General features: G+C 44.2%; 4 protein-coding genes across 19 annotated transcripts; all 4 read right to left on the bottom strand.

Moving 5' to 3' along the window:
- Positions 1–306: 306 nt before the first annotated feature.
- Positions 307–72,405, bottom strand: bnipl (BCL2 interacting protein like). 10 transcript variants are annotated; one of them, XM_069940387.1, is made up of 12 exons: positions 72,194–72,240; positions 46,721–46,854; positions 41,714–41,803; positions 40,997–41,024; positions 34,303–34,373; positions 29,586–29,813; positions 23,654–23,827; positions 20,858–20,960; positions 17,534–17,665; positions 15,890–15,976; positions 7,494–7,592; positions 307–3,120 (listed from the first exon to the last, which is right to left on the bottom strand). In XM_069940387.1, exons 3-12 carry the CDS (start codon positions 41,727–41,729, stop codon positions 3,075–3,077), a joined length of 984 nt encoding a protein of 327 aa, XP_069796488.1. In that variant the 5' UTR covers positions 41,730–41,803; positions 46,721–46,854; positions 72,194–72,240; the 3' UTR covers positions 307–3,074. The 10 variants fall into 10 exon arrangements, with proteins under 10 accessions (XP_069796488.1, XP_069796487.1, XP_069796490.1 ...); XM_069940386.1 differs by lacking the exon at positions 72,194–72,240 and adding an exon at positions 47,533–47,715; XM_069940389.1 differs by lacking the exon at positions 72,194–72,240 and adding an exon at positions 47,552–47,715.
- Positions 72,406–81,028: 8,623 nt separating this feature from the next.
- On the bottom strand, positions 81,029–100,493 carry prune (prune exopolyphosphatase). 3 transcript variants are annotated; one of them, XM_069940377.1, is made up of 8 exons: positions 100,406–100,493; positions 95,961–96,065; positions 93,185–93,390; positions 91,195–91,379; positions 87,230–87,388; positions 86,516–86,610; positions 85,394–85,552; positions 81,029–82,916 (listed from the first exon to the last, which is right to left on the bottom strand). In XM_069940377.1, the coding sequence occupies exons 1-8, from the start codon at positions 100,442–100,444 to the stop codon at positions 82,521–82,523; spliced, it is 1,344 nt and encodes a 447-aa protein (XP_069796478.1). In that variant the 5' UTR covers positions 100,445–100,493; the 3' UTR covers positions 81,029–82,520. The 3 variants fall into 3 exon arrangements, with proteins under 3 accessions (XP_069796478.1, XP_069796479.1, XP_069796480.1); XM_069940378.1 differs by having other exon boundaries at positions 95,961–96,062; XM_069940379.1 differs by having other exon boundaries at positions 95,961–96,062; positions 100,401–100,472.
- Positions 100,494–104,641: 4,148 nt separating this feature from the next.
- Positions 104,642–138,792, bottom strand: psmd4a (proteasome 26S subunit ubiquitin receptor, non-ATPase 4a). Its single transcript, XM_069940381.1, has 10 exons — positions 138,684–138,792; positions 135,327–135,467; positions 134,209–134,323; positions 133,292–133,378; positions 129,458–129,526; positions 118,015–118,230; positions 117,154–117,262; positions 115,874–116,005; positions 108,072–108,145; positions 104,642–104,987 (listed from the first exon to the last, which is right to left on the bottom strand). The coding sequence occupies exons 1-10, from the start codon at positions 138,707–138,709 to the stop codon at positions 104,820–104,822; spliced, it is 1,137 nt and encodes a 378-aa protein (XP_069796482.1). The 5' UTR covers positions 138,710–138,792; the 3' UTR covers positions 104,642–104,819.
- A 4,666-nt stretch (positions 138,793–143,458) lies between these two features.
- On the bottom strand, positions 143,459–224,179 carry LOC138764447 (phosphatidylinositol 4-phosphate 5-kinase type-1 alpha-like). Of its 5 annotated transcripts, XR_011358163.1 has the most exons (17): positions 223,908–224,179; positions 199,241–199,272; positions 187,409–187,492; positions 186,761–186,891; positions 183,490–183,607; positions 181,343–181,495; positions 179,360–179,659; positions 173,570–173,793; positions 168,947–169,030; positions 167,684–167,732; positions 165,290–165,374; positions 160,113–160,265; positions 157,376–157,523; positions 154,484–154,561; positions 152,346–152,466; positions 147,874–147,935; positions 143,459–145,431 (listed from the first exon to the last, which is right to left on the bottom strand). XR_011358163.1 is itself a non-coding variant. In XM_069940372.1 (16 exons), the coding sequence occupies exons 1-16, from the start codon at positions 223,936–223,938 to the stop codon at positions 147,933–147,935; spliced, it is 1,794 nt and encodes a 597-aa protein (XP_069796473.1). In that variant the 5' UTR covers positions 223,939–224,179; the 3' UTR covers positions 143,459–147,932. The 5 variants fall into 5 exon arrangements, 4 of the variants coding, with proteins under 4 accessions (XP_069796473.1, XP_069796475.1, XP_069796474.1 ...); XM_069940372.1 differs by having other exon boundaries at positions 143,459–147,935; XM_069940374.1 differs by lacking the exon at positions 152,346–152,466.
- Between the last annotated feature and the right edge of the window lie 7,407 nt (positions 224,180–231,586).

Here is a 231,586-nt window from a genome sequence, read left to right as displayed (position 1 = left end):
GATAGGCTCTTGATTAGCTAGGGCTTCAAAGGTTATGGTTGGTTAATGGGAAAATGGATCAGCTCAAGATTAAATAGTAGGGCAGATTCATTGGGCCGAATAGCCTATTTCTACTCCTGTCTTATGGTCTTATACACATACTTGCAGATCTTTTTTTATACCTGTAATGTAATTTGTGATTAGCCATAGTTTACACAACTTTGAGATGCCTTGATAAAGCTGAAGGTAGGTTCTCCAACAGTTCACTTTATGGTATCTTACAAGAGTAGGAAATGGTGCTGAAAAAAAGATGATACAATTCTGAAGTACTGCTTTCATAAGTTCCATTTATCATACCTACCATAACAAATAGGTTGGCATGCAAGAAACAAAAAGTGATACATATACTTTAAAGTTAATTGCCATTTTTATAATTATACTTTAATACTCTTTTTGACATAAATATGAACAAGTGTTGTTTGGGTGCCAAACCTCCAGTGACTTAAAGAAAATAGAGCAAGTAAAACATACAAGAGCAATTCATGACAATCGACTTGCAAAAGTTTGCTTGGTGTGCAGTATGTGTCTTATATTATTTGGCAAATTTGGTCAGCAACTTCTCCAAGATGTAACCAGTTCCTTGGTAAGTTTTGTTATTCAGCATTAAAGCCATTCCTGGTTCTACTTTTGCTTTTCAAAAAGAACTCTGTGCAAGGTGCAGTCTTCTCTTATTTCAAGCTGTTTACTCAAACCAAATCCAAAAGATACAGGTTGAGTGGGGAAGCTGAGCTGAATGAATTTGAAGTGAAATTCTGCTGGTTGCAGATAGTTATGGGAGTAGTTTGAAGAATTTGAAGCGCAGACAAGAAAACATTCCCCAAAAACATTATAGCATTTTGGTAAGTACAGATTGTCTCATATCTTATAATACATTGGCACCAACAATTAAATAAGACTTGTGGGAATACAGTAATGACATTTATACTGAGAGACGAACAATATTTACTATTCTAAATTTAAAAAGCCTTAATTCCGTCAATATATTGTGAATCTCTATTTCTGAGACAGTATTATAACAATTTCATATTGACATACAGTTCGTTCTGACTCACTGCAGCGTTGAAGTGAAAAGTGGTTCAATAACAGATAAATGCTTTTTTAAAAACACAAAATTTAAACCTATTAGCTTGTAGCAGTGAAAGAATTCTCCTACAGTAACTCTGGAATTGCATGCATATTATGGAAGTGAAGGAGACAATCTCATTCTTAATGCTTCCCTGCTGTCTTCTTTTTGTCAAACTATCCTCTGAACTTCTTTTCCTGGATTCTGGGAATTTTAGGAAGTGAATTTCAGAGAGCTTCTGCCCACAGATCATTAGAGAGATGAGGCAATAAGATGCAAAACTCAGAATCCTAATTTGGCTTCAGATTAGCCACAATTATACTGAATGGTATATCAAGTTGGAGGGGCTGACCACATTCTCCTATTTCAATTTCTTTGATTGTTCAAGAGGGTAGGTGAGATATTTTCCCCAATTACTCTCATGAAGCCCACTCTTGTATGGAATTTTGCTTCTGCCATTTCTCTTCCTGTTCAATAGGCGAGAATATTGGCATTTTCAAAAAGAAAATCAATCCTTTAAAAAAATTATGCTTAAAAGAAAACAGATAAATGCTAAGATTAAAAAGCATTCTCTCAGATATTCCATATAATATTTATATTGTTATACATATCTCTTCTTTCCAAAGTTTATCATTATATAAATATTTTCAGAATAGGCTGGAGGATTGATACAGGGCTCAACCCCCACAGTTGCTGCCAAAACTAGTGTCATGAACACGTTTGTCTTGGAACATTATGCAAAAAGGTAAAATACTTTTTGCTTACAAGAAAAAAACATTTTCTCTGACCGAGCAGGTAGCTTGGGCACAACCATCTGACTTGGGAAAATCTCTCAACCATTCAGCCAATACCCATTCACTTTTTCCATTTTTCAATAATGAAATTTCTTGTTACAAATATTATTATTAGTCGTTCAAACCCAAAAGGAAGGGAGACACCTGTGTTTTGACATCAAATGAACTGTAAATTTGGATAGCAATTTAATTTGTGATTCATTTTTAAAATATGTGAAACCCACCCCTTGATTTATGAGTAGACTCTATTCTTCCTTTACTCTGTCACCGAAAAGCAGGTTAATAGTCTTCTGGCTTTAATCAGAATTAAATAGGTTCTATTTATCCTCCACTCAGGACGCGTTTCAGAACATAGGAAGGGCATTTAGTTAATTAGAGTTCATACAGAAAAGAACTTCCTCAAATATCTTCAAACAGGGCACATTCTACGTATTGACCTTGATGTTGTTTGTGTATTTTTAAAATTTAGACTTACAGCATGGTTGCAGGCCCTTCCTGCCCACAGGCCTGTGTGGCCTAATTACCACAATTAACCTACAACCCCCCTCCCCAAGTTTTGAAGGGTGGGGAGGAAACTGGAGCATCCAGAAGAAACCCATACAGACATAGGGAGAAGGTATAAACTCCTTACAGTCAACGTTGGATTCGAACCCCGGTCACCAGCTCTGTAATATTTTGGCGCTGACCATGGCTGCTGTTTGTCGAAAACACCAGGAAGTTATGGACTTCAACACACCCATTGGACATTTCTGCTTCTTGCACCCAATTTACCATTCTTTATCCCCACTTTTACATATTGATTCTCAGCATCGTCTCATGAGTTTAATCTCATCTTCACCCACGTTCCACATATGATCATTTTGCTGGTGTAGAATAGGAACCCATCAATTTATTTCTTCCCTAACCCAGAGGTGTCGACTTTGCTTAAAATCAGCAAGAACAGGTATTAGAAATTGAACCCACCATCTCTGGTTTTCAGGCTTTAATCAATAGTTTTTCCAATGGCTATAGAGTGCCGTTAAGAGTGCAATGGAAGGAAATTTGCTTTAAAGCAATACAGATTCTCTGACACTTCTTGATTTTTTTTCTTACATTATATGTTTACAAGTGCTTATTCAAAAATAGTCTTTTCCACTCAAGATATGTATAAAGCAATCCAGTAGATCCATTTAAAAACATCAGCTTCTCTGCATTTCTGAATTTCCATTTAACTCTTCATCCAACCTGGTAAGAATAAAAAGGTTGTAAATAAGAAGAAAAGAAATCAGGCTTTTGCCTTACTGTAGCTCGATTATCAATTATTATGTCTCTCTCCTTCAAGCTAAATTGATCAATATCCACAGCAATATTCAGTACAATAAAACCGTGTTTATCTGGAATTCAAGCAACTGGCAGCCTCAGACAATCAGCAAAAAATTGTGGAAAATAAATATCATATATAATTGTCTAATCATTGAACTTTTTGGACCATTTTTTCAGGCCAAAAAAAGTGGGGGTGGGGGGGGAGGTTCCATTTTTATACAGGTCCCACTTTTGACCTTGGTAAGTACCTGCATTGTTCAAGTCATCTGGAGCTTGGATGGCTGAGATTGCAGTCAGGGTATTGGGAGCTTGGATCCACGGACAGCCAGGACGTGGATCCATGGTCAGGAGCTCAGATGGGCGAGTAGCCAGGGTGCTGGGAGCTTGGATGGGTGGGCAGTTGGAGCGCCAGTGAGCAGGCTGCCAGAGCGAAGGTTCAATGTTGGGAGCTCGGATGGGCGGGTGGTCAGGGCCAAAAAATTGGTGGGGGAGGGGTCATACTAAAACACCCGATCTTTGGGTCATAAAAGTTGTGGGGGGGGGGTCGCGTTGACTATTACATGAGTATGGTAGGTAGAAATTTAAAATTGGCAAGCTTCACCAATCCCCATAGGTGCTGAACACCAAAGGTTTCACTGTATATTTAATTCAGCCTGGAAGAATTCCATTACCCACTATCCACCACTTTTGGCTAATAATGGCAACTTACATACCTGTGCATTCAATCCAAGTTCCCTGATACAGAATGTCCTCATCATATCTATTACATTTTGATGCATCTGCAGCTCACTTCTGCCTCTCTCTCAGAACAATAGGAAAGTTTTCTTCACCTCCCACCTACTAGCCTTCATGTTCATTGCATGATCATCCATTTCCAACAGCTCTGTGGTGATATCGCCTCAAAACATATTTTCCCTCAGCTCTCATTTCAATAACATCAAAGCAATAATTCTAGGCACAATTCAAATGCCATCTACAAATTTGCCAATGACACCATGGTTGTCGGCAAAATCAAATGTGGAAGTGAGCAGGGGTGCAGTGCTGCTGGAGCACCACTCCGGCACCTCCTTGTCACCGTTTTTGGAGAACCCCAGCACCTGAAAAAATAGCACTGCACCCCTGGCAGTGAGGAAGTGTACAGGAGTGAGATAGATCAGCTAGTTGGAGTGGTGCCACATCAACAACCTTTCACTCAACATTAGCAAAACTAAGGATCTTCAGGAGGGGGAAATCAGGAGAACACAAACCAGTCCTCAGAGGGGTCAGCAGAGAAAAGGATTAAGAACTTCAAATTTATGGGTGTCAAAATCTCTGAAGATCTATCCTAGGGTCTCTATGTTGATGCAATCATGAAGAAAGCTTCCTGATGAGATTGGGTAGGTCACCAAAAACTCTTGAAAAACGTTCTGCAGGTGTACTGTTGAGAGCATTCTGACTGGTTGCATTGCTGTCTGGTGTGGAAGTGCCAATGCACAGGACAGGTAAAAAAATTACAGAGTTGTGAACTCAGCCAACAGCATCATGGGCATCAGTCTTCACTCCATCAAGGACATTTACAAGAGGCAGTGTCTATCCTCAAAGACCTTCACCACCCAGAGCATACCCTCTTCTCAGTGCTACCATCAGGAAGGAGGTACAGGAGCCTGAAGACAAATATCCAATGGTACAAAAACAGCTTCTTCTCCATCACAATCAGACTTCAGAACAGACTTAAGGAACTTGAGTTACAGGGAAAGGTTAAACATGTTTGGACTTTATTCCCTGGAGTGTGGAAGAATGGGGAGATTTGATAGAAATATTTAAAATTATGAAAGGTATAGATAGGGTAAATGTAGGTAGGCTTTTTCCACTGAGGCTAGGTGAGATACAAACCAGAGACATGGGTTAAGGGTGAAAGGAGAAAATTTTAGGGGAATATTTGGGGGAACGTCTTCACACAGAGTGGTGGGAGTGTGGAACAAACTGCCAGTTAAAGTGGTAAATTCAGGCTCAATTTTAACATTTAAGAGGAATTTGGGCAGGTACCTGGATGGGAAGGGTATGGAGGGCTGTGGACTGCGTGCAGGTCAGTGGGACTAGGCAGAAATGAGTTCGGAACAGATTAGAAGGGCCAAAATGTCTTACTGTGCTCTAATGTTCTATGGTTCCATAGACAATGAACCATAGACATTACCTCACTCTTTTGGACTAATTAATTTTTCATGCAATTCACAGCAATATTTTTTGCAGCAAAACAACAAACTTTGTGACATGTTCATGACAATAAATTCTGATTCACAACACCCTCAACAATTCTTTCCTATCCCTACACATCTTCTTATGAAATTACCTCCTCTTTTCTCATCATTCATGATGCAAAACATTCCAAGTGAAACACAATTTTTACATTGTTCTTTTAACTGGCATTGCTCATAATGTTGTTTCCATACCAGGAACAAAAGGAAAATGGGATGATTACTTTGAGAAACAATGCCATTCATTCTATTCTGTTCGGCTTGAATAAAGTTTGAAAAAAAGGTCAATGATGGATTCTGAACAATGCAACAAATAGTAAAAGACAATGCTGAATAAACTCAGCAGGTCAAACAGTGTATTTTATATAGCAAAGATAAAGATACATAACTATTTCAGGCCTGAGCCCTTCATTGAAGTATGAGCAAAATGTGGGTAGGCCCCTGAATAAAATGGTGGGGAGGGAATGGGCGGGGGAGGAAATCTGGCCCACAGGCTGGAGGTAATGGGTGGATAAGGAAGAGAGGGCACAAGAGAAATCATGGGGGGGGGTGACTTTGTGAATGGAGAGGGAAGGGGGTAGAGAGCTGGAGGAAAGGAGACAGGGATGGGGTAGAGGGGGAGAATGGGGAATGGTCTCGTGGAAACTGAAGAAGTTAATGTTAATGCCATCTGCATGGAGAATATTAGGTGTTTCTCCTCCAATTTACTGGTTGGTGGTCCTGGTTTGGCAGGGGACAGATATATCAGCACAGGAGTGGGGTGCAGAATTGAAATGGTTGGGCAATGCAAGATCCCGGTCATTGATGCAGATAGACCGAAGGTGGTCAGTGAAGTGATCTCACAGACTGCGTCCAGTCTCTCTAATGTGGAGGCCACAACAGGAGCACTGGGTGCAAGTATGGCACTTTCTGTGGTGACAGGAGGAAGGTGCCAAGGGGGCAATTAGTGGGAATGGAATATTTGATGAGGAGGTCATTGAGGGTTGGTCCCTGGGAAAGATGTCTTGCAATTGGAGCGGGGCTAATTTGTAAAGAACTTAGCTGAGCAAGAGGGAATAGGGATAGGCTGGTAAAGTTGAAATATCTTCTGCAGCCACCTTTATAATGGTTAAATTTTCCCCAATGACTTCAATTACATTGCTTAATATTGCTTTTAAATTCCTTACAATGCTTCCGTGATTACATTAAATACATTTTACATAAATTTACATTTATCATTCTATCTATTAAAATATCCCAAGAGACCACAAAAGTATAAAGAAACAAAGTTTAGCATCAATTTTAATACATTTTAGCATTTATCCAAAAGCTCAGACGAGGCAACAGAGTTTAAGAAACATCAAAAGAGAGAAATTGAGATTGATAGAGAATTAGAACGAGAATGAGTCTAAGAATGAATGAGAATGAGAGACAGAGAGAGAGGAGCAGGATCTAAGGAGGAAATTTGAGAGTTTGGTTGCTCATTACTTGAAGGTGTGATCATCAGTACTGGAATGATAGAAGTCAAGAATGTTAAAGAGGCTGAAATTAAAGATCTCAAGATCCTTTAAGATAAGATAGGGTAGGGCAAGGAGTTAGGCCAAGGTGACACCTTTCAAAACTTTTGTGGGTTGTGGCAATTGGGCGACATGGGCTTGTGGGACTGGAAGGGTCTGTTACCATGCTGTACATCTAAATTTTATGTCTAAATTTAAAATTAAAAGAGCAGATAAAAGGTGTTTATTGGATATTATCGAGGACAAGAGAGAGGAAAACTGCACAGCCATTTGAAGCAGCAAAGTTGCTTTCCATCTGACATGTGATCGTTTAAGTGTGGACACACTCACTTCAACCAATTTCATATTTGATTTTTTCCCGCAAACCAGCATGCAAACAATGGACTGAATTTTTAGAAACTTCTGCTTTTGTATTGTGAAGTGAAAGGGAAGAATTGAGCAGCTGCAACATTAATCATGCTATTTTTTTGTTTAACAATAATTCCCAATGGTTTCAGTGCAAACTTAAACTGTGACCACAGTTCTACAAGTAAAGTAGAATTATAATAATATCAATTGTACTTACACTTTAATGCATTCTGGGATATGTACATCTTGCATCGGAATTAACTTGGAAAGTTCCTGTAGGCTATTGACAAACCGAACTTTCCGACTAAATTTTGAGCTGTACAAGAAAGAGAAGCAAAAGTGTAAAACACGAAAGTCTGCAGACACACCGTGGTTGAAGTGAAAACACAATGTTAGAGAAACTCAGCAGGTGGAACAGTGTACTTTTTCTAGCCTTCAAAGGCTCAAGTCCGAAACATTGGTTTTGTAATCTTTATTTTTGCTTTATTTTTACACTTGCTGAGTTTCTCCAGCATTTTGTTTTTACTGGAAGCAAAAACATGTCAGGACATAATGGGATCAGAAGTAGGCCATTCAGGCTCCTGACATGTTCTACCATTCAATATCAAAGCTCAGAATCAGAATTTATTGTCATGAACAGGTCATGAAATTCTGTGTTTTGCGGCAACGTCATAGTGCAAACATTCATATTATAATATAATATTCATATATTATAACATATTAATACAATATTAATATAAAAAAGTGCACGAAAAGTAGGGCAGTGTCTCTGCTTCCTTGATCATTCAGGAATCTGATGGCAGTGGGGAAAAAGCCGCCCTTGTGGTGCTGAGTGCTTGTCTTTAGGCTCCTATACCTTTTTCCTGATGGTAGCAGAGGGAAGAGGGCATGGCCTGGGTGATGAGAGTCTTTGATGATAGAGGCTGCTTTTTTAAGACACCACCTCATGTAGATGTCCTCAATAAAGTAAAGTCTGGAGCCTGCCATGTCACAAGCTGAGTTAACACTCTCTGGAGTTTATTCTTGTCCTGAGAGTTAGCACCTCCAAACCAGGCAGTGGTGCAACCAGCCAGAATGCTCTCCACCTGTAGAAGGTTATGAGAGTCTTTGGTGACGTATCGAATCTCCTCAGACACCTCCCAAAGTATAGCCACTGGCGAGCCTTCTTTGTGATTGTAATCAACATGGATACTCCAGGATGATTTTCAGAGATATTGACACCCAGGAATTTTAAGTTTTTGACCACTCCACTACTGAGCTCTCGATGAGTCCACGATCCTGAAGTCCACAATCATCTCCTTGGTTGAGCGCAAGGTGTCATCGTAACACAGTTCAAAGAGCTGCTCTATCTCCCTCCTGTTCGCTTCCTCCTTGCTGATTGTGATTCTGCCGACAATTGTGGTGCCATCAGCAAACTTGTAGATAGCATTGGAATTGTACCTGGCTACACAGTCATGGGTGTATAATGAGTAGAGCAGTGGGTTAAGCATGCATCCTTGGAGTGTGCTTGTGTTGATAATCAGTGAGGAGGAGACGTTGTTTCCAATTTGTAATGACTGTGGTCTTCCGATGAGAAAATCAAGGATCCAGTTGCAGAGGTGGGTACTAAGGCCTAGAGTTTGTAGCTTCTTGACCAGCACTGAGAGAATAATGGTATTGAAGGCCAAGCTGAACTTGATGAGAGCAGCCATATGTATAAATTGTTCTTTTCGAGGTGATCCAGAGCTGAGTGGAGAGCCAGCGATATTGCATCTGCTGTGGAGCATTTGTGACAATAGGTAAATTGCAGCAGATTTAGATCTTTGCTTAGGTACATTAATTCTGGCCATAATCAGCCTGTCAAAGCATTTAATCACAGCAGAAGTTAGAGTCACTGGGCAGTAGTCGCTGAGGTAGCTCACACTACTCTTCTTAACATAACATAACAATTTACAGCACGGAAACAGGCCATTAGGCCCTTCTAGTCCGCACCGAACCAAACACCCCTCTCTAGTCCCACCTCCTTGCACAATGCCCATAACCCTCCATCTTCTTCTCATCCATATACCTGTCCAACCTTTTCTTAAATAATACAATTGACTCCGCCGCCACTATTTCTCCCGGAAGCTCATTCCACACGTCTACCACTCTCTGAGTAAAGAAGTTCCCCCTCATGTTACCTCTAAACCTCTGCCCCTTAATTCTTAACTCATGTCCTCTTGTTTTAATCTTTCCTCCTCTTAACGGAAATAGTCTATCCACATCCACTCTGTCTATCCCTTTCATAATCTTAAATACTTCTATCAAATCCCCTCTCAACCTTCTACGCTCCAAAGAATAAAGACCTAATCTGTCCAATCTCTCCCTATACTCTAGATGCTTAAACCCAGGTAACATTCTGGTAAACCTTCTCTGCACTCTCTCCACTCTGTTTATATCCTTCCTATAATTAGGCGACCAGAACTGCACACAGAACTCCAAATTAGGCCTCACCAACGTCTTATACAATCTCAACATCACCTCCCAACTCCTATATTCCATGCAATGATAGATAAAGGCCAGCATACTAAAAGCCTTCTTCACCACCCTATTCATGTGAGTTTCTACCTTCAGGGAACGATGTACCGTTACTCCTAAATCTTTCTGCTCTTCTGTATTCATCAATGCTCTCCCATTTACCATGTATGTCCTGTTCTGATTCTTCTTACCAAAATAAAGCACCTCACACTTATCAGCATTAAATTCCATCTGCCATTTTTCAGCCCACTTTTCTAAGCAGCCCAAATCCCTCTGTAATCCTTGAAAACCTTCTTCATTATCCATTATTCTACCTATCTTAGTATCGTCTGCATATTTACTAATCCAATTTACCACCTCATCATCTAGATCATTAATGTATATAACGAACAACAATGGGCCCAATACAGATCCTTGAGGCACACCACTGGTCACCGGCCTCCAACCTGACAGACAATTATCCACTACCACTCTCTGGCCTCTCCCTTTCAGCCAATATTCAATCCATTTGACTATCTCAAAATTTATACCTAAAGACTGCACCTTCTTAACTAACCTTCCATGTGGTACCTTATCGAAGGCCTTACTGAAGTCCATATAGACAACATCCACTGTGCTACCCTCATCCACATTCCTAGTCACCTCTTCAAAAAATTCAATCAGATTGGTCAAACATGACCTTCCTCCCACAAATCCATGTTGAGTGCTCCTGATCAGACCCTGTCTATCCAGATGTTTATAAGTACTATCTCTAAGAATTTTCTCCATTAATTTACCTACCACAAACGTCAAACTTACAGGCCGATAGTTGCCAGGCTTCCTCCTTGAACCCTTTTTAAATAACGGAACCATATGCACAATGCGCCAATCCTCCGGCACTATCCCCATATCTAATGACATTTGGAAAATTACCGCCAGAGCCTCTGCTATTTCCTCCTTCACTTCTCTCAATGTCCTGGGGAAGATCCCGTCTGGTCCTGGAGACTTATCCACCTTTATATTCTTCAAAAGCCCTAAAACTACATCTTTTGTAATCTCTATATTCCCCATATTTACCCAATTTGCTTTTTTTTATCTCACATCTCCCAATATCCTTCTCCTTAGTGAATACTGAAGAAAAGAAACTGTTCAATATCTCCCCCATTTCTCTAGGCTCCACACACAGTTTTCTGCTCTGATTCTCTAAGGGACCAATTTTGTCTCTAGCTTTCCTTTTACCATTAACATATTTGACTGAGAATATTAATTCTGTGAAGGGTCATTTTGTAGTATGGGACACATTAAAAGCTGATTTGAGGGGACAGGTTATTAGTTATTCTACGAAAGTTAAATAATTTACGGCAGAAATTTTAATGTTGGAAAATCAGATTGCTGAGTTAGAGAAGGATTTTCAGAAGGATGTGACTGAAAACAAAAAAGCTGCATCAGCGAAATTGAAATTATAAAACTTTACAAACTTATCAGTTTGAGCATTTAATTAATCGAACTAAACAACGTTATTATGAGTTGGGAGAAAGAGTTCATAAGGTACTTGCTTGGGAATTGAAAGCTGAACAGGCATCTCGGACTATTAATGCTGTTAAAAAGAATTCAATAATTACCTATAAGCCTCAGGAAATTAATGACCAGCTTTATTCATTTTATCAAAAATTATATACTTCTGAGAGGAAGCGGGATAATGGTTCTATTGGATCTTATTTATCTAAGATGAGAAAGATATCCAGGAATTGGAATCTCCGATAACAGATAACAGATTTTGAAATTAAGGAAGCTATACAGGAAATGCCAAATGGAAAGTCCCCTGTGGAATTTTATAAATTTTTTTATGATGATTTATCTAGTGTATTTGGAGATGTGTTAAAATAAGTTACTGAAGAACAGAAGTTGCCGGAATCTTGTTCAAGTGCTTTAATAACTGTTATTCCAAAAAAAGATAGAGATCCATGAAAAGTGTCTTCATATAGACCTATTTCTTTATTAAATATAGATTATAAAATGATAGCTAAGTTACTAGCTAATAGACTTGCTACGTACTTATCTAAGTTGATACATACTGATCAAACAGGTTTTATTAAGAATAGAAATGCATCTGATAATATTTTTCGATTAATTATTTTGGTCAATGCATACCGAAAGCAGTCTAACCATCCTATGGTGGTTGCACTAGATACAGAAAAGGCTTTTGATAGGGTTGAGTGGGACTTTTTATTTAAGGTGTTAGAAAAGTTTAAATTTGGCCCTTTTTTTATTGGTTAGGTTAAAGCTTTATATACGAACCCGTTTGCTAGGGTGGTGACAAATGGTCAGATTTCTTTACCATTTAGGTTGACTCATTCAACTCAGCAGGGCTGCCCATTGTCACCTGCCTTATTTGCGTTGGCTATTGAATCATTAGCTCAGACTATTAGGCAAAATTATGAAATTAGAGGGATGAAGGCTATGAATGAAGAATATAAGATTAATTTATTTGCAGATGATGTGTTGATATATTTGATGGATCCGGAACAGTCGTTGAAGCAGTTACAAGAATGTTTGTTGAAATTTGGAGAATTGTCAGGATATAAAGTTAATTGGGATTAAAGCAAAATTTTACCAGTTGGAATAGGAGATCATTCAGAATTTAAAATTATTACAAAATTAAAGTGGACAAATAAAATTAAATATTTAGGTGTGTTTGTAGATGTTAATTATCAGTCATTATATCAGTTAAATTATGTGCCTATATTAAAACTGATTAAAGCAGATTTGATTAAGTGGAAAGATCTTCCATTGACTTTGATTGGAAGGGTCAATTGTATTAAAATGAATATATTTCCTCAAATTCAATATTTATTTCAGTCAATACCTTGTTTACTTTCAAAAGGTTTTTTTCAAGATTTAAATAAGGTAGTGCAGGAGTTTTTATGGAAAGGTAAATTAACTCGAGTGGCATTGTATAAACTTACATGGAAATATGCCTTCGGTGGACTTCAGTTACCATATTTTCAAAATTATTATGAAGCGGCCCAGTTGAAGTTTATTATTAGGTTGATAGACTTAGATTATTCTCCTAGCTGGGCTAAGGTGGAAATGGCGTGTATTTCTGAGGTTAAGGTACATGAATTTATATTTCGTTGGAACTTGAATTTGCTACAGGAATATAATATGCCAGTATTGAATCATTTGTTAAAGATCTGGATTTAAAAAAATAAGGTTTTGGGATCAAAAGATAAATTATCAATTTTAACTCCATTGTATAAAAATCAGCTTATTCCTTTCTCAATGTTTAATAATTATTTAAAGAGTTGGGATTTTAAGGGTATAAAGACAATACAGGATTGTTTTGAAGAGGGACAATTTCTTTCTTTTAATCAATTGAGAGAAAGATTTGATATATCTGTAAATTCTTTGTTTGTGTACTACCAACTTAGAGCCTTGGTAAAGGATAATTATGGTGGAGAGATGAATTTACCCACTTTGTCAAGCTTTGAGTCTTTGATTTCCTCTGTACCAAAGAAGGGTTATATTTTGGTTATGTACAATTTGTTACAAGATAATATGGATAAACCGGATTGGTAAAAATCTAAACTTAAATGGGAGAGTGATTTAGTGTTTATTTTTCCTGAAGATGATTGGGTGGATATGTGTCAGGACAATGTAATCAAATTGACATATGTAAGATATGGAATGGTTAATTATAATTTTTTACATCAACTATATTTGACTCTGGAGAAACTGAAAAAATATGGGTTTAGTAATTCAGATTTATGTTTTAGATGTGATACATGCATTGGAATGTTTCTACATGCTGTTTGGACTTGTGTTAAAGTTCAACCATTTTGGCAAGAAATTAAAGTAGTTTTGGAAAAATTGTACAACTTTACATGACCATTAGATCCAAAGATTTTTTTTGTTGGGTAATTTGATTTCGTTGAGGGGATTAGGTTTGGATAAAATTCAAATTACTTTTGTATGTTTGGTGTTATCAGTAACGCATAAATGTGTTGCGAGTACTTGGAAAGACAATACAGAGATTAATATACTACGTTGGCATAATGAATTGAAAGCTTGTATTGTTATGGAAAAAAAACCATAATTTACATGATAATTATTCCCTTTTTGTTAGCAAATGGTCTCCGCATTTGAAATCTATGCATTTAGATATACTTTGAATTGTTCTCAACATTTATAATTTTTCTTTATATATATCATTTATATTTTTGGCTCCCCTTAAGGAAGCTGGCTGAAGGGGTGGGAGGGTGGGTTTGGGATTTATCTTGTAAAATCAATTTTTGATGATTATTGGATTGTATGTTATGTTTTTTTAAATCTTTAAATAAAGTTTGAAAAAAATCATTGCTTATTTATAGGTAATTATTGAAAATGTCCATGAACACTCCGACTAGTTGGTTGGCATAGATTTTCAGTACCCTGCCAGGTACGCTGTCAGGGCCTAACATCTTGTGAGAGCTCATCCTCTTGAATGATGTTCTGACATCGCCTTCAGAGACAGATATCACAGGGTCCTCAGCCTTTTCATGGATTCTAGTAGGTACTGTTTGGTTCTTCTCAAAGCAGGCAGAGAAGGTGTTCAGCTCATTGGGTAATGAAGCATCACAGCCATCTCGCTTTGAAGGCTGTAATGGCCTGCACTCCCCGTCATAGCTGGCATGTATCCGTCTCTGTCTCTAGCCTCCTCTGGAATTGCCACCTTGCTTCAGAGATAGTCTTCCACAGGTCATACCTGGACTCCTTGTAAAGATCCCGATCCTGGCCTTAAACACCTGTGCTCTGATTCTTGGTCTTTAGTTTCCCTTCTGAGGTTAAGAACTTCAAATTCCTGGGTGTCAACATCTCTGAGGATCTGCCCTGGGACCTCTGTGTCGATGCAATCACAACACTCATCAGTGGCTATACTTCATGAGGAGTTGAGGAAAGTTGGTCTATTACCAAAGACTCATAAATTTCTACATGTGTACCAGTATTCTGACTGGTTGCATCACTATCTGTTACAGAGGTACCAATGCACAGGACAAGAAAAGGCTACAGAGAGTTGTGAACTCGTCCAGGGCCATTACGGGCACCAGTCTTCACTCCATCGAGGACTTGTACCATCAGGTTCTGGAACAGCTGCTACCCCTCCACTATCGGACTCCTCAACAATAAACTCAATCAGAGACTCATTTAAGGGCTCTTACTTGTAGACTTTATTGATTTTCTCTTTGTTTTCTCTGTATTGCACAGTCAGTTTGTTTAGTTCTTTGTTTACATGTTTACACTGTGTTCAGTTTATTTTTTGCACTACCAATTAGTGGTAATTCTGTCGCGCCCACAGGAAAAAGAAACATGTATGTGCTCTGACTAATGAATCTGAATCTACAAGAGACCATGTCTTGAGAAAGCAGCTTCTATCCTCAAGGACCCCCTCACTACTCAGGCCATGCCCTCTTCTCACTGCTACCATCGCAAAGGAGATAAGGAGCCTGAAGACGAACACACAAACAGCTTCTTCCCCTCCACCATCAGATTTCTGAATAAACAATGAACCACTACCTTGTGTTTTTCATGCACTATTTTAATTATTTTGTAATGTGATTTCAAAAAATTTTGCACTGTGAAACTGCCGCAAAACAACAAATTTTGACTTGTTTTGATTCTGATTTTATGACATTCATGACAATAAATTCTGATTCTGAAAATATTGTTACCCATTCTTGCAGACCTAGCACTGATGCTCCTCCACCTCCTTACTGATGGCAATAGGACAAAGAGATTGGAGGATGGATAGAAGGAATGCTCAACAATGTCCATGTTAGGACAAAAGTTATGAATGAGGCATGGATCTGAGTAATCCTGGTGATACCCAAATTGTGCAATACACAAAGGAGCTGGAGAAACTCAGCAGATCACGCAGCATCTCTTGGAAGTAAAGGAAAATCAACATTTCAAGCCTTGGCCCTTCATCAGGGTATGAGCAAAAAGAACATCCAGATGTCTGAGTGAAAAGGTGGGGGGAGGAGAGGAGAATAGGGAGAAAGGGGCAGAGAGGAGCACAGGCTAATAGAGGAGTCAAAATACCATTTGTAAATTAAGCAATCTCTTTGCTGACATCTTTGTTAAAAAAAAGTACAATCTTACCTTATAAAAGGCCGGGTAATGGCTAATATCACCTTAATGAACCAGGATGGATGGACCACAATGAGAGACTTCAGATTCTTACGCAACCTTTTGAGGGAAAAATATATATAATTGAAAAACAAATCTACCAATTCAAGCCATTGCGAAAGCCTTGCATTTAATTTTCAATCTAATAAAACTCATTGATTACATTGACCAAGTCCTGATTTACAAGTCCAGATTAATGTATTAGATTTCAGATTTATTGTCAGAGTATATAGATGACATCACATACAACTCTGAATTATTTTTCCTGTGGGCAAGGCAGAATTACCACTATTGGCAGTGCAAAAAAACTGGACACAATGTACACATGTAAACAGATAAATAAATGTAAACAAATTGACTATACAATTCAGAGAAAAAATTAATGAAGTACAAAAGCAAGAGTCCTTAAATAAGCCCCTGATTGAATTTGTTGTTGAGGAATCTGACGGTGGAGGGGTAGCAGCTGTTCCTGAACCTGGTGGGGCAAGTCTTGTGGCACCTAGACCTCTTTCCTGATGGCAGCAGTGAGAACAGAGCATGTGCTGGGTGGTGTGGATCCTTGATGATCGCTGCTGACTCAGGAGCATTGGTGGTCCCATACCAGGCCGTGATGCAGCCAGTCAGCACACTTCCCACCTCACATCTGTAGAAATGTGCCATGATTTCCAAACCTCCACAAACTCCTAAGGAAGTAGAGGCGCTGACGTGCTTTCTTTGTGATGCCATTTATGTGTTGAGTCCAGGAAAGATCCTCTGAGATAGTGACTCCCAAGAACTAGTTAGTACAAGTAAAGTTAACCCCAGTTCTACAAACTAAGGAGTAAAGTCATTATAACAATCCTGAGACTATATTTTCTTACCTTGGGGTTATTGACTAGCCTAGTCTATCTGACCATGACTTTAGTGTTTATTCAGTCACAGAATGCAAGCATCACTGGCAAAGCCAATATTTACCTGAATCAGAATTTTTGTTGTCATGAACATGTCAAAAAATTTGTTGTTTTGTGGCAGCGTCACAGATCCAAATATTACTATAAGTTTAAAAATAAATAAATTAGTGCAAAAAGTAGAGAAAGTGAGACAGTGTCTGTGGTTCACTGTCTGTTCTGAAATCTGATGGCGGAGGGGAAGAAGCTGCTTTTGAGCTGCTGGGTAGCACCTCCTTCCTGATGGTAGCAAAGTGAAGAGGGCATGGGCTGGGTCATGAGGGTCCTCGAGGATAGAGGCTGCTTTCTTAAGACACCGAATTTTGTAGATATCCTTGAAGGAGTGATGCCCGTGATGGCGCTGGCCGAGTTCACAACTCTAGTCTTTTTTGGTCCTGTGCATTGGCCCCTCCACACCAGAAAGTGATGCAACTGGTCAGAAAGCTACATCTGTCGAAATTTGCAAGAGTCTTCAGTGATGTTCCAAATCTCCTCAAACTCCTCACCAAGTACAGCTGCCTTCTTCGTGATTACATCAACGTGGCGACCCCAGGACAGATTTTCAGAGATGTTGACACCCAAGAATTTGTAGTTCTTAACCCTTTCCACTGCTAACTCCTGCCCCCAGAAATATGGTGATGGTCCTGCTGCTATTGATTGCCTTAAGCTGATTGTGCTCTGTGAAACGTACCTCCTGTCTATAGTCTGGTAACACTGCTTCAGCCAGCTGATTGTTGGCACCCTGTTACGTGTGGTGGCGCCATTCAGATACACAATAATATAATTTTCAGCCACCATCAATTCCAGAGTTCCAATAACATATCTGTGGAGATAGAACAAACTGTCTGAACAAGCAAAGAATACCAAATGCTAGATTTTGTTTCCCATTTGTAACATGGCATGGTTAGCAGAGTGGTCAGCGCAATGCTATTACAGACCCCAGCGACTCAGGTTTGAAACCGGTGCTGTCTGTAAGGAGTTTGTATGTTCTCTCTGTGTCTACGTAGGTTTCCTCTGGGTGCTTCAGTTCCCCCTCCACCCTTCAAAAACTTACTGGGGTTGTAGTTAATTGGGGTATTTGGGTGGCACGGGCTAGTGGGCCGAAAGGGCCTGTTACCCTGTTGTATGCCCAAATTAAGAAAGAAATCTCATATAACTGCATGAAGAGGGCAACATATAATTTAAGAAATAACATCACAGTACTCGAACAAATTTGGGAACCGTACATGGAACGCAACAGAGAAGTCCTACCGCGGACATCCACCGCCTAAAATGACAGAAGAAGAAGATGAAATGAATTGAACTGACCCAGTATGTAAAAGTAGAAGACACAAATTTCTTGTTTATTTTCATTGTGTGACAACGTTGTTTAATGGGTTTGATGGGTATATGTTGAACATTGAGTGAGTGGGGAGGGGGGGGAAAGGGGAGAAAATGACACTGTGTATATTCAAGAGGGAAATGTTTGTGTGTATTTTGGTCAGTATGGTTCATAATGTGAAAAATAAAAAAAATTTAAAAAGAGGGCATGCCTGGGTGGTGAGAGCCCTTGAATACAGACACTGCCTCTTAATGGAGTGAAAACAATGCCCATGATGACACAGGCTGAGTTTGCAATTCTCTGTGGCTTCTTCCTGTCCTGTGCATTAGCACCTCCATTCTAATAGGAACATTGTAGATCAATCAACTTAAAGGAAAATAAAGACCCTCTATTTAATTGTTTATTCTGCATGAGGTTTCAAGAATGGAATGGAGTTTCAAGTGAAGCAACACACATCCATGTGCCTGTTTAAGAGTGTCTTAAATATCCCTATTGTTTTCAGCCTGGCGATGTTATGGTAAAATTGTTCAAGACATTGGCAAGGCCATATTTGGAGTATTGTGTGCAGTTTTGGTCATCTAACTGCAGGAAAGATATCAATAGCCACTTTCAGATGGCCAGACTACCCGAACGTAAAGCTGCCTAAAATACCCGAATGTGGCTGTTGGGAGGCCATCTGAAAGCGGAGAACTCTGACCCAAGGACTACTTATCCAACCCTTCTCAGGTAGGTGTATTCTCCGCTTCCAAGCACTCCCCCTAGGTACCTGAAAGCAGACGGGACTATGGCCACAGTCGACAGGAGCTGGTGTTTGCTCTGCGGCGCCTCTCCCCACTGCGGACCTTCCAGGTGCCAGAACAGCGCCTTCAGCGCTGCCACCTGAATGTTGCTTCGCACACACCCGCAGCCGGCTCCGGAGCCACATTCTCCCAGCTATTCCTCCTGAAAGCAGCTTAGATGATAGAAAGATTGCAGAGAAGATTTACTAGGATGTTGCCCGGAATTCAGGAACTGAGTTACAGGGAAAAGATAAACGGGTTAGGACTTTATTCTCTGGAGCGCAGAAGAATGAGGGAAGATTTGATAGAGATATTTAAAATTATGAGGGGAATAGAGAGAGTAAATGTAAGCAGACTTTTTCTGCTGAGGGCAAGTGAGATACAAAGCAGAGGACATGGGTTAAGGGTGAAAGAAAAGTTTCGGGGAATATTTGGGGGCACTTCTTCACACAGAGAGGGGTGGAAGTGTGGAATAATCTGCCAGCTGAAGTGGTAAATGTGGGCTCAATTTTAATATTTAAGAAGAATTTGGGCAGGTACATGAATAGCAGGAATATGGAGGGCTTTGGACTGGTTGCAGGTCAGTGTGACTAGGCAAAAAAATGATTTGGCAAAGACTAGAAGGGCTGAAGGAGCCTGTTTCAGTGCTGTAATGTTCTATGGTTCACCACCACTTGTGGCAATGCATTCCAGGTACCCAGAACTCTCTCTGTAAAAATAAACTTACCCCTGATGCTTCCCCTAAAGTTTCTTCCCTTCACTTTGTACAGATGTCCTCTGGTGTTTGCTACTCCCACCCTTGGAAAAATGCACTGACTAATCAGCTTATCTACTGTATACGATGACTATAAGATGACCCAGGATACCTTTTGTTATAAGACAATCCCAAATCTGGCACTTACTGTTGACCAGTGAATGCTGTTAAAAACAAATCACAATATTTTAATAACAAATTACCACATGAATTTTTTAAAAAAATTAAATTTATACATATAGCATGGTAATAACCCCTTTTGGCTCTTGAGCCCATGCCACCCAATTACATACAGTTGACGAAGAACCCCAGTACATTTGGTGGGAGGAAATCCACACAGACACAGGGAGAATGTACAAACTCCTTACAGATAGCACCGGATTTGAACCACTGTCCCAATTGCTGGCGCTGTAACAGCGACACGCTAACTACGCCACCAATTTTATTTGGAAATTCAAGTAAACACCGCTTTACGAATACTCGAATTACAAAAATTCGCTTATAAGAAGAAACCTATGTTCACTTTTACGAAGGAATTATAATGGGTTTTTACTTTTACGAAAATTGCCTCCAATACTAATCAATGGGTCTTCGCTTCACAAATGATTGGTTTATCAGCAGTTTCTCAGAAATGCTCTCCCTTTGTAAAGCAGGGAATTACCTGTTTTAAAATAAACCACTATCAGCTCCTGAAACGGGTCATTAAAAGCCAATAGCAGCTGAACTGGGCACATGGACCCTACAGAGGAGCACTGAGACTTTCAAAGAACTAACAAGATGGGCATGCGCGTGACTTGTTTGGAACTGGTGGGAAAATGGCAGCGGTGTTGGGACTTTGCTGATAAAGTACGGATTTTTAGACCTGGGGTATAGAATGACCCCTGATTTTAAGATGCAATTTTTAATTTTTGAGGATCGTCCTATACGACAGCTTCTCGTAATTTTGTAGACGTCTATTCAAAGTCATGGTGTTGTAGGCCAAAACCCCTTCATCAGAAATGGCTTTATCAATAATTTATGGAATTGAATGTAGTGTAACTATTATTGTAATTTAAAATTTATAAATAAAATATTTTAAAAAAGAAATGGTTTTCTCATAATCAGAATTGGGGAAGAAAGTAAGATTGTGAAACTTATAGAGTAGTAGATTCTGGTCCTTACCTAAAGAGATTTTCCATTACACTCTCATAGTTAGGATGACTACTTTCAGGCAGATAGCAGGAAGAAAACACAATGATTGCGGTTAGGTTCTCACCAAAGCAACCTGGAAAAAAAAGAAAAGCTTTAAATATTTTTAGACATCCTTATTTTCTCTTCCCCTTACTTTCAATCGATCTCTAAATACCAGCCACCATTATGTCAACCCTCAATAGGAGCTCTATCGAGAGTGTCCTGGCTGGTACGGTTGCTGCAGAGAAATGGATTGGAGATCAATCCACAGGACCATAAAAGTGGCAGAGAGGATGACTGGAGTATCTCTCCTCCCCAATCGACGTGATCTACTGGGATTGTTGTCTGAAGAGGGTGCACAAAATCATTGAGGATCCCTTCCATCCTGCCCCCAGGATATTTCAGCTGCTCCCATCAGGAAAGAGATACAAGAGGATCAGAGTCAGCACCGCCAGGATGAGGAATTGCTCCTTCCCATGGGCAGTGAGAATGCTAACAACCAAAGGAAATGTTCACCCTATCCATCTGAGACACTCATATTCATGAAACAATATTTATTTATTTGTAAAGATGAAATATTTGTCCTGAATATGTCTGTCTATTACATCTGGTCGTGTGTCTGCATGTTTTCAATCGAGGACTGGAGAATGCGGTTTCATCAGGTTATACATGTACAATCAGATGACAATAAACTTGACTTGAAATCTCTGGTTGCGCATCAGCTGAGTAGAGTAGGCAGCTATGAACACCGCACTTCAAGAAAGATGTCTTCTAGACACAGTCCCCTTATAAATTATTTTGTTCCCAAATTCCTGAACCCAGCTGAGCAGATCTACCAATATGCTGACATGATGGTTCAAACAAAAAGTAAAACTCTGGAGGTGCGTTACTGGAGAGGATTCTGAGAAACACAATAAAAGGGGCAACTCTTCACACAGGGTGGTGGGTCTGTGGAACGAACTGCTAGAAGTGATAGAAGTGGGGTCAATTGGAACATTTGAAATACATTTAGACAGGTACATGGATAGGAAAGGTTGAGAGGAATATGGAATATTACAGCACAATACATGCCTTTAGCTTTCAATATTGTGCCGACCTATATATTCCTACCAAGAATAAAATTCTAAACACTTCCCATCTCATATCCCTCTATTTTTCTTTCATCCATGTGCCTATCTAGTCTCTTAAATGCCCCTACCACTACCCCTGGCAAGGCATTCCAGGCACTCACAACCCACCCCTGAAGTTTGCCCTAAACTTTCCTCCCTTCACTTTGTACACATGTCCTCTGGTGTTTGCTATTCCTGCCCTGGGAAAAAGGGGGTGGCTGTCTACCCCGTCTAGGCCTCTCAGAATCTTGTAGACCTCTATTGTCTCCTCACCTTTCTTCTCTCCAAAGAGAAAACTCCCAGCTCTGCTAACTTCGCTTCATAAGACTTATTTTCCAATCCAGACAACATCCTGGTAAATCTCCTCTGCACCCTCTCCACAGCTTCCACATCCTTCCTAATAATGAGGTGACCAGAATCAAATATAATACAGAACAAAAAAAATATAGTGTGGTCTCACCAGAGAATTGTAGAGCTGCAACATGACCTCATGACTCCTGAACTCATTCCTCTTATTAATGAAGCCCAACATCCGATAAGCCTTCTTAACTATCCTATCAACCTGCACGGCGACCTTGAGAGATCTATGGATTTGAACTCCAAGATCCCTCTGTTCATCCACACTGTTAAGTATCCAACCATTAACTTTTTTCTCAGCCTTCTGGCTTGACCTTCCAAAATGCATCACCTCACTCTTATCTGGATTGAACTCCATCGGCCATTTTTTCCACCCAACTCTGCATCCCTTTGTAGCCTACGACAACCTTCAGCACCATCCACAACTCCTCCAACCTTTGTATCGTCTGCAAACTTACTTACATCCTTCCTCCTCTTCATCTAGGTCATTTATAAAAATCACTAAGAGTAGTGGTCCCATAACATATCCCTGTGGAACTCTACTAGTTACTGACCTCCAGGCAGAATACTTTCTGTCCACTACTACTCTCTGCTTTCTATATTCACACCAATTTTTATTCCACACCACCAAGATTCTGTAGATCCCACGTCTCATGACTTTCTGAATGAATCTTTTGTGGGGGACCTTGTCAAATGCCTTACTAAAATCCATATAGACCTCATATACTGCCCTACCTTAATTATTTATTCTGTTACCTCCTCAAAATAATCAAAAAGTCACGACCTACTCTTCACAAATCCTTGAATAGACTGTACTTCTCCAAAGGCTGATAAATCCTATCCTTAAGAATCCTCCACAACAGTTTGCACACCAGTCTGTAATTCCCAGGATTCTCTCTATTACCTTTTGTTTTAAACAAAGGGACCACATATGGACTGAATGCAGGCAAATGAAATTGGCTTGTAAAAACACAGTGGTGGAGAAACTCTGGCGTGAATAAAAGCCTGCTGACTTTCTCCAGTGATGTGTTTTTACTTCAAATCAAGGTATCTGCAGACCTTAGTGTTTTACAAATGAGACGAGCTTGGCTGGTAAGGACAGGTTGGGCCAAAGGGCCCGTTTCCATGCTGTAACTATGACTTCATAACATCAACCCCATCTTCTTGACTGATTTCATTCCACTTGCCTGTAGGGAAAAAAAATGGAATTGGACAAAAATGCATGGTTTCTTTTTTCGTTCTTTCTGCACTTCACTCCTTGTGGCAGTCTTTGACAGACGCTTAAAATGAACAAAATAAGTGTTCAAACCAGGAGCCTCACCTCCGTGAGAAATGACTGCCTTGTACGGATCCACAGCAGCCATGTCCACTCGGTACTCCTGCTCCCCAATGTGAAAGACCCTCCACAACTTGCCATCCTCTGCCTCTTCATCTGTCACGTGGCCTTGGAAACTCTCCGTATCAGATAGTGAATGAAACACACGGGGGAGATCATCTAAGCAGAGAGGAAACAACAGGAACTCTGAGCACCAAGAGATGCAGACTTTGGAGATTTATCGTCTATGCCGCCCAATTTACGCCCAATTAATCTACACCCCCAGTATATTTCAAATAGTGGGAGGAAACCGGAGAAAACTCATGCAGACATGGGGAAAATGTACAAACTTCTTACAGACAGTGCAAGATTCAAACCCCAATCCCAATTACTGTTGCTATAAAGGCATCGCGCTAACTGCTCCGCCAACCATGCCATCCCTTGCCAGCTCTCAAATGCCATCAATATCAGGCCAGGACAATGTACTGGCAGGTCTTGCTTTAGCCAAAATGTTAATTGAAATACAACATTGGAAAGTGTATGGTAATGCATGTTGGTAGAGAAAATAGATAAGCAGAATAATATTTAGATGGGGAGACAATTCAAAATTCTGAGGAGATAAGGGACTTGGGAGTCCTTGTGCAGGATATTCTAAAGGTTGATCTCCAAATTGAGTCAGTGGTAAAGAAGGCAAATGCAGTGTTGGCATTCATTTTTGTTTGCTTCTTGCAAAATATTCCTGGTCGTTGAGGTCTACTTGGGGTTACATCTGGGTTAGGTTCCACTGCTCTATTGACGCAGCTTTTTGTCTGCTGCTGTTTCAAACACAAACCCAACTCCCAGTAATATCCTTCCAGACAAAAATGAAGACATTGGTAATGAGGATAAAGCACTTTTTTTAAAAAGTGGTGTAAATTAGGGAGCAGGAACAGATTTTGGAGGATCAAAATAAAAACTGCTTGTCAGCAGATCACATTAAACATGTAAGTCTGCAGATGCTGTGATTGTAGTTAAAACACAAAATTGCTGGGGGATCTCAGCAGGTCTTGCAGAGTCCATAGGAGGGAAAGATGTATTACTGATGTTTTGGGCCTGAGCCCTTCTTCAAGGTCAAAGAGAATTAATGGAGTGAGAGACAGAGCGAGTGTTTCATGGTGTGGAACTATCATCAGAGCCCAAGAAAATATCACGTTGAATAGGTTCTTTTTTCAGCAGGTTAAATGGGGAGGGGAGAAAAAAGCAAAAAGATTGATGGCATAAAGGACAACTCAGGAGGTGAAGGGGAGATTGGGGATAAATAAGATAGAAATAGGAGAATAAGGAAAATGTTGGATGTTGTAGGAATGTTGTCTTATAAAGAGTTGAAAATAAGAAAACAGAAATGGAAAAGGAGGAAAGGTAATGATGGAAAAACGGAAAGAGAAGATAAACAAAATATAAAAGGGCTACGCTGAACTATATGTCTTTAAATATTAATGGAATACATAACCAAATTAAAAGGAAGAAACTACCAAATTTAAATGAATAAATGTATTCCATTAGAAAAAATAACATATTGGTTAAGAAATAATATTGAAATATTCGAACAAGTATAGGAGCCTTACATTAAATACAATAGCGAAAACCTACCGGGGACAAACATTACCTAAGTTGATGGAAGGAGAAGGAAAGAAAAGAATGGACTCAATAGAATTTCTGGTGTAATTTTGTTGAATGACAACATTGTCTGACTGGATTAATGCAACCTAGATTGTATACCTAAAATGGATGAGAGGGGGGGTGGAGGGGTGGTTTGGGAGGAAAGGGGGGGGGAGAAAAAGTCACTGTATATGTGTGAAAAAGAAATAGTGTATATCATGGCTAATGTGATTTATGGTGTGAAAAATAAAAAAAAAGATTGATGGCAGAAAAAATTCAAATGACAAATTAAATGATGGTGTAATATCAAATGTGGACAGTAATGGTGTTCATCAAAATGAAAAAGATTGGATTTGAGGAAATGGCATAATTGTTCATTACCAATAATAATGGGAAAATCACCTCAATGATTTTTATACAGTGGTCAGTATAAAAATCTAATAGAGGGCGGCATGGTTAGCATAACACTATTACAGTACCAGGGACCTGGGTTCAAATCCAGCGTTGTCTGTAAGGAGTTCATACATCTTCTTCATGACCTTTGTGGGTTCCTCCCCCCTTCCCCTGCCTGGGTGCTCCAATTTCCTCTCACCCTCCAAATTCATGTGGGATTGCAGGTTAATTTGGTGGCACAGATTTCAATGGCCAGAACCGGCTTTTACTGTGTTGTAAATAAAATTTAAAACTGAAATTTAATTCACTCCACTTTCCAAAAGGCAAAAGAGTGCTGGTGTTGAAAATCTGGAATAAAAGCAAAAAGTGCTGGTGCAACCAGAGGAAAGAGATGTGGCAATGTTTTAACTCTGAGATGTCTTATTAGCTTGGAAATCTGAAGTGCTTAGACAGAACCTGTTGTCTTAAAGTTTCCAGTTCTGTGACTGACCTCAGTGAATATATTTACATTAGAAACAGGAGCAGGAGTTGGTCATCCAGCCCATCAAGTCTGCTCCGCCATTCAATGAAACCATGGCTGATTTGATGATAGGCTCATCTCCACCTAACCCTGCATTTTCCCCCCCCCCGTTCCTTAATTCCCCTAACATGTAAAAACCTTGTCTTAAATATAGTCACTGAGGTCGCCTCCATTGCTTCAGTGGGCAGCGAAGTCCACAGATTCACCACCCTTTGGAAAAAGCAGTTCCTCTCAATGCCATCCTAAATCTACTACCCTGAATCTTGATGCTCTGCCCACCAGTTCTGGTCTCCCCTAACAATGGAAACAACTTACCTACCTCTATCTTATCGATGCCTTTCAGAATTTTAGCAATTGCAGTCCCAGATGACTCAATCTCTCCTCAAAGGCCAACCCCTTTATCCCTGGAATCAACCTCAGAACCACCTCGAAAGCCAGTACATCCTTTAGGTAAGGAGACCAGAACTGGACGCAGTTCTCCAGATGCGGCCTCACCAGTACCTTATACAGTTGCAGCATAACCTCCCTGCTCTTAAATTCAATCTCTTTAACAATGAAGGTCAACATTTAATATGCCTTCTTGAAAGCCCGCTGCACCTGCAAACCAATCTTTTGCAATTCTGCACAGCAGAATCACTTGCCATTTAAATAATATTCTGATCTTCCATTTTTCCTTCCAAAGTGGATAACCTCACATTTACCAACATTGTACTCCATCTAAAAGATCCTTGCTCGCTCATTTAATCTATCTATACCTCTCTGCAGACTCTCCGCATCCTCCACACAATTTGCTTCGCCACTCAATTTAGTGACATTCGCAAACTTAGGTTCACTCCTTTTTTTTAATGGCAAGGTACTTAAGACAAGGTTGGATAGATTTTTACAAAGTTGGGGAATTAAGGGATATGGGGTAAAGGCTGGTTGGTGGAGATGAGCCCATCATCAAATCAGCTGTGATCACATTGAATGGTGGATGTGCCGGATGGCCGACTCCTGCTCCTAGTACTTATGTTCTCTTATGACCCAAAATGTTAACTGTTCTTCCCTTCACCAATGCAGCGTTTCCAGCACTGATTCTTTTTATCCCAGATTTTCACTATGCACATTGTGCCTTTTCTGTTACACTCAAGGTTTTCTCTTACTTGCAAATGCAAATACAAAATTATTTTACGTTCATAGAATATTTAATTAAGACACAAATCAATATAAATTTCAGGTTAAACTAACATCAGTTGAACACAGCAAGAAATAAATCAGACATCATAAATGGTATTTCTCAGTGAGACGAGCATGAATATTACTGATTGGTCAGTGCTTGGCTCACACACACACACAAGAGTGCATTTCATTGGCAGGTGCATGCAAGAAATCAGGGTTGAAATTTTAAAAATCAGTTCATAATCAACAAATTAAAGTTGGTATAGTGGCTTTATCTATTCTAAAATAGCATTGGACAGAATGCATCAGATCCGAGGGAGCGAGTTTATGCATGCTTCTCACCAGTTATTATCCTCCAACACAAATCCTGTATAATCTCCACTTCTCGCCCTAGTTTTTAATATCAAGTTGCATTTAGGTGACGCCAGCTGATAACCACTTGACCATATTAGTCTCCGTACTACTGAGAAGGAAAGAACTGACATCCATACTTAGCATATCCTCGTGATGTTGCAAAATGCTTCACAGGCAATGAACTATTAAGTCTCGAAAATGCATGAGGCATTTTCCAGCAAGACCCACAAGCTGCAAATGAAACAACTCAGTGATGTTCATTTATGGGATAAATGCTGGCGAAGTTCTCGTGGAAATGATGACAGTTGTTTCCAAGGGCCCTCTCTCAAAGGAGATTAATTCACATTCTACAACATAATTGATGTAAAAACCTTCAAATGTTCTCTGCTTATTCATCTTTGTTTTTTTTACTGGTTTATTAGTGGGGAATTCTCACAAAAAGGTTTTGCGGAAAGTGCAAAGGGTTCCAATGCGGCACTGTCTGTAAGGAGTTTGTATGTTCTCCCAGTCCCCACATGGGTTTACACTGGGCACTCCAGTTTCCTCCCAGATTCCAAAGCTGTAAAGTGTTTGTAGGTTCATTGGTCACATGGTATATTTGGGCTTGTGGGCCGGAAACAACGATACAATAAACAACTTCTTCCCCTCTGCCATCAGATTTCTGAATGGACAATGAACCACAGACACTACCTCACTTTCTCTTCTTTTACAGTATTCTTTAAAGAATTGGAATTTATTGTCATGAACATGTCATGAAATTTGTTGTTTTGCAGAAGCATTGCAGGTGCAAACTTACTATAAATTACATTTTAAGTAAATTCCAATTCTGAGAACTAGCTCAAAGGATTGAATAGTTACAAAATTTACAGCATGGAAATAGGTCCTCCAGCCTAATGCATCTGTACTAACTAAACTGCCCAGTTACACTCTCCTATATCAATTCTTTTATTATAACTTCACATGTGATGTGAAGCAATGAAATTGTCACAAAATCTGATGTCTCACACTCCATTCTCTGTTTTAGACAACAGTCCTTCCAATGAAATGTACTGCATCAACCAGGTCACATGTTCCTGGATACGTGTGGAAGAATGGAGGGACCTTGGGGTCCAAATCCATACATCACTCAAGGTTGCCACTCAGGTTGATAGGACAGTTAAGAAGGCCTATGGGATGCGGAGCTTCATTAGTTGAGGGACTGAGTTCAAGAGACATGAGGTAATGTTGCAGCTCTACAAATCTCTGGTGAAACCATACTTGGAATATTGTGTTCAGTTCTGGTCGCCTCATTACAGAAAGGATGTGGAAGCCATGGAGCGGGTATAGAGGAAATTTACCAGGCTGCTGTCTGGATTAGAGCACATGTCTCATGAGGAAAGATTAACAGAGCCAGGGCTTTTCTCTGGAGCAAAGGATGAGAGGTAGTTTAGTCGAGGTCTACAAGATTCTGAGAGGCATAGACAAGATAGGTAGCATTTTCCCCCCCAGGCTGGGAGTAGCAAACACCAGAGGACATCTGTATAAAGTAAAGGGAGGAAAGTTTAGAGGTGTCATTAGGGGTAAGTTTTTTTTTAAAAAAAACCACAAGAGTTGTGAGACCTGGAATGTATTGCCAGAGATGGTGGTGGATACTGGAACAATCGAGGTATTTAGGAGACTCTGAGACAGGCACATTGATAAAAGAAAAAAAGGGCTATGAGGTGGGGAGGGTTTAGTTTTCTATAGGTATATATAGGTGGGCCAAAAGGGCCTGTACTGTGCTGTAATGTTCTATGTCACAAACATCAGTGTTGGCAAGCGTTAATAGGTGAAAGCAGAAACTCACACAGAAGTCATGATTACGATAATTGATCAGGGACTGATTGGTTTGTTTACCTTCCCATTCAAATTCATTACCATTCTCCGGAAACTCAAAGGATTCACTATCTGAAGGAGTTTCTAAGTCATCTACATTAATATCACATGAATCCCCTTCCAACTCATCCGGTGTCCTCTCCTCTGAGCGCGTCACGTCCTCACTACTTTCAAGGTTCAAACTGATTGCTGGTGCAAGCAGCCGCTTTTTGTGCTTGTTCCCACAGAGTTGTAGAGAGTTTGGTGGCACTGCAGAGGGGATAAAACGAGAATAGTCTGAGCAAAGGATTTATAAAAAAAACATTATTCTTTCAAAAGGATGCCAAGGTTTCCCCCTTGGAGACAGACAAGATTACGCTCTTCAGCTTTAGGTCGTATTTTTGTGCAAATCCAGTGAAATTCCATTAACCTTCGCAAACGAAGGAAAAACCTCATTTTGCTAGACCAGCGGTTTTCAAACTTTTTCTTTCCACTCACATACCACCTTAAGTAATATACCTCTGCCACAGCTCCTCTGTGATTAGGAAGGGATTGCTTAAAGTGGTATGTGAATGCAAAGAAAAGTTTGAAAACCATCGTTTTAAATTGTACCTCATTTGACTCGTTATCTGCATCATTTCATAACAATGGGCCAATGGCAATTTTTCTCAAGCAAAATATTTCAGTAACAATTGGGTCTAGAGCAGTGATTCTCAACCTTCCCTTCCCACCCACATCCCACCTTAAGCGATCCCTTACTAATCACAGAGCATCTATGGCATAGGGATGTGACGTGGGATGTGAGTGGAAAGAAAAAGGTTAAGAACCACTGGTCTATGCAATGCTGGTGTTCATTTCAAGAGGAATAGAATACAAGAGCAAGTTTGTGATGTTGAGGCTTTATAAGGTACCAGACCAGTATTGTGAGCAGTTTTGGGCTCCTTATTTAAGAAAGGGCGTGCTGACGTCAAAGAAGGCTCAGAGGAGGTTCTCAGCGATGATTCCAGGACTAAAAGGGTTATCACGTGGAGCATTTGACAGCACTTTGTCTGTGTTCATTGGAAATTTGGAGAATTGGTGGGGGGGGGGGGGTAATCATTGAAACATTTCAAATTCTGAAAGGCCTGGACAGAGTAGGTTGTTTCCCATGACAGGAGAGTCTAGGTCAAGAGGGCAAATGTTCAGGATTGAAGGGCATATCCTTAGAACAGAGATGCAGAGGAATTTCTTCAGCCAGAGGGTGGTGAATCTGTGCAATTTGTTGCCACAGACAGTTGCAGAGACCAGGTCATTGGGTGTATTATAGCAAAGATTGACCGGTTCTTAATTAGCCAGGGCTTCAAAGGTTATGGGGAGAAGGCCGGGCAGTGGGGCTGAGTGGAGAAATGGAACAGCTCATGATTAAATGGAGGGGTAGACTTGATGGGCTGAATAGCCTTTTTTATTGTCTTGAGGTCTTTTGAGTATTTCAGAGATGGTATAAAAGCAGAAAACATGATAAATACCTAGCAGGTAAAGCAGCATCTGCAGGGAGGAAAAAAATGCTTAATATTTCAGACCAGTCACCTTTCGTCAGGTCTCCAAATTAGAAAGAAAAATGCAGGAAAACCCAACCATCCAGCAGGATCCATTGAGATGTCATCCTAAGTTCAAGATCCCTCCTCATAACTTTTTAAAATCAAGAGAATCTGTGATAGAATGTAGACAAAGACAAACCGAATGGTGATGGCCTGGCTGAAAGAAAGTGGTGAAAGCTTGCAGAAACTTATCAACATGTGGAAGCCATGGAGAGGATGCAGACGAGATTTTCCAGGATGTCACCTGGATTGGAAAAGATGTCTTATGAAGCAAAGTTAGCAGAGCTGGGACTTTTCTCTTTACGCAAGATATCCGTTGAGCCTGGTCCACCATTCAATGTGATCATGGCTGATTTGATGATTGGCTTATCTCCACCCACCTGCCTTTTCCCCATATCTTTTAATTCCCTTACTATGTAGAAATCTATCCATCGTTATCTTAAATACATTCATGTGCCACATAACGTCCATTCGGGTAATGCCCAACTGCATATACGTCCGTGATTCGAAGAAGGATTCTGGCCCTAAACATTGAGCTGATGACCATATTTCCTTCATCTGTTACTACAGTGCTACCTGGCATTGTAACAATCACTCTGCAGGCGTTCATTTGTCTTTGAAAGATGGGGTTAGGTAAGGTTTGGCTCTGTTACACACTCTATAGGTTAACATACATGCTGATATTTCATAACTCCAAAGGCAATGGGCCAATGGCAATTTTTCTCAAACAAAATATTTCAATAACAATTGGGTCTGGAGCAGTAATTCTCAACCTTCCCTTCCCACCCACATCCCACCTATTACAGAATACCACATATTACAGAACTCAATATTTGTTACTTTACCATTATATAACTACAGTGAAATTGTGGAACCATATTAGCTGAAGCTATCCGCCAAATACTCATTTACAAAACTCCAACAATGATGCAGTCTGTATTAGATTTCCTAAGTATATAATATGGTGTTCGCACAATGTCCAAACTGCATAATGTTTTATTTCACAGAATGTATCGTGGACGTTAAATGATGCATACCTGAATATTTACTGAGGTCACCTCCACTGCTTCAATGGGCAGTGAATTCCACAGATTCACCACCCTTTGGGAAAAGCAGTTCCTCCTTATATTCATCCTAAATCTACTGTCCTGAAACTTGAGGCTATGTCCCCAGTTCTCATCTCCCTCACCATTGGAAACAACTTACCTACCTCTAACTTATCTATGCCTTTCATAATTTTTATACATTTCTATAAGATCTCCTCTCATTCATCTAAATTCCAGGACGTACAGATGACTCAATCTCTCTTCAAAGGCCAACCCCATCATCCCTGGAATCAACCTGGTGAACCTCAATAAACTCCCAAATCATTCAATGTCAAAGTTCAAATTTATTGTCAGAGTACATACATGCCATCACATATGACCCTGAGATTCTTTTTCCTGGAGCTGAGGGGGAATCTCTGCAGCTAATTCTGTTCTTCAGATCCATAGATAGAAGGAGGGCTATTCAGTCCGTCAGCTCCATGAGACTCACTCCTCATCTTCCTGCACCCTGGCAACTTATCCTCTCACATGCTCAATGAGCCCAGAAGCGAAAAAGGACAAGAGGTAACTTAATAAAGGTCTACAAGATTATGAGAGGCATAGATAAGGTGGACAGCCAGTGCCTTTTTCCCAGGATGGGAGTAGCAAACACATCTGTACAAAGTGAAGGGAGGATAGTTTAGGGGAGACATCAGGGTTAAGTTTTTATTTTCACACAGAGAGTGATGGATGCCTGGAATGCATTGCCAGGGGTGGTGGTGGTGGTGGTGGAGGCTGGAACAGTAGGGGCTTTTGCTTTTTTTTTGCTAGGTAAGCATAGGCTGGCACAACATTGTGGGCTGAAGGGCTTCTACTGTGCTGTAATGCTCTATGATAACATCAAACCATCTCAGGTCAATCGCAGTATTGAGTGGGAGGGTGAGTTTGTTGTTGGTTCATTGAAGATAAAGCTATATTACTTATGTTTCAGGCCTGAGCCCTTCCTCAAGAAATAAGCAAAGAACATGGCATGGTTGGCGTAGCCGTAACTGCAATGTCTCCATAGTGCCAGAGATCGGGACCAGGGTTCAAATCCCACATTGTCTGTAAGGAGTTAGTACATTCTTCCCCTGTGTGTAAAGGTTTTCCCCAGGGGCTCCGGTTTCCTCGCACAATTCAAAACACATCGGGATGTAGGTTAATTGGGTGGCACAGACTCATGGGCCGAAATGGCCTGTTATTGTGCTATATATCTAAATTTAAATCATCAGAAAGTGTAGAATTAGCATTAAAGGGATCAACTGCCATTTTCAAGTGCTTTTATAACATGTATAATTATTTCTGCAATTATATTCCTGCTTAGAAGACAGTAAGAGCCATTCCTTTCCGTTCTTTTAAACAATATTGGCGTCCGGAGAGATGGAATGAGATCAGCCCTGTGGACCACATATCATAAAACCATATGACATAGGAGTAGCAATAGGCAATTCAGCCCATCGAGATGTGTGGTGGAAAGTGTGCTGACCAGCTGCATCATGGTCTGGATATGGGGACACCAATACCCCTGAGCGGAAAGCCCTGCAAAAGGTAGTGGGTGCAGCCCAGTACATCAGAGGTAAAAACCATTGAGGACGTGGAATGTCGCAGTCAGAGAGTGCAGTAATCATCAAGGATCCATGCTCTGTTCTCGCTGCTGCCATCAGGAAAGAGGTGTCGGTGCCACAAGACTCGCATCCACCAGGTTCAGGAACAGCTGCTGCTCCTCCACTGTCAGACTCCTCAACGACAAACTCAATTTAAGGACTCTAACTCGTGCACTTTATTGATTTTTTTCCTCTCTGTACTGCAGAGTTAGTTTACATTTCTTTATTTGTTTACATATGTAGGTTGAGTACATTTTTTTTTGACTGCATAAAAAATAAATCAGGGTTGTATGAGATGTAATGTATGTACTCTGACAATAAATCTGAAATTCCCCACCATTCAATCATGAGCTGATTCACTTTCCCACTCAGCCCCACTTCCCTTTCTCCTGCAGGTTCAAAGCCATAGTTGGAGTAAATGTCGCAACAGTTGTATCATTCAACTAGGAATTCTCTGAATTGCATTTGTATTGAAAATTTCTACTGTAGGATTTCACATTAACAACCTAGTTACCGGGTCTGTTGACATCTGCACTGGCATTTGCATCATCTTCCATCAGGGCATCGTTGATTTCAGGAAGAGGTCTGTGAATATAAAAATAAAAAGTGTCCCGACTCTGTGGGGGGGGAAAAAATTCACTTCAGTCTTCCTTCCTCCACCTCCCACCAGGATCATTGTCTTAAGAGGGTGTGCAAACTCGATGAGGACCCCTTCCACCCCACACACAGCATCTTTCAGCTGTTCCCGTCAGGGAAGAGATACAGGACGATCAGAGCCAGCACCACCAGGCTGAGGAACAGCTTCTTCCCACAGGCAGTGAGAATGCTGAAAGACCAAAGGAACTGCTCACACTGACCCTCCGAGACCCTCATATTCATGAAATAATATTATTTATTTGTTTGTATGAGTACTTGTCTGGCATATGTATTGTTTGTCTGTATGTGTGTTATGTTTGGTTGTGTGTCTGCGTGTTTTGCACCGAAGACCGGAGAACACTGTTTCCATCAGGTTTTACTTGTGCATCAGATGAGAATAAACTTGACTTAAATGTGGCACATAAGGTATTGTTTTTGTCCCATTTTTCTAGAGAAATCGGTGTGCCATTGAAAGGGAGGAAGAAAATGTTGTTGCACGGCAAGAAGACTTCAATGAAATTGTAAGAAGAGCTATTACATCTGAAAGAACTAATAGCCTGAAGTCAAGTTGCAGCTCTATAAATCTCTGGTGAGACCACACTTGGAGTATTGTGTTCATTTCTGGTCACCTCATTACAGGAAGGATGTGGAAGCTGTGGAGAGGGGGCAGAGCAGATTTACCAGGACGTTTCCTGGATTGGAGAATGCGTCTTATGCGGCAGGGTTAGCAGAGCTGGGACTTTTCTTATTGGAGCAAAAAAGGATGAGATGAGAGTTAGTAGAGGTCTACAAGATTCTGAGAGACATAGATAGGGTGGACAGCCAGCACCTTTATCCCACGGCAGGAGTAGCAAACACCAGAGGAAGTTTGTACAAAGTGAAGGGAGTTTAGGGGAGACATCGGGGTTTTTTTTAATTATACATTTGTGGGAGCCTGAAATGCATTACTAGGGATGGTGGTGTAGGGTGGAACTGTAGGGGCATTTAATAGACTCTTGGACAGGCACATGGATGAAAGAAAAATAGAGGGTTATGAGGTAGAGAGGGTTTTAGGGTTATTTTTGGGAGGTATATATGGGTCAGCTGAAGAGCCTGTACCATACTGCAATGTTCTACTACAGTATGAGGAAAAAAAATCACAAATAAGACACTGAGAAATATAGATGCACAGAGACATGATGGCGTTGAGTTAAATTTGGATAAGCTGTTGGGCTCATCAGCATATTACATTAAGAAAGTATACGAAAAGGCCAAAAAAATATTTTGTCATGGAATAGGATACAGAAAGCTTTCTGGAATATAGTAAATGAGAAGCTCAAAGAAATTAGCATTAGTCAACAATAAATAATATTGACGAAGTTAGTGGGACAGAAGGTGACAACTGTCCTGGATCCTCCAAGTTGTTGCAATCATAAAGAAGGCTTGCCAGCGGCTCTCCTTCGTGAGGAGTTTGAGGAGAGTTGGTCTCTTGCAAATTTCTACAGGTGTACTAATAGTCTGACAGGTTGCATCACTGTCTGGTACGAAGGTACCAATGCACAGGACAGGAAAAGACTACAGAGGGTTGTGAACTCAACTGGCACCATCACAGGCGTCAGCCTTCACTCCACTGAGGACATCTACAAGAGGCAGTGTTTTAAGAAAGCAGCCTCTATCCTCAAGGACCTCCACCACCCAGGCCAGGCCCTCTTCACTCTGCTACCATCGGGAAGGAGGTCCAGGAGCCTGAAGGCGAACACCCAGCGGCACAAAAACAGCTTTCCCTCCACCATCAGACTTCTGAATGGATGCAAACCACAGACATCACCTCACCTTTTCTGTTCTTTTGCACGAATTTATTTAATTTTTGTAATTTATAGCAACTTTGCACCTGTGATGCTGCCTCAAAACAACGAATTTCACGATACATGTTCACGTCAATAAATTCTGATTCTGATCGTGAGTTCCCAAAATGAAATTCTCTACATAGAGGGGCTGCAGAGGCTCAGTGGCTGAAACAGCAGCTCTGGCACTGGTGTGGACTTGGGGAGAGCAGGGAGAGGAGGCAGAGCCCTCCTCTACATGGTCCTACCACCCAGACCAACTACCGACAACTCCATACAGGATTTAAACAGCCTGTAAGCCGATGTTGGTTTATTTTAAAATACTCCGATCGCAGGGTCTGGCCTCAAGATGGCAGCGACTCTGTTCAGCAGATTCCAGGGAGCAGAGGATGGGCACAGATCACCAGAAAACAGGGAGACCACTCCCCCCCCCCCCTGTTTGAGGAGAAGCAGAGGAGATGTGATCCGCGGGATGGTAATCATGGCAACGGACCAGTGAGGAGCTCTGCAGCTGAAGAAAACACAAGCAGTGGGGTTGTTGGTTACGAGGCAAGGAGCCCATGTAGGCTGTGGGCTGCTGGCAACCATGGTCAAAGGACTCACATCAGGCTGCGGACTCCTGGAGACTGGCTTGAGACTGGTTAAAGGGGAACCAGGAATTGGAACTGAGATGCGAGAGGGTGCTGAGAATACAGAAGGCTTCCTGATTGTGTCGGAGGTTTGGATCTGCAGCGTGTCGCTGATGGTTTGGACTAGACTCTGGTTGCGGAAGCACTGGGGGTGAATCCACAGATACTAGGTGACTCTGTGGGGGGGGGGTGGGTGGGGGGCTCTCTTTTGCTTCTCTTTCTCTTGACTGTCTGGGGAACCGGGCAATTTCTGCTGTTGCCGAATCTTTGTCTGCCTTACAAAAGATTAAGTAAATACATGAAATGCTGGAGAACTCAGCAAGTCAAACAATGTCCCTTATGTAGCAACAGCAAAGATACAGAACCGACATTTCGGGCTTGAGCCCTTCATCAAAGTATGAGAAAATGCCCTCAAGCGTCTGAACAAAAGAGTAGGAGGGGTGGCAAGGCAGGAGATGATAGGTGGAGAAAAGAGGGAGGGGACAGCAGCAATGAGGGGGAGGGAGGTGGGGCTATGTGGGTGAAAGAACTTGAAGGACATGAAAAGGGGGGGGAGGGGAAAGAAAAGGCAAGCTGGTTTAATGGAAAGCAATAAAGTCGATGTTGCTTGCCAGAATTTTCTCGTACTTTGATGAAGGGCTCAAGCTCGAAACATTGGGTCTGTATCTTTGCCTTTGCTACGTAAAGGACCTGCTGAGCTTCTCCAGCATTTTTATTTCAACCACGGTGTCTACAGAATTTTGTAATTTACTTACGACCGACTAAAGTCAATTTTGTGTAATATTACACCTGTTTTATTACATGACAATAAAGGAATCTTGATTGCAGGATACCATCATGAGGCTCTATGTCTAATTCCGCTTTGAATTCCACTTGCTAGCACTTGGTGTAAAAACACGAAAGTCTGCGGACGCCGTGATTGAAGTAAAAACACAACAATGGAAAAAATCAGCAGGTTAAAAAGTGTCCTTTATATAGCAAAGATAAAGATACACAGCCAACGTTTCGGAACTGAGCCCTTCATCAAGGTATGTGCAAAATGTAGGCAGCCTGAACAAAATGGTGGGGGGGAGCCCAGTCCCACAAAAAAGAGATAATAGGTGGATAAGAAAGGGAAGGCACACTGGGGTGGGAGGGGGGTCAGCTCTGTAAATGGAGAGGGAAGGAGGTGGAGAGCTGGGGGAGGGAGGGAGAACGGGGAGTGGAGTAGCAGATACCAGAGAAATTGAAATTAACGTCATCTGGTTGGAGAGGGGCCAGACGGATCATTAGGTGTTGCTCCCCCAATATATGAGTGGTCTTTGTTTGGCAGTGCATGAGGCCATCGACAGACAAGCAGGAGTGGGTCATAAAACTGAAATGGGTGGCCAGTGGGAAATCCCCGTCGCTGATGTGGACAAAGCGAAGGTGCTCAGTGAAGCGATCTCACAGTCTGCATCCAATCTCTCTGATGTAGAGAAGGCCACAACTGGATGCAGATGACTCCTGCAGATTCACAAGTGAAGTGTTGCTTCACTTGGAAGGACAGTTTGGGGCCCCTGAATGATGGTGAAGGGGGAGGTACGGGTGCAAGTGTGACACTTACTGCATTGCAGTCACTTCCAACACTTGGTGTCTGGCCTTGAAGGTCATGGCTCTTAATTATTCATCCAAAGTCTAGTTTTAATGAGTTGAGGGTTTCAGCAAACCTTTGAAATGTCAACGTTCCAAATATCTCCCAGCTTTTGTATTAAGAATTGCTTCCATGGTTTATGTGACTAATATGATGATAGATGTGAAGTTAGTTGATATTTGGTGAAGGTTTATCTCTATAGAGAAAGTTTTTTTTTCATCTTTTTTTTTCTCATGCTACAATTTTTTTTAAAGAATTGATTATTGTTTAAGAATTTTTGATAGACAATGTTACTAACTTTACTAATTTTTTATATTAAGTTTGAGTTAAATATATGTTTCATCTTAACTCTGTTTGTTAAATATATGCATTTAAGTTTGATTTAAATATGTTTTTTAAGTCTGATATCTTAGTATTAATTACTTTTCTTTTTGTTAGTATTTTAATCGGTTATGTTTTTGTTTTTTTTTGTAAGTGGGTTTTTTTCTCACATATATTATTAACTTTATTAATTTTTGGGGGAAAGGGGGGGTTGGACTCATTTGAGTTGGGTTATTAATGTGTAATAATTATTGGGGAGGGTATAGTTTATTTAGATTACTGATACTGTATTGTAATTTTATTATTTTGTTCTTAATTTTTTAAAATGTAATTCTATATGTTATTCATGTTATAAAATCTTAAATAAAGTTTAAAAAAAAAGAATTGCTTCCATTATCTGTGACTGAAGCACAAAAGTCTGCAGATGCTGTGATTGTAGTAAAAACACACCAAAATGTTGGAGGAACTTGGCTGATCTTTCAGTGTCCATAAGGGACAAAGATAATATTGCTGATGTTTTGGGCTTCAAGGAATAAGCAAAAAACAGGAAATCTTAGAATATACACAGTGCTGGCTGGGGGAGGGGTCCAGAACAACAAAAGGTATTAATTGGATATGATAAGGGGAGAGGTGAGAATTGATTATGTCTGTGTGAAAGGAGAAGGGGAGAGACAGAGCTGGGGAACGGTGAAGGGGTTTTTTAACAAAAGCCAGAGAAGTCAATAGGCACTTGCAGGTGGCCAATCGCCCAGCTTGTAAAGCTGCATATTTTGGCAATATGCGGCTGTTGGGAGGCCACATGAATGTGCAGGAAGCACTTGCAAGGCGAACTTTGAGAGGGATATTCACCGCAGCACAGTGGCCTCCCCAGCCATCTGAATGCAGCCGCTTTTAGGGGAGCGCCTGACAGCTCCTCTCCCAGCTGCCCCTTCCCCTGGCGCAGGACGTCAGGGCAGGGGCAGGGGCAGTTGGCTGAGTTGTCAATGCGGGAACTGCAGGGCTAGAGTGGCCAGTGGGGGAGAAGGGGGCTGGAGCGGCTGGTGGGGGAGAACGGGCTGGAGCGGCCGGCGGGGGAGAACGGGGCTGGCCGAAACAATGCCGGTACCTGACTCGAGCGCCGTTCTCTCCCGCCGGTGCTCCATCCCCTGTACTCACCCGCCAGTGCTCCAGCCTCCTCCCCCGCCAGCCACCTCCCCCGCCAGCCACTCCAGCCCCGTGAGTGGGGAGAGAGCGGGGCAGAGGGATCAGTGTGGGGACGTCCCGCGCAGGATGTCCCAGCTGACTGCCAGCCATCCTGAATTGACAGCCCAAGGGACAGGAGCCGGAATGCGTTCAGATGCGCATTCTGGCACAGCTGTCCTTTCAGGTGGCCCGTGCTGCACCTTCAACGCTGCCACCTGAACTGCAATTTAAAGGGCCGCTTCTGCTTCTTCAGGCGCATTCTTAGCAGAGAATGCACCTGAAAAAGCCTATTTAATGTTAATACCATCTGGTTGGAGAGTGTCCAGATGGAATATGAGGTGGTGTGCCTCAGTCTGGCAGTGCATGAGACCATGGACAGACATGTCAGCAAGGAAATGGGATGGGGAATTCAAATGAGTGACCACTGGGAGATCCCCGCTATTGTGGCGGACAGAGCTGAGGTGCTCAACGAAGCGATCTCCCCAATGTAGAGGAGACCATAACAGGAGCATCAGATGTATTAGATGACCCCTGCAGATTCACAAGTGAAATGTTGCTTCACTTGGAAGGACTGGCGTCCAGAATGGTGGAGAGGAAAGAGGTGTGGGCACAAGTGGATCATCCCCTGTGGTCACAGGGGTAGGTACCAAGGGGACGATTGGTGGGGATAGAGGAGTGCACAATCGGAGTCATTGAGGAAGCAATCCCTGCAGAATGCAGATAGGGGAGAAGAGGGGATTATATGTCTAGTGGTGGGATCACATAGATGGTGGCGGAAATGGTGGAGGAGGATGTGTTGGATGTGGAGGCTGGTGGGGTGGTAGGTGAGGACGAGGGAAATCCTGTCCTTGTGCATGGGGGCAGAGGAGGCCAGGGCAGATGCACAGGTAATAGAAGATATGTGGGTGAGGGCCGAGTTGATGGTGGTAGTGGGAAAGCCATATTGTTTGAAGGAGGACCTCTCTGATGAGATGTTCTTCTTCAAACTGTGAGCTTTAGACTTACTTCACCTGAAGAAATAGTTTCTTTCCACCTGGAACGTGATAAACAATTAATTAAAACTTAAACTTCTGCACTGAGAGAATCAGAATTTATTATCATGAGCAAGTCACAGAATTTGTTGTTCTGCAGAAGCGTCACAGGGCAAACATTCCATATAAACCACTTTACAAAAATAAATAAAAATAGTGCAGGGAAAAGTCAAAGTAAGGCAATGTCTCTGGTTCATTGTTCGTTCAGGAATCTGATGGCAGAGGGGAAGAAGCTGAGTGCTCGTCTTGAAGCTCCTGTACCTATTACTCGATGGTAGCAGAGTGAAGAGGGCATTGCCTGGATGGTGAGGGGTCCTTAAGTAAGTAGGACCAACATAGTCAAAGCAATCTTTTTGATTTATTTAACCTTCAGTTTTTATTTAAAAAGATTAATGCAGCATGGTTTGTGTAATGCTGTTACAGTGCCAGTGACCCGGCTTCGAATCTGGCTCTGTCTGCAAGGAGTTTGTATATCTACCCTTGCGTGGGTTTCCTCCAAACCTCCAAAACTGTATAGGGTTTGTAGGTTAATTGGGCGGGACGGCCAGAAAATGCTTCTACCGTGTTGTCAATTTTTTTTAAAATTAAAGATGTTGGAATTACATTGTAAATATAAATATTAAATCTAGATTTTATAAACCCTGTCTTGAAGGCCCCTCAGTTTAGAAATACCTCAAAAGCAGCAACTTACTTTGGAAACTCCTCATCTTGCCACTCTTCTCGGAGTTCCATGTCCTCAATCCGTACTTCAGCCAAAGACTCTAATTGTTCCTTCTGCAGACTAGAAAAGGAAAGGACACAGTGAGACAGTAGTTTTCTAACTCACAGATCAACGGGTGGGAGAAGAGCATGTTAAACTTCATGTGGAATCTTGGCCAGACTCTTAAGTTATTCGACCTAGTTCAAGTTAAAGCACAGTGCTGGAGAAACTCAGCAGGTCAAATGGTGTACTTCATATAGCAGAGATAAAGATACATAACCAATGCTTCAGACCTAAGCCCTTCATCAAGCTATACACAAAATGTGGGCAGGTGCCTAAATGAAATGGTGGGGGGGCGGGGTATAGGTGCTGGGAGCAGAGGCCCACAGGGATAAGGGACGGAAGGCACAAGAGAAAATGGGAGGGGAGGGTGGCTCTGTGAATGGAGAGGGAAGCGGGTGGGGAGCTGAAGGAAAGGAGACAGAGGGATGGGGGAGGGAGGGAGAACGTGGAGAGGGCTAGCTGAAACCAGAGAAGTCAATCTTAATGCCATCTGGTTGGAATATTAGGTGGTGCAGCTCCAATTTACGGGGTCCCTGGCTTGTTAGTGCACGAAGCCTTGGACAGATGTGGTTCCATTTTACTCACACCTTGATGAAGGGATCGAGCCCAAAACGTTGGTTGTGTATCTTTATCTTTACACGGTTTGACCTGTTGAGTTTCTCCAGCATTTTGTTTTTATTTCAATCATGGTACCTGCTGACTTTTGGGTTTCAGCTCAAGTTCAAGTTTATTATCATCTGACTGCACAAGTACAACTTGATAAAACTGTGTTCTCCGGTCCTCTGAGCAAAAACTTGCAAACGCACATCCAGCCATAATACATACAGACAAACAATACATACACAGTGCATATATAAGTATATAATAAATATTGTTAAATAAATGGTAGTATCTTGAAGGGTTTGTATGAGCAGTTCATCCGTTATTCACCGTTTTCACTGTCCGTGGGAAAGAAGCTGCTCCTCAACCTGGTGGTGCTGGCTCTGAACCTCCTGGATCTCTTCCCCGACGGGAGCAGCTGAAAGATGGTGTGCGCGGGGTGGAAGGGGTCCTCGATGATTTTGCGGACCCTCTTCAGACCACGATATTGATGGGGGGGGGGGCGGGGAGAAGGGAGATTCCAGTGATCCACTCTTCTGGTCCTGTGGATTGATATCTGATCCAACTCAATATGAAGGGAGCAATTATTGTATTGGGAGCACCTGCCTACATTTTGTTCATACCTTGATGAAGGGCTCAAGCCAGAAATGTTGGTTATATCTCTTGATCATTGCTACATAAAATACACTGTTTGAATTGCTGATTTACTTCAACCACTGCATCTGCACATTTTCGCATTCCAGTCCACTCTATTCTCGACAAGGTGATCTGTTTTCAAAGACAAAGGATAATGTTGCCTGGGAATTTAGAAAATTCAGTTGAAGCAACAATAGCAATTGACATGCTAATCATTAAATAAGAGTTTCAGGCCATTAAGATCTGGAATTGGCTAGGTGTCCTCCTCAGGCCTCTTTCTTTCTTTGGCTTGGCTTCACGGACGAAGATTTATGGAGGGGTAATGTCCACGTCAGCTGCAGGCTCATTTGTGGCTGACAAGTCCGATGCGGGACAGGCAGACACGGTTGCAGCGGAAAATTGGTTGGTTGGGGTTGGGTGTTGGGTTTTTCCTCCTTTGTCTTTTGTCAGTGAGGTGGGCTCTGTGGTCTTCTTCAAAGGAGGTTGCTGCCCGCCGAACTTTGAGGCGCCAAGATGCACGGTTGGAGGCGATATCAGCCCACTGGCGGTGGTCAATGTGGCAGGCACCAAGAGATTTCTTTAGGCAGTCCTTGTACCTCTTCTTTGGTGCACCTCTGTCACGGTGGCCAGTGGAGAGCTCGCCTCTTGGGAAGGTGATGGACCTCCATTCTGGAGACGTGACCTGCCCAGCGCAGTTGGATCTTCAGCAGCGTGGATTCGATGCTGTCGGCCTCTGCCATCTCGAGTACTTCGATGTTAGGGATGAAGTCGCTCCAATGAATGTTGAGGATGGAGCGGAGACAACGCTGGTGGAAGCGTTCTAGGAGCTGTAGGTGATGCCGGTACAGGACCCATGATTCAGAGCCGAACAGGAGTGTGGGTATGACAACGGCTCTGTATACGCTAATCTTTGTGAGGTTTTTCAGTTGGTTGTTTTTCCAGACTCTTTTGTGTAGTCTTCCAAAGGCGCTATTTGCCTTGGCGAGTCTGATGTCTATCTCGTTGTCGATCCTTGCATCCGATGAAAAGGTGCAGCCGAGATAGGTAAACTGGTTGACCGTTTTGAGTTTTGTGTGCCCAATGGAGATGTGGGGGGGTTGGTAGTCATGGTGGGGAGCTGGCTGATGGAGGACCTCAGTTTTCTTCAGGCTGACTTCCAGGCCAAACATTTTGGCAGTTTCCGCAAAACAGGACGTCAAGCGCTGAAGAGCTGGCTCTGAATGGGCAACTAAAGCAGCATCGTCTACAAAGAGTAGTTCACGGACAAGTTGCTCTTGTGTCTTGGTGTGAGCTTGCAGGCACCCCTACAGCTGACAAGGTTGTCATCCTTGGCTACTTCAACGCTCGCGTCGGCAAAGACTCAGAAACCTGGCCAGGAATCCTGGGCAAGCATGGTGTCGGCAAGTGCAACGACAACGGGCGCCTCCTGTTGGAGCTCTGCGCAGAACAGCGGCTTGTCATTACAAACCCCCTTTTTTCAGCAGAGGGACAGCCTGAAGACTACCTGGATGCATCCCCGATCCAAACACTGGCACCTCCTGGACTATGTCCTGGTGCAAGAAAGAGACAAACGAGATGTGCTCCACACCAGGGTCATGCCCAGCGCGGAATGCCACACTGACCACCGGCTGGTTCGCTGCAAGCTCAACCTTCACTTCAAGCCAAAGTCCAGGATCAGTAAAGCCCCCAGACAGAGGTTTAATGTTGGAAACCTGCAGTCAGACGAAGTGAGAGGAAACTTCCAGGCAAACCTCAAAGCAAAGCTCGAGGACGCAATCCGCCTCACGGACTCGTCCCCTGAAATCCTCTGGGATCAGCTGAAGACTACCATACTGCAATCCACTGAAGAGGTACTGGGCTTCTCCTCCAGGAAAAACAAGGACTGGTTCGACGAAAACAACCAGGAAATCCAGGAGCTGCTGGCAAAGAAGCGAGCTTCCCACCAGGCTCACCTTGCAAAGCCGTCTTGGCCAGAGAAGAAACAAGCCTTCCGTCGCGCATGCAGCCATCTTCAGCGCAAACTCCGGGAGATCCAAAATGAGTGGTGGACTAGCCTCGCGAAACGAACCCAGCTCAGCGCGGACATTGGCGACTTCAGGGGTTTTTACGAGGCTCTAAAGGCTGTGTACGGCCCCTCACCCCAAGTCCAAAGCCCGCTGCGCAGCTCAGACGGTAAAGTCCTCCTCAGCGACAAGATCTCCATCCTCAACCGATGGTCAGAACACTTCCAATCTCTTTTCAGTGCCAACCGCTCAGTCCAAGAATCTGCCCTGCTCCAGCTCCCTCAGGCCTACTCTCCTGCCTAATCCACATGAAGGCCCGAAACATTGGTTACTCTTTGCTTCCTAAAGATGATGCATGACCTGTCAAAATCAGAATTTATTGGTCGTGAACGTGGCACGAAATTCACTGTTTTGCATTCTTGAGACACTCCCTCTTGTAGATATCCTCGAGAGTGAAGACGAGTGCCCGTGATGGCGCTGGCCGAGTTCACAACTCTCTGTAGCCTTTTTCCATCCTGTGCATTGGCACCTCCATAACAGACAGCAATGCAACCAGTCAGAATGCTCTCCACGCTACACCTGTAAAAGTTTGCAAGTGTCTTTGCTGACGTACCAAATCTCCTCATGAAGTACAGGCGCAGGGCAAGCTTTCTTCGTGTTTGCATCGATATGGTCTGCTGATCCCTCAATGAGGAGTGGTTCGTGTTCAACTGATTTCCTCTTCAAGTCCACAATTATCTCCTTGGTTTTGGTAACAGTGAGTGGAACATTGCTGTTGTGACACCACTCAACGAGCTGATTTCTCTCCCTGGTTTGCTCCCTCATTACTGTCTGTGATTCCGCCAACAATACTTACTTTTTAATCATACACATGCAATTATTTGAATTCAAAATCTCCAGCTTTTGGGTTTAAACATCACTTCAGAAGTTAGTCCAGACTCCAGAATATAATCAATTAAGTTACTCATGTTGAAAAGAATCACAGATGGTTTTGTGTGCATGTAAGTGCAGGTTTACACTTGTTTATGCAGTCTACTTGGAGAAAAGTTCCATTCAGTTTATTGTTATGGAGTTATTCAGGAGAACTCATAGAATTTGGGAAATTTGACCTTCACTCTTGCTCAGTATATTAGTACAAGAATTATAAATATGTTAAGGTGACCTGTTTGCTGTAAATAGTGAGAAATATACCATGAAGAGCATTCTGACCATTGAATCACTGTCTTGTACAGAGGTGCCAATGCACAGGACAGGAAAAGGGGACAGAGAGTTGGGAACTTGGCCAGCGCCATCATGGGCACCAGTCTTCACTCCAGTGAGGACATCGACAGTGTCTCAAGAAGGCAGCCTCTATCCTCAAGGACCCCCACCACCCAGGTCATGCCCTCTTCTCACTGCTTCCATCAGGAAGGAGGGACAGGAGCCTGAAGGTGAACACCCAGCAGCGCAAGAGGCAGCTTCTTTCCCTCCACCATCAGATTCCTGAATGGACAATGAACCACAGACACCACCACAATTTATCTTCTTTTGTAACAATTTATCTTTTTAAAAGTTATAATTTAGAGCAATCTTGTGCCTGTAATGCAGTCGCAAACACCACGAATTTCGTGACTTGCTTACGACAATAAATTCTGATTCTGGTGTGATGCATGTGCCAGTGTTGGGATTGTCTGTAAAAGGCAAGGAAGTTGCTCACTTTCAGCGGGGCATGTCTTTGCACGTCATCAATGTGCAGAATTATCTCAAGCACTCTGAGAATGTCTACATAAGTGCCCGGATTTTTCTCAACCACACAATTTTCTCCAGTGGTGGAAAGAGTCGGGAAAATATCTGGAGGAGCAAATATTAAATATATGAGGGCAAGAAGCAACAAACAAAAATTCTATTTGGTTGTAGTTTCTCACTTCCGTGGAACATTACAGCACAGAAACGGGCCCTTTGGCCCTTCTAGTTTATGCCGACCTATTCTGCCACCCAGTCCATAGCCCTCCATACCTCTCTCATCATGTACCTGCTCCAAATTCTTAAAAATGTTGAAATTGAGCCCATCTTCACCACTTCATCTGCAGCTCGTTCCACTCTCTGTGTGAAGAAGTTCCCCTTAAACATTTCCTCTTTCACCTTTAACCCATGTCCTCTGGTTTGAATCTCACCTACCCTCAGTGGAAAAAGCCTACTATATCTATTCCCCTCATAATTTTAAATACCTCTATCAAATCTCCCCTCATTCTTCTATGCTCCAGGGGTTTAATCTTTCCCTGTAGCTCAGTTCCTGAAGTCCAGGCAACGTCCTAGCTAATCTTCTCTGCACTTTTTCAATCTAACTGATGTCTTTCCTGAGGTTAGGTGACCAAAACGGCATACAATATTTCACCGTGAAAAGAAATGTAATTTGATGCCTCAATATACAACACCCTGGCAACTCCCAAAAATAAAAACTGATCTGCTGAAACAACAGAAGTTGTCATACACCCAAACACAGCTTGTGGACTTTTACATTGCACTTACCAGGTTTAACTTCGATTACCTTAGTGTCTGATCAGCAGACTGAGCGGTGGATAAAGTGTGTCAAGCTTCCTTTCTTCTCATGATGTTGAGACAGTCTTGCTACGTGCTCCAGAAGAGACTGCAGACTGATCACATTATCGCACTTCACCTGGGACTGATGCGTGTGCTCTGCGGCCCCACCTATCAAACACGGTTACCTAGCAACCCTCCTATATTTGCCACTGATGACACAGAATGGAAGAGCAAAAGAGACAACCTCTCTTTAACCAGTGTCAGTGCAGATCAAGATTTGATAAGGTGAACAAAGAGGAACCATTTTTTGGGTGAGGGAAGGGTGGGGCAGGACCTTAAAATTAGACACTTAAGGGTTGAGCTCTGGAAGCATTGTGAGGAGTTTTAAGAGTTTTGGTACGTTACCAAAGACTTGCAAATTTCAACAGGTGGACCGTGGAGAGCATTCTGACCGTTTGCATCGCTGTCTAGTACAGAGGTGCCAATGCACAGGACAGGAAAAGGCTACTGGGAGTTGTGAACTCTGCCTGCGGCATCACCGGCACCAGTCTTCGCTCCATCGAGGACATCTACAAGAAAGCAGCCTCGCTCGTCAAGGACCCCCACCACCCAGACCATGCCCTCTTCACACTGCTACCCTCGGGAAGGAGGGACAGGAGCCTGAAGATGAGCACCCAGCAACACAAGGACAGCTCCTTCCTCTCCGCCATCAGATCTCTGAATGGACAATGAACCAAAGACACTACATTTCATTTATATCTTGATGAATGTTGGTTATGTATCTTTATCTTTGCTATATAAAGAACACTGTTTGACCTGTCAAGTTACTCCAGCGTTGTGTTTTTACTTCAGTCACCACATCTGTACATTTTCCAGTTTTACTCCTACTTCTATCTCACTTTCTATTTTGCGTTAACTTTTTCCAAATGTAATTTATAGCTGCCACAAACAACAAATTTCATGACATGTCCATGACAATAAATTTGGATTCTGACTCAAAGCACGATAGAAATTTTGGAAGTTTCTCCAGACCAAAAAGCTGTAGCGGTTGCAATTGTAAATCTTGTTAAAGAGAGCAATAATAATGTTGCCAGACAATAATCCAAAAGTTCCTGAAATAATGTTTTTTGAGCCTTCTTCCTGATTGCATTGACATGGAGGCCCCAGGATAGATCCTCAGAGATGCTGACATCCAGGAACTTGAAGTTCTTAACCCTTTCCATTGATGACCCCTCGATGAGTCCACGATCAGTGGCTTGGTTTCACTGACATTGAGTGCAAAGTGGTTGTTGTGGCACCAGATGTTACCATCATAGCAACAAACCAAAATTCCTTTATTGTCATGTAATCTTTGGCTTGGCTTCGCGGACGAAGATTTATGGAGGGGTATGTCCACGTCTGCTGCAGGCTCGTTGGTGACTGACAAGTCCGATGCGGGGCAGGCAGGCACGGTTGCAGCGGTTGCAAGGGAAAATTGGTGGGTTGGGGTTGGGTGTTGGGTTTTTCCTCCTTTGTCTCTTTTGTCAGTGAGGTGGGCTCTGCGGTCTTCTTCAAAGGAGGTTGCTGCCCGCCGAACTGTGAGGCGCCAAGATGCACGATTGGAGGCGATATCAGCCACTGGCGGTGGTCAATGTGGCAGGCACCAAGACGGTGCAATATTACATGGAATTTGTTTTCATTTGCTTTAAGACAGACACATTCACTATTGGTAGAAATTACAGTAAGAGAAAGTGAAGGAAAAGAGTCCCCTCAGAGTCGCTGAATGTCCATGGATTGGCCTCCAGCACAGTCGCAGCCGCACAGTCCAAACCATCAGCAGCCTGAGCTCCAGATCCGAACCTCCAACACGATCAGTGCTCTTGACACCCTCTCACGTTCCAGCTCCGACACCTGGAACCCCTTCAGCCAACCTCCAGCATTCCGCAGCCTGGTGTGAACCCCTCAACTGCAGTCACCACGCAGTCCATCACCTGCATGGGTTCTTTGCCTTGAGCAGCCAACAACCGTGGTTCCTCATGTGCTAACCCTTTCATTCCTGTTATCATTCTAGTTAATCTTCTTGGACGCCAGCATATCTTTCCTCAAATAAGGTGCCCAAAACTGTACACATTTACCCAGATAATTATCCAACAGATTGGGCAAGAAACAGGTCCGACCAAAGGGTAACCTACGTGCTTGCTCCTAGAGGGTCATCTGACCAGGCAGGTCGAAGGTTGTTTTCCCAGTGTCAATCAAGGTCAGCTTTGCCCCAGGCGAGGGCACACCATACAATTGGCTCTCTTGAATACCTTGCCTTATTTGGGCATACCTGAGCCAGCCCCTCCAGCCAGCTGCAGTATAAAGCCCATGTGGAGCAGCTCTCATTCTCTTTTTCCCCTGGGTACAAACCCTAGATCTTCTCCAGCTATGAGCCGTGTGCGAAGCTGGAGAATCAATTGTAAAGTGAGTGCCAGTACAGGGTGGGGGCTCTTGAGGTGCACGCCAAGAAAGGTCTGTTGTGCCTTATTCTTGTTATCAGTCTGATTAGAGTCTGAAGTTAAGTGGGATACCGTGCCTTTGGGTGGTGAGTACTGTTTGTTTAACCTTCGTTTAACAATGGGGAGTTGCAATTACAATGAGGATCTTGTTTCCTTTTTCAATATTTTTATTGAAATTCCACAAACAAAAACTACCAAAACCGAAGCTGCTTGGCAAAGAGAGGGAGAGAAAAAAAATTCCCTGTTGCATTAATAAATTACCTTATTAGTTAACTCCTCTGCATCAATACCAAATCAAAGGCCCGAGTGTCATTGAAAGTGGGCATGCAGGTACATCAGGCAGCGAGAAAAGCGAATGGTATGTTGGCATTCATAGAAAGATGGTTCAAGTACAGGAGCAGAGGTTCGACTGCAGTCATACAGGGCCTTGGTGAGACCACAGCTGGAGTATTGTGTACAGTTTTGGTCTCCTTATCTGAGGAAAGACGTTCTTGTTATAGAGGGAGTGCAAAGAAGGTTCACTAGATTGATACCAAGGATGGCAGGACTTGCATATGAAGAAAGGCAGGATCAATTAGGCTTATACTTGTTGGAATTTAGAAGATTGAGGGGGGATCTTATAGAAACGTTTAAAATTTTTAAAGTATTGGACAGGCTAGATATAGGAAGATTGTTCCCGATGTTGTGGAAAACCAGAACTGGGGTCACAGGGGAAGTCTTTAGGACTGAGATGAGAAAAAAAAATTCTCTCAGAGAGTGGTGAATCTGTGGAATTCTTTGCCACAGGAAGTAGTTGAAGTCATTTCTTATCCATATTTACGAGGGAGTTAGATTTGGCCTTTGTGGCTAAGGGGATCAGGGGAGAAGGCAAGAACTGGGTACTGAGTACTGGGTACTCAGCCACGATCAAAATAAATGGCGTTGAGGCAATAAGGGCCAAATGGCTTACTCCTGCACCTAGTTTCTATATTTGTTTGTAATTCAAAAAGGGTCCCCACAAGTGCTTGAAAATTTAAATCAGAAATTGAGGATGGAATCTTCTCCAAATTTAAACATGACGTGATGTCACATAGCCATTGGGCATGAGTAGGCGGTGCAATGACCTTCCATCTAAGCAACACCGCCCCACTAGCCAATAAGAGAAATAAAAGCTAATACATGCAGATCAGATGCCGTTAAAGTTATGTCACTCTCTCCAAAAATACCAAATAAAGCAGTTAAAGGATTAAAATTTATTTTAAAAAGTTCAGGGAAGGTTTAAAATACTTCCTACCAGTATTTCCCAAGAAATCCTGACTATTCAGACACCTATCAACATCTGCCTTAAATACACCCAACAACTTGGCCCTCCACAACCACCTGAGGCAGCAAATTCTAGAGGTTCACGACTCTGGCAAAAGAAATTCCTCCACATCTCTATTTTAAATGGGTACCCTTCAGTCCTGAAGTTGTGCCCTCTTGTCCTTGACTCCCCTACCATAGGAAACAACTTTGATACGTCTGCTGTGTCCTGGCCTTTCAACATTCGAAATGCTTCTGTAAAGACCCCTCATTCTTCTGAACATGGAGTACAGTTCAAGAGCCGTCAAACATTCCTCATATGCTAATCGCTTCAATCCAGGAATCATTCTTGTGAATCTTCTCTGAACCCTCTCCAACGCCAGCACATATAAGGAGCCCAAAACTGCCCCCTGTACTCCAAGTGAGGCCTCACTGGTGCCTTACAGAGTCTCAACATCACATCCCTGCTCTTGTACCCTATCCCTCTAGAAATGAACGGCAACACTGCATTCACCTTCTTCACCACTGACTCAACCTGGAGGTCAACCTTAGGGTATCCTGCACAAGGACTCCCAAGTCCATTTGCACCTCCAAATTTTGATTATTTAAATGACAGTCAGACCTTTTATTCCTCCTGCCAAAGTGCATGGACCATACACTTTCCAACATTGTTTTCATTTGACACCTCTGTCTGTTCTCCTCATCTGTCTAAGTTTCCCTGTAGCCTTTCTATTTCCTCCTCGCTACCTGCCCCTCCACCCTTCTTTGTATCATCTGCAAACTTAGCCACAAAGCCATTTATTCCACAATCCAAATCCTGAGCAAACAAATTAAAAAGTGTTCCGAACATTGGCCCCTGCAGTACACCACTGGTAACCGGTAAACCAACCAGAATAGAGTGAAAGACCATTACTGTGGTCAAAACACAGAAATGGTAGAGGAACTCAGCCAGTTTCACAGCGCCCATAAGGGGTAAAGATGCATTACCGGTGCTCTGGGCTGAAGCCCTTCTGCGGGGGGTGGGGGGGGGGGGGAATGGGTGAGTGATAAAAGAGGCATCTGAATTAAAGATTGGGGAGAGAAAGGGGGAAGAGTCCAGACCCACAGACAAAAAATGTTCATTGGATATGATAAGAGGAATGGGGAGAATTGATTTTGGCTCTGTGAAAGGAGGCAAGGGAAAAGGGAAGAGAGAGCAGATGGAAAGGCAGCAGGAAAGATGGTGGGGGGGGGTGGGTGGATGCAAACAGAAATCGAAAAAGTCAATGTTAATGCCATCCGGTTGGAGGGAGCCCAGAGGGAAGATGAGGGGTTGTCCCTCCAATTTGCAGGTGGTCTCAATCTGGCAGTGCATGAGACCATGAACAGAAACGTAAGTAAGGGAATTGAACTGGGTGGCCAACCAGAATAGGATCCTTTTATTCCCACTCTTCTGTTTCCTGCCAATCAGCTAACTAGCTGGATTACAACACCACAGAGGCTGATTTACAGCATCTAATTTCCCACTCCATCATCTGCTGTGTGGATGACCTTTGAGGTAACATGGGTTTTATGACCACCTGCCAAATCAGGTCCCCATTCCCTCTTTTGCCTGGTTAGGTCTGAGTCACTGTTTGTTTATTCCAATTCTATCACTGAGGTTTTCCTTTAAATTTCGACGTACAGCACGGTAACAGGCCCTTCCAGCCCACGAGCCCATGCCACCCAATTAACCTACACCTCCCCCAGTGCATTTGGAAAGATGGGAGGAAACCAGAGCACCCGGAAGAAACCCACACAGACAAGGGGAGAATGTAAAAACTCCTTATAGACAGTGCCTGATTCGAACCCGGGTCGCTGGCGCTGTAATAGTGTTGAGATAATCACCGCACTAACCATGCTGCCCCTGGAGAAACTTAGTTCATGTCAGTTGGAGGATTGAGTTCAGGAGCCGTGAGGCTGCAGCTCTACAAATTTCTGGTGACACCACGCTTGGAGTATTGTGTTCAGGAGACTATTGTGTTCAGTTCTGGTCACCTCATTACAGGAAGGATGTGGAGAGGTTGCAGAGGAGATTTACCAGGATGTTGGCTGGATTTGAAAATAAGTCTTATGAGGCAAGGTTAACAGAGCTGGGACTTTTCTCTTTGGAGTGAAGAAGGATGAGAGGAGACTTAATAGAGGTCTACGAGATTCTGAGGGGCATAGATAAGGTGGACAGCCAGAGAACATGTGTATAAAGTGAATGGAGGAAAGTTTAAGGGAGACATCAGAGGTATGTTTTTTTTTGAACACTAGAGTTGTGGGTATCTGGAATGCATTGCATGGTGATGGAGGCTGGAACAATAAGGGCATTTAAGAGATTCTTAGGCATGTGAATGAAAGAAAAATAGAGGGTTATGAGGTAGGGAAGGTTTTGCTTTTTTTGGGGGGTTAGGTATTTAGACACAGGCGGCACAGTTAGTGTAGGAGTGGCGAGATTAGCATAGCGGTTAGTGCATGGTTTCCTACCACCCTCAAAAAATGTACAGTGTTGAAGGTCAATTGGATATAATTGGGCCGCACGGCCTGTTAGTATTTAACATTTAATTTTAAAAAAATTTTAAAAAAACATTGTGAGCTGAAGGGCCAGTCATGTTCACATTGCCCTGTGCAGCAAGAGTCTTTTGGCATCACTTTACAAAGATACCCCATTTCTTACCACCAAGGTGCCCCACTTTTCCACATTCATTTCCCCCAACACCATCGTGGGCCTCCGTCGGTCGTGGTCGTCCATGGGCTTCTGGAAGCTGGAGTGGCCTCTCCAGGGCACAAACCAGGCCAGTGTAGATATGGAGGTCCCTCTGTTGCCCATGCAGTGGGACCCCTCCCCACCCTCCCCCCCCCATCCATGCTTACAGGTCCAAAGGAATGACGAAAGTCAATACAATTTGGTGCCAGCAGTCACCGTGCCGGTGCTGGTTACAGCCGCCTTCTGAACTCCAACTCCAGATTTTTCCCCTCGGCGTTTACTCCCAAAGCCTTTCCCATGAGTGGATTTAGCCATGAGGCAGCGGAGATTTGAAATTGGAGTTTTCCCTCTTCTGGTTGAGTTACCATCCATGATTAACAAGCCCCATCTGTTTGGGACAACTGATTTCAAGGCTCCAGTGACCCACCTTTATCCCTTCTCCTGTCTGTGAGAACAACTTCGCTGGTCATAAGACCTATGCCACACGTGAAGGCCAGGAGATGGACTTGGTTGTCAGAGGCTGTTTGAGCTGCACGCCACGAAGAGCATTTGTGCAACAGTGGGAGCTCGTCCCCACTATCACCCTTTGGCAATGACAACCTTTAGAGAGATAAATAGTTCAAACTGCAATTTGAACTATTCAGCACAGAAATATGCTGGCTTAAACACATTGGCCCCTGCTTTTGCCTAAACTTGTCCCATTTGCCTGGGTTTGGCCCGTCATTCTTCTGAGCCATACCTATCTATGTACCTGTCCTTTCAACAGAATTGTACCTCCCCTCTACCATTTCCTCTGGCAGCTGATTCCCATGCTAATTCCCATTTCCCATGGTGAGAAAGTCTTAGACAAGAGGGCACAACCTCAGGATTGAAGGGGGTCAGTCCGCTTAGAACAGAGATGTGGAGGAATTTCTTCAACCAGAGGGCGGTGAACCTGGAATTTGTTGCCACAGGCAGTTGTGGAGGCCGGGTCATTGGGTGTATTTAAAGTTGCGTTGATAGGTTCTTGACTAACCAGGACACCAAAGGATACGGGGAGAAGGCCGGGCAGTGGGGCTGAATGGGAGAATGGTTAAATGGCGGAGCAGACTCAATGGACTGAATATCCTGTCTCTGCTTCTATATCTCATTTCATGCTCACCACCCTCTGTGTGAAAAATTTTCACCTCAGCTTCCTTTTTAAACCTTTCCACCGTCACCTTTTCCTATTAACTTCAGACTCCCCTACCCTGGGGCAGGTTATTTATGCCTCTTTTGTTTGTAAGAGGGTCACCTCTCAACCTCCCATGCTCCAGAGGAAATCTTTTTTGAAAATTAAATTTAAATGTTCAATCTAACAGGCTCTTTCGGCCCATGAGCCCACGCTGCCCAATTATACCCAACTGACCTACAATCCCCGTTATGTTTTGAATGGTGGGAGGAAACTGTAGTACCCAGAGGAAACCCACACAGACACGGGGAGAAGGTATAAACTCCTTACACACAGTGCTGGATACAAATCCAGGTCACTGGCGCTGTAACAGCGTCGAGCTAACCATGCCGTTCCTAAAAGGCCTTGATCTATCCATTCTCTCTTTGTAACTTAAGTCTTCCTGTCCCCATGACATTTTTATGGGTTTTTTTCTGCACTTTTTCCCTCTTAATAACATCCTTCCTGCAGCTCGGAAACCAGAACTACACACAATACCCCTGTGTGACTGTAACATGACATCCCAACTCTCGTTCCCAATGTTCCCAAGGTAATTGTGAGCCAGATGACTTCTTCAAATAGAATCAGAATTTATGGGCATGAACATGCCAGAAAATTTGTTGTTTTGCAGCAAATACAATAAACCCCCTGGTATCTTCAATTCAAGCAACTGGCAAAAAAAAATCATGGAAAATAAATTAAAAAAATTAATATAAATAAGAATAAAACAATAGATACAAAATTCACGTTTAAAATTGTAAAAGTAAATGTTCTCTGCAGTAGCTCATAAACCTGGGAGAAGATGGGAGCCAAATATCCAGCCAGCAGAGGGAGGGCCTTGGTTGGGCTTTGCTTGTAGCAGCTGATTGAATAAAGTTGTGTGAAGCAGCAATGCCCAGGATGAAGAACTGGTTGATGCTGCTCCCTTTTGGGGTGACTCTCTTAAAGTGTCTCCTTATCTCCGGTCAGAGGCTTTATCTCTAAACTTAGGGGGGTGGGGGTGGAGTTGGAGTTAATTATCCATAATGTTATTGCTCGTCTTTCGGGCGGCTCCATCGAGGGGGAGGAACCTGCAGATGCAGCAACAGTTAAATGTTTTCAAAGAATGTGACTGAAAATAAAGTAAAATGCTTTAAGGTTTATATATTCGTGCAAGTGAAGTTTGTTCAGTGTAGTATTTTTGTCTTTTAAACTGTTTATTCTTAATGCAAATGCATTAATTAGGCATTGTATTTCAAGAAACCGGAAATACCAATCTCCATAGGTGCTGAATATCAGAGGTTCAGACTCCTGTACCTCCTTCTTGATGGTAGCAGAGCAAAGAGGGGATGGCCCTTGAGGATAGAGGTTGCTTTCTTAAGTCAACGCCTATTGTAGATGTCCTCGAAGGGGTGGAGACTGATGCCCGTGATGGCGCTAGGTGAGTTAATTACCCTCTGGAGTTTTTTTCCTCTTCAACACCAAGACAACGAAAACAAGAAAGAAGAGAAGAAAAGGGCAACAAAGAAACAACAGATGGCCAACCCAGAGGAAGAAGAAGAGGAAGAGTACAGTGAAATAGAAGAAGAAGGGAAAGGCAAGATAAAGGATATACTTTCTCTTATTAAAGATTACATGGAGTCATTTAAAGAATGGCAAGCGCAAGAATTTAATGATTTAAGAAGAAGAATAAACAATACAGAAGAGAAAATGAATAAAATAGATATGACCTTATCAGAAATGGGAAAAAGAATGGACAAGGTGCAAGAACGAGAAGCAGCAGTAGAAATGGAGGTAGAGGACTTAAAAAAGAAATTAGAGGAATCTAATAAAAAAGTTAAAGAGACACAAGAACTGTTAGCTCAGAAAATAGATATAATGGAAGAAATAACATAAAGATAGTGGGCCTTAAGGAAGATGAAGAAGGCAAGAATATGAGGGAGTTTATAAAAGAGTGGATCCCTAGGATCCTAAGATGTCCAGAACTACAGCAAGAAATGGAAATAGAAAGGGCACATAGAGTATGGGCCTCTAAACCACAACCACAACAAAAACCAAGATCTATTGTAGTAAAATTCCTAAGATATACTACAAGAGTAAAGGTACTGGAGAAGACAATGGAAAAAGTAAGAGAGGGCAACAAACCACTGGAGTATAAAGGGCAAAAAATCTTCATTTATCCAGATATAAGTTTTGAACTCCTAAAGAAGAGAAAAGAGTTCAATACAGCAAAGGCGATTTTATGGAAGAAAGGGTATAAATTTATACTAAAGCATCCAGCGGTATTGAAAATATTTATTCCAGGACAACAAAACAGACTATTCTCGGATCCAGAGGAAGCATGAAAATTTGCAGAACAATTACAAAATAGACTGAGAGATGAAGACGTGTAACGAGAGTACAAAAGACTGCGAACTAAAAAGACATAAGTTTTGAACTCCTGAAGAAGAGGAAGGAGTTCAAAACATCGAAAATGATCTTATGGAAAAAAACTATTCTCGGATCCAGAGGAAGCAAGGAAATTTGCAGAACAACTACAAAACAAACAGAGAGATGAAGACATGTAATAAGAGTAAAAATGACCACGATTTATATGTATGTGGGTAAAGAGGTATATGTGTGTATATGTATAATGTGCATACATGAATGTATCCATATTTAGAGAAAAATATAGATAGTATAGACAAGAATTAATAAGGGAAGGAAATGGAATAGAGGGAATAAGGAGGGAATTAAAAGAGTGACCTTTGTCACATATGAAAAGTGAAATCTTTTCTGGGGGGGGCTGGGTGGGGGGGTGTTACGGTCACTGCAAAATCAGCTGACGCTTGCGAGTGAATTCGCAAATCCAAATGGAGAGGGGAGATGTGGTTGTCCGACAAGGGATAAAGGACAACTCAGGAGGGGAAGGGGGGATTGGGGCTAAAGGAGTTTTAAATAGGAGAATAAAGAAAATGTTTGATGTTTTAGGAATGTTGTCTTATAAAGAATTCAAAACAAGAAAACAGAAATGGATAAGAAGGAAAGGTAATGATGGAGAAACGGAAAGGGAAGATAAACAAAGTATAAAATGGCTACGTTGAACTATATGAGTTTAAATATTAATGGAATACATAACCAAATTAAAAGGAAGAAACTGCTAAATTTACTGAAAAAAGAAAAAATTGATATAGCATTTGTGCAAGAAACACATTTAACTGAATTGGAGCATAAGAAATTAAAGAGAGATTGGGTAGGATACGTAACAGTAGCATCGTATAATTCAAAAGCAAGAGGAGTAGCGATATTAATTAGTAAAAATGTGCCATTTAAAATAGAAGAGGAAATAATAGATCCAGCAGGGAGATATGTAATGATAAAATGTCAGATATATTTGGAGTTTTGGAATCTACTCAATGTATATTCACCTAAGGAAGATCAAAAGTTTATGCAAGATATTTTTTTGAAGATAGCAGATACGCAAGGGAACATATTAGTAGGAGGGGATTTCAACCTGAATTTGGATTCAAATATGGACAAAACTGGGAAAAAAATAACAGAAAGAACAAAGTAACCAAATTTATAATTAAATCGATGGAAGAAATGCAACTTTTGGATATATGGAGGAAACAACACCCAAAGGAAAAGGAATATTCATATTACTCGGCTAGACATAAAACATACTCAAGAATAGACCTATTTTTGGGGGAGTCACGTGATGGAGTAGTGGCCGGACGGTGAACTCCAGCCCTCTCCAGAAAAGTCGGGAAAAACAAAGGAAAACACAAAGGCACAGAAATAAAAGTTACAGAAAAGTGAGTATAAAGGTGGAAAGAAGATGGCGACAAAAAAAGAAAAATCGAAAGCAACGGTAAGAAGAGAGGAAGAGAAGACAAAGGAGGAAAAAGGTGAAGGCCTTACCTGTCCGAAGAGGCCCGCTGCGGAGAGAGAAACCCGCTCACTCAGGTCGGTAAATAATGGACTACAAAAATGGCTCGCAGAGCCGAGCAAAAGTGCGCAACCGCGCATGCGCGAAGTTTCGCACATGCGCGATGCGAATGAAAAAAAACACACCGACGGGAGGGGGGACCAGCTGGGGAGTCGATCTCCACAGCCGGCAACGACAGCTGCAGAACACCTGCAGCAAGAAGAGACCACAGAAGACAACAGAAACAAGAAAGAAGAGAAGGAAAGGGCACCAAAGAAACAACAGATGGCCAACCAAGAGGAAGAAGAAGAGGAAGAGTATGGTGAAATAGAAGAAGAAAAGAAAGGCAAGGTAAAGGATATACTTTCTCTTATTAAAGAATACATGGAGTCATTTAAAGAATGGCAAACACAGGAATTTAATGATTTAAGAAGAAGAATAAACAACACAGAAGAGAAAATGAATAAAATAGAGATGACCTTAACAGAAATGGGAAAGAAAATGGACAAGATGGAAGAGCGGGCAGTAGCAGCAGAAATGGAGGTAGAAGACTTAAAAAAGAAATTGAAGGAATCTAATAAAAAAACTAAAGAGACACAAGAACTACTAGCTCAAAAAATAGATACAATGGAAAATTATAACAGAAGAAATAACATAAAGATAGTGGGCCTTAAGGAAGATGAAGAAGGCAAGAATATGAGGGAGTTTATAAAAGAGTGGATCCCTAAGACCCTAAGATGTCCAGAACTACAGCAAGAAATGGAAATAGAAAGGGCACATAGAGTATGGGCCTCTAAACCACAACCACAACAAAAACCAAGATCTATTGTAGTAAAATTCCTAAGATATACTACAAGAGTAAAGGTACTGGAGAAGACAATGGAAAAAGTAAGAGAGGGCAACAAACCACTGGAGTATAAAGGGCAAAAAATCTTCATTTATCCAGATATAAGTTTTGAACTCCTAAAGAAGAGAAAAGAGTTCAATACAGCAAAGGCGATTTTATGGAAGAAAGGGTATAAATTTATACTAAAGCATCCAGCGGTATTGAAAATATTTATTCCAGGACAACAAAACAGACTATTCTCGGATCCAGAAGAAGCACGAAAATTTGCAGAACAATTACAAAAATAGACTGAGGGAGGAAGACGGGTAATGAGAGTTAAAATGATCACGATTGATATTTATGTGGGTAAAGACAAAAATAGACTGAGGGATGAAGACAGGTAATGAGAGTAAAAATGATCACGATTGATATGTATGCGGGTAAAGAGGTATAAGAGTGAATAGAGACAATGTGCATACGTGAATGTATCTGTACTTAGAGGAAAATATAGATAGTATAGACACGAATTAATAAGGGAAGGTAATGGAATAGAGAGAATAAGGAGGGAATTAAAAGAGTGACCTTTGTGACATATGAAAAGTGAAATCTTTTCTGGGGGGGGCGGGGTGAGGGGAAATAGCGGTCACTGCAAAATCAGTTGACGCTTGCGAGTGGATTCGCAAATCCAAATGGAGAGGGGAGATGTGGTTGTCCGACAAGGGATAAAGGACAACTCAGGAGGGGAAGGGGAGATTGGGGATAAATAAGATAGAAATAGGAGAATAAGGAAAATGTTGGATGTTGTAGGAATGTTGTCTTATAAAGAGTTGAAAATAAGCAAACAGAAATGGAAAAGGAGGAAAGATGGAAAAATGGAAAGAGAAGATAAACAAAATATAAAAGGGCTACGCTGAACTACATGACTTTAAATATTAATGGAATACATAACCAAATTAAAAGGAAGAAACTACTAAATTTAAATGAATAAATGTATTCCATTAGAAAAAATAACATATAGGTTAAGAAATAATATTGAAATATTCGAACAAGTATAGGAGCCTTACATTAAATACAATAGCGAAAACCTAACGGGGACAAACATTACCTAAGTTGATGGAAGGAGAAAGAAAGAAAAGAATGGACTCAGTAGAATTTCTGGTGTATTTTTGTTGAATGACAACATTGTCTGACTGGCTTAATGCAACCTAGATTGTATACCTAAAATGGATGAGAGGGGGGGGGTGGGGGGGTGGCTTGGGAGGAGGGGGGGGGGAGAAAAAGTCACTGTATATGTGTGAAAAAGAAATAGTGTATATCATGGCTAATGTGATTTATGGTGTGAAAAATAAAAATTAAAAAAAAAGAATTGACCTATTTTTGTTATCAGCTCGTATGCAAGATAGAGTAGAAAAAACAGAATATAAAGCTAGAATACTATCGGACTATTCACCCTTAATATTGACAGTAAAGTTAGAGGACATCCCTCCAAGAATGTATAGATGGAGATTAAATCCCATGTTACTTAAAAGGCAGGATTTTAGAGAATTTATTGAAAAATAAATTAAAATGTATTTTGAAATAAATACGGAATCAGTGAAAGATAAGTTTATACTATGGGATGCAATGAAAGCATTCATTAGAGGGCAAATAATAAGTTATGTAACCAAGATGAAGAAGGATTATAATCAGGAAACAGAGCAGTTGGAAAGGGAAATAGTAAATATAGAAAAAGAATTAGTAATGAAGGAAGATACAACTAAAAGAAGAGAATTGGCAGATAAAAAAATAAAATATGAAACACTACAAACATATAAGGTGGAGAAAAATATAATGAAGACAAAACAGAAATATTATGAACTAGGTGAAAAAACGCACAAAATCCTAGCATGGCAGCTTAAGACAGAACAAGCTAAGAAAATGGTATTGGCATCAAGGAAAAAAGATAAACAAATTACATATAATCCAAAAGAAATTAAGGAAAACTTTAGAGAATTCTATGAACAATTATACCGAACTGAAAACAAAGGGAAAGAAGGGAAAATAGATGAATTTCTAACTAAAATTGAACTACCAAAACTACAAATAGAGGAACAAAATAAATTAACAGAGCCATTTGGAATAGTAGAAATACAAGAGATAATTAAAAAATTACCAAATAATAAGACACCAGGAGAGGATGAATTCCCAATAGAATTCTATAAAACATTTAAAGACTTATTAATTCCGCCCCTCCTGGAAGTAATCAACCAGATTGATAAAACGCAAAGCTTACCAGATTCATGTAAAACAGCAATAATTACAGTAATACTAAAGCAAGGGAAAGATCCACTCACACCAGCGTCATATAGACCAATATCTTTACTTAACACAGATTATAATAGCTAAATTATTAGCAAACAGATTAGCAGAGTATGTACCGAAAATGGTAAATCTAGACCAAACTGGATTTATCAAAAAAAGATGCACAACAGACAATATTTGTAAATTTATTAACTTAATTCATGCAGTAGAAGGGAATAAAGCACCAACAGTAGCAGTTGCTTTAGACGCAGAGAAGGCCTTTGACAGAGTAGAATGGAATTATTTGTTCAAAGTATTGCAAAAATTCAGTTTACCGGAGAAGTATATTAATTGGATTAAAGCATTAAATGGACATGTATCAAAGCAATTTAACTTAAGCAGGTCAACACGACAGGGATGCCCACTATCACCTTTATTGTTTGCGTTAGCTATAGAACCACTAGCAGAATTGATAAGAACAGAAAAAAATATAAAAGGGATAAAAATAAAAGACAAGGAATATAAAATCAGTTTATTTGCGGATGATGTTATAGTATACTTAACAGAATCAGAACTATCAATAAAAGAATTATATAAGAAATTGAAGGAATATGGAGAAGTGTCGGGTTACAAGATCAACGTAAATAAAAGTGAAGCAATGCCTATGAATGATGCAGATTTCTCAAAATTTAAGAAAGAATCACCATTTAGATGGCAAATGCAAGCAATAAGATACCTAGGTGTACAAATAAACAAAAATCTCGGCCAACTATATAAACTCAATTATTATCCACTAATGAAAAAATTACAGGATGATTTAGAGCATTGGAAAGATTTTCCACTAACACTAATAGGAAGGATAAACTGTATTAAAATGAACATTTTTCCAAGGATATTATACCTATTTCAGGCATTGCCAATACAACTGACAGAGAAATTCTTCAAGGAGTTAAAGAAAATAATAAGGAAATTTTTATGGAAAGGGGGGAAACCGAGGATAGCACTAGATAAATTAACAGAATGATATAAACAAGGAGGCTTACAACTGCCAAACTTTAAAAATTATTATAGAGCCGCACAATTAAGATACCTATCAGATTTTTATCAAACAAGGGAAAAGCCAGATTGGACTAGATTAGAATTAGATAAAATAGGGGAAAAGACACCTGAACACATATTATATAAATGGGATGAAAAATTGGTACAACATAGAAGTTCTCCAGTATTACATCATCTACTCAATATTTGGAAGAAGATTCATGTAGAAAGAAATAAAACAAATTATCAATTACCAAAACTAATATTGACGCAAAACAAGTTACTCCCTTTTACAATAGATAACCTTTCCTTTAGAGAATGGGAGAAAAAAGGGATTAAAAGAATAGAAAATTGATTTTCAGGAAATAGATTACTATCCTTTGAACAAATGAAAGATAAATACAATATAACTCAAGATACAGCACTGGCATATTACCAATTGAGATCCTACTTGAAGGATAAATTAGGAAGCAGTTTGAGTTTGCCAGAGGGAAGTAACTTTGAATATGTGATTACAGATACAATGATAATCAAAAGATTTATAACAAATATGTATATTAAACTGCAAGAAAAGGAGAATGAGGAAACAAATGGTAAAACTAAACAAAAATGGGAACAGGATTTAAATATAAAGATAAAAAAGGAAACATGGGAGAAGTTATGCTCTGGAACGATGAGAAATACAATAAATATGAGGTTACGTATGATACAATATAACTGGATACACAGACTATACATTACACCTCAAAAGTTAAATAAATGGGACCCAACAGTATCTGATAGATGTTTTCGATGTAAAAAAGAAATGGGAACAACAATTCATGCAATCTGGACATGTGAAAAAGTAGAAAAATTTTGGGAAGATCTCAATTAGATACTAAATAAAATAACAGAAAACAATATACCAAAGAATCCAGAGATCTTTCTCCTAAGTAACATGAAAAACAAAGAATTTGGAATTGATTTGGAGGATGCACAAAAAAGATTTGTTAAGATAGCTCTAGCCATAGCAAAAAAATGTATTATGTCAACCTGGAAATTGGAAGATAATTTGAAAATACAACAATGGTATATAGAAATGAATAAATGTATTCCATTAGAAAAAATAACATATAGTTTAAGAAATAATATTGAAATATTCGAACAAATATGGGAGCCTTATATTAAACACAATAGCGAAAACCTACCGGGGACAATCACTACCTAAGTTAACGGAAGGAAAAGGAAATGAAAAGAATGGACTCAGTGGAATTTCTGGTGTATTTTTATTGAATGACAACATTGTCTGACTGGTTTAATGTATCCTAGATTTTATACCTTAAATGGACGGGAGGGGGGAGGTGGGGAGGGTGGGAGGGGAGGAGGGAGTGGGGGGAGAAAATGACATTGTATATGTGTGAAAAGGAAAAAATGTGTATCATGGTTAATGTGATTTATGGTGTGAAAAATAAAAAATTATAAAAAAAAACCAAAAAAAAATGTACACTCAAACGATGGGAGGAAACCGGAGACTCCAGGGAAAACCCATGGTAACCTATGGACTAATGATATGCATTACCACACAACTCAAGTGATAGGCAGCCAAGTCACTGTACACAGTCTTTTAGGCGTTCTGGAGGACATCTTTCCCTTCTTAATCTTCTTGGTGAGGTAGAATCCACCAGGAGAATTTGCAACTTCTCCAGACCCTCTGCCTTTTTGGACAGCACCTCCTTCACCTCGGTTGGTGATAAGGACTGTGAACTTCGGCAAGGGCTGCTCTGCTGAGCTGAATGTGGTGTTGGGCTGCTCTGCTGAGCAGGACTGCTTTACTGAGCAGTCAGGTCATCATCTTCTGAAAATATCTCTGGAACATTGTCATTGACAGGAGTCCACAATGGAAACTTGTCAGGGTCGTGAGTCGTGGGTGTGGCCACTGGATCATCCACCAATTTTAACTGGCCGATGTGGTGTTTCCATATTTTAGTTCCCACCAGTATGGAATAAGAACAGGGACTTCGCTTTTTCAGAATCACACCTCCTATTGTCTCAGTAATTCCGTACCAGCACTTGTTCTCCTACTTCTAGAGATCTGGTAAGTTTACTTGGAGACCTGGATTGAGACGTGGCTTATTCCTCATGAAGGCCGATGTTTGGGTGCACTGTGGAAAGTCTTGTCCTTAAGTTTCATCCAAACATCATTTGGTAGTAGAGTGCGGCGTGTTCCCATACGCTATGAGAAAATCAGCGAGCTTGTGATTCCGTGTAATGTTTCGGGATTTCTTTCTCTTCATGGCCTTTTTGAAAGTCTGCACGATACGTTCCATTTCCCCATTTGTGCTTGGGTGGTAGGGCGCTGATAAAATGTGTCGTATTGTAGCGGCCGTGTACCAGGCTGAGCGGGTGCACAGCGCGGTATCGCGAACTGTCGCCGGTGCAGTTCTGTGGGCATGCAGAACCCTAATACGGACGGCTCAATACTCACCTAATGGACCGCACATGAGAGATACTGAGTGCCGAGGAATGACACGTTGATCTGCTGAATCTCCTGCCAGAAGGCACAGGACACTCGCAAGGCTTAATTTAAACCTGCCGGTCCCGTGGATCGGCAGCAAACTCATAGTGACGTCCCACCTTGTCCCATGGAGCCCGGGACATGCGGTATATAAAAGAAGCTTGTAAACTCTGAATAAATCAGTCTTGAGTTGACTAATCTGGCATATGTGTTTGTATTACTTTAGTAGCTCTACCGTAGTAGTCGCTACAGTATATTGTTATTGCGTAGGAACACCTTAAAAGCATCACGTACAAACTGCGGCCCATTATCGGAGACTAGTTCTATAGGTAATCTCAATTTAAAGGTGCCTTAAAGGTGTTTGTTGTTTTCATGTGCGACATAACTGGCTATTTAAAGTGTGCATAGACAACAATAAGGAAATCTTTTCCCAAAAGGCGACCAGCGAAATCGATGTGAATCCTATGCCATGGTCGCGATGGCCATGTCCATGGGTTGGCTTCAGCTTGTGGTGCTTTGGGTTGCATCTCCTGACAAGTGTAACATCTTCTTACCGTTTGTTCAATATTGATTCCATTAATGGTTACCGGAGATGCACACGTACCAAAGCTTTCACCCGAACCATCCTTGGGTGGTTGTTGTGTAGCTCTGATAACATGGAAGTCTGCCATTTTATAGGAAAGATTGTCCTGATTCTTCATAATAAACAACCTTCTTCAATTGATATTTCATTACGTCGTAAATAATAAGGTTTCAGTTCGGAAGAGACGGCTTCGGCCTTGGGCCACCCATTTAATGTGAAATAAGGACCTTTGACAGTGTAGCCTCTTTCCATACTTCTTTGCTGTAATTGGTAAGAAATGAAGGTGTTCCTGATTATTAACACTAGCCTTCGCCGTCCATTTAATTATCTCATCTTTTTGTTCGATTTCAGGAAGAGGTAAGCGAGATAGGGCATCAGCATGGCCATTTTGTTTTGCTGGTTTATGTTTCAAATCGTAATCATATGCGGCGAGCAGCATGGCCCACCTTTAAATTCTTATTGCTGCGAGCCCTGGAATCCCCTTTTTAGGGCCTAGACTCAAACTCAGTGGTTTGTTGCCCGTTACTAAGGTAAACTTCCTACCATACAATTATTGGTGGAATCGTTTGACACCAAATATGGCAAGCCCTTCTTTTTCCAGTTCTGCGTAGTTACATTCGCAAGCTGTCAAAGACCAGGAGGTTGTTCCCTTTTTTTTCCATCACCTGTGATAACACTGCTCCTAAGCTCACTAGCAATGCATCCACCGCGAGGGTCACTTCCTTTTCTGGGTAGTAGTGGACAAGAATGTTGTCATGAGACATTAGAAGTGCTTTCAAACAATTGACTGTATTATGAGTTTCTTCATTCCAACACCATTTCTGTTCTTTTCTCAGCAAATGGTTCAGTGGGCTGCATAGCGTTGACATATTTGGAATGTGTTTTCGATAACAGTTAATCAAATCCAGGAACAACTGCAATTTGGCTCGATTTGTTGGGTAGGGTGCTCCGGTACCAGCGGTGTCCATTCGGACTCCTTCACTATTAATTGTGAAACCCAAATATGTTACGGAAGGTACCATAAATATACACTTGTCCTGGCGCAGATGGACGTTTGCTTGATGCAGTCGGGTTAGAACACTTTCTAACTTAAGTGCTCGGAGTCGTCTCAACCTGTAATTATAATGACATCGAGGCAACATCCCACATTTATGCCATGCAACAGTTTGTCCATGACTGCTCGAAATATGCTGGGGTCACTGATATTCCATATGGCATTTGGGTATAGGTGAATAACCCCAAATGAATATTGATGCCACATATTTGAGGCTTCATCCAATTCTACTTGCTAATATGCTTGGGTTAAGTTCAGCTTTGTGAATTTCTCTCCCCCATTCAGAGCCTGGAAAATTTCTCTGCTTTGGGCATAGGATGTTCAGGTATTTGTAGAGCCTGATTAATGGTGACTTTGTAGTCACCACAAATTCGGATTTCACCGTTGGCTTTCCACACTGGCACAATGGATTCTTTCCTGGATTCCTTTGTTTTCCAGTCTGTAATGTCCTGGTTCAACATTTCCCTTTTTTGCAAATGGTGCCATTCTGGGCTTATAGAACTTGGGTTCAACACCTGATTTCAAGTGTAACTTTGCCTGGACTCCTTGGATTTCCCCAGACTTTTTTCAAAAACAGACTGATATTAAGGACTTGTTCCAGTTTTGGCTTGACCACATCCTCCATGCCATTACGGATCCAATTTCCATCCAATCTAGTTGAATGCCTGATAACTTGTTTCTTCGATCAATGCTGGTCCCTTGGTGTCAACGATATAGAGGTGTAATCTTTTCATTGTCTGTTCCTTTATATTCCACGTTTACTAGGCATTTTCCAAACACCTTGACTTTCTCTCCATCACTGTATTTAACACCATGTTGGATTCTTTAATGGCAAGGTGTGGTAACAGTCGTATTTTTAACTTTAGTGGCATTAAAGACACTGCTGTCTCCGTGTCCAACTTCATTAAGCAGAGGATCGTTGTTGATTGTCACATGGATGTAGACTTCCAATTTCTTATCCTTTAATCTGTGAATGCTTCCAGTGCCTTGTCTTCCTCCGAGTTGTAAGTTTCACTGCTAGGCCTTTCATCCTTCTCCTCCATGGTTTTCACTCCAGAGGGCTGTTTTCCGCATCTAGATCTTCGCCTTTTCTCCTTCCCCCCCCACCTTGGTGGCACCATCTCTCTTTCTTGGACACTTGGCTCTTTGTCACATAGATGGCATCTAGATTTTCTGAAATAACAACTTTCTGGTTTTTTGGCAGCCGAAGCATTCTTGGCGGGAAAATTTACCCATCACCTGTGGTTCGCTTTGACCAATGTCCAGGTTGTTAACGGCCATTTGGAAACCCAAGGCTGTGCCATACGCCGACAAGGGTTACTCCTTTTATACCTAGCAATCGCTGTCTGGCACTGCGGTCCGCTAAACCCATTTCCAAAGCAACTAAGTTTCCCCACACTTACCGTTAGCAAGTAACAAGCAGTGTGAGGAGTAGGAAGGGAGGGGCTTAGGAGGTGCAGAAGAGGTGGGCACTGCAAAAATCATTCCCTCCGGAAACATTATTAAAATGACACTAAATACAAATACTTCACTGAGATAAAATTCACAAATACAGAATTGAGAAAAGATTATTAAAACCCATTTTTAACTGTTGCACTGGGAGCACATTAGATCAGAGCACATCCTATTTATTGTCACAAAATAAAACTGAAATGTACTAATTGCCTTTCAGTCTAAAGATTCGCCATTAGCATGACGAGAAAGAAAAGCAAATTAGGTGGCATGTTTCCTGTCTTACAAGAGAACATGGTCTCTGTTCTCATTGCTGCCATCAGGAAAGAGGTACCGGTGCCAGAAGACTCATACCACCAGGTTCAGGAAGAGCTGCTACCCCTCCACCATCAGTCCCCTCAACAACAAACTCAATTCATGACTCATTTAAAAGGTTAAAAAAAAAATTAAAGGTTCCATTATTGACACTAATATTACATTTAGAATGTAACATACATGAAATTCTTTAACTTTTTTCTACCATAAGGCAGTGAGTCGCCACTTTGTCCAGTGCATTTTATTGATTTTCTTTTTAATTCTCTCTGTATTGCAGTTTGTTTACACTCATTATCTGTTTACATTTCTTTGCTTGTTCACGTTTTACACTGTGTACAGTTTTTTTTGCACCACCAATCAGTGGTAATTCTGCCGCACCCACAGGAAAAAGATTCTCAGGGTTGTATGCGATGTCAAGCAGTGTCCCCCCAAGCTGTGCGTGCACGCACGTAAAGTGGGCTATGCGCAAATGTGCGCTACTCGATTCCTTCTGTGTGCTTGCACGCGCACAACTTAGAGGGAACACTGCATGTACTGTATATACCCTGACAATAAATCTTAAATCTGAAATGGTAGGATGCTTAACAGAGTGAAGAACAGAGGAAACTTGGGGACCAAATCCACACACCTCTCAAGGTTGCTGCATAGGTCTTTTTAACTGACCTATCGACCTATGGGATGCTGGGCTTCATTAATCAGGGGATTAAGTCCATGAGTCGTGAGGTGAGATTGCAGTTCTATAAATCTCTGGTGAGTCTACATTCAGAGAATTGTGTTCAGTTCTGGTCACCTCATTGTAGGAAGGTGTGGAGAGGGTGCAGAGGAGATTTACCAGGATGTTGCCTGGATTGGAAAATATGTCTCGTGAAGCAAGGTCAGACTTTTCTCTTTGGAGCAAAGAAGGACGAGAGGCGACAATGGAGGGCTACAAGATTCTGAGAGACATAGATAGGGTCAACAATCAGCATCTTTTTTCCCCAGGGCAGGAGTAGCAACCACTAGAGGTTTGATTCTGTTCTTTGCTTATACCTTGAAGAAGGGCTCAGGCCCAAACATCAGTAATATATCTTTACCTCTTATGGATCCTGCTAGACCCATTGAGTTTTTAAACCAAAGGACATCTATACAAAGTGAAGTGAGGAAGGTTTAGGGGAGACATCAGGGGGAATTTTTTTTATTACAAAGTTATGGTGGCCCGGAATCCATTGACAGGGGTGGTGGTGGAGGCTGGAACATTTATGCACATTTAGACAGGCACATGGATGAAAGGAAAGTAGAGGGTTACGAGGAAGGGAGGGTTTAGATTTTATTTTTGGAAGATATATATGTCGGCACAACATCATGGGCTGAAGGGCCTTTACTGTGCTGTAGCGTTCTTTGTTCTAGATCTAGATTAAGCTCATTAGGATGAGACGCGACTTAATAGAGTTCTACAAGATTCTGAGAGGCATAGATCAGTCAGCGCCTTTTACCTGGGACGGGAGGAGCAAACACCAAAGGACATTGGTACTGTTATGGAATAAGTTAATCTATTTATGAAATAAAATATATCTTAAGGGGTAAGGTTAGATTGTTGGGGTTTAGGTATTAAGTTTACATTCTACAAGAAACATTAACATTTCACAAACAGACATATCATTTGAAATGCAAGATTTATGCCTAAGTATAGACTTCATGTCTGCCAGTGTCTTTACAGAAACCATGAAAAGTGCCTATGAAGGCTTCACAAGAAAGTGTTAATGGGACTGATGTTGTAGAATTTGAAATGAGCTATTGTCTTTAAAGGAGCAGATGTCCAGGCTCAGCAACTGATAAATCTTTTGCTGTTAAAATTGGTGTCAGCTTGAAGTTTGCTGTTCTAAGAGGGGTCACATGGTTTTGTAAACACAGAGAGAGAGAGAGAGAGAGTTTTACTGCAGCAGGTTCTTGGTGAAGGCTTCAAAATTGGAAGACTTGATAAAGACCCCATTTGAAGACAGGTTTCGAGTTCTGAGTTCAGCCTATTCTAAACCCTTGTAGTCACTTATAAGAGGATGTGTCTGGTTTTTGTGTTTCTCCTGAAATAGGGGGGGGGGAAAAAAACTCTTTGTGTGGAAGAAGAGGTTATCTTTTGGAAAAATCCTAGAGGGGGCAAGTTTTTTCAGCAAGACACTGAAGTGGCTGATTGAAGGAGATCAGTTTGTGTGTGTCCAACCAACAAAAGACCTTCTTGAGCGGTAACAATTTAAGTTAAAGCACCGGAGCCTGGTGAAGATCATTGTGGGCACAGTGTGGAAGATTGGAGAAGTGAAAAGTGAATGACTGGACAGTGAAACAAAGAACTTTCCTGGACACATACACGGGCATTTAGGACTAGAGGGGTGGGGGTTAAGTTAAATTAATAGCAATAATTGATCTTATTTTTTAATGTATGAAGAAAATTAAAAAGATTTTTGTTTAAGCCACCATTGTCTTGGTGAAGTTGTTGCTGGTTTTTGGAGTCCTAACAATGGAGAGTATCAGGGGCAATTTTTTTTACACAGAGGTTTGCAGGAGTCTGGAATATACTGTCAAGGGCAGAGGCTGAAACAATAGGGACATTTAAAAGTGAGGGATAAAAGATTATGGGGTAATCTTGGGGAGGGGCAGGTATATATGGGCCGAAGGGCCTGCAAGTGTTCTGTGCTCTGGAACTTCAATCGCCCCTAAGGGTGACGTTCTAGAGCACAGAACACTTGGGACACGCACAGACTGCGGGGGGGGGGGGTGAACCGCAGAGAGGCCGCTGCTTCCAGGCAGGACTCGCCCAGAAGGGCCGTCCCGTCGCACCAGCGATGCAACAGGCTCAGAAAAAAGTCTCGCCCCGTCGGAAAAAGATCTGGTCACCTCCACACACACTCAAAATAATTACCCTTCAAGAGAGCAAACATGGCAATGGGAGTCGAACCAATTCAATTTGCAGGAGAGAGGAGGTGGTGGGTTGTGGGGGGGGGCTTCTGCAACTTAAACTCCTCCTGCCGCCTACCTGACGTATCAATTTCACCTCGAAACTCGCCTATTTAAGCCGAGAAAACTCCGCACTCACCTCCCATCCTGCTCGGCTGCGCCTCCTTCCCCGCTCTGGACCTTGCCCCCTCTCTCCTCGCAGTCGCTTCCTGCTGGCGGCGAACTCATGGCATCAGCCGCCAACTTCTCTTCGAGGCCAAAGTTGGGACAGTTCGCCGGTGCTTTCGGAGCAGCCTCTTTATTAAGAGAAAACTTTTGCGCCCGCCAGCCCTGATTTCTATCTGACAACCCCCCCCCCACTCCTCCTTTTCCCCTCCCCCCCCCCCCCAGTGAACGGGAAACCAGTTTGTCAGCAGACACCCTTTTTATTTAAATATATTATTCCTCCGTCCCATCGAGCTGGGTCCTAGTGCTGGCCGGGCCGTCTTCCCTCAGGTGCCGTTGTATAGGACGACCTCACCTTTGATGAGGGGCTCGCGAGGTTTTAACCTTTGCTGTTATGAAGGACACGACTCCACCTACTACTGAGTTTCTCCAGCGTCCAATTTATTTCTACCTCCATTTGGGGAGGGTGGGGGTGTTATAGCGATGCCCTTTGTATTGAAATCTGGCACTTGATGCTTGTTTTAAAAAAGCTAATCACAGTTATTTTAGTAACAAATCATAATTTTAAAGGTTTTATTTGCATATTTTAAAATAGACCCTCCCGTCGGCTCCTGTCTGTCACCGGCTGTGTATAATGCCCGACGGCAATCCCACTGGGCAGCTGGACCCCGCGGAGGCTCAAAACGGGGCATGCGCGAGGTTGGACCGGAGCCGGCAAGGAAGACGGCGGCGCTGTTGAGACTTTGCCGTCAAGGTATGGATTTTAGACCCGCCGTATAGGACGGCGAGATATATTTTCTTAGGGTCGTCCTGTACACCGGCATGCAAGATATCCAAACTGAGAGCGGCAAGACATGAAAAAAATACTACCTATGTTTTTACCTATACGTGGATATTTTCTTACGAATTTTTAATAACTATTAAGAAATAACGTTTATGTAGTTTTTAAACTGCTAATTTGTATTAGATTCAATAATCAAAAAGTATATATGCCATTTTATCGTCGAGTTTTGTGGCCAATTTTTTGGGTAAAATTTAGGGGGTCAACTGCTACTTTTGAGTAGGTGAGTACCCATGTCATTGGGAGCGTCAGGAGCTCGGATGGGCGGGTGGAAGGAAGCGGGTGGTAAGTCATGTTTGGGTTGTTGGGATGGGCGACTGGGGCGTCGACTATTCCATGCGTAGATACGGTATACAAATGGTCCCCTATTTACGCCCTATGCAACTTACGACCATCTATACATATGACCGAGAGGACTAAAAAAAGGAAAATATCTGTAAATATAAAAATTACACTCAGAGATCCAGGGGTTGTTTATTTTGACAGACCAACATGGCGGAGGCCACCAGCTGGGAGGGCGCTGGGACTCCTAGCTGCCGCCGATGTGTTCTATTTTTGGGATATGAAGGCAGTGGCGGATCCGGTGTTCAAGGTGGGAGAGGTGAGCACAGGTCAGGTGGTGGCGGACAATGGGTCTTTCCAGTGCAAGGTGGGCTGGGCCCTGGATGAAGTGCCGCGGCTCCAGTTTAAGAATGTGTCGGCCCGGAATAACATGCATCCGGCTTGCACCCATTTCGAGATCCGACAAAACGGAACTCTGATGTATGTCAGGGACCATCTGTACATACCATACATTTTCATTCGCCCCACACCCATTAACATTACCATTGTGAGCCCCGCTCATACGATTCCTGCCTCAGCCAGCATATTTCCATGAGCCGCACATTATACGTCAAAGAGCCACAAGTGGGTCACAAGCCGCAGTTTGGCCACCCCTGATTTATATGTTCTTGGAACAGCATTAGAAGAACTCAGCGGTTGTAAAGCATCCAGAGGAGGTAAAGATATATAACCGACTGAGCCCTTCTTCAAATAGCTGCCAGACCTACTGAGTTCCTCCAACATTTCTGTTTTTACTGTAAATCACAGCTTCTGCAGTTGTTCAAGTTTCACCAGAGAGCATTGCAGTACAGAAAACAGGCCCTTCAGCCCTTCTAGTCTGTGTCAAACTATTCTGTGAGGAGGAGTCACGTGATGGAGTAGTGGCCGGTCGGGGAACTCCAGCCCTCTCCAGAAAAGTAAAATAAAGACAGTGAAAAAACGAGGGCACAAACACAAATACCAAAATAAAGTGAAAATAAAGGTGTGGAGAAAATGGCAGCGAAAAAAAAGTCAAAAGCAATGGGAAGAAGAAAGGATGTCGGAAGAAGGTGAAGGCCTTACCTGTCCGAGGAGGCCCGCCACGGAGAGAGAAGCCCGCTCCCTAAAGTCAGTTGAAGTCCCGAACTCGGGCCTACAAAAATGGCTCACTGAGCCAAGCAAAAGAGTGCAACCGCGCATGTGCGACTCCTTGCGCATGCGCGATGCGCAAGATAAAAATAACACTGACGGGAGGGGGGAAACCAGCTGAGGAGTCGATCTCCACAGCTGAGAATGACAGCCACAACAAAACAGCAAGAGGAAAACACAGAAAATAACGAGAGCAAGAAAGAAGAGAGTAAAATCAAAGAAACAACAGATGACCAACCCAGAGGAAGAAGACCAGCAGCAAGACACTTCAAATAAAAATAAGAAGACCAAAAATACCCAACAAAATAAAACAAACAAACCAACAAGAAAACCAAAAGAGACAGAGGTAAAGGACACAGATCCTGGAGTGGACTCAGAAGAAGAGGAGGAAGAACACAGAGAAATGGAAGATGAAGGGAAGGGCAAGACAATGGATATTTTTTTTTAAAGAATATATGGAATCAGTAAAAGAATGGCAGTCACAAGAATTCAGTGAAATAAAAAGAATAAAAAGTACAGAAGAAAAAGTGTAGTGATGGTGAGGCCCTCAGAATAGCCTTTAGTTAGAGTCCAGTTGTGTACACACATCTAAGCACGACACTAGGAACAAGAATCTGACAGCAAAGGAAATCAAAGGGTCTGTCAACCACAGGCAGATTTAAAGTGGAAGCAGATGAAAATAGAGGAAAAATATTTTCAACAAAAGGACACCAAGAGGTGCTGAGAGATTGAAATCTTGGCTGAATGATGCACCATCAACAACCTCGCACTCAACGTCACCAAAACCAAGGAGCTGACTGTTGACTTCAGGAAGGTGCATACAGTCCAGTGATCATTGTGGGATCAGATGTGGAGAGGGGGAGCAAATTTAAATACTCGAGAGTCGCTATCTCGGAAGATTTTTCCTGGATCCAACACACTAATGGCCTTGAGAAGAAAGCACATTAGCACCTCTATTTCCTCAGGAGTTTGCAGGGTTTGGTTTGACGTCAGAAACCCTGGCAAATTTCTGCAGATGTGAGGTGGAAAGTGTGCTGACCTGCTGCATCACGGTCTGGTGTGGGGACACCAATACCCTGAGCATAAAGCCCTCCAAAAGGTATTGGACACAGCCCAGGAACATCACAAGTAAAACCCTCCCTCCATCGAGAACATCTACAGGAAATGCTGCCATCGGAGAGCAGCAGCAATCATCATGGATCCACCGCACCTAGTCCACTGCTGCCATCAGGAAAGAGGTGTCGGTGCCACAAGACTCACCCCCACCAGGTTCAGGAACAGCTGCTCCCCCTCCACCGTCAGACTCCTCAACGACAAATTCAATCAGGGGCTTGTTTAAGGATTCTTGTGCACTTTATCGATTTTTTTTCTCTGCATTGCAGTTTGTTTACATTTCTTTATTTGTTTACATTGTGCTCTGAGTCAATTTTTCTTTCTGCTGCCAATAAGTGGTAATTCTGCCTCACCCGCAAGAAAAAAAAATCTGGTCACAGAAGAGCTGTGACCTCCAATATGGGCTGAGATTTGGGAAGTGGGAATGAGATAAATGAGTAATATTTGTCCAATCACACAGTGGCAATTCTATGTCACCTACGGTGTGACTCATCCACGGTACCTAATAGCCTGAAAATGACTTGGAATGTCTGATCTTGGAAGCTCAGCCAGCTCAGGACTGGTCAGTGCTTGGAGGGGAGACTGTCGAGGAGGAACACCAGGTGCTGTAGGTTTCTGTGGGGGGCACTGGACAAAGTGGTGACTCTCTGCCTTACTGTAGACAAAAGTTAGAATTTCATGCATGTTACATACTAAATGTAACATTCCAATCATGGAACCCTCACCTTCTAACACCAAAAATAGGAACAGGATTAGGCTAACTAGACATTCTATACATTTCAACTCTTGCCCAGATGGATGTGGGAGGCACAACATAGCGAATGTTTATTCTCCATTTCGAAATACATTTGAATGCCCTGCTTAACCAGTTCCACCACATTAGTATGTGTATGGAATCACAAGGTCAGATTGGCAAAGGGAAGAAGATTTCCTTTGGAGTTTACAAGACCACAATCAATACAAATCTGGAGCAATGTCACCTCCTCCCTGGCAATCAATACAGGTACACCTCAAGGATATGTGCTTAGCCCACTGCTCTACTTGCTCCACACCCATGACTGTGGCCAAGGCACAATTCAGATGCCATCGACAAGCTTGCTGATTAATCCACGGTCGTCAGCAGAATCACAGACGGTAATGAGGTAGACCAGCAGGTTGAATGGACTTGCACTCAACGTTAGCAACACCAAGGAGCTGATTGAGGAGGGGGAAAAAAAATCAGAACAAAGACTAGTCCTCATTGGGGGCGGGGGGGGGTCAGCAGCACAAAGGGTTAAGAACTTCAAATGACTGGCTGTCCACATCTCTGGAGACCTGTCCTGGGGCCTCCACGTCGATGCAATCACAAAGAAGGCTCGCCAGCGCCTATACTTTGTGAGGAGACGTCACCAAAGGCTCTTGCCTATATTTTTTTATAGATGTACCGCGGAGAGCGTTCTGACCAGTTGCATCACTGTCTGGTACGGAGGTGCCAATGCACAGGGCAGAAAAAGGCTACAGAGAGTGGTGAACTTGGCCAGCGCCATCACGGGCACCAGTCTTCACTCCTTCAAGGACATCTACAAGAGATGGTGTCTCAAGGAAGCAGCCTCTATCCTCAAGGACCCCCCACCACCCAGGCCCTGACCCCTTCACTCTGCTACTATTTGGGAAAAAGTACAGGAGCCTGAAGACCAGCGTCCAGCGGCACAAGGGCAGCTTCTTCCCCTCTGCCATTGGATTCCTGAATGGACAATGAACCAAACACTGATTTTTTCTTGCACTATTTTCTTTTATTTATTTCGTAAGGTGTTTGTGTTGAGACACTGCCGCAAAACAATGAATTTTGTGACACGTTCGTGACAATAAATCCTGATTCTAAAAACTGACTTGTTTCGTTTCCCCCACCTTTGATCCACAGTGGTGCAACAGGAAGTTTCTCTTCAAGCCAGTTTCTTTGCATTCTGTTTTGTGAGAAGCAGAAATTTCCTGAATCCAGCCCATTACTGGTCTGCTCTTCCTGTTTTGCATTTTTTGTGCTGGGCTGCAGCCAAACTGGCAGGGAGATGTCCCAACCCACTTCTACTGGTGGCATGGAACAATGTGCCCTCCTGCTGGAAGATTGAGTTAGTCAAATTAAAACACAACGCTGGAGAACCTCAGCAGGTCAAACAGCAGACTCTACATAGATACATAACCAATGCTTCGGGCTTGAGTCACACCAAACTGTATACAAATACCCCTTTAATAACCTCTGGAATGTGCACTTTAATTTCATGTGGATTGTTTGATTACAAATTCGAAACTGTGGAGCACAGGGGCAAATAAAGGAAGGAAGCTTTTTTCTCCAAAACATTACAAGTCTCTCGGAGGGTCAGTGTGAGCAGTTCCTTTGGTCGTTCAGCATTCTCACTGCCTGTGAGAAGAAGCTGTTCCTCAGCCTGGTGGTGCTGGCTCTGATCCTCCTGGATCTCTTCTCTGATGGGAGCAGCTGAAAGATGCTGTGCGCGGGGTGAAGGGGTCCTCAACAATTTTGCACGCCCTATTCAGATAGTGATCCCGTCGATGGGCGGAAGGGAGATTCAAGTGATCCGATCTCTGCCAATCTTGTGGGCCTCTGGATTGGTGTCCAATCCATTTCTCTGTAGGTTCCGTACCTACATGGTGATGCAGCTGTCCAGGACACTCTCAATAGAGCTCCTGTAGAAGGCTGATAAGATGGAGGCCAGTGCCTTTCTGACAACTGCTAAGATAAGTCAATTTGTAAATTTGAATCTGAATGATGAGAATCAGACAAACTTTAAAGCCTACTTAACCATAGGCCTACCCTTGTATATGACAGTTTCCTCCTTCTCCATACCTCGGTCGTCTTCTTCCAGTCCTCATGTGTCTGCTTTCTCCTCCTCCGTTGATACTGTAGTCACTTCAGCCCGACTACAGGTGCGGACGCCCCCCCTCCTGTCAGTCCAGGATCGCTGGACCGAGAGAGGTCGGGACCCCCGCATGCTTGGCCATACCCGACATAACGTGCATGCATGCGCGATTGTTCTTGGTCTGGAAGGGGATGACGTTGGGTGCCAGTGCCATCTTTCGCAGCACTGCGTGAAGTCGGCACCAGTAGACTGGATCCTACCAGAGGACTGGTGCTGCGGACGAGGGTGAGGAGGAATAGAGTTCGGAGGCTTCACTTGTAAGATAGGCCCAAATTCCTTAGTAGTTGTCTGCTGGTCGAGCTTTTGTTTTCTTCATAACTGCTTCTAGGATACTTCAACAATATATTTAAAACTTTCTGAAAATAATTTTAAAACTGGTTCTGCCAGGGGGAGGTGTTTTCCCACATCTTTTCCCTATGCCATTATGCCACGCACCTCCCCTGCCTTCCTGACAACTGAGATTTCATTTAAAAAAAAAATTTAGACATACAGCACGGTGACAGGCCATTTCGGCCCGGCAAGTCTGTGCCACCCAATTTACACCCCATTAACCTACACCCCAGTATGTTTTTTTTTTGAATAGTGGGAGGAAACTGGAGACCCAGAAAAAATCCATGCCACGGAGGAGAACATACAAACTCCTTACAGACAGGGCGGGATTTCATCCCCAGTCCAGTCCCGATCGCTGGCTCCGTCAAGGAGTTGCGCTAACCACTAGGTCAACTGTGCAGCTCAAAGTGAACTCCAAGGAACTTGGTGCTCTCCACCCCACTGCAGAATTGTTGATGTGTAGTAGAGGGTGGTCATTCCCGGGCCTCCTGAAGTCCACAATCATCTCCTTCGTCTTGTCCACAATTGAGATTAGTGTTTCACTCGCACCACATCACGAGATTCTCCACCTCTTCGCTGTAGAGTGACTTGCCGATGAGGCCAATTATAGTGATATGAGAATAAGCGGGGTGGGGGGGGGGGGATCTCATTGAAACATATCGAATGTTGAAGGGCTTGGACAGAGTAGATGTAGAAAGGAGGGAGAGCCCAGGACAGTGAGCACAACTTCAGGTGGAAGGGTGTCTGCAGAGAACAGAGATGCAGAGGAATTTCTTCAGCCAGAGGGTGGTGAATCTGTGGAATTTGTTGCCACAGGCCATTCTAGGTTATGGGGTGTATTTAAGGCAGAGATTGATAGGCCCTTGATTAGTCAGGGCATCAAAGGTTATGGGGAGAAAGTCGGGCAGTGGGGAAATGAATCAGTTCATGATTAAATGGTGGGGTGGATGATGGGCTGAATCGCTATTTCTGCTCGTATAACTATTTTTTGTTTGAGGCACTTAGCTAAAGAAACATGGAGGGAAACATCATATGCAAGTAGATGGGATTATTTTAGCATGATGGTCAGCAAAGGCCGATGAGGAAGCCTTCAGCGCCCAGGACCCTTCAAGAGCTCCTTGCCCTCAGCACCCTCTCGCATCCTGATTCTCATGAGCTGGTCTCCACCGGTGTGAGTCCTTTGACCTCAAGTGGCCGGCAGCCTGTGTGGGGGTTTTCCCCCCACAAGTCGGCAACAGTTCTCCGCGCGCGTGTATCCTGGGCCCAGACCCCACGGTGGCAGGATTTTAAATAAAAATGCCATTGGCTCCTTTAACAGGCTGTATGGATCGACGGCAGTAGGAGTGGGTGGCAGGTCCCCGCGTGGGAGCGCGGTGCCGGCACTCAGTGCTCTCCGTGAGTCCACATCAGCGCTGCCATTTTTATTTCCTTACCATCAGACACTTAAGTCATCAGCATTTCATCTGAATATCTATTCAGCAAATATTTGGAGGTGGGGAGAGTGGGAGGGAAGGCAGAATCTGCATCAGTATTCTACTAGGCTTTTGCATCCCTCCACACATCCTTGGCCAGATCAGCCATGTCCTCATTGCATGGCAGAGCACACTCGATAGGCCAAATGGCTTACTCTCGCTTTAATATCGTGTTCTTAATCCAGCGGCTCCTCACAAAGGCATACATACCATAATGCAGCAGGCATTATGCTGTGCCTCAAGGTGTAATGGTTTCCTGCACAGGTAAGGGATAACTATTGACCACAGAGTTCCCTGGATACAGATCATTCTGCCAACAGCTATACTTTGTGAGAATTTGGCGTGTCACCAAAGAATTGCAAATTTCTACAGGTGTACCATGGGGAGCATTCTGACTGGTTGCATCACTGTCTGGAACGGAGGTGCCAACACACAGGACAGGAAAAGATGACAAGAGTTGGGAACGCAGCCAGTGACATCATGGTAACCAGTCTTCACTCCATCAAGGATATCTACAAGAGGCGGTGTCAAGAAAGCAGCCTCGATCCTCAAGGAGCCTCACCACCCAGACCATGCCCTCTGCTACCACCAGGGAGGTGCAAGAGCCTGAAGACGAACACCCAACAGCGCAAAAACAGCTTCTTCCCCAACGCCATCAGATTTCTGAACAGACAATGAACCACAGTCTCTACTTCACTTTTTGCACCAATTTTTAATGTAATTTTTAGCAATATTTGCACCGTGATGCTGCGCAAAATGATGAATTTTATGACATGTTCATGACAATAAATTCTGTTTCTAATGGAAGTTTAGAATTTGCCTGTTGATGGAGATTTAGACCAGTGAGTTAGAGATAACTTGTTAAACAGCAGAACCCGTCTCACTGCACTGGCTGTTGTGTGTCAAATAAACTTAATCTTCAGTCTGAGATCAATCGACTTTTACTATGGGGAAAGGGCAGTGATATGGTGTTTGGGCCATGGATCAGTCTGGTGGCACTAAATACCAGAACAAATTCTGGAGTTAAATGAGCCATTTCTGTCCCTGTGTCATGGAAATTCTGGAGGCACTCAGCAGGTCCTGCACTGTTCACAGGAGGTAGAGATATACAGGTATGCGCTGCTTAACGTCCATTTGGGGAACGTCCAACTGCAGATTTGTCTGCGGTCCTATAATTACTCAGTTACAATGAGCATTTCCACAGCAATTTAGAAAAAGCGATGGCTAGCTATAGGGAATTATATACTGTATGTCCAAACTGATCCCACTGTCCCGTTCTCTCCCCACAGCCCTGTATCACTCCCAACTAATCCCACTGCCCAGGTCTCTCCCCACAGTCCTGTATCACTCCCAACTAATCCCACTGCCCAGGTCTCTCCCCACTGCCCCATGTTAGTCCCTACACTGATCTCTACTTACAAATAAAAACTTTAGATACACTACAGTATACCATGTAGCTTTGCTAAGTATATAATATGGTGTTCGCACAATAACCACATCACAAAACTTGTACTTTCACAAAACGTATCGTAGACGTTAAGCAGCCCTTGACTACATCACTGACGTTTCAGGCCTGAGGCCTTCCTCAAGGTACGAGTGAAAAGCAGGCAGGTGTGGTATTAACAGTTTGGGGAAGAATGGGAGGGGGAGGAGTACAGACCCACGGACAAAAGGTGGTAATTGGGTCTGACAAGAGGAGAGAGGAAAGGTGAGTATTGATTGGGGAGAGGGTTCAAACACTCAGACCTTGAGGAAGGGCTCAGGCCCGAAACGTCTATATAATACATCTTTACCTCCTCTGGACGCTGTGAGACTTGCCGAGTTCCTCCAGCATTTCTGTGTTTTTACTGCTATCAAAGCGTCTGCAGACTTTGGTGTTTCACTCTGTTCCTATGTCATCAAGTTGTAAGCTCATGTAGAAGAGCAAAGATTGATGCCAGCCCCTGTCAGAAAGCCTGGTCGTTATCAGCTCAGCTTGTGGCTTCTTGAGCGGAGCCTTCCTGTCATGGCTTCTGCGGCTGCTCTCAGCCCATATATCCCATTATCCAACTCACCACCACTTTCTGTCTGAGGCACTGACGAGAGTCAGTGACAGCAAGTGGCTTCTCTGACTGACCATGTTAAAACATCACCAAAAGGGACAATCAGCCAGATAACACCAATTCTGGGCCAATGGGTGCCTGCTCAGGCTGTATCCGATAGTTCCTCAGCAGGCATCGAGCTGAACTTCTCCAGAATGGCCTCCGGAGTCAGCTTAGGCAGGCCAATGTCAAGCGGACATCCCTCCACCAAGCTGTTCATGGGTGTGGGAGGCAGCTGCAAGTCCTCGTCCTGGCCGATGTCCTCTGGGTGACAGGGTGGTAAGGCGTCAGCTGAGGTCCTGTTTTCACCCCATTCTTGGTGTGTGTCTATGGCTACAGCTCCCTCTGCCTCCCCAGCCTTCAGCAAGCTCTCAATAATGGGCAGGACCTTCTTGCGAGAAGCCAAACTGTTGCCCTGGGAGTACGCACTGATCTCCGAGGAAGGGCTGTGCATTGGCAACAATTGCAGCACTGGGGACTTCTCTAGTGTATTGCACACCTGAAATCACAGAACCACAAGGTTTTAAGACTATAAGACACAGGAGCAGTATTGGGCTGTTCGACCCATCAAGTCCATCCCACCATTCAATCAAGAGCTGATCTATTTCTCCACTCAGCCCCATTGCCCTGACTTCTCCCCATAACCTTTGATGCCCCGGCTAATCAAGATCCCATCAATCTCTGCCTTAAATACACCCAATGGCTTGGCCTCCACAACTGCCTGTGGCAACAAGTTCCACAGATTCACCACCTTAAGGATAAAGAAATATCTCCACATCTGCTCTCAGTGGACACCCTTCAATCCTGAAGTTGTGCCCTCTTGTCCTAGACTCTCCCACCATGGGAAGCAACCTTCCTACATCTACTTTGTCCGTTCCTTTCAATGATCGATGAGATTCCCCAATATTCTAACTTCCATCAAGTACAGGACAACAACTGTCAAATACTCGTATGATAGCCTTTTCATTCCAGGAATCATCCAGGTGAATCTCCTCTGAACTCTAACGTCAGTACATCATTTCTTGAATGAGGAGATCAAAACTGCTCATAATACTCCTAGAAAAGTCTCACCAGTGCCTTATAAAGCCTCAACATCACATCCCTGCTCTTACATTCTATTCCTATTGAAATGAACGCTAGTCTTCTTCACCACCGACTCAACCTACAAGTTTACCTCCACAAGGACTCCCAGGTCCCTTTGCATCTGCGAATTTTCAATTTTCTCTGCACTTAGAAAATAGTCTGCTCATTTATTATGTTATAGTAAAGTTCTGTAAGACATTGGTGAGGCCAAATTTGGAATATTGTGTGCAGAGATTTACTAGGATGTTGCCCGGACTTCAGGGAGTGAGTTACAAGGAAAAGTTACAGTTTAGGACAGTAGTTCTCAACTTTTTTCTTTCCACTCACATCCCACTTTAAGTATTCCCTATGCTATCGGTGCTCTGTGATTAGGAAGGGATTGCTTAAGGTGGGAAGAAAAAGGTTGAGAACCACGGTTTTAATCGTCCCTCATTGACTCGTTAGGTGAACTGTTTCATAATATCAAAGGAAATGGGCCAATGACAATTTTTCTCAAGCAAAATATTTCAGTAACAATTGGGTCTAGAGCAGTGATTCTCAACCTTCCCTTCCCACCCACATCCCACCGTAAGCAATCCCTTTCTAATCACAGAGCACCGATGGCACAGGGATTACTTAAAGTGGGATGTGAGTGGGAAGAAAAAGGTTGAAAACCACTGGATTAGGACTTTATTCCCTGGAGCATAGAAGAATGAAGGGAGATTTGATCGAGGTATTTAAAATTATGAGGGGTATAAACAAGAGTAAATGTAGAGAGGGTTTTTCCACTGAGGGGAGGTGAGATACAAACCAGAGGACAGGGTTTAAGGGAAATTTCTTCACACAGAGAGTAGTGGGAGTGTGGAACGAGCTTCCAGCTGAAGTGGTGAATGAGGAGTTAATTTTCACATTTAAGAAGAATTTGGACAGGCACGTGGATGGGAGAGGTATGGAGGGCTATGGGCTGGGTGCAGGTCAGTGGACCAGGCAGAATAATAGCATGGCACAGACTAGAAAGGCCTGTTTTCTGTGGTGTAATGTTCCATGGTTCTAAAGGACACTGGTCCTGATTGCACCGAAGATCATGTTCTTCCTTCACCATTTCAAAGATGCTGAGACCAATTCTGGATTACCCAGCTCATCTTCTCTTGGTTCTGTTGTCAGCCCAGCCTCAGTGCATCATGGTCTTACACCAGGATAGACATCTGAGAACAGACCCACAATAGGCAACATTATTACAGCACCAGCGACCCAGGTTTGAATCTGGTGCTGTCTGTGAGGAGTTTGTATATTTCCCCGTATCTGAATGGGCTTCTTCCGAGTGCTCTGGTTTCCTCCCACCCTTCAAAATGTACTGGGAGTTGTAGGTAAGTTTGGGTGTAATTATGCGGCACAAGTTTAACTGGCTGAATAGACTGTAAAATGAGGTGATGCATTTTGGTGATACAAGGGTTACGAGGAGATTTACCAGGATGTTGCCTGGATTGGAAAATATGTTTTATGAGGCAAGGTTAGCAGAGCTGGAACTTTTCTCCCTGGACCGAAGGTCCAGAATAAACTTTCAGAGAGGCATAGATAAGGTGGACAGCCAACACCTTTTTCCCCAGGGAGAGAGCAGCAAACACCAGGGGATATCTGTACAAAGTGAGGGGAGGGAAGTTTAGGGGAGATCTCAGGAGTTGTGGGTGCCTAGAACTTTGCCAGGGGTGGCGGTGGATGGTACAATAGGGGCATTTAAGAAACTCTTAGGCATATGGATGAAAGATAAATAGAGGGTTATGAGGTCGAGAGAGTTTAGTTTTTTTTTGTATAAATAGATTGGCACAACATTGTGGGCTGAAGGGCCTGTGCTGTGCTGTAATGTTTTACATTCTAAACAAAATTTAAAAACATTGAAAATTTCTCAACACTTACCAAATCCCTCAAATGGTTAGAAGGACTGTAGACAGCCAACTGGCGGGAAGGCTGCTGCTTCTCGTCAAAGGAGATGGTCATGGTGACCAAAGCATCGTAGCCTCTTATCAGACAAAATTCCTCCAAGTCTTCCTTCACAGAGGGATGGGCCAGAAAATCCTGCAGAAAAAGATGAAAATTCAAAGACCAGTCAAGAACACTCAACAGGTGCAAGGTTGGGGAAGGGAAGTAGGGAAATGCAGAGAAGCCCTTGCACTGCCACCTTAGAATAAGACCATAAGACATGGGAACAGAAATAGGCTATTCAGCCCCATTGAGTCTGCCCAGCTATTGAATCATGAGCTGATCCATTTCCCCTCTCAGCCCCACTGCCTGGCCTTCTCCCCATACCCTGGGAGAATGGATCAGCTCATGATTCAATGGTGGGGCAGACTCGGTGAGCTGAACAGCTCTTATGTCTTATGGCAACAGCAGCCTACCCTTCACAACTCTCCATACATCCTTAATTTAATCTTGAAGTTTCATCCTGCTCTCTGTATTTAACTGTCTAATTTAAGCCAAGTCTGTACCACCCTGGGTTAGTATATCTATCCTGAGATTTGTGCATACATTCACATTTGGAGGATAATCCACAGGACCATAATGGTGGCAGAGAAAATCCCTGGAGTCTCCCTCCCCTCCCATCGACGTGATCTACTGAGATTGTGGTCTGAAGAGGACATGCAAAATCATTGAGGACCTTTCCCACCCTGCACACAGCACCTTTCAGCTGCTCTCATTGGGAAAGAGATACAGGAGGATCAGAGCCAACACTACCAGACTGAGGAACAGTTTCTTCCCACGTGCAGTTGAGAATGCTGAATGACCGAAGGGACTGTTCGCACTCACCCTCCGAGACGCTCATATTCATGAAATGATATTTATTTTATTTGTATGTATGAAATATTTGTCCTGCATGTGTATTGTCTGTCTCTATGTGTGCTATGTCTGGTTGCGTGTATGCGAGTTCTGCACTGAAGACTGGAAAACGGTGTTTCATTGGGTTGTACTTGTACAATCAGATGACAATAAACTCAACTTGATTCTCCAAACCTCACTGCGCTGGAGAAAAGTGGTTCCTACCTCAAGCATCAAGTAGACAGCACTGATGGCCAAGCGAAGGTCTCCTCCAAACACAACTTTCAAATCCTTCCTCAGCATCTGCTCAGTGGTCAGCCCTGGAGGAACAAAAAAAAACTTAGATGACGACAATATCTCTCCATAGAAGAAGGATGAGAGGATACTTTAATAGAGGTCTACAAGATTCTGAGAAGCATAGATAAGGTGGACGGCCCGCCCTTTTCCCAGGGCAGGAGTAGAAAACACCAGAGGATGTCTGGTTGAGTTCACAACTCTCTGTAGCCTTGTCCTGTCCTGAGTGGTGGCATTTTCGTATCCGACAGTGATGCAACCGGTCAGAATGCTCTCCTGTAAAAAAAATTTGCAAGAGTGACATACTCCTTGCTGAGCATAGCCACTAGTGGGCCTTCTTCATGATTGCATCAACATGGACACCCCAGGACTGATCTTCAGAGATGTTGACACCCAGGAATTTGCAATTCTTAACCCTTTCCACTGCTGACCCCTCAGGGAGGACTGCTCCCCCATGCTCCCTCAATGCCACAATGGGAGCAGCAGTCCACAGTGCAACCACAAGGCTCATTCAGTTCCCTGCTAAGCCTGCACTCGGAGAAGATGGGTTCCTCTCCAGGGCAGATTTCCTGAGCTCTTCCCCTTTCTACCCCAGCTTCACACCCCGGATTGGTTCTGCAGAATCGCTGCTGGAAGGATAGTTACCACTGACGTCAAACTTGGCCTTCTGCAAAGCATCGAAGATAGTGGCTCTGGGAGAAAGATGGTAAAATCTGGATTCCAACAAGGCAACATACTCCCAGTCCTTTGGCGTGACCTTCCCTGCCGCTGGAGCCATGTTGATGCAGTCCAGCACAATGGTACCTATGGTGTAAGAACAGTGAAGCAATCAGCCTGACCTCGTAATGCCATTAACACACAGACCAGACGGAAACAGGCCATTCAGCTTGTTCACTTGTCTTCATGTTTTAGCCCTATATTAGCCTCCCCCTCTCTCACTAACTGCCCTCTCTATGGCTGTCTCCCTCATACTTTTATCTAGTTTCACCTGAAATCACCTCAGGTTCTTCCTGCGAGCTCTGCTCTCTGCATGAAGAGGTTCAAGGTTATTTGCAAAAGGCTATCTGCTGCTCTCTCTGCTTCTCCCGTTGACTCCCAAAATCTGCTAACCTGCTCGCCTTTATCCCCCTTCCTTCCCCCCCCTCCACCCACCCATCCCTCCTTCCCGATCGCTACTGTCCCCTCCCTCCTTCACCTATCATCTCCTGTCTTCTTTTCCCCCTACCTCCCCCCATCCTTTTGTTCGGATGCCTGCTGACATTCTTCCATACCTTGATGAAGGGCTCAAGCCCGAAACATTGGTTATGTATTTTTTACCTTTGCTACATGAACAACTCCGTTTGACCTGCTGAGTTTCTCCAGCATTTTGTGTTTTTACTTTGCACAAGTACATCCTGACGAAATAGCGTTCTCCAATTATCGGTGCTAAACATGCAAGACTCACAACCAGACATAACACACAAACAGTACATATGCAAGATAAGAGTGTGTGTGTGTGTAAAAATAATTTTATACATAAATATTGAGTAAATATGAGAGTCTTGGGTGGTCAGTGCGAGCGGTTCCTTTGGTCGGTCAGTGTTCTCATTGTCCGTGGGAAGAAGCTGTTCCCCAGCCTGGTGGTGCTGGCTCTGATCCTCCTGGATCTCTCCCCCGATGGGAGCAACCTGTGCAGGGTGGAAGGGGTCATCAATGATTTCCCATGCCCTCTTCAGTCAACGATCCCAGTAGATCACATCGATGGGGGGTGGGTGAGGGAGACTCCAGTGATCCTCTCTGCCGCGCTTAGGGTCCTGTGGATTGACCTCCAGTCCATTTCTCTGCAGCAACTGTACCTGCGCCGTGATGCAGCCGGACAGGGCGCTCACAATAGAAGGTTGACGTGATGGTGGCTGGAAGTCTTGCCCACTTCAGTTTTCTCAGAAAATGCAGTCTGTCTTGCCCCTTCCTGACGTGATGTATGTCCACAATAGGTCACTGGTTAAGTGGACTCTCTATTCTGTCGATTTCTAAGTTATTGATGTGTTAGGTAGGGTCGTTCCTGGTCCTCCCTCCCTGCACCATCCTCTTCCAAATTCCCTATTGTACCAGCCTCCACCTCCACTCCCGGCAATGTATTGCAGGCACCAATAACTCTCTATTAAAAAACTTATCCTGATGTCTCCCCTAAACTTTCCTCCCCTTGCCCTAAACTGATGTCCTCTGATGTTTGCTACTCCTGCTGGGAAAAAAGTGCCGGCCGTCCACCCCTATCTATGCCTCTCCTAATCTTGTATTAAGTCACCTTCATCCTTCTTCGCTCCAAAGAGAAAAGCCCCAGCTCTGCTAACCTTGCTCCAATCCAGGTGAATCTCCTCTGCTCCCACTCCATAGCTTCTACATCCTTTCCTGTAATGAGGCAACCAAAACTGAACACAATATTCCCTGTGAGGTCAAACCAGAGTTCTCTAGAGCTTTTGACTCTTGAACGCAATCCCCTGAACAGTTAAGGCCAGCATACCCGTAGCCTTCTTAACTACCCTATCAACCTGTGGAACCTTGAGAGATGTATAGATCTCAATCCCCAAGCTCCCTCTGTTCTTCCCCACTATTAGAATCCTACCATTACCCATGTACTCTGCCTTCTAAAATGCATCACTTCGGACTTATCCGGATTGAACTCCAACTGCCACTTTACCACCCAACTCTGCATCCTGTCCATATCCTGTTGTAACCTACAATAGCCTTCTGCACTAAGCACATCATCTTCAACTTCGGTTTCATCTGTAAACTTACTGACCAGCTCACATAAAAACAATGAGCAGGGATTCCAAAACAGATCCGGTCTGCCACCGTGTTCACCGTCCTTAGGGCCATCTCCTTTGCTTCTCTTTCTCAAAGGGGAGAGTGGGGGGGGGGGGTGTTCGGCCCGTTACTGGTGCCCTGCCCCAGTCCCTTGCTTCCCCAGAGTCTGCACCCCCTTGTGATCGTTGCTGAACACAGGCACTGCTGTCTTGGGCCAAGACCCCGCAGATGAAGGGTTTTAACATAAAACACCATTGGCTCCTTGAACAAGCTGGAGTCATCACCAGTAGGAACCCCATGAGAGAGTGCCGTGCCTCTGTTCCTCTGCTCTCCCCAGGTCCACACCAGCGGCAGTGTGGCCATTACAGTAGCTCCAGCATCACCGCCAGTATCTTTTAGGACTCTGCACAGATATGCTCTCTTCACTTTGTAGTACCTGGGTAGGAAGCTGTTGGTGACTTTCATACCAAAGCATACATCACAGATAAAAACACACTGTTAGACCCCCCCCTCCAACACTAATACAGGTTGAGTACCCTGTATCTGAAGATCCAAAGACCAAATTTTTCTTTTAGCGCCAACATGACGTCACAAGTTGAATAAAATTCACCACCTGACTTGCCCACCTTGGGCTCTGACACTGTTGGCACCATTTTGATAACAACAGAGCTCTGGTGTATAGAGTAGAAAATTGCAAAAAGGCCTGCAGACACCACTATAGCGTTTATGTTTATCTAGAGAACATAAAGTCAGGCTGTTGGCGAAACTGGACAGCGGTGTAAGTGTGAAATGTCTTATGGAAGAGTAGGGTGTTGGTACGACCACAATCTATGACCTGAAGAAACAGATGGTGAAATAGCTGAAATTGTTCTGAATCAAGGTGATCGCAATGAAGTTGACACTGCAGAAAAAGTGCCAATAGATGACATGGTGTTGGTGCTGTGTAATTGCTTGGCAAAAGGAGATGCAAGGCGCTCCTTCCGTCCAACAGCCTACAGGTCACCCTTGGGCAAGCCGTGGTACTTGTTTAGCCTCCCTATCAGGGTCACATGAAGCCATGGACTGCAGATGGTCTTTTTTACAAGCAGATCTTACAAATTGGAATTTATGACTAAAAGATGAATCTGCTGATCAATGGCCAGGGTTACCTGTCCAGTATGGACACTGGTGGCAATGGGAAACCACTTCAGTATTTTTCCCCATGTATAACCATGAACTCAACATCGACTACAGTCTCAGCTCAAAGACGGAGCCTTCTCCGAAGGAGAACGGGGGAGGCAACAACTACAATTCGGAGGGTCAGATCGCCCGCGCCGAATGGCGTGGCACCTGGATGACAATGAGACGGCATGGTCAAAATGTGCGAAGGACTTATTGAAGGATTAGAGCAGTGGGCATTCACAACATAAATCGTCAGTTTATAAAATCAGAGACTTTGAAGACAAAAACAATTATTAATAGGACTCTGGAGGAAACATTTGAAAAAGCCATCGAGGAGAATTTCTAGGGTTCAGTGTTACATTTCTTTTGTAAGGTTTTTTTTGGTAAGTACTAAACATTATTTCATGTGAATTTTACCACTTGTAGTGTCATGTCGGTGCTGAAAAAGCCTTTTGTTGCTGTTTAACTGCGATTGTAGGTAATTCTGCTGATGCTACTCTGCTGCTTTGTTCCATTGTTCCGAAAATTGAATAACCCCAAAAACTGAAAACGCCTGGCCCCAAGCAATTTGGATACAGGGTACTGTACCTGTACCTCTCTTCACTCTCCCTGCTTTGAAAGTAAACCACACCCCAATGTTTCAACAGAGCCCGAGGAACTCTTACTGTGCAGTAAGAAAGCGAGCTGCTCGTCCAGGATATTGGGTGCTCTTTGGACAATCCGCTCCATCACCAAGGTTGTGCAAGAGCCAACGGGCTCAGAGGTTACTACACATCCAGGGGTGGAAGGTCGCTCCAGGGGGTGGTGATCGATCACCTCTGTCACCACATTCTCCAGAGCCGCATCACCTCTGTGGGAAAGGGAGCAAGACACAGACGGGTAGTGGTGTGCCCGACACTCATTGTCCCACAGTCGGTCAGACAAGAATGGAACAGAATAGAAATGGACTGTTCTGCCCAATGAGTCTGCCATTTTCCCCACTCAGTCCCACTGCCCACCTTCTCCCCATAACCTTTGACACCCTGGCTAATCAAGAACCTATCTCTGCCTTAAATACACCCAATGACCTGGCCTCCACAACCACCTGTGGCAACAAATTCCACAGATTTACCACCCCCAGGCTGATGAAATTCCTCTGCATCTGTTCTAAGCGAACGCCCCTCAATCTTGAAGTTGTGCCCTCTTGTCCGAGACTTTCCCATCATGGGAAACAACCTTTCAACATTCGAAATGCTTCAATGAGCTCTCCTCGGTCTCCTGTTTGAGCCATGCTCCAGCAGAATTCTTTGTCCTTTCTGTTCCTCCTTCCCCTGTACCCTGCTTGCTTACTTTGAAGCATCAGTAACTTTTGCCAGTTCTGAAGAGACTTAACTTTTCAGGTCAATGACTTTCAATCTGCTGAGTCCTTCCAGCCTTTTTTGGTTTCAAATTTACTCCCACTTGTCTGTAAAGAAAACCTTGCTCTCCTTTAGTACTGCAGAATATCTCTAAATTTCCCTAGTTTGATTCTCAGAGAGCAAATTTCATTCCTCAACAGGTTATTTGGGTAGTGATTTGTAAATTTTGTCAGGGAAAAACTTCCATTACACAAATGGCTGTAATGCAGGGAACGCCTGTATCTGCAGGTGACATTAAAGTGGAAAAGCACAGACTGATCTTCCCAGTGTTGTACTGAAGGCTGTGCCACACTGCTGGGGTGGATGCCTTCTGGACCAGATGCCGAGACCAAAGCCACGGTCTCTCTCTTTCAGGTGAACACAAGAGATGCAGACTTTATGGAAAGAAATCTCTAGTGGTGTTCCAGATGTTCAGAAATAGACCATTCAACCCATCGAGTCTACCCCACCATTTAATCATGACCTGATCCATTCTCCCACCCTGCCCCACTTTCTCCCCATAACATTTGGTGCCTGGCAAATACACCCAACGACCTGGGCTCCACAACAGTCTGTAGCAACAAATTCCAAATTTACCCCCCTCTGGTGGAAGAAATTCTTTTGTTCCAAGTGGTCAGCCTTCAATCCTAAAGTTGTGTCCTCTTGTCCCAGATCAGGGGTGGGGAATACAGTACTTTTTGGCCCACAAGTCTGTGCTGCCCAATTAACTTACACCCCTGGTACATACTCGTGGGCTAAAATGGCCTGTTACTGCGCTGAATGTCTAAATTAAAAGGTTACCCACCCCTGTCCTAGATTCTCCCACCATGGAAAACCACTTTTCTACATCTACTCTGGCCACATCTTTCAAGATATAGGCTTGGACTTTGTTCCCTTGACCGTAGGAGGCCAACCCAACAGAAGTTCCTAAAACCATGAGGGGCATGGATAAGGTGGATGGTCACAGTCTTTTTCCCAGTATGCAGAGTTTAAAGGTTGCTGTCAAGGACCCATCGACTTTGATGAGACACTCTATGGCGCCACCCCACCATTCAGCCCATCATGTCCTGCCCCACTGTTTAATCCTGAATGATCCATTTTCCCATTCAGCCCCACTGCCCAGCCTTCTCCCCATAATCTTAGCTGCTATAACTCATTGAAAACTTATCAATCTCTTTCGAGAAGTCTTTCTCTCTTTTTCCATGAACAATTTTACACATTACTTTGGATCACGACTTTCCGCACAGATTTGCCCTCCTCACCTAGTTCTTTGTAGTACCTGGATAGGACATTGTGGTCAACCAGCGTTAGGCTGAGCCGCCCCTCTCGGTGTAGGCCGTGCAGATCAATCTCATCTCGAAATATCAACACATCTTTGGGAAAACGACTTTCCCGGAGGAGGAAAGTGCACTCGCCCCGTAACGGAAACTCCGATTGTGCGATATTCAAGACTGGTATGAAAGCAGTCTTTTGTTCCAACGAAGTCTATATTTAAATAAATGAGAGGCAGGTGAATTTTTGGAACAAGAAACTGAGGATATATTTTCATTCCGATCATACCTACCAAAAAAACCAAAACCCTCCCTACCTCATAATCCTCCATTTATCTTTCATTCATATGCCTGTCTAAGTGTCTCTTAAATGCCCCTATTGTTCCAGCCTCCACCACCACCCTTGACAATGCATTCCAGGCCCCCACCACTCTCAGTGTAAAAAAAACCTACCCCTGGTGTCTCACCTAAACTTCACTTTGTACCGATGCCATCTGGCATTTGCTACTCCCACCCTGGGAAAAAGGTGGCTGGCCGTCCACCTTGTCTTTGCCTCTCAGAATCTTGTAGACCTCTATTTAGTCACTTCACATCCTTCTTTGCTCCAAAAAGTCCCAGCTGTGCTAACCTTGCCGCATAAAACATTTTCCAATCCAGGCAACGTCATCGTAAATCTCAACTGCACCCTTGCCATAGCTTCCACATCCTTCCTATTATGACCAGAATTGAACACAATCCTCTAAGTGTGGTCTCACCAGAGATTTGTAGAGTTGCCACATGACCTCTCTACTCTTGAACTCAATTCCATTGACTAATGAAACCCAGCATCCCATAGGCCTTCTTAATTATTCCATCAACCTGCATGGCAATCTTGAGATGCATGGATTTAGACCCCAGGTGCCTCTTTTTGATTCCCCAGATTGTTAAGTATCCATCTATTAATCCTGCACTCAGCCTTCAGGATTAACCTTCTAAAATGCATCACCTCATATTTATCCAGATTGAACTCTATCTGCCATTTTTCTGCCCAACTCTGTATCCCGTCTGTATCCTTTGTAATCCAATGACAACCTTCAGCATTACCCACTACACCTCCAACCTTCATGTCGCCTGCAAACTTACTCGCCTATCCTTCCATTTCTTCATCTACTCAGTGGTTCTCAATCTTTTTCTACCCCCACTCACATTCCACCTTAAGTAATCCCTATCATCTATCAATCCCTATGATCGAGGACATTTATAACATTTATAAAAAATCACAAGAGCTGGGGTCCCAGAACAGATCCCTGCAAAACCCCATTAGTCACTGACCGAATGGGTCGGAAACATTTACATTTCGTTGTCACTGATGTTGCATGTTTTATTGAGCTTTTCCTGTATTTCCTGTTTGTGTGAAATAGGCTAATTATTCCAGGAATGTCAATGCTTGTAATGCAAATTGAAATTCTTCCTTTTCGACACCTCCAACCTTGTTTGAAAATATGAATTTGGCTTTAGTAATGACCAAAAGCTTTGTGTTAGACGAAATGACATAGAATGCTGTGCAAGGCAAGTTCTTTAAATTCGCTTATTGTGTGTGGGTATCACCAACAAGGCCAGTATTTGTTGCCCAGCTCAAAATTGTGTCGAGATGATGATTAGAATTCTTCTGGCAAAGGCACTTTCAAAGTCAAAGTTTATTGCCATGAACGGAATTTGTTGTTTTGCGACAGCATTACAGATGCAAAATTACATTTTTTTTTTAAATTGGTGCGAATGAAGAGAAAGTGAGGCGGTGTCTGATGGCGGAGGGGAAGAAGCTGTTTTTGTACCGTTGGGTGTTTGTCTTTAGCTCCTGTACCTCCTTTCTGATGAGAGAAGAGGGCATTGCCTGGGTGGTGGGAGTAGAGGCTGCTTTTTCAAGACATCACCTCTTGTAGATGTCCTCAATGGAGTGAAGACTGATGCCCACGATGGCGTTGGCTGAGTTCACAACTCTCTGTAGTCTTTTCTTGTTCTGGGCATTATCTCTGCCATACCAGACAGCGATGCAACCGGTCAGAATGCTCACTACAGTACACCTATACTCTTTGGTGATGTACCAAATTTCCTCACGGAGTACAGCCAGTGGTGAGCCTTTTTGTGATTGCATTAACATGGAGGACCCAGGATAGATCTTCCAATCACCCAGGAATTTGAAGTTCTTAATCCTTTCCGTTGCTGACCCCCTTGATGAGGACTGGTTTGTGTTGTCCCGATTTCTCCCTCCCGAAGTCCATAATCAGTTCCTTAGTTTTGCTAACTTCGAGCACAAGGTTGCTGTGGTGACACCATTCGACCAGCTGATCTGTCTCCATGATGCTGTCTGTAGCTGCTTTTAGGTGTTCTGATAAAAGATTAGGCGCCTGCAGGCGTGGCTAGAGGAGTTCAGCTGGCATGTTTAGGTGACCACGGAATGGATGGCTTTCTGGCACCTAAACGTGTCAGCTGACTGCTAGCCGTCTAGCAGCGAAAGCTGGCTACTCCGGACAGGTGCCTAGTCCTGCCCTCGCTGATCTCATGTCATAGCAGCACATCAAGGTATGTCTGACAAACAACTCAGGCATGACTTGACTCCCGCTGCTGACCTCCCTCCCCCCCCCCCACCCTTGTAAAATCTGGATTCTCCAACTTATCACATCTGGAATTTTGAACTTCTACTGTATAAAGGACATTCTCTGACCTGCTGAGTTTCTCCAGCATTGTTTTTACTTCAACCACGGTGTCTGCAGACTTTGGTGTTAAACCTCCATAACATGCACTGACCTTGGTTAGGAAATAGGCGAATGCAATGGCGGAAACCATGGAGTCCAGATCACAGGCTTGGTTGCCCAGGACGACGTGTACTCCTGAAGCATCCCTCCCGCACTGCTGACAAGAGGCAAACACTGTCAAAAGAACTGTCCTATGGGCAGCGGGACTCACAGATAGAATGAGACATTAAACAGTGGCTCATCTTCTTTCAGGAGAACGTTAAAGATCCTTCACCATAAATTCCCGTGATCTCATGATGAGAATTGCTTCAATAATCAACTCAACAACACATCCCTCTTCCGTCCAGCTCTCCACCCCTTCCCTCTTCATTCAGAGCCATTCCTCCTCCTCCTCCTGTATACTGGTGTGCCTTCCCTCTCTTATCCACCTATATTACCTCCTATCTGTGGGCCTGTGCTCCTTCCCCGTCCCTCCCAATTTTATGCAGGCACCTGCCTACATTTTGCTTATTCCTTGATGAAGGGCTCAATCCCAGAATGTTTTCTTTGCTATATAACATACACTGTTTGACGTGGTGACTTTCTCCACTCTTCCAGCTCGACCAATGGCAACCTCCGTTGACAAAGGAAAACACAAAACTCTCTGATAACTTTACTTAACCCTGTGGAAGAGCTGTCTGTAAGGAGTTCTCCCCATGTTTGCGTGGATTTTCCACGGGAACTCCGGTTTCCTCCCTCCATTCAAAACGTACCAGGAATGCAGGTTTATAATGGCCAGTAACCGTGCTGTATGTATGTATGAAAGCACAGAAAGACAGTCTCAACTACACTATTAAGCAATCAATTAGGGAAAGTTATTTTTGTCCAACTTAATTAAGGGCATCTATCTATTCAATCCAAGAAGTATCAAACTCGAACATAGAACAGTACAGGCCTTTTGGCACACAACGTTGTGCTGACTCATGTAAACCTTCACCATCAATATAACCCACCATTTTTCTTACATCTATGTGCCTATTTGGTCTGTATTTATTGGAATTTAGGAGAATTAGGGAGGGGAAGATCCCAATGAAACATTGCAAATGTTGAAAGACATGGACAAAGTAGATGTAGAAAGATTGTTTCTCATGGTGGGAGAGTCTCAGACAGGAGGGCACAACTTCAGGATTGAAGGGTGTCTGTTTAGAAAAGAATTTCTTCAGTCAGAGGGTGGTGAATCTGTGAAATTTGTTGCCACGGGGTTGTGGAGGCCGGGTCATTGGGTGTATTTAAGGCAAAGATTGATAGGTTCTTCATTAGCCAGGGCATTGAAGATTACGGGTAGAAGGCTGGGCAGTGGGGCTGAGTGGGAAAATGAATCAGTTTCAAGGCAATGTGATGGTTCAGTACAATTAGAAATCCTCCCTTATGCAGTAGGGAATGGGGAAAGATATCTGAAGACAAGGGAACTAGCAATCACTTCGTTGATTGCTGTGTCCACTGCAATAGCGTGGATCTCCCAGTGGCTACCCATTTCAATTCCCCATCCCATTCCATTGCTGATTTGTCTGTCCATGGTCTCGTGCACTGCAAATTAGAGGAACAACCCCTCATCTTCCATCTGGACATCTTCCACCCAAATGGCATAAACATCGATTACTCTGGCTTCCATTAGCACCCCTCCCCTATCTTTTCTCCCATCCCTTCCTCTAGCTCTGTCCCTCTCCCCTTTTCCCTGCTTCCTTTCAGAGACAAAAACAACACCCTCACCTCCCCCAATCAATTCTCACCTTTCCTCTCTCCTCTTATCTGATCCAAATAACACCTTTTGCTAGTTGGTGAATTTATATTTTGGGGTATAAGTCGACCTTCAGATGTCGGGTCCCCATTTTCAGCCTCATTTTCATGGTTTTATCATAGATCGAGCATACAAGTTGACCCCCTTCCCCCCCCCCCCCCACCAAAATCGCACTGACTTAGTTGTTGGGTGTTGCCGGAGAGTGGCTCCAGCAAAAGGACAAAAGTACAACGCGAGTTTTAACTTCAAAGAAACAAATGACCAAGAAAACCAACAACTGCACTGTTGCAAGAAAATTTGATGTATATGAGACTGGAAAAAGAAGAGACTTTCAGAAAAATACCAAAAAGGCAATGTTGGATAGAAGAGAAATCACTCATTGGCATTGGGCAGAGTTGGAAAATCACATTGAACAGAGGCAAGATTGCTACAGTCACCTGAAATAAAGTAAGAACATTTCCACTGCAGTGGGCCGTCGCACCCAGACCTCAGTGATGATTTTGAGATGACAGTCGGCTGGTGCAATCGTTTCATGAACAGGAAAAATCTGATATTACACCAAAAAACAAAAATTGCACAGAAACTACCAAAGGATCCCGATCATAGAGTTGTAAGTTTTCACCAGGTTACTTTACGGAACCGGCAGAAACACCAGCTTGCATTGGCAAATTTCGGAAAAATGGACGAAACCCCCATGAATTTCAATATGATAAGGCAATAGAACAGTGGAATGGAAAGGTGTTAAAATTGCAAATCAGAACACAAAAGGACCAGGTTTACCATGGTGTTATCGAGCATGGCCAACAGGACAAAATTAAAACTCATGGTAATCTTCAAATGCAAAATTAAATCAAAAATGAAATTCCCTGCAGGTATTTTTGTACATTTTAAATGATGGATGAAAATAGTGTAAAACTATGGATAGACAATGTGTGGAACAGGCGGTTTACACCAAGAATGGAGTTTGCTGGTCTGGGATATGTTTCGTAGCCACTTAACTGCGAAGGTTAAAAGTAGATTAGCACTACATCATACTTATATGGCGGTTATCCTGGGTGGTTTGATGTCTCTATTGCAACCACTAGGTGTCTGCTTGAACAAGCCATTTAAAGACCATGTGCGTGAAGAATGAAATACTTGGATGACGAGTGCTGAAAAATCTTTTACGAAAGGCGGGGCAACGTGCACTGCATCGTTTGATGTGCTGTGTGACTGTGCTTAAAGCATGGGATAAAGTGAAAGTGGAGACTGTAATAAATCTTTTAAAAAGTGCAGTATCTCTAGGGCATTGGTTGATACTGAGGATAATTTATTGCGGGACACTGACAACAAAGGGGAAGCCAACTCACCAGATTCAGACTGGGACCCGTATGATGACAGTGTAAACAGTGAGACTCCAGACGCGCTTGTCGTGTAATTTGCCTCAGACTGTGATGGTGGGGTGATTTTGTAGGATTTTAAATGTGCTTTGTTTTCAATAAAAATTTCTTTCTAATGTACTGGTAACTTGAAAATTTGTTGTAGGTTGGGTATTTATATGTCGAATCAAGGTCCAGTTGAATTTAAGGTCTAATTTTTGTATCTGAGTACAAGTCAACCTCTGATTTTTTGAGGGTTTCAAGACTTGACATATGCCAAAAATATATATTATAGTTAGACCTACAGCACGGTTACAGGTCCTTCCAGCCCACAAGACCCTGCTGCCCAATCACCCGTATATTTTTGAAGTACGCCTCCCCTTCCCATTCTTCTCTTTTCACCACCCTTTTAATTCAGACGCCTGCCTGCTTTTAACTTGTATCTCGAAGAAGGGCTCAGGCCTGAAACGTCAGTTATACAGAACATGGATATACACACAACCTCCTACATATATATACCTTCTATGGACGCTGAAAGACCAGCTGAGTTCCTCCAGCATTTCTGTGTTTTTACTACAATCTCAGTGCCTGCAGATTTCTGTGTTTTACTTCAACCAGCGAGATCTGGCATCTCATTCCACAATGCCCCGACAGGTTAATTGGACCTTGCACTTCAGTACAGCCATATTAAACCACTTACAAGTTTCTGACGACTTCTTACTCTGTGGTCATTATTCCAACCACACACATCACTTAAAAAGCTAATCAGCAGCTCTTTGCAAGTGCAATAAAACAGTGAACATCTGAAGGGGAATCAGAAGAAGCGATAGCCGGAGAGCGATCAGAAACATGGCTAAACCCATTACGCACATTTTAAAAAGAAAAAGCAAGAATTTGAGAGATAAGGGAGCAAATTCAAAGGTTAAAGACATGGATAGAAACTGGTGACGAGGAAGGGGATAAAAGAGGAGGGCAGTGACAGGGCCAGAGGGGTGTGGGATTGAGAACAACAGTATTGAAAAGATACTCCAATCCCCACACACACTCCACCCCGATATGCACCCCCCCCCCACAATGACCAGCCCACACCCCCCCCACAGTGACCAGCCCACACCCCCCCCACTATCCACGATGACCCTCATTCCCCCCCTCTCCACTGTCCACCCCTTTCAAGTCTCTACCCCTCCACACTGTTCACCACAACGACCCTCCCCTTACCTTCCCCTCCCTCTTCCCCTCCCGTCCCCATTAGCTCTCTCTTCATTACCCACTCTCCTCCCCTCAGCTCATCCATCCCTCTTCCCCTTTCTTCCTACCTCCCTATCAACTTACCCTTCCCTTACACCCTCACCCTCACCTCACCTCCAGCGCCGCCCGGCCCTCCCTTAGCATCGCCTCCATCCTCTCTCCTCCGCCGCCGCTTCACCGTGCCTCCATCATAACACCACGACGCCTGCGCCAACCAACTGAGCTGGGACCTCGTGGGGTGACGTCACACCACACGCGGCGCGCTGTCCCGCCTCGCACCAGCAAAGGGAAGGGTGACACTGAATGACAGCGGACTAGCCAATCAGAATGGAGAGAACCCCTTAGAATCCAAGGCACATGAGATGATTGACAGCAGAGCAAGCCCATTGAGAATATGACATTGTAGCTGGGAACAGGTCAGACAGCTTCCTTTAATAGAGCAAAGTTTAAAAATACACAACTCACCTTTCAGGCTTGAGCCCTTCATCAAGGCATTTTTTAATCTTTTCTGTTTGACTGCAGTTTCTCCAGCATTTTGTTTTTTTTTAAATCTCCACCACGGTGTCTGCAAGCTTTCATGGTTTACTTGTCTTGACCTGAATCAGGTTTATCTTGAACTTGTGTCAATAAATTAGTTGTTTTACGGCAGCATTCTTCAGCAATAACAGCTAAATAAATATTTTCATAAATGCACGATTTAAAGCTAAATAAATTAGCTGTCAGTGCATGCCGGCCGCCCCTGTCCTGATGTCCCGCACGGTAGGGCAGGGGCAGCGGGGAAGGGGGCTGCCAGGCTCTCTCCAGCTGATTGTTATCCCCTTAGCAACTGCATTCAGGTGCCGGGGGGGACCCTCAGAGCTCCAGTGATGATCCCTCCCAGAGGAGGGTTACCAAGTGCGCCTTGCAGGCGCCTCCTGCGCTTCCAGGTGGCCTCCTGAGAGCCACAAAGGGGTTAAACGTGCGGCTTTACATCGGGGTATTTTGACCACCTGAAGAGACAGTGAGATGGTGTCTGTGGTTCATTGTCCATTCAGAGATCTGATGGCAGAGGGGAAGAAGCTGTGTGCTCGTCTTTAGGCTCCTGTACCTCCTTCCTGATGGTAGCAGAGTGAAGAGGGCATGGCTTGATTGGTGGGGGTTCTTGAGCATAGAGGTTGCTTTAAGACGTCGCCTCTTGTCGATCAGCTATTACATTCAGATTTATTGTCAGAGAACATACATGACATCACATAAAACCCTGAGATTCTTTTTTCCTGTGGACCAGGCAGAATTACCATTTATTGGTAGTGAAAAAAATAAATCTGTTCTCAACATACACACGTAATCACATAAAAATGTAAACAATCCTGTTACAGAGTTCTGTGTTGTGTGGTTTCATGTTAAAAAGTGAGTTTACCTTTGGGAGCCAAGGTGAAGGTGGACTGCTGAGAGAGTGGGAGTGGACTGAGCATGTGCAAAAAATTATTTAAAATGTCTGGACTTGGAAGATAAACCACCACTGGGTGGTGCTGTGGAGTGGAAGGTGGCCCAGAGCATGAGTCATGGTCTGGAGGACAGTTTAGAATGTTGGGATTCCAATATAAGGGATGAACATTCCGAAGGCAGCCAGAAGGATCCGGACCAGGCCAGTGGTTCCTCTCTCTCTACAGCAACACAAGACAACTTCGAATTTTGTGCTCTCTCTCTCTCTCAAAGATCTTTTGGCTTCAGTTTACCAAACAAACTGAATTTTGTTTATGATCTTTGCTTCGGTTGAGATCGAAGTTTTGCGAGTCTTGTGTTGGTTTTGTGGGCTGATTGGACTTTAATTACATATATTTAGGCTGGGGAATTTATTAGTTTTACACCAGGGGTGTCAAACTCAAATTCACGGAGGGCCAAAATTAAAAACTTGGACTAAGTCGAGGGCCGAACTAAATATTTATTGAAAATTTTCAACAACATCTGCATGTTTTCTCTTCTTTCAACATATGTAATGTTAAACTTTTTCTTATTAAAATAAATGTTTAATAATAGTTTTGGATAAACTCTTTCCAGAAGCATTAACAAATGAGAAATAAAATATTCAATAAATAATATTTCTCTATAGAGGATTTGTCAAATGTTGCTAGTGTGCTGTCGAATAGTAAAATCTGAGGGCTATTGAGAATGTGGGAGAATAACATGATTCCTGAAACAATCAAATGGGTGACTGATTGTGGGCATGAACTCTAGCATGGTTATTTGCCATGTCCTTTTTCCATTGGTACAGATATCCTTTGATTTACACACTTTTCAAGTTTTATGCCTAATGAGCTTGTATCCAGGTGCAGGACCATTTTTAACCAGGAATATATTTATCACTGTGACATGAAACTATTGGAAGATCGTTTTATCCTGAGATTAAAGTTCATAATACTTACTCAGGCCTGTGTGCGGGAGGGCGGGGTTTGCGGGCAATCGGGTTGGACGACGACAGTGCGGGGGCATCGGCTCTCGCTGCAGGGCGGCATCTCGGCGGATCAGCGGCCCCGTCACCGTGAGTCGCGGATCGGCCTGCGGCAGGGAGGGGGAGTGGGCAATGGTCCTGGCGAGGTCAGGCCCGAGGCCTCCGGTTCCGGGCGCTGGGAAGCGGCCTTGGCTTCCCCTGACACCGGCCAGGCCCCAAAACCAGAGTCCACGGTGAGACCCTGCAACGTAAACAGAGGAGGTGGGGGCGATTAGCAGGCTGACGCCAATGCATTCTGGGATTTGTTGTATTACTGTGTATGCGCTATACTGGCGCGGCGGCCAGCGGGCCACCTCTAATACATTTTTGAAATGATCTTGCGGGCCAAATATTTGGCCCGCGGGCCAGAGTTTGACATGTGTGTTTTACACCGTTATAGAGATTTGCATAGTAACCAGTGGGCATTGTTGTAAAAGGGGGGATTTTGAATTAAAGTTTGAAGGTGAAATTTTTGTTAATAAAGTAATTGTTCATCTTTACCCCTCTTTGTGGTTGCTGGTTTGATCTTGTAACAATAGAGAATTTAAAAAAAATAAAGTACACGAGTTAGAGTCCTTAAATTGAGTTTGTCGTTGAGGAGTCTGATGGCGGAGGGGCAGCAGCTGTTCCTGAACCTGGTGGGTGTGAGTCTTGTGGCACTGATACCTCTTTCCTGATGGCAGCAGCGTGTGCTGGATCCTTGATGATTGTGGCTGTTCTCTGACGCCAGCATTCCCAGTGGATGTTCTTGATGGTGGGGAGGGTTTTGCCTGTGATGTCCTGGGCTGCGTCCACTACCTTTTGCAGTTTTACACTCAGGGGCATTGGTCTCCCCACACCAGGCCAGGATTCCTTGCTAATCACAGAGCACCTATGGCATAAGGATTACTTAAGGTGGTATGTGACTGGAAAGAAAACGTTTGAAAACCACTGCCTTATTTAGACAAGCCCTTGAAGAGTACAGACCAACTTTTGAATCTGTGATCAACAAAAGGGTACTTTAGAAAGGGTGCAGAGATTTACCAGGATATCACCTCATTTGGAGAATGTGTCTTATGAAACAAGGCTGACAGAGCTTTGGATGAGAGATGATAAGGGGTTCAGACAGGGTGGACAGCCAGCACCTTTTCCTCAGGGCGACAATAGCAAATACCAGGGGACATTTGTTTATGGGGAGTGGTGGAAAGTTTAGAGAAGATGTCAAAGGTTTTTTTTAAAAAAAAGTGCTGGAGGCTGGTACAACAGGGATGTTCAAAAGCCTCTATTTTTCATACACCCACGTGCCTATGGGTGTGAGGAAGATTTAGTTCAGTGTGGAGCACAACATTGTAGGGTGAAGGGCCTGTTCTGTTGTTATTTTAAATTATATTTACAGCACAGTAGATGCCAATTCCAGCCATTTAAACCGCTATGCTACCCGTGCCAAGGGTGGGAGGCACAGTTAGTGTAGAGCTTAGATTCGATTCACACGTTGTCTTTAAGGAGTTTGGATGATCACCTTGTGTCTGCATGACTTTCCTCCCACCGTTCAAAAAATATACCGGGGGGTTTGTAGGTCAATTGGGTGTGACCGGGTAGCACGGGCTAGTGGGCTGAAAGGCCTGTACCATGCTGTATGTCTAAATTAAACCCATGCCGCCCAATTATACCCAAATTGACCTAAAGCCCCTGTACGTTTTTGAAGGGTGGGTGGAAACCCACGCAGACACGGGAGAGAACGTACAAACTCCTTACGAACAGCGTAGAATTCAAACCCAGATTGTCGGTGTCGCGCCAACTATGCTCCCCAATTGTGTTTTTACATCGAGGTCTGATGAATGCTGTTTTATCCAGTTGTACAATTGAATGATAATAATAATCTTGAAGTTTCAGAGGCAAGAATGTAAGGAATCAAGAATTATTTTTATTGACATTTCACTGTATGTCAGGAGCTTTTACACAGCACATCACGGGAAAAGGGAAATAAAAGATGTGTGAAACTACCACTTGTTCCATTGGCAAATGGAGGCTTCAATGTATATGGGGACAGTAATGCAATGAAGCTACTGGCCAACACACCTTTCACTTTTTCTCTTCCTCCTTGTCCTTCTTGGCATCCTTCGATGTCTGAGACTGCAGGGAGCCCATGGCGTTGCGAATGGCTTCGTTGTTAGGGTCAACCCCCGGCAGGTTTTCCAGCACACTCTGCAGGAACTCTGGGTCCTCCATAACGTCGTAGTTGTCTTCTTCCTGTTAGCCGATTTGGGGGCAGGAGGATTGGATGCGGAAAAGTGAACCGATTTAAAAACTCCTCACCTCTGGTCAAATCAGAACCTGGTACACAATTTGAGCAGTTCCAACAATGCTCCAGGGGCCACGGGCTTCAGGATGGGTGTCCCTGTGTGCCAAGCCCATCAGTTATAGAACATTACAGCACAGTACAGGCCCTTCAGCCCACAATGTGGTGAGGTGTGAGATGATGCATGTTGGAAGGTCAAACCTGAAGACTGAGTACAGGGTTAATGGTTGGATACTTAACAGTGTGGAGGAACAGAGGGATCTTGGGGTCCAAATCTATTCATCTCTCAAGTTGCCAAACAGGTTGATAGGATAGTGAAGAAGGCCTATGGGATAGTTTTTTTTTGATAAGAATATAGAGGTCGGCATAACCCTACCTCATAACCCTCCATTTTCCTTTCATCTACGTGCTTGTCAAAGAGCGTCTTAAATGCTCCTAATGTACCAGCCACAACCACCACCCCTGGCAACACACTCCAGGCCCCACAATTCTGTGTAAAAAAAACACAACCCTGACGTCTCCCCTTAACCTCCCTCCCTTCATTGTGTACGCGTCCTCTGGTGTTTGCTACTCCCGCCCTGGGAAAAAGGCGCTGGCTGTCCACCTTATCCATGTCTCTCAGAATCTTGTTGACCTCTATTTATTCACCTCTCATTCTCCATCACTCCTAAAAGTCCCAGCTCTGCTAACCTTGCCTCATAAGACATACTTTTCCAATCCTGGTATATCTCCTCTGCACCATCTCCATAGCTTCCATGTCCTGTAATGAAGAAACCAGAATTGAACACAATCCTCATAAGTGTGTTACTCCACCTTGCAACGTCACCTCATGACTCCTGAACTCAATCCAATGATGAACAGGATCCCATCGGCCTTCTTAACTGTTCTACCAACCTTGAGAGATCTGTGGGTTTGAACGCCAAGGTCCCTCTGTTCTTCCACACTTCTGCCATTAACCATGTACTCTGTCTTCAAGTTTGACCTTCCAAAATGCATCAACTCACACTTATTCGGATTGAATTCCGTCCGCCACCTATCCATCCAACTCTACATCCTGCTGTAGCCTGCGACAACCTTCTATACAACTCCTCCAGCCTTTGTGTCATCCACAAACATCTTCACCCCTGGATGGTTCATGTTCCCATTACAACCTGGATCTGGTCTGGAAAACGTTACCTGCGTGGAGTGAAGGAGAACTGGACAGAACAAACAAGAATAATAGAAAGACCCAACAGGTAATTGAGACCATTGCTGCAGCTGGCAGCTAACTGACATCTACCACCATCTTGGCTGCTTGAAGAGTGATCGCCAGACCATCAGAAGCAACTCTGTGCTGGGCAATTCAGAATCCAAGTGAAACAGTCTGCAGATGCTGTGATTATAGTAAAATCACAGAAATGCTGGAGGAGCTTGGCCGCTCCCTCAGGAGGTAAAGATACATACCTGATGTTTTGGGCCTGAGCCCTTCCTCAAGGTATGAGTGAAAAGCAGGCAGGCGCCTGAAATAAAAAGCACTTCATCTTCAGCCTGGGCACTCTCCAACCAGATGCTATCTCCAGTTTCCATTAGCGCCCCTCCCCCCACCCCTCATCTCCTTTCCTCCTGGTCTGTCTCCTTTCACAGAGCCAAAAAACCTCTCCCCAATCAATTCCTACCTTTCCTCTTGTCATATCCAGTTGACAGTTTGTCTGTACATCTCCCAGCCTTTTAAAATAGAAGTTATAGCACAGCGCAGACCCCTCAGGGCTCGATGTTGTGCTGATCGACATATTCCTACCGAACAAAAACTACTAAACCCTTTCTACCTCATAACCTATTTTTCTTTCATCCATTTAAGAATCTCTTAAATGCCCCTCCACCACCACCCCCAGCAACACATTCCAGGCCCCCACAACTCTCTGTGTCAAATACTTGCCTCCGATATCTCCCCTAAATTTCCCTCCCTTCACTTATACAGATGTCCTCTAGTGTTTGCTACTCCCACCCTGGGAAACAGGCGCTGACTTGTCCACCTTATCCAGGCCGCTCAGAATCTTGTAGTAAGTCTCCTCTCATCCTTCTTCGCCTCCAAATAGAAGAGCCCTAGCTCATTCCAGGCATCCACAATTCTCCATCAGCACCTGCCTGCTTTTTAATCACATACCCTGAGGAAGGGTTCAGGCCCAAAGCGTCGGTTATATATCTTTACCTCCTTTGGACACACAAGACCGGCTGTGTTCCTCCAGCATTTCAGAAACAAAGACAGCCATTTTGATATTAGGATTGAGGAGCCGCAGGAGAGCTGGGGTTAAAAGTTGGCTTCAGGGAGTGTGAGCGAGGAGAGCACAGGATGGGAGAAATGGGCTGATGGAACTTAATGCAGACAAGTGTGAGGTGCTGCATTTTGGGAGTCAAACAAAGAAAGGACACACATGGTCACTGGGGGGGGGGGGGGGGGGTGGGGTCTGGGAATACAAATACATAAGTGGTGGATAGGGTTGTGAAGGGAACTTTTGGCATCAAAGTATCGAAGATAGGAGTTGTGTTGTACAAGACATTGGTGAGGCCAAATTTGGAGCATTGCGTACAGTTTTGATCACCAAACTACAGGAAAGAGATCAATAAGATTGAAAGAGTGCAGAGAAGATTGACTAAGATGTTGCCAGGACTTCAGGAACTGAGTTAAAGGGAATGGTTAAACAGGTTAGGAATTTTTTTCCCTGGAGTGTAGAAGAATTAGAGGAGATTTATAATAATGAGGGGTATACATAGAATAAATGCAAGGAAGCTTTTTCCACAGAGGGTTGGTGAGATACAAACCAGAGGACGTGGGTTAAGGGTGAAAGGTTTAAGTGGGAGAGTGGAACTGAAGAGGTGAATGCAGGCTCAATTTTAACATCTAGAAAGAATTTGGACAGGTACATGGATGGGAGGGGTATGGACTGGGCCAAGGTCAGTGGGACTAGGCACAGAGTAGAAGGGCCGAGGGGGCCTGTTTCTGTGCGGTAATGCTCTATGGTTCTAAACTTCTGTGAGAGTGAACGGAGTGGGTATACCTTGGCTGTTGCTTCCGAGGTGTCCATGGCAGTGCCAGCATCCAAGCCTGATAAATCAGCCGCACTCCCAAACTCTAAAGGAGAACAAAAGATCAATGCATTTCCTTGACTGGTTATAATGTAGTTAGGCCAGCTCACTGACCGATAATTGCAGTGATAGAAGGGTGTTACCAAGAGAGCACTCCACCTTTAGAACCAGATTTTTGGGTGAGATGTGTGCTCTCCTGGGATGCTCTGTCCGCTGTGGGGATTGCTCTAAGAGGAGAGTTCTTCCTGATGTGGTTTTGGGCAATACTTACTGTATAGACTATGTCAAAGTAGATTTCTTTAGACTATTTTTTAATGTTATATTTACTGGCTCGACTATTAGATGGACACTACTTTTGACCACGGTGACTATCTGCGTCAGCCGAGGCGCCGGGAGTGCCAATAGGCAGGTGTCTGGCACTGAGGCAAGAATCCGCAATCGAGGTATTGGGAGCTCCAACAGGTGGGAATCCAGAGTTAGTGACCAAGGCGTCGGGGGCTTCAGCCTGTGGAGACTAAAATAGCAGATATTTGGGTCAAAAATGGGGAGGGGGGGAGGGGGTCAAATTTTTCACGTGATATTTGGAAAATACCAGATTTTTGGCCCAAAAACACTGGAGAAAGAAAAAGTTGCTTCCTGTTGGACGTATTTTATGAATTTTGGGCTGCTGATCATGAAAATCGCTGTAATATTTCTTATTTTAGATCTAACCTCTTTTTGTGATTTCCTGTCATCTTTTAAGTCTTCTAGTATATTGCCCACAAAGCAAACTGTTTTGGTCAGTCTAAGCGTGCCTGGGCATGCACTCAGTGCAGGGGCATGCTTAATCAGGATAGCTGCAAGACAGGCTATAAAAGCAGCTCCCATATACAGAGGCTGTATATTATGGATTATGGATTGAACGTACATTCATTCATATGTCGTTCAGGCATGTTGCGAGTGTACTTAACAACAGCATTTATTGTCTTCGGGAAGATTCGACACAGCAGAAATTTCTCGTCAATCTTGCAACAGCTGCAATACATTCTGTTGCATTTGTGACAAGTCTACACTTAGGGCTCAAAGACATAGCATGACTGCACTTATTCAGAAACCCTATGAGCTCTACTTCGGTTGTAAAATTGGTGACCAAAACAAACCTTGGGCTCCTCACATTTGTTGTGCAACATGTGCAGTCAACCTGAGAACTTGTATCAGAGGGACATTATGTGATTAAACATAATAAATTCATTAAACTTCCTACGTGGGGGAGTCACGTGATGGAGTAGTGGCCGGACGGTGAACTCCAGCCCTCTCCAGAAAAGTCGGGAAAAACAAGAGAAAATACAAAGGCACAGAAATACAAGTTAAAGAAAAGTGAGTATAAAGGTGGAAAGAAGATGGAGACAAAAGGAGAAAAATCAAAATCAACAGAAAGAAGAGAGGAAGAGAAGACAACGGAGGAAAAAGGTGAAGGCCTTACCTGTCCGAAGAGGCCCGCTGTGGAGAGAGGAGCCCACTACCTCAGGTCGGTGGAAAAAGAACTACATCAATGGCTCACAGAGCCGAGTAAAAGTGCGCTACCGCGCATGAAAAAAAACACACCGACGGGAGGGGGGACCAGCTGGGGAGTCGATCTCCACAGCCGGCAACGACAGCTGCAGAACACCTGCAGCAAGAAGAGACCACAGAAGACAATAGAAACAAGAAAGAAGAGGAGGAAAGGGCACCAAAGAAACAACAGATGGCCAACCCAGAGGAAGAAGAAGAGGAAGAATACAGTGAAATAGATAAAGGGAAAGGCAAGGTAAAGGATATACTTGCTCTTGTTAGAGGATACATGGAGTCATTTAAAGAATGGCAAACACAGGAATTCAATGATTTAAGAAGAAGAATAAACAACACAGAAGAGAAAGTGAATAAAATAGATATGACCTTAACAGAAATGGGGAAAAAAATGGACAAGATGGAAGAACGGGCAATAGCAGCAGAAATGGAGGTAGAAGACTTAAAAAAGAAATTGGAGGAATCTAATAAAAAACTAAAGAGACACAAGAACTACTAGCTCAAAAAATAGATATAATGGAAAATTATAACAGAAGAAATAACATAAAGATAGTGGGCCTTAAGGAAGATGAAAAAGGCAAGAATATGAGGGAGTTTATAAAAGAGTGGATCCCTAAGACCCTAGGATGTCCAGAACTACAGCAAGAAATGGAAATAGAAAGGGCACATAGAGCATTGGCCTCTAAACCACAACCACAACAAAAACCAAGATCTATTGTAGTAAAATTCCTAAGATATACTACAAGAGAAAAGGTACTGGAGAAGACAATGGAAAAAGTAAGAGAGGGCAACAAACCACTGGAGTATAAAGGGCAAAAAATCTTCATTTATCCAGATATAAGTTTTGAACTCCTAAAGAAGAGAAAAGAGTTCAATACAGCAAAGGCGATTTTATGGAAGAAAGGATATAAATTTACACTGAAGCATCCTGCGGTATTGAAAATATTTATTCCAGGACAACAAAACAGACTGTTCTCGGATCCAGAAGAAGCACGAAAATTTGCAGAACAATTACAAAAATAGACTGAGGGATGAAGACGGGTAATGAGAGTAAAAATGATCACGGTTGATATGTATGTGGGTAAAGACAAAAATAGACTGAGGGATGAAGACGGGTAATGAGGGTAAAAATGACCACGATTGATATGTATGCGGGTAAAGAGGTATAAGAGTGAATAGAGACAATGAGCATACGTGAAAGTATCTGTAATTAGAGGAAAACATAGATAGTATAGACAAGAATTAATAAGGGAAGGTAATGGAATAGAGAGAATAAGGAGGGAATTAAAAGAGTGACCTTTGTGACATATGAAAAGTGAAATCTTTTCTGGGGGGGGCTGGGTGGGGGAAAAGAGCGGCCACTGCAAAATCAGTTGACGCTTGCGAGTGGATTCGCAAATCCAAATGGAGAGGGGAGATGTGGTTGTCCGACAAGGGATAAAGGACAACTCAGGAGGGGAAGGGGAGATTGGGGATAAAGAAGATAGAAATAGGAGAATAAGGAAAATGTTGGATGTTGTAGGAATGTTGTCTGGTAAAGAGTTGAAAATAAGAAAACAGAAATGGAAAAGGAGGAAAGGTAATGATGGAAAAACGGAAAGAGAAGATAAACAAAATATAAAATGGCTACGCTGAACTATATGACTTTAAATATTAATGGAATACATAACCAAATTAAAAGGAAGAAACTACTAAATTTACTGAAAAAGGAAAAAATAGATATAGCATTTGTCCAAGAAACACACTTAACTGAATTGGAGCACAAGAAATTAAAGAGAGATTGGGTAGGACATGTAACAGCAGCATCGTATAATTCAAAAGCAAGAGGAGTGGCTATATTAATTAGCAAAAATGTGCCATTTAAAATAGAAGAGGAAATAATAGATCCAGCAGGGAGATATGTTATGATAAAATGTCAGATATATTCGGAGCTTTGGAATCTACTTAATATATATTCACCTAACGAAGAAGATCAAAAGTTTATGCAAGATATCTTTTTGAAGGTAGCTAATACGCAAGGGAACATACTAATAGGAGGGGATTTCAATCTGAATTTGGATCGAACTATGGATAAAACGGGGAAAAAAATTAACAGGAAGAACAAAGTAACCAAATTTATAATTAAATCAATGCAAGAAATGAAACTTGTGGACATATGGAGGAAACAAAACCCAAAAGAAATGGAATACTCATACTACTCGACTAGACATAAAACATACTCAAGAATAGACCTATTTTTGTTATCAGCTAGTATGCAGGATAGAGTAAGAAAAACAGAATATAAAGCGAGAATGCTATCGGACCATTCACCCTTAATACTGACAGTAAAGCTAGAGGACATCCCTCCAAGAATGTATAGATGGAGATTAAACCCCATGCTACTTAAAAGACAGGATTTTAGAGAATTTATTGAAAAACAATTAAAAATGTACTTTGAAGTAAACACGGAATCAGTGGAAGATAAGTTTATACTATGGGACGCAATGAAAGCATTCATTAGAGGACAAATAATAAGTTATGCAACCAAGATGAAGAAGGACTATAATCAGGAAACAGAGCAGTTGGAAAGGGAAATAGTAAACATAGAAAAAAAATTAGCAATAAAGGAAGATACAACCAAAAGAAGAGAATTGGCGGATAAAAAAATAAAATATGAAACATTACAAACATATAAGGTGGAGAAGAATATAATGAAGACAAAACAGAAATATTTTGAACTAGGTGAAAAAACAACAAAATCTTAGCATGGCAGCTTAAGACAGAGCAAACTAAGAAAATGGTATTGGCAACAAGGAAAAAAGACAAACAAATTACATATAATCCAAAAGAAATTAAGGAAAACTTTAGAGAATTCTATGAACAATTATACCGAACTGAAAACGAAGGGAAAGAAGGGAAAATAGATGAATTTTTGACTAAAACTGAACTACCAAAACTACAAATAGAGGAACAAAATAAATTAACAGAACCATTTGGAACAGTAGAAATACAAGAGATAATAAAAAAATTACCAAATAATAAGACACCAGGAGAGGATGGACTCCCAATAGAATTCTACAAAACATTTAAAGATCTAATAATACCGCCCCTCCTGGATGTAATCAACCAGATTGATGAGACACAAAACTTACCAGATTCATGTAAAACAGCAATAATTACAGTGATACTAAAACAAGGGAAAGATCCACTCTCACCAGCGTCATATAGACCAATATCTCTGCTAAACACAGATTATAAGATAATAGCTAAACTATTAGCAAACAGATTAGCAGAGCATGTACCGAAAATGGTAAATTTAGACCAAACTGGATTTATCAAAAAAGACGCACAACAGACAATATTTGTAAATTTATTAACTTAATTCATGCAGTAGAAGGAAATAAAGCACCTGCAGTAGCAGTTGCTTTAGACGCAGAGAAGGCCTTCGACAGAGTAGAATGGAATTACTTGTTCAAAGTATTGCAAAAATTCAGTTTACCGGAGAAGTATATTAATTGGATTAAAGCATTATATAAGGGACCGTTAGCAAAAGTGACAGTAAATGGACATGTATCAAAGCAATTTAACTTAAGCAGGTCAACGTGGCAGGGATGCCCACTATCCCATTATTGTTTGCGCTAGCTATAGAACCACTAGCAGAATCGATAAGAATAGATAATAATATAAAAGGAATAAAAATAAAAGACAGGGAATATAAAATCAGTCTATTTGCGGATGATGTGATAGTGTACTTAACAGAACCAGAACTATCAATAAAAGAACTATATAAGAAATTGAAGGAATATGGAGAAGTGTCGGGATACAAGATAAACGTAAATAAAAGTGAAGCAATGCCTATGAATAACGCGGATTTCTCAAAATTTAAGAAGGAATCTCCATTCAGATGGCAAATGCAGGCAATAAGATACCTAGGTGTACAAATAAACAAAAATCTAGGCCAATTATATAAACTCAATTACAATCCACTAATGAAAAAATTACAGGACGATTTAGAGCATTGGAAAGAGCTACCACTAACACTGATAGGAAGGATAAACTGTATTAAAATGAACATTTTTCCAAGGATACTATACTTATTTCAGGCATTGCCAATATAACTGACAGAAAAATTCTTCAAAGAGTTAAAGAAAATAATAAGGAAATTTTTATGGAGGGGGGGAAACCGAGGATAGCACTAGATAAATTAACAGAATGGTATAAACAAGGAGGCTTACAATTGCCAAACTTCAAAAATTATTATAGAGCCGCACAATTAAGGTACCTATCAGATTTTTATCAAACAAGGGAAAAACCAGACTGGACGAGACTAGAATTAGATAAAATAGGGGAAAAGATACCTGAACACATATTATATAAATGGGATGAAAAATTGGTACAACATAGAACTTCTCCAGTATTACACCATCTCCTCAATATATGGAAGAAGATTCATGTAGAAAGAAATAAAACAAATTATCAATTACCAAAACTAATATTGACGCAAAATAAGCTACTCCCTTTTACAATAGACAACCTTTCCTTTAGAAAATGGGGAAAAAAAGGGATTAAAAGAATAGAAAATTGTTTTTCAGGAAGTAGATTCTTATCCTTTGAACAAATGAGAGATAAGTACAATATAACTGGAGATACAGCGCTGGCATATTACCAACTGAGATCCTACTTGAAAGATAAATTAGGAAGCAATTTGAGTTTACCAGAGGGAAGTAACCTTGAATATGTGATTACAGATACAATGTTAATCAAAAGATTTATAACAAGAAAAGGAGAATGAGGAAACAAATGGTAAAACTAAACAAAAATGGGAACAAGATTTAAATATAAAGATAAAAAAGGAAACATGGGAGAAATTTATGTTCTGGAACGATGAGAAATACAATAAATACGAGGCTGCATATGATACAATATAATTGGTTACACAGACTATACATTACACCGCAAAAGTTAAATAAATGGGACCCAACAGTATCTGATAGATGTTTTCGATGTAAAAAAGAAAGGGGAACAACAATTCATGCAATCTGGACATGTGAGAGAGTAGAAAAATTTTGGGATGATCTCAATCAGATATTAAATAAAATAACAGAAAACAATATATCAAAGAATCCAGAGATCTTTCTCCTAAGTAACATAAAAAACAAAGAATTTGGAATTGACTTGGAAGATGCACAAAAAAGATTTGTTAAGATAGCTCTAGCCGTAGCAAAAAAATGTATTATGTCAACCTGGAAATTGGAAGATAATTTTAAAATACAACAATGGTATATAGAAATGAATAAATGTATTCCATTAGAAAAAATAACATATAGTTTAAGAAATAATATTGAAGTATTCGAACAAGTATGGGAGCCTTACATTAAATACAATAGCGAAAACCTACCGGGGACAAACATTACCTAAGTTGATGGAAGGAGAAGGAAAGAATGGACTCTGTAGAATTTCTGGTGTATTTTTGTTGAATGACAACATTGTCTGACTGAATTAATGCAACCTAGATTGTATACCTAAAATGGATGAGAGGGGGGGGTGGGGGGGTGGCTTGGGAGGAGGGGGGGGGGGGAGAAAAAGTCACTGTAAATGGGTGAAAAAAAAAAAGTGTATATCATGGCTATAAAAAAATTTAAAAAAAACTTCCTACGTGATGCAGCAAATCTGAAATCATTTTTGTGATCAAGTTATCTAGTGTAATCCACAATTTTTTTTGCAGGAAGCAAATCTTTTCAAAAAGTTTGTTGTCCAGTGAAATACGGGGATCGACTTGTATACGAGTATATACGGTATTTGTAAGCCAGTGTTAAAAAAAAATACACAGGTCAGTTGTGACTGTCTTTTCTGTGGGCAAGCTGGTTGAACCATTTCCTGTTTTAGAAGCTGACACTATGAATGAGCTTCACTGCCAGCACAGCACTCGGGTATGTTCTGAGGATGTGAAAGGTGTGGAAGAATGCAAGTTTGTTTGGAAACCACCAGGAAAATGGAAGGGGACTGGACAGAGGAGAAAATTTTCAAAGAAGGGAAGAAATTATCAATGCCTTAGGGCCAGGTAGAACGACATTCAATGTTTAGGGTCTGAGTGTTTAGCAGGATCACTGTGCAGGATGCACGAGATTTAGGGGACACACTGTAGGCCGGTGTTAAGGATCCCATAGTGTGGTTTGAAAGGAATTAGGGATCGAGAACCCTGGTTGAAGAAGACGGGGTGAGAATTTTTTTAAAAACTCCGTGCTGGTACCTGCTGCCTGGAGAGACATCTGCATGGCGTAGGCAATCTGTTCATCCTCAGTCATGCTGCTTATATCTGGTACCCCTGTTTGCGGGGACTCCTGTTGGCTTATTGACATCTTCAGCAGGGCATCATCTGGCTCTAAATAAATAAGAATTTATTGTCACAAACGTCATGAAATTCGTTGTTTTGCGGCAGCGTCACAGGTGCAAATATTGCCATAAATTGAATTTAAATCAATAAATTAGAGCAAAAGAAGAGAAAAGGGAGGCAGTGTCTGTTGGACATTGTCCATTCAGAAATCTGATGGCAGAGTGGAAGAAACTGTTTTAGTTACGTTAGTTAATTTTCAGGCTCCTGTCCCTCCTTCCCCGATGGTAGCAGAGTGAAGAGGGCACGACCTGGGAGGTGGGGGTCCTTGACGATAGAGGCTGCCTTCTTGAGACACCTCTTGTAGATGTCCTCAGTGGGGTGAAGGTTGACCATGATATCGCTGGCCGAGTTCACAACTCTCTTGTCGCCTTTTCCTGTCCTGTGCTTTGGCACCTCCGTATCTAACAGTGATGCTACATGGAGACATCTTTCTACATGAATCTCAGCCAGATCATGAAAGCAGTGAAAACCAAGGGAGATGGTAGGAACACCAATCTTCACACAAGGCTGCGTATAAGCTCTCAGGGTGGATCTGCTCTTGGACAACCACTGAACACACACTCAAGAGCACGGTCTGGGATTGTACCTTATGCTCTTGACACGGTGCACCGCAATGGCATACCCACACATTACTTAATTCATTGTCAAGGTGGTGAAAGCTGATTCCAAAATGTGATTTGGGCAAAATTTCTGAACACAAGAACTTAACACCTGCTGCTGACAAAAAGCTGAGGTAAAATCATGAAAGTCTGCGGACACCGTGGTTGAATTTAAAACACAAGGCTGGAGAAACACAGCAGGTCAAACAGTGTCCTTTATTTATCAGAGATAAAGATGCAGAACCAATATTTCGGGCTGGAGCCCTTCATCAAGGGCTCAAACCTGAAACAGGGTTATCTATCTTTACTTTTGCTATATGAAGGATAGTTTGACCTGCTGAGTTTCTCTAGCATTGTGTTTTAACTGACATAAAGCAGAGGGCAGGAGTGGGATCCACCATCGTTGCTCTTTCAAGTGTTCAGCGTTCTCTGCTGCACTGTATGCTTCGTCAACCCGATGACACAGGGAACCAGAAGTGACGCTACCAACATGGATGGATCAGATGGCCCCAGCAGACTTGGACCCAGGAGCCTCACCTTCTCCGGTGGGGGTGACGATCCCTGCCTCCACGGCAGAAACAGCTGCTGCTCGCCTGGCCTCCTCCTCCTGTCGCTGACGTTGTTCCTCCATCGACACACGGAGAGCCTGTGCAGAGGGAGGGAGAGGTGCGGATGAAGGGACACCGTGTTTCCAATCATACCCCCCGCATGTCTAATGTGCCCACTGGCCAGCATGGTTCTTCTGCAAACAAGCTCTGCATTGTCCCACCCACTGCATTGCACTAGCCCAAGCACCATCCCACTCACTGCATTGTGCTAGCCCCAGCACCATCCCACCCATTGCATTGCACTAGCCCTGGTAATGTCCTTCCAATTGCATTGCGCTAGCCCCAACACCATCCCACCCACTGCATTGCACTAGCCCTGGCAATGTCCTTCCCATTGCATTGCGCTAGCCCCAGTACCACCCCACCCACTGCATTGCACTAGCCCTGGCAACATCCTTCCCACTGCATTGCGCTAGCCCCAGCACCATCCCTCCCACTGCATTGCACTAACCCCAGCTCCATCCCTCCCACTGCATTGCACTAGCTCCAGCTCCGTCCCTCCCACTGCATTGCACTAGCCCCAGCTCTGCCCCTCCCACTGCAGTGCACTAGCCCCAGCTCCATCCCTCCCACTGCATTGCACTAGCCCCAGTGCTATCCCTCCCATTGCAATGCACTAGCCCCAGCGCTGTCCCTACCAGCAATTTACAGCAATTGGGGGGGGAGCACCTCCAACTGAATTGAAGGACAGGATAAACCACGATCCTTAACTCAGAGATCCGGGGGCCCCAAACATGCTCCAATTCTTCAAGGTCCTACAAAAGAGAAACAGAAAACAACTTCTGCTTACCAGAGCCAATTCAGGGTCAGCACTTGGGTCCACTCCAAATTCAAAGTCACTGGCTCCAAGTCCCAGCATGGTCCCCCCTTCCCCAGCCAGGATGGGGGAACTGATGAGAGCATCAGCGAGGCTTGGGCCTGGAGGCACCGTCACCAGATGGGAACCTGTTCCATCCTTTCCATTCAGTGCATTGATGAACGCTGTTAACTTATCTGTATTTGATTCCTGAAGAGAACACAGAACAAAGTAGGTTGGTTCAGGAGCATGGCTCACCATTGCTTCCTTACCCTTTGCTGACAACTAACTCCCCAGGGATAGAATTAGGATCTGTGTGGCGCAGTATGACAACAACAACACTATCTGCAAATCCGGTCATGATCGAGTGCACTCAGGGAGGTGAGCCAGCGGCGAGGAGATTCAGTGCGTCGCTGAAGACTCTGAAACTTCTACAGGTGTACCGTGCAGAGCATTCTAGCCGGTTGCACCTAGAGGTGTCAACACTCAGTACCCGAAAAAAACTCCAGAGGGTTGTTAACTCAGCCTGCAACATCACAGGCACCAGTCTTCACTCTATCGAGGCAGTGTCTCTACAAAAAGAGCAGACTCGATCCTCAAGGTCATGCCCTCTTAACTCTGCTACTATCAGGAAGGAGGTCCAGGAGCCTGAAGACAAGCACCCAGCAGCACAAGGACGGCATCTTCCCCTCCGCCGTCAGATTCCTGAATGACAATGAACCCCTTACATTGACTTCCTCTTGCACTATTTTTATTTATTTGTACAGTGTTTATAGAAATGTTTGCACCGTGACGCAGCAGCAAAGCAACATATTTTGTAACATGTTCATGACAATAAATTCTGATTCTGATAAAGGGGGGCAATGAGTTGGCCTACAGGATGGAGACTGAAAACTTGGCCGAATGGTGCACCGTCAACAACCTCACACTTGGAGGAGTCACGTGATGGAGTAGTGGCCGGTCAGGGAACTCCAGCCCTCTCCGGAAAAGTTGAAAAAAAATACACTAAACACAAAGGCACAAGAATAAAAATTAAAACAAAGTGAAAGTCAAGGTGGGAAGAAAATGGCAGCGAAGAAAGAAAAGTCGAAAGCAACAGGAAGAAGAGAAGAAGAACGTCGGAAGAAGAAGGTGAAGGCCTTACCTGTCCGAGGAGGCCCGCCGCGGAGAGAGAAGCCCGCTCCCTAAGGTCAGTGGAAGTCCGGAGCTCGGGAATACAAAAATAGCTCGCGGAGCCAAGTTAAAGTGCGCAACCGCGCATGACAAAAAAAACACTGACGGGACGGGGGACCAGCTGAGGAGTCGATCTCCACAGCTGAGGATGACAGCAACGAGAACAAGAAAGAAGAGAGTAAAAAGAAAACAAGGAAACAACAGATGACCAACCCAGAGGAAGAAGAAGAAGAACATAGAGAAATGGAAGAAGGAGTCACGTGATGGAGTAGTGGCCGGACGGTGAACTCCAGCCCTCACCAGAAAAGTCGGGAAAAACAAGAGAAAATACAAAGGCACAGAAATACAAGTTAAAGAAAAGTGAGTATAAAGGTGGAAAGAAGATGGAGACAAAAGAAGAAAAATCAAAATCAACGGTAAGAAGAGAGGAAGAGAAGACAACGGAGGAAAAAGGTGAACGCCTTACCTGTCCGAAGAGGCCCGCTGTGGAGAGAGGACCCCACTACCTCAGGTCGGTAGAAAAAGAACTACAACAATGGCTCACAGAGCCGAGTAAAAGTGCGCAACCGCGCATGAAAAAAAACACACCGACGGGAGGGGGGACCAGCTGGGGAGTCGATCTCCACAGCCGGCAATGACAGCTGCAGAACACCTGCAGCAAGAAGAGACCACAGAAGACAATGGAAACAAGAAAGAAGAGGAGGAAAGGGCATCAAAGAAACAACAGATGACCAACCCAGAGGAAGAAGAAGAGGAAGAATACAGTGAAACAGATAAAGGGAAAGGCAAGGTAAAGGATATACTTGCTCTTGTTAGAGGATACATGGAGTCATTTAAAGAATGGCAAACACAGGAATTCAATGTTTTAAGAAGAAGAATAAACAACACAGAAAAGAAAATAAATAAAATGGATATGACCTTAACAGAAATGGGGAAAAAAATGGACAAGATGGAAGAACGGGCAATAGCAGCAGAAATGGAGGTAGAAGACTTAAAAAAGAAATTGGAGGAATCTAATAAAAAAACTAAAGAGACACAAGAATTACTTGCCCAAAAAATAGATATAATGGAAAATTATAACAGAAGAAATAACATAAAGATAGTGGGCCTTAAGGAAGATGAAGAAGGCAAGAATATGAGGGAGTTCATAAAAGAATGGATCCCTAAGGCCCTAGGATGTCCAGAACTACAGCAAGAAATGGAAATAGAAAGGGCACATAGAGCATTGGCCCCTAAACAACAACCACAACAAAAACCAAGATCTATTGTAGTAAAATTCCTAAGATATACTACAAGAGAAAAGGTACTGGAGAAGACAATGGAAAAAGTAAGAGAGGGCAACAAACCACTGGAGTATAAAGGGCAAAAAATCTTCATTTATCCAGATATAAGCTTTGAACTCCTAAAGAGATTGGGGATAAAGAAGATAGAAATAGGAGAATAAGGAAAATGTTGGATGTTGTAGGAATGTTGTCTGGTAAAGAGTTGAAAATAAGAAAACAGAAATGGAAAAGGAGGAAAGGTAATGATGGAAAAACGGAAAGAGAAGATAAACAAAATATAAAATGGCTAGGCTGAACTATATGACTCTAAATATTAATGGAATACATAACCAAATTAAAAGGAAGAAACTACTAAATTTACTGAAAAAGGAAAAAATAGATATAGCATTTGTCCGAGAAATGGAAGAAGAAGGGAAAGGCAAGACAATGGATATTTTTTTTTAAAGAATATATGGAATCAGTAAAAGAATAGCAATTACAAGAGTTTAGTGAAATAAAAAGAAGAATTAAAAGTACAGAAGAAAAAATGAATAGATTAGAGATGGTCATGTCAGATATAGGAAAAAGAGTGGACAAGGTGGAAGAACGAGAAACAGCCGTAGAAATGGAAGTAAAGGACTTAAAAAAGAAATTAGAAGAACCTAATAAAAAAGTTAAAGAGACACAAGAGCTGTTAGCTCAGAAGATAGATATAATGGAAAATTATAATAGAAGAAATAATATAAAGATAGTGGGCCTTAAGGAAGATGAAGAAGGCAAGAATATGAGAGAATTTATAAAAGATTGGATCCCCAGGGTCCGAGGAAGACCAGAATTACAGGAAGAGATGGAAATAGAAAGGGCACATAGAACATTAGCCCCTAAACCACAGCCACAACAAAAACCAAGATCCATTTTAGTAAAATTTTTAAGATATATAACAAGAGAAAATATATTGGAGAAAGCAATGAAGAAAATAAGAGAAGACAAAAAGCCACTGGAATACAAAGGTCAAAAAATTTTTTTCTATCCAGACATAAGTTTTGAACTCCTGAAGAAGAGAAAGGAGTTTAATATAGCAAAAATGATCCTATGGAAAAAAGGATATAAATTTATGCTAAAGTACCCAGCGGTACTTAAAATAGTTATTCCAGGGCAGCAAAACAGACTATTCTCGGATCCGGAGGAAGCACGAAAATTTGCAGAACAACTACAAAACAGGCAGAGAGATGAAGACATGTAACGAGAGTAAAAATGACCACGAACTATATGTATGTGTGTATATGGGTGTGTTTTTTATATATATATATATATATGTATGTGTGTATGTATATATGTGTGTACATGAGTGTCGACCTCTGCAGAGGTCGACAGCATCGAGTCCACGCTGCTGAAGATCCAGCTGCGCTGGATGGGTCACGTCTCCAGAATGGAGGACCATCGCCTTCCCAAGATCGTATTATATGGCGAGCTCTCCACTGGCCACCGTGACAGAGGTGCACCAAAGAAAAGGTACAAGGACTGCCTAAAGAAATCTCTTGGTGCCTGCCACATTGACCACCGCCAATGGGCTGATAACGCCTCAAACCGTGCATCTTGGCGCCTCACAGTTTGGCGGGCAGCAGCCTCCTTTGAAGAAGACCGCAGAGCCCACCTCACTGACAAAAGGCAAAGGAGGAAAAACCCAACACCCAACCCCAACCAACCAATTTTCCCTTGCAACCGCTGCAATCGTGTCTGCCTGTCCCGCATCGGACTGGTCAGCCACAAACGAGCCTGCAGCTGACGTGGACTTTTTACCCCCTCCATAAATCTTCGTCCGCGAAGCCAAGCCAAAGAGAACATGAGTGTATCCGTATTTAAAGGAAAATATATAGAGTATAGATAAGAATTAATAAGGGAATGAAAGGGAAGAGAGGAAGTAAGGAGGGAATTAAGAGAGTGACCTTTGTTATATATGAAAATTGAAATCTTTTCAGGGGGGGGGCTGGGTGGGGAGGAGTTATGGTCACTGCGAAATCAGTTGACAGATACAATGATAATCAAAAGATTTATAACAAATATGTATATTAAACTGCAAGAAAAGGAGAATGAGGAAACAAATGGTAAAACTAAACAAAAATGGGAACAAGATTTAAACATAAAGATCATTTTACAGAGCTACGATTTCTCTAATCTTGAAAAAAAATAAAGACCCGACCGAATGTTCTTCTTATAGACCTGTTGAATGTTGATTCTAAGATCTTCTCTAAAATTCTAGCGACAAGGCTAGAGAAGATATTATCATATATTATCTCTGAAGACCAGACTGGATTCATTAAAAATCGTTATTCCTCCTTTAATATTAGAAGATTGATGAATATTATTTACACTCCTTCACATAAGTCTTCAGAATGTGTTATTTCACTAGATGCTGAGAAGGCCTTCGATAGAGTAGAATGGCCTTATTTATTTACAGTTCTTGAAAAATTTAATTTTAGTCTGATATTTATATCTTGGATTAAACTTCTTTATAATTCCCCAGTTGCCTCGGTTTTTACTAATACCCAAAGATCGCCATATTTTCGATTATTTCGGGCCACCAGGCAAGGGTGCCCCCTTAGCCCTTTATTATTTAACTTAGCTTTAGAACCTTTGGCAATTGCTATCAGAGAAGCACCCAATATTACTGGTATTATTCGTTGCAGGGATATTCATAAAGTATCACTATATGCAGATGATTTATTGTTATATATTTCCAATCCTGAAAATTCTATTCCTGCAGTTTTATCTTTATTAGCCCAATTTAGTAATTTTTCGGGATATAAACTGAACTTAAATAAAAGTGAATTATTCCCTTTTAATGGATGGGTTCCTATTTATGATAGTTTGCCTTTTAAAATAGCTAGAGACCATTTTATATATTTAGGGATTAAGATTACTAAAAAACATAAAGATTTGTTTAGGACTAATTTTTTCCCTCGATTGGACCTGATCGGCAGTTTACTTACCAATTGGTCACCATTATCCCTATCCATGATAGGCCAAATTAATGCTATTAAGATGATGATCTTACCTAAATTTTTATATATATTCCAAGCTATACCTATTTTTGTTCCTAAATCTTTTTTTGATAAGGTCGATTCTAAATTGTCCTCATATATCTGGCAAAACAAGAATCCTAGATTGGGGAAAAAATATTTACAGAAATCTAAACTAGAGGGAGGGTTGGCATTACCCAACTTTAGAATTTATTACTGGGCAATTAATATTAGTTACTTAAGGTATTGGTTGAATTATTCAGAATTATCTCTAAATCCCCATTGGGTAAATTTAGAAATTAAACCGATACAAAATTTTTCAATTAGCTCTATTTTGGGAGCTGCTCTCCCTTTTACTCTTACTAAATTATATAAACAAATTGATAATCCAATGGCTAATCATACACTACGTATATGGTTTCAATTCCGGAGATTTTTTGGCCTAACTCATTTTATCTTGGAAACTCCTATTGTACTAAATTTCCTTTTTCATCCCTCTCTAATTGATCAAGCTTATTTACTCTGGAAAGTTAAAGGTATAACATGCTTTTCGGATTTATTCTTGGATAACTCTTTCATGTCATTTGAACAATTATCCATGAAATATGATTTACCTCGATCTCATTTCTTTCGATATTTGCAGATTAGGAGTTTCTTAGTTTCGACTTTACCCTCTTTTCCCAATCGGGAGACTACGACTGTTTTAGAGGATATACTATATTCAAAATTCCCTCCAAAAGGTGTGATATCTAAATTATATAATATAATTACAAAAATAAATTCTGGGACTTTTGAAAAGTTTAAAAATGATTGGGAAAGAGAACTCAATCTTCATATTTCCAATGAAAATTGGAATAAAATTCTGCGACTGGTAAACTCTTCTTCTCTATGTGCAAAACATTCACTAATACAGTTTAAAGTTGTTCATAGAGCTCATATGTCTAAAGATAAACTCCATCGCTTTTATTCTCATATCGATCCTATATGTGATAAATGTCAATTGGAAATAGCTTCCCTTACACATATGTTTTGGTCCTGTCCCTCTTTACAGAATTATTGGAAGGAAATTTTTTCCATTATATCTACTGTTTTGAATATTGATTTACAACCACATCCCATTACTGCAATTTTTGGATTACCTATGATAGATTTGACTTATTTATCTCTTCCTGCGGATCGTATGATTGCTTTTCTTACACTAATGGCTAGAAGATCTATACTATTGAATTGGAAAGAGGTTAATCCTCCCACTGTTTTCCAATGGTTTACCCAAACTATACTATGTTTAAATTTAGAGAAAATTAGAAACTCTGTCTATGAATCCCCTTCTAAGTTTGAGTTAACCTGGCGACCATTTATTCAATATTTTCATTTGTGGTGAGTTGATCTGGCTCTGTTTTCTTTCTATGATTATGTATGATAATTGGGCTGTAAGATGAGATCGGAGTGATCGGCGTGGTTTAGCTATATCTGTAGGTTTTTTTTAAAGTTTTTTTAATTCAGATTTGTTTTTTCTTCTTTTTTGGGTTTTTTTTCTCTCTTTTTTCATATATTGTTATTAATTATATCTTTTTTTTAGAGATAGTTCACACCCTAAACTGATCTAAAATTTTTTTATGATATATTTTTATTCTGTAATATTGTTTAATATCTGTATTAATTCATTACTTACTATGTATTTTTTATATCTCTTTGAACTGTATGTGTTTATAAATTATAATAATAAAAAGATTGAAAAAAAACCATAAAGATAAAGAAGGAAACATGGGAGAAGTCATGCTCTGGAACTATGAGAAATACAATACACGAGGTTACGTATGATACAATATAACTGGATACACAGGCTATACATTACACCTCAAAAGATAAATAAATGGGACCCAACAGCATCTGACAGATGTTTTTGTTGTAAAAAAGAAATGGGAACAACAATTCATGCAATCTGGACGTGTGAGAAAGTGAAAAAATTTTGGGAAGATCTAAACCAGATATTAAATAAAATCACAGAAAGCAATATACCAAAAAACCCAGAGATCTTCCTCCTAAGTAACATAAAAAACAAAGAATTTGGACTTGATTTGGATGGTGCACAAAAAAGATTTGTTAGGATAGCCCTAGCCGTAGCAAAAAAATGTATTATGTCAGCCTGGAAATTAGAAGATAACTTGAGAATACAACAATGGTATATAGAAATGAATAAATGTATTCCATTAGAAAAAATAACATATAATTTAAGAAATAATATTACAATATTTGAACAAATATGGGAGCCATATATGAAACACAATAGAGAAAACCTACCAGGGACATCTACCACCTAAAATGACAGAAGGAGAAGGAAATGAAAAGAATTGACTCAGTGGAATTTCTTGTTTATTTTTATTGAGTGACATTGTTTGACGGGTTTAATGTATCTTAGATTCTGTACTTTAAATGAATGGGAGGGGAGGTAGGGAGGGTGGGATGGGAAGAGGGAGGGGGGGGGAAAAACGACACTGTATATATTTGAAAAGAAAAATGTATGTATCTTGATCAATGTGGTTTATAGTGTGAAAAATAAAAAATTTAAAAAAAAACAACCTCGCACTCAATGTCACCAAAACTAAGGAGCTGATTGTTGACTTCAGGAAAGCCAAAGGTGTACAATCCATCGATCATTGGGGGAATCATAGGTGATCATTGGGGGAATCATAGGTGGAGAGGGGGTGCAAATTTAAGTTCTTGGGAGGATCTTTCCTGGAAACAACACACCAATGGCATTGTGAAGAAAGTACATCAGCGCCTCGACTTCCTCGAGAGTTTGCAGAGATTCAGTACAACATCTGAAACCCTGACAAATTTCTACAGAGGTGTGGTAGAAAGTGTGCTGACCGGCAGCACGGGGATACCAATATCCTGAGTGTAAAGTCAGTCCTCCAAAAGGTAGTGGACACAGCCCAGGACACTACGGGCAAAGCCCTCCCCACCATCGAGAACATCTACAGGGAACGCTGCCGTGGGTAGGTATCAGCAATCATTAAGGATCTATAACACCCAGCACATGCTCTATTCTCGCTGCTGCTATCAGGAAAGAGACTTACACCACCAGGTTCAGGAACAGCTGCTACCCCTCCACCATCAGACTCTTCAACAACAAATTCAATCAGGGGCTTATTTAAGGACTCTTACTTTTGCACTTTAGATTTTTATCTCTCTACTTTGCAGTTTGTTTACATTTCTTTATTTGTTTACATGTGTTCATTGTGTAGAATTATTTTTTGCCCTACAAATAAGAGGAAATTCTGCCTGGGCTGCAAGAAAAAGAATCTCAGGGTTGTTTGTGCTGTCATGTATGTACTCCGACAATCTGAAATCAGAATTTGTCTTCAGTCACCAGAGAAATATTTTCATTCCACATTTTCCTCCCTCATACAATCCACTAGTACACCAATGGGGATTGGTAGATGCCGGATGAATGTATTTTCAGATTGCTTGAGACTCACTTTTACAAAGTCTAACTAATACACCTGCATTAAGAATAAACAATTTAAAAGACAAAACTACCATCATGTACTTACACTGAACAAACTTCACTTGCATGAATATACAAACCTTAAAGCATTTGACTTTATTTTCAGTCATTCTTTGAAAACATTTAACCCTCGCTGCATCTGCAGGTTCCTCCCCCTCCACAGAGCCGGCCGAAAGACAAACAATATCATTATAGATAATTAACACCCCCCTTCCCCAAGTTTACAGATAGAGCCTCTGACTAGGGCAACTCTTACCAAGAAGGGATAAGGAGACACTGAGAGAGTCATCCCAATGGCAAGCGGCATCAATCAGCTCTTTATCCTGGGCGACGCCATTGCTGCTTCACACAACTTTATTCCAACAGCAGCTACGAGCAAGGCCCCCCCGCTGGCTGGACATTTGCTCCCAACTTCACCAAAGGTTGATGAGTTACTTCAGACAGCATTTACTTTTATAATTTTAAACTTATTTTTCCTCAAATGTTTTTGCTGGTTGCTTGAATTCTGGGATACCAGGGAATTTACTGTATCAAGAGTCTGGACACCAAACAGGAAACTCAAATTTCACTGCCCAAGGATTTACAAACTTTCTACTAAGTTTCCATTGCTTCTTCAGGCTCCCTCAATCCAACTTTTAAGACCATAAGGACATAGGAGCAGAAATAGGCTGTTCAACCCATCGAGTCTGCCCCATCATTTAGTCATGAGCTGATCCATTTTCCCACTCAGTCCCACTGCCCGGCACTCTCCCCATAACCTTTGATGTCCTGGCTAAGCAAAAACCTGGCTTAAATATACGCAACAACCCGGCCTCCATGCCTGCTTGTACCTACAAATTTCAGATTTACCACCCTCCGGCTGAAGAAATTCCTTCACATCTCTGTTCTGAGCGGACGCCCTTCAATCCTGAAGTTGTGCCCTCTTGCCCTAACTCTCCCACTGTGAGAAACAACCTTTCTCCATCTACTCTGTCCACACCTTTCAACATTCAAAATGTTTCAATGAGATATCCCACCCCCCCCTCATTCTCCTAAATTCCAAACCAAGGGCTGTCAAATGCTCATCACAGAAAATCTTTTTATTCCCGAATCATCCTTGTGAACCTCTCCAACATCAGCGCATCCTTTCCTAAATGAGGACCCAAATGATCCAGGTGTGGTCTCTATCCCGTCCACAAATTTGCCAACGACACCACAGTCGTCGGCAGAACACAAACAGCAACAAGGAAGCTTTCAAGGAGGGAGAAAGATCAGCTGGTTGAGAGCTGTCACAATAACAACCTTGCACTCAACATTAGCAAAATTAAGGAATTGATGGAGGGCTTCAGGCGAACTCAAACCAGTCCTCCCCTGAGGGGTCAACAGTAGAGACAGTCAAGAACTTCAAATTCCTGGGTGTCAACATCTCTGAGGATCTGTCCTGGGGCCTTCATGTCGATGAAATCAAAAAGAGGGCTCACCAGCGGTTTCACCGTGAGGGGTTCTGCTCTGTTATCAAAGACTCTCAAAACTTTCTACAGATGTACCGTGGAGAGCATTCTGACTGGTCAGATCACAACTTGGTATGGAAGTGCCATTGCGAAAGGTAATGATGGAAAAACGGAAAGAGAAGATAAACAAAATATAAAAGGGCTACGCTGAACTACATGACTTTAAATATTAATGGAATACATAACCAAATTAAAAGGAAGAAACTACTAAATTTAAATGAATAAATGTATTCCATTAGAAAAAATAACATATAGGTTAAGAAATAATATTGAAATATTCGAACAAGTATGGGAGCCTTACATTAAATACAATAGCGAAAACCTACCGGGGACAAACATTACCTAAGTTGATGGAAGGAGAAGGAAAGAAAAGAATGGACTCAGTAGAATTTCTGGTGTATTTTTGTTGAATGACAACATTGTCTGACTGGCTTAATGCAACCTAGATTGTATACCTAAAATGGATGAGGGGGGGGGTGGCTTGGGAGGAGGGAGGGGGGGGGAGAAAAAGTCACTGTATATGTGTGAAAAAGAAATAGTGTATATCATGGCTAATGTGATTTATGGTGTGAAAAATAAAAAATTTAAAAAAAAAGAAGTGCCATTGCACGGGACAGGAAAAGACTGCAGAAGGTTGCTAACTTGGCCACTGAAATCACAGGCACCAGTCTTCACTCCATCGAGGATAGGTACAAGAGGCGGTGTCTTTGTCCTCAAAGACCCCCACCACCCAGGCCATGCCCTCTTCACACTACTAACATCAAGAAGGAGGTACAGGAGCCTGAAGACTTGCTTCTTCCCCACCACTGTCAGATTTCTGAATGGACAATGAACCACAGACACGGCCTCACTTTCTCCTATTTTCTCACAGTTAAAAAGTTTTTGAAGTGTGATTTATAGCAACATTTTCATCTGTAACGCTGCTGCAAAACAATTAATTTTGTGACACGTTCACGACAATAAATTCTGATTCAGACTCACCTCCTCTCCAAAGTTCACAATATCCACGTTCACCTTCTCCTTCTTCAGTCTCTTGGCCAATTTAATCAACTGCAAGGAGTCAACCACAGAGAGACATTCATAGCCTTAGCAGCAGCAGCGGAGAACCTGTCAGAACACTGTGGCTGCCTCTCCATACCCACCTCCTCCCTGTCCCAAGCAGTAGTGCCCTACTTGAACATGGACAACTTTACTGTCTGATTCAAGTGTCCAAATAGCGCGGATCTCCGAATGGTCACTCTTTTCAATTCTCCGCCCCATTCCCACACTGACGTGTCTGTCCATGGTTTTATGCACTGGCAAACTGAGGCCACCCACAAATTGGAGGAACAACACTTCATCTTCCGTCTGGGCACCCTCCAACCGGATGGCGTTAACAACAACTTCTCTGGTTTCTGATAGAACACCCCCATTCCCATATCTCCTTTCTTTTAGTTTTACCTCTCTTTCCTTTATCCTGTCTCTCCCTTTTTCCCCTCTCTCTGTCTCTTCCATTTTCCCCTCTCTTCCCTTTATCTCTCTCTCCCCTCCATCTATTTTCCCTTCCCCTTCTCTCTTCCCTTTCCCCCCTCTCTCTCTTCCCTTTTCCCTGTCTCCTTTCACAGAGCCAAAATCAATTCTCACCCTTCCTTTCACCTCTCGTCTTATTATATCCAATGAATACCTTTTGTCTGTTGGTCTGTACTCCTCCAATCTCCCATTCTTCCCCAGCCGTTAACACAGACACCTGTCTCTTTTTCCTCATACCTTGAGGAAGGGCTCAGGCCCGTAACCTCGGTAATATATCTGTATCCCCTATGGATGCTGCGAGAACGGCTGAGTTCCTCCAGCATCTCTATGTTTTGACTACAATCCCAGCGTCAGCAGACCTTTTGTGTCGACTCGACCAGTGCAACATTGGATGGCAATGTGGGCTGTTCCACAAGGAATCACTAAGCCCTAGGGCAAGTGGCTGCCGGGGAAGTTATCTGCCTCAATAACTGATAGTTATCATTTTGAAGATTCTCTTGTCATTTGGTTAGAGAGCAGATCCTAAACCAACCACTGAAAATGTCTGCAAAATCCAGCGTCAGTCATGTCCGAAGGGAGTCACTAGGGAGAATAGTCCTTAATTGCAACAGCAATGCCCACCAGAGAAAACAGAAATGACACCTGATTCAGTCCGTCAGTACAGAACGGAAGGTACGAGCTGGATTATCATTTAATACACAAAAATGCCGATGAAACTCAGGAGGTCACCCAGCGTTTTAATTTAATTTAGACCTACATCATGGTAACAGGCCCACATGCCCATGCCACCCAATTGACCTGCAACCGAGAAGAATCTAAATAAAACTCACATTCTTAATTTAAATTAAAATTTTTAGACATACTGCATGATAACAGGCTATTTGGCCCACAAGTCCATGTCGCTCAATTTACACCCAATTAAACTACACCACCCTTCCCCCCCCCCCGCCCCAGTGGGAGGAAACCAGAGCCCCCGGAGAAAACCCACGCAGACCTGGGGAGAACTCCTTACACACTGCACAGGATTCGAACCCCAGTCCTGATCGCTGACGCTGTAAAGGCATTGCGCTATCCGCTACGCCAAACGTGCTGCGATCTTCATAGCAACGATACATGACCAACATTTCGGGCCCAAGACCTTAATCAGGTTTGAGCAAAGGCAGGCAGGTGCCTGCATAAAAAGAGGGTGGGGGGGGGAGGGGCTGAGGCCAACAGTGGATACAGATGGGAGGGTAGAGGATTTTTAAAAAAAGCTGTGGTGTTGGGTGGGGTATCTCAACCTGAATGGAGAGGGGAGTGGGTGGGGTGCTGGAGGAAGGGAGACAGAGGGATGGGAGAGAGAGAGAGAGAGAGAGGTACAGACAGGGGAGAACTCAACAGAAATCAGAGAACTTGATGTTAATGCCATCTGAATGGAGGGTGCCTGGACAAAATACAGTAGAAGTCCGAAAATCCAGACTGCTTGGGGATTGGGTAAGTATTTTTGGCAGTACTTTTAAAATTCAAATTTAAACCTACAGCACGGCAACAGGCCCTTTGGGAGGAAACCATGTAGACACGGGCAGAGCCCACAAACTCCGAACAGTTGGCATCGGATCAGAACCTGGATAGCTGGTGCTGATACAGCACTGTGCTGACCGCTATGTAAAATGCGCGGCGGAGGAATAAAGAGATGAGCAGGTAAATTTTGATAGTTTATTCATTAGCAGGCCTCATTTATCAAAATGAGCAGTTTTTAAAAAAAATAAAGTCAACACTCAACAAAAATCACGGCTGCTCATTGCCGCTACGCATCTGTGGCGCTTACACACACACACAAAAGGCTGCTAAAATTAAAATGTTTGAGGGTTTTCGGGAAGTCCGGTTTTCTGGACTATTGGGTGTTTGTCCAATTTGCGAGTGGCCTTGGTTTGGCGGTGCCCAAGTCCGCGGACAGAGGGAATGTCAGTGTGAGGATGAGGTGTGGCCACTGGGTGATCCCCCATTACTGCAGCGGATAAAGCGAAGGTGCTCAACCAAACAATGTCTAGTCCAATCTCTCTGATGTAGAGGGGACTGCCAGATCTCTTTGGTGGGGGCTGAACTCAGGGTTCTGGCTCACAGACCAGAGTGCTTATCAGTTAGCGAAGGTCGACAGCCAACAGCTTGCTGAAAGGCTCGTACATGTGTGCAGAATTGAAAGCCAGAAGTATACAATCCAGTGATCATTGGGGCAATCAGTGGAGAGGGGGAGCAAATTTATGTTCATGGACATCACTATCTTGGAGGATCTTTCCTGGACCCAACACACTAATGACACACTGAAGCTCGTCAGCGCCTCTACTTCCTTGGCCGTTTGCAGAAGTTTGGTATGACATTGGAAACCTTGGCAAACTTCTACAGATGTGTGGTGGAAAGTGTGCTGACTGGCTGCATCACGGTCTGGTATGGGAACACCAATACCCCGGAGGGTAAAGCCCTCCAAAAGGTAGTGGTCAGAGCCCAAAACATCACAGGCAAAAGCTTCCCCACTATTGAGTACATCGACAGGGAAGGCTGGCGTCAGAGAGCAGCAGCAATCCTCAAAGACCCCCACCACCCAGCACGCGCTCTGTACTCGCTGCTGTCATTAGGAAAGAGGTATCGGTGCCACAAGACGCCCACCACCAGGTTGAGGAATAGCTGCTCCCCCTCCACCATCAGACTCCTCAATGACAAACTCAGAGACTCATTTAAGGACTCGGACTTGAGCACTTTATTGATTTTCTCTGCTCTCTGTATCGCATAGTTTGTTTACATTCGTTAACTGTTCACAGTTCTTTTGATTGTTTCTGTTCACGCTGGGCACAGTTTATTTTTTGCACTACCAATTAGTGGTAATTCTGCCGCGCCCGCAGGAAAAAGGAACCTTGGGGTTGTATGTAGTGTCATGTATGTACTCTGACAATAAATCTGAAAAAAATCCAGGAGTCAGGGCAGCACGGTTAGCACAAGCCCTTGACAGTGCCAGCCACCCAGATTTGAATTCTACACTGTCAGCAGGAAGTTTGTACGTTCTCCCCATGACCTGCGTGGGTTTTCCCCAGTGGCTCCGGTTTATTCCCGCCCTCCAAAATGTACAGCCGGTAGGTTAATTGGGTGGTACGGGTTTCAACAGCCAGGATCGGCTTCTTCCCCGTTGTAAATAAAATTTTAATTTGAACAAAATCAGTAACCAACCTTAGTGACCCAATTCCACTATATTACTGAAAGTCAATACAGATTTTGGAAGGAAAATTGAGGAAGGGGTAATGAATCCGTAGTAGAAACAAGTGCGCTGTTACTTACATCCTTCTCACCATCTTCCACTGGGCTTCCAACAAATACAATTATTCGCGTTTTGTGGTTCTTTCCTTGTCGATGTTTAAGAGCTAACTGGAAAAGAGTTCACACAGAATTTCAGCACAGATACAATGCATTCAGCTTGCCCCCCCCCCCACCTTCTCCATGTTCTCTTATGCACTACACAAACCTCCCCTCTCCTCAACATTACCCCTTCTCCCACTTCAGCTGACAATAATGACTAATTACTTCAGACAGCAACCTGGGAGCGACTGCGTTTGAAAGATGGGGTCAGCAGTGGAAAGGGTCAAGAACTTCAAATACCTGGGTGTCAACGACTCTGAAGATCTGTCCTGAGGCCTCCATGTTGATGCAATAATTAAGAAGGCTCGCCAGCGGCTACACTTCACGACGAGATTTAGTATGCCACCAAAATCTCTTGCAAATTTCTGCAGGTGGACTGTGGAGAGCATTCTGACTGGTGGCATCACTATCTGGTATGCACAGGACTGGAAAAGGCCACAGAGAGTCGTGAACTCGGCCAACGCTATCACGGGCACCAGTCTTCATCGAGGAAGTCTACAAGAGGTGGTGTCCTAAGAAAGCAGCCTCTATCCTCAAGGACCCCCCCCCACCACCCAGGCCATGCTCTCTTCACTCTGCTACCATCGGGAAGGAGGTCCAGGAGCCTGAAGGCTCCATCGGAATAGAAACAGCTGCTTCCCCTCCCCTCCGCCATCAGATTTCTGAATGGACAGTGAACCACGGATACCACCTCACCTTCTCTTCTTTTGCACCAATTGATTTATTATTTTTCAATATAATTAATTGAAATGTTCCGCCTGTAATACCGCCGCAAAACAACCGATCACGACATTCTGAATGGTTTAGAAGGGGTGGAGAAAGAGCAAGATCTCTCTTACGTGGGCAACTCTAATGCCAGTGCAGAAGCTGATTTTCCCAGTCGGCTGCACAGCATGAAGTTTGGAGAGAATCCGCCCTGTATCAGGAGTTAGGGTCGTCAGCACCTCACAGTTACTGCCAATGGACCAAGAGAGAAAGCTGTTAGAACAGAACATTCAGCGCTCCCTGATATACAAATGAATCTGGAGTGAAACGCAGATGCTGTGATTCTTGGAAAAACACAGAAATGCTGGAGGAACTCAGTAGGTCTCACTTATGAGGTACACCTCTTCCCTCCCCACCAATCACCCTCCTCAGTGCTCCACTGGCACCCTCTCCTCCTTTTTCACCGCCATTAGGGGCCCCAAACAGCCCTTCCAAGTGAAGCAGAACTTCAGCACAACTGCAGGGGTCATCGACTCCCCGCGGCAGCCTGCTCCTTGCAATAGTCCACTAACTCACTCCTGGTTGTAACCCGATGCCTGAGTCCAATAACTCATTGAGTTATATCTGGATTTGCGTTAAATTGGGGGCTCCACTGTACTGGTTACTTTCCACAGAAGGCATCATTGGGAGACAGCAGGAGCGAAGTGGGCACCAGGGTGGTACTGGTTAGTTCTGGGTTAATATAAAAGGAGGATGAGCTTCAATAGAGTGGTCATTTTGAGAGCCCAAGTGCTGCTGGTTGGCTTATTGCAGGCAACACTGAGGCAAGTTCTTCTATTTCACAATTTCCAAAGCTAGTCAAACTTTTTCCACAAGTTTTTAGTCATGGCATGCAAGGAGAACTCACACCTTGCATAGGATTATGAAAATAAAGGAGTATATGATTTACACAGGAACTCGGGACCAAAAGCTCGGTCCAAGAAAGCCTTTAATGTGCATCTCAAAAGTGGCGGTACGGTAAACATAGCGATTAGCTCAAAGCTTGAATCTGGCACTGTCTGTAAGGAGTTTGTATGTTCTCCCCATGTCTGTGGGTTTTCTCCAGGAGCTCTGGTTTCCTCTCACCCTTCAAAACGTACCAGGGATGGTGGAAAGGTCAGTTAGGTGTAACTGGGCAGCACAGACTCAAGGGCCAGTTTCCCTGCTGAGTGTCTAAATTTAAGGATCGATAAATAGTGATGAAGTGACTTACTTAGCCAGCGTGATGAGACCCACGTTGTTCTCAGGATTGCTCCGTGTTTTTGAATGGCAAACGATGTTGACGGCATCCTGCTGTGCTTGCAGTCTGGTTGGCAAGAAGTCTCCATTCCTCATGTGTTCACTGTTATCCACACTGTAACAAGACAGGAGAAAAAAGTGAAGCACCAAAGTCTGCAGACACAGTGACTGAAGCAAAACACAAGGCTGGAGAAACTCAGCAGGTCAGAGTCCTTTATGTAGCAAAGATACAGAACCATCGTTTTGGGCCTGAGCAAATTTGGACAAAATGATGGGGGGTGGGGGGCACAAGTGGAGGAGCATGGGCTCAAGAGGTCAGAGATGGATAAGGGAGGGAGGGCACAAGAGAAAACAGTGGGGAGAGGGAGAGCTCTCTGAATGGAGAAGGAAGGGTGTGGAGAGCTAGAGGAAAGGAGCCAGAGGGATTTTGTGGGGGGAGGGGGAGAGGGAGAAAAGAGAGAGAACAGGAAGCGGTCAAGTGGAGTTAAAAACGAAAGTCTGCAGATGGTGTGTGTAGTAAAAACAATGCTGGAGGATCTCAGCCGCTTTCACGGCGTCCATAGGAGGTAAAGATGAGCTCTTCTTCAAGGTGTAAATAAAAAAAGTCAGGTGTCCAAATCAAAGTCTGGGGAAAGATGGGGGAATAATGGGAGGGGGAGTCCAGACCAACAGCCAAAAGGTGTTAATTGCATATGACAAGAGGAAAGGAGAGCATTGATTCTGCTCTGTGAAAGGAGAGAAGGGGGAAGGAAGAGAGAGAGGAAAGAAGGCAGGGAAAGATGGGGGGGGTGGGGTGGATAATAGAAACTGGAGAAGTCAATGTTAATGCCATCCAGTTGGAGGGTGCCCAGTCAGAAGATGAGTTGTTGTTCCTCCAGTTTGCATGTGGTCTCAGACCACGGACAGATATGTCGGCAAGGGAATGGGGGGGTGGTGGGGGAAGGGAGAGGAATTGCAATAGGTCCCTGCTGGGAGATTCAAGCTACTGTGGCTGACAGAGCCAAGTGATCAATGAAGCGATCTCCCAGTCTACACCCAGTTTCTCCAAAGTAGAGGAGACCACAGTGGGAACACCAGATGCAGTAGACGAACCCCTGCAGATTCACAAGTGAAGTGTTGCTTCACTTGGAAGAACTGTTTGGGGGCCCTGAATGGTGGTGATGGAAGTGATGTGGGTGCAAGTGGAGCATCTCTGGCAGTCATAGTGGGTAGGTATCAAGGGGGCGATTAGTAGGGAGGGGGGAATGGTCGAGGGAGTCAAAGGAGCAGAAGAGATGCCTGCCATGCTCCAAGGGAAGGATATTCATGTACCCAAAATATTCAGTCCATCTTTCTGACCCACAAACATCCAACCTTCTCTGTCCAATCAGATTCAAATTTATTTTTCAGAGTACATACATGACATCACATTACTCTTCCTGTGGGTGAGGCAGAATTACCACTTATTGGTAATGCAAAAAGAAACTGTACAGAGTGTGAACGTGTAAACAAATAAAGAAATGTAAACTAACTGACTGCAATACAGAGAGAAAAATAATCAATAAAGTGCACAATTAAAAGTCCTTAAATAAGACCCTGATTGAGTTTGTCATTGAGGAGTCTGATGGTGGCAGGAGAGCAGCTGTTCCTGAACCTGATGGTGTGAGTCTTGTGGCATCGGCACCTCTTTCCGGATGGCAGCAGACAACAGAGTGTGTGATGGGTGGGGTGGATCCTTGATGACGGCAGTGTTCCCTGCAGATGTTCTCGAGGGTGGGGAGGATTTTACCTGTGACATCCTGGACTGTGTCCACTACTTTCTTGCAGGGCTTTCTGCTCAGGGGTATTGGTGTCCCAGTACCAGGCCTGATACAACCAGTCAGAATACTCTCCCCCTGTAGACATTTGCAGGTATCTTTGGTGATGTACCAAATTTCCTCAGACTCCTCCTGAAGCCGAGCTGCTGGCGAGCCTTCTTCGTGATTCCGTCGACGTGGAGGCCCCAGGACAGATCTTCAGAGATGTTGATACCCAAGAATTTGAAGTTCTTAACACTGCTGATCCCCTCAATGAGGACTGGTTCATGTTCTCCCTTCTGAAGTCCACAATCAGTTCCTTAGCTTTGCTGACGTTGAGTGCGAGGTTGTGCACCATCCAACGAGCTGATCTATCTCCCTCCTGTTTTTAACCTTATTGTCGTTTGTGATTCTGCCGACAACCGTGGTGTCATCAGCAAATTTGTAGATGGCATTTGAAATGGGCTAAGCACGTAACCCTGAGCCTGTGTTGATCATACGTGAGGAGGAAACACTGGTTACCGATCCATAATGATTGTGGACTTCCGAGGAGGAAGTCAAGGATCCAGGTTGCAGAGCCCCAGGATTTTGAAGCTTGCTGACCAGTACTGAGGTGTTGAAAGCTGATCTGTAATGAACGAAAAGTATCCTGATGTAGATTCTGCTGTCGTCCAGGTGATCCAGGGTTGAGTGCAGAGCTAGTGAGGTTGCATCTCCTGTTGAGTGATTGTGGCAGTAGGTGAATTGGGATGGATCCGGATCTTTGTGTAGATACAAGTAATCCTGGCCACGACCAACCTCTCAACGCACTTCATCACGGAAGATGCGAGAGTTACAAGCAGAGGTCATTGAGGCAGCTCATCCTGCTCTTCTTGGGACTGGGATAATTGATGCTCTTTTGAAGCAGGTGGGGAGGGGGATGAGGAGTGAGGGGAGGGGAGTGAGGGGAAGGGGAAGGGAGTGGGGGGAAAGGAGGAAGGAGAGGGGGAGGTGAGGAAGGAGAAAAGGAGGGGAGGAAAGGAAGAGAAGGAGAGGGAGGTGATGGGGAAGGAGGTGATGGGAGGGGAGGAGTAGTAGGAGGGAGTGAAGGAGGAGTGTGGGAAAGGTGAGGAGGGAAAGGGAAGGTGAGGAGGGAAAGGGGAGGGGATGAGGATGGGTAGGGGGTTACGTGATGGGGAGTGAGTGGAGGAGGGGGTGATGAGGGGGGAGGGGATGATGGGGATGGGAAGGGGGGAGGAACGGGCATTGAGGTGATGGGGTGAGGAGAGGAGTGGGGGGTGAGTGAGCGGGGGAGGGGGTGAATGGGGAGGGAGGGTTGAGGGAGGGGGAGAGGGGTTGAGGTGAGGAGGGGAGGATGAGAAGGCGGGGTTGGGGGAGGGGATGACCCGGATCCACGGGCCGGGGCCGATGCTGATGCTGAGTCACGGCCGCTCCGAAACCCGCGGCCCCGCGGACCCGGAGTTGCTGCCCCCGCTTTTACACTCACCCTCCCCGCTCCCTTCCTGCCTCTGCCCCGCTCCCTCCGCGCTCCCTCACTCCCCCGGCCGCTCTCTCACCAGACCATCGTACTCTCCAGAACCATCTTTGCGACCGTCAGCGCCAACCCTAATGGTGGAAGGTCTGGCCAATCAGCAGCCGCGTCACTGCGGGGCCGGCAGCCCGCGCTGTGCATGATGGGAAGAACCGGTGAGAGCTCGGGATATCAGAGGTGTTCCCTCGGACCCCTCCACCCCGCGGCGCTCCCTCTCTCCCCACACCGCTCCCTCGGACCCCTCCCACAATACTGTACTCCTAGACATTCAGGAATTTGATGGTGGAGGGGAAGGAGTCGTCCTTGTGCCGCTGGACGCTCGTCTTTAGGCTCCTAGACCTCCTTCCCGCTGGTAGCGAGTGAAGAGTGAAGAGTGTGGTGGTGGTGGGTTGGGGGGGAGGGGTCTTTGATAGAGGCTGCTTTCTTGAGACATCACCTCCTGTCACTGTCATCGATGGAGTGGAGACTGATGCCTGTGATGGGGCTGACTGAGTTAACAACTCACTGTCGTCTTTTCCGGTCCTGTGCTTTGGCCCCTCCGTACCAGACAATGATACAACTGGTCAAATGCTGTAGTGGATAGCGCAATGCCTTCACAGCACCACCAATCGGGATCAGGATTTGAATCCCACGCTGTCTATAAGGAGTTTGTTTGTCTCCAAGTTTCTGCGTGGGTTTTCCCCAGGGTCTCCAATTTCCTCCCACTGTTTGAAATGTACGAGGGGTTGTAAATTGGGCAGCACAGACCCATGGCCTGAAATGGCCCTGTTACCGTGCTGTATGTCTAAAAGAAATGTTGCCCCCCCCCCCCCCCAGGAATTTGAAGTTCTTAATCATCTCTACTCCTGACCCTTTGATGAAAGCTGGTTTGTGTTCTCCTGATTTCCCCCTCCTGAACTTCAAGATCAGATTGGTATGACAACAGAAACCCTGACAAATTTTGACAGACGTGTTGATAGTGTGTTGACAGGCTGCATCATGGTCCGGTATGGGGGACACCAATACCCCTGAGCTTAAAGCCCTGCAGAGAGCAGCAGCAATCATCAAGGATCCACACCACCCAGCACACGCTCTGTTCTCGCTGCTGCCATCAGGAAAGAGGTGTCGGTGCCACAAGACTTGCACTCACCAGGTTCAGGAACAGCTGCTCCCCCTCCACCATCAGACTCCTACACGACAAACTCAATCAGGGACTCGTTTAAAGACTTATTTGTCCATGATTTTTTTCCCTCTCTATTACAGTTTGTTTACATTTCTTTATTTACATGTACACATTTTATTTTCCTTTACCAATTCTGCCTGGCCCGCAGGAAAAGCAATCTCAGGGTTGTACGTGCTGTCATGTATGTACTCCGACAATAAATCTGAATCTGAAATCAGTTACTTAGTTTTTCTAACATTGAGCACAATGTTGTTGTGACACCATTCAACCAGCTGATCTCGCTCCATCCTGTCCACTTCCTCATTGTCGTCTGTGATTCTGCTGATTGAATTTTGAATTCATGCTGCATCCCATGCGCTCCAATTTCCCTGATCAGTTAAAGTTCTACCTTCATCGATCACTTTGGTTACCTCTTTTATGAAATTCAATTTCCCATGCACAAAGCCCTGCTGACTATTCCTGATCAGTCGCCTTTCCCAAACACTTCTGGACCCTGTACCTTCAACTTCCCTCCAACGCCTTTTCCACTGCAAGGATGTACACAAAGACAAGTTGCAGGTGCTACCACCCAGGGTAGCGCACAAAAGGGGTGGAGAGATTCAGCAGGTTTCAGAAGGGCTCAGGGCCGAAACGTCAACTGGAGAGAAACTCTAAAGTCTGCAGGCAAAACACAGATGCTGGGGGAGCTCAGCCAGTCTCGTAGCGTCCATGAGACGCATAACCGTGGCAAGGAGAACCCTATCCAAGGTGAACCCGCACGAGATGGCGGGACCAGACAACGTACCTGGTCGAGTACTGAAAGACTGTGCAGACCAATTATCGAAGGTCTTCACGAATATCTTCAACACCTCACTTCAGCAGGGTTCAAGACAGCCAGCACTATCCTGGTACCCAAGAGGGCAACAGAAACAGGCCCCTGTGGCACTGATCTCCCACCATAATGAAATGCTTCGCTTGTCTGGTGATGGAACACATCAAAGCACACCTCTCCTGGCCCCATTTCAATTTGCTTAGAGAAGGAATTGTTCCAGACAATGCTTGTCGCTTCACTCTGACCTGACCCACCTGGCCTCATACGCCAGGCTGCTGTTCATTGACCAGCTCAGTGTTTAATATGATCATTCCCCAGAGGCTGGTGGAGAAGCTGGGACTCAACATCCTTCTCCGTAACTAGATTCCTGGACTTCCTACAGTCTGTCCAGATCAGCAGCAGATTTTTGAGCACTGTCACGCTGAGCACTGGCGCACCTCAGGGCCGTGTGCCCAGCTCACCCCTGTTCACGCTGCTAATCCACGACTGCATCACCAGATCCAGCTCCAATGGAGACATCAAGTTTGCAGATGACATGACAGTCGTTGGCCTCGTCTCCAAGGATGAGTCACTCTACAGAGAAGAGGTGGGGAAAACTCAATAAATGGTGCGAGTAGACAATATCTCCTCACTTGTCAGGAAGGCACAACACCGACTGCATTTCCAGAGAAGCAGGCAAGTCTACCGGCCACCATCACATCAGCCCTCTGCAGGAACTCTATCGAGAATGTCCTGTCTGGGCTGCATCACAATGTGGGTACGGTCGCTTCAGAGAAATGGGTTGGAGGTCCATCCACAGGACAGCACATGGAGCAGAAACATTAATTTCAAATGGCACTGAACAGAGATTTACTGGTCAAATGGCTCATTTTTTTTGGGAAACCATTCCCCATCAGAGATGCTATTTCAACTTTGATATGAGAAGAAACAGAATCAGGAGTCGGCCATTCAGCCCGTTGAGCCTGCTCCGCCATTCAACGTGATCATGGCTGATCTGATGATGGGTTCATCTCCACCGACCTGCCTTCCCCCCCCCCCCCCATATCCCTTAATTCCCCTATTCTGTAAAAATCTTGTCTTAAATATATTTACTGAGGTCACCTCCACTGCTTCAATGAGCAGCAAATTCCAGATTCCCCACCCTCTGGGAAAGGCAGTTCCCCCTCATCTCCGTCCTAAATCTACTACCGTGGATCCTGTGGTTGGTTATGTCCCCTCCTTCTGGTCTCCCCCAACCAATTGAAACAACTCACTGACCTCTATTTTATTAAGCCTTTCATAATTTTATGTTTCTATAAGATTCCCTCTCATTCTTCTAAACTCCAGCAAGTCCAGACCCAGACAACTCAATCTCTCAAAGGCCATCCCCCTCATCCCTGGAACCCACCTGGTGAACCTCCTCTGCACTGCCTCCAAGCAAGGACGGTCCATCCTTCCTCAGGTAAGCTGCATAGGGTTCTCTTCACTGAAGTGAGATCAGCTGAGCTCCCCCAGCATCTGTATTTTCTCTGCAATCGTAGAGCATGCAGACCTTTGCCTTTCTCTCCAGCTGATGATTCGGGCCTGAGAAACCAGCTGAATCTCTCCAGCCCTGTAGCCTACTGTGCAGGCGGGGGGGGGGGGGGGGGGGAAGCAGTGCCATATGCAGGGCTCCAGATGCGGCCTCGCCGTTCCCTTCTTCCATTCCTGTCCAGGGAACAGGTTCTCGGTCTTCACTGAACTGTGCAGACCGCCATCCCTCACCTACCTCTGAGTGAACCCTTTTAGTCAGGAGGTCAGACTTCATATGTTCACAGCAGGAAGGAGCAGTTCCACTGGGCAGTTGGACCCCACCGGAGCGCTGTGTCCCGCTCCCCACTCTCTGCAGGTCCACACCAGTGGCACTGCCCCCATCAATGTTAACAAGTGATCGTGTTTTCCAGGTGACCACGTCCAGACAAATTCTCAGAAGGCCTGTAAACATCCTGCGTGGTAGCCCCGCACACGCCAAGTACAGGAGGAAGTCAGCAAGTCACACTACATCCAGAGAAAGTCAGTGGACATTTTGGGCCTGAGCCCCTCTCTCAGTGGGCAATCAGACAGACTCAATGGGGTGGAGCACAGACCAGTGGGTGACTGGTGGACACAGACGGGAGGCTGTATTCACAAGATCTAGGAGCAGAAGTAGGCCAATTGGCCCATCGAGTCCACTCCACCATTCTAATCATGAGCTGATCCATCCACCCACTCCAGCCCCGCTCCCCGGCTTTCTCCCCGTAACCTCCAATACCCTGACTTATCAACTGTCAATCTCAGCCTTAAATCCACCCAGTGACCTAGTTTCCACAGATTAATGACCCTATGGTTAAAGAAACTTTTCTGCATGTTTTAAATCGATGCCCATTTATCCCGACGTTGTGCAACCTTGTCCTAGACTCCCTTTCCGTGGGAAACAGCCTCGCCACAACCACATCCCTCTGTGGTTCCCCCTCTTCCTTCTGTACTCTGAGTTCAGTGCAAGAGCTGACAATCCTTCATCTACTAACCCAGCTATCATTCTGTAAAATCTTCTCAGAACCCAGTCAGATACCAGCACGTCTTTTCTCAAATGCTGTGCCCAAAACTGTACCCCATGCTCCAAGTGAGGCCTCAGCGGGGCCTTATAAAGCTTCCAAATCACATCCCTGCTTTTATATTCTATCCCTCAAGAAATGAACGCCAAGAATGCATTCACCTTCCATCACCACCGATTCACCCTGGAGGTGGGGATCCTGCATGAGGACCCCCAGGTCCCTTTTCACCTCCGAATTGTGAATATATCCCCATTAAAGTCACACCGACACAAATATTTGGTAAACTGTTCATTTATATACAGATACAAAGTCAATGAAAAGTTAATTATTTAAAATTTCACAAAAAAAACTAAGGTAGTACAAATTAAATATACTTTACTGTTGTATTTGAATGGCAGGTGTAAGTGAGGGCAGCCACACACACAGGCCCACGTCCAAAGAAAAAAATGTTCACACTCACTCAAGAGACCCCGCAGCTCGAGTTCACCCAGCCCTGGTCCAGCTCCATTCCCTGCTTGAACGGCAGATGGGTGAGGACAAGGTCAGGCTCCTGACCCATGTCCTGTCATGGGTGCGAGATGCTGGACGCTACACCAAGTGTCCATTCCCCCACCCCCCCACTCCGGACAAGCATCTCTCAGATAAGAGTACAGGTGTACCCTGTTTTACGAATACTCGAATTAAGAAAATTCGCTTTTACGGAAATAGCCTCCAATAGTAGTGAATGGGTCTTCACTTTTCGCCATTTTGGTTTCCAAGGAATAGTTTTGTTAAAGTGGGATATACCTGTATAGTCCTTACCTCCCACCTCAAGGACAGCCCCCGGGGGAACCCATGGCTGGCGAGGAGAACTGGGGAGAGGAAGACAGCATTTTCCAGAGCTCATTGAATTGAGGAATTGCAGCCAATTTCACCCTATCCAGCAGGGTTGCTACTTTCAGATCAGGCTCCCAGCTGCTTGCAGTAAAACAACGTCCGCACACACCATGGATGAAGTAAAAGCATAAATGCTGGAGAAACTCAGCAGGTCAAACAGTGTCCTTTATATAGCAAAGATAGATACAGAACCGACGTTTTAGGCTTGAGCCCTTCAACAAGGGATGGAAAAACGTCGGCAGGCACCCGACCAAAATGATGGGCAGGGGGGAGAGGGGCACGGTCCCAAAGGCAGGATAAGGGAGGGAGGACACACCAGCAAGCAGGGGGAAGGGGGGATGGTTCTGTGAACCATGCAGAGCTGAAAGAAAGAAGTCAAGGGGAACGGGGAGAATAGAGAGAAGGCCAGCAGAAGTCGATGTTCACGCCATCCCACTGGAGAGGGCCCAGATGGGAAAAAAATCCAAGCGTCGCCCCTCTGATATACGGGTGGTCTTAGCTGCGGACAGACTCAAGGGTGGAAGTGGGGCGCAGAATCAAAATGGTTGGCCACTGGGAGATCCCGGTCACAGGGCAAAGGTTGTTAGTGTTGCCATTTCCAATCCAATGCTGACAGTGGGATCTTTTATTTCAAAGGAGGGGAGATGAAAGCAAAATCCCCTCCTCCACTCCCGGCAGGGCAGCAGGTCCTCATCTCTCACTCTGCCCTGCATTAGCAGCAGTACAAGAGACTTCCACCATTTCCCAGTTCAACCCCATCCATTTGCGATTATTCCCCGAATCACCACAGTGCGGTCACAGACTGAAGATGTTGTTTCAATCCCTGTACTCAGAAAATAAGCTTCAGGAACAAATCTCAGCAGCCATCAAGTATCTGGTATTTATAACGAGAACTAGTCCTGGTTGAGAACTCCACCCACAGGAAAAAAATCCCACCGGGACCAACACTGGAGACAGTGACCTTCGCACAGGAGTCGCGGAGTTGCTTTAACGCATTTAAAATTTAGACACACAGCACGGTAACAGGCCCTTCCAGCCCACCCCATTGGGAGCCAGTGGCATCCAATTAACCTACAACCCCCCCCCCCCGACGGATGGGAGGAAACCTGAGAGCCTGGAGGAGGCCCCTGCAGACACGGGGAGAATGTAGAAAGCCCTTGCAGACAGTAGTGGATTCCAACCCGGGCCGCTGGCACTGTAACAGCGCCGCGGCCCTTCGGATCTCAGCCCGAGGAGGAGAAATCCGGGCGGTCTCACAGCGTACACTGGAAGCAAAGAGGTCTGCGAGTTCGTCCAGCACCTCTCGGTTTTCTCTGTAATTCGGGACGCCAGAGAGCGGTTGATGGGAGTACATCACAGTCTACACAGCCTCCTGCGAATTGCATTAATAAAGTATTATTTAACACCATTTCAGACAGTGTCCGACCATTTGATTATGGTTGGCAATGCGTTGAAGTAACAGGGGTGGATTCCGGAGTGGTGAAATGCCTAACAGGAAGATCTGTGGGCAGCAGTCTACCCCCGCAGACTGACCCTGCCTTGCCGGGGTTCTCAGTAATCTAAATTAGAATGGCACTTGCAATGCCAGCGGCTTACCTGAACAAGTTCCAAGGCTGCGATTCAGCAGCAGGTCAAGGCAGAGACTGGGGAGTGGGCCCTTTCGGCCTGACGCCTTCATGCCCCCCCTCCGCCAAAGGACTGAGAGGGGCAGCTGCAAAAGGCCATATCGGCGAAAGGGTCAGGCAGCTGATCCAGCAACTGGTCAACCAAACGGCTGCAACCTATCGCCAATTCTGGATGCCCCGAAGCCATTGCTTAGTGTGGGAAATGCGATGGGCTACTTTACATAAGTGAAAACACGACGCTGGAGAAACATGTCTGGTTTAAATGGTGGGGGGTTGGTGGGAGTGAAGGATGAGGCAAGAATGCGCAAGAAGCACTAAAGTCTCGAAACGGTTACAGCAGCTTCTGCTGAACTGGCTTGGCTGTGACTGAAACTCTCACATATAGAACATGACAGCACGGTGCAGGCCTGTACTGTGCTGTAATGTTCTATGAATGTTGAGTGAAAATACCATGCAAAACCTGGAGCTTACATCATCAACGTCATGTGACGGCCAGTGGTGACACAACAGACCATGGTTTAAAACGAGAGCAGCTTTAATTAAAGCACTGGTCAACCACTTCATCAGGGTTAGGGCACCGAGACTGAGACAGGGGTGGGAGGGGGAGACAGAGAGAAAGAGAGAGAGGGAGGGGAGCAGGGAGAGAGGAGGGGGCAGAGAGAGAAAGAGAGAGAGAGAGAGAGAGAGAGAGAGAGAGAGAGAGGAGGTGATGGGGGGGGGGGAACGACACGACACATTGCATCTTTGTGCCCCAGGAATATTGCAGCCTTCCAGTTTGAGGCGTGATGAGTTCTCGGAGACAAAATGCAGACTGGAGGAGGACTCCAGGTACAAGTCACCAAACCCCAGTAAACATCAGCACATCAGAAAACAAAAAAATGGGGGCTGAAGATCTGTTTGGAAGGTCTGGATTGGCAATTCAGTCTCTAAAATCCAGCACCCAGGGTTCAAAGATCTGTGCTGCATTTAATGATGACCAACATTTACCCTACTGTGTCAGAGCATTCTCCTGGCTGACAATGTCACGATGACAGATAATCAGGGTGGGGTTACACAGGTACCAACTCAACTGCGGTCAAGAGTGGTTGACCAAGCGGCTTCGTCTGACCCAGCAGCCCCTTCACCTTCTGATGGCACTTATCCATGCCACGCAAACAGCCACTGGCTTTTCAGCTGGGGCGACTTGGTCTTCCACAAAGGTCTTGACTGAGGCAGATTCTCTGGAACCCCCTCCGGTTTCAAATAATCACAGGAGCTTCGTGCTCCTTCAGAGAAGGCGGTGACGTGAGTCCCTTAACAACCACTTCTGTGCGCAACACACATCAAGCAGGGGAGAGATTTGCTGCCTCAAGTCGCCTGTGGCAAGTAGCGGGCAGGCCAAACATGAAAATAATTTGACAGTGGCAATGGGAGAATCCCCTTCACAAGACAAATTGGCACCAACACAGTCCAAAAAGTTTCACATTTTGCATATATAATGAAGAATATTGCGATAAGTCGGCACACATTGCAGTGGAAAGGTACACTGGATTCCACACGTTCTCGCATTCTCAGAATTTCCCAACATTTCCTTTCCCATCTCTGAAAAAAAAGTCAAAATTCTTCCCCGGTTCAACAACCAGGAAAAAAAAAGAAAACACCTTTGTTTGTTAAATATTCTGTCCATAAATAGAAAAATCCACAAACGCACACGTAACAGTCTAAAATAAGGCCGGGCGGGGGTTTGGAATTGTGGAGTTTAAAAAAAAGTGTCTAATATAGACATTTAAACAGGGCGAGTTCTTTTGACCAGGACGGGGGAGGAATGGGACACGACCCAGAAGATGAATGAAACACAGCTCCTTCCTTTACTCAGTTTGTGAGGAGGGAAACTGTCCCAAGCGATCCTTCACCAGCTTTCTGGGGAAAGGAACGGGGACTGTTGACGCAAAACGTTCTGACTCGATGCCACCCTCGTCCCTGATGCTGAGCAGCTTCACTCATCCAAAAGAATGCGCTGTGTCCACGGAGGGGCTTCTCCGATCACCGGCATCAAGGCTGGGGGGTGGGGGGGGGGGGGGGGGAGGGAAGGGAGCGCCGTCTTAATTCTTCCCTCCTCGGTTCTAAATGTCCTTCAAAATAAGGGTGCCCTTCAAAGCCTCGCTCATGTGATTTCCGGGCGGTCGCTGGGATATACAAGAAGAACTGACCCATGCGGAGCAGGTAGGCAGATGGGGGGTTACTGGTAGTCGCTCACACTCCACCACGGTCACTGAAAGAGGGAAGACAACACCAGTTAATTTCTCAGTAAAAGGAGCACTTCTTGTGTTCTTTTTCTATCCCGCTGGTCCCAGGTGAGGTTAGTTTCACATGGGCCGCTGGAGACTGGATCATGGGAGTCGGGATTTGAGGGGGTGCCTAGGGCTCCTGAAGGGGCCGCAGGCGCTGAAGACTTCCTGATTGCGCCGGAAACTTGGACCTGGAGCTCAGGTGGCTGAGCGCTCAGGAGCGCTGGAGGCAAATCCACAGAAACTCGGTGACTCTGACGGGACCCTCTTTTGCTTCTCTTTGCCTGACGAACCTAATGGCCACTCTTTGCCTTACAACAGGCAGAAGGCATATTGCATGACGATAAGAGATACTGGAGAAATTTGCTGTAACGGGGGCCATTAATAAAAACAGGCCCTATACTCATTTGGTACAAGCCTGCACAGACCATCTGAGGAGGCCAAGACTACTTAGGGTGAAGGCAGACATAGTCATGCTGTTCTCCTCGGTTTTAAATTACGAGTTTCAACACTTTTACCAGTTCCCGGTGCAAAAGGCAGATGGAGTTCAATCCGGATAAGTGTGAGGTGATGCATTTTGGAAGGTCAAACTTGAAGGCAGAGAACAGGGTTAATGGTCGGATACTTAACAGTACGGAGGAACAGGGGGACCTTGGGGTTCAAATTCATAGATCTCTCAAGGTTGCCATGCGGAGTTGATAGGCCTATGGGATGCTGGGCTTCATTAGTTGGGGGGGGGAATTGAGTTCAAGAGTCGCGATGTGATATTGCAGCTCTACAAATCTCATTACAGGAAGGATGTGGAAGCTGTGGAGAGGGGCCAGAGGAGATTCACCAGGATGTTCCCTGGATTTGAAAATATATCTTTATGAGGCGAGGTTCGCAGAGTTGGGGCTTTTCTCTTTGGAGCGTAGAAGGATGAGAGGAGACTTGATAGAGGTCAACGATATTCTGAGAGGCCTTGATAAGGTGGACGGTCAGCACCTTTATCCCAGGGCAGTAATAGCAAACACCAGAGGATGTCTGTACAAAGTGAAGGGAGGGAAGTTTAGGGGAGGTGTCAGGGGTTAAGTTTTGTGGACAAAGAGAGTTGTGAGTTGCCAGGGGTGGTGGTGGAGGCTGGAACGTTAGGGGCATTTAAGAGACTATTAGATAGGCACGTGGATGAAAGGAAAATGGAGGGTTATGAAGTAGAAAGGACTTAGGTTTTTTTTTTTAGTCGGAATATATGGGCCGGAGGGCTTGTACTGTGCTTAAATGGGGAGGGGGGTTGGGGGGAAATAAAAATCACAAAGCACACTGTCTTTCGTCATTCACCATCACAATTCGTTTCCCTATCCTGACCCACCTCACTGAGGTCTCACAATTCCCCACAGATTTCCATTTGGGACGGCACGCTGATACAGCGCAGGTGACCCGGGTTCAAGGCCGCCGCTCTCTGAAAGGAGTTTGTACATTCTGCGTGGGTTTCGTCTGAGGGCTGCGGTTTTCTCCCACCCTTCAAAAACGTACAGGGGTCGAAGGTTAATTGGGCGGCACGGGCTTGTGGGCCGGAAGGGCCTGTCACCGTGCTATTGGTCTAAATTTTAAAAAGTGATTGAAAATTCGTATTCATTTAAACTCTGCTTTCTCATTCTGGGATTTCCTCTTTGAACCTCTCTCTGCTCTTTTCCAACACTCCCTGGGGCCTCACCTCAGTTAACGGACACCTCTCTGGAGAACCAATAGGAGAATGCGCGACTCGGACAACCAGAGGTTTGTTAATTCCCTCAAAAGTATCTAGAGAGGTTTTAAAAAGATGTACGACTGCAGCGCTGTGGGATCTTGCCATGCCAAAAAAAATCAGACATTTGGAATGAAGGTGAACGAGCAGCAGATTTGGTTATGTTTTGCTCAAGGAAGGACATTGGAGAACTCCCCGGTTCTCTGTCGGATGGTGGCAGTGAGATCTCTTAATTCCTGCCCCATTTAAAAGGGCAGACTGGGGCTGGATGCCATATCTCAATCAAAGGGTAGTATCTCCATGAGGAGAAACCGAGCTCTAAAGGTTTCAAACAGACCAAATCCACTAAGGGAACAATTCTCCAACATGGGCAGCGCGGTTAATGCAACACTATTCTCGCGCCATCGACCCGGGTTCGAGCCCACTGCTGTAAGGAGTTTGTACGTTCTCCCCGTGTCTTCGTGGGTTTCGCCCGAGGGCTGCGGTTTTTTTCCCACACTTCAAAAATGTAGTGGGGTTGCAGGTCCATTGAGCGACATGGGTTTAAATGGCTGGAATCGGCTTCTCCCGTGTTGGAAAGGGCAGCATGATTAGCGTGACACTGCAACAACACCAGCGACCCAGGTTTGAACCTCCCCCTGACTCTGGGAGATTCTTCCAGATGCTCCAGTTTCCTCCGGGCTTTCAAAAATGCCCAGAGGTTGTAGATTAATTGGGCAGTACGGGCTCGTGGGCCTGTTACCGTGCAGTAGGTCTAAATTTAAAATATAAAAAGGAAACCAGCTAAAATTGGATGCAGGGACAAGAAGGGTGGGAAATGGGAATGGGGAGGGGAGGTGGGGGGAAAAGAAAGGTCCAATTGGTGTCAACTCCATGCCAGGATGAGGTTTCACAGGAAAGAACTTACTTTGACGTCCTTGCTATCAGCCTCTGGAGGCTGCAGAAGACAGGGGGCCCGGGAAAGTATGGGCGATGAGCAAATCCAATACCTTCCCTCCAAGAACTGTTGAAGATTTAGGACAGCGAGGCAAACCGCCACATAGTAAAAAGGGGCAGCATGGAAAGCAGCAGAGAGAAGGAGAGTTAGATCTCGAGGCAATTCAGAAGCATCAGAAAGGTCACAAGCAGGAGGTTATCTTTTCATTCAAGGCTGAGAAAGGCAGCAAATTTGTCCATGGAGCGCGCATCACAACACTGCAGAGGTCCATAATTTCCATTGTTATTTTCCAAATCGTTAGAAAAAGATGGTTGATATTTGTTGTTGGCTAAATTTGCAGATGCAACCACAATTGGCAGGTGACGCTGGGGATACAGAAAGGCAGCAGAAAGACTTGGATAGACGAGGAAAATGGGCAAGAGGCAGCAGATGAAATACAGTGCAGGAAAGTGTTCTTTGGTGGAAGAAATAGATGGGGAGACGATTATTTAAATGGGGAGCATATTCAAAATTCCGAGGTGGAAAGGGACCTGGGGGTCCTGGTGCAGGATTCCCTGAAGGTTGATCTCCAGGTTGAGTTAGTGGTGAAGAAGGCAACTGCAGTGTTGGCGTTCATTTCTAGAGGGATAGGGTACAAGAGCGGGGATGTGAAGTTGAGACTCTATAAGGCACCGGTGAGACCTCACGTGGAGAACTGGGTACAGTTTTGGGTGCCTTATTTGAGAAAAGAACTGCGGGCGTTGGAGAGGGTTCTGAGATTTACCGAACGATGCCAGCTCTTGCTGAGTACAAAAGGGTGAGGTGGGAGGGGTCGTTAGAGCCCAGTTGAATGCTGAAAGGCCCAGACAGAGTAGATGTGGTGAGATTGTTTCCCATGGTAGGGGATTCTAGGACAAGAGGGCACAACTTCAGGATAAAAGGGCGTCAATGCAGAAAAAATTCTTTAGCCAGTGTAACTTGTTGCCACAGGCGGCTGTGGAACCGAGGCTGTCGGGTATATTTAAGGCAGAGATTGACAGATTTTTGATTAGTCAGGGCATTAGAGGTTACAGGGAGAAGGCCAGGGAGTGGGAGAATGGATCGGGTCAGGATTACAATGGCAGAGTAGACGCGCTGAACCTTCTTCTGCCCCTATAACTTGTGTTACACATCTGAACACAACTTCCCTAGCAGAGCAGCACCACGATGACCCACGAGTGGCACTGGAGAGTCTCTGGGACAGAGGAATCCCAAACTTTTCATACTTGTATTTGAATACAGGAACAGACCAACTAGCCCCTCAGATGGGATCCAGACACTTGTAGCAACTTAAGGCCAAACAATTCTGTTATCTGCCAATAAATATTCCCAGGGCAGGAATAGCAAGAACCAGGGGACGTGTGTTCAAAGTGAAGGGAGGGAAGTTCAGGGGTAATTTTTAATAGAATATATATAAACAGTGTTGTGGATGCCTGGAAGGCCTTGCTGGGGTTGGTGGTGGAGGCTACGACATTCGGGGCATTTCAGAGACCCCTTGACAGGCACACGGATGAAAGAAAAATAGAGGGTTTAGTAGGATGTATGAGTAAGCACAACATTGAGGGCCGAAGGGCCTGTACAGTGCTGCAGTGTTCTGTGTTCTAAGAGTTGCTCCCTTCATGGAAAGAACTGCAAGTCTGAACTGAGAGGCAGCCCTCAGCCCAATGAACGATCCCACCCGCCTTGCCCTCGACCAAAGCTCGCCGCAGTACTTACAAAGCAGATTTCAGTTTCTAACACAGCATCGTGGCACTGTGGGCCTTCCTCTGCCTTTGACATGACCGACAGGTCTGAGAGCAGGGTGGCCGAGGCAGGCTCCGAAATAATTGGAGGTATACTACGGGAGAAGGAATGAAGAAGGCACAGGCATTAAAATCTTTCAAAGGTCAGGCCTTTGTGCATTAAGGGCCATAAGACACAGGAGCGAAAATAGGCCATTTGGCCCATCGAGTCTGCCCCGCCATTTAATCAGGAGCTGATCCGTTTTCCCCACTCAGCCCCACAACCTTTGACAACCTGTGGCAACAAATTCCGCAGATTCACTGCCCTCTGGCTGAAGAAATTCCTCCGCGTCTCTGTTCTAAGTGGTCGCCCTCCAATCCTGAACTTGTACAGACTCTCCCACCACAGCAAACAACCATTCTACATCGACTCTGTCCGCACCTTTCAACATTCGAAGAAGGTTGGAGTGTCAAGACCAGCTTAATGGCAAGGATGCAATGGTGATATTTTACAAGGTGTTGGCCACACCGCATTTAGGGCATTGCGAGCAGCCTTGGGGTGTATGCCCAAGGCTGTGCTAGCATTGGAGAGGGCGCAGAGGAGGTCAGGATAAGAGCTTTAACATACGGGGGGGTGGGGTTTGATGGCCTTGGGCCTGCACTTGTGGACGTTAGAAGGACGACTAGGGATCGTCCAAATATTGAAAAGGACTGGTTCGAGTGGACGTGGAGAAGATGTTTCCAGTTGTGGGAGAGTCTAGGACAAGAGGGCACAGCCTCAGAATAAAAGGGAGATGAAGAGAAATTTCTACAGCCAGAGGGTGGAGAATGTGTGGTATTTACTGCCACAGACGGCTGTGGAGTCCAAGTCACTGGGTATATTTAAGGCAATAGTTAATAGGTTGTTGAATAGTAAGGGCACCATGAGAACCAGAGGAGACGTCCCGACACGGCGGTGGACCGGCGAGGGGCACAGCAGCCGATGCTCCTGCACAGGGCAAAAAGGCCTCAGGCGCCAAATGCTTCCTGAAGGCGTCGAGAGGTTTGGACCTGGAACCCGGGGAGGGGGGCTGGGCTGATGGGCCGCATGGGTCAGTGTGGTTGCGGAAGCGCTGGAGATAGAACCCATGGATACCCAGAGACTCTGAAGGGACTCACTTTTGCTTCTCCTTCTCTCCTACTGTTAGGGGCGCCGGGCAACATGAATGACAACCCTTTGCCCGCCTTACAGCAGGCTGTAGGCAATTTCGTGTAATATAGAGCGTGACACCACCGTATAGGCCCATTGGGCCACAACGTTGTGCCAATCTACCCCCCGCCCAAAAAAAACCCCTCCCTACCTTCTACCTCATTAAGTTCATGCAACTACCAGTTAAACAGCACCAAGAAAACAGGTAGATTAATGAATCTGTTTACCATCTCTCCAATCCTAACTGTTTGGAAGAAACTTATTGCACTATTAACTAAAAGCATAGAAATGCTGGAAAACTCAGTGCCCATAGGAGGTAATAGATATACAACAGGCGATTCTGGCCTGAGCGCTTCTTCAAGGTATGAATAAAAAGCAGACAGGCACATGAATGAAAGGAAATGGCAAGAGAGAGGAGTATGGATCAACGGACAAAAGGATATGGAGAAGAGACCAGGAGAGAGGAAAGGTAAGAATTGATGGGGGGAGTGGGGGCTCTGTGAATGCAAAGCTGGAGTAAAGACAGACCGAGCGCGAGCGCTGCAGAGCGAATGACTGACGGACACCAGAGAAGTCAGCGTTAATGCAGGAATGAGAGGTGGTTTTCCTCCAGTTTGCGGGTGGCAGTGCACGAGACCGCGGAGAAAGACGTGCTGGCAAGGGAATGGGGTGGGGAACTGAAATGGGTGGGTGTTAGATGTGGTAATGTAGGCTTCCTTCCTGTGGTTGCTGCGAGACTGGCCAAATTCCTCCAGCATTCCACCACAATCTCAGCGTCCGTAGACTTTCGTGTTTCGCCCCGTGGCCCCTATTAACTTTCCAGCTTGGTAAAGGAAGAACCTCCATGGTCTGATGGCCTTGCTGCCACTTCAGGCTCGACGCACATCGTGGCCCAGACCATCGTGCTACCAAACTGTCTTTTTTTTAAAACCCTGTCCACTCACTTCTCTCTGCTGCTGGCAACCAGTGCACCTGTAGGCTGTACGGTCTCATCAACTGCATGTGCGTCCCGACCTAGAGACCTGCAACAAGATCAAGTTCGAACATGCAAGATCTGTGTCTATTAATACAGATACTTCCAATTAAATACCGTATATATTTGGGCAATTGTTTTTTTTTGGAGCAATTTTTCAGGTCAAATTTGTTGGGGGGGGGGGGGTCAACCTTTACGCAGATTCTACTTTTGCCCACGCAAATGCCCGTGTCACTCGGGGGGGGGGGGTCAGGAGCTCGGATGTGGTAAGTCCATGTTTGGGCGTCGGCAGCTCAGACGGTTGGGGCCACAAAAAAAAGGTTGGGGAGGAAGGGGCCAAAAGAAAGGGGGGTGGGCCCCCACCAATACATGGATTTGATGATTATATGGGTATATATGGTCACTGGCATGGTTAGTGCAAATCTGTTATAGCAACATGGGTTCAAATCTGGCACTGTTTGTACATTAGGTTAACTTGGGTGTTATCAGGCAGCCCGGGTTTAAATGGCCGGAATTGGTTTCTACCGCACAGTAAATAACATTTAACTAAAGAAAAAAAAAATACCCATGGGGGGTGGGGGTGGTGGGTGGGTGGATGAATGAGAAGTCAGACAAAATGAGGCACCAAACAACATCAGAAAAATCAACACAGGAGCTCAAATGACGAGCTTTAAGGAATGCTTTGGTAGCAGAGAGGAAGGAAGGAAATTGCAGAATTAAGGTTCCGGAAAGTTGTTAGCCGATAGTCTAATGATACGAAGGTCGGTGGAGGAGCAGGTCATGTTGAGGTAACAGGGCGGCTGCAGAAGGACAGAGACAGATTAGGAGAACGGGCAGAGAAGTGGTAAATGAAATCCAATGCCGGAAAGTGTACAGTCGTGCACTTTGGTTTATAAAAAAAAGGGCAGACTATTTTCTAAACAAGGAGAAAACTGAAAATGCCCAGGAGCAAAGGGACCCAGGAATCCTTGTGCAGGAGAGCCTGAAGGTGAACTTGCAGGATGAGACAGCGGTGAAAAAGGCAAATGCAACGCTGGCGTTCACTTCAGAGGGAGTAGAATACAAGGGGAGATTTGATAGAGGTTTACAAAATTATGAGGGGTTCAGACAGAATAAATGTGAGTTGGCTCTGTCCACTTAGATTGGGAGAGAGAAATAAGAGAGGTTATGGCTTTAGGGTGAGAGGGGGAAAGGTTTTGGGGGAACCTTCACTCAGAGAGCGGTGGGAGTGTGGAATGAGTTGCCATCTGATGTGGTAAATGCAGACTCGCTCTTAGGTTTTAAGAATAAATTGGATAGGCACATGGATGGGAGGGTTCTGGACTGGGTACAGGTCAGTAGGACTAGCGGAATAGCATTTCAGCACAGACGAGAGGGCCAAATGCCCTGTTTTCTGTGCTGTAATGCTCTATAAGATTAGAGATGTGATGTTAAGGCTTTAGAAGACACCGACCGGTAAAACCACATTTGAAGTATTATGAGCAGTTTTGGGCTCCTTACTTAAGAAAGGATGTGCTGACAGACAGGGTTCAGAGGAGGTTCACCAGGATTGAAAGGGTGATCACACGAGGAGCATTTGACAGCTCTTGGCCTGTACTCATTAAGAAAAATGAGGGGGAGATCTCAGTAAAACATTTCTAATATTGAAAGGTGGACAGAGTTGATCCAGAAAGGTTGCTTCCCACGGTGGGAGAGTCTGGGACAAGAGGGCACATCTTCAGGATTGAAGGACGTCCGCTTAGAACAGAAGAATTTCTTCAGCCAGAGGGCGGTGAATCTGCAGAATTTGTTGCCATGGGCGATTGTGGAGGCCAGGCCATTGGGTGTATTTAAGGCAGAGAGCGACAGGTTCTTGATTAGCCAGGGCATCGAAAGATATGAGGCCAGGCGATGGGGAAAATGGATCAGGTCATGATTAAATGGTGGGGTAGCCTCAATGGGCTGAATAGCCTGTTTCGGCACCTGTGTCTTATGGTTGAAGGACAGGGATATCCTTTTAGTCATCACCGGAGCACAAGTCGTGGTAGGTCGGTAAGCATCTGCGATGATAGATTGGTTTAAGTGGGGAACCAGACAAGAGGGATAGAGACAGGATCAAGTTGTACAAGGATGGCCAGGAATGACCTCCTGAAGTATCAAATACTGTTTGTTACCTTGGTGATACCGCAATAAGTAACTGGAGAATGAAGACTGTGCTTCCTGAACACTTTTAGGTATATTTTATGGATGTTGGGCCACTGATCACAGAAATCACTGTAAAACTTTACTATCACGCACCATTTTTTAGATTATAACCTATTCTTCTGATTTCCTGTCATATTTTAAGTCTACTTCAACAGACAAGTGCAGCATGCCATTGAAAATTTCTGCGTTCACACTTGGACGACTTCCCTGCTTGGTGCAGTAGGTGATGAACACAGTGAAAGGCTTCATCATGACATAGTGACCATGGAAAAGGGGTATCAGGGAGACCGGAGTCGTTCAACGCCAGCCGACTATTGTTCGACACTGACCTGAGAGGCATCAGATGTCGAGTACAAACAAAAATCGGCAGCAAAACAGTTTTAGGTCAATGGAACTAATGCAATGTATCAGCGTCATTACGCGATTAAACAGGCTAAAGTTAATTTAATGTTTCTCCAACTTCCTACATGATACAGCAAATCTGAAATTATCTTTGTGTTCAGCTTAAAGTCGTCTATCAAATGCTCAATATTTTTTCAGGAAGCAAACCTTGTGAAAAAAAATTGTGGTCTAGCGTAATCAGTTTGGAGATATTGACTAGATAATGGGGTTCGGGAAAATAATCGAGCTAGCACAGTTGTAATAGGCTAAATGGCCTTGCAATTCCAAAAGAATTAACCTTGTAACCGGGGAATTAGTTCCTGTGCTGTCCAGCGCTCCAGGTTCTGCGAGGGAAGAGCTGGACAGGGTGGTAGCTGCCGAATCGCTGGCTGCTTCATCTAACGGTGGGGTCCTGGGAAGGATGTCAGGTCGTCCCTGATACATTCCTGGGGGGAAATAAAAGGCAACAATAACATCGTTAATGACCGCCGTGTGGAGGAGCAGGAGGAGAACGAGGCAATCGATCATTTTTAATTTCCCTCATCTTCCTTTTGTTACTGAGACACGGTTTTGTTAAGTACTCTATCCTAGGCCCCTCTATGTCAATGCAACTACCAAGAGGGCACTCCAGCGGCCAGACTTCGTGAGGAGTTTAGGAGATGTGGAACATCACCGAAGACTCTTGCAAATTTCTTGCATTCTGAAGGGTTGCATCGCTGCCTGGTGTGGAGGTGCCAATGCACGGGACAGAAACAGACCACAGAGAGTCGTGAGTTCGGCCAGTGACACCACAAACATCAGTTTTCACCCCATCGAAGACATTGACAAGAGGCGATGTCTCAAGAAAGCAGCCTCTATCCCGAAAACCATGAAGACTAGATTAGATTATATTCATCATCAGAATTTATTGTCGTGAACATGTATCACAAAATTCATTGAATGGTGGGGTAGCCTCAATGGGCTGAATAGCCTGTTTCGGCACCTGTGTCTTATGGTTGAAGGACAGGGATATCCTTTTAGTCATCACCGGAGCACAAGTCGCGGTAGGTCGGTAAGCATCTGCGATGATAGATTGGTTTAAGTGGGGAACCAGACAAGAGGGATAGAGACAGGACAAATATTGCTATAAATTACATTTGAAAATACATAAATATAGTAAGTGCAAAATTAAAAGAAAGTGTGACAGAGTATATAGATATGCTTTTTGGGAGATAAATAAGGAAATGTTTGTTAGAGTAGGTCACACACAAACACTTTAAAACAGATCTTATTTGAAATGCTGCTAACGCAAGAGCTTTGGAGAGGGCCCAAGAGACTTCACTAATGGATGTTGTTCACAAAAGGCAACAGATGAAAGATCTTGTCGGAGCCACAGTCTGTCTGGAGATGTTCGAAGAGGGTCATGTGGTTTTGGGTGTCCTGCAACAACAAATCTCTCTCTGGAAATCAACATGAACCTTCCTGAGCGGTAACCATTTACCTTATAAGCTTTGTGTGTGTGAGTGAGAGACAGAGAGAGATCACTTCTACAGCGTTACAGTCAGTAACAGAAGCTGGGACTGGAACAGGACAAACTGGTAAGCTTGTGGAAAGCCCCATTTGGAAGATGGCCTTGTCAAAGCCCTTGTGATTCATGCAAGAGAGGAAAGGACTGGCTGTCTAATGTTTCACTTGGAATAAGGGAAACAATAAGGAACTCTATGATGACCTGAAAGAAAGAGGTTATCATCTTGAGAACCCTGAAGGGGCAAGTTTAGTCAGCAAGACACTGGAGTGGCTGATGGAAGTACATCAGTTTTGGGTGTCCTGGAACAACAAATCTCTCTCTGGAAATCGACAAGAACCTTCCTGAGCGGTAACCATTTATCTTATAAGCACCAAAGCCTGGTGAACTTTATAAATGTTCAATTCTGTGCACAGTATAAAAATTACCTGCAACCAGTGAACTTGGAGGAGTGAGAAGTGAGATTGAACTGTGGATCAAAGAGCTTTTCTGAACTGACACACACGTGCGCTTAGAATTAGAAGGGGGTTAAGTTAGGTTAGTGAAGTTAAAGTGTCATTCTATTTTCATGTTTAAAGATAATTAAAAGCAACTTTTGTTTAAGGGTTTGTCTTGGTGAATATCTATTGTTTTGGGGTCCTCTGGGCTGGTAACAAAAGTGAGTTGGAGTCCGTGGTTCATTGTCCATTCAGAAATATGATGACAAAGGGGAGGAAGTTGTTTTGGTACCATTGGATGCACATCTTCAGACTCCTGTTCCTCCTTCCTGATAGATGATCAGATCAGATATGATCTTATTGAGGGGCGGAGCAGGCGCGACGGGCCGGATGGCCCACTCCTACTCCAATTTCTTATGTGCGAAGAGGATGTGGCCAGGTTGGTGGGGGTCCTTGAGGATAGAGGCAGTTTCTTAAGACACTGGCTCTTGTAGATGTCCCCGATGGAGAGAAGACTGATCCCTGAGATGGCACTGGCGGAGATCACAACTCTGCAGTATTTTTTCTTCTCCTGTGCATTGGCGCCTCCGTACCAGACAGCGACGCAACCAGTCAGGCGCACCTGTAGAAATATGCACGTCTGTGGTGTCACACCAAATCTCCTCAAACACCTCTCGAAGTATAGCTGTTGACGAGCCTCCTTCATGATTGCATTGGCGTGGAGGCCCCAGGACAGATCTTCAGAGATATTGGCACACAGGAACTTGGAGCCCTTGGCCCTTTCTGCTGCTAATGAGGGCTGGTTCATATTCTTCCAGAATCAGAATTTTGATAACGTTGAGGGCAAAGTTGCTGCTGTGACACCATCCCACCAGCTGATCTCTCTCCCTCCTGTACGCTTCCTTATTGCCACCTGTGATTCTGCCGACCACCATGGTGTGTCATTGTCGATTTCATAAATAACCAGCATTTCCTTTTCGATTAGGGCTTCTGTACACGGAACCAAACAAAAGGAGTTGGAAGAGTACTTAAATAAGTGTTTGAGTCAAAGCTATAGAAGGGATTTTAAAACCAGTCAATCGTACACCAATTACCTGGCTCTATTATTGCCTGAGTGATCTCTTTGGTAGGCACGGGACCTTTACCTTCCTCGGTAAAGGATGAGGGTAGTTGTCCAGACATTCCCACCGCAGGCCGCTTCATTGATGTCATACCAAGTCTGCTTTTCTTTGAAGGGGATGGTTTGACTAAGGATTTAAGAATAAAGGAACAGCATTAGGCGCCCAAACCAGAGAGCATTGCATCGTACAATTCTTTAAGCACCCTCCCCCTAAGTTTGCGAGGTGATGGGCAGCTCCCTGCCAGATGTCCGAGCTACCTGCCTGAACCATTTTGCTCCCTTGCTTTTGTGTTAACTGTGATGCAGCAGTTGGTGCCACAGAGAGCGAGGAGGAGACACAACGCTCCTCCGCAAGGTTCCACCACCCAGTCCAACTACCCATGGCTCGGTACAGGCTTTAAATGCCCAGTTATAGGAGCCAACGGAGGTTCTGGGCACAAGATTTCAGCGGTCTCGAGGGACATAGACAGCGGACTAGCCCAGGGCTCTAGAAAATAGGGAATTCTCTTCCCCTCCCCCCCATTTGAGGAGAAGCAGAGGAGACAATCCTATGGGTCGGTGACCATAGCAATGGACCAGTGAGGCTCTGTGGCTGAGGAACGTACAGGCTTCAGGTTGTTGGGCGACTCGCGAGGAACCACGCAGGCAGTGGGCAACTGCAGCCGAAGGGCTTGCACCAGGTTGCAGACGGTTGGGAGACCGGCTGAAGGGGGTACCAGGCGTCAGAACTGGGTTGCGAGGGGGTGCCGAAGGGCTCCTGATCGTGTCGATGGTTCAGTTCTGGAGCTCAGGCTGCAGATGTCTTGGATTGGAGTCTGCGCGGCCGCAGGAGGCGAATCAACGGACAATGGGGGGGGGGGGGGGGCTCTCTTTTGCTTCCCTTTCTCTTCCCTTCCCGGGAATTTCTGCTGACAGCAAATCTGTCTGCCCTGCAGCAGACTAAAGCAAATCTTGTGTTATTATTACACGTTTCATTACATGACAATGAAGGAATATCGAATGTTCTACTACAATTTCCCACCACAGACAAGAGTGGGAACTATAGGGCATTTGGTTTCCTTATTCATTCGCAGGATATGGACGTCACTCAAAACCCTGATCGTCACCAATTGCCCCTGAACCATATTGGGGGCCAACAGATTTGCTTCCCTGAAGCATGCTGGTAGACAAGATTTACTTGACAATCTATCGCCTTCAAGGTTACCGTTTACGAGCTGGGCTCAGAGCACAGCGAAAGAAACCCACTAATTTGTTTGCCTCGTTTCCCCTGGATTCCGCCACTGAGCTACAGGATGAGCCAGCGATGGTCAATAAAGGTCTTTGCCATCTGTGGCAGGTGCCAAATTGTTCCCTGGAGATTTTGTCAGACACCTCAGAACTCATCAAATCAGACACAGAAGAGACATGGATGTCTTGACGAATCGCTCATCCTGCAACCAAAGGAAGCCCCACTGTGAAAGTGGCACATGCAGCCCGCTTTAAATACAGCGAGTTCCCATGTCGGTGCAACAATGCCCGGAGTCTGTATCAGCAATGTTGGCTAACTACATTATAGAAAGGACTTCCATTTGAGAAGCAGGCAAAGAGAAAGGGAGAAGGACAGGGGAAGGAGACAGGTCGCCATGGCTCCCAGGGTAAAAGGGCGAGAAGTTTAGGGGAGATGTCAGGGGTACGTTTTCTTTACACAGAGAGTTGTGGGGGCCTGGAATGCATTGCCAGGGGTGGTGGTGGAGGCTGGAACAATAGGGGCATTTAAGAGACTCTCAGACAAGCACATGGATGAATAAAAAATAGAGGGTTACGAGGTAGGATGGTTTCATTTTTTTTCCAGTAGGAATATATAGGCCAACACAACATCGAGGGCTGAAGGGCCTGTACTATGCTGGAGCATTTTGTGCTCTAACCCTCACAACAAAATAGTAGCGGAAAGTGGTTTTAAAAAAATATGGAAAGGAACCACACACTGCGTAGGACGTGGAGAGGAGCAGTGATGGAGAGGGTAGTGTGATCGGTGGAAGAGAACTGGAAAGGGACCGCACTCTGTGTGTGACTTGGGAGAGGGTAACGGAGAGAGTGGTGTGATCGGTGGAAGCAGTGAAACAGGGATGATACAATTTCGTTGAGCCCTTGCGTTGGCTCGAATTACCCCATGCACCTGGCACCCAGATGACCTGAACCACCTCCATGGTCGTATTACCACTTTAACAGTCAGAACATGGCAAAACTCAAACATGGTGTCTCCAACTTGTTCTAAGTATGCTTCTTTCCCACTTTTCTCAGAAACGGTCCTGTCCTGTCTCAAGAGCCTGGTCCAATCACCTAGGTTACTCAACAAAGAACACGTTTAACTAGCAGAAAAAACAAAGACTACCCCTTTCTTCTTGTTCTGAGAATCCCAAATAGTGATCTGTCGCTACAGGGTTTCTGAAGTGATTTTTTTTTGTAACGTTGGGAACATCACAGTCAATTCCAACTTTCCTTCATTGTCATGTAATAAAAACAGTTCACTCTTTCACGGAATTTGCTTTCGTCTGCTGTAAGGCAGACAGGTTCGGCTTTGGCAAAAATTGCCCAAAGCGCCTCTTACAGTAGGAGAAAGAGAAGCAAAAGAGAGACCCCAACCCCCCCCACCCCGTCACAAAGTGTCCGTGGATTCACCTCCAGTGCTCCCCCAGCCGCAGAGTCCAGTCCAAAGCATCGGCTCCAGATTCGAACCTCCAACACGATCAGGAAGTCCTCGGCACCCTCTCATGTCCCGACTCCAATAGTTGGCACCGCTTCAGCCAATCTCCAGCAGTCCATAGCCTCAACCGCAGACGTCTGCGGCCTGCCCGGGTTCCTCACCTTGAGCCCGCCGCTTGTGTATTCTTCAGCCTCAGAGCCCCTCAGCGGTCCGCCGTCGTGGTCACCGTCCTGTGGGTCATCTCCTCTGCTTCGCCCTCTCGAATGGGGAGGGGGGGGAGGTTTGGTCTCCCCATCTTCTCATGCCCTGCGCGAATCCACCCCTCAGGGGCATCTGAACCGGGATGCGAGAGGGTGCTGAGGGTGCTTGAAGGCTTGGATCTAGCACTCAGGTTGTAAAGGGGCGGGGGGGGGTGGTTGCAGACACAAGTCTGTGTGGCTGCAGAGGCTGGGGACAACCGGTGACTCTGGGCAGGCCACTCTTCCCTCTGACTGTAAGGGGCGGCAGGTCATTTATACTGATGGCGAAACTTGGTCTGCTTCATGGTGTAATATTACATGACAATAAAAGAATCTTGAATCGATGATCGCACGAGAGCAAATGGTGCATTCCAACACTCTCTGGGGAAATGACATTTCTCTCAGAGACCCCCAAATATTTAGCAAATGCCTGTTTATACGACCCAGTTATGGTCTCCTGAGTGCAATTACACAACTTTGTTATTTTATTTGATCTCGTGAGAATTGAGAACACCAGAACATGAAGATTGCCCACGTTTAGTTGCCGCCCCTTGGGTACCGCATGCAGTTCTGGTCTCCTTACTTGAGGAACGATGGACTGGCTTTGGACCTGGTGCAGAGGAGGTTCACCAAGTTGATGGCAGAGGTGAAAGGGTTGGCCTATGAGAAGAGATTGAGTTGCTAGTACTGTGCTCACTGGAATTTAGAAGAATGAGGGGATCTTATAGAAACACATAAAATTAAGAAAGGCATCGATAAGATAGAGGTTTTTTTTTTCCCCACTGGTGGGGGAGACCAGAACTAGGGGACTTAGTCTCAAGATTCAGGGGAGTACATTAAAACGGAGATGAGGAGGAACTGCTTTTCCCAGAGGATGGGGAATCTGTGAAATTTGCTGCCTGTTGAAGCAGTGGAGGCAAAAAGGCAGGTCGGTGGAGATGAGCTGTTCATCAGATCAGCCGTTGAATGGTGGGCTCATTGGGCCAAATGGCTAGCTTTTGCTCCTATTTCTTATGCATCAAGCTGCGTTTCATCCACAAGACCCTATGACACAGGAGTAAAAACAGACTATTCAGCCTATCGAGTCTACCCCACCATTTAATCATGAGCTGATCTATTTCCCCACTCAGCCCCACTGCCCGGCCCTCCCCACATAACCTTTGATCTCCTGGTTCCCGGCCCTCTCCCCATAACCTCTGATGTCCTGGTTCATCAAGGACCTGTCAATCTCTGCCTTAAATACACCCAATGACCTGTGGGAACAAATTCCACAGATTCACAACCTGAAGAAATCCCTCTCCATCTCTGTTCTAAGTGGACTACCTTCAATCCTGAAGATGTACCCTCTTGTCTTAGACTCTCCCACCGTGGGAAATAGCCTTTCTGCATCGACTCGGTCCACGCCTTTCAACATTCAATATGTTTCAATGAGAATTCCCCCCCACCCCCACACCAATCTCCTAAATTCCATCGAGAACAGGCCAAGAGCTGTCAAACACTCCTCAGACGATAACTCTTTCATCCTAGTGAACCTCCTCTGCACCCTCTCCGCCAGGACATCCTTTCTTAAATGAGCCCAAAACTCCTCACAATACTCCAACCGCGTTTTAAGACTCAACATCACATCCCTCTTCCTATAATCCTCTTGAAATTAATGCTTTCTTTTTTTTTAAATTTTTTAAATTTTTCACACTATTTCACCATATTAACCAAAATACACACAAACATTTCCAAATGAATGCTTTCTTCACCACCAACTCCATAGACAGAAGGCCGCACAGTCAGTCCAACGCTGTTACGACGCCAGCGTCCGGGTTTCGAGTCCGAGGCTATCTGTCAAGAGTTTGCACGTTCTCCCCATGTCTGCGTGGGTTTCCTCTGGGTGCTCCGGTTTTCACCCACCCACCAAATCACAAGGGTTGGAGGTGAAATCGTGTATTTAGTCGGCACGGTCTTGTGGGCCAGAAGGGACTGTTACCTTGCTGTAGTCTAAATTATAATTATAAATGATAACATGCATGACGACTCTCAGGTCCTTTTGCATCTGGTTATTTTCAATTTTCTCCCCATTTAGAAAACAGCCCGTCCGTTTATTTTTACTAAAGTGCATGAACCAACTCGCCTTCCAAATGGAGGCAGTAGAATACGCCCTCAGAGAGCTTCATTCTAAGATATTCAGAAATTTTGCAACAGGCCAAACCTTTGAAACAATAATAACTGGATACTTACGTGGTATCTTTTTGAAAACGATACTGCACATGAAACGCTGAAAGCGCTCGGCGTAGAAACCAGGTCTGTGCACGGACACTGTATCCTGAGAGGAAGACAAAATGTGGACCCAACATTACAGCAGAGAACAGCAAACACAAAGGCAGAGAGCACGAGAGCTAAGTCCTACAACACTGTTGAACACAAGTCGTAGACTCACTGTATGGACCCAAGTTGGAGTTCTGGGTAGCCCCGTTTGCCCAGCACTTGGTCCACGACATTCTTGGCTCTTCGTATCCATCTACACAAATCTCTTTTGAATGTGGTAACTGAACCTATAGCTAGTCCCCGACTTATGGTTTTTCAAAGTTACGATGATTTGAATCCATACTGTACATCAAATTTTGGCTAGGCTATGATGTTCATTGTCTCCTGACAGAGGTGTATCAGTCCCCACAGTGTTAATCGCAACACTGATCCCAAAGCCCCAGGTCGGTCCCCACATTGATCCCACTGCCTGTTCTCTCCCGAACACCCCCATATTGATCCCGACAATGATCCCACTGCCCCCTCTCTCCCCACAGCCCCATGTCAGTCCCCACACTCATCCCACTGCCCCCTCTCATCCCCCACACTGATCCCACCGCCTCGCTCTCTCCCAACAGCCCCATGTCGGTCCCCACACTGATCCCACCGCCTCACTCTCTCACAACAGCACTGATCCCACTACCCTGCTCACTCCTCACAGCCCCATGTCAGTACACACACTGAATCCACTGCCCCGCTCTCTCCTGACAGCCCCATGTCAGTCCCCATACTGAATCCATTGCCCTTTTGACACAATTTTTTTTAGACTTACAATGGGAGCGCTGGAAAGTAACTCCATCGTAAGTTGAGGACCACCTGTATTTCACATTTACTCTGGAAGCTCACTGCACCCTCAGAGTGAAAAGGTTGGCCCCTCAGATTCCTCTCTCGCCTTCAACCTATGCCCTCAAGTTCTACAATCATCTTACCCGGGAAAAAGTCTGTGGGCTCAGCTGATTCTCAAGATTTTAAATCTCTCTTGGATCACCCCTCAGCACCCTCTGCTTGAGGGAATAAAAACCCTCCCTGTCCCGCCTCTTCCTGCGACTCAAGCCCTCCATTCCCAGCAACATCCTGGTTAATCCCCTCTGCATCCCTTCCAATTTATGGACATTCTTCCTCTATCTGGGAAGAAGTTGCTCCTCACGCCAGCCCCTTTCAATCAACGTGAACAAGGTTGATCTACGCTGGTCTCAACTCCCCCTCTGTGTCCATTCCCTATACCTTCGATTCCTCATACACTATAAAGAGCAGCAGCAGAAATAGACCATTCAGCCTGTCGTCTCTGTTCCGCCATTCAAATCACGGCTGATGTATGGTTTCAATCGCATTCTAAGACTATAAGACGTAGGAGCAGAAACAGGCCATCAAGTCTGCCCTGCCATTTAATCACGAACTGATTATTACCCACGTCGAGAAAAATACCAGCGCCAACGGGGAGAACTTTCCTGCTTATAGGGTGTTAGGTCTGCTTTGTTCATGAATGAGTGAGACAAACACCAGACTGAGTCGAAATCAGGGTTCTTTGTTCTTTATTACCGGATTGTAACACTTGCGACTAACCATGTTAGTCGGAGAATGCATTCTGCCGTTATCAGCAAAATGGTGATTTTTTATACCCTTGGATACATGCTTAGAACATCATCATATCATTACTTGTCCAATGACTAAAACTGTTGCTATCCTTTCCCTGCTAGCTTCCTGCCTCTCAATCCATCAATGTCTCTCTTATCTTGTAAGTACAAGGATGCATTCACATCTTGTTACAGCCCTGCACATTCCCATCTCATGATGTTTTACCTAACAGGAGTACAAGGACACCTCCCCTTCTTGTTACAGCCCTGTACAGGGTAACTCCTTACACATTCCCATCTCATGATGTTTTACCTTACAAGGGGCAGTGGAATATTCTGTGTCATCCACAAGTGACAAACGTGGCTCCCGTCTAACACCCACCAATAGAAGGGTGAGCACGAGTGCGGCCTTGAAGAACAAGTTCGGAGTTCTCCACTCAGACTGGATTGAGAGGAGGAAGAGGGAGCAGACGGAGATTGGGGCAGAATTTCAGATCCAGTGGACAAGGGGTGACCAGCTGTAGAGAGAACAAAGGCAAGGGCTCGAAGGGGAAAAACAACGACTGTTGGGGGTGGGGGGGGGGGGGTGCTGGTCAGAGCTATGTCAAACATTTTGCATGGAGTCAAGCATTTGCTTTGTTAACATTTAGTGAACAGGCAAATTCAAGATCACATTTTCTTTCCAAAGCATATTCAGACAACCAGAACTATCAGTAATTGAAGAACTCAGGCAAGATCTGCCCTTCATACTCACTCCATCGTGTACAAGGGCCTTCCAAGAATGTTCCAATTTCTTTATAAACCTAAAACAGCAAAGGAAGAACAGTAATTGAGCATTAGAAAGAAGATACAAACAAGGCATCTCCTGCACAAAGTACAGCACGATGCGACATTTAAATTCAGCCCCAAACCATACAGCAAGCGATTAGGGCAGAGGATGAACTCACCTGAGGGATTAGTCTAAGAAACATCTTCAGAGTGAGCAAGATAGAGCGCTTTCGTGACAAGACTCCCACAGCTCGGAGCTCACTGAGAGAACAACTGCCACTGGCAGGAAGTTTACATTCAAAGAGTTTGGGGATCTGAGAGGTGGGGCAATGCCAGAGAAGGATCAAAATTTAAAATTTTTAAAAATTTGTAGCTGATTTCAGGCCATTTCAATCCATGTTGCCTAATTACAGCCAAATTATCCTACAACCCCCCCCACCCCCCCATACTTTTTCAAGGGTGAGAAGAAACCAAAGCACCTGGGGAAAACCCACTTAGGTGGGGTGGGGTGGGGATGTATAAACTCCTTACGGACTGCGCCGGTTTCAAACCCGGGCCACTGTAACAGCCACCCAGATACAGGAAGGGGTTAGATCTTAGAAGTATGCCTTATCCAGGAAAAAGCAGATGACCTCACCATAGAGAAGTGGTCAATATTGTGCACTAGTTACTTAATTTTAGAGATGCAGTTAACAGGCCTATCTTGTGCTGGTTATAAATACACCCATGACCACCAATTAACCTACTAACTCTCTATGTCTTTGTACGTGAGAGGAGGCCAGAATACCCAGAGGGAACCCTCAGGAGGACATAGAGACAGCATCGGATTCAAGCATGGGTCGCCGGCGGCGTAAATTGGCTCCCGTGCCGCCCTCGAACAACCTGGCAAGATTTTGGAACCAAACTTAAATCGCAGAGCAGCTCAAATCCAAATTTGCCAGCAAGTCACACGAGCCACACTGGCAAAAGTTTTTTGTCAGGCAGGTGAAAAAGGCCAGGTTTCAAGAGGTTCCTGGGGAGAAGTAGGTGCCCCGGGGCGATGGGGGGAATTCTGGAGCTCAGCGTAAAATAGAGGTAACCAAGAACAGAAAGGGATGGGAGGTAATCACTGGTTCCAGAGACCAGAACAGGCGAGGCCAGCCAAACATTGCAGCACAAGGACAGAATTTTAAATTGAAGGCATAGCCAGATCGGGACCCCATGTTGGTTCAGGGGAAACAAACATGATACGGGTTGAATGTTCATTTACCTGTAGGACTGCAAGATGTCAATGATGCCAATGTACAGCATAAGGCGCTCCCCTCTGGAGTTCCGAGCGGGAATACCTCCCATTCTGAATGGCAACACATTAGGCAGATATTAAGAATCCAATATTAATATGGCTGGTTACGAACCGCGAGAAACAAGCAGCGACAGGCAATAAACCAGATTGTTTAATGTTAAAACGCTAATTTTATTTCTAACTCCTATAGTCTTAACTCTTAAACTATCCTTAACACTAAATCTATTCCCAGCTCTCTCTCTCTGTTTTCTGTGTGTGTGTGTGTGTGTGTGTGTGTGTGTGTGTGTGTGTGTGTGTGTGTGTGTGTTACTTCAAAGTTCACTCTTTCAATTTCAGTGTTGACGCATAGGCCTTTCAAATTTTATACCCAGAATTAATGTTCAACCGGAGTTGTGGCTGCCACAGACTCACGAATTCTTCTTGCGTTGCCTTTGAAGAAACGTCCATCCACATGAGCTGTGGTCATAAAACTCCTGGACCTATTGTAGGCAAAACTCAAACTGGGCAAGACCCTGGCTCCAGTCTCTCCAAGCAACTTCACTGCTAGTCACACTTAAAATGAATTGGCCTCTCCAAGTGACCTCCATTGTTAGTCACAATCAAAATAAAGCACTTTGCTTTCCAAAAAGACCCTCCTGCCACAGGTTGATTCCCCCGAAAAGGCCCAGTCATTCACAATTCCACAAAAATGGCTGGCCACAAGAGCTGCTTTCAAAGAGATGACTCCTCTCCAGCTGTCAGTATGGTTCTCCCTTGCAAAAATCACAATGTCTTTCTTTGTGAACGTCTCGAATTCTGGAACAGTGACAAACCTTCCCTCAGTTCTTCCAATGTATCGAATTGTTGCTGGGCTGTGAGTTCAGCTGTGCTTGTGTGAAATGTTAAATGACCATTCAGTCCCTCCTGTCTATACCATCCCTTACAGTGATAATCCCATTTTACTAAAACAGAGCTCGTGATGGGGTCATCCTGAGGCAGGGATGTTGGCTGGACAAAAGGCAGAATAGACCGAATACCATCTATTAATGCCTTCAGAATAAGGGATCACTGGAGCCCCCCCCCTCCAAATCGACGTTATCTACTAGGATAGTTGTCTGAAGAGGGCGCGCAAAATCTTCCAACCCGCACAGCATCATTCAGTTGCTCCCGTCGGGGAAAAGATCCAGGAGGATCAGAGCCAGTGCCACTAGGCTGAGGAACAGCTTCTTCCCACGGGCAGTGAGAATGCTGAACGACCAAAGGAACTGCTCGTACTGACCCTCCGAGACCCTCATATTCTCGAGACAATATCTATTTATTTAAATGCATGCTTATCCTGCATATGTATTGTTTGTCTGTGCATTATGTCTGGCTGTGTGTCTACATGTTTTGCACACTGCTTCGCCAGGTTGTATTCGTGCAATCAGATGATAATAAACTTGACTTAACTAATCATTTTTGCTGTAACACTGTGATCATCTGACTGATGGGTAAATATTGGGCAAAGAATGCCTATTAGCCCACTGTTCCACTCACTCTACACCCATGACTACGTGGCCAGGCACAATTCAAATGCCATCTACAGTCATCGGCAGAATCACAGACGGCAGTAAGGAAGTGTACAGGTGGGAGATAGATCAGCTCATTGAGTGGTGTCACAACAGCCTTGCACTCACGTTATGAAAACTAAGGAACTGATTGTGGACATCAGGAAGGGCAAGTAAGGAGAACATAAACCAGCCCTCATCGAGGGGTCAGCAGTGAAAAGAACTTCAAATTCTTGGGTGTCAACATCTCTGATCCATCCTGGAGCCTGCATGTCGATGCAATCACGAAGGCAGCTCGCCAGCGGCTATACCTCATGAGGAGTTTGAGGAGAGTTGATCTGTCACCAAATCTGTCTTGCAAATTTCTACGAGTATTCTGAATGGTTGTATCATTGTCTGAATCGGAGATACCGATGCCCAGGACAGGAAAAAACTACTGAGAGTTGTGAACTTGGCCAGCGCCATCATAGGCACCAGACTTCACTCCCTCGAGGACACCTACAAGAGGCGGTGTTTTAAGAAAGCAGCCTCTAACCTTGAGGACCCCCCCACCACCCAGGCCCTCTTCACACTGCTACCATCGAGAAGGAGGTACAGGCACCTGAAGACAAACACTCAGCGGCACAAGGACAGCTTCCTCACTCCTGCTATCAGATTTCTGAATGGGCAATGAACCAGAGACACCAGCTCACTCTCTTTTCATTTTGCACTAATTTTTTTAAAAACGTGTTTTTAGCAATACCACAAAACATTGAATTTCACGTTCATGACAATAAGTTCCGATTCTGTAACACAACAGATCTCTTGCTGATTTATTCAAAGGTGGGTGTGGCTGATACAACCAGCATTTGCTTCTCAACAGAGAGGATGCCCCCATTTCACAGTGTGACAGATTATGTTGAGTTTGTATTGTATGTAGATTTGTTTTGGGAAAATAAATTGGGGCAGGTTTTTTTTAAAGTGTAGGTCACATACAAACACTTCAAAACAGATCTCATTTACAATACTGGAGCTCTGCTCAAGCCAGACATGGAGGCTCATGGGGGCCTTTGCAAAAACTTTGGGGAGAGCCCAAGAGACTTCACTAATGGATTGTTGTTTTGAAAAGCAACACATGAAAGAGATCGGAGGAGTAGTTCAGAGCCGCAGGCTGTCTGGGAGAGCAGCTTGCTGTTCTAAGAGGGTCATGTGGTTTTTTTGCAAGCAGAGAGAGTTGAACAGCTTTTTCTCAGAGGGGGAGAGAGAGAGAGAGAGAGATCAGTTCTACAGTGTTACAGTCAGCAGCAGTAACTGGGACTGGAACAGGACAAGCTGGAAAGCTTGTGGAAAAACCCCATTTGGAAGATGGGTTGTGAGTGCTTAGTTCAGCCTGGTCAAAGCCCTTGTGGTTCATACAAGTAGAGAGGACTGGTTGGCCAATGTTTCACTTGGAATAAGGGAAAGAGAAAGGAACTCTGTGGTGACCTGAAAGAAAGAGGTGATCATTGGGAGAACCCTGATGGGGCAAGTTTCGTCAGCAAGACACTGGAGTGGCTGATTAAAAAGAATCAGTTATGGGTGCCCAGCGAACAACAAATCTCTCTCTGAAAACCAACAAGAACCTTCCTGAGTGGGAACAATGTACCTTTCAAGCACCAAAGCCTGGTGAACTTCATAAATGTTAAATTCTGTGCACAGTATAAGAATTGCCTGCAACCAGTGAACTTGGAGGAATGAGAAGCGAGATTGGACTGTGAATCAAAGAACCTTTCTGACCTTACGCACACATAACACACACGTGTTAGTAATAAGTTAAAGTGTGATCCTGTTTTCATGTTTAAAGATAATTAAAAGCAACTTTTTATTTAAGTAACCGTTTGTCTTGGTGAATACCTATTGCTGCTGGGTTTTGGGGTCTCCTGGGCTTCTAACAACAAGTAAATTAGAAGTCAACCACACTGGTGCTTTTGGACCTGCACTCAAGTCAGACCAAGGGTCACATGGTCAGCTCATTGCCACCGATGGCTACTCACATCTTTCAAACTTACCACATCAAAGTTATCAAATTGATTTCAACTCTCTCAATTAACATTTAATTTTTTTTTGGTTGAAATTTTGACACACATCACAGTCACAGGCCCATCCGACCCATGAGCACATCCCACCCAAATACCCCAATTAATCTACAAACCCCGTACATTTTCTTTTCAGTTTGAATTTTTTTTTTCAAAAATTATACGTAGTGACTTTTTAAATATACAATATATTAAACTTTTTCCTCACAAACACAACAAAAAATAGTTACTTTTATACCCTTTCTCGTTCCTTTTTATTGCTGTATCTGGGCCCCTCTGTGGTCTAGGTGTGGCTGCCAGACCTTTACAAAAGTGTCATATTCAATCTTTAAGCTAGATGTGATCTTTTTCCATAGCTGTTAATTTCCACGGTCCATCCTGCTACAAGTAGAGGGGAGTCCGACCACCAAGTGAGCGCGAAACATTATATTTTGTTACCGCCAGTGCTATTTTTATGAATGAGATTTGATATTGGGTCAATTTGTCGCTTATTTCCATGAAATTACTTAATAGATGCAGCTCCGGTTCACCTGTATATTTTCGAGGTGTGAGGAGAAACTCTGTACCGACAGCGCTGGATTTGAATCGCCAACGCTGTAATAGTGTTGCACTAACCGTGCAACTAATTACGTCTCAATCCCAGCCCTTGGCATACAATTTAGATTTAGAGATATGGCACGGTAATGGGCCCTCTTGGCCCACTCACCCCCAACTTGCACCCAATTCACCGACACCCTCCCCCCGGTTCGTTTTTTTTGAATGGTGGGAGGAATCTGGAGCCCCCAGGGAAAATCTGCACAGACATGGGAACAGCGCTGGATACTAACCCCTTCCCGATCGCTGGCACTGTAACAAACGTTGCACTAACCATCCACCCTGTGTCCTCATCACAATGTGACTTGCCACATCAGCACACGAGCCACTGGCTCAAGACGCCCGAACTACAGCCAACGAAATGTAGTGCAACACCCATGCACACCCCACGTCGCGTGGTCAAGCCGAAAACTTACTGTTCGTCTGTTTCACTTGTGTCTCCCAGGCGTGATTCGCCTTGGATGGCCTCTACCGCAGTCGAGTAAAGGGATCGTTGGCCCACCGGTCTCCGTGAATCTGATGATCCAACACCGTCTGTGTGAGGTTGCTGCCCCTCCGCCGACCGCTCCCGGATGGCGATATCCATGTTATGAATCCCTACCAGCAAACTGTAATCCATGATTTTGAAGCTCTGCAATACCTACGCGGCAAATACAAAGAGAATCATCCCACAGTTTGGGGACACAGCTGCCATTGATGACGCCACGCAGGCCGGACGGGTGAAGACAAATGCCAAAGCTTACTGAAGCAACAGGTGTGGAAAAGGAGGGGCAGCACTCTGTGCTGAAAGTGTGGCGGATCAAGCAGCCCTTCATCGGGAAGAGACTGGCCGCAGATCACTGAGCACCTTTGCTTTGTCCACATCCGTGACAGGGATCTCCCAGCGGCCACGCATTTTAGCTCCTCGCCCCACTCCCACATCATATTCATGTACTATCCCACCAAGACCACCCCTAAATTGGAGGAGTAACACTCGATTTCCATCTGTACACTCTCCAACCGTCTGGCATTAATGTGGGCTTCTCCAGGTTCTGCTAGCCTACTCTTCGTTCTCCCTCCTTTCCACTTTCCCTCCTTTCCTCCAGCTCTCCACCCCCCTTCCCTCTCCATTCACAGAGCTATTCACCCCACCTCCTGTTTATTGGAGCACCCTCCCTCTCATGTCCACCTATGACCTCCTGCCTGTGGGCCTGTGCTCCTCCCCCTGCCCCTCCCCCTTTTATTCAGGTGCCTGCCTACATTTTGCTCATACCCTGAAGGGCTCAAGCCCGAAACATTGATTGTTTATCCTTTTCTTTGCTATATAACGTACACAGTTTGTCCTTCTGAGTTCCTCCAGCATTTTGAACTCCATCTTCCTGCTCAACCAATGGCAACCTCCATTGGCAAAGGAAAACACAAAACTCTCTGAGGAAGGGTTCCGGCACGTATCGACGACAGCCTATTGCTTTCCACGAGTACTGCGTGACCTGCTGAGTTCCTCTTGGCCTTCGGGCCTGTCGCTTGGTGTAATGTGCTGGAAGGGTAGTCTGCCCCGTTTCAGAGACCAGGTGGCCTTCTGTCCCTGCGTTGCAGGTCTGAATTTAATATTAATATTTATTTTAAATGTGATATTTTATATTCAGTCAAACAGCACGGTATCAGGCCCTTCTAGCCCATGTGCTGCCAAATTAACTTGCAACCCCCCGGACGTTTTGAACGCTGGGAGAATATCGGCGTGCCCAGAGGAAACTCTCGCAGACACGGGTGAACTTTGTGTTCCATTTATAAATAAATTGTGTCATATTCTCCTCACCGATTTTAAGTATCTCAATATTAGCCCATATTAACAGATTATCCAAATCAAATATTCTGTTGATAAACCTCAGTTGCGCAGCTTTATAATAATTTTGAAAATTCAGGAGTTGCCACCCTCCCAATTCCTACCTCCAAGTTAATTTTTGTAAGGATACTCTAACCATTTTGCCTTTCCACAAACATTTCCCATGGATACGACTTAATTAATTTTTTGGAGAAACTTCAAAGATTCAATTACTGATGGATCCAACATTAGTTTTATTGGGCAGTGTTAAAAGGTCAAGTTTGAAATTGACGTTGACTGCGTTTTTTAAGGCGAGCAATAGCTGTAGCAAGAAAATGCCCAGCCATTACTTGGGAAAATGATTTGGGTTTGCAAAGATGGCATCTGGAATTGAGATCATGTATTTCACTGGAGACAATAACGTACAATTTACGTGATAACTACGGAGCCTCTATTTGGATTATATGGATTTAAAATGTGGAGTTCCCTGTGGCGCATTGTGGTGGCATTACTCTGATTCACGGCGTTCGATTGTGTCAGCAATGGTTTAAATCTCCTGCTTTCTTCGGGTTTGGAGCAAGGGGGGCAGTGGATTAGGTTATATACCACATACATTTTCTTATATATAATTCATTATTAATTGAATGTATTGTGGTTTAAATTGTTTTTAAATATTCAAAGAAAAAGACACGGGGCGAACGTACAACTTTATGTACAGAGTCGGATTTGAACCCAGGTCTCTGTTGCGCTGAGGAAAGAATGGATAACCTTCATTCCCACGAACTGCTGTGGCTTAGGTTCGTGGGTTTGTGAAAGAATAAGTTTAACAAATTAAAGGGTTAATGAATTAGGTGAGAAAAATACAGCAGTTACCTGTATTGTAACATGGTGGGAATGTAATGGTCTTCTCACACGACCTTCCTTGTGCTGTACAACTAACACCACGAAGAACGTAGCAAAAGTAAATAAACCAACCTCGACTTTCCCAGCCGTTTGCAGACACCACAAGGGAACGCCAGCTCTGTGAAACTCATAGGGTCTCGCACAGACCCCTGCTTTTAGGTGTATAAAAGTGGGATGAACACTCTGAGTGGGGCTCAGTGCAGAGAACGAGTTACTGAACTCTTTTTTTGTACCCCACTCCCGCTAGCAAGGCTAAATAAAGAATCTGTTCTGCACTTAATTGGTTCTGCTGTTTGTTTTATCACAGAGTGGGCTGACTTTCACAGGTTTGGCCCTAACTGAGAATCGAGCAAAGAGCTGTTGTTTCTAGTGCTGTGCAGGAAACATATTAAATTGTCAAGATGATGCATGGAGCTGTGAGGAACGTAAAGTGATCTGTTGTGTCCATATTGATGGTGAACTCCTTTCTCCTAGTTATAATTTACTGTAATACAAACACAGAAATGCTGGAGGAACTCAGCCAGTCTCACAGCGTCTATAAGAGGTAAGGTTTTGGTCCTGACCCCTTCCTCAAGGTACGAGTGGGAAAAAAAATACAGGCGTTTGAACTAAAGGCTGAGGAAAAAAAAGGGAGGGGGAGGAGTCCAGACCAACAGACAAAAGGCGTTAATTGGATATGATAAGAGGAAAGGTGAGAATTGATGAGGAGATAGAGGAAAAGGGAAGAGAAACAGAGCTAGAGGACATGGTGAAGATGGGGAGGGTGGTGGTGGTTTCCCAATAGAAACTGGAGAGGTCAATGTTAATGGTCTGTGAAAGAAGACAATAAAATTGCTAATGTGGCTATCTGAAACGAGTTCCAAGATGAAATGTGAAGGTGAGTACAATATCTAAAAGGCAGCTCAGCAGGGACATGGATAATGTTTGGCAGAATACGGGGCAAGCAAATGGTACAAGCTCAGGAAAGTGCGTTGATTGACATGGACACTGACCAAAGGGTCTGTTTCTTTGCTGTATAACTACAAGTACAGTAAAAATCCCCATTATCCAGCATTTAATCAACCGGAAACTCAAACAACCGGGATATTTTAAAAAGTCAAGAGGAAATAAGTAAACAATACACGGTTGGCATAGCGGTCAGCGCAATGCCGTTATAGTGCCAGCAATCTGGACCAGGGTTTGAATCCCGCGCTGACTGTAAGGAGTTTGTACATTCTCCCCGTGTCTGCGCGGGTTTTCCCCGGGGGCTCCAGTTTCTTTCCCACCGTTCAAAATGTTCTGGGGGATGTAAATTAATTGGGTGTAATTGGGCAGCACGGACTTGTGGGCCGAAAGGCCTTATTACTGAGAATGTTTTAAAATGAATAAAGTTTTTTTTTTAATTTTTAAATTATAAAAGTACAAATTCACTGAAGCAACACACAATCCCCTGGGAGCAAACATTCAACAGACGGAGCGCCCCAGTCGTGCCCCTGCCCACAGCAGCTGTTCAAATAAAATGGCAACACCCAGGATGGAGCCGGCCAACACCGCTCATGTGACTCTCCCAAAATATCCCCCTATCCCTGCTGGGTAAGAGCTTTTATCTTTATTAGTAGGTATATCAGTAAGGCTTTATCTGTAAACTGGGGGCAGGGGATTAAGACGCTGGCGTGGTTAACGTAGCAGCACCGTTACAGCACCAGCGACCAGATTTCAAATTTTGTATGTTATGGGAATTATTTGATTATCGCGAACTTTACATAAAGGCCACAATACTGATTTTTTATTTTCAAATTACCTTGAACAGTGTATTCTTAATACAAGTTTATTAGGCACTTAGAGTAAGTCTCAGGCAACCGGAGAATTCTCGTTTCCGGCATCCGCGGTCCCCATAGTCGCTGGTTTTTTACTGTATAACTCTACCTAGAGTCATTGTCTTTAAGACCAATTTCTGTCATCCTGCAGCCTCTCCACCACAGTGCTCTGTAACACTCTCTGCAATGTGAGCGAACAGAGCTTCAATCAAGTCATCCAAACCCTGGTGGCTCGTTCCCACGCCTGCCAAGTTCAGCACACTTCCCACTGCGAGCCACCTGCAGAAGGTCTGGCAAGGTCATTCTGATGGCACCTCCAGACTGCAATCTTCCCCCATCACAGAAAAGGCATCCTCAGCTCTCCAACCACTCTCTTCCTCCCAGACAATGGTGGAGCTTCTCCAGCAGATTGTGTTTTAGCGTTTAAGTAAAAACACAATGCTGGAGAAACTCAGCAGGTCAAAAAGCGTTCTCCAGCTCTGTGACCATGTACAGCAAACCCCACCCCAGCATCCAGCACGCGTAGATGCCGGATAAGTAAATTTGAAGGACTGACCGCTACGAAATGCCTCTTTTAAACTGATATGTTCTACCAGTTTATTTTCCATGGTTTTTTTTTGTCCGTTGCCTGAGGCAGCCGGTTGCTTGAATTCCATATAACAGGGATTTTACTGTAAATCCCCACTGCCCTCAAGCTCGAGGCATTGCCAAACCAGGGCCACCTGTAAATCAGAGGAGCCACACCCAATATTCCCGTCTGGGCTCTCTCCAACCGGATGCATCTTCAACTTCTCCGGTTTCTACTAGCCCACTCTCCCTCTCTTCACAGAGCTATCCCCCCCCCTCCCACAGAGTGAAGTCTCAACATTGCTTTATTGATTATCAACATCACACCCCTGCTCTTGTACCCTATCCCTCTAGAAATAGACGCCAACACTGCATTCGCCTTCTTCACCACCGACTCAACTTGTAGGTGGGGATCCGGCAAAAGGACCCCCAGGTCCCTCTGCCCCTCGGCATTTTGTATTTTCTCCCCATCTAAATAATGGTCTGCTCATCTATTTCTTCTACCAAAGGGCACAACCATCCACTTTCCAACACCGATTTTTCATCTGCCACCTCTCTGCCCAGTCTCCACATCTATCCAAGACTCTCTGACGCCTTTTTCGTCTCCTCAGCACCAACTCCCCTACCATCTATGTCATCTGCAAAATTAGCCACAAAGACATCTATTCCATAACCAAATCACTTACTGTAAATATGCGGGTATAATGCAAAAGATTTTGTACCAAAATTTGAGCTCAAAGTAGGGGGTTGCATTATACCCACATATTTACGGCAGCGCGAATCGGGTGGGTGAGGGGGGGAGAGAGAGATGGTAGTGTGAATTGGGCAGACAAGGGGGGGGGGGAAGAGAGAGCCAACAGCACAAATCGGGCGGGCGGGAAGAGAGACGGCAGCGCGAATCGGGCGGGCGAGGGAACATTATCCACGGGGGTAAAATTTTTCTCTTTTCCCCTCAAAAATGGGGGTTGGGCACATTATCCTCGAAACACGTTATATACACATATTTACGGTACATACAACATAAAAAGCCTTTTTTTTTAACCTTACCTGACTAAAAATCTATCATGGAAGAAGAGTAGAAAGTTTGCATGGCTAAAATAGTCTGACATTTTCATCAAAAAGTCAGGAAAGCTACTAACCAAACAGTCTCTCTGAATTGTTTTACATAAGGCACTGTACATGTCGGTATCCAGGAACAGTCCGTCAGGAACATCATGCAGGAAGTCCAAGTCCTTGAAAGTTGGTCGTGACTTCTCACGTTCCTTTTGGGATGCTCTGCGTTTGTAGGTCGATCCTTTCAAGTCATATTTCAGGTGCATTTTCATCACCCGGGGCAGGAGGTTGTTCATCACCACGAGCCGAATATTGTTGCCCCCCGACTGGATACAGTAGAGGCCAAAGAATTTGGGCAGTAGTGTGCGGGGGTTCTGGTTCAAGTTCTGTGGCAAGAGAGGAAAAGGCAATTAGGAAAGGAGCAATCTAACATCCAGGATGTACCAACGTGCTTTCAAACAACAGTAGAGAGCCACCAAGTTGCTCAGAAACCATTCAACAATCATGGACACACATCATCTCCTCACTGCAACACTGACTGCACTTCCTGAGAAGACTGAAACGGACAAGGCTGCCGCCACCATCACGTCACCCTTCTGCACGAACTCTGTCGAGCGTGTCCTAGCCGTTTGCAGCACGGTAAGGTCACTGTAGAAAATTAGATCGGAGGGTCAATGCGCAGGATCATAAGGGGGATCACTGGGGGTCTCCCTCACCCACCATCAATGTGATCTACTGCGATTGTTGTCTGAAGAGGATGCGCAAAATTGTTGAGGGCCCCTTCCACCCCGCGCACAGCCGCTCCCGTCAGGGGAAGGGATCCAGGATCAGAGCCAGTACCACCAGGCTGAGGAACAGCTTCTTCCCACTGGCAGTGAGAACGCTGAACAACCCAAGGGGCTGCTCGCACTCACCTTCTGAGGCGCTGTATCAGCGTTGCACTAACCCCGACGGTAAACCGTGGCACCTCTTGGGAGAGTTTAAGTAATAGCAAAGAATTACGGACACCTGTGTGACATTGAGAACACAAGGCGCTAATGGTAGGGCATTCTATAAGACACAGGATCAGAAATAGGCTATTCAGCCCATCGAGTCTGCCCGATATTTAATCATGAGTTGATCCATTTCCCCCCACAGCTCCACTGCCTTTCACCCCCCCCCCCACCCCCCGCCAATAACTTCTGACACCCTGGCTAATCAAGAACCCATCAATTTCTGCCTTAAATACATCCACAACTGCCTGTGGCAACAAATTCCACTGATTTACCGCCCTCTGGCTGAAGAAATTACTCCGCATCTCTGTTCCAAGCGGACACCCTTCAATCCTGAAGTTGTAGCCTCTTGTCCTAGACTCTCCCACCATGGGGAACGACCTTTCGACATTGACTCTGTCCACGCTTTCAACATTCAGAATGTTTCAATGAGATCCCCCCCCCCATTCTCCTAAATTCTAATACAGGCTGAGAGACAAATTGAATAGCCTATTTTTGCTCCCATGTCTTAGGGCCGTCTATCAATAATTCTGCAGGTCCTGCCATTATCTGTGAACATCACCTGACCTCCCAAAATGCACTTAAAATTAGACATACAGCACGGTAACAGGCCCTTTCAGCCCACCAGCCTGTGCCTGCCCAATTACACCTGACCTACTATTCCTGTATGTTTTTTGGAGGGAACCGGAGCACCCGGGGGAAGAAACCCACAAAGACACAGGAAGGATGTTCAACGTCATGGTGGAGGCTGGAACAATAGGGGGATTTAAGAGACTCTTAGACAGGCACATGGATGAAAGAAAAATACAGGGTTATGAGGTAGGAAGGGTTTAAATTTAAAAAAAAATTTAGTCAGCACGGTAACAGGCCCCTTTCGGCCCACGAGCCCATGCTGCCCAATAAACCTACAAACCCGATATGCTTCGTTTTTTTTGGCAGAGATACAAGGGTTGGGACCACATTGTGGGCCGAAAGGGCCTGTACCATGCTGTAATGTTCTAACTATGGAAAGGAAAATAAATAACTTGCTTGGTAAAATGTTGAGGCGAAGAAAAACCACCTGAACTTGCGACTTACCATGTAATATCCAGGGAGCAACTTCCTCAAAAAATCTGCTTCTTTGTGTTGAACCGTTTTGATGATGAACTCGTCATCAGCAGAGACGTAAAAGACAGAGCCACTGGCACCCGGATTACTTAGCTCAAACAGTGGTTCATTGCACAGAGAATACTGCGGAGGGAGGGCAAGGAGTGGGCAGAAGCAGAAAAGTGGACAGAGGGTGGGTGGGGAGAGGGAGAGAAATTGAATTTAAACACAATTTTAGCAATGCAACTTACTGCAAACAAGATAACTGATTTCATAGGACACTGCAGATTTTGAGCTGCTTAATATCACCTTAATATTTTCCTATCAAGTACTGTTATTTCGATATAACCAATTTTTGTGATTTCCTGTCATATTTTAAGTTGACTTCAAGCAGACAAAACCGCAAATTGCCACATGTCTTTGAAAATTTATTTCATGCATTCGCACTTCGACGTCTTCCCTGCTGTCCTTGGTGCAGTCAGTGACGGACACGGTGAAAGGGTTCACCAGGACATTGCGAGTGTGGAAAAGCGGGATCAGGGCAACTAGAATCCATCAATGCTGGCCGACTATTGTTGGACACAAAGCCCTTTCAAACTGCTGTGTAAAATGAGGTTAAACAGGCAATTTGCCCGGTTAGCGCCCGAGTTACTCAGCAGTTAGAAAGGGTCTGATCCAAACCACCTAGTCGGAATCCAACGGGGTTCCTGACCTACCTCAGAGGTAGTCAGGGAACCCAGTTGAACATCTCTAGGTCGCGTCCACAGGCGCAGGAAAATGGCCAACCTGCTTATTCCGGTGACGTCAGCACTTACGCGCATGCGTCACCGGGCAGCCAGCTTCTGAACATCCGGCAGTACCTCTGGTGAGTGCGTGACGTGTCATTGCGGGGTCGGGATCCCCCTTCTAGCACCTTTGCCCCAGTAATCGCACCCGGGTCCCAGGAGGACTGCCCAGGTGCCAAAATTGAAAAGGGGCAACTGACACAAGAGGCATCAGATGACGAATACAAATGAAAATCAGTGGCAAAACAATGCAATGTGTCAGCGTCATTATGCAATTAAACATGCTAAATGCAATAAAAGTTAATTTAATGTTTCTCCAACTTCCTAGATGATACAGCAGATCTGACATTATCTTTGTGTTCAGCTTGTGTCCATTATAATCCTCAACTTTTTATCCAAAAACAAACCTTTTGAAAAACATTCTTGCCCAGTGTTATTGGTCAGTCATTAAGTTCATAACCAAGGTAATAGACCTTTCATTATCTCCAGCCAATTCCAGGAATACCCTTCCCTCCAGAAGGAAGGCATTCAGCTGAAGACTGTTATTCACCACTTCTTTTCAAAATCAATAAGGGCACGCTTAGCCCACTGCTCTACTCATTCTACACCCATGACTGTGAGGCCAGGCACAATTCAAATGCCACCTACAAATTTGCCAACGAAACCACAGTCGTCAGCAGAATCAGAGACGCAACGAGGAAGCGGGCAGGAGGGAGATTGTGGTGTCATGACCACACCCTTCAACTCAGCGTTAGCAATACTAAGGAGCTGACTGTGGACTTCAGGAGGGGGTAGCCAGACGACGAGACAGTCCTCATCGAGGGGGGTCAGCAGTGAAATGGGTCAAGAACTTCAAATTCCAAGATGTCAACGTCTCTGAAGATCAGTCCTGGGGCTTGCGTGTCGATGGAATCTCCAAGAAGGCACGCCAGCGGCTGTACTTCATGAGGAGTTTGAGGAGAGTTGGCACGTCACCAACGATTCTTCCAAATTTCTGCAGGTGGACCAGGGAGAGCTTTCTGAGTGATTGCATCACCGTCAAGTATGGAGGTGCCAATATAAAGGATGGGAAAAGGCTACAGAGACCTGTGAACTCGACCAGGGCCATCTCGGGCATCAGTCTTCTGGCCATTTAACCTGTGCTGCCCCATGACACCCAAATTAACTTACAGCCCCATACATTATGGAGGGTGGGAAGCACCTGGGGAAAATCCATGCAGTTCACAGGGAGTCGGAGTCAAACCCAGGTTGCAGGAGCTGTTCTTTGCCTCATTGCGCTAGTACCTTGTTCAGAAAGGCACTCATCCAGCAATGCACTCAAACTTTAAAACAAAGCCGAACAATGGCACTTACCAAATAGTCGTCCGGCCGAATACCAAAGAGCTCCCGAAAATAACGGAATGCCACAGGAGCGTAGGTCTTGAACCGGAAATCTGAGTAGTGATGTGCCGGTGTCAAGTTACTCCCTTCACTGGAAAAAATATCAAACAAGATCAGAATCAGAATTTATTGTCACAAATGTCATGAAATTTGTTGGTTTGCATCACAGGTACAAATATTGCTCTAAATCGCAATTAAATAAATAAAATGGTGCAAACTATGAGATGGTGCTTGTGGTTCATTGTCCATTCAGGAAACTGACGGTGGAGGAGAAGAAGCTGTTTTTTGAGCCACTATACAGGGTGGTTAAGAAGGCATATGGTATGTTGGCCTTCATAGAGTATAGAAGCTGGGAGGTGAAGCTGCAGCTGTTTAAGGCATTGGCGAGGCCAGGTTTAGAGTACTGTGCTAAGTTCTGGTCTCCAAATTATAGAAAGGATATAGATAAGGTGGAGAGGGTGCAGAGAAGGTTTACAAGGATGTTGCCTGGCTTACAGCATCTGGATTACAGGGAGAGATTAAGGAGACTGGGACTTCATTCATTGGAACGTAGACGGCTGAGAGGGGACTTGATAGAGGTATTTAAAATTATGAAAGGAATAGATAGACTAGACATAAACAGACTCTTTCCCGAGGGCAGGGGAGGTTGGAACAAGAGGCCATGAGTTAAGGGTAAGGGGGCCACATTTTTGGAGATGGCTTTTTCACTCAGCGAGTGGTGGCAGAATGGAATGAACTTCTGAATGAGATAGTTGCAGCAGGGTCCCTTCTGTCATTTAAGAGAAGGTTGAATGTGTACATGGAGGTGAGGGGGTTGGAGGGTTATTGGCGGAGAGCGGGAGGTTTGAGCTAGTGGAGTTGTTCTAGTGAACCGGTGCGGACATAGCCAGGGTGGTGAAGAAAGCATTTGGTATGTTGGCGTTCATAAATCAGAGTATTGAGTACAGGAGTTGGGATGTCATGTTGGATAAGGCATTGGTGAGGCCAAATTTGGAATATTGTGTGCAGCTTTGGTCACCGAATTAGAGGAAGGATATAAACAGGAGAGAGAGAGAGAGAGAGAGAGCGAGAGAGAGAGAGCAGAGGAGGTTTACAAGAACGTTGCCAGGGTTTCAGTTACATGGAAAGGTTGAGCAGGATGGGACTTTATTCCCTGGAGCATAGAAGATTGAGGGATGGTTTGATAGAGGTATTTAAAATTACAAGGGGGACAGATAGAGTCAATGTGCTCTTTTCCATTGAGAGTGGGGGAGGTTCAAACAAGAGGACATGGATTGAGATTGACGAGGGGAAAAGTTTAGGGGAAACATGAGGGGGAATTTCTTCACTCAGAGGGTGGCGGTGGGAGTGTAGAAGGAGCTTCCGGCCAAGGTGGCAGATGCTGGTTTGATTTTAATATTTAAGGAAAAGTTGGATGTTTATGGACGAGAGAGGTGTAGAGGGTTATGGTCCGAGTGTGGGTCAATGGGATAAGGTGGGAGAAGGTGTTCTGCATGGGCTAGAAGGGCTGAACTAACCTGTTTCTGTGCTGCAATTACTATATGGTTTATATGGTCTTTAGGTTCCTGTACCTCCTTCCTGATGGTAACAATGTCAATATTACCAAAACTAAGGAATCGATTGTGGACTTCAAGAGAATATCTACCAGTCCTCATTTGGGGGAGGGGGGGGGAGGTGGTGTCAGCAGTGAAAGGGTGGAGGGGTCAGCAGTAGAAAGGGGCGACTCTCCCAAAGTGTCTCCCTATCCCTGCCTAGTCAGAGTCTTTATCAATATATTAAGTATATTAGTAAGGCTTTATCTGTAAACCTGGCAGCAGTTATGGTAGCGATTAGCGCAAAGCTGCGCCAGCGACTGGGGAATCAAATTTAAATTTTGTAAGTTACGGGAATTACCTGATTAAAGTGAACTTTACATAATTAAGGACTACAATACTGATTTTGTTCAAATTAATTTACATTTTGCAGTTTTGTCTTTTAAACTGTTTATTCTTAATGCAGGTGTATTAGTAGGCATTGGAAGAGTCTCAGGCAAAGTAGAAAATTTACGTATCTGGCATCTGCAATGCACAAGGCGCCTGAAACCTGGGATTTTGCAGTATAAAAAATTAAATAATTAGTAGAGAGTTAGAAGGTCGGTTTGAGTTCAGCAGTCTCACTGCCACGGTAAGTATTGTATATAATCGTGCAATCATCCATACTGTGTAATAGACGACCCCTCCCCCATTTTTGGCTCAAAAATCAGGTAATTTTGCATGACCCATGTAAAGCGCGCCCATCCGAGCTTCCAACGGCCCAACAGCCCTCCCATCCGAATTCCCGACACCTGGCTGTCCGCCCATCCGAGCTCCCAACCGCAGACCTGGCCATCTGCCCATCCCAGTTCCCCACACCCCAGCCGCCCGTCCATCCGAACTCCCAATGCCTTGAATGATGCCACTAGAACATGGACCATTGCAGCACAGAATAGGCCCTTCAGCCCACAATGTTGTCCTTCCCTATCTCACACCTATAACTTTCTTGCATCCACGCACAATTCTGTGCATTTACGCAAAATCTCACCCCTCTGATCCCCTTTGAAACTCACTACCCCTCTTAGCTTTATCAGGGGAAAATATGTTGATCACCTTATCCTATTTTTTTTCAGAAAAATCTGACTGCTTTCCCCGCATTTTCTATCCTGTTTGTTTGCGAGTCTTCCTCCTCAGAAGGAAAGCCCTGTTTTGATAAGAATAACGGCCAGAAATTCATCCCAGTCTGGTAGCATTCACAGTCAGTGATGTGTACATTGAAATGACGTAACTTTATTGTGCTTAAGTGGGACTGAGGGGAAAGAATTTTGAGGTGGTCCGATCTCCTCTAAGGCAGGTCTGATTAGGTTCATCTCAATTCTTGCAGTGGCTCAGTGGTTAAATCTGCCCTTTTTAAAAAAAATCAAACCCCTTTGCTTTATCTCTGCACAAGACTGGATTCAGATCAAACTATTTCTGTTTATTCAAGGCTTAACCAAGTCAGAATCTTAAACAAGGCAATTGCAACTTTCTCAATGATTTGTTTACACATTTTTGTGCAAAGGTACTTGAGGTCAAACATTTGACCCATGTAAAAGTTGACCCCCCTCTTTATTGGCCTGAAAATGTGGCCCCTTAAAAAAAAATTTGACGAATGCACAAGTATACACAGTAGTTAAACGTTGACAAACATGAGTAAGTAGGAAGGACGACTGAATTAGCAAATCAAGTCTTACCCTGGGAAGAAGATGCTCTCCACCACGTAGAAGTCCTGCATCAGGACATCCCGCTCGGGCTTGGTGCTGAGGCTCCCCACTGTGTGCGTGATCCCCAGCTGGATTGCACCTCTGAGGGCAGAGGAGGTGGTCTGAACAAGATGCAAACACAGAAGTGCAGGAAAGGAGGCACAAGTTCAGCGATCTATCCACCATCCGCAAAAGACAGACTGCGACCTCCGCCACCAAGCGACGGGGAGCTGCAGCTGCATTGCAATCCCACCCCAAAATGCACGCGATCGCACCTCGGAAAGGCCGTACTTCGTCGTCATCAAATCGTGGAACTCCCTTCCCAGCACCTTCACCACTTGCACTACTGATACTTAAGATGGTCACTCTCCACCAGTCATTCAAACTGGGGGAACGAAGGTTGACTTGGGTTAGTGATGTCCAGAACCCAAAAAAATGTACAAAAAGCCAGGACTTCAAACACCCAACTCCACAAGTTGCCGAGGTGAGCAAAGGGCAACACAAAGGAAAGGCAATAATGTCACTGACTCCCCCCCCACCCCAAGGAAACAGAGGCTCAAAATTGTGTTGGAACGGGGAATGGATCTTGCTGGAGTCAGAGAGGTGACGAGAAATATTACCAGTGGGTCTTCCCCTCACCTTCTTGTAAGTAGTTTCACCAGTCGAATCCACTCTTCGGTGACCTATCTTTTTCAACGTCATGCTGTGGGAAGAGCCAGCCATCTGCAAACAGGACAAGGAACTGGTTACCCCAGGAAGGAACTTAGAACCATAGAACATGACAGCATAGGAACAGGCCCTTCTTATCTGTGCCAAACTAATATTCTGTTTCGAGCCAGTGACCTGCACCCAGTCCATACCACACCTATCCATGTAGGCGTCCAAATTCTGTTAAAACTGAGCCCGCGTTCTCCACTTCAGCTCATTCCACACTCCCACTGCTCTCTGTGTGAAGACGTTCCCACAAATTTTCCCCGAAACAGAGGTTCTCAAACTTTTTATTTCCACTCACGTACCATCTTAAGTAATCCCTCACTAACCACAGAGCAATTCCTTACTAACCATAGACTATAAGGGATTACTTAAGGTGGAATGTGAGTGGAAAGAAAAAGGTCGAGAAGCACTGCTCTAAAATTTTCCCCTTTCACCTTTAACCCATGTCCTCTGGTTTGTATCTCACCCACCCTCAGTGGGAAAAGCCGACCTACATTTACTCTGTCTGTCCCCCTCATAATTTTAAATACCTCTAACAAATCTCCCCTCAGTCTTCCTCACTCCAGGGAATAAAGTCCTAACCTGTTTAACCTTTCACTGTAACTTGGTTCCTGAAGTCCGGGCAACATCCCAGTAAATCTTCTCTGCACTTTTTCAATGTTATTGATATCTTTCTTGTAGTTAGGTGACCAAAACTGCATACAATTCTGCAAATTTGGTCTCATCAATGTCTTAAACAACTTTACATCCCAACTCCTTTGATTTATAAAGGCTATTATGCCAAAAGCTCTCTTTACAACCCTATCGACATGACGCCACTTTCAGGGAATTAGAATTTTTCATGCCCGCAAGCTTCAGTATGTTATGACAACTGCATGGAGGTTGGTCATGGCTAGAATTAACTCGCACCCAAGTAAAAATCTGGACCCACTGCAATTTGTTTACCGCCACAATTGCTTCACAGCAGACACAATCTCATTGGCTCTCCACTCAGCCCGTCTGCCAAGACAACACGTACAACTGCATCAACTACAGCTCAATCTTCAACAATATCATCTCCTCAGTACTGGTCAGCAAGCTTAAAAACCTGGGCCACTGCACTTCCCTCTGCAACTGGATCCTTGACTTCTTCACTGGAAGACCACAGTCAGTACCAATCGGAAACAATGCCTCCTCTTCACTGGACGTCAGGGTAACATGAAGATTCTTGGGTAATTTTCCCGGGAACATTGCAGTGTGAAAAGGTCAGCCCGGGAATTTTAAAAGGGGTCGCGGCCCCTGGAAATTTTCCTTGGGCCACCCTCTCCCTGAAAGGCGTAAAGGCAAATGGCCGAGCAGGGTAAGCCTCGCAATGTCAGCATTTGCGTGCTGCGTCACGTAGGCAATCAAAAGATGCATACCTCCTGACAACAGCAGAACAATGCAGGATGAATGGCTATCCTCGCTAACCATAACCCCTCGTGCAGCTGGATCTCCGGAGTGGTTCCAGGTGTGTGATGGATTATGGGAAACGAGGTTGACCATTCACCCTGCAATGTGCCACCATCATGGCGTGCCGAAGCACCGGGGGGCGGGTGAGAGGACACTTACTTACTCCTTTGAATGCATAACACATCATCAGTTGGGGGCGGGACCCCTCCTAAATTGCCGGGGATTGCAAATTCCTGGAAATTTGGACCGTGGTGTGAAAGGTGCAGGAGGTCCTGAATTCCCGGGAATTTCACTGGGACAAAATTGGGTCACCACTCCCCTGCGGTGTGAAAACGGCTACTGATGATCAACACAGCTTCACCTCAAGGATGCATGCTTAGCCCACTGCTCTATCCCCATGACTGTGTGGCCAGGCACAATTCAAATTCCATCTACAAAGTTTCCAATGACCATACTGCAATGAGGAAGCGTACAGGAGGGAGACAGATCAGCTGGTTGAGTGGTGTCACAACAACAACCTTGTACTCAACATTAGAAAAACTAAGGAAATTATTGTAGATTTCAGGAGGGGGAAATCAGGAGAACATGAACCAGTCCTTATCAAGGAGTCAGTAGTGGAAAGGGTAAAGAACTTTAAATTCCTGGGCATCAATATCTCTGAAGATCGATCCTGGGAACCCCACATCAATGCAGTCATGACGGAGGAGGGAGTCACGTGATGGAGTAGTGGACGGACGGTGAACTCCAGCCCTCTCCAGAAAAGTCAAAAAAAAAACAAAGGAAAACATAAAGGCACAGAAATAAAAGTTAAAGAAAAGTGAGTATAAAGGTGGAAAGAAGATGGCGACAAAAAAAGAAAAATCGAAATCAACGATAAGAAGAGAGGAAGAGAAGACAACGGAGGAAGAAGGAGAAGGCCTTACCTGTTCGAAGAGGCCCGCGGTGGAGAGAGAAACCCGCTCCCTCAGGTCGGTAGAAAGTGGACTACAAAAATGGCTCGTTGAGCCGAGTAAAAGTGCGCAACTGCGCATGAAAAAAAACACACCGACGGGAGGGGTGACCAGCTGGGGAGTAGATCTCCACAGCCGGCAACGACAGCTGCAGAACACCTGCAGCAAGAAGAGAACATAGAAGACAATGAAAACAAGAAAGAAGAGAAGAAAAGGGCAACAAAGAAACAACAGATGGCCAACCCAGAGGAAGAAGAAGAGGAAGAGGAAGAGTACAGTGAAATAGAAGAAGAAGGGAAAGGCAAGATAAAGGTTGTACTTTCTCTTATTAAAGGATACATGGAGTCATTTAAAGAATGGCAAACACAGGAATTTAATGATTTAAGAAGAAGAATAAACAACACAGAAGAGAAAATGAATAAAATAGATATGACCTTAACAGAAATGGGAAAAAGAATGGACAAGGTGCAAGAACGAGAAGCAGCAGTAGAAATGGAGGTAGAGAACTTACAAAAGAAATTAGAGGAATCTAATAAAAAAGTTATAGAGACACAAGAACTGTTAGCTCAGAAAATAGATATAATGGAAAATTATAACAGAAGAAATAACATAAAGATAGTGGGCCTTAAGGAAGATGAAGAAGGCAAGAATATGAGAGAGTTTATAAAAGATTGGATCCCCAGGATCCTAGGATGTCCAGAACTACAGCAAGAAATGGAAATAGAAAGGGCACATAGAGCATTGGCCTTTAAACCACAACCACAACAAAAACCAAGATCTATTTTAGTAAAATTCCTAAGATATACTACAAGAGAAAAGGTACTGGAGAAGACAATGGAAAAAGTAAGAGAGGGCAACAAGCCACTGGAGTACAAAGGACAAAAAATCTTCATTTATCCAGATATAAGTTTTGAACTCCTAAAGAAGAGAAAGGAGTTCAATACAGCAAAGGCGATTTTATGGAAGAAAGGGTATAAATTTATACTAAAGCATCCAGCGGTATTGAAAATATTTATTCCAGGACAACAAAACAGACTATTCTCGGATCCAGAAGAAGCACGAAAATTTGCAGAACAATTACAAAATAGACTGAGGGATGAAGACATGTAATGAGAGTAAAAATTACCACGATTTATATGTATGTGGGTAAAGAGGTATAAATGTGTATATGTATAATGTGCATACGTGAATGTATCCGTATTTAGAGGAAAATATAGATAGTATAGACAAGAATTAATAAGGGAAGGAAATGGAATAGAGGGAATAAGGAGGGAACTAAAAGAGTGACCTTTGTTACATATGAAAAGTGAAATCTTTTCTGGGGGGGGCTGGGTGGGGAGGAGTTGCGGTCACTGCAAAATCAGCTGACACTTGCGAGTGAATTCGCAAACCCAAATGGAGAGGGGAGATGTGGTTGTCCGACAAGGGATAAAGGACAACTCAGGAGGGGAAGGGGAGATTGGGGCTAAAGAAGTTTTAAATAGGAGAATAAGGAAAATGTTTGATGTTTTAGGAATGTTGTCTTATGAAGGGTTTAAAATAAGAAAACAGAAATGGAAAAGGAGGAAAGGTAATGATGGAAAAACGGAAAGGGAAGATAAACAAAGTATAAAATGGCTACGTTGAATTATATGACTTTAAATATTAATGGAATACATAACCAAATTAAAAGGAAGAAACTGCTAAATTTACTGAAAAAAGAAAAAATTGATATAGCATTTGTGCAAGAAACACACTTAACTGAATTGGAGCACAAGAAATTAAAGAGAGATTGGGTAGGACATGTAACAGCAGCATCGTATAATTCAAAAGCAAGAGGAGTGGCTATATTAATTAGTAAAAATGTGCCATTTAAAATAGAAGAGGAAATAATAGATCCAGCAGGGAGATATGTAATGATAAAATGTCAGATATATTCGGAGTTTTGGAATCTACTCAATGTATATTCACCTAACGAAGAAGATCAAAAGTTTATGCAAGATATCTTTTTGAAGGTAGCAAATACGCAAGGGAACATATTAATAAGAGGGGATTTCAACCTGAATTTGGATTCAAATATGGATAAAACTGGGAAAAAAATTAACAGAAAGAACAAAGTAACCAAATTTATAATTAAATCAATGGAAGAAATGCAACTTTTGGATATATGGAGGAAACAACACCCAAAAGAAAAGAAATATTAATATTACTCGGCTAGACATAAAACATACTCAAGAATAGACCTATTTTTGTTATCAGCTAGTATGCAAGATAGAGTAAGAAAAACAAAATATAAAGCTAGAATACTATCGGACCATTCACCCTTAATATTGACAGTAAAGCTAGAGGACATCCCTCCAAGAATGTATAGATGGAGATTAAACCCCATGTTACTTAAAAGGCAGGATTTTAGAGAATTAATTGAAAGACAAATTAAAATGTACTTTGAAATAAATACGGAATCAGTGGAAGATAAGTTTATACTATGGGATGCAATGAAAGCATTCATTAGAGGGCAAATAATAAGTTATGTAACCAAGATGAAGAAGGAAGGGAAACAGAGCAGTTGGAAAGGGAAATAGTAAATATAGAAAAAAAATTAGCAATGAAGGAAGATACAACTAAAAGAAGAGAATTGGCGGATAAAAAAATAAAATATGAAACACTACAAACATATAAGGTGGAGAAGAACATAATGAAGACAAAACAGAAATATTATGAACTGGGTGAAAAAACGCACAAAATCCGAGCATGGCAGCTTAAGACAGAACAAGCTAAGAAAATGGTATTGGCATCAAGGAAAAAAGACAAACAAATTACATATAATCCAAAAGAAATTAAGGAAAACTTTAGAGAATTCTATGAACAATTATACCGAACTGAAAACGAAAGGAAAGAAGGGAAAATAGATGAATTTCTGACTAAAATTGAACTACCAAAACTACAAATAGAGGAACAAAATAAATTAACAGAACCATTTGGAATAGTAGAAATACAAGAGATAATAAAAAAATTACCAAATAATAAGACACCAGGAGAGGATGGATTCCCAATAGAATTCTACAAAACATTTAAAGACTTATTAATTCCGCCCCTCCTGGATGTAATCAACCAGATTGATGAAACACAAAGCTTACCAGATTCATGTAAAACAGCAATAATTACAGTAATACTAAAGCAAGAGAAAGATCCACTCTCACCAGCGCCATATAGACCAATATCTTTACTAAACACAGATTATAAGATAATAGCTAAACTATTAGCAAACAGATTAGCAGAGCATGTACCGAAAATGGTAAATTTAGACCAAACTGGATTTATCAAAAAAAGACGCACAACAGACAATATTTGTAAATTTATTAACTTAATTCATGCAGTAGAAGGAAATAAAGCACCTACAGTAGCAGTTGCTTTAGACGCAGAGAAGGCCTTTGACAGAGTAGAATGGAATTATTTGTTCAAAGTATTGCAAAAATTCAGTTTACCGGAGAAGTATATTAATTAGATTAAAGCATTATATAAGGGACCGTTAGCGAAAGTGACAGTAAATGGACATGTATCAAAGCAATTTAACTTAAGCAGGTCAACACGGCAGGGATGCCCACTATCACCTTTATTGTTTGCGTTAGCTCTAGAACCACTAGCAGAATTGATAAGAATAGATAATAATATAAAAGGAATAAAAATAAAAGACAAGGAATATAAAATCAGTCTATTTGCGGATGATGTTATAGTGTACTTAACAGAACCAGAACTATCAATAAAAGAATTATATAAGAAATTGAAGGAATATGGAGAAGTGTCGGGTTACAAGATAAACGTAAATAAAAGTGAAGCAATGCCTATGAATAATGCGGATTTCTCAAAATTTAAGAAGGAATCTCCATTTAGATGGCAAATGCAGGCAATAAGATACCTAGGTGTACAAATAAAAAAAAATCTTGTCCAACTATATAAACTCAATTATTATCCACTAATGAAAAAATTACAGGACGATTTAGAGCATTGGAAAGATTTGCCACTAACACTAATAGGAAGGATAAACTGTATTAAAATGAACATTTTTCCAAGGATATTATACTTATTTCAGGCATTGCCAATACAACTGACAGAAAAATTCTTCAAGGAGTTGAAGAAAATAATAAGGAAATTTTTATGGAGAGGGGGGAAACCGAGGATAGCACTAGATAAATTAACAGAATGGTATAAACAAGGAGGCTTACAACTGCCAAACTTTTAAAATTATTATAGAGCTGCACAATTAAGATATCTTTCAGATTTTTATCAAACAAGGGAAAAACCAGACTGGACGAGATTAGAATTAGATAAAATAGGGGAAAAGATACCTGAACACATATTATATAAATGGGATGAAAAATTGGTACAACATAGAAGTTCTCCAGTATTACATCATCTACTCAATATTTGGAAGAAGATTCATGTAGAAAGAAATAAAACAAATTATCAATGACCAAAACTAATATTGACGCAAAACAAGTTACTCCCTTTTACAATAGATAACCTTTCCTTTAGAGAATGGGAGAAAAAAGGGATTAAAAGAATAGAAAATTGTTTTTCAGGAAATAGATTCTTATCCTTTGAACAAATGAAAGATAAGTACAATATAACTCAAGATACAGCGCTGGCATATTACCAATTGAGATCCTACTTGAAGGATAAATTAGGAAGCAGTTTGAGTTTGCCAGAGGCAAGTAACCTTGAATATGTGATTACAGATACAATGATAATCAAAAGATTTATAACAAATATGTATATTAAACTGCAAGAAAAGGAGAATGAGGAAACAAATGGTAAAACTAAACAAAAATGGGAACAAGATTTAAATATAAAGATAAAAAAGGAAACATGGGAGAAATTATGTTCTGGAACGATGAGAAATACAATAAATACGAGGCTACGTATGATACAATATAACTGGATACACAGACTATATATTACACCTCAAAAGTTAAATAAATGGGAACCAACATTATCTGATAGATGTTTTCGATGTAAAAAAGAAATGGGAACAACAATTCATGCAATCTGGACATGTGAGAAAGTAGAAAAATTTTGGGAAGATCTCAATCAGATATTAAATAAAATAACAGAAAACAATATACCAAAGAATCCAGAGATCTTTCTCCTAAGTAACATAAAAACAAAGAATTTGGAATTGATTTGGAGGATGCACAAAAAAGATTTGTTAAGATAGCTCTAGCCGTAGCAAAAAAATGTATTATGTCAACCTGGAAATTGGAAGATAATTTGAAAATACAACAATCGTATATAGAAATGAATAAATGTATTCCATTAGAAAAAATAACATATAGTGTAAGAAATAATATTGAAATATTCTAACAAATATGGGAGCCTTACATTAAATACAATAGCGAAAACCTACCGGGGACAATCATTACCTAAGTTGATGGAAGGAGAAGGAAAGAAAAGAATGGACTCAGTAGAATTTTTGGTGTATTTTTGTTGAGTGACAACATTGTCTGACTGGTTTAATGTATCCTAGATTGTATCCCTTAAATGGATGGGGGGGGGGGGTGGGGGGGGTGGGTTGGGCGGAGGGAGGTGGGGGGGAGAAAATCTCACTGTATATGTGTGAAAAGGAAAAAGTGTGTATCATGGCTAATGTGATTTATGGTGTGAAAAATAAAAAATTTTAAAAAAAAATGCAGTCATGACGAAGGCTTATCAGCAGATGGACTTCATGAGGAGTTTGAGGACATTTGGTACGTCTCTTGCAAATTATTCAGGTGCACCGCAGAAAGCATTCTGCCTGGCTGCATGGCTGTCTGGTACAGAGGTACCAATGCACAGGACAGGAAAAGGCTACAGAGGGTTGTCAACTCAGCCAGCGCCATCACGGGCACCAGTCTTCATTATATCAAGGAATGGTGTCTCAAGAAAGTGGCCTCTATCCTCAAGAGCACCCACCACCCTGGCCATACCCTCTTCACACTGCCACCATCGGGAAGGAGGGACAGGAGCCTGAAGTCAAAGAAAGACAGCTTCATCCCTTTGTCCATCAGGTTTCTGAATGGACTATGAACCACAGACACTATCGTAGAAATCCAAAAATGCAGACCATCCGAGAATCCAGACTTTTCAAAAACTCTCAAACTTCTAAAATTTAGCAAGGCTTTTGTAAGCACCACAGATGTGGAAATGAACAAATATTTTATTAGGTTTTTTTTTGTACTTGGTATTTTAAATGTTTCATAAATAATCCAGCAAAATACAGGTACATAATCCTTTATCCAGACATCTAAAATCCGGAAAGCTTTGGAGAGAGAGAGAGAGAGAGAGAGAGAGAGAGAGAGAGAGACGGCAGCGCAACTAGGTTGGGTGGGGAGAAGAGACGGCAGCGCGACTTGGGCGAGCGGGGGGGAAGAGAGGCAGCAGCGTGACTAGGGTGGGCGGGGAAGAGAGAGGCAGCAGCGCGACTCAGGTGGGCGGGGAAGAGAGAGGCAGCAGCGCGACTCGGGCGGGCGGGGAGGAGAGAGACAGCAGCGCAACTCGGGCAGGGGGAGGACAAAGAGACTGAAGCGCAACTCAGGTGGGCGGGGGAGAGACGGTAGCGCGACTCAGGTGGGCAAGGGGGAGAGAGACGCCAGCGCAACTGGAAAGGGGTGGATACGACAGCACAATTCGGGTGGGCTTAAATCTGGGGCAGCTGGCCTTTGTTCTGAAATCTGGAAAAATCTGAAATTCAGAGCACACTGGGTTCCAGATAAAGGATTATGTACCTGTATACCTGCTTGTCTCTTTATTCTTCCTTAAATTTTAATTTTAAAAGTACTGTCCCGACAATCCAAACTGACCCAATTGTTGAAGTAACTATTAGTCTTGTTGAATTTCTCTTGCTGCTGGGTTTTGGGGTCCTCTGGGCCCATAACAAAACGCAGATAAACACACAAATCAAGATTTCAATCAAGGTTTAAAATTGTACAAGTAAATGTTCTCTGAAATGACGCACAACCCCTCAGAGAAGCTCGGAGCAAACATTCCACCAGCGGGGTGACCCCCGCTCGCAGCTGCTGTTTGAATAAAGTTGTGTGTATATAAAATGGCGGCGCCCAGGGCAAAGAGCTGAGCCGAGGCTACTCGTCACTGGGGTGACTCTCCCAAAGTGTCTCCCTATCCCCGCCTGGTAGGAGTCTTTCATCTTTATTCGTATTAACTAAGGCTTTAATCTGTAAACTTGGGGAAACCCATATTAATTATGAGGATGGCACAGTTAGCCTGGCAGATAGCACAACACTGCTACAGCGCCAGGGACCGACTGGGGTTCGAATATAAAAGTTACAGAAATGACCTAATTTAAGCGAGCATCACATAATTAGAAGTCGAGAACCCCTTATCCAAAATGCAGGGAACCAGAAATGCTTCAAATTTTGGATTTTTTTCCCAAATTTTGGAATAATGAAAATAATGTTTTGTATCCACCAGAAAAAAAAACTTGATCTCTGCTTACAGAAGTGCAGCCCCAATTACTAGAAATTCTGCTGGGTGGCTTTTTTTACGTTTCCTCCAGTCATCTGCCGCACTAACAATGGTTTTTGTCTTCGAAGTCTCTCTTTGATTTTAAAAACTGATATGATTTCTTGTTCAGTAGTGAGTGCCCGCTGCTCCAGTCCTTCGATAAGTCCGTCGCACATTTTCACCATGTGGTCTCTAGACACTTTTTCTGCAGTGTTAACAAAGTCATGGTCTCGATTATCCCGATCATCTGGATTCAGAACCATTTCACCGGTCAGTGAATGTCAATTGGAGCCTTGTTATTGATGTTAAAAACTTCTTGGATATCCACTTCTTCCAGCTTACGACGGACTGTGGTGGTATTTTTTTTTGCATATGTAAGGAGTAAGATGTGATTTTTTTTCCCCTCACTTGACATGGGTAATTCTGACACTTTCACTCTCCTCCTCCTGCGTTGAGATCTATTCCCCCCCATATGCTGTCGCTTACCTAACCCACACATGCACACCGTTACTCTCGCACATCGCTTTGGTCATCAACGGCAGCCAATACCGCTCCCAATGCAGATAAGTACGCGACCGCGACAAGATCTCTCAACTCAGTCCTCAACGGCTCATCCTTCACCCTTGACTGCTCTGCTGGGGACATATTGCTCTCTGCCCAGCTCTGTAACAATTTTAATGTTTCACTTGGGAACCAGCTCGACCACCATCAAGCTCTGAGGTGGCAGAATTTTGTTCAACCAGCATCACCATCAAGAACAAGAGTGGAGTGAGAGTGAGGGGGGGTGGGGGCGGAGTGAAGTTCGTGAAAGAGAACTTTCCTCTGACACCATGCTGGAATGGTCCATGCCCGCCAGCACAAGTGCAAAATCGAGAACAACGCTCTCCTGCTGAATGCAGCCGTCCAGTTCAATGCAGCCATGCCAAACCAACAGAGTAGCCAAAGGCAACTCCTCATTATCCTTGTGCGAGGATGACAGCCACATTTTTCAATATTTAAAATTCCTTGATTGTCATATAATAGTACACGAAATTGACTTTAAGTCTGTCATAAGGCAGACAGATTCGCCATCGGCAGAAATCACCCTGCATCTCTTGCAGTCAGAGAAAGAGAAGCAAAACAATGTCCCCACCCCACCCCCACCCACCCAGTGTCACTGAGCATCTGCCTCCAGCGCACCCGCAGCCACACAGACTCCTAACCATCGGCAACCTGAGCTCCAAATCCAAACCTCTAGCACAAGGAGGAAGCCCTTGGCACCCTCTTTCATCCCATCTCTGATACCTGGCGTCCCTTCAGCCAGTCTCCAGCAGTCCGCAGCCTGCTTGTGGGTCCTTTGACTGTAGTCGCTGGCATCCCACGGGCCTGAGTGGGTTCCTTTCCAATAGCCCACCGCCTGTATGTTCTCCAACTGCAGAGCCCCTCGCTGGTCTGCCGCTGCGGTCACCATCCTGTGGGTCATCTCTCCTACTTCTCTATGGGGGCGGGGGGGAGAGGCGGGGGGTGTTCTCTGCATTTTCTGGTACCCTGCGCCAGTACTCTGCTCCCCCTGGAGTAACTCCTGCAGGATTTTTAATAAACCACCGCTGGATCCTTTAACGGGCCGTTTAAAGTCTGTGTGGAGCTGTCGGCAGTAGGACCAGGCAATAAAACCCTGTGGCTGAGTGCTGTATCTCTGCTCCCCACTCTCCCCAGGTCCGCACCAGCGGCGTGCTACTGTCGCAGCAGCTCTGGGACCACCGCTGTTTATTTTTCAGGAATGTATGTTAAAAAAAACTGCAAAGCTCAAAAGGGGATTTGAATCATACCTGCAGCCTGACAACAGAGTTTTACCCAACACAAGAGATTCACATTACACAGCAACTGCCCACATCAGTACATCAGCCTCAGATTCACGTACCTCAGTGGATGGTGCCCTTCTGGAAGTTAACCCTGCAACGGAGAAAGGAAAAAAAAACGTCAGTATACTTGACCTGTTTGGATGGCAAGGAATTATTTACAGAACACTGCAAACTCGTTTCAAGTCCTTGTAAAACAAAGCCAACAACTGTATGATGTTAGGGATGCAAAAACATGATAACTGCACAAAGGTTCGACGTTGTCCGTTAACACAACAGGGGCAAAGCAGTCAGCGGCTCTGAGGGAGATGTACCACTCAACTGCAAACGGGAGGTCATCGGGTATCAGGAAGGTTCCAAATATATACTTTGGGCTGCCTTAGGAGCTCCAAAAGCAGTGCTGAGGGATACTTTAGAGCAAAGGGCATTGCAAAGCAGGTCTCCAGTTGTTTCACAACCAACCTTAATTCCTACTCAGCAAAACACCCAGGGAAAATATGGTGAGAGTGTTGGGGTGGGGCAGGGCGGCGGATAGACCAGAGAGGAGCAGAGGCAAAGTGTCCTCCATAAACCAACCTTACTGCTGAGTGAATACACAAGACCGTGAGACCATAAGATAAGAGTAGGCCATTCAGCCCATCATGTCCCACTCACTTTCCCTTCTTTTTTGCAATAATTTATTTATTTTTAAAATAACTCGTAGCATTATTTATACCTGTGATGCCGCCATGAAACAACGAATTTCCTGACAATAAATTCTGATTCTCGTCCTCTGAACCCTCTACTCCAATTGATTCTCACTCAATCCAATTCAACCAGTATAATTTAATGGCTAATTAACCCATCAACCCATAATTGCTTCCTCATTCCCCAATCACTCACACCCCAAAGGATCACCTGATACACAACGAGCAACAATGTGGGCAATCTATTCACGTCAGCCACCTCGGCTCCCCACAAGCGCTCCACTCCTCACTCACTCCAACCCCCTTTCACCATCAAACCCACAGACAAGGGAAGCAGGCACATGCTTCACATTGCACAAGCCAGATGCCTGCTCTAACACTCCATAAGACAGGAGCAGAAATGGGCTATTCAGCCCATCGGAGTCTGCCCCGCCATTTAATCATGAGCTGATCCATTTTCCCACTAAGTCCCATTGCCCGGCCTTCTCCCCAGAACATTGATGCCCTGACTAATCAAGAACCTACGCCCCCCCCCCCAAAAAACTTAAACCCTCCCTACCTCTTAACTCTCTATTTTTCTTTCATCCATGTACCTGTCTAAGAGTCTCTTAAAAACTACCCCTGGAAATGCATTCCAGGTTAAAAGAACCTATCCCTGAACTTTCCTCCCTTCACTTTGTACAGATTTACTCCCACTCTGAGAAAAAGGTGTCCAACTTTATCTATGCCTCTCAGAATCTTGTAGGCCTCTATTAAGTCACCTCTCACCCTCCTTCACTCTGCTAACCTTGCCCCATAAGACATTGGAAGTTCTCTGCTTCGTCCATTGTAAGGCCAAAGGTAAACTTGAGGAACAACACACCACGTGCATTTCTTCTGGTCAGCCTCAAACCAAAAGGCACGAACATTTTTTTCCCCCCCCAACTCTAGTATCCCGAAACTGATGCCACCAAGTCCATTTCCTTCTTAGCTATTCCTGTACCTGACTGTCATCCTTGCATTTTTCATACTCTTGCAACTTGTCCTATTTCTGTCACCTCTGACCCTCTATCCGTGCTGCACAAAAAGGCAAGGGTCCAACCCAAGACCACACGCTGACTATTTCTACTCCGGGATGCCGAGTTTCTCCTGCAGTTCATGGTTCCTCCCGATTCCAGCAGGTGCAGTTTTTGTTCCAGCCCATAAATCAAATGGCCTTTATTCTGGCACGCCACGCTGAGCACCCGCAAACGAGCTTGTAACAAAAGAACACAAGAAACAAGAGCAGGAGTTGGCTATCTGACCCGTCAAGCCTGTTCCGCCATTCGTGGCTGGTCTGATGATAGGCAAACGAGGAAACAGCAGAATCTCTATTTCTCTCCCAACCTAGACCAAGTCACAAACAAATACAAATTGCATGGTGCATACTTACTTGTCTGCCACACCCCACACCGTCTTTTCATTCAACCATGCTTCACAGCAATCCCACCGAAAAACACTTTTGTCTGACAATTTTGCAAAACTACATCGGTCCATTCCAAGATAATTTGTTTATATACAGTACATCAATTAGAGAACCACCACCCAAGATTCTTCACATGAAGACATATGGTATATTGGCCTTGATTAGTTGGGGGGGGATTGTGTTCAAGAACCATGATGTTATGTTGCAGTCCTATAAACCTCTGGTTCGACCACAATTGGAGTACAGGCGAATCCCACTTTACAAATACTCGAATTATGAAAATTCGCTTATACAAAGAAATTATAAAGGGTTTTCACTTTTACAAAAATTGCCACCAATAGGAGTCAATGGGTCTTCTCTTTACAAATTTTCAGTTTACGAACGGTTTCTCAGGAACGCTCTACCTTCGTAAAGTGGGGCACACCCTATATTGCCTTCAGTTTTTGTTGTCTCATTACAGGAAGGATTCTTCAGAGATTTACCAGGCTGCTGCCTGAATTGGAGAACATGTTTTATGAAGGTCGAGAGCTTGGGTTTTCACTTCGGAGTGAATGAAAGATGAGAGGCGACCTAATAAAGATTAGGCTTGGATAGGGTGGGACAGCCAGCACTTTTTCCCCCAGGGCAAACAGAGCAAAGACATACATTTAAGGCAAGTGGATGAAAGTTTAGGGAAAATGTCAGAGAGGAATCTTTTTTTAAAAACAGAGTTGTGGGTGCCTGGATTGCATTGCATTGGGGTGATAGAAGCTGGTACAATAGGGAGCGTTAAAAGTCTCATCGGTAGGCATACGGATGCAAGAAAAATAGGTTCTGGGCGTGAGATAGGGACAATTGTTGTGGAGTACATGGGTCATCCTACATCATGGGCTGAAGGGCCTGTACTGTGTTGTGATGTTCCATGAATACGGACAAAAATCACTGGGGCAGGCAAAGAAGCATCTGAAAGATGAGGGGTGGAAGAAGGGACAAAAGAGAAACAAGCAGAGGCAGCTGGAGGTAGGGAAGTGGGCAATAGTTATAGAAGGCTGTATGATTGGCAGTTGAAAGTATCCCAAAATGATGTCACTGCCACTGTTTTATCAAGCAGTTTTGATGTACGGTACTTTCAGGCAGTAAAGAACCTCCCTTTTGGTTTGCAATAGGGCATTTGGCTTTCTGGGCTGCTTTGATGAACACCTCGCAATAGCGTGGATCTCCTAGAAGCCACCTACTTAAATTCCCCGCCCAATTCCCTCATCCCTCATGCACTGCCAGACTGAGACCACCCGCAAATTGGAGGAACACCACCTCACCTTGCGTCTGGGCCCTAACATCGACTTCTCCGGCTTTCATTAAATGCTACCTCCCCCTTGCCACCGTGACAGAGGTGCACCAAAGAAGAGGTACAAGGACTGCCAAAAGAAATCTCTTGGTGCCTGCCACATTGACCACCGCCAGTGGGTTGATATCGCCTCAAACCGTACATCTTGGCGCATCACAGTTCGGCGGGCAGCAACCTCCTTTGAAGAAGACCGCAGAGCCCACCTCACTGACAAAAGGCAAAGGAGGAAAAACCCAACACCCAACCCCAACCAACCAATTTTCCCCTGCAACCGCTGCAACCGTGTCTGCCTGTCCCGCATCGGACTTGTCAGCCACAAACGAGCCTGCAGATGACGTGGACATTTACCCCCTCCATAAATCTTCGTCCGTGAAGCCAAGCCAAAGAAACCTCCCCCTTGGCCTTCTCCCAGTTCTCTCTCTCTCTCTCTCATAGACCCCTTTTCCCTCTGTCTCCTTTCACAGAGACAAAATCAATTCTCACCTCTCCTCTTAAATCTAATTAACACCTTTGGTTGATCTGGACTCCTCCCCCATCCAGCACCGTCTCTAATCTGAGCATTCCTGTTCTTTACTTATTCCTGGAAGAAGGGCCCAGGACCGAAACATCAGCAAAAAATCTTTATCTCCTATGGACACTACAAAACTAGCTCAAGTTCCTCCAGGATTTCTGTATGTTTTTTTCTGAGTCACTTCCACACCTCAAAAGGCAATTCAGGAATGTGAACTGATACCAAGCGCTGGATAATTGCTTCAGGTTTGAATAGACGTTACACAAGCAGTTTCCAGGTGACGTACACAGAACCTTCATCCCAAATACAGTCTAGATCAATGAGAATAGAAAGCTGGAATGTAAAGTCCACTTAGTATCACGACATGCAGAAACTGAGGTGGAGAGGGGGAGGAAATTGTGTTACCTTCTGGAAAGCAGTGACAAACAAGACATTGGCCAGAACCATTGCAGACATTCACTCTGTTTAGGTCATGTTTAAGAGCAGCATCTCAAGAAAGTAGCCTCCATCCTCAAGAACCCTCACCTCCCTCTTCTCACCATTACCATCAGGAAGATGGTACGGGAGGTGAACACCCAATGGTATAAGGGGGCATGGTTTGAGTAGCAGTTAGCGCAACGCCTTTACAGCGCCAGCGATTGGGACCCGAGTTCAAATCCTGTGCTGTCTGTAAGGAGTTTGTACGTTCTCCCTGCATCTGCTCGAGTTTTCCTCAGGGGCTCCGGTTTCCTTCCATCGTTTGAAACGTACCGGGGGTTGTGGGTTAATGGGGTGTAAATTGGGCGGCACAGACTCATGGGCCGAAATGGCTTGTTACCGTGCTGTACGTCTAAATTTTTTTAAAACAGCTTCCTCCCCTCTGCCATCACATTTCTAAATGGACAATGAACCTCAGATACTGCCTCACTTTATCTTCTTTTGCACAATTTTTAAAAAATGTGACGCTGCCACAAAACAACGAATTTCATGACGTTCATGAAAATTCTGATTCTGATCACTCCATCGAGGACATCCACAAGATGCGGTGTCTTAAGAAAGCAGCCACTCTCCTCAAGAACCCTCATCACCCAGGCTGTGCCCTCTTCACTCTGCTACCATCAGGAAGTCCAAGAGCCTGAAGATGGAACACTCAGTGGCAAAAGGACGGCTTCTTCCCCTTTGTCAGCAGATTTTGGAGTGAACAGTGAACCACAGACACTACCTCACTTTTTTTTTCCTTTTGCACTAATTATTTTTAAATAGTGCATTTAAGGAAATGCGATTTATAGCAATTTCTCCATCGCAAAAAAACAACCAATTTCATGGCACTTATTCTTGACGATAAACCTGATTCTGAATGATAGGTCAGGGGGCAAACTGAGAACAGAGAGTATTCATTCCTGGCACTTGCATTGCAGAGAACCCATGATTTTTCAGTTTAAACAGGATGTCGGCTCTTCTGCATGCAGATATGGACACGTACATAACGTGTCTTGAAAGGAATAATCTCTCTTTGTGCTGCAACACTGAACGAATGCACCAGTGGTGCCTTTAACTCTGGATTATTTAGAAAGCAGCAACTCATACATACAGCCGCTCTTCATCGACTATAGCTCGGCCTTCAACACCATTATTCCCTCAGTGCTAGTCAACAAGCTCCCAACACTGGGCCTTTGCACACCCACCCCCTTCCCCTGCTACTGGATCCTTGACTTCCTCATCGGAAGACTACAGTCAGTATGATTTAGAAACAACATCTCCTCCTCACTATCAACGTAGGCACAGCTCAAAGACGTGTGCTTAGCCCACTGCTCAACTCATGCTACACCTATGACAGGCACAAATCAAATGCTATCTACCTATCTGCCGATGACACCGCGGTTGTCGGCAGAATCACAGACGGCAATGAGGAAGCGTACAGGAGGGAGATAGATCAGCTCGTTGGGTGGCATTGCCACCTTGCACTCAACGTCAACAAAACTAAGGAACTGATAGTGGACTTCAGGAGAATACGATTCAGTCCTCATTAAGGGGTCAGCAGTGGAAAGGGTTAAGAACATCAAATTCCTAAGTGTCAACGTCTCTGAAGATCTATCCTGGGGCCTCCATGTGATGTAATTGCAAAAAAGGCTCGCCAGTGGCTATACCTCGTGAGGAGTTTGAGATTTGGTACGTCACCAAAGAGTCTTGCAAATTTCTACAGGTGTACTGCGGAGAGCAGTCTGACCGACCGGTTGCATTACTGTCAGGGTTGCGACTTCACAGGAACCAGTCTTCACTCCATTACAAGAAGCGGTGTCTTAAGAAAGTAGCCTCTATCCTCAAGGATCCTCACCACCCAGGTCATGCCCTCTTCAATCTGCTACTATCAGGGAAAAGGTCCAGGAGCCTGAAGACGAGCACCCAGCGGCACAAGGACAGCTTCTTCCCCTCCACCATCAGGTTCCTGAATGAACAATGAACCATAGGCACCTTATTTGCTTTTCCTTGCACTATTTTGATTGATTTTGTACAGTGGTTTATATAAATGTTTTTTGTACTGTGACGGTGCTGCAAAAGAACAGATTTTGTGACACGTTCATGACAATAAATTCTGATTCCTCAGATCAATGCTGATTTCTGGTCCCCAACTAGCACCATCCTCTCACTGGAAGCCTCTCATTGAGAGTGCGACCAGACAACCCGCAGATCGAGATGTTAGAGCCAAACTAGTTACAACTCAAAGGCATTGCTTGTGGAGGGTCACTGGATAAAGTGGTCGAATCCTTCATCATCACATCAAATTCATTCACGGTTTGTGATTGCAGTGGCAAGGAGTATATTTATTGTTCATTGTTTCGATCCTCAAGATGGAATCTGGCCATTTCCCTGAAGAGCCAAATTGCTTGCAAAGGACAGCTGAATTGCCCGCCCTGGATGACAGCAACGTTACAGGCAAGGCTGAATGGAGTCAGCAAATTTCACTACTGAAGGATGACAAAGGAAATTCGGACAGGTTTACACAATTTAACAACTTCGGACAAATGGTTCATTCACGTTTTTGGTGACTTTAATTCGGACCCTGCAAATCACGTGGCAGGGCTAGAAATCTAGTTTAATTGATCAAATTAGGAATCTTGGGAAAAGGGTAACAATGTCCCCAATACCACCCAAAATGATTGTGAAGAACATTATTTGTTCAAAATCAATTTTGCAGAGGAGCAGGGCCATGCCGTGGCAGTGTTACATAGTCAGTGGAACTATTTTTCAGTGAGAGAGAGAACCAGGACCCTGCCTGCCTTTTCACTAGACCATTAGATGGAGGAGCCATTCGGCCCGTCAAGTCTTCTCCGCCATTCCATCATGAGCTGATCCATTCTCCCCCTCAGCCCCACTCCCCTGCCTTCTCCCCATAACCTTTGATACCCTGACCATTCAGATACGCATCTCTGCTTTAAATACACCCAACGACCTGACCACAGCTGCCCACGGCAGCAAATTCCAGAAGTTCTGGAATTTCTAGCTGAAAAAGTTGCCTCCGTATCTCTATTTTAAACGGGCGCCCTTCAATCCTGAAGTTGTGCCCCTCTTGTCCTGGACTCCTCCAGCATGGGAAACAACGTTGTCACATCTACTCTGTCTTGGCATTTAAACATTCAAGATGCTTCTATGAGGTTCCTCCCCCCCTCATTCTTCTGAACTCCAAGGAGTACAGATCAAGAGCCGTCAAACGTTCCTCATGTGCTAATCCCTTCATTCCAGCAATCATTCTAGTCAATCTTCTTGAACCCTCTCCAATCCCAGCACATCTTTTCTTAAATAAGGAGCCCAAACTGTACCCCATGCTCCAAGTGAGGCCTCAGCAGTGCCTTATAAAGCCTCAAAATTACATCCCTGCTTTTACATTCTATTCCTCTGGGAACGAACGCCAACAAAGCATTTGCCTTCTTCACCATCGACTTACCCTGGAAGTTCACCTTTAGGGGATCCTGCACGAGGACTCCCAGGTCCCTCGGCATTTTCAATTTTCTCCCCATCCAAATGATAGTCTGCCCTTTCATTCCTTCCACCCACATGCTTGGCTGTACATTTTCCAGCATTGCCACCTCGCATCAAGCATCATTTTGAAGAGAAACAGGGAAATCCAAACATCAAAATAAATTTTGAGCAATGCTGCGTTTTGCTCCGATTTCAATTGGATTGCCATATTCCAACAGTGACTGTAGTTCAACAGACAAGAAACCTCCGGTTCCTCTCCCTTGTACTGATCCCGATCAAGGAAAGTCAGGAATGAATATCAGCCCAGAGGCTGCCCACTGAGCTGCGACAATCCTGCCCCTTACTTATTATTTATTTTCCTGGTGTTAAAAGTTTTATTGTTGGTCGAAGTTTGAGTGAGTCGTCTTGTTTTATGTTGGTAGAGACACGGGCTTGTATATATATATATATATTCATAAAGAAAATGAATGTATGTATATTTGAATGTGAACTGCCATTGTTGGCCGGACACTGCATATGACTGCTACAAGCTTGTATGAAAATATAAATAAGATATTCAAAAAAAGATAAAGCTTTATTCTCAAGCTTTTGGAACCAAGTCTGATCATTTAGAAAAGGAGGCAACAAGGCCACCCTCTAAACCACAGCTGTCATTCTGTAACAAAACAGATGAAGCAAGAAGGCCAATTCAGGAGGAGTTCAGTAAAAACACTAGAGAAACTCAGCAGGTCACGCAGTGCACAGCAAAGATACATAACCATTTTGGGCCCAAGCTCTTCATCAAGATATGAAGGCAGGTGTCTGAATAAAATGGTGGGGGGCGAGGGGTGGAGCACAGGCAAGAGGTAATAGGTGGACTTTCGGGTTTCAGCTGGAGATGACATTAACATCAACTTCTCTGGTTTCTGCTAGCCCACCCCGTTCTCCCCCCATCCCCTCGGTCTCTGTTCCTCCAGTACTCCACCCATCCCCTGTCTATTCACTGAGTTATTTCCTCCCCACTCTCTTGTGCCCTCCCGCAGATCACCTCCTGCCTGTGGGCCTGTGCTCCTCCCCCTCACCATTTTGTTCAGACGCCTGCCAACATTTTGCTTGTCTCTTGAAGGGGCTCAGGCCTGAAACGTTGGTGATGTATCTTTACTGTATACAGCACGCTGCCTGACCTGCTGAGTTTCTTCCAGCGTTGTGTTTTTACTTCAATCACTGCGTCACCAGACTCTCAGGATTACTTCAAGGGTGCAGTGGGGAATTTTTGCAGGTGATTACCTCTCCCTCTCCTGCTCAGGCATGCTCAGTTAGTCACCTCGAAGCAAAAAAAGCAACATTTCAGCAAGCCAGCAGGGACTCAAAATATTCGGTAATAAACATAGGCCAATTGACAAGGGTGTGCCCTGACTGCAACATGTTGCAGCTTTTCAGTTGCTTTTACTTCGGCTACAACTCCCATCTGTCCACATCAAACTTTCCCTTCCTTTATCCAAAGCAAAAACCTTCCCTAAAATTTAGCTTTGGTGTCAGTGCTGCACAATTGCTCAACAAAAGGAGATGTAAAGTGCTCCTGTCCGTTAACCAACAGGTCACTCTTGGGCAAGGAGTAGTACCTGCTTGGCCTCCCTATCAGGGATCACGTGAAGCCATGGATTTGCAGATGGTTTTCACAAGTGGATTCTACAAATTGGAACTTATGGTTGAAAAACTAAAAACACTGGGCAGATAAATCTGCTGATTAATGGCCAGGGTTACCCATCCAGTATTGGACATTGTAACTGAAGAAGGCAATGGGAAACCACCAGTATTTTTCCCCGTGTATAATCATGAACTCAACATCGACTACAGTCTCAGCTCAAAGACGGAGCCTTCACTGAAGGAGAACTACTACAATTCGGAGGGTCAGAGACCGTGACAGATGGAGAGACACGATTGGCCCCGCCGAATGGCAAGGTACCTGAACGAATGCTGATTTACAAACCAGAGGGAAAGTTAAAAACTTTTCTGCACACTCCAAACACTCTCTGGCCTAGATCCCAGTCTAAGGCAGTCTTAATTCCTGGGTATCAACAGCTCTGAGGATCTGTCCTGGAGCCTCCACGTCAATCACGAAGAAGGGTTTATTGCCAGCGGATATACTTCAGGAAGGAGGTGCAGGAACGTGGACGAGCCCTCATAGAGGCACAAGGACAGCTTCTTCCCCTTCGCCGTCAGATTCGTGAATGGACAATGAACCACAGACACTACCTCACTATTTTCCTACACTATTTATCCCTTTTACAAACCCTTCGTTGTACCTGGTGCGGCTCCATTCATTCCATTGCTGGACCACCGACTGCCTCCTCGAGCCACTGGGTCTTGAGCTCAGCAAGCTCTCTCCTAAACTTCTCTGGCTTTTCATTTTCAAGCTGCGGGGTTTTTTTTGATACTCCTTGTGAGGGGGGGAAAAAAAAACTTTTGTATCTTTAATCTGCGGATTGATTCTTTGTCAAGTCCATTTAAAAACCTAATGAACTAGTGGAGTTGGGGGGGGTGGTGCGGCGGCCGACGTCAACAACGAAGCAATAGAAGAGTTCAAGCAACAAACATTCTTGTGCCAATGAGAAACTCTCACCCTTCGACCCAAAGTCTGAAGCAACAAGAGATAATTCAGGAACACAGCAGATCAAACCAGGAGCATCACACAATTTATTCTCAGAACAAAAAGTATTTTTTTCCCACCAAAAATCAAAGCAGAAAAGGCAACACTAAACTTATCTTGCACACCCCTATGTTATTTTAAATTTAAATTATTTTTTAAAAATTTATTTACAGCTGATTCTGGTCATTGAAACCCGTGCCACCAAATTACACCCAAACTGACCTACATGTTATTTTGTGGGAGGAAACCAGAGCACTCGGGGAAACCCCATGCAGAAGCTGGGAGAACGTACAAACTCCTTACAGACAGCGCCGCATTTGAACATGGGTCGCTGGCACGGGAATCGTGTCGCACTAACCACGCCACCTGGTTTCCAAAAGTAGGTCATTCGAAAAAAAGTGACCAAGACAGCACCAAGAATGGAGAGACTACAAAAGATATCAATAAGCTGTTTCCCTTCACCCCCACTTCCCTCAAGTGGAGACCCTGGAACGATGGGCCGTTGATTTAGGATAAAGGAGTTGACAGTTTGTGAACAATTTGATTTCAAGAGTGCTGCTGAATACAAGCCTAACTTTAGTGTTGGGGTGAATTGATGGATATTGGGATCAGAAAGAAAAGTGAAGAGGAGAGATAGGATGACCACAATCAAAGGACTGCCCCTTCCTCTCTGCCAATCAACAATGAACCGATGACACGACCTCACTTTCCTGTCTATTGCACTCGTTTTTTTTAATAAAAACGCCATTTACAGCTGCCGCAACTCAACAAATTTCGTGAACATTCGTGACAATAAATTCTGCTTCCAACGATCTTTTATATTCTTATAATCATCAGAGAGTTGAAAGACAACTCCCTGTTCTCCATCTTCCCTCTCCCCGCTTCCTTTCCTCCGGCCAGCTCCCCCCCCCCCACTGCTTCCTCTTCTACCCACCTGTTACTTCCTGCCTGTGCTCCTCCCCCTACACACCCCTCACCATTTTATTCAGGTGCCTGTCTATATTTTGCTCGTACCACGATGAAGGGCTAAGGCCCGAGACATTAGTTATGTATATTTATCTTTGCTAGATAAAGCACACCATTTGACCTGGTGAGTTTCTCCAGCGTTGTGTTCTTAACTTCAATCTTGGTGTCTGCAGACTTTCGTCTTTCACTCTGAAGAACCTTGAGGTCTTTTCTCTTCAGTGAGAATGACTAGAAGGGTGGGGTAACTGAAAGCAAGTCTGCAACTTCTGGGCCAGGAAAACATTTCTATTTGTGGATGAGATAAAAAGGCACTATGGAGACAATCACTGATTCAACCGAGAGAGAAAAGGTTTTCCCTGATGAATGTTGCAAACGTGGCTCTCACTCCCATGCAGAATGATGGAACATAGAAAAGCACAGAACAGGCCCTTCAGCACTCAATGATGTGTCAATGACCAAAAAAAACACTAAACCCTTCCTTCTTTCATCCAGGTACCTGTCTATTGTTCCATCCTCTCCCACCACCCCTGCAAAGGCATTTCAGGCTCCCATAACTGTGTAAAAAAATCTTGCTCCCTTCACTTTCCAATCCAGGTAACATCCAAGTTACCTGCCCCTTCAACCTCTCCCCAGCTTCAATGTCCTTCCTATAATAATGTGACCAGAACTAACTAAACAATATTCTAAGCAGGGTCTCACCAGAGATTTATACAGTTGCAACTTGATCTCTCGTCTCTTAAACTTGAACCCCCCCCCCATTTTTCCAATTGACTTATGAAGATCAGCATTCCACAGGCCTATGGATTTGGTCCCTCTGTTAAGTAGCCGACCATTTAACCCTGTACTCAGCCTTCAGGTTTGACCTTCCAAAAAGCATCACCTCACATTTAACTCCATCTGCCACTTTTCTGCCCAACTCTGCATCTTGCCTCTATCCTTTTGTGACCTGCGACAACCTTCAACTCATCCAATCTTCACATCATAAAGCAAACTGATTGACCCATCCCTTCTTCATCTTTGTCCAGGTCACTTATTAAAATAAAATCACAAAGAGCAGGGGTAGGGGTCCCTTCGGAACTCTACTAGTCACCGACCTCCAGCCAGAATACTGTCAGTCCACCACCACAACTCTCTGCTTTCTGCAGGCAAGCTCATTTTTAATGGAGATGGAAAACCAAATGCAACATGGGGGTGAAGTGAATAATTCAGAATTTATCGTCTTGGGCATGTCGCAAAACTCGTTACAGGTGCAAACATTGTTATAAATTACATTTTAAAAATTGGAGCCTAGCCCTTTAATTGCTCTTTTTGGAACATTCCAAGATGACGATTCAATGCCGCATTTCACTGACGTCCAGACGTGCAATTTTTGATTAAATGGATCACCTACACATGCACAATGGCAAAAGGATATTATGTCCTGTTTAAACTTGGAAAAAAAATTATATATGCAGTTAATATCTCAAATATTAAACTCCAAATGCTACAGGGCCAGTTACATAGGAACATAGGAAGTAGGAACAGGAGTAGGCCAAAAATGGCCCATCGAGCCTGCTCCGCCATTCAATACAATCATGGCTGATCTAATTTATGACCTAACTCCACCTATCTGCCTTCTCCCCATAGCCCCTAATTCCTCTATCATGTAAAAATTTATCTAACCGAATTTTAAATATGCTTAATGAGGCAGCCTCAACCACTTCCCTGGTTAGAGAATTCCAAACATTCATTACTCTCTGGGAAAAACTATTTTTCCTCATCTCTGTCCTAAATCTACTCCCCCGAATCTTGAGACTGTGTCCTCTCGTTTTAGTTTCCCCAGCCAGCTCAAAAAACCTTCCTACATCTATCCTATCCATACCCTTCATAATCCTATATGTTTCTATAAGATCTCCTCTCATTCTTCTGGACTCGAGCGAATACAATCCTAGACGATTTAATCTTTCATCACGTCAACCCCTTCATCCCAGGGATCAACCTAGTAAACCTTCTCTGGACCATCTCCAAAGCCAGTATATCCTTCCTCAAATATGGAGACCAGAACTGGACACAGTACTCCAGGTGCGGTCTCACCAGTACCTTATACAGTTGCAACATTGCCTCCCTACTCCTGAATTCAATTCCTCTAGCGGTGAAGACCAACATTCCATTTGCCTTCTTAATAACCTGCTGCACCTGCAACCTAACCTTTTGCGATTCATGCACAAGCACTCCCAAGTCCCTCTGCACAACAGCATGCTGTAGTTTTTCACCCTTTAAATAATATTCAGCTCTTTTATTTTTCTTGCCAAAGTGGATAACCTCACACTTACTAACATTGTACTCCATCTGCCAGACCTTTGCCCACTCATCCAGCTTAACTATATCCCTCTGCAGACTCTCCACATCCTCATTACAATTTGCTCTTCAACTCAATTTGGTGTCATTCGCAAACTTGGCTACACCACGTTTTGTCCCCTCCTCCAAGTCATCAATGTAAATGATGAACAGTTGTGGGCCTAGCACCGACCCCTGCGGCACCCACTTACCACTCTCTGCCAACCTGAAAAACTCCCACTTATCCCAACTCTCTGCCTCCTGACAGACAACCAATTTTCGATCCATCCCAATATACTTCCCCGGACTCCACTTTCCTGCAACTTACTGAGAAGTCTCTTGTGCGGCACCTTATCAAACGCTTTCTGGAAATCCAAATATACAACATCAACCTGTTCCCCTCTATCCACCACACCCATTATATCCTCAATGAATCCTAACAAGTTTGTCAAAGAAGATCTTCCCTTTCTAAAACCATGCTGCGTCTGCCTGATTGAACCCTTACATTCCAAAAGTTTCACTATTTCATCTTTAATGACGCTTCAAGCATTTTTCCAACTACAGACGTCAAGCTAATTGGCCGATAATTTCCAATCTTCTGCCTACATCCCTTCTTAAAAAGTTTGCTGTCTTCCAGTCTGCCGGGACCTACCTAGAATCCAAGGAATTTTGGTATATGACCACCAATGCATCAACTATAACTTCTGCCATTTCCTTCAGAACCCTTGGATGCATATCATCAGGACCAGGTGATTTGTCTGGCTTTAGTCCCTTTAGTTTCTCCATCACTACTTCCTTAGTAACAACTATTTTATCAAGGCCCTCCCCAATATTTGCATCCTTAACTCCGCACTTGGGCATGCTGGACGTGTCTTCCACCGTGAAGACTGACACAAAATATTTGTTCAATGCCTCGGCCATTTCCTCATTTTTTGCTACCAATTTTCCTTTCTCGTCCTCCAAAGGTCCTATGTTAACTCTGGCCACTCTCTTCCGTTTTATATATTTATAAATTTTTTTCCTTTCTGTTTTTATATTTTGTGCCAATTTACCTTCATAATCCTTTTTCCCATTTCTTATTACCCGCTTTGTAACCCCTTGTTGTCTCTTAAAGTTATCCCAATCTTCCAGTTTCCCACTGCTCTTTGCAGCTTTGTACACCTGCGCCTTCAATTTTATACTCTCCTTTATTTCCTTAGTTAACCACGGTTGAATTTTCCCTCCCTTGTTGCCCTTTTTCCTGACCGGAATATATTTTTGTTGAGCATTACAAAATATTTCTTTGAAAATATTCCACTGTTCCTCAACTGTTTCATCAATTAGCCTGTGCTTCCACGCATAATATATTAGTTTTAGATCTAACTATTTCCCCTTCCATCTGAATGAGAAATTCAATCATACTATGATCGCTATTTCCCAGATGGTCTCTGACTATTACATCATTTACTCTACCTATCTCATTGCACAACACTAGATCCAGGAGAGCATTTTCTCTTGTGGGTTCCTTAACATGCTGTTCAAGAAAGCTATCGCGGATGCATTCTATGAAGTCCTCTTCCAGACTCCCATGACCAACTTGATTTTCCCAATCTATGTGGAAGTTAAAGTCCCCCAATGCAACTGCCGTATCATTATTACATGCCTCACTTATCTCTCTATTTATTTCCTGTGCCACTAAACTATTGTTATTTGGTGGGCAATAGATAACACCAATAATTTTTTCCCTTTGTTATTCTTTATCTCTACCCAAATGGACTCAACATTATGCTCTTTAGATCTTATATCATCCCTCATTATTGCCTGGAGCTCATCTCTGATTAAGAGTGCAACTCCACCTCCCTTACCATCCTGTCTATCTCTTTGCACCACCTGATACCCTTGAAAGTTTAATTCCCATTTAGGGTCACCTTGTAGCCATGTTTCCGTGATGGCTACCAAATCATAGGCATGGGTACCGATTTGCGCCTCAAGTTCACTAACCTTATTTCTAATACTGCGGGCATTCAGATAAAGTGCCCTTATGCTCTTTGTCCTTTTAATATCTAGTGACTTCTGTAACCTTTTCTTTTGATTTTTCTGCCCACGATTTTTCTTGGTAATTTTCTTAACACTATCAATGACCCGAAAACTCACTGCACCATCTGATTTTTTACTTTCTCCTCCCAACATTACTTTTCCTATTTTACTTTTCCTGGCCATTACTTTATCTTCCCTACCCTTTTCCCTATCACTCTGGTTCCCATACCCCTGCCAAATTAGTTTAAAACTTGCCCCACTCCTGTACCAAACATACTTGCCAAAATGTTGACTCCTTTTGGATTTAGGTGCAACCTGTCTATGCCTTCCCCAAAAGAGATCCCAATGATCCAAGAAGCCAAATCCTTGCCTTATACACCAGCCCCTCAGCCACACATTCATTTTCTTCATCCTTACATTCTTTTCATCATCTGCATTTGGAACAGGTAGTAATCCCAAGATCACCACCCTAGCATTCCTGTCTTTCAGCTTTTATCCCAGCTCACTGTAATCCCTTTTCATTACCTCCTCCCTTTTCTTGTCAATGTCGTTTGTACCCACATGTACCAAGACATCAGGCTGCTCTCCCTCTCCTCTCAGAATATTTTGGACCTGATTTGTGATATCTCGTACCCTTGCACCAGGGAGGCAGCACACCATGCGGGTATACTTATCTGGCTCACAGAACCTCCTGTCTGTACCCCTGACAATGGAGTCCCCAATAACTACTGCTTTTCCTTTTCTTTTGCACCACTCTGCCAGGCTCATTGCCATTGACCTGGTGCCCGTGGCCATCTTCTGTCCGTCATCTCCCTCAACAGAATCCAACACAACATAACTATTGCTGAGTGGGATAGTTACTGGTGTGCTCTCCGTTTTTCTCGCTTTTTTCTTTCCTCCCCTGACGGTTTCCCACTTACCTGACACGGGTTCTGGAGTATTTATCGCCCAGAAAGTTGAGTCGATCAACTCCTCACTCTCCCTTACAAGCCGCAACTCCATATCTCTAATTTGGTCCCTTAGTAACTGCATCTCGGTACACCTGGTGCAGATGTGGTCATTTGGGAGGGTGGAGGTCACCCATTGTTCCCACATCTGACACCCAGTACAGAGCACTAACCCTATTAGCATGACTCTGAATACGAAGGCAAATAACTCAGCTGATCTTTTCTCCTTGCCTGCTTTCGCCGAAGCCTGATGAGCCAAAGCCAGGAAGTCTCACTCCTTCACTGCTCCACAAGTTTTTGGACAACTACTATAATCTTAAGATTTAGCATTAAGACGGAATCTTGGCCCTCTCCTAGACTGTGCCACCTGGATTTATGAATGTTAATCTTCAACCTTGCTTAGGGAGACCAAGTTTTGAAATGTCTTTTTTTTCCTGTTTCTTTTTGGTTATGTCCTATTTTAGTGTCTCGAGGGTTGTTTGAGCTTGTACATACGATCATTATTGCAACTTTTTTCTGATCTTGTAGCCAACTTCATAATTGTATTGTTCAATTTTTTAAATTGTAAAATAAACAAAAATATTTTAAAAAATAAATCAGGGCAAAGAGTGTCCGCGGTTCTTTGTAGGGACTAGGCAAATGATGAGCTGAAGCTTTTTTTTGGAGAATAAACACAAATCATTCGAGATGGCTGACATGTTTCAGCGTCGGAATGTAGTTGAGACGTCACCAGTCAAGATGCAAAAGACATGCAATGGTTTGTATTTCCACAAATAAACTGGCAAATTTGTCAAGCAGCTGCTCTACGGATTAAAAGCGCTTCAACACGGCTACTAACCCATACCACGGTCACGGACAAAGCAGCTCTCACCAAGCAACCAGGAAAGTGGGTTCTGCATCACTAGTATTGGCTGCGGCATGCTCTAGGTACTATCACACTTCAGCAGCACCTCATACGTTACCTCGCACTCGATCCAGGAGCTGCCAATACCACAGGCGCAGCTCTACGCCAGGAAAGAAAGACCCAGTGAAAGGCAGCACATTAACACGGGAGACGGCTGTAACAAGAACGGTTAGAGACCACACAAAACAGGCAAGAATATTCACCTCTCCTTCCACTCAGATTGGTGCTACTCACAGCTCACGAGCTGCAAACAGCAACTTCGGGAATATTCTGACAGCTACATCATCAGCTTCTGAAGACTGACTTAAAAAAAAAATTACAAGGTGCTGACCATCTTTTCAAGCTTGCGTTAGCCAAGGTTTCAATTTTTAAATTTAAATTTAGACATACAGCACAGTTACAGGCCATGAGCCTTTGCCGCCCCAATTAGCCAGACACGAACCAGAGTCTCTGGCGGCGTAATAGCATTGCACTAACCGTGCAGACCCCAGGATGAATGTAAGGCCCAGAAATAATTCAAGTGCACTCAATTATGTTTTTAAATGCTGTTACAGCGCCAGCGACCCGGGTTCGTATATGGCACTGTCGGTAAGGAGCTTGCACGTCCTCCCCGCGTCTACATGGGTTTCCCCAGGGGCTCGTTTCTTCCCACCGTTTGAAACGTAGAGGGGTTGTTGGCTAATTGGGGTATTTGGCCGGCACTGGCTCATGGTCCAGAAGGGCCTGTTACCGAGCTGTGCGTCTAAATTAAACAGCATGAAGTTTTCTACCTCTGCCATCCGAGACCCAATCACCGAGTGCTGAAGACTTTACCTGTTCACCACCCTAATCCTTCAATAAATTAGTTTAAATTGAATTGTGAAGCTTTTGACACCACTCCCCCAACTAATTTTCAATTTGGATTTGGCAACATCCTTTTAAATCTCCTCTATATTCTCTTGAGAACAATATCTTTTTTGTAATGTGGTGAAAAGAAACTCACTTCAGGGACCTAAATAGCATTCAATGAAGTTCAAGTTTAACTTGAGAAAGGATTCAGGCCCAAAACATTGGCCATATCTCTCTACCTCCTCTGGACGCAGCGAGACCAGCCGAGTTCCTCCAGCATTTCTGTGTGTTTTTACTGCAGTCTCAGCGTCTGCGGACTTTCCATGTTTAGCTTGTCTTATTGAAAACCCAAATACTGCAGACGATGCTTGAAAAGAGTACGTTGATACAACAAGCCTCATCAAGATCGCAAACTGAACACGCAGCTCACCACCTACTGAACAGCAGTGACCCATTCTCTCACAAACCCTTCAGGATATCTATATCCCAAAGCCCTCCAGAGGCATCACCAACACCATCGAGTCCCCCACGTCCACTGTCAGAATAAATAATCGTGGTCAGCGTCTTGCGCAACACCAAACTTTGAAACCCCAATGGCACTGCATCCCCAATCAGGGAAGCCACATTGTTCACCAATCCAGGCATCTGAAGTGACTCACAAATCCAAACTTAGTGAAGGGACGGATCCACGACAGAAAAACCGAGGGCCGCGAGTACCTGGCCTACTGAAAGCAGCAACACGTAGACAGGGTGGTGAAGAAGAGCGAGAGAAACTCAGCAGGTTGTACAGCAACAGGCAGTTGGCAGTTCTGGCCTGAACCCCTGTGGTTATCATCACACCTCAAACTTCATTTTGTCCCCCTTGGCCCAGTCCCTTCACATCTCCATCCAGGGCTTCTCGCATGCTCAACGTCACTTGGACAACAACCTGTTCTCTGGGCTGGACGGCCTCATTCTCACCGTGGACTAAAAGTCTCGATGCTCATTCACCCCCCAGAAAGACTTCAAGGCTGCCCAGTTCACCCTGGATAACCTCCCTCCTCCACCACCACCCTCTACCAGCTGGCAGAACTATTAATCAACCTCAATAACTCATTTGGCTCATATCACTTTCTCCAAATCGAAGGTGTGGTCATGGATACACAAATTGATCCCAGCTTTGTCAGTCTATTTGTTGAATATCAAGATTCCTTATTGTCACGCAATAGCACAGAACATGTAATATTACACAATACTGCCTTTTGCCTGCCATAAGTCAGACCAAGAGTTTCTATGTGCATTACCCTGTCCCCCTTTTACTGTATTGGAGTCTCAGAGGGTTAGTGTGAGCAGCTCCTTTGGTTGGTCCGTGTTCTCACTGCCTGTGGGAAGAAGCAGCTCCTCATCCTGGTGGTGAGGGCTTTGATCCTCCTAACAGGAGCAGCTGAAGGATGCTGTGTGCGGAGTGGAAGGGGTCCTCAATAATTTTTCACTCCCTCTTCAGAGAACGATGCCTGGAGATCACCGATCTTTTTTTTGGGGGGTGGGGGGCAGTAATCCTCTCTGCTGCTCTTATGGTCCTGTGAATTGACCTCCAATCCACTTCTCTACAGCAACTGTAACCTTCTTAAGATGCTCTCCCTGACACTCTCCTCCCCCCGGCTGATATTCCCTAATATTTGATCCAGAACTTCCCCTTCTCTTATTGGATTATTATGTTCGGTCTCAAACTCGTTGGAAACATGGTCTCCTGTCAGGCTTTAATTATTTCCTGCCAAAAACGCTGACTGCTTATCGGCCTCCACGGATGGTACCTGACGCACTGAGTTCAAGGTTCTATAAGGCAAACAAAGAATCACCATGAGTGGTGCCTGGCGCCCCTACCAACAGGAGGAAGAGAAGCAAAAGAGAGTCCCTTCAGTCACTGAGTGTCCGTGGATTTGCCTACAGCACTTTCGCAGCCACACAGACTCCCGTTCGATCCATCGGTAACCCGAGTTCCAGATCCACACCTCTGACGCGATCAGGAAGCCTCAGCGCCTGAGGCCCTTCGGGAGTCTCTCTTGCCCTCAGCGCCCTCTTGAATCCTGGCTCCAATAACTGCTTCCCATGAGTCAGTCTTCAGCAGCCTGTGTGGGTCTCCCGACCGTGCTTGGCCTGCGGCCTGTGGGGGTCCCTCACCCACCGGGTCCCCCGCTGGTTCACAGCCATGGTCACCCTCTCTGTAAGGCCAGCTCCTCTGCTTCTCCTTCTCAACAGGGTGTTCTCCTCGGGGTGGGGGTGTTCTTCCCATTTTCAGATGCTCCGTGCGGGTCTGCTGCTCCCCTGATTCTGCAACCATTCGAGGCCACAGCCAAGCATCACCATCTTCGGCAGTTGGAGGATTTTCCTTACAAACATGGCCAGCTCCTTGAACAGACTGTTTGAAGCCAGCATGGAGCCGCCAGCGGTTGGACTCTTCAGAGCGGCGACACATAGAGCAATCCATGCTGCCAGCCTACACAGGCATGGCTCCGCAACTCTTTCTCTGCTACATCCTTGCTACCTAGTTTAGCTTGTAAACTTCATCAATTTTGTTGCTAACTTCCATCCCGACCTCAAATTCACTTGGGCCTTCTCCAAACACTCTCTTCCCTCTCGATCTCCTTCACAATTTTTGGAGACAATCTACCGTTCCCCTTCCTTCTCTTATCAGAGCATCTTTTGCAGTCCTCTACCCCTTATAATCCCTCAGCTACCTGCCGTTCTCCCCCCCCCCCCCACCCATCATCCACTAGCCTGTGCTCCTCCCCCACCACCACCTTTCAGGTGCCTACCTGATTTCCGGCACAGACTATATTAAAAAAAAAGGGCTCAGGCCTGAACCTCTAGTCCGATTGCTCTCCATGGATGGTGCATGACCTGCTGTGTTTCCCTGGCATGCGTGTACTCGGACCCAGCATCTGCAGACTTCTTGGTGACCCACTTTCCTCCCTCTGAAGTGAGAACAGGGAAGAGGGTCATGGAACTTGATCTCCAGGCAAGAGCAAAAAAGGTAGCGTGAATAAGAGTCGCTGACAGACCGGAGGCAAAGATGGTCAGCACAGCTAGGGTAGCAGCACAACGACGTAGATTTGAGTCCGCCACTGCCTGCAAGGAGTTTGTACCTTCTCTCTGTGTCTGTGTGGGCTTCCTACCCTTCAAATAAAAAAGGACGGGGGCTGTAGGTTTATTGGGCTGCACAGGCTTGTGGGCCGGTAGGGCCTGTTACCATTCTGTGTATCTACATTTAAATTTTTTAAATTTAAGGTACTGGGGTCCAGAGCAGTACAAAGTGCCGGAGAGGGTTCAGAGGAGGTTCACAAGGATGATTCCGGGAATGAATGGGTTATCCCATGAGGAGCATTTGACAGGTCCTGGGCCTGTACTCGTTGGAATTTAGGAGAATGTGGGGGGGGGGAAATATCATTGAAATATTTCGAATGTTGAAAGACATGAACAGAGTAAATGTAGAGAGGTTGCTTCCCATGGTGGGAGAGTCCAGGGCAACTTCAGGATTGAAGGGCATCCACTTAGAACAGAGATGCTGAGGAATTTCTTCAGCCAGAGGGTGGTGAATCTGTGGAATTTGTTGTCACAGGCAGTTGTGGAGGCCGGGTCATTGGCATATTTAAGGCCAAGATTGAGATTCTTGATTAACCAGGGCATCAAAGGTAATATGGAGAAGGCTGGGCAGTGGGGGTGGGTGGCAGAATGGATCAGCTCATGATTAAATGGTAAGGTAGACTCAATTGGTCTATTTCAACTCCTATGTCTTATGACCTGTAGCGTGACAACTAGATCTGTAGGCACCACTGCAAGAGTCAAATCAATGTTCTGTTCAACTGCAACATGGAGTCCCAGCACCTATACTTGAAAGCCCAACTGACAAAGACAAGCATGCCATGCACTTTCTTGTCTGAAGGCCATTTCCATGGACCTCTGTTCTACAACAATCCTCAGGACCTTATCATCTGAATGCACAAGTACAACCCAACGAAACAGCATTCTCCAGTCCTCGGTGCAAAACACGCAGACACACAACCAGACATAGCACACATACAATACATATGCATGACCAATCTACATATATGAAATTAATTAAATATTGTTTAGTTAGTCTTGGCTGGTTAGTGCGACCAGTTCCTTTGATTGTTCAGCATTCCAACTGCCTGTGGGAAGAAGCTATTCCTCAGCCTGGCGCTGCTAGCTCTGATCCTCCTGTATCTCTTTCCCAATGGGAGTAGCTGAAAGATGGGGTCGAAGCAGTCCTCAATGATTTTGCACATCCTCTTCAGACAACGATCCTGCTAGATCGTGTCGGGGGGAGGGTGGAGACTCCAGTGATCCACTCTGCCACTCTTATGGTCCTGTGGATTGACCTCTGCTCCATTTCTCTGCAGCGACCGTACCCACACTGTGATGCAGGACGCTCTCAACAGAGCCCCTGTGGAAGGCTGACATAACAGTGGCCGGTAGCCTAGCCCGCTTCAGTCTTCTCAGGAACCACAATTGCTGTTATGCCTCCCTCGGCTTCACCTCTGTGTTTAATACAATCATTTACTGCACAACCTGGTTTAACTTTCCAAAATGCATCAGTTCAGAGTTGTGACCTGACATTCCAACTCCTCTCCACTCAATAAGGTCCACAGAATATAGATCTGGGGGCACAGTTATGTAACATGGAGAACAAAGTGATGAGGGAGGTACTTGGCATCTAAGCCTTCAGCAGACAGGGTGTTGGGGTACAGAAGCAGGGAGCCACGTTCCAATTGTACAAGTCACGGATACAGTACATGGGAGTACTGGGGGCAGTACTGATACATCCAGCTGCAGGGGAGATTTTAAGCTGAAAAGGGTACAGAGAAGATTCACAACTAGGTCTGAAGGAATATATTTTTCTCAAGACAAAGGGGTGGGAGGAACTTCAGATTTATAAAATCACAAGGGACAAAGAAAAAATAAAATAGTCATCATCCCCCCCCCCCCCCACCAAGGGAATCTAAAACTGGCATAGATTCAAGGGGGGGCAGGGGAAGAGGGGGAAATTTAAACACAACCTGCAGGGTTTCCTCTGAAAAAAGGGGTGGTGGGTCTCTGGAACCAGAACTTAATCTTCCTGAAGTGCACAACCACACACCTGTCAGAATTAGATTCCATCCAAATCACCCAAACTTTCTAGTTGACCCATGTTGTGAGATACCACTTTCTTTGCCATCTGTGATTCCTTGGTTCAGATCATTAATCATCCTCACAAGTCAGAACTCCATGCCATAGCCAAATAATTCCTAGAAACTCTTAACACACAGAAAGTTAATGAAGGTTTTCAGCTGGACCTTGGCTCAGTTGCTGGAGAAGACATGTAGTTTTCCTTGAAATATCCTAATCCGGGAACACATGCTAATAATTCTTGGTTATTCTCATTAAATCATTCTCTTTTTCTCTACAGATATCTCAGTGCTTATCTGCCAATGGAAAGTAATTTGCAAACACTATGGCTTTGCAACCACTGTGAAAGATGGCAAAACTGATAAATCGGAAGATCATAAAGTTGAATGCAGGGATCATGGCTGCGTGGGAGAGCCCAACTTCTGATGATCAAATACAGTTGCTCAAAGTCCATGGTATTACACACAGAGTTATAGCCATCCCATTTTGCCAAGGTTGTGGACCCTAGGATTTGATCAGTGTCCACATTTGATACAACAAATATGTATTTGGTGGGATGTCTACTGGAAGACCACTTTCAAGGATGTTGTATGAGGTACGTCTTAGTATGTACAAATCTACATCGCCTTTTTTCTTTCTCCATCCCTCAATGCATATGTGCCCCTCTTCCCCCCTCCATTCTTTCCTCTTTCCTTCCCAATTTACCTTTCCTGCTCCCCCACACGCTCCCCCAACCCCCCTCCCAGCCTCCCTCTCGCATCCCTCCCCCCACTCCCCTTCCTTACCCCTCCCCCTCCTCCTCCTCCTCTCACCCCCTCCTCCTCCTCCTCTCACCCCCTCCCTCTCCTCCTCTCACCTCCTCCCTCTCCTCACCCCCTCCCCCTCCTCTCACCCCCCTCCCCCTCCTCTCACCCCCTCCCCCTCCTCTCACCCCCTCCCCCTCCTCTCACCCCCTCCCCCTCCTCTCACCCGCTCCCTCTCCTCCTCCTCTCACCCCCTCCCCCTCCTCTCACCTCCTCCCCCCCCCTCACCGACCTGCAGCTGCGCCGCTCCCCTCCGCCGCCATCTTGAGCCCAGGCCCAGCCACAAGCCCCCGGATCCGCGCTCTACATGGGCAGCGCCAGAAGCGCCGAGCCGCGATCGGGAGGAGGGATCGGCCGCGGGCGAGGGGCGGCTTCCCACCGAGCCTCGCCGACGGACTCGAGCGAAGTGGCGCCGGACTCGGAGCAGAAGCGGCTGCCGGGCTTCAGCTGTCTGTCCGCGACGCCACCATCGCGCATGCCCCAACCCACAACCGGCCGGCATCCGGGGACTGCGCCGGTCATCGGCAAACATTCCCTCTGACGGCAGGCCGCCACCGCGCATGCTCGGCGCCGTCCTACAAGTTGGCAGGCCGGCCGACAAGTTCTGCTGCTGCGCATGCTCCGCTGCCCTACTAAGTGGGCGAGGCCTTGTTCAGGTGGTATGGTCACGTGATATAAACAGGAAGGAACAGCCCAAGTAAATGGAGTCGTAAAGATTCAGAGTTTGTTGTCATGAACATGTGTTACGAAGTTTGTTATTTTGCAACAACATTACAGGTGAAAACATTGCTATAAATTACATTTAAAAATATATGTAAATTACTGCAAAAGAAAAAGTGAGGTAGTGTGACAGATTGTATAGATATGTTTTTTGGGAGATAAATTGGGAAAGGTTTGTTAGAGTAGGTGTAATGGAAGATTTAAACCGTGCTTTTTACTTTTGCAGCCTTGGCTTCTGCAAGGCTGAGAACCTGCTTTTTTTTTAGAATCAGCAGACATAAGCTAAATTCCACCGAGGGGCCAGAGATGCAGTTATCTGAAGAAAGGACATCTGTGTACCAAGAACATTTAATCTTCCTGCTTGTTTTGATCACAGACTGTCAGAGGCCTAGCCTTGATGCAAAATAAACCATTGTATTCAAAGTGATAAGCTGAAAATTTTTTTCTTTTCTTTGGCTTGGCTTCGCGGACGAAGATTTATGGAGGGGGTAAAAAGTCCACGTCAGCTGCAGGCTCGTTTGTGGCTGACCAGTCCGATGCGGGAATTATGTTATTCGTTAATAGCCTAGCATGATAGCTTGCTTGTTTATCTTTCTTGCTGTGCTGGGAATAGGTGCTCGGGTAAGCAGTTTTTGGGTAATATAAGCCATGATCCCACTGCTGAAGTGGGAGACTCTCCGAGAGGTGCCAACATCTCTCAGCAAGAAGAAGAACTTCTAGAGTCCAGCCAACGTCCCGGTCGGGGGAGGTGGAGAAGTTGCTACCGGCGCCTTGACAACATACTACAAGTGTGCGGTCGTTTCCTCGCTTCGGCAATTGGGACCAGTCCAGGCGTTGATAAGTATAATTGGGAAGGGCTAGCATATTGTAGTTTGAAATCAGCTTTTGAATTTGTAATAAACATTTGTATAAACTGAACTGCTCTCGGTGTGTGTGTCTATTTTCTTTCGGTAGCTGAAACACTGTGACCAATCTAAAGCAAACAAAGTGAGAGGTAGAAGTTTACCCAAGACAATTGTTAACGGTATGTAGGGCCGCAGGGCTTCCGTGTCTATTCCATTGAGATATGGCGGATACATGGGGACCCACGGCCCTACATACCGTTAACAATCCATTGGGGTGGGGGTAATGACCACCAATATTTGGCCTTGGTTGATACCGGTGCGGAGCACTTGGTGATTCCGGGTAACCCTGACCTCTGGACTGGACCAACATTTCAAATAAAGGGGTTGGGAGGAGCGATCACTCTGGCGAAGGAAATAAAAGTCCGTCCCGCCGTGGGTGATGGCCCTTCCCCTGTATGGTTACATGCCCTGGTGGCTGCTACTGACGAGTGTATCCTGGGTATTAATATGTTGGCCGGTACGGCCCTTTATATTAGCCAAGGGGGATTTGCATTTGGAATTCGAACTATTACAAAAAGACTAGTAGTGGGTCAGGCTAAGTGGGATCCTGTGATGGTGCCACCCCCCCCCCCCATGAAACCAGTGTGCATTCCACAAAATCATCTCCCTGGAGGGCAATAAGAGATTAGTGCCACCATTGATGCTTTGCAAGAAGAAGGGGTAGTGAGGCCTGCCCTTTAGTAGCCCTGTTTGGCCGGTCCAGAAGCCGGATGGCTCCTGGAGAATGACAAACATGCCCCTCCACTTGCTTCGGCAGTTCCGGACATTGTTACCCTTATTGAAAACATTGCTACTGGGAACTCAGGAACATGGTATGCTGTCATTGATGTCGCTAACGCCTTCAGTATTCTTATAGCTGAGGACTCACAGGATCAGTTTGCCTTTACCTGGAGGGGGCGCCATTATACCTTCACCCACCTCCCTCAGGGTTATGTACACTCTCCCACTATTTGCCACAGCCTAATTGCCCGTGATTTGGAGACAGTGTCAGTATCGCCTTCTCTCTCAATTCACCATTATATTGATGATGTGATGATCCAAGGGGCCACAGAAGAGATGGTACAGGAAGGTTTGGAGATACCCTGATGCAAAGAGGGTGGGCCATTAACACCGCCAAGGTACAGGGCCTGTCCCAGACGGTTATTTTCCTTGGAATTCAGTGGCATGCTGGAGAACAGGTGGTTCCCGATAAAGTTCGCAATAAAATCGCAGACTTGGCCACTCCTACTAACAAAAAAGAGACGCAGCGTTTCCTGGGATTATTGGGATACTGGCAACGCCATATTCCACACGGCATTGCTTTTACGTCCTCTATATAAGGTTACCTGAAAGAAAACAGACTTTGTATGGGGTAACGATCAGGAAAGGGCATTCCAGTCCACCAAGCAGGCTATTCTTCAGGCCCTGCCCATTGCTCCCCACATCCCAGATACCCCCTACGAACTACAGGTCTCCATTACTGATGATGTGGCCTCCTGGAGCCTCTGGCAGAAACAAGAGGGCCGCCGAGTCCCGCTGGGATTCTGGTCACGTACCATGCCCGAGGCTGCCACTCGTTATTCTGCTTTTGAACAACTGTTACTAGCCTGTTACTGGGCCCTGCTGGAGGCTGAAAGAATGACAGGCGATGCAGATGTTCAATTGCGACCTGCACTTCCAATAATGAATTGGGTCCTGGCTAATGATGCTAATCTAAAGATCGGGCGGGCTCAGCAGTCTTCTATTGTTAAATGGAAGTGGTATATTCAGAGTTGTGCAACCAGAGGGCCTGAAGAGGTGGGCCGCATACACAAACAGATGGCTGATCCTCCGTCTCGTCATGAGGACGTTGAATCCGCCTTTCCCCCTCCTTTAACCCCTTCACCAGTTCAGTGGGGTAAACCATATGATTCGCTCACTCCAGCAGAACAAGAGGATGCCTGGTTTACTGATGGTAGCAGCTTCTCCACCTCCCCCGACCGGGACGTTGGCTGGACTCTAGAAGTTCTTCTTCTTGCTGAGAGATGTTGGCACCTCTCGGAGAGACTCCCACTTCAGCAGTGGGACCATGGCTTATATTACCCAAAAATTGCTTACCCAAGCACCTATTCCCACAGCAGGAAAGATAAGCGAGCAAGCTAGCATGCTAGGCTTCTATCGAATAACGTAATTTTCAGCTTATCATTTTGAATACAATGGTTTATTTTAACATAACATAACATAACAATTACAGCACGGAAACAGGCCATTAGGCCTTTCTAGTCCGCACCGAACCAAACACCCCTTTCTAGTCCCACCTCCCTGCACAATGCCCATAACCCTCCATCTTCTTCTCATCCATATACCTGTCCAACCTTTTCTTAAATAATACAATTGACTCCGCCGCCACTATTTCTCCCGGAAGATGATTCCACACAGCTACCACTCTCTGAGTAAAGGAGTTCCCCCTCATGTTACCTCTAAACCTCTGCCCCTTAATTCTTAACTCATGTCCTCTTGTTTTAATCTTTCCTCCTCTTAACGGAAATAGTCTATCCACATCCATTCTGTCTATCCCTTTCATAATCTTAAATACTTCTATCAAATCCCCTCTCAACCTTCTACGCTCCAAAGAATAAAGACCCAATCTGTCCAATCTCTCCCCATACTCCAGATGCTTAAACCCAGGCAACATTCTGGTAAACCTTCTCTGCACTCTCTCCACTCTGTTTATATCCTTCCTATAATTAGGCGACCAGAACTGCACACATGCATCAAGGCTAGGCCTCTGACAGTCTGTGACCAAAACAAGTAGGAAGATTAAATGTTCTTAGTACACAGATGTCCTTTCTTCAGATAACTGCATCTCTGGCCCCTCGGTGGAATTTAGCTTATGTCTGCTGATTCTAAAAAACAAGCAGGTTCTCAGCCTTGCAGAACCAAAGGCTGCAAAAGTAAAAAAAAACACGGTTTAAATGTTCCATTACAGTAGGTCACATACAAACACTTTAAAACAGATCTTATTTGAAATACTGGAGCTCTACCCCATGCTAGACATATTGGCTTCTCAGCTTTTGCAAGAGCTTTGAAGAGTGCTCAAGTGACTTCACTAATGGACTGTTGTTTACAAAAAGGCAACTGATGAAAGAGATTGTTGGAGTCTGCAGGAGAGCTTGCTGTTCTAAGAGGATCATGTGGTTTTGTAAGCAGAGAAAGTCAAACAGGCTTTCTCTCTGAGAGAGAGACACACACAGAGATTACTTGACAGTATTAAAGCCAGCAGACGTAGCTGTGACTGGAACAGGTCAAGCTGGCAAGCCTGTTTGTAAGATGGCCTGGTCAAAGCCCTTGTGGTTCATGCAAGAGGAGCGGACTGGCTGTCTAATGTTTCTCTTGGAATAAGGGAAACAAAAAAGAACTCTGTGGTGACCTGAAAGAAAGAGGTTATCATCTGGAGAACCTTGAAGGGGTCAAGTTTCATCAGCAAGACACTGGAGTGGCTGATGGAAGTACATCAGTTGTGGGTGTCATGGAATAACACATTTCTCTCTGAAAACCAACAAGAACCTTCCTGAGTGGTAACCATTTACCTTTCGAGCACCAAAGCCTGGTGAACTTTATACATGTTAAATTCTGTGCACAGTATAAGAATTGCCTGCAACCAGTGAACTTGGAGGAGTGAGAAGTGAGATTGGACTGTGAACCAAATAATTTTTCTGAACTTACACACATGTGCACTTAGATTTAGAAGGGGGTTAAGTTAGGTTAAGTAAGTTAAAGTTTGATCCTGTTTTCATGTTTAAAGATAATTAAAAGCAACTTTTGTTGAAGTAACCATTTGTCTTGGTGAATATCTATTGCTGCTGGGTTTTGGGGTCCTCCGGGCTCATTTTATATTCAGAAATTTGATGGCCATGGGGAAGAGGCTGTTTCTATACCATTTGGGTACTCATCTTCAGGAGGTGTAAAATCTTGTGATACGGGACAGGGGGTTTGGTATGACATCAGAAACCTTGGCAAATTTCTACAGAAGTGTGATAGAAAGTGTGCTGACTGCCTGTGCCACTATCTGGTACAGGGACATCAATACTCCCCCAAAGCATAAAGCCCTGCAAAAATTAGTAGACACAGCCCAGAACATCACAGGCAAAACCCTCCCCACCTTCGAGAACCGTCACTGCCGTCAGAGAGCAGCAGCAATCAACAAGGACCCACACCACCCAGCTCACTCCCTGTTCTCACTGCTGCCATCAGGTGCGACAGATTATGTTGTGTTTTATATTGTATATAGATATGTTTTAACTGAGATAAAGTGTGGCAGGTTTTTTAGTGTAGATCATACGCAAACACTTCAAAACAGATCTCAATTAAAATACTGGAGCTCTGCTCAAGCCAGACAGGCCGGCTCTGAGTGCCTTTGCAAAAGCTTTGTGGAGTTCCTACAGAGACTTCATTAATAGTTTGCTGTTTTGGAAAGAAACACATGAAAAAACTCAGAGGATTAGGTTCGGAGCCACAGGCTGTCTGTGGGCAGTTTGCTGTTCTAAGAAGGTTATGTGGTTTTGCAAGCAGAGAGAGTCTAACAGGTCTTTTCTCATTGAGAGAGAGAGAGAGAGAGAATTCAGTTCTACACTTTCAGCAGCAGCAGCCGGGACTGGAACAGGACAAGCTGACAAGCTTGTGGAAAATCCCCATTTTGCAGACGGGTTGTGAGTTCATCCCGGTCAAAGCCCTTGTGGTCCATACAAGAGGAGAGGACTGGCTGTCTAATGTTTCACTTGAAATAAGAGAAACAAAGGGGAGTCACGTGATGGAGTAGTGGCCGGACGGTGAACTCCAGCCCTCTCCAGAAAAGTCGGGAAAAACAAGAGAAAATACAAAGGCACAGAAATACAAGTTAAAGAAAAGTGAGTATAAAGGTGGAAAGAAGATGGAGACAAAAGGAGAAAAATCAAAATCAACGGAAAGAAGAGAGGAAGAGAAGACAACGGAGGAAAAAGGTGAAGGCCTTACCTGTCCGAAGAGGCCCGCTGTGGAGAGAGGAGCCCGCTACCTCAGGTCGGTAGAAAAAGAACTACAACAATGGCTCACAGAGCCGAGTAAAAGTGCGCAACCGCGCATGCGCGATGCGCATGAAAAAAAAACACACCGACGGGAGGGGGGACCAGCTGGGGAGTCGATCTCCACAGCCGGCAACGACAGCTGCAGAACACCTGCAGCAAGAAGAGACCACAGAAGACAATGGAAACAAGAAAGAAGAGGAGGAAAGGGCATCAAAGAAACAACAGATGGCCAACCCAGAGGAAGAAGAAGAGGAAGAATACAGTGAAATAGATAAAGGGAAAGGCAAGGTAAAGGATATACTTGCTCTTGTTAGAGGATACATGGAGTCATTTAAAGAATGGCAAACACAGAAATAAAAGAAACAAAAAGGAAGTCTGTGATGACCTGAAAGAAAGAGGTTATCACCTGGAAAACCACAATGGATCTCTCTCTCTCTCTCTCTCTCTCTCTCTCTCTCTCTCTCTCTCACACACACACACACACACAGAAAGCCTGTTTTACTCTTTCTGCTTGCAAAACCACATGAACCTCTTAGAATAGCAAGTTCTCCTTCAGACAATTTGCAGCTCTGCCTTTTTGTAAACCACAATCCATTAGCGAAGTCTCTTGGGCCCTCTCCAAAGCTCTTGTAAAGACTGTTGGCCCCAATATGTCTAGCATGGGGCAGAGCTCCAGTATTTTAAATAAGATCTGTTTTAAAATGTTTGTATGTGACCTACACTAAAAAAACCTGCCCCAATTTATCTCCCAAAAGCATATCTATATATTCTGTCACAACGTTAACAACATTTTAAAAAAAACATTATTCTTATATAAACAAAACTCACAGGTCTATAAAATACTAAATGTTATTCACATTGCTAAAATTATGGAAAAAATAGTAAAACTAATGATTCTAGTAAAAAAAACTGTTAAATATATATGAAAGACTAATTATTCATTCTTAATAATACTAAAAATAATTTATAATACTACAAGGTGAAGGTGAGGTCAGGAATTGACAAACCATCTCTAAAAATAACAATTCATAATCACCCCAATCTTTTGCATATAAGGAAACCAAATTTTCAAAAGGTGACGCTATTTATTTCGTAGATTGTAAGTAACATTCCTCAAAGGTTTGCAGCTTCTCATTTCAATGGGACATCGATCTGTAGTTAAATTTGCTTCTAACTTCCTTTAAAAATCACCAAGTAGAACTAATGTAGGATCTCACGGAAGTAGAATCCCTAATATCTGTTGCAGAAGGTCTGTTAAATTAGTC

The sequence above is a fragment of the Narcine bancroftii genome, chromosome 5, assembly GCF_036971445.1.
Source record: "Narcine bancroftii isolate sNarBan1 chromosome 5, sNarBan1.hap1, whole genome shotgun sequence".
NCBI classification, from domain to species: Eukaryota; Metazoa; Chordata; class Chondrichthyes; order Torpediniformes; family Narcinidae; genus Narcine; species Narcine bancroftii.
This window is presented reverse-complemented; position numbering and strand designations above follow the sequence as displayed.

Bases quoted from the DNA above. Each gene is read 5' to 3' on its own strand.
- bnipl (XM_069940383.1), bottom strand. From the start codon at position 72,282: ATGAGTTCGCCGCCAGCAGGAAGCGACTGCGAGGAGAGAGGGGGCAAG. The intron at 7,593-15,889 runs GTAAGATTGTAC...TTTCTTGTACAG, and splicing joins ATTACCCGGCCTTTTATAAG to CTCAAAATTTAGTCGGAAAG. The intron at 3,121-7,493 runs GTAAGTACAATT...TATTCTTACCAG, and splicing joins ATCCCAGAATGCATTAAAGT to GTTGGATGAAGAGTTAAATG.
- psmd4a (XM_069940381.1), bottom strand. From the start codon at position 138,709: ATGGTTCTGGAGAGTACGATGGTCTG. The intron at 135,468-138,683 runs GTGAGAGAGCGG...GTCTTGTTACAG, and splicing joins CTGGAGAGTACGATGGTCTG to TGTGGATAACAGTGAACACA. The intron at 104,988-108,071 runs GTATACCCACTC...ATCGGCTAACAG, and splicing joins CCTCGGAAGCAACAGCCAAG to GAAGAAGACAACTACGACGT.
- LOC138764447 (XM_069940372.1), bottom strand. From the start codon at position 223,938: ATGGCGGCGGAGGGGAGCGGCGCAGCTGCAG. The intron at 173,794-179,359 runs GTTAGTAGCTTT...TTTGCCGCGTAG, and splicing joins CAATTCAGAGAGACTGTTTG to GTATTGCAGAGCTTCAAAAT. The intron at 167,733-168,946 runs GTAAATGAACAT...TTGCTGTTTTAG, and splicing joins GACATCTTGCAGTCCTACAG to GTTTATAAAGAAATTGGAAC.
- prune (XM_069940377.1), bottom strand. From the start codon at position 100,444: ATGGAGGCGATGCTAAGGGAGGGCCGGGCGGCGCTGGAG. The intron at 93,391-95,960 runs GTCAGTGCATGT...ATTTAAATATAG, and splicing joins TCGCCTATTTCCTAACCAAG to ACTTCGTTGGAACAAAAGAC. The intron at 85,553-86,515 runs GTAGGAACCACT...CTTTTTCTGCAG, and splicing joins CTGTCTACTTGATGCTTGAG to GATTTTCTGGCCCATCCCTC.